General features: G+C 35.0%; 1 protein-coding gene across 2 annotated transcripts; it reads left to right on the forward strand.

Annotated features, from left to right (window-relative positions):
• The first annotated feature begins 54,131 nt into the window (after nucleotides 1-54,131).
• Nucleotides 54,132-232,734, forward strand: Alcam (activated leukocyte cell adhesion molecule). Of its 2 annotated transcripts, XM_063224890.1 has the most exons (15): nucleotides 54,132-54,265; nucleotides 184,701-184,801; nucleotides 187,948-188,167; nucleotides 195,829-195,893; nucleotides 197,107-197,194; nucleotides 197,653-197,835; nucleotides 202,492-202,619; nucleotides 204,051-204,183; nucleotides 207,736-207,848; nucleotides 213,352-213,487; nucleotides 213,593-213,730; nucleotides 215,837-215,965; nucleotides 218,277-218,315; nucleotides 218,615-218,732; nucleotides 232,622-232,734. In XM_063224890.1, exons 1-15 carry the CDS (start codon nucleotides 54,193-54,195, stop codon nucleotides 232,707-232,709), a joined length of 1,752 nt encoding a protein of 583 aa, XP_063080960.1. In that variant the 5' UTR covers nucleotides 54,132-54,192; the 3' UTR covers nucleotides 232,710-232,734. The 2 variants fall into 2 exon arrangements, with proteins under 2 accessions (XP_063080960.1, XP_063080961.1); XM_063224891.1 differs by lacking the exon at nucleotides 218,277-218,315.
• Nucleotides 232,735-277,449: the final 44,715 nt, after the last annotated feature.

A 277,449-nucleotide genomic window follows, 5' to 3' on the forward strand; every position in this document is an offset into this window, starting at 1 on the left:
AATACTTCCCTAAGGTTTGCTGTTCGCTAAAAGAGAATGGGTAATAACCTGTAAACTACTGAACTAGAAAGATTACAGTGGTTGCTGATACCATGCTATAATTTTCAAGTGTTTAATAATTCATATCGTCTCAAAAATGACTGAATTGAAAGTAAAATCAAGTTTCTGCTAAAAGATCTAAGAAATAACTAAAATGTTTCTTTTATTTTCTGGTTTTTATTTGAGGAAAATTTGGCAAGTTTTTGCTAGGTACATCAAGAACCACACAAAAGATGATGAAAGGTTCCAAAAACAAGCAAGACCATCTGACTTGCCAAAGTACCATGGGTATGGGGATGATGTTGGTTTCCGTTATGGAAGTCAGGCAACATGGGGTTAGCAGTGAATATCTCTATCATTGAGCATCGCTACAATAAATAAATATAACAAACCAAGATTACCATTGCATGACTAAGATGAAATTCATCCTCATAGTGCACAAAAAACTTAAGACTGAAAATCAGTCATGTAAATTCCCTCTGTGGAAATTTCTTCCTGAATGTAGGATCGTCATTAAAATCTGAAACAAGTTGAATGCCTAATTATCAGTCACAGGGACTATGCCAGTATATATTATTTTAGGGTATACAAGTAAAGTGATACTTCTGGCATCTTCTTAAGAATGGACTTTTGATTACACCAACTTATGAAGACAGAAACTTTTAAAAAATATTTGACAGGCTGTTGGTGTTCTTACCATCAGATAAATGGTTTCAGTAAATAAATATATATGTCAAGATTGAACACTACTGCAGACAGGAAAGATTTCCAGCAGACTCCCACACGCTCTCAGTACAATGCTTGGGAAAAGACATTTAATGCTGATCTAGTAGGATATAGGAAAAATCTCTATGACATCCAGCTGTTTCTACCTTGTGGTGCATAGCTGGACTTCAGCCTACATTCCTCCAACTAATTTGTGAGACAGTTCAGGATAGACCTACAACTTCATAATGATCTAATAGGCAAATATATATATATATATATATATATATATATATATATATATGCAAATCACATTGTGTGTATAGCAGAATCATCAAAAACTTTAAAAGATGAAATAAAGACAGCAGGTGCAAGGAAAGCTTTTCAATTTTTAAAAATGCACCTAAGAGAATCTCATTCTTTTTTGGCTATTCTTATAATAAATGCTTTTCCCCACCAGGTATTGACACACAAAAAGAATTGTCATTGCTTCCTGCCGGACCACCTCATGTTCTGTTTCTAGAAAAGAGAAGTCATGTGTCAAACAAAATATATACTGCTATGCTGGTAACTGAAATATTGTAAAAATTATTTCAAATGAAATTGTACTGTATTTAGTCTTGGAAATTCCCACACATTGTGCATTATTTCAGGAAATTCCAAGTTTTGCCTTTTTATAGATTATTTAATACTAATAAAAGAAAATATATTTTAGACTTATTTAACATAGTGCTTCTCAAACTTTACTGTGCATACAAATACATGGAAATGTGTTAAAATCTGAATGCTATTTAATAAATCTAAGGTGAAACTCCAGACTGCATTTCTAACAAATTCTCAGATGTTATACTGCTATGCTGCCTGTCTGCAGTTTGAACAACAAAGCTTTAGAATATTCTGCACTGATACCTGAACACTGTCAGATCTATGAGCAGCAACATTTGATTAGCACTGGTGAGGCTTTAACTCAAGAAAATTAATATTTTCTCTACAGCACAGGAAAGAATTAACAGAACAAATGAACATATTTGATAGCTGTGTATCTCATAAGGAGTTAACTTAAAAAATATGCAAAGACTCAAAACAACTCAATATCAAATGGAAGGGAGAGAGAGACAGAGACAGAGACAGAGACAGAACGAGAATTAATAATGAGAAGTTGCCCTAAATAGACATTCCTCAAAATGATCAACATCATCGATCAAGCAAATGTTCATTGCTAATTGCTGCCATGCCAGTTAATCTTAATTGGATTAAGATTGACTGGATTAAAGGACTCCTGAAGAGGTGATTGTGTAGCTAATACTTTATTCATACGTGGATTACTCTGCTGATGGACAGCACAGTGTGCCCTTAGGAGGTGGAGCCCAATTAGAAATGGACATGTCTTTGGAGGGTATTAATCTCACTAGAGATGAGCCAAGCACAGAACGACAAATACTACATGATTTCAGTCATACATAGAATGTAAACAAGTTCATTTCATAGAAACAGCAAAACAAATGGTGTTTGGTAGAGCTGGGAAAAGGAAAATGGAGACAGAAAACTTAAGCAACAGTTACAGTTATATACCATCAAGAAGCTCCAGCGTGATATTGCAAAGCAAGATGACTGTAGACAATAACGTACTGTATATTTTAAAAATCTGAAAGAGATTTTAAATATTTAACCATAAATCAATAATAAACATGCACAGATAGGCATGTTTACCCAAACTTAACATCAGTTTCACTTAATGTACTTAATGACTCCACTAAAAATTATTAATTTTATTTTACTCCAACCTCTGAGTGCCTGTCTTTTAAATATACAGGATTTCGGCATAACTCATACGAGGGGAAAAAAAGCTCTTGTGAAATTGTTTGAGCTGCAAGCTGAACTAGCAAATTTGTTCTTGGAGCATTAATTTTACTTGAAGAAATCATGAACATAAATACGATAGTTATTTGGGTTTAGGCATTTGGTAGATGTTTTCTCAAGAATGAATATTGTGCGCTTGACACTTCAAGGAACAACTGACAGTATTTGTTGACAGGGATAAAATTTGAGCTTTCCGGGGAGAACCAGAATTTTGGGAAACATATCTGTCACAAGTCTGACAGCTTCTAAGCACCACATTTTCTAAAGAGATTAACAAATGTTGCCATTTAATAATGTATAATAAAATGCTTCAACATTTGGAACAAATACATAATTCAGTGGCCCAACATTTTCCAAATGACAAATGTATGATGTATACAAATTGAGTCTGGTAGAATATGCAAAGTCAGTTTCATGATTTCAGTGTAGTCTTGACAGAGTTGAAAAAATCATTGGCATGGTTTCAGATTCCTCAATGCAACTAACTTTTAAGAAATAGCCACTAGTAGAGTTTTGGAGTCATTGTATAAAAAGATATCCACAATTGCTTTGCTTTTTTTTTTTTTTTTTTTTTTTTCTTCGTACCAGAAATTGAACTCAGGACCTTGTGCTTGCCAGGCAGGCACTGTATCCCTGACCCCATAATTTCTTTAAAAAATAATTCGAAGATACTTTCCTTTTCTAACTACATATATTTGTAATACTGGAATTATGTTATTTACTATACATGTCAAAACATGTTACAACATACTGATTACAGGAGCAGATATGTGAATCCACCTGCTTTCTATAATGCCAGACAATACAGAATTTTTTTTAAAAAATGACAGTCAACACATTGCATTTTTTTGCTTTGAAGAAATAGTTAAAAATTAACATGTATATGGTTAATTTAATTACTATTTTAATGAGTTAATACATATTTTATGCTTTCTATATTGATTCTTAACATAGCAAATATCAAGGACTATATCCCAAATAAAAACTGTCTTTGTCACCATCAATCATTTTTTAAGTAAAAGGGTTAGAAAAGCAAAAAGTCTCAGGTAGTGCTTACTCTTTTACTCTGTCTAGATATTTTGCTCAGATCTCTGTGTGGTTATTCCTGTAATGCCATGTAAGTCAAACATGAACTTCGGAGAGTTCCTTTTATCTTTCTTTCTCAAAAAGCAAAATAAACTTTGCTCTTTCTTCTTCCAAGATTGACCAAGTCTTGCTTTTTCATAGATAGCAAGAGATTCAAAGATAAAAGATAATCTATCTTATTCATTGAATTAGAATACAAAAACTTGTATTACTTTGTATACATCTCTGTCACTCCTAAAGAAGGTTTCTTTCTTCCTACCTGTGCTTATTCAGTCTTTGCGGAGGGGAAGAAAAAAGTGTCTCCTCATTAGAAAGCTAAAGACGCATCCCCATGATATGAGTCAAGAAGACTGTGAAGGAAGAGAGTTGTCCTCAAAAAGGTTTAACATCACTGGTGTCATCGTCATCCCCAAAACCACCACCCACATCATCATCATCACCATCCTGCATGCAGTGTTCATAGCTATTGAAGCTTAAGCTTCATAAGCTAGGTACATCGCTAAGTATTTTAATGGAATTGTCTCATGGGCTCTTTACCACAATCTTAAGAGGCAGGTATGAAATCAGTTCTACTTTGCAGAGGAAAATTGAAAAATTAAATAATTTATCATAAGGCCTCAGCTATTACTTAGAGTGATCTGGGACTTAATTAAACCACGCTAGTCATTTTCCAGAGTCTTAACACTCACAAGAAAAGCTCCACTGCCTCTCATCAAACTTGTGTCAAGGGGGATTAATGAACATAATTCTGAGAGGCCTCGCTGGCCATTCTGCCTTTGTCTAAGTTCTATTTCCCTGTATGACAGAGTAGGAAAGGACTTGTATTCAAATCAGTGATTATAGTTTTGAGAAGATAGTCTGCTGGACTTCCAGTGAAGTTATGATAAAGAGTTTCACTTTAACTATTTTCACAAAGTGTAGATTGTTTATTATGCCATTTTATTTATTTACATAATAGAATTTAAATAAAATGAACTGTCTTGTGCGGGTTTTATAAACCGAATCACAAATTTGTCTAGCTACATGTCCAGACCTCTTCTTGAGTTTTGTTTTGAGACAACATATTATTAAGTGATTAAGTTGCCCAGGTTAGGATTGCAGGAAGAATATTTTTAACACAAAAATTTAAAGAATAATTTGTAATATCAGTTTTACATTAGACATTCTAGCCTCAGACAGTGAACAAGGCTCCAACTACTATTTCTCAAGTAATAAAAAGTGCTGCTCAGGTAGACATTTCTTATATTGACCCTTTATAAAAGCTTAGAGCATAACATCAAATCATATATCTGTGAAAGCATTGCTGAAAGAAACTAAGGTTATGTCACTCAGATATGTTATTCTGGTTGACCTAACTTGACAAAGACTCAGCTTAGAGGATTTAGGGAAATGAATAGTTAATATATTCTTAGCCTCCATTACCGGTACACCAACAGAGCTGATGGCAAATGTCGGCTTACAGCCAACTCTTGATTAGACTTCCTGACATTGCCTGAAGAAGCAATATTATGTTTTGTTTATTAGAAAGAAACACTCATGTTTTAGATGCCAAACATTCAGGCAGCTGGAAAATCTGTTGCAAGAATTTAGAAGCCTGTCATATTCTTGGCAAAGGAAACAATCTAAACTATCTAGGTGAGTCTCAGGCATGCCTCGGGTTTAGACTGATTTTAGGAACCAACACTGAATCTACTTTTTTTCATATGGACAAATATGAGGTCTGAATATAAGGCTTAGACTGTGTGGGACTGGTCTTTATGGAGTAAATTGTAGAATTAAGCATAGTATCACAGGCAGTCCACAGGAATAAAACATAACCCAAGATCCATTGATTACAGTCCTACAAAATGTGTAATGCAAAGAAAAAGATAATAATTATTACTTATGGAAAACCTGCTCGAAAATTTTTGATCAAGGTATGAAAGAAATACTCAGACCACAACCACCAGCATGTTTAGGTGTTTATTGTTATTACTGTTATTGTTGCTATTGTTTTTTCAATGTGAATATAGAAGAGGTTATTTTGGAAGAAAATCTTATAGAATGTGTTAAGCTAAGGATTAGTGGGCACTTAATATTGTTTATTGGAAGTTAAAATGACACCATTAGCATAAACCAATGGAACTATTTAGAGAGATGCAAGAGATTTTGACAATGCATTTGGTTCTTGATTATATTTTTAAAACATGTAATACGACAGGAAAGCACTTTGCCTTTTTGTAAAAACTAAGAATTTAAATATGGCCGAAGAATAAAAGATCAGCTATAAATTATTTTAAATACTAAGGTTAATGCTTGTCATTATGACATACTTTAAAAAAGGGTCCCTGGTTTTATATTAATAAAGCTACAAAAATTTTTGTATTGGTCTTATATCTATTTTAATAGCTTTATGCCTTTTTCTATTAAAAACAAACCTATATTTATTTATTCATAGCACAAAAGCAGTTAACTATGCATTACATATATAAAAGTGTTGCAGAGAGAATACATTATGATTAAATCTTAAAATTTGTTGAGAAAGCTGTTAATACAGGCATATTGAGACAATGTGCAGGATATAGTGGCTTTCTAATTTGGATTAGGTAAAATATTTACCATTCTTATAAAAATACACTAAACTTTTAATATGTCTTAAGTTTCACACTGGAGCAACTTGGACATGGGCTAATCAATTGGTGTTGAGACAGAATCTTTTGAAAAAAATTTTCATAGATCTTTTTTGGCTTTCAATTTTTAAATAAATAAAACAATGGATGTAATTAGAAGAAAATCCTGGAAGTTAGAAAATGCAAGTAAGTATATCACAAAACTGTAAAACTTTAATAACACTTAGTCATTGCCAGATGATTTTAATCATTCAGTTTACATAAGCAATTCCAGAGATACAGTATTCCATACCCTGTCTTCATTATTGAATTGGATCTGATGGCTGAGCTCAGGCTTCTCATTGATTTAATTCAATTTTTAAAGAAAAACTTATTTGTAAAATGATCTTAAACTAATACACTTATGTGAGACTTTATCTGAATTCCTTTTGAAGTGTTGTCTCTCTGACTTTGCCAATTATTTCAATTATATTTTATTGTATTCATCTTTTTTCAACTTTCTGGAAATCTTAGTCAAGAAATTGGCCTGGGAAACATGATTTATCAAACAGCAGTCAGAAATAATTTAAGCCTTCCTATCCACAGTTATTTTTAAAAGACAACAAAGTATCTGTCATCATTCCTTGTACTCAGAACTGGCAAAACTGAAGCAACCATTTCTCCATTTTAATCTTCTCTCTTCTGCTCTTACTAAGGATAATAATTAAAGATAAGAGAACAAGGATTATGGTCAATTTCAACTTTGACTGAAGTACCCGTTTCTAAAGCTGGACCAAACAGTAAGAGATTATCATCATTAGAAATAATGTAGCTAGATGTAGTAACACACATGTAATCTGAGCACTCTGGGAGGCTGAAGCAGGAAGATGGTAAATTCACACCCAGCCTGGCAATTTACCAAAACCCCCAGCTCAAAATTAAAAACACAACACAGCAGAACAAAAATGCCTAAGGGTACAGCTCAGTGAGAAGACTCTGGGTACCACAATTATCATAATAATTGTAATAATGTTAGGATTTCAGTTGGGGGAGTTCAGTTCAGTGCATATCAGTAATTTATCACCTAACTCCCAGCACCACTTTCCTAACATCAGCTTCTTAGTTCTATCTCAAGAAACACGATTTGATGGATTACTCTTTTGCTCATGAGGAAGCACGGCACTGAAATAATATGAACTCCACTACAATACGGGATCTAGTTTACAAAAACTCCAAAACGAATGTACACTGTCAAAGATCTACAAAAGAACGCACAAATCATCAGTATAAAAAACCAGTGTCTTATTTGTCCATTATCTCTGACCATTTGAGCCATCTCCCAAATGTGATATATTTCTGGGAATCATTGAATGACAAACTCCCCTCATAACCCTCTAATAGAATTAGGAACAAGTAAGAGATTTAACAACTTACTCTATTTAAAAAACTTTTTTTTTAAGTGCAAAGGTCCTAGACTCAATCTCTTGTACTGAAAAATCAATTAATCAATCAATAAAATGCTTGACTTTTAGACTTTTCATTTCTAACCATTCTTCTGCACAGAAACTTCCCAAGCACCAGTGAAAGCTTTGGGCTTTTCATTCTTATGAGGGCAAAGCTCTGCCATTACTTCAACAGGAAGACAAAAAAAAGCTGGAAACCCAGTTTAGAAACCACCTTCAGAACATATAGAAATGAAAAAAAAAAAATCTTACTGAAATGTTAAACACATTTGCTGGGGAAAATGTCTTGAGGAGCCACGGTAAGGCTTGGAGAAGAGACCTGCACGCCACTCACCTAAGCAATAAAAGGGGGCATGGAAGAGAAGAAAGAGATGAGGAGAGAGGTGAGAATGAAAGAAATGATCTGCAGTCTGTTTCCTACTTTCGAACACTTCCAGAACATCAGTAGATCATTCCCTAAGGAAGTTTAGAGTGCATATTACCTTTTTTGTATGTTACAAATTGAGTGGAAACTCATGAACCAAAGGAACCATAGCTTGTATAGTTAAAGCCAAAAGTCTAACATTTCAAGGAAGGAATTCTAAGCATTAGTAATAGAAAACATTTATCCCATGTTATCCTTCCAGACTGACCCATAAATATGTGTGAAAAACATGGGATTGAACAGGAACAACGTGGATTAAATGAGAAAGATAATCAAAGAATATATAAGAGATTCCAGAGAGGGGCAAAAACTCTACCAAAGTAGAGGAAATACATTGGTGCAGAAAACCATGATCTAGTGGATAGAACATGAGTTTTACTGCAAAAGTGCCTGGGTTTAAAATATGACTCAGATAAATCAACAGTGTGATCTGCAACAAAGTTCTTTGCCCCAATGAACCTCAGTTCTATTTACAAAAAGTAAAATTCATAGAGGTCCTGGAGCATTTTAGGAACTTATTTCATCATTAAATATCAGCACTAATAACAATTCATTTTAGATGCTTTGTTTTTCACATGATATTAATCATTTACTTCATACAATTATTTTTATATTAATTTATTTTATATACTTGATTACAGTGTATTTGTTGTCAAATCCTTTTGTTACAATTACACAACTCTGAGATAAAGAATAATTTCAGCTCTTGCAATGGAAAGGTATCCAATTGTATTTGGCCAAATCAGTAGTACTCTTTACCCTGGTTCCCCAGTGAGCAGACACTTCCCTGGCAATTCATTTCATCACAGTTATCTAACATGGAAACTTGCAGTATTTGCATAAATGGGAAACTTCAGCACTTTTAATAATACTGACATATAAAATACCTTAATGCCTCATGTCACCTCTATGCCATAAAGGAGCCTTCTGAAATACATTTGCAGTGAAATTGACCACAACATAAATTTAAAATATTTCATCGTGTAAATGTCTTTCCTATAAGTTTTCACCATGTGTTTCTTTTGTACAGGTTCTGTGGGCATAGGTTATCTGAAAACAAGCTCTGGCATATTATTTACCATATAGACTTGTGCCATGAGTAGGTAGTACACTGACTCCAGTGAGAATTTAAATAAATTTATACTATGCCAAAATATTTCAATAATTACAGTTGCATGCAGCTTTCTCAGTCTACCCTCATCCTCTGGTATCTTCCGCAAGCTCCCCATCCTGCCTGCCAATATCAAATTCATTAAATTCAGCTGATTGAAACACTTCAAGTGACATTAAAAGGTTTATATTTGTTTCCTTTGGCTTGAGAGTCTGTGATCATTGAAAAATGTTTATATCATCTATAACAGACAAATACTTTGGCTCATAAATATTGGAAGTTCTATTTTGCATATTTCATGCTTCTTTTGAATTTTAACATTTAATTTTATCAGAGCACAATATTATTTGATTTCATTACTTACTGAGCTAAAGGTAAAAATGTAGAAATGTTGTTATAATGATTGTGATCTTCTCAATACTAAATAGCAGTGTTACATGATGACAGTGCTAACAGGAGCAGAGGAAAAGGTCTTGAAAACAAAATAAACTACCTGCTGACATTTAATTTGTCAAAAATTCAGTAAGTTGGTTTGCTAAGAATACCATTTATTGTGCACTTAATACAGATTATTTTAAGTGAATTAATTTTTGATATTTGGAAAATCCTTACTTTTGATAAACTACTTGCCTTTTTGTTACTTATAATGTCCCAAACCCAGCGATAAAGTAAGAAGTTGCATACAAAAGGCTTTATGATATACTTAATTAGTTATGAAGCTTCATATATTTCAAATAATTTACAGTATTTTATATTTTCTCTCAGCATTCCATTCTGTGGATCATACTTTAAAACAAAAGCTGACTGAAGGTTATAGTCTTTTCAACAGAGTAAAATTCACAATCCCAATTTATATTTAAATTTTCAAGTGTAACAAATAGGATATAGGTGCGTAAATACACAAATGGATACTAATTTCATCTATGTATCCTATTTTCCCAAAATGTTCTCATTCTGATTCTAGCTTTACTTATTTTTCTGTGTTTCTTGACTCATCCTGGATTGAAAGCTCTGCAGAGAAATAATAACCTCAACTCCTTCCCAGAAGATAAATAAGTAAATAAAGAGCCACTCACACAGACTTGGAAATGAAAACTATTCCACCACGTGGCCTATACTAGGGGCACACTGGTGCTGTAACCCCGGGGGTAGTATATAAAAATGAGGGCTAGCATAATTAAGTGTTTTAAGGTGGTCATAACAACATGAGGTTGTTATGTTAATTATCAATGGAAAGAAATCCTACAATGTGCATAAGGTGGCTGGAGAAATGGAGAAACCAAAGCCAGGAAGAAAAATTATAAAGCTGTAATAGCAGTGTGACAAGAAGATAAATATCAGACAAAAATAATAGTGTGTGATCTCAGCTTTTTTGAGGCATTGACAAATGTAATTGTTTATATATTTGATTGTTTTTAAAGTATAATGTTCTTTTTAAATTTAAATTTATTGGTATAATACAATGGTCACATTCATCAGAGGGAATTTGTACCTGTACATTATATATCTTGTCTTTTTTTTTCCCCTCCAAATCCTCTCCTCTCCCTTTAACTTCTCTCCCTATCCTTATTTACAAAGGTTTTTTTTTAAAGAAACAAAAACCAGAAGAATCAACAAATGGGATTATATCACACTAAAAAGTTTCTATACAGCAAAAAATCCATCAATAGAGTGAAGATACAACCTACATAATGGGAAAGTTTTTACCAGATATTCCTCATACAGAGGACAAATATCTACACTGTACAAAGAACTCAAAAAAATAAATCCACCTGAAATTACACTCCCAAGTCAAAAACTGGGCAAGAGAAATTAACAGACACTTCACAGAAGACAAAATACAAATGGTCAACAAAAATGAAAACATTTCAGCATCTCTGGCCACTTAAGAAATGCAAAGTAAAACAATACTAAGATTGCATCTTCCTCTGGAAATAATGACAATCTAAGGAAATCAAATAATAACCAATGCTGGTGTGGCTGTGGTGAAAAAGGAACCTTCCTGTACTGTTAGTGGAAACGCAAACTAGTGCAACCAGTACGGAAATCAGTATGGAGATTTTTCAGAGAACTAAAATTAGTAATTCCGTATAACCCAGCTGTTACCCTGCTAGGTATCTTCTTCAAACCTTAAGTTAAATCATCATACTCCAGCAATACATGCATACCAATGTTTATAGTAGTACAATTCATGATAGTTAAATCCTGGAAATAGCCTGGATACCAATTAGCAGACAAGTGGATAAAGAAAATGTGACATTTATATTTAATGAAATACTACTTGGCTACAAAAATTGCAAATTTGAGATATTTGTAGGAAAATGCATCTGGAAAATATAATGTTATGTTTAATAAACCAGACACACAAGCTTAAATACCATGTGGTATCTCTCATTTGGATGAGGTAAAGTCCAAACAAAGAAAATAACAAAGAATGGATAAAAAGGGACAAAGGGACAGATCTCTTGAAATAGAGAAGTGATCCAAGGGAACAAGGGTGAGATGTCATGAGCAGGGAAGACGGAAATGAGAGGAATAAAAATGCATTATGCAGAGGAACCTGATAAACTTAATGTAAGCATTGTATGCCATAACATAGCTAAGTCAAATATACCAACAAGAACAAGAAAGGGGATAGGGGAAATGGAGGAAGATGCAGAAGGAGTAGGGAAGGGGAAGGGAGTTTAATAAAAACAAATAAGCTCTAATATGTATATGTAACTACACCCTAAGATGATTATAAACTGAACTGCAAACATGTACTAATGAAATTTTTAAACCATATATATACAGTATTCTTGTAAGAGAATAGAAGGATTTTTAACAGCTGAGTTAGAATCTAAGAAACAATGACAAAATCAAAGACTAAGATGCTGATGATAATGTAGGGCATGTTAAGTTATTCCAGATAATGTTGAGACATTAACTAGAAAGATCAAACAGGCCAAGAAAGCAAGAATAATGATATAGACTGCAGAGATGTGAACATCTAGGAGACACATTCTGTCTATTAAGGGCATTGGTTTTAAAACATATTACGCTTCTCCTAGAAAAAAAAAATACAAAAAGAAAACTTCAGATTTATGGTGAGTAGAGAAAGCAATGGAAAAGGAAGAATTTTTTTTCTCAAAAAAATAGAAATAAAAAAGAAAACGATGTCAATGAACTTGGCCTTTATTAATTACCTTGGAGAAAAAGGAAGAAGGAATGGTGTCAGAGCTATAGAATTTATTCAAGCAAAACTGTGAACAAGAAAACATCAGTGATACCGATGTTAAGGCAAAGTTCCTGTGACAAACGTGATCTAAAGAGACCTCAGAAAGACAAAGGCAGCAGAGGAAATACTTTTAGATTTGGCAAGAAGGAAACTATAACAGTTTCACTACATTGATAAAGACTGGAGTCTAAGAGTTTTAAAATGAGAACAGGTAACAAGGAGCATATTTCTGAAAGAAGCCACATGCACAGATGATATCTCTTGCACATCTTTTATAAAGGCTCAGAATTGAAATTTATACATAGCATTCCAGCACAGGTATTCATGTACTACTGTTTCAAAGGCTTAATATATTATTTCTTGTATCAATTATTTTAATATGTCCACAAGCTCCAGTGCACATTTAATTTTCATCAGGTTATAGGTAATAGGCAAAATATTAACTGTATCTACTGACTCAGATTTATCATTTACAGGGTAAACTTTCTTTTGCACTATACTAGTCTTGACTCCCACTCAGTGCAGTCTCTACTCCTTCCTGGGTGAAGAACCTAAGACTAATGACAGTCCTTTCTCTTCTCTAGTTAAGAAACTGTACAACTGTTCAGCAAGTGAAATTTGTTAGGAGCTAATATTTAACAACAAAATTAAAGTTGTCATCATTAAGAGAAATAATTATTCTCTTCTACCAACAACTCAATCTCTTAAATTTTAGTTGATTTCAGAGATTTTTCTCATCCTTGAAAGAGAAAACTTCTAATTTTTTCTCTGTCTGTTTTTGTAGGAACCACATTTTTCTCCTCTTCTATAAAATGAGATTAATTAAGTGGTGGTTACAGGTTCACAAATTGGAGTATCCATTCACCTTGACACAGTGACTCATCCCTCAGATCATGAGCACAGTGGAATAAACACGATTTGGAGAGTCATTTGCGGTGTACTTCAATAAACTGAGGCTTATGTCAGTCTTCTCATGAGGAGAAAATGGGGAATTTTACCATGTAGTCAATTTTTTTTTCCAACAAAGTATGAGTAGTTTTCATAACAATCCTTGTTCTGTTGGTTTCCATTTCAAAAGTCATTTTTTAGTTTACCTGAGACTCTGAAAGTTGATGTACGTGAAACTAGTCATCGACACACTTTTCCTGTTCTCTATAATACTTGGGTATATTCTGCTTCGTAGAGACAGTAGGTGACTTCTGCACAGGTTGTGCCAAATGCCAGTCCACCTCAGTGAGTTTTGATGTAGGTTTTCATTTGCAAGCTCAACTGAAAGTACCATGAACTGGTATTATGTCCTCCCTGCACCATTTTTTTCCACTTTTTAAAATTTACAATCTAAAAAAAGAATTCAAAAATAATGTCCAGTGTAATATTTCTCATGTTATTACTCCAAACAACCACATAACTGCTTCTGCGATTACTCCCTTGGGAAAGCCCATTAATTTCTTTTTCTATAAATTGCTTAAAGATTTAGTGTTAATGGATTCTAAACAATTGATCTTTTAAAAAGGAGTATTTTTGAAGTCATGGTAAGACAATTGGGATTTAAATGGAAATAATTGTGAAGTTTTTTTCTTCAATCTAAAAGAGTTTTTCAGAATCCTTGCCATTATTGTACTAATGCTGAGAAGTAAAAGTGGTATTTCATATACAAACTGCCACTAATGTTGGGGTGAGCCATATAATAGTGCATATGGCAGGGACATAACTTCATCAGTGGTGTAATACACTACCTTTAAAGTACTTTACTATAAATAAAACTATGCAGAAGTGTGGTATAAACAATTCAAATGAAAGAAAATATTTGCATATTATTATTATTATTATTTTGGACTTCTTGAGACAAGGCTTCACTGTTCAGTTCAGACTGGCTTGGAATCACTTTCCAACCCAGGCCAGCCTGTAACTCACAGCAGTTCTCCTGCCTCACCTTCCCAAGTGCTGAGATTACAAGCATGCATTTTTAAAATGAAAGATGGCAAAAAAGAAAGACAGTAAAGGAATATTAATAATGTTTTTCTAAACATTTTAAATAACTATATTCTGCAACCATAGAATACTGAGCTGTAGTAAAACATATTCTGAATATTCTCCCTAATGATGCTTACAGCCAATACAAATCCCTTGCTAATGAAATAGAGTATGCTTTTATTCATTGTTACTTATTTCATTATGAATACCATACAGGGCTTTATTTTATAATACATTAGACATAAATATATTTAAAAATCAAATATCCTCAATAAATATGGAACTTTATTGCATATACTGTCTTCAGTTATATATAAAATAGTATATAGAAATTGGATATATTTTGTCGAAAATGAAATTTTAGCTAATAATTCAGCGAAGGTCTTGTTTTTAAAACAAGAAGCGAATTGAAGATTATTTAAAGGCTTATTTTGTGCCCTGACTCCTCTAAATATGAATATGAAAACAAGGGATAATAAATGTGAGCAGATTTAACTTCACTAATTTATCCTGATTAATCAGAGTTGATTACCACCAACATACAAAGAATTTTAATCACACAAGAAAATATATGAGTAAAATCCATGCGTTGTCTTGTTAGAATAAATAGCAATTTATAATGCTAAATAACTCATCAAAAGAAAATTAGGAAACATGAAACACACTGAAGAGATGTAAATCGTCAGAAACATCTCCTGAGCATTTTTATTCAACATTTCCTTGGGTCACTTTTTCTGTAACACAATAAACACTATGATTGATATGCTACCTTTTTGCCACTGGTCATAATCTATTTTCTGATTTTGTTTAGCACAGTTAAAACCATTAGACTTGGTCTTTAATTTTATTGTCTTAATATTTTTCTCTCTCATAAGACCAAAGTGATAGGCCAGTTTGAGGTAGATCCTTTCCTACCAAACTTTCTAGTCCTTCAACCTTTGTTTTATTGCTTGAAAATAAATATATAGAAATAGAGACAAAATAGTTGTTTCCTGGCACATAATTAACTACCACAGTTTTATAAGCTTGCTTACTGGTCTTCAAACATACAAATCAGGGGGTTTGATTAGCGTAAAGGAAACTGATTGGCTGTTGAGTCCGTCTGCTTTATTTCATTGTAAAATTGTATTCATACTCTATTTGCTGTGAAAATCTAATTCTTTCTGGTGGGTTTTTTTTTCAGTAATTTTTTCCAATCCATTTAAAATTCCTAATAATACCTTGCTTATACTTCTGTTCTTCTGTTTAACATATGTTCTTAATCACTCATTCAAATCTGCATCAGCTCATTATCTAATTTACCATCATCAATACCAGCTCAAAAATACTTGGGCTGTAGTTTTAAATAACTGTTTTTTTAGAAAAAAAATTATTTAGTTGTTGCTGTAATCAACTTCTGATTCAAGTCATTTTTTCCTAAAATTACAACAGTGTATGTAGTACCTTTGAAAGTGATATTTTTACATAGTGTTTCAACCAAGTTTGTTATTGCTATTGAGAATCATTATCATCCTCTGGACTCATTGCTCTCATATCATTGTCCCTCTTGCAAAGACAATAAATATCACATGAATACATCTCATCTGTATTGTGCCTCAGCTCACAAAAATTTTTCTCTGCTATGCAACATATACAGATTTTTAAAAAGGCAGAGGTTAAAATCAAGAAATATCTGAACTGCTAGTAACCTGAATATGACTCCCCAAATTCATGCTGCAACTTAACCACCACCATGTTAATATTAGAAGTGAAGCCTTTATGAGGTAGTTAAATCACGAAGGCTCCAGCTTTATGAATTAAGGCTTTTTAAAGACCGTGTATATTCATCTTTTTTTCATCTTTACCGTCTAAGAACAACAATCATGACACCATTTGAAATAGAAATTGAGCTCTCCTAAGATACTGAATATTCTGCTACATTGATGTTGGACTTTCCAGCAAACATAATTGTGAGCAATATATGTATGCATAATGTTAATAAATTGCCCAGTCTTAGATATTTTGTTAAAGCAGCAGGAATAGAGAAAGATACGAAGTAAAAACAAAACAAATTTTAATAAAAAGTCATATATTAGGTTTAAAAAATTTAGAAGAGTAGTATAAAAGATCTTACAATAGTGCCTGTACTTGAATATGAGATTTCTGTTAAATAAAAAAATTTAAATTTAAATGTGATTTAGTTATTATTTAGAAATAAAACAAGCTTATAAATTTTGTTCTTATTATTATATAAGTTGATCGTTTTTCTGTGAAAGCAAGTAGTTGAACAGGGTGCACTAACTTTTCCTGCAAGACTAGTAGGTATTTAATTTGTATCTTAATTACATAAAGCAAACAGATTAGTTTTATACTAATCATAAATTTCCAGGAAGTATTAAATTATGGGACATTAGCAATTATATTTTTTGATGTAATAGTTTCAACCTGTCATTTTGCGCCTGCCTGGTAAAATATTTATGGGCATAGAGAATCTTAGTACATATTTATTGAATAAATGAATGAAAATGTTTTCGAGCAATTCTGGCTTTCTCTGTAGACTTGACATTTGAGGTTGGGTATCTAGAACTATGCTAATTGTCTGTACTGAGCAAACTAGACTGTGGGAATTACGTAGGGGTGTTGATGCAGGAGTGAGGCAAGTGAGGTACTGCTTTGAGCATAAAATGTCAGACTGCAAACTATCAGTAATTATCAAAAAGAATATTTTGAAAGAAGACTTTTACAATTCCAATTTGTATATCTAGTTATACAGCTATGCAAAACAAAGAATCCACAGTGAACAAAAACCAAATAATTAATTAAATAAGTTTTTTCTCTCATCACTTTGGGGACCAGATGAAGGACTAACTTTTGGGTAACAGAACACAATTCAGAAGTACAGAATGAGGTAATACTTTAAAAAAAAAACTGTAGTGAACTATAGGATGCAAAAAGAGTGGGCTACTGGCACTTCTTCCTTCCCAGGTGACTTTTCTAATGTGTAGTTGTTCTATATGACCTCTCTGGGAAGAAGTGTTACATGGCTCGAAAACCAAATTTGTTGTCCTGTGAAGCTGTGACCAGCTGGGAAGAATAATTTTGTATTTTTCTTTCTTTCTTCCTGCTCTGCTTCTTCTTCATTAATTCTTTCTGCCCTGAAATTCTCTCTCTTCACATTTATGGTGCATAACAGATTTCATTTTGGACAGATCTCCAGTTAACAAAGATGAATAAGATACCAGTGCCTTCCAACAAGCCATGGGTAACAATGAAGTGGAAGATGTGATAGACGTGTTCCTTTGAGAAATTCACTGTAAGACAGTGAATGCCTTCCCCAGGAGTACTCATGAAGGAGAACTGGACATTAAGTGATATCGAATTACTGCATTTTGAATATCAAAAATGTTTATGGGGAAGAACTATGAAGTTAAGAATATCCCAGGAAGAGAAATAATGGGAGATAATAACATGATAGAGCTGTTTACAAAGAACACAACTAGAAAAGCTTTATCATATCCTTATATACTACAAGTTCTTGAGTGATATTTCTTTCTAGGGAGTTAATCTTTTTTTTAGTTCTAAAATGAAGGTTATAATAGTATTTACCCCTAGTATTATCTAATAGATTAATAGAGGATGTTCATGAAAAAACACTTAGAAAGATGTCTGCTAAATAAGAAAGCTGAGGACTCCGGGAGAACATGGCGGACAGACAACAGCAACTACTGAAGGCTCTCTGAAAGGCTCGGCTCAGAGGCCAGGAATGATGCGGACTAAGGAGATACGAACCAGTAGAGATATGCTCTGCTGACTCAGGAACGAACTGGGCTGAGAGAACCCAACTTAGGATACAGTCCTGGCGCTAAAATAGAAAACAGAAAAGACTCGGTGTAGAGGCTTGACCCCGCGCCATTGGAAGCCGCGGTTTGGATTTCCCACCGCCCGGCGGCTGGCTGCCTCCACAGCGGCTCGGCAAGGAGAGACGCGCCGAGCTCTGGGAACGGGAGTCTGCGAACAGAGTCGGAAACAGGACGGACAAGGAGGCGTACACAAAAACTGACTGGTGGCGAGGTGAGCGAGAAACTGCCCCCTACCACAGTTTGACTCCAGCGGAGGTTTTTCTGGGCTCGGCAGTCCTGTAAGAGCAGGGCGCGGTGGCAACTCCAGCCACACATTCCCCTCTTGGACGGGATTGGTGAAAAGTGCCTGGCCTGAGTGACGCTGCTGGCAGACTCCCTAGGATGGCCTAACCTATATCCCAGAGCCTGACGGTGGCCCGGAGGAGCGACTGACTCCCGCGTAGGCTGCCTCCTCCGCGACTCCCTGGTGCGCAGCGGTGGGCGGGAACAACTAGCCAGCGCAATTTGATCAGGCTGTGGCTGACAGGCAGGGAAGCCGGGCCTCCTATGTAAGCTTGCATTTTATAAGGAACAGAAAATATGGGGAAGGGAAGCAACAAAAAAGGCTCCTCGGCCCCCAATCCTGAGAATCAGGCAATAGTGGACACCGCACCAATATACATTCAGCGCCATATAGAGAGCCTCATAGACCAAGTCAGGAATGAAGTTATCAACGACCTGAAGCTAGAAGTATGCAGAATAGTTAGAGAAATGCTAAGCAACACCCAGGAAAAAGCAGATGGTGGAATGGAAGAACAGAAAAAGAGGGGAAAATTGTTAGATGGAGAAAACAGAGAAAGCATTGAGTATGTGAAGCAGGTTCAAAGGGACTATCAAGAAATTAAGAAGTCTATCCAAGACTGGCATAACAGCTTGAAACAAACTAAGGACAGACTATCTGAACTGGAGGGCAGACTTGAAACATGGGAGAATGAAATGAAAAACTTCTTAAAAATAACAAAGAAACAAACAGCAATAATACAAAGACAAGAAGATGATAAGAGGAGCCATAACTTAAGGATTAAGAACATAAAAGAAGAAGTAGGGACACAAACAAGTGAACTACAAAAGCTACTCACAGAAATAATCCAGGAGAATTTTCCTAATTTAGCAAAAGGTAAAGATACTCAGATGTATGAGGCATACAGGACCCCAGCTACCTACAACCCTAACAGAGAAACACCCAGGCATATAATAATAAAAATTCCAGAAATTCAATACAAGAACAGAATATTAAAAGCTGTCAGAGACAAGAAACAGATCACTTACAAGGGAACACCCATCAGAATTACAGCAGATTTCTCTTCACAAACCATCAAATCACAAAGAGCATGGGGAGAAATAATTCAAGCTTTGAAAGATAATAATCTCCAGCCAAGATTGAGATATCCTGCACAACTGTCCCTGGAAATTGATGGGAAAACGAGGTGCTTCCAGGATAAAGAGGAACTGGGGGAATTTGCAACCACCAATTCAACCCTACAGAAAGTATTGCAGGATATTCTAAAAAAAGAAAAATACAAAGAACCCAGAAATAGTGGCAGGGAGGCCACAACGAATGGAGCAGAGAACAAAATGAAGAAGACAAACTGACAGCTACTGACAGAAAAAGAGCTCAACAGAAATGAGACAGAGAAGATTGGATGATAGGAACAGCTTTTTTTGGAGAAAATGACATCTTAATAGGTAATGCTGATTTAGTACCATCGTGTTTTGAAGTCTCATCTAGCTTTTGTTCTTCTGTCTCCAATGGTCTAAACAGGTTGTATCTTATTGGATTTTGTTATGTACGATAGTATAAGCAAAAACCTTTTAAAGACAAGGAGATTATACAGAGACCATTGTTCATTTTCTGTTAGTCGATTCTAAATACTCTATAATGTTGTCATTCTCTTAAATGGTTTTACATTGTTTTGATATACTTAATGCTACAGTATATGAAGTTGTACTCAAGGACTTCAGGGGAGGGAGTCAATATGGTAACTATTTTTGGGTTAGGATTATCTGGTGGTGAAGCACTATTCTGCTTAAATGGTTATGTTTCGATCTGCCCTGTTTCGCTGTTATGCCCTCTTTTTTTTTCTCAATCTCCACTCCATTATTTACTTTTTTATTTTTATCCATTTAATTAAAGGGAAAAATATAGCAGGATATAATATAGTAACCCACTTTGACTCTCTATTATCTCGATTTGAAGCCCTGTATTACTCTCACCATCTTGTTTTTGACTGAGGTTCCTCTATTCTGTTTTGCTGGATAGTATCAGGTTCGAAAGTTTAGGCATCAGCTGAGAAGATAATGAGATTCATTATAACGCCCATTCTCGTTGACTGTTATCTACTTTTGAAGACCTACAATATCTCCAATGTTTTGGTTTTGTCGGTTTTGTTCTTTACGGTTTTGTTCAATTGTATTACAACTAATGATATAGGCAATTCTATTAGAAATAGCGGGAGGCATTATGGTAACCATTGTTGATCACCTTGTATTATGTTTTTATATTATCTATTATGTCCACCCTTTTGACTTGACCGATTCTGTTCTGTTATGTCACATTTGGTTTTACTCTCTTCCAAAAAAGCAAAACGAACCGTGGGAGCGATGAAACCCAAAATGTGTAATAGTCACTGTACAAAAGAGAGGAAAAGAAACTGCTCTAAACTATATAACTGCATGTATATTTAAATGTATAAGATATAAAATGATATCACTGAGTTTTATTGGATCATTGAACAGAACTGTTTGCAGTATCATTGTTGGAATGTCCACTCTACAAGTTTTAATTTTGTGACTGGAACAATTATTTCTGGGATGGCAATATGTAATCCATTAACTGGTGATTTCCTACTGCGCATTTCTTTCTTCTGTAAATCTGTATAACTTGTACCCCTTCACTGTTTTTTTTTTCTTTCTTTTCTTTTCTCCTTAAATAAAAATTAAAAAAAAAATAAGAAAGCTGACATCGTAGCTTCTTTAAGTGGTTTATATACCTTTAGAATCTTATTTTCATAGGAACACACTGATTTTTCCACTCCATTCTGTCTTTTCCATTTTCGACAAATTGTATTGCATGTAAACAATCCGAAATATTTTATCATGCATTTTCATTTAGAAGTCATTACTAAACATCTGTTGAACCTCCTAGAAAACAGATTTTTCTAAAATGACCTACTCAATTTAATAATGTGCAGGGAGTCATATAGACATCAAATCAACCCCACATAAATAATTTTATATTTGCATTTTCAGTTTTTACTTTTTCATTAAAAGGATCTACATGGGTTTCTTTATGGAGTAGTAAACAAAAGTTGCAAATGCAGTAACTATGCTGTCTTCTCGTTTAATAATTGCTTTTCTAAAGTTATATTCACTATGGATCTTTCTGTTTATTTCATTGCAGGCAAGAGTGCCAAACAAGTATTAATATTTTTAAATATATAAATTTTCTGCCTCAAAATTCTTATTATACTGTATGTATCAAATCTTTTCTACTACATTGAAGTGCAAAACATGAGTACAGGTTCTAAATAGGCTTTATTATGTCTGAAAACTTTTGTATGTATTTTTAATTTCACTCAGCTAATATTAATTTTGAGACTCAGTGAGATGTATTTCTTTAAGTATACATTCAATATATCAGTTTATGTTTTGTGATTTGAAGTATGGTAACCTTGCTTAGGGAATTCAAATGAAAAGCAATTGTAAACAAATGTATGTTACTGATATTATGCATGCTTTCAAAGTTTAGAGTAAGATATAACTATGGACTGAACTGATGAAATATGATACTGAAAAATGCAAAGAAAAGCAGTTAAAAAGATATTCTAACTGCATATTGAGAACTCAGTCTGTCAAGTGATTGTTATCTACAGAGGAAAAAGCTCCTTTAAACAATTATGGTTGAATTTTAAAAACATTGGAAATATATACAGATAAATTGGTAATATCATTAATCTACAAAATAATTATTTTGGAATATAAAAATTTATATTTTATATCCTGAAATAATATAATATAAAGAATATAAAATCTCAGAATATAAAATCTAGACTACCAAGTGTCTAAAGTTATAGGAAACCAACTTGGTGGTACTTAAATAGAATAAAAAGTTGCTAGTAATAAATTAGTTTTTATAAAATATATCTTACAGTTTGAATTTATATTCCTTCATTTCTTTCTCCTTTTATAAATAGTTTTATCATATTAATATAAAAAGACAGGAAAATGTAATCTGTAAAAACATTAATTCTTAGATCTTTAAGGAAAATTCAGTGTAATCTGTATTCAGTTCTCCATGAATGAAGAAATAGCAATACATATTGCAGCTTTTTTCCCTATTATTCTTGTCTGTACCACTAATTATGAACAGAATCTCAAAAACTCAGTTGCAATATTTACTTCCATGTTAGAATAGCACGTTTCTGTAATCATAGACGAGAAAGGAATTAATTTAAATAGGATTTTAACTTCAGTTAAAGTTGAGTTGTGAATATAGTTAACTCATTATATTTAATTTATCCTTATATTTACTTATTGAATTTATTTTTCTTTGCTCCCTTTAAACATAAAATTAACCCCCAGTTTTAGCATATCAAGATAAAACCATTTTTCCATTATATAGGGCTTATAAATACTATTCTTTTACTGACCACCCAATTGATAAAATTTGAAGGGTACAAAGGATAATGTAATTAAAGAAGTTATATACTAAAGTTCTGAATAGATTAGCCTACTATATCTCTTACTTTCTGTATAACCTAAAATTCCTTAATCTCTCAGGTATCAGCTGTTTCATCAATAAAAAGGGAAACTACATGTTCTTCAGAGACTTCTTATGCAGATTCATTGAGATTAAACACACTAAGTGGCAAAATATATACTCCATACATGGTGATGTCTTTTTCAAATGTGCCAAAACTGTCTTTTATTACAGTGACTATTTAAAGTTCAGCACAACTAAAACAATAGTAAAAAACACATTGCTTTTACAAAATGCTATGAAAAGCAAAGTAGCAATAACAAATCATCTTAGTACATTAGTAGGAACTCAGTACATTTAAGAATACTACTATCTTTACTTTAAATGTTACGCAAGCTACAGCTCCCTTTTTGTTAAAATGGTTGAGAGCTGAATGAAAGAAACTACATTCGAGAAAACAAATGATCTATTATAACTGCCTTGAGAGGTAAACATGAGCATATTTATGAACATGAACATAATAATTTTGACATGAGGAGGTTCAACTTACGGTTTCTTAACAAAAGTGGTGAACATTAAGTAGAAACCTATTTTGAATTTTGAATTCTGATCTGCCAAGGCTAGTGATGTGTAACACCCTCAAATGCAGAGCACCAGCAGCAAACTGCGCCTCTCAGTTAGTCAGCCCTTCACGCGGGTAAACACTGGGTAATCCACTCTTTTGTTAACATGTGACACTCAGTAGGTTAGATGCATTAAGAGGAACCTTTATAATTCTAGATTAACTAGAAGTAGAGAGGACTTTCAAACAATATATAGGTATTATCAGTACACAACTATAAAATATAACCCACTGTTTTGAGTTTCAAATAACCAAATTTTTTGGGTTTTAAAAGTAGAAGTTAAGATTTTCCCGGCTTCCGGGAGAACATGGCAGACAGATAGCAGCAGCTACGGAGGCTCTCTGAAAGACTCGGCTTAGTAATCAGGAATGGTGCGGAGTAAGGAGTCATAAGCAGGTGGAGATATGCTCTGCTGACCCAGTAACGAACTGGGCTGAGAGAAACCAACTTGGAATGCAGTCCTGCTCCTAGAACAGGAACAGAGGGGCCTCAGTGTGGAAGCTGGAGCCCGTGCCATTGGAAGCCACGATTTGGGTTTCCTGCTGCACAGCGGCTGCATCTACATCAGCTCAGCAGTGAGACGGACACGCGGAAGCTCTGAGAACGGGAATCGGTGAACGGAGTTGAAAACAGGCTGGGCGGGGAGCCATGCATTGACTTACATTGAGGTGAGTGAGAGAAACTGACACTCTTCCACAGTTTGACTCCAGCGGAGGACATTCTGGGACTGGGCAGACTTGTGGGAGCAGGGCGCTGCAGCGACTTCAGTCACGTATCCCCCTCTCAAGCGGGATTGGTGAGAAGTGCCTAGCCTACGTGACGCTGCTGTCTGAGACCCGGTAGGCTAACCCAACCCAGATCCCAGAGCCTGAGGGTGGCCTGGAGAGGCAGGCCCCCGCATAGGCTGCCTGATTTGCAACTTCCTGGTGTGATGCGGTGGGCGGGAACACGTAGCCGGCGCAATTCAATCAGACTGTGGCTGACAGAAAGGGAAGCTGGGCCTCCTATTTAAGCTTGCATATATAAGGAACAAAGAATATGGGAAGAGGCAGCAACAAGAAAGGCTCCTTGGCCCCCAATCCTGAGAAACAGGCAAGAGTGGACACCACACCAATAGACATAAAGCGCCATCTAGAGAGCCTCATAGATCAGTTCAGGAATGAAGTTATTAATGACCTGAAGCTAGAAGTAAGCAGAATAGTTAGAGAAATGCTAAGCACCACCCAAGAAAAAACAGATGGTGGAATGGAAAACAGAAAAAGAGGGGAGAATTGTTAGATGGATAAAACAGAGAAAGCATTGAGTATGTGAAGCAGGTTCAAAGGGACTATCAAGAAATTAAGAAGTCTATCCAAGACTGGCATAACAGCTTGAAACAAACTAAGGACAGAATATCTGAACTGGAGGGCAGATTTGTAATATGGGAGAATGAAATGAAAAACTTCTTAAAAGTAACAAAGAAACAAACAGCAATAATACAAAGACTAGAAGATGATAAGAGGATCCATAACTTAAGAATTAAGAACATAAAAGAAGAAGTAGGGACACAAACAAATGAACTACAAAAGCTACTCACAGAAATAATCCAGGAGAATTTTCCTAATTTAGCAAAAGGTAAAGATACTCAGATGTATGAGCAATACAGGACCCCAGCCACCTACAACCCAAACAGAGCAACACCCAGGCATATAATAATAAAAATTCCAGAAATTCAATACAAGAACAGAATATTAAAAGCTGTCAGAGACAAGAAACAGACCACTTACAAGGGAACACCCATCAGAATTACAGAAGATTTCTCTGCACAAACCATCAAATCACGAAGAGCATGGGGGGAAATAATTCAAGCTTTGAAAGATAATAATCTCCAGCCAAGATTGAGATATCCTGCACAACTGTCCCTGGAAATTGATGGAAAAACAAGGTGCTTCCAGGATAAAGAGGAACTGGGGGAATTTGCAACCACCAATTCAACTCTACAGAGAGTATTGCAGGATATTCTAAAAAAGAAAAATACAATGAATCCAGAAATAGTGGTGGGGAGGCCACAATGAATGGAGCAGAGAACAAAATGAAGAAGACAAACTGACAACTAATGACAGAAAAAGAGCTCAACAGAAATGAGGCAGAGAAGATTGGATGATAGGAACAGCTATTTTGGAGAAAATGACGTCTTAATAGGTAATACTGATTTAGTATCATCTTGTTTTGAAGTCTCATCAAGCTTTTGTTCTTCTGTCTCCATTGGTCTAAACAGGTTGTATCTTATTGGATTTTATTATGTATGATAGTATAAGCAAAAACTTTTAAAGACAAGGAGATTATACAGAAACCATTGTTCATTTTCTGTTAGTTGATTCTAAATACCCTGTAATGCTGTCATTCTCTTAAATGGTTTTACATTGTTTTGATATACTTAATGCTACAGTATACGAAGTTATACTCAAAGATTTTAAGGAAAGAGACAATATGGTAACTACTTTTATGTCAGGATTATCTTGTGGTGAAACACAATTCTGCTTAAATGCTTATGTTTTGATCTGTGCTGTTTTGCTGTTATGCCCTCTTTTATCTCAATCTCTACTCCATTATTTACTTTTTTATTTTCATCCTTTTAATTAAGGGAAAAATAAATAAAAATAACAGGATATATTATAGTAACCCACTTTGACTTTCCATTATCTTGATTTAAAGCCCTGTATTACTCTCACCATCTTGTTTTTGACTGATGTCCCCCTATTCTGTTTTGCATGATAGTACCAGGTTTGAAAGTTTAGGCAACAGCTGTGAAGATAGTGAGATTCATTATGACGCCCATTCTCAGTGACTTTTATCTACTTTTGAAGACCTATAATGTCTGTAATGTTTTGGTTTTGTCGGTTTTGTTCTTTACTGTTTTGTTCAATTTTATTATAACTGATGATATAGGCAATTCTATTAGAAATAGCGGGAGGCATTATGGTAACCATTATTGATCACCTTGTATTATGCTTTTACATTATCTATTATGTCCACCCTTTTGATTTGACTGATTCTGTTCTGTTAGGTCACATTTGGTTCTACTCCCTTCCAAAAAAGTAATAAGAACTGTGGGAGCAACAAAACCCAAAATGTGTAATTGTCATTGTGCAAAAGAGAGGAAAAGAAAGTGCTCTAAATGATATAACTGCATGTATATTTAAGTGTATAAGATATAAAATGATATCACTGAGTTTTATTGGATCATTGAACAGAACTGTTTGCAGTCTCACTGTTGGAATGTCCACTTTACATGCTATAATTTTGTGACTTGAACAATTATTTTTAAGATGTCAATATGTAATCCATTAACTAGTGATTTCCTACTGTTTATTTTTTTCTGTAAATCTGTATAACTTGTACCCTTTCTCTGCTTTTTTTTTCTCCTTAAATAAAATTTAAAAAAAAGTAGAAGTTAAGTGTAAATGCTCTCTACACAATATAATATCAAAATATTCAACCACCAACCAAAACTTCAACTTAGGATAAATGTAACTTTGGATAAATCTTTGAGCTAAACCAGATTCTGATTACTGAAACAGAACTTTATAGGTGTAACCATCATTCAGAGGGCTCGTACTGATCTAGGGTCTATGAACTGTTGCAAAAGAGGTAGATGGTATTTTCGGTGGTATAGTTTCAACAAGTAGAAAGTAAATCAAAGTGCAGCAGAATAGGAAATTAAATATAAAAGTAGAGAGTTCAGCAAAGTCTCCTAAAGATATGTCATCAAAAACTGGTGCATAATTTCACAAAGTATATCATTGTATAAGAAGAATATATCATTTGATAAAGAGTTCACTTTTAAAAGAAAAGAAAAAAATTAAAATTTCAGAAAAAAGCTTTGCTTTATTTCATTTTACTACCTGTGAACAGGAAACCCAAGAATACTAACTTGTAATTTCTTGTTGAGAGGGAGGTAATGACCTTTTGAACAAGTGAATCCAGCAAAGCATAAAAGGTGATAATAATGTACATTCAAATCATGTGTCTTTTGTTTAAACTCCTTGGTTACTGCTGGGATGATTACTGCTATTACCAAACATCGCTAGTTCTCCTCTTAGGAGACACTTGATGGAACTGCGCTTCCCAATCCACTTTAAAGTTATTTGAGGTGTGTCATTTTCATATTGAAGCTAGAATAGTCCATATGTGTGTGGTTTTTCATATTCCTCTGCACTAACCTAATAGTCACTGGATCATGAGATAATTTTATTATGAAGGCTCTGAAACTTAAGTTTTACGGCCTGTTATTTGCAGAGCTCTGAGTCCATCTCAGAGTTCCATATCTGATTATTTGTGATTTTCTATTACATATTTTTAAAATATCTAATCTCAGAACCCACATCCCTGGATCTGCCCTTGGAAGCATGTGACCTTGGGCCTATTTCAGCCAAGATTCCTGTTCTACAATGAGAAAACCATGCCATTGACAGTGTTTAACATTTATTTTCAAGAAACAAATATTTGTTGTTTCAGAACCCTGAAAACTGGGGTAGGTACAGCAACACAATATAGATTATCTCAAATGGTGCAATTAACTAAATAATTTCCTAGTGAAGGAGAATGAGCTATTCACACCCAAACAAACAATTAATTGGCCTGGCAATTATGCTTCACATATGAATGAATTATCTGGAATTTTTATTTACATACCAATTTTTCATAAACTAAATAGCTGAAATGAATTACTTGGTATCTAAGACCCTGAGAATCTGTACCAAGCAAAGTTTGTAGCAAGCAAAGTTACAGCTTCGCCACTGGAAACCCTTCTACTTTTGTGGTTCAGAGTGTTAACTCTGCAAAGAGTTCAAATGAGACCTGCCCCGAATAAGTTATAGGTGTAACCGAGGTGACTATACCTCATTTTCTATTTATATTTTATTAGTTTAGTGGCAGTGGGACTCCAATTCCTTTGCTTTTGTTTGTTTGTTTGGGGGAAGTGTGGTATTTGTTCGTTGTTTGCATTAAATGGAGCCACTGAACTGAATCCTAGCTCAAACACTTATTAAAGTTATGTAAAGTCATGTAGGTTATTTAATCACTCTCAGCCTCTTGACCTAAAAATGAGATCAATAGATTATATCACTTACATCTTTGTGGTGGGAATTAAATTAGATCATTTTAGAGATACTAAATGAATATAATCTGTTGGAAAGACAGATAACTGATCAAAGTGTAACCAAAGTGTCCAGACTTGCAGTACAGTATTCACACTGAAGCTTTTAGCGTTTATATAGGCAGTCTCCAAAGTAATCTCCAAACTACATTCTCTTTCTGGGCTCCAGAGAAAAAGGGTGTTATCTGAGGTGAATTACCAAAGTCAAGGCTCCTGCTGTCTCATACCCCAGGGACTACTCACTTAGGAAAGATGTGATCCATGTCACAAAAGTAGCAAGCAGTACAGAGGAGAAAGACCACCATGGGGAAAAATTGAGACCTATCGCCAGTGTGATGTGTTTGAGCCTCTTTAAAGGAAATTTTCCAAGTCCTTGCCCTCTCTGTAGCCAAAAATATTTTGACATGGTCTTGTGAGATATTCTGAGCCAAAATTGTTCAGCTAAACTACTATCAAACTATGCACATGAAAAATAGAGATAACATATATTTGGTTTTATTTTAAGCCGCACTAAATACTACAGTAATATGTTATGCAGCAATAGATGACTAATCTCATCTACTTTGATTTTTTTCCAAAAGAATGAAACCATAACCAACTCTTAAAATAAGAATTAAATTTGTTTCCTCAGAAAGGGATCAATGAAGTTGTACCATGTTTCATAATACACGGTCAACCTAAATAACAAATAGAGAGCAATTTTCCAAAAATAATGAATGTATTCAGGAATGAATCTTGCAACAGAAATATTCACAAGATAGGCCAAAAAATCAAATGGAGACTAAGGTTTTTAAAACTAAGATGAAAAAGAGTTAAAACGTTGTTTTGAAGCTGGGCTATAGTGGTACACCTCTAAAATCCCAACTCTCAGGAGACCAAGGAAGGAGGATTTCCCCAAGTCCAAGGCCAGCCTGAACTACACAGTGAGTGCCAAGGCAGTCTGAACTACATAGTGGCCCTGTTTCAAAAATAAACAGTTACTCTAAAATAATTTTCCTTGGCCACAAGGATCAGGAACAAGGGCGGTGTGAGTCCAGTGCTAGACAAGTAGTTGCTGGGCAGATATTCTTGAAAAATGGTGTGTGTGTGTGTGTGTGTGTGTGTGTGTGTGTGTAATTGTGGAGTTTGTTCAAGGTTGTGGCTATAGCAGAGTCTTTTGTGATTGGTTATCAGACACGGGTTGATGACACCCTTGCTCTTTCATAACCTCCCTGTTTTCTTTATAATTTTTGTTAGGGTTTGACACAAGTAAATCCCCTTTTGATTCTTACAACTTTCACAATTTCCACACATTGTTGTATTGATAACCACTTTATTGCCGAGACTGTTTCATACTATAATAGATAGTTCAACTCACTGAAGTATATTTACTTACTATCTTATGGTAATAGCACAATTATAAAAATCACCTTTCTTTTTCCTTTTCTTTCTACTTGCTTTATTAGCCCACAGTAGCCATTTCAGACAGCATGATGGCAAAGTACTTCGGTCTGGCTTTGTTTTGTATTATGTTTCACTCTAAAACTTTTAAAAAGATTGTTTTTTCTCAAAATAAAGAAACTTTTAAAAACAGGGTGCAGAAATCTCCTGTGTACTGTTGACCATCCAGTTCTTTTAAGATAAAAAGGAGTTGGGGATTATTGAGTTCCTGGACTGCTCCAAATTCAACTCTCGGCATGACTGTCACAGGACCTACTGTCACACATTCCAAAATGTCAGTGCTAAGTCTACTTAAGAGTTATCATTTGAACCTCTAGATAATTCTCCATTTCCTGACCATGGAGTATGTTGATGTGCCAACCACTATATTAGGTTTTAGATACTCTGACAATCTCAACGTTCTTTGATTTTATATTCCCAATTTTTTTTCATTTTCTTGGTTCATTCAAGAAATATACTTTTCAATGTATATAAAGGAACAGCTCAAGAAAAATCATAAATTTCCCACACCACAGTATTCACTTCATTATACAGCTTCTCTGGAGTTAGTTCAGGCAAACTACTGCTGTAGTCTAAATTCGTGATCAAATGATCCCTACCGTGAGTGTCACCATTAGTGTGAAATGAAAGTCTAATAGAAAATTGCAAATAAAGTGAGAGTTTTAAGACAAAAATGAAACAAGTTCTATTTTGTAATCAATAAAATTATCAATGAAGAGAGAACAATAAGGACCTGAAAATTATGAAAATAAATGGACCATAAAACCCTAAATGAGTCTCCAATGATTTTTTTCTAATATTATTCTTGCACTTTTTGCTTTGGAAATATCTAGAAATGCATTCCTTATTTTTATCAATGCATCAATCTCATGTAATTTTCTTCAGAAGAACTATTAAACTTTGTTTATAAGGATGTTAGAATTTACTCTAGAAATCTTGTTTTCTTTCCTGATTGTTCTGAAAAAAAGAAAGAAAGAAAAGAGAAAAAAAGAAAATACATTTCTTTGTGGATAGAAGACATATCTGCAGTCTTCAATTTGTTGCACGTAGCACCTGATCAAGCAAAGAAATTTTAGAGAGATCAGTTTTTGTAAAAAAGGTTTGTGTATTATATGTTTGAGTCATCTTAGAAAGCTATTATTCATGTTGTATAAACTGTCCAAGCTTAACATCAAAATAAGTAGTGCCAAGAACACGAAGCTGATGGTCAGCCAGTATAACGGATTATTGTGATTAGCAGAGCAAATGACAAAAACACCAACCAACCAAGTTTGATATTGTCCATAGTGTCAAAGCAATTTTGGAGACCGCTTGCTTTACCTCAAGTTAATCAGATATAGGGGCTGAGGCAATTGGCCAACTGAATGAATCATATTTAATGGAATTCAGGGGAGTGTCCATTATTCATTGGTAGAGAATCATTTCAATATTTTAGTAACTAAAGTAGCTGTTGCTCAGATGTTCAATGTCAACAGTACTTCACTGAATGAAAAATGTCTTCAAAAGTATTTCCAAGATATTATCACTGCCTAAACCATGTATAGAATTCCTTTTTAGAATTGCCTTCAGAGGTACTTTACAAGCCACAAGAAAAAGTCTCATTAGTTTCATCACAACTTACTTTTTACCAAAAATGGTATTGCTCAGCTTGTTCATACACATTATTCACTACTCTTGGCTCTGAGTAGCTTTCAGTTATTTCCAAAAATCAGACTTAGTTACAAAGACAAAGATATATTGACAACATATTTTTAAATGTTTCATACGGAGCCTAAAGTAACTCCAAATGAGGAAAAGAAAACCATAGTTAAGTTCTTATTACATTCCATTATAGTACTAGACATTTACCTATGGTTATTCATTTAATTTCACTTTATTTTATTTTATCTCATTGACCATTTGGGGGTGTAAATTCAGACATAGGAAACTTTCCAGAACAAAAACTCACAACCCTGTAAAGGGATTTATTTCCCCTGGCGTGGTAGTCTACTTTCTAATTACAACTTCTGATTCTAATTACCAGACTCAGGGATAGTAGCAATTTGAAAGAAACAGCATAGTTTTCAACTCCCTTACAATACAAAGAAGCTAAGATTTACTGATTGTCTATTACATATCAGGACTATTACATGTTAGAAGTGTACTTTTATACATATATGGCAAATTTTAGAGGACTGTATTTGTCTAGTGTGTTACATTTCTAGGAATCTTAGCATTCACAAACTGCTAATTACAAAAAAGGTTTCTATCATTGTATTTTAACAATATTTTAAGTGCCTAATGTAAACAGGGGTACATGAAATTATTACTATTATTTTATTTAACTGTCACAATAACCCTGTAGAACACACATTTTTAAATTACCATTGCAGGACAGGGTCTAGCTCAGTGGCAGAAGTGTTTGTCTGGCAAGGGCAAAGTTGACAGTTTGATCCCCAGTACCAGTAAATAAGTAAATACATAAATGAATAAATACAATTCCCATTGCATAGATGAGACAGTGCAGGCTCACTGAGGTTGAGGAGATGGTCAGTGATGACAGTGTCCAGCCCGGATATTGACTCGGACTTACTCATTCTATAATCATGCTCTGATCAAAATCCTGTGCTGGAAGAACTGATGAGAACACTGGCATAAATGGTCTAAATGTGAGTTGCTGTAACAAGGCATTGTCCACTGGATTACTTAAAAACAACAGAAATTTACTTCTCATACTTCTGAACACTAGGATGAAATTGGGGTACCAGCACAGAGAGGTCTTGAGGATGGTTCTCTTTTCTGGTGCTCTTCATTTTCATGAGCGCTCTTTCCTTGTGACTTAATTGAATCCTAAAGGCCTTACCTTCAAATATAAAACTTTTGAGATTAGGAACTCAGCTTGTGGAATCTGGGGCCCAAACCCTTAATCTTTAGCAACTTGGTATTTTTTAGGATCAGAAATGTGTGTTTAGAATGTAGTTTATACTGTTTTATACAAATTTCATATAAATAGGCACAAAATTAGTGACCTATACAGAAGACAAAAGAGGGAAAAAAACAGAAGCCTGCACTATGTGACTGAAGTCTGGTTCCAGAATGGCTGAAATTCCCACTGTAAATCTATCTTAAGGGAAAAGAAAGTATTTTGTTTTGATACGTGTATTAGAAACTAGGTATCACTGTAATCAGCTATTTATATGCTGAAAGCAGAAAATCTTAAATAGCATTTACTTGTAAACTTGTTTTTTGAAAAAAGTTTTACTGCTTAACATGTATGCCCAGAAAATTTAGGGTAATGTATTTCCAAATACACATATATTCAAAGAATGAAATAAACTCATGCAATTTTGGCCAGTTACAAATAGAGCAATATTAGTGCTATAGAATGTCCTCCCCTATCTTGTCCCTACCATTTTACACAAAACATAGCTAATAATTGTCCTGACTTTCATGATTTCCCCCACCTTAGTGTATCACTTATGTAAGCACCCCTAACATTGTATTTCTAATGGCTGTTGTCTTTAACTTTATGTAAATTACTTTCAGATATTTTATTATTGTTGCTGCTGTTACTAAACCAATGCTGCTGTGAATATTTTTGTCTGCCTCTAAGAACAAGACTGCAGGACACATGTATTGCAGTAAAACTGCTACATTATAAGATATGGTAGAGACTCCTCATTATTATCTAGTCTCATTCCATAAAAATAGATGATTAGAAAAGATATTTCCCAGGCTTCTAGCAATCATTCATAGTCATTTCTGTGTATTCTTGCTAATTGAATCTAAATGAAAAGGAAGTAAAACACTTCTAGGCTGTGTATACTCTTCCCTCCCACACTATAGGACATTGAAGTAACTGCAGTGCAAATTATAGATCATGTAGAATTGGAAAATGACCTAAAATTTGAGAATGCAATAGTTCTTATTACTGCAACTTGCCCTACATTTGCAATTGGTAATCACAACATTTTCCTATGCTAGTGTGTTACATGTCAGATGAGTTTTAAGTTTTACTTCCTTGACTATTTCCTTGTGTGATTTACATTTAAAGTCCCTCTGTAAAACTTATTTCAAGTATTTTGCCCATTTCTCTCTTGATTGTTATTTCTTAATAATTTCTAAGAGAAAGATGCAAGCCTTTTCCCCATGAGTCAGCGCCTTTGCAGACTGCACAGGGAGAGAACAAGGTCTCACCACGAAGCAGGCCTTTCTTGCAGACCAGTGTCAGGCATAGGCCTTCCCCCAGCAGGGAGGCAGCCAGATCCCAGCCCATTTCAGCATATGGGCCAGCAAACAAGAACAGGCAGTCTGTACCCCCTCCCCCAAGCAAGCGGCTGATCTGAAGAAACACAGGCTGCAAGGATAGCTATTCAGATGAAATCACTTTGATACTTGTGATGTTTGGTGTTTCACTGAACTTGCAGATCTAGGGCTAGTGGTCTGATCATCTATTCTGAGGATAACAGCATCTAGGGGGTAATCTTTTTGAAGGTGGTAGCCATTATTAATTCCCTATTGTCTTGTTTTGAAGTTCTGTATCATTTTCATTGTTTTGTTGTGTTGGGTTTTGTTCTGTTTTGTTTTGTTTGATTTTGTTATATCCGGGGCATGGGCAGCTATTTCAAAGACAGCAAGATTCTGATGACTATTTTGGATTTGTTATTGTCTTGTTTTGAGTCCTTTTTTGCATTCATTGTTTTGTTTTTATTGGTTCTATTCTGCTCTGTTCTGTTTTATTTTCACTATATCTGAAGGTATCTGCAGCTATTTTGAAGACAACAAGAGGCATTATAGTAATTATGGTTGATTTCCTATTGTTTTGAAGTCCTGTATCACACTGGTTTGTTTTGATTGGTTTTATTCTATTTTATTTTCCCTGGTTTTATCTTCTTGAAATAAAAACAATAATTTCTAAGAGATTTTAGTAATTCAGATGGATATGTTGGTCTTTAGTCAGTCTTTTTTTTTAATAGTCTGTTATATATGTTACAAATAATAATATAATGTTTTCATTCTCTTAATGGTGTATTGATGATGCTTTTATTTTAACCAGTGTCCCAGATACTTCCTTTATGATTTATATTTTCTTTGTTTCTATTTTATGTTATGGAAAAAAGTAAAAGCAAATTTCATAATGAAATGATAGGAGAATAACAATAGTTAATACATTGAGTATTGTCATGTTTACTTAGAATATAGGATATGGGCATTAAATGTTCTCCAAATTATATTAGTACAAACTTTTCTTTTCAGTGAGTTAGGAGAAACTAGTAGTATAACAAACTTGTATTTTGGGGTTTTTTCCTTTTCCATCCCTTCTTTCCCTTTTTCCCTATCCTACTCTCCTTTTTCTTTAGAACAATTTCTTCCCATTTTGCAATATCTATTGTATATTTGGGACCTTCCTATTTACTCTTCCAGTTTCTCACATCAGGGAGACAATATGATGTTTACACATGTGAATCTTATTTATTTCACTTCTGAATATGGTCTCAAGTTGCATCTGTTTTCCTAAAAAGTCTTAGGGTTATTCTTCTTTATTGCTAGGTAGTATTCCATTGCATAAAAAGACCATATCTTTTCTACCCATTCCTTGGTTGATGGGTTATTTCCAAGATTTAGTTAATAAAAATTGTGCTTCTATAAACATGGGTGTACATTATCTTGGACAAAGAGGTCAAACTTGTTCATTGGAAAAATTATAGCTTCTTTAGTAAATGGTGCCAGAAAAACTGGCTTGTTGCTGAAGGCTAAAACTAGACCCATGTTTATCACCAGGAACTAAACTAAAATCAAAATGGGTCAAAGATTCGCAGAGTAAAACAGAAACACTAACTCTACTGGAAGATAAAATGGGTAGAAATCTTAAGACGTAGGTGTAGGCAGAGAGTTCATGAACAAAACCCAGATTGCACAAAAAATATTCCAAAGAATAAACACCAGGGATGTCATCAAAAACTTTTATACATCAAAAGAAATCAACAACAGAGTGAAAAGACAATCCACAGACTGGGAAAATCTTTTAATCAATTGTCCCTCAGATAAAGGACTTATATCTAGAACATATAAAGAACTGAAAAAAATCAGGACCTCAAACTCAAATATCTAATCCAAAAATGGGCATCTGAGAGGAATATGTATTTCTCAGTGAAGAAATATGAATGACAAATAAATAATTGAAAAAATGTTCAGCATTACTGGTCATTTAGAAATGCAAATTAAAACAACACTGAGATTCCATTTCACTCCAAAAATAATGGTTATTATCAAGAAAGCAAGCAATAACAAATGCTGGCAGGACTGTGGGGGAAACAAGAACCCTTCTCCACTGTTGGTGGGATTGGAGATTGGTGCAACCACTGTGGAAATCAGTATGGAGATTCCTAAAAAACAAAAACAAAAACAAAACTACAATTAGAAGTCACATTCGACCCAGCTATTCCCTTCTGCTATGTTCTGGAAGAACTAAAAACATCATATCACAACGGTATATGTGCACCCATGTTGATAGCAGCGTGATTTGTAATAGCTAATTCTTTTTTTGACATCATGTAAAAATTATTTTTCCTAATATCCTGAAGACATTCAGTTAAAATTATCTAAAATCTAACCTACTGATTTTTGCATTTAGTCCAGGGTTCACTCACTTGATTTCTGATAGGCTTCTTTTTACAAAAGACTGAAGAGTTGAATTAAAACTGGCAGATGAAAATCACAAATAAAAATAGGTAACTCTAAGGGCTTTTGCTTTTTATGTGAATGCTTGCTGGGGGAAAATATTAGGTAAAACAGATTGAAGACATTGTTCCAGAAGTTACCTTAGTGATAGTTCATATAAATAAATGTCAGATCATGCTTTTAAACATACCCTTGTTATCTCATGTACAGAACAAACTGAACCCGTGTTACAAATGCTTCATGTGAAAAAGACAAGGAGTCAGAACTTGCAGTTGATAAGCTAGACATGCTTCCAATTGTGTCACAAGGTTGCTAAGAAATCTAATGACATCTTAGATTTCATTAGAAATAGAATGTCCAGATCACAGGAGATAATATCTCCCCTGTTGCCTGTATTCATTAGGTAACAATGAAACCATTGCAACTTTTGCGGAGGCACATAGGTAAGCTAGACGATCACAATGAAAGAAGTAAAGATGGCAACAGAGTAGGAAATTATCATAAAGAAATACAATTGAAGGAACTGAGAATTCTTAGATTGAAATGGATATTATGCACAATAGTTGTTTTTAAAACTAAAATGTTATCAAAGAGAAACTGTGTGTGTGTTGTATGTGTACCCTACATTACTCCAAGTGAACCCCAGGGATCAATGGATAGAAATATAATAAAGTAGATTTAAACTAATTACAAAGGACTTTATAGCCGGACAATGTATTTTTCGAAGAGACCTGATTGACTGAAAACTGCAATAGTCTCCCTTTTCCAATATTGATGGCATTGAAATAGAATCTGAATGATCATTCATCAGGGATGTTACCAGTAATAGCTAATATCTATTACTGAATATTACTGGTGAGAAATTATTTAATGTGCTTTGTCTGCATTTTTCCACTTAATCCTCACAGTGGCCCTAGGAGATGGGAAAGATTTTGTCATCATTCTTTAATGAAGGGTCTGAAGCTTAGAAAGGTTAAGTAATTTGCCCAAAGTCACACAATTTGTAAAAGGCAGGAAGCACATCTATCTTGTGTCCGGAGACTGGATTCTCACCCACAGTGCTTCTCACTTGTCAATGCTGCAAAATGATTTGCTGCACTTAAAGAGGAACTGTACAATGTGGCTTTCTAATTATGAGACTACTTGGTTCTAAAAAATTAAAAATATATTTCCTTGGAAACATAAAATAGAATGGAAAGCAGACACCACAAGGAATGGGGTAGGTAAAGTTATTGAAGGAAGAAAAAGTCTGGAAAGATCATAAGTGCAGGCATTGGTCCAGGAAAAATACATTCCTGACAGGTTGAAGGCAAAGGACACTGCCTGAAGGTTACACACACATGGGAGAGAGATGATATAAGGGAAGAGGAAGCAGCAAGGACATAAGACAGAAAAAAATCTCCCTGCCTTAGTGGAAGTAACATTCAGTGATCTAAAATGAAGTCCACGCATCACATTTGATGCTGGTCAAGAACTAAGAGAAACAGGGAAGGACTATCACCTCTTCATTAAATGTCAAGGGCTCTGTGAAGAGTTTATTTTCATTAATTTTCTTGCAAGTAATTAAATAATATTCCTTTAACATAAACTAGCCAGAAAGATGGTAAATGGATCCAAATCTCTCCTTCATGCATACATTCATTTAATAAATATTTATCATTTGCCCATTAATTGCTAGGTACTTTTCTATATTCTACGGACACAGCAGGTAACTAAAAGTATTCCCTTACCCCACCCCAAAATAGTTCTCTACATTCATTAACTCTATTTTCTAAAGTAGAAACACACACACACACGTATGTAAAATTTAAGATATGTTTAATAGAACACACACATGCCATGAGTATATAAAATTAAGATACACGTGCTACAACATATAAAGAAAAGGAGAACTGAAGATTGCAAATGTGAACCTAAACTGGAAAATTTAGTGATTTAGCAAAACTCTGTCTCAAAATGAAAAATAAAAATGGGACAGGTGTCAAAATGTAGCTCATGGTGAAGGCCCTGAGCTCAATCCTCAGTACAAGAGCAAGGGGAGAGATTGTGGAGAATCCTTAAAAGTTTATAGATTTTTAACTACATATATAAATTTTAAAAGGAGAAAATGGTCAAGAAAAGAGGCTGTGTTCAGGCCTGTATCATTTAAATTCAGGCTTATGAATCACAAACACACTGAAATGTCTTGTGTCAATGTTAAAAGGGCATTGGACAAATCATTCCCCTTCTCTTAGCCTCATTTCCTCATCTTTAAAGTTGAAATCCTAAAATTAGCTCTCTTGGCCATATAAGATGGGCTTGTATTTTGGATCTGTTTCTGATGAATTTGAATGTGGACTTCAAAATGTAAAATATATATATATATATATATATATATATATATATATATATATATTTCATTTTACTCCAAAATATGATTAAGATTTTTGAAAACTCTTCTTTTGGATCTGGGATACATGCATGTATGGATACAGTCTGTATCTGCAATAATCACCTGTATGGGCTTAGATAGAGAGAGGGAGAGAGAAAAGAAACTTTCTTTTCTGTTGAAAGTAAGAATATAAGATGGTTTACTCCATCTCATACCCACCTAGTACACATATTCTGACAAACATGAATGTTTCTATGATAGAAACTCAATACTCAGGTCTTTGGAAGCTCCCTGGAGCCCTAAACAGAGCTGGGGTAGCGCATTTCTTTCTATTCAGGTCTCCCTGGATTACCAAAGACATTGAAAAGTTCTTTCAGTCACCTCTGGAAATGCTGGTTTCCACCGGCCATCTAGAAGACTCAACAAAATGGAACTTGTCAACTGTGTTTAGGGTAATAAATCTCCTTTGCGCCAATTCTCCTGACATTCTAATACCTTCCTGAACATAATAAAAAGGTCATTTTCCACCTGAATTCATCTTCTCCAAGCTGCCTTATATTTCCGCAAATCCAAGTTTCAACAAGTTTAATTTCATTCCTTCTACAGTATTTTATTTGCTTTAACCAAGCTAAAAATCCCAACTGCCACCCGAAGCACTACTGTGATAGCTTGAATGGGGATTATATTTTATTAGCTGACTGTATAATGTGGATACATCTCAAAACTGAAAGGCTCCTTTTTGAGTGACAGAATTAAATGCTCCTTTTCTGATACTGCCCTAGGATTTCTTACGATTTTGTTTCCCACATCAACTCAATAGTTTTCTATGTATCAATTACACCAAGAACAGCATTCTCTCCTTAAAAAAAAACAACAGGAAGATGAGAGATACAGCAGGTTTTAGGATATACAGTCATCTTGGCTGTACAGTGAAGTGTTCAGCAATTCTGTCTTGGATTTCCAGGGAGCAGTTCAAATAGTGCAAAGAGCTACATATTCCTGGTTGCGGAGGAAACCCTTCTAGTAAAAGTAATATTTATTTTTGGTAGGTTTAGGTGTGGATTTAAAGCAAAGGTCATTTCTGCAAAACAGTGAAGTTGGTTTTGGGAGGAAGTGGGAGGGTGATCTATCTGGAACATCCCCAAGCCCAAATCTGAAAAAAACCTTGGACTATTTGCCTGTGCTAAGGGGTAAATCACATGTGCGAACTTGTTTATTTTAACATATGTCTGATCCTCATCTTACGTAGATGATGGTGTCTACTTCCTCAAAATAATGAGTCAAAGTCTTGTGATCCACAAAGGCAGTGATCTGCTCACCCAGAAGAACCCAACCCAGGATGACTTGACCAGACCACCTCTTGAGGGCCATCCTGGGTCCAGCGCCCTGACCGGGCTGTGCTCTGAGGGGTGTAAAAGGGTGGCCCTTGGCCATCGAAATCCCTTTCTGCCATGGAGAGGGCAGTTTCTTCAAGACAACGGCAGGCGCACTTTAAGACCCTGCCACCTCCCCAAAAGTTTCAGACTTCCCTTCTGGGTGTTTTTCTGAAACCCAGAGAGCAGGTGATGGGCAGGGCGGTCCTCGGAGGGTCCTAGGGAAGCCAGGGGAAGGACACAGAAAGAGCGGGAGGCACAGCCTGGCCAGCCTTGCACCCACTCAGCTCCGGCCTGGAGAAGAGAAGCCCAGAGCCACCCTTTCCAGGCCAAGGCGCAAGCCACTGCGCTAAAGGCACAACAGAAATGGAACAAAAGCGAGCCTTGGCCCTCGGGCTCTGCAGGGAGGAATCCGCTGGCAACGAGAGAAGGAGCCAAAATAAAAGTAATTTTGTTTTGTTGGTTTGGTTTTGCTTTTCCCTGTGCTAAGCTCAAAAGGGAACCAGCCGCGCCTCTGGCTTGGGGCGCACCCACTATTTAATTAAAAACAAAAGATTGGGTCCTTTTCTTCTTAAAATAAACGTAGCCGCGCTTCCCCCCACTTTGTTCTTGCCGGTACACCCTTCCCATCGCGTCCCTTCCTTAACTGTCCACTGCTCGTTGCCTCTGTGGTTACGGGATTTCCTTTACCAAATGCCCAGGGTGTGCTGTCCCGACTGGGACTGCCAGGCCCAGTGCCCCGTCCCTGCTGGTCTTGGGCTTTTCTCAGTAGGTGGAGACCTCTGTCCCTCCTTCTCTAGCCTCGCCCGGCTCTCCTTACAGAACACAGGTTTTCGCCCCCTTTCGCTTGCATTCGGATCCCTCCCAGGACTCCTGTTTTGCCCGCAGGTTGTGAGAGGACTTCAGAGCGATTTTGTTTTCCCTGACCTTAAATCCAGAACTGATGCATTCCCGGGCCCACTCTTAAAATCTGCAATCCACACATTTTCACCCCTCCCCCCTGTTCAAAGCTTGCTTCACTTCTTGATAATAAAAACCAAAGTACTCAAAGTATGAAATAAGGTGCTTTGGCTGACAATGTGCACCCTCAACACAATTCTGAACTACTGAAGTCTTTTCCTCATCTACCTTCTAGTCCTCTATCAATCCTTCAGTTTCTGGCATCCCAGGTTAATTTCACAATGCTGACTCCCATATGAAAAAAAGGTCTGCTTATAGTCACTTTAGCTTTATTATAGAACCACACAGGGAATCACCAGTTATTCATTCAGCAAACATGCCTTTTCATTTACTAAGTCCAGATACATAAGAACACATATTCAAGGGCTAAAGATATAAATGAAACTTTTTCGAATTGGCTTGTCTCTTCTCCCTGCCCTACTATATCTTCAATCATAATTATCATCACCATAATTATTTCCAATAATATTCCTTGAGCTCTTAATATGTACCAAGCACTGCGACAGGAAACTCACACACTGCCTCATTTAATTATAAGACTATTAGTAATATATTAGTTCCATTTTATAGGTGAGAAAAGTAAGGATTAAAGAAGTTAAGCAGCTCCTTCAAACTCATACATCTAATGTGTGTTGATGCAGGTGTTTGTAAACCAGACAGACTGACTCCAGACTTGTAGAATATCCTTTCTAAGGAGTTTCTGTTTAGTGGAGGAGTCAGACTTGTAAACAAAATAAATACATCAAAGAGTTAAGAAATACAGAGGTAGCGTGAGGACTACTGCCTCGGGGCATTAGGAAGGCTTACCAGACAACCAGCCCTGTGAGGTGGGTCTTGAAGTGTGAGTAGGAGTACCCTAAGCAAACAAAGGGATGGATGGGCGTGGGAGGTGTGTTTCAGGCTAAGGGAAACACATGCACGTATAATTGCACAGTTGAGAAAGGCGGCCTTGCTATGTTTAGGAAACAGTGCCCAAGCATAGAGTTCAAGAGAGAATGCTATAGTGTGAAACCAAAGAGGGACAAATATAAATCTAGATGTGAGAATGTCAAGACCTTCGGAGATCTTGCTATTTTTATAGTAAAGTTAAAAGGACAGCACAGGTTTTAAAGATAGAAACAAAATCAAATAAATGTGCATATGATTTTATCTGTCTGTCTCTCTATGTGTTTTAAGATGATCAGAAGTTTGGAGAATTAAGAGAAGAGGTCAAGTAGTAGAAACTCCAGTAATGAACTTGGTACATGGACGTGAAAGATGACGAAGATATGCACTAGAAGTAGTGAGATGAAAAGGACAGTTTTTATCTAAAAAGATTGGTATTAAAAAGCTACTATTTGTAGAATAAAAGGTTGCAGGCACCAAGTTTACTGAGAAGAAAATTTCTCAAGAGAGCATCAACTATGGGTATAATTAAACTCTAATTTAAAGAGTTTAAAGAGATTAAACGTAAAGAGATTAAAACCTTTCAACCAACTAGGAGGAGAACAATAGTAGTCAACTTGTACACAGAACCTGCTCCCTACATGGCTAGGGTACTTCAATACATTTGAGCCTGATGACCACTTTCGAGGGTAAGTAAAATGTTACCCTGAGCTACACTCAACAGATGAGGAAGCTAAAGTTAATAACTCAGTGAAGTATGCACACATACTTATGACAGAATTGGAGTTTGAACTAGAGATATGTCTCATCCCAGAGTTCATGCAGTTTTCATACTTTACACACTGAGATTGAAATTTAGATACTCTTAATCCCAGGCTAGCACCCTCTTTACCAGTCAATGCCGCCTTTATTCTCTGCTAAGTGCATAACAAGTGTCACTGTTCAAAGTATCACGACTTCCTGACCATATACTCTACTAACACACCCTAACATAGCATTTATTTTGGATTGTCTGCTGAACACCCTAAGCAATGTAGGATGATCTTTATGTAAGAGTTAGTTTTATGGTAAAAGAAAGCACAAAACACAAATGATATCAAAGTATAATAAAAAAAATAGCCAAAACTTTGTATGATATAGGCATGAAAGATCAAAGGCTATTGGAGAAGCAGTTAATGTTACTCAGCATTTTCCCATGTCAGAAAATTCAAATGTATTATTTTACTTGAGAAACTTACTTGCAAAGGTGAAATATCTTGCTCAGGGTCACACAAATCTAAATGAATGGGCCAGAATTTAAGCAACAGTTTTTCTTATACCAAATCTAGGTTCTTAAGTACAATGTGTTGCTCATTAGTAGAGCTGAAACTCAATTCCATGCAAGTAGGTCTTAAAAAAAGAAAAACTCTCAATGTGTAGTTTTTGACCAATCTATTTATCTTTCTTTCTTTTCTGTTTCTTCCACTTCTTTCTCTTTCTTTTGCTTCTTTTTTCTTTCTCCCTCTCCTTCCCCCCACTTTCTTTTCCCTTTCTTTCCTTTCTTCCTCTCTCCCATCCTCCTGCTTTTTTTCTTCCTATACTGGGACTGAACTCAAAGCCTTTGTACTGAACTACAGCATCAGCATTTTTTATTTATTTGAGAAATGATCTCACTAATTTACTAAGTCACCCAGGCTGGGCCCCCCAACATTCCATCCTCCCACCTCTACCTCCCAGAGTGTTGAGGTCACAGATGTTTCACATCAGCTGGCTAATTTCCAATATCTGTAGGGTGTAAATAACCACACAATGGTGGCTTTCAACCTTCCAGCTTGACATTACTGAAAAAGCATTGAAACGAGATGCGTATTATCAGCTCTAAGGGGTCTCTAGTACACAACTATACATGGAGGAAGAGACAATGAGCAACATTTTACAGGCAAAGAAGGAAATAATTGGGTTAATTTTTGGACAAATATGAGTTATTCAGTAAAGGCTGGAGTGGGGGTTAGTCTCTAAGAAGGCAGATATTTTGAACTAACTGTAGTTAGATCAAGTAAAAAGATTGATTTGGAATTGACTGAGCATCTACTTCTTTAAAACCACTCTTCTTGAATGTTGGTGATTTTCTTGAAGAAGACCTAACTATTGATTTAATCTATCTAAAACTTTTTTCTGTGCACTTGTTTTAATGACTACTACAATTGAAGACAACCTTAAAAGCCTGGAATAAAACCTAGATAATTCAAAAAGATTGGCCCAATATGAATTTCTGGCTATTTGTGTTCTTTTCTCATTTTTTTATGGCAAGAAGAGGGGCAGATTGAAGAAAGTAATGTATTGATGGAAAATGAGCCTTAGGAAAAATACTTGGAAAATATAGTTGAAAAGAGTCAATTGGTGATCATTTCAAAAACCAACTCAGTCTGTGAGTTGTTAGAGTATACCTTAAATTCACCTTGTGTCCAAAAAAAAAAAAAAACCACATATCTATCTATCTATCTATCTATATATATATATATATATATATATACATATATTGTTACAAAGATAAAAAATGTTCATTTTATCAATTTATTTCACATTTAAGTATAAAACAATAACAATATGTCTCTTATTCCTGATATGCATTGTAGACAGTAAGGAGAAAAAGATGTTAGCTGATATCTGCAAATAATGCTTGCTTTTCTTGATTCAATAATCTAGCCCGTTAAAGGGGAAATGATAAAAAAAAAAATTAGGTTTACCAGCTGCAAAGGACTCTATTTCTATTTCTTTTTCTCTCTTCTAATCAAAAGACTCTGTCATGCACAATCTGGACAGATATGCATATTAGCCCTAAAAATCAATCCAAAATAATGTAAGGAAAATGAATCTGATGACTGTTGATTTTGTCTGCTCACTGAGAAAAGGTTCCCTGTTCCTGTAGTTCTGTGGTGCTATCAAACATAACGCTCACCTCTTCCCAGGGGTGGACATATGACTACCATCATACAAGTCATCTTGTTACCATACATTCCTCCAGAAATGGGCAGAACCAATTAAACCTATTTTTATGAATGAGTCTTTCTTTAGAGTTGCAATTTCTGTTGATATAGGCTTGATCTTCAGGTAAGTGTTTTATATGGATGATGCTGGTTTGCTGAAGAAAGAGTTGGGAAAACAGTCAAAGATGAGCAAAGGCATGCATGGCTAAGATATGAAAAGAAAGACTTCAGTTGATCTGCTCAGGTGCCTAAGTTCTGCAATGCCTGGACATACGTGCACTTTTGAAACATTAAGTGTTTAAAACAGCATATCATTCTTATTTTTTCTTTCTATAAGCTAGGTATAGTTGTGTTTCTGTTACATTCAGTTGAAAGTATCCTGACCATTACCAAAATCATAGTAAAAGTATCTCCAGTGATGACACACAGACTCCTACTGATTAGCTGGCTTTATATAAATAATATCTAACTAATGTGAAAGGTGGATAGATAGATAGATAGATAGATAGAGGAAGGAGACAGGGAAATACTGAGAACTAAACTTTTTTTCTTGACCTATACTGTAAAATATGCTAATTTATGCTATTTTGTTTCTCTGAGCTATGACTCATCTCTCTTAGGATATCTCTTGCATAACCACACAGACCACAATACATTTATTCTTCACATTTTCATTCATAAATTATCATGCCTTTCTTTTTTTAACTTAATATACTAGGCTATTGTAGAATGGGCAAGAGATAAGTTATTAAGTTGGAAGGAAAAGAAAGGAGAAAAAAAGATGCCAATCAATTTGAATTGAAAGGGCAAATCGGCATGAGGATTTCTTTTCCTCTTAAATTTCACAGCAGGAGTTGGCTTAACTGGGAAAAGGTACCTCAAGATAATGTAACTGAGGAGTCATTTTATTTTTTCTGGGAATAACCCAGATGTCAGAAGTCACAGGAGAGAAGAAACAAGAATAAAGATGACTCAACTTTACAGTCTCAGTCAGGCTAAGTGGCACGAGCCCTACTCTATCACACTGCTTAGGATGTCATTACAAGCTGAGATTAGTGTTTATTTACTTCTAGACTCAGTGTTTGGTTCAGCCCTGAAAAATCCAACATGGAACATGGACACATTTGATGTGTCTATTAGTCTAGAAAAATTAATTGAGAATTATACTATTTGGAGATTCTTCTCTAATTGGATACTCTGGAACACAGCGTGTTAGTCTATAACCTGGGTGCTATTCTCAATGACAAGCCAAATAATTTTCTTTAACAGGTGCATCAAATAACTAGGTTAGACAAAATCTTAAAACCAAAAATACTGGTCAAATATCAGTTAATCTGCCTTTATACCACATAGAACACATTACAGATGCTTTAATTTCAATGACAGCATACACATATTTATAAATCTTTGTATGCTTTGGCTTCTGTAGCTGCTTTAATATATAATGCACTTTCTCAAAAGCTGTGCACCTTAAACTGTGATCATTAAGTGAGTTCCCTGCCCTTACAAAGAAAAGTAAACACATTAAACACCTCCACATAATGTTAAAATGCTGGACATTAAATTAAATATTTGTCCTATGGCGCTGTTAGCTGAATAGGTTATGAATCATCTGTGTTTGTTGAATATATTGCTCATAAGTATAATTTTGCCAAGTTCATCCTGTAAAGAACAAAATATAAAGAACATTGAGGCTTAAAATCTTTAATACTGAACTAAGCCTGTAGACTTTGCAATATTGGCACTGAATTCATAATCTTGCCTTAGTGAAATGTTATACAGAACATTATTCAGAGTGTTTGCTCTGAAGAGTTTGGATAAATGTACTCTATTTGAAATTGATTAATGCTGTCTTATATACTTCCAGATTTTTTATTATCCCTAGAATTTGACTTAAAAGTTACAGAATGTTTTTACTGAATTTACCGTACTTGAAAGAGTTTCACCTATATTTAAACAAGGATGATACTCGAAGCTATGTGAACTTCAGTAAAGTTTTCTGATTCCTGAGACATCAATAATCTCATCTGTCTAAAGAAGTAGTTAGCCCATCTTGGTGTTCCTTCCTACTATGGTGGAAAGCCTTCAACTATCTACAGAAAGAAATGAAGCTGCAGGCTGCTTATCAAAATTGAACCAAAACAATCACAGGTTTATCACGTTATTACCTTATGTAATTACATTTGTAATCATGAATTCACTAATCAAATAAAGTTAAATGCCTACTATCTTTTCTAGATATATAACAGAAAACACATTTTTGAAAATGTTTTTGTTTCCTTGAGCTTATATCCCAGCAAAACATAAAACAACAATGTAAATGTATGTTATGGTATATAGTAGTGGGTTCTAAAGAGAAAAAATGAAATAGGAATGGGAGACAAGGAATACTGAGGTTAGGATTGGTTGAAATTTTAAATAATTGCTCATGAAAGGCTTAAATTAAAATGCAACATTTGAACAACTGCCTTTAAAGTCTTCCTAGAGGAATTTACACTCATGGCTGGGGAAGAGCAATGGCCTTGACATGGGAGTCTGCCAGAAATCCTTAAGAGGAGTGAGAACACTTTTGTGGGAACAGATGAAACAAAGGGAAATAGTAATTGGACTTCAGAAGAACTCTTAAAGGGTTATTTTTAAGTAAAGATTGAAAATTGTCCCTTCAAGTTACTTGGAAGACCCCAAAAAGCATCAAAATATATGATTCTTGCTGATATTATATGATCAATGAGCCTTGATTCAGTGTCATCAATTTTTAATAATAAATACCTTTTTTGTTTTTTAGGAGTTACACATTTCTTAAGAATTAGTTTTTGCTACTTTCCTGTAAACCCAACTATCTTACATACTTTAGGGGAAAATAATATATGGATTACCGGCAAATGACACTTCTTATGACTCTCCAGTGCTGTGATATCTATGGTGATTTGTTTTAGAAAATCAAATACATATTATTTCATATTTTTTCACTCACTGTTTACTTTTAATTATTGTAGATAAAATGGCTAAATAATATGAATTCCAGTTAGAGATAATGCTAGAGAACTTCTAGAAAATACTAAAATTGAAATTTCTGTTATCACACATTTGAATAATCATATTCTGAGTCATTCTCTATATTCTCTAAGTGAACAAAGTTGTTTATCTTAGTTTAAAGTTGAAAGCACCTAGTGACCTTTGTGGAGAAACCCCCAAGTGGAAGGTGTAATCTCAGACTGTTTTACTTTTGCTTAAATTTTATGCACTTACTGAAAGCATTAATGAATTATAAGATTTGAAAACTTGGAGAGTTTTTGACATCATTTATATAGTATAAATTTTTTAGTCAATTGATTAGTCAATTAGTGAATTGTTTAGCTAGATTCTTTCTCCATTCCTCATGTCTGAGACAGGAAGGAAATGACTAAGGTGATTTTCAGTTCGACTAAAACAGCTGCGCCTGTCCTCTTTGTACCTAGACATTGAATATTCTGCAGTCTGAACTAAGAATCTAATGTTTATTGTACACTGAAAGTTTGGGCTCTTCTAAGCTCTAGTGATGCATCTTTATTAGCTAGCACTGTTGAGAATGAGTTGTTGAATTGTATTTGATGACCCACATTACTACTAAAATTGAGATTAAACAACAAAATTCAATTATTTCTTAAAACATATATCCTTGTGTCCTCTAGTCCATATCTGGAGTGATTTTAGAAATATTTTACTTTATAAACTTTATGATTTAGAAATAAAACAGCATTAACTTATATATGTGCAATCCTTGTGTCTCTTTAAATCACTATATATTGCTAGACTTAATATAAATCCTACTTGGTTCTGTATTTCAATCTTTGTCATTAGCATATTATTAGCCTAGGTCTTTCCATTGGTCTTTAATACTTACTACTCTACCTTCTGTCACTTCATGGCCTTATTCCCATTGACAGCAAAGCATTTTTACTACTCTCTTCCTTTCCCAGATTGTTTCTTCACTTTATTTATCTATTTTATACACAGTCTGAATGTGATTCTATATACATAATATTTCTAGTGTATCTGTATTTTGACTTTGACCTATTGCTTCATGTGGAATTTTCTACTGTGGCATCCAGTTGTCGCTCATAAAGGTGCAGATTCATTAACCCACATATGTGGAAGGTTGTAAGTTTTTGAATTTTTGTATGAAATTAATATTACCTAGAAAAATTCAGAAGAGACAAAAGAAGAATTTGAAAAGACAAAATTGTATTAGGTATTGTTGAATGTGCCATTCCAAAAATGGCACACTATTAATAAAAAGATTAATGAATTTGGGTTTTTGGATTAAAGGTACTCAATCTATATTTCAAAGTTCTCACTTCAGTTTCAAGAAACTGACTTAAGAAACTTTCTTTTCTTTTACACGTCTTAGTCTTACCCAGGCAATCAATGAAGACTCAGAGGAAAAACTTTCATTTCTTTGTATTACTACCTTTTGTAAGTTTAAATTTGTAAAAGGATGTAAATTCTGTAGAGACGAATCCTGTTTCATCTCTTATTTCTCATTCATAAACATTTATGGCATGTCCGGCCTATTTTCAAAATATTGCTCACATGCATATTCACTAACAGAGGATGGAGGAAGTATAAAGATGTGTTATATACTCTTGAGTTATGCACATAGTTATGTTAAAAAAAGAAGTAGCAGTAGAAAAGAAATAGAAGAAGGAAGGTGTACACATCACTTTGATGTACAGTGATAAGAAACAAGTATCTTCTGCTACTAAAACCATCTTTGGTGAAATCTTATTGTCAGTGAGAAATATTTTTTGGTTAATCAAGAGAGAAAAAAATCATCTCTGTTCTTAAGGGCACCCGTTCTGGCACTGGCTTTATTCTCACATATTGATGCATTAAGGATTTAACACGGGGCAGAGTCCCTGCCCAAGCCTTGAGGATGGGTTCCTGATTTCTAATCTCAATATATCTTAAGTAAAAATGTGTCTTTTGTACCAAATCATTGCTTTGTGAATACTGTCTTGCATGATGAATTCTATACTTAAAATGCAATGCTTTTCTTATCTTTCAGATAACATGAGATATTTTTCCTTAGGTTAAGCACAATTCATTTTACCTCTTTCAGGAAGAAGAACTCATCAGGATGGACGGACGCTGTGATGCATGACTAAACTGTGTGATAAATATCACTGGAATACTATGTATTCTCAATTTTAACAAAAGTCATGGTGATGCAGATACAGCTGGAAATCATCTTTCTCTAAAGAATCTAGTAAAGTGGGTTCCACTTCAATTTGGGAGACTTTTTTTGAAAGAGAAATCTTCTCTTCACTACAGTATTTTTCGAAGCTTACATCCTCATGTTTGTTTCTGACTCTGAGTTTTTGCTTATGCTGCATTATTTCAGTTTAGAAATGGTCTCCTCATCTCAAATGCACTGTACCTGGCCCAAGCAGATAGTGTTATAATTTAACTTCCTCAAGGAAAATATGTTTAAGGATAGCAAACTTTATTAAAATTTTGTTTAAATCAAGACCTCGTCACCCCAAAAAGCATTAAATTATTTTTATGCATCTTTGGTGAGCAAAGTGGGCAGCAATTCACTTCTAGAATCAGAGTGCCTGGCATACAATCCTGACTTTACCACTGTAAGGAGTCACTGCTTGCATGACCTTGAGAAAGCTACTTTACACTTCTGGGTTTCAGTTCCTTTTAAGTAAAATTAAGGTGGTAATTGCAGCTATCTAGTAGGATTTTTTAAAGGGAGATCATATACACTAATTCATATACATTATTTAGAATTTTCTGACATATGATATGTATTCAATAAAGTTGCTAATTAATTTGAAAATATTTAAAGGACTTGATCATTTCCAAACTCATGCTTGCATGATTGTATGTCTCTTTCCTGTTTTCAGCTTCCTGCTCTATTCCCTTGCTAAATTATTGTTTCAGTATTTTATCATTTTGCTTAATCTAGTGTAGTCTTACCATTATTTGTGCCCTTAATTATATGTGATCAATAGCCTTTGGAGCTACTGTTCCAAATAGCTTCTCAGGGCATTTTCCTAAACTAAGACACATTTCTCTTTGAAAGGAATTCTAGAAACAACAATACATATAACATATATTATATGCACACAAACACATATATGCATCTGGGAGTTATAACACTTAAATGTATCTTTCTGTTTATTTAAATATATAGCACTTATGTCAATATTTTGACCTAAATTAGCTGCACACCTTGGAAGGCGATATACCAATGGGTCAAAACACTAAGACAGCCTGACTTTTGCTTAAGGTTACTCACAGAATAAGTACACATCAAGGACCATAACAAGGCTCTGTCTGGTTTCCAAAACCCAAGTTCTTTTTACTTTATCTCATCAGTTTTCTATGTGATCATCTTTAATCTTCACAGTGCTTCAATGTGGCAGAACTATTGTTATCACTTTGTACAACCCTGAAGAGCCTGAGGCTGAAAGAGGGTGAGTTGGCCATGATCTGACCATACAGTAATAAAACCTATCAGATACTTGTATTCAGACTTTTTTGAAGTTTATCTTTAATAATTATGTTGTAATAATTCCCATCCCAAAACAAAAGAATTCAGAAAGTCCAAAGGTCCAGACTAAACATACTGTGAGGATGGTTTGATCTAATACAGGCCACTTAGAGATGTGGCTCAAAATTATTCTCAAAAAGAATCTCATAGGAATCTACTGGCATATTAGCAGCTCCTGAAACAATTAAAAGCCATCAGTCTGTCTGTTGATTCATAAGATGTAAATGAAGGTTATTGTCAAAATCAAGTGGGAGAAGCTACTTATTTATACAGCTATTCTCTACAATACTGTTAATGTAAGAAGAATCAGGAGAACAAGACAGGCACTCTTTTAAAAAATCACAGCTAAAGCTGGAGGTTAATATTTTTTAATCACAAGATAAAAATTCAAAGTGTGTGTGTAAAGCTTCTCCTGCCTGCACACCCTCCCACCTTATGCAGCTGGCGACTTGCAGCCTTTTAAAGAAGAGCAGTATGTGAGGATTACTAGTTAGCATTCTTGGCAGGAGTCTGGTCTCATACAGAGGCGACCCTGTGATGCAGGAAACACCATTTAATGTCCTAGCAAAGTGGTTCAGGGGCCACAATTTTATTACGCTTTGGGGATGAGAGTTATGATCCTGCATTCCTGATGCAGAGCCACTTGGGGCTCTGATAGCTCCACCCCGGTGTTCCAGAGGAAAATACTGCTGCACACTCTCTGCCTGATCTGACAGCGACACAGCTACCCATGCACCGCCAGGGAAGTGGTGCAGTGTTTCCAAATTGCCTGAGAAGAGTGTCCATCTCCTGGGGTGCCTAGTTTTTTGGAACTAACAGGCAGGAGTTTGGCTTTTTATATGAGTAACGAGATTTTGTTTCGTAACTTGAAATCGCCGCTTAATTCAAAATAGAAGTAACACGCACTCAGTTCTGAAGACAGTGGGAAAATCCATATGACGAAGTAAGGTCTAGAAATTCAGATAAAAATTTCACTGGGGACATGGAGGGGGGCAGGGAGCAAGTATCCTTTTTCCATTTGATTCCAGGCAGTCGACCCAATCATCTGCCTTTAAGAAGGACGTGTTAGGGTCCTGGGAAGAAAGGGGGCTGCGAGAAGTACGGGAGCAATGGGTCTGGCCCGGAGTTGTCCCGGAGCAGCTCCAGCTCCCAGGAGCTGAATTCCCAGTTGGGCCACTACTTCCAGCCCTTGTGCTCCCGCCCGTTGACCTCGGGAGCTCTCCTAGCCCCGCTGCCGACACCATGAGTCTTTATAAGGCAGGAAGTCTGAAACATCACAGCGGAAGAAAAACTGAGACGTGAGCCAGTGAGGTAGGAGTCGAGGTGCCTTAGGAGAGCAATCTAGCTTTCTGAACCACAGGCCAGGGGGAGAGGCAGCGCGAAGTGAAGGCGGACCACCTAGCGGCCCTACGGGAAGTGTCAATCCCGCCAACCCCACCGGGGGCGTCCGGCTCCCGTGCGCAGTCCTGATTGGGTGGCGTGCACATGGAGGGCGGAGCCTCTAAGAAGCTCCGCCCTCTTTCCCCGGGGCTGAGCCCGGCCTCCTAGCCTCGGAAGCCTGGCTCGGTCTTGGACTCGGTCCTGCAGCGCCTCTAGGCTGCGGCTCCGCGCTCCAGCCACCTGCTCAGCGCCGCACGGAGGGTGGCGGGGAGGAGAGGAGGGAGAAAAGAGGCGGGAGGGAGGAGAGAAGCAGCTCACACGCGCTTCCCAGTCCCTCCACTCAGAGCAGCCGGTGGAGCGCTGCTGCCGCCGCCGCCGCCGCCGCCGCCGCTGCTGCCACCTGAGGAGACCGCGGCCGCCGCCCCCTCGTCCCCGCCGCCCACCGGCGACCCCTGCCCACGCCGAGCTGTTTCTCTGCCCTGCTCCTGCCGTTACTGTGATCCTTACCACCGCAAGAGGAGAAAACTAAGAGAAGAACCAGCCGAAGAGGAGCTCGTCCGCCTTCCTGTGTCACTCGCGTGTCCACCGCCGAGCGAGGGTCGCGATCCCGCAAGGAGCTGAGGAGTTGCGGGCGCCGCCGCGCCGAGGGAAGTTGCGGGGGCGCGGAGCCGGGGCGCAGCCACAGCCCGGGGGCCGCGCGTCTGGAGGAGGAGCAGCTGCCCCGCCCGGCCGCGTCGGGACCACGAGCCGCCGCACCGCGGGCCGGGACGACGCCCCCTCCCGCGGCGCGGAGGAGGAGGAGGACGAACATGGCCCCCGCGGCGTCCGCGTGCCGCCGTCTGCTCCGCTGGCTCCTGGTCTCCGCCGCGGTGCTCAGGCCAGGTGAGCGGGCGCGGGCGGCGAGGAGAAGCCGGGGGGAGCGGGCGCGCGCGCGGACCGGGCCGGCTCGGTGGCCGGACTCGCTCGCCGGGGTTTCACTGCGCGGCCCAAGTTCGGGCGGCGAGGAGCGGGGCGCCTGGGGCGGCTTCGGAACTTGGGGGGAGGCCGCGCTGGGGCTGCGGGAGCCCGCGGCTAGGTCCGTCCGAGTCTCCCGGTCCCCACGGCTCTCGCCCCCGAGGAGCCCTTCAGATCAAAGTCCACAGTCCAGTGCTCCGCGTCCCTGGCCAGTTTTCCTTTCGTTTAGCTCTTGGCTGAAATGAGTACTCCTGATAAATCCCCTAGTAAGTTCCCTTTGGTGCGAGGTAAAGGGGTGGGAGGGGTAGAGTAGAGGAGAAGGGAAAGACTTAAAGCATCCCATTTAAAAAAAATCCTAAAGCTTGCCCTGTAGTGCCATTGTCGGGGTGGGTGGCCAGTGCGAGGGTGACGACAAGCAAAAATCTGGGCTGACCTGGAATTAGCAGCCAGGTTTCTGAGACCTTAGGAGGGGCTGGTGGATTTCTAGGACGTGTCGATGAAGCCTCAGTCCTCAGTACTACACGGGCCATTAGAAAAGGATGGGGGAAAACCCCGCAAAATCCTCAGCAACTACAGTCTCTCGCAGGGAATCCCGTTTTCTCCCTCGGGGACGTCCCGGCCCTGGCATCCTCTGGCCCGCCTGGCGGTGACAGGAGTTCGTCCTCACCCAGTGCTCTGCGCGCTCACAGGCGCTTGACAGCAGCAGGTTCATTTCCTCGCTGGACTTGATATTTTCCTCCTCTTTGAAGTTTTGCTTTCCATCCCTGGTGTAGAGTTGCTGGTTAAACTACTTCCTGCTATGTTGATTTCTGTTCCTTCTTTCCCTTTTCTTTTGCTTTTTGCAAAGAATTTTTTTTAAAACCACTTCGCTTCCCATTTTTTTTTTTTTATTCTTGCACATCCCTTCAGTGATTAGCAACCTCAGAGAGGTTTCAAAGCCTCTGAATCTTTTCCAGGAAAAGGGGCAAAGTGGGGCTGGTGACCAGAGGCCAAGGGAGAGATCATAAGGGTTTGTGAACTGCCCTCACTGTTTCCGCAATGTGCGTTTGTGTGGGTTTAGGGGAGAGGTGTCCTCTCCAGATCTGTTTATTAAAGTTATATATCTGGGTGAGGTAATGAGCTCACCTGCTGGTTCGGAGACAGAAAGGCTTAGTGACGAAACCTCGGGCTCTGGGGGTGGAGACCATGAAATCAGAGTTGAACTGGATTTAAAACAGGTGGGTCAGTGTGAAAACACTGGGGAGGTGGGTCTGGGGGCCCTCCGGGGTCTGGCACAGTGTGGGTTTCACTTTCTGACCTTCGATATCCGATGGGGAAAAGAAAGGACACACTCAAGCCAAGGTGAGAGTCCAGCAGGGAAGGCGAGGGTGCTGCAGCTAGGGAAAGGTGAAGCTCCTCAGTCCAGAGTTGTTTTGCAATTTAACCCTTTGTAGACTTTAAGAGTCCCCACCACCACCGAGGCACACACATGCCCAGTATCCTTTTTCTCGGGCTTGAACAGGAATGTAATTTCTTTTGGCCACGTAGGAGGACAGGTTTACCCCACCCCAACACACATTTAACTGCCAGAAGAGCAGAGGTTCCGCTTTCAGACCTATTTTGTGATGACTGGCGCCAGAGATTCCTGTGTGCAGCGGGCCAGGGCCAGGAGCTGTGCTTGGGGAGCCGGAGCACTTACCACCACAGCTTGTCCGGGGGTCGCAGGCTACAAAGCCTTGGGTTCCCGATTTCCCTGAATCACTGATCTGCCATAGTACAAACTTCTCACATGTCAAAGCGTTTTGAAAGGCAAGATTATGTTGCAACAGCAAGACTTGAGGTGGCAATTGCACCGCCCTCAGAGTGATCTGTCTAGCCTAGAGCAGCTTGGAGGTCCCTGGACAATGGGCGGATTCATCCTGCAGCTAACTTTCCCTGCTGCCCGCTTTCATTTCTAGAGCATTTTTAATAGTGTATATTCAGTACTGGAGGACAAAAACTCGAATTTGTGAAACTGCCCCTGCAAGTCATTTAGTCCCTGACCCCTACAGTAGTCACTGGTATATTTAAGCTATTCCAGGCTGTCTAATTGAAGGAAGGGAACGAATATGTATATATCAGCTACCAAAACTGAATTCAAAGATAAAGGCAAAGAAATGTGTGCTCAGCATCCGAGGTAGCAAAAAGCAAAAAGAAAAAAATTATTCTTGTAGAAAGAGCGTCAGCCTGTGGTGACATTTTGTATTGCTTTAAAAAAAGCTTTGATTATTTACAAGGAGGTGGGGCTTTTTATAGTTAACTCTTTGTTCACTGGGATCATCTGTATATTACCCTCCCTGGTATTTTTGTAAAGACTCACTGATACAAGGTTCTTTCCATGATGTAAGCATACAGCACACTGTTTTTAGTGGGGTACTGTATTTGAAACATAACAGTAAAACACATCAGGCTTTTGGGTAAACATCAGCTCAGTGTCTTTTTTTAGGTTACTGATGTGGTTCTGTTTATTTATTTAAAAACTATAAACTTAGTAGTGTCTCTTTTTATTTAATCCAATAGCAGCTTACTTAATGGAGTATTATTTGCAGTACATTGCTTTTTTAGAACTGGCTCAGAATCTTTAGGCACTCTAAAAAGTCATTTAACCATTTTTGGGGCTGTAGCTTTCTCCTGTGTACAATACAAGGAACTAAAACACCTCTGTGAGATTTCTTCCAACTAAAATACTCTTTGTTTATGATGTCTTATGATGAAAGATCTAATTGGGTCAGGCAGCATTATTTTGCAGAACTATTTTTCTAGCAATCTTATTCTGGATAAAAATTCATTTAAACTGTATTGTTAGAAAAGTGCTAATGGATTCCAATTGTTAATCTTTTTTTCCACTTTTATAAATTCAGTATAACATTTTGTACTTACTGTTCCAAGCTTGAATTGTTCTATTACAAATTAAGAAGGGCTATGGAGAGGAATTGGTCTCCTACCTTACTGGGAAAAGGGATTTCAAAACTGAGTAAGGTTTTAAGGTCTCCTGAAAACTCTTCTTATGTGTCCTATCCGTGCTGAAAGTCTTCCCCCACTGCCTCCCCCCTTTTTTACACTGCATATATAGATTATAGAATATGTTGGCGCTAATATAGTTGTAGAATATGGTTGATGCTAAAATATTCAATTTACAAAGCCTCCTGTGAGCACCCTACAGTGCTTCTAATATAGAAGAAATAGAAAATCCTAAAACTTTCCTTTAGTTTTAAAACCTATAGAAATACAAAATATTTCACATTCCTGGATTCCAAACTTTTTCAGACTTTTGAATGCAAGCTAGTCTATCTTTTGTGATAGGAAGTCAAATGAGAATACGTGTCTACTCTTGGCTTGAAAGATCAATAAAGGCCCATTGTAATAGTCATAAATATTATAAAAATATTTTTTTTTGTACCAGGGATTGAACTCACAACCCTGTGGTTGCCTGATAGGCGCTTATGTCACTGAGCTAAATTCCCTGCACCATAAAAATATTCTTTATATTAGTATTCATGTGTTCAGATTTTAGCTATGCCATATATATATATATATATATATGGTATATTTATGTAGCCCTGTAAAAATTATTGTTGTGTTTGTTTTTATTTTTCATCTATAAATGTATTTTGCTGTGATTGGTACAGTTCTGATTGTAGTAAGATTAGTAACTAACAGAGTTTTGAAATTTTTAGCAGCAAAATATGTCATATTAACTTTATTATATTGTGAATAGAACACCCTTTAATTTACTCCATTTAATTACCACTTTATTAAAGGCAGGCAAAGTCTTTTCTTTGAATTTCCTCTTTTCTTTTTCTCTCTCTAATTTTTTATGGCATTAAACCTGGAAATTTGTAAGCCTGAGCACTATCTAAGGTATCAGTATTATTTGTGTATAATAACAGCATTATTTGTGTACAATAACAGTTTTTTTAGTTAACATTTAAGTTTTCTTATAATCTCATATTTCCAGACACACCCTTTCCTGTTTGACATAAAACCCCATCAAAGTGTTGTAGCTACCTAAAGCTATTAATTCAGGTAGACATACGTGATTTATATACCAGAGATGCAGGAGAGCCTCTTTGGTGCAACTATGATAAAAGTGTCTGTATGCATTTAGTACTTTAACTCAGTTCTTTTCAAAGTGTTAATTTTCTTCTTTATTGTTTAGTTTTCACAGAGGCCTGTCTGGTTTCTAGCACATCAATGTATGTGACTTATAAAGAATGAGCTAACTAATTGGAATATTAAAGAATATTTTGTCAAGAGGTATATGTAATGAATTTATTACTTTTGGATTTAAACTCATTTTACTTTCAATAAAAAGTAAAAAAAGACCACCAAAATGACTATTTGTACTTTAAATCATTTTTAAAATTTAGTACATAATTTTCTTTCTCCTAAGTATAACAGTCAAAATCTAAATATATAGTCTCTGTATAAGAGAATGTTTTGTTATTTAACAAGGTTAGTTACTATAGTTATTATAATATCCTTACAGTATATAAAGTGTTATCATATATTTGTAGTTATAGATACTTTCATTCAGCTAATTTCTCCTTTCAAATGACAAAATTCATATTTATTTTATTTTTTGAGTGGAATATCTAACATACTTCATATAGGACTAGTTGCAAATGTACAGTGGTGTTATGTAATTGTTGTATATTAACCTGTTAGCATAGCCCATTATTCTATTGTATGTTCCAATTAGTTTTTAATGCTTCCTCTTGTTTATTCAGTCATTTCTCAATTACCCATTTCATTGAAGGGAAAATCAGAGTTGCACACAGTCTAAAACAACTCCTAATCAAAGGATTATCCATCTTGACTGAGTTGAAAATATTTAATGAACATACCTGTATCTAGTGTTCTAAGAATTAATAGTATTTCAACATAATGAAACAGGGTAGGGGGAGGTAAATTAATCAGAAATTAGCTACCTTGCTTCTCTTGTTTATCTCCTCCTCCCTCCAACCCTTCTGCCTTGCCATAGCATTCCATGATGCAAAATCCTGGCCAAAGTGAGTCTGAAAAAAGTTCTCAAGCTTTCTGCCTTTAACCTAAAATTAGCATTGTCATGTTACAGTGGGTAAGGTATATCCTGGCTTTTCTCTCTCCTGGTACTAGCTAACAGCTCTGCCAAGTTGTATTATGATACTGGTTGCTTTCTTTTTCAGTTAGCATGATTTTTTTTGCAACATCAAATTTTATTTTCATCTGTATTTCATCTGTAAAGTCCAGAAAGACTTCACATCTACAAACTTTTTGCTGCCTGCCAGCCCTCTTCTTTTCCTTTCCCTTCCCTTCCCATCCCTTCCCTTATCCCACCCTTCTCCTTTTCTTCCCCCTCCCTTAGTTTCCATTTTTTAAAAGACATTTTGCATTATTGGACACTGAACTCAGAGCCTTCACTTCAAGCTGCATCCACAGCCCTTTTTTAAAACTTCTAATTTCAAGACGGGCTCTTTCCATGGCTGGGTTTGAACTTCTGGTCCTCCTGCTTCAGCCTCCTCTAGTGCTTGGATTAAAGGTCAGGTTTGTGATCTAATCACTGTGAGACTGAGGCTGGAGGAACACAAAGAGTTCCTGAGAGTTCCTGACCTGGACTATGTAGTGCTGGCCTTGATCTCACTATGTAGTCCAAGCTCTCCTTGAAATAAGGCAATTCTGCTGCCGCAGTCTCCTATCTGCTAAAATTACAGGTGTGAGTCACTATACTAGGTCTGCAAAAGATTTTGTAAAGGATAAAGACACATACTTCAACTCCTCATGATAAATATAATCATTATGTAGTGAAAATTGTACTATTAAAAATAAATTTCACAACAAAAAATTTTTTTAAAAGAACCAATGCTACATAAAGACCTAAGCTCCTCCATAAGGCAGCACCTGTCTTTCATGGATTGCCAAAAGATTTTCCCAAAAAATTCAGGAAAAAGAGTATAGTATTGTTCCATAAGAACTGAACTGGGAAACGAATCATCCTGAATGAACAGATGTGTGCAAAATTGTGTGAATGAAAAGAAGAATTCATTGGCCAGTAAGACATAATTATATCTTGATAGTTCATTAATTAAAAATGCATACTGGTAAAGGACTTGTGCTAAGGGTGGAAAAAGCTTGGATCAATATAGAAAACATTGCAGAAGAAAAGTGATTGACCAAATGCAGTTACTGGATGTATTTATGCATCCAGACATTTTTCTCCTGTGGTTGGATGTGGCCTTCTGACTAGAAGACTTGACTTTCCCAGGCCTTTTAGCAAGTACAGCTTTTTTGAGAGAGAGAGACAGAGAGATAGAAGAGAAGGAGAGAGAGAGAGAGAGAGAGAGAGAGAGAGAGAGAGAGAGAGAGAGAGAGAGAAATCCCTATAAGGTGTAATGTTCTAAACAGTCACATAGTATAATGAATTTTCCCATGCTGCAATTTCATGGTCACTAAGAATTCTTCTAGAGAGAGAGAGAGAGAGAGAGAGAGAAATCCCTATAAGGTGTAATGTTCTAAACAGTCACATAGTATAATGAATTTTCCCATGCTGCAATTTCATGGTCACTAAGAATTCTTCTAATTATAATGTAACTTCTTATATAGCTAATTTACTGAGAGACCGTAAACATTGTATTCCCTTGGCAGTAATTGCTCTAATGTAAACCAATAAGCTGGTTTATGAGTTTGGCTACTGAGATTTTATCCTTGCAAAATGGAAAAACTTTCCATAGACACCAAAGAATTTGTTAAGTTTTTAAGGATAGGGGCTATACAGTGAACTATAGCAAATTCATGTTGTGCACCTTCTTGATGTACAGTCAACCTGCCATTCTCCAGGTGATATCTGTTGATGCCTGTTGTGACATTTATTTTTAATCGTTATCTTTTGGTGCTATCTAGCTTAATAAGCACATTATTAATAAGATGCTCAAGTTTCCCAGTATATCTAAGACAAGATAGTCCTAGAATGTTGAATATCTCTCAGAGGATTATGGGTTGAAGACTTGGACCCTACGGTGACACTTATGAGAGGTGATAGGACCTTTGAAAGGCAATTCCTCCCCATTGCAAGGTCCTTAAGTCCCTGATGGCATAAAACCAAAGATGGTGACCTCAGGCCCTTCCTCTTCCTTTTTGATTCCTAACTTGTGATATAGTTTTTCTGCCCTGTGCTTCTGCTACATGTGCCACCTTGTCACAATGGCATCAATTTGTCATGGACATGAAACTCTGAAACTGTAAGCTAAAATAAGCTTTTGCTCTGTATAAGCTAATTATCTCAGGTATTTTGCTCTAGTGATGGAAAACTGAATAACACACCATAATTATTAACTTGCCTGTCTATATGTCTCTTAGACTGCTTAACTATAAGAAAATCATTCCTCATCCTGACAAAGTGAGCTTTTCTAACCTTTTAAAATTTAAATACAGTTAGAGTGAATGTATCACTAATAGGTTATGTGTCTGTTTCCTGTCAAAGATACAAGATTATAACGTGGAAGTGATATACGTGCACCCATGTTTATAGCAGCACAGTTTGTAATAGCCAGATCTTGGAAACAACCTAAGTGTCCATCAACTGAGGAATGGATAAAAAACTTGTGGTATTTTTGTACAATGGAGTACTAAGCTATAAAGAATGATCACATTGAGATATTTATAAATAAATGCATGCAGCTTGAGACGATACTCATAAGCGAAATAAATCAAACTCACATGTATAAATACCGAATAGTTTCCCTAGTGTAAGAAACGGTAAGAATATATAAAAGTTTGCATTAAACATGATTCCACATTATATAGCTTTGAAGCCTTATAAATGTTTTAATTGGAATGGTTCTATTCTGGGTTGTTCGATTTTATTGTCTGTGATGGTATGAACAGTTATTTTGAAGAAAACAAGACAATATAATAGCTAGTCCTGATATAATATCATCTTATTTTGAAGTCCCATGAAGCTTTTGTTCTTCTTTCTCCATCAATTTATCATGTTGTATCTTACTGGATTTTATTATATGTGATAGTATAAACAAAATTTTTTATAGGCAAGGAGATAATATAGAAACCAGTGTTTGTTTTCTGTTAGTTAGTTCTAAATATCCTGTAATGCTTTCATTCTCTTGAATGGTTTTACACTGTCATGTTGTGTTTGATGCTATAATATACAAAGTTATACTCAAATATTTCAAGGAAAGAGACACTGTGGTAGCTACTGTTATGTCAGGTTATCTTGTGATGAAACACTATGTTGCTTAAATTGTTCTGTTCTGACCTGTGTTATTATGTTATTATGTCCTCTTTTAATCTCCTTTCTTTTAATTTTTTAATAAAAAAATTATAACATGGAGCATATTGCAGTGGGCTTGTTCTCCCTGCTAGCTCCATAGACCAAAAATATGACCTACCTACAACTCTCAAAGGGGATCCAGCAAAATATTATACTATTTAAATCTACCTCCCATGAACTGAAATTATGTGAAATGCAGTCTATGCAGGAAGGGGAGAGAAGGAGAGAGGAGGAGGCAGAGACACAGAGAATCAGAGAGATAAGTGAGGTAGAGGATCCAATTCCATGATCCGGCATAAAAACTGAATTCATCTAACTCGCTAAGAGAATAGAAGTTGAAATTCGCCTGGGAGCTACACTTAGCTATCGGTTATTTACAATTGGTTTATTTCAGTCTGAGCCTGAAATCCTTTCATGGAAGAATCATACAACTCTCATTCTGTTTTTCTCAGTGACATTTCTCAGTAAGCCTACTGCCAGTTTGAATCTTTAAAAACAACAACAACAACAAACTACAGAAATGGCTACAAATTTGATGGAAGTTCTCAAGTCCTTCTGTACATGTAAGCTATAGCTAAATCAGTCAGAAATAGTGATGTGACCTGGGTTACCTTATAGCATGTCTAGAACTGTTGGTGCTAAGGTCCACCATCCTAACAAATGAAGTATCCAGGTTTTATTAGGTTCATTTGTCTCAGAAACCTCCCAAAATGGATGGGCCTAAGAAAACTGACAGAACGTTAAGCACACAAGGTAAAGGATATCACACTTTTCTTGTTATTAATAGGACAGAATGAAGGGAGTAGTTTTGGCTTCTGCAACTAGAACCTTTGTCATCATTTACCAAAGGATTTCCTTTAATGGTTAGGAAGTTTCTGGATATGAGTTCATCCAACTCTAAATCAGGTAAAACCATAAGTTTGGCTGCTGTTGCTAAATCTTTGAAACTGTTGTTATATAATAAAGGAGTCCAAAATATAGCAGCTATTTATTTAGCTCATTATTCTTCAGATTAGCAATCTAATCAGGACTTGATTGGGTGTTTTTTTCTTTCTTTCTGGTTTTAGCTAACTCTTACATTCTATTGAAGTCTGCATGCAGTAGGTCAGTCTAGGCAGCTGTGGTGCTGTGGATAGGCTGGTGGCTGTTCAGGAAAATGGATTCTCCTTGATCTCCCAACATTGATAAAAAGAGAGTTCTGAGAAAAAAATAGGAATATACAAGTTTTCTTGAGGCCTACCTAGCTTCAGAACTAGTGACCTGTACTTCTGCTTCATTCTGCTGTTAAGTTTCTCAATTTAACTTGAAAAATGTGGGAATCATCTCCAGTTACTAAATAGAAAGAGCTTTTTAAAATTCCCTTTTTTAAAAGGTGTGACTAAAGACCAAACAGGGAGAACTAGTACTATGCTTATCTGCAGTCTCCCACTCAAAATAGAGGATGTGACACCTTCAGAATGCTTACTGAAAATCTTTAGCCTCATATTCATAATTTCACCATCTTCTTCTAGATTATAAGGCAAAAAACACAGATTTACTAGAAATGTCCAAGTAGTTCCCAATTAAAAAAAAAAAAAAACCTGTTTCCTACTGTTAAGGACTTAACTTCCCATGAAATGAAATTATGGAAAATTCAATGTCTGCATATGCACATGCATGCCTGTGGTGGAGAGGAAAGAACAGGCATTTTGAAAGATTAGAGTCAAACTAAATGTTCAAACCAAAATGTGAAAGAGGAGCTACTGGAAAAATAGCATGCCTTAGATGTTCAGCTTAGTCAACCACCTATTTGAGAGCAGAAATAAATAAAACAATGATTTGCCCTTCATTCGTGCCTAGACTCACATACTAAAAATTTGGGAGCTGTAAAAAATATCAAAATTGCTTAACTGGTTGCCCAAGGTCATGGTGTCACTGTCATCACTTCTTGGCCTTTTGGCTAAGATCAAGTGCAAAATTAACACTGCAGTGAACTGACCGTTCAGTATATATAAGAAATAGCATTCAACAAATACTTCTTATGTATGTGCAAAGCAGTGTATTTAGGAATAAGGCAGCAAACTAGTTACTCCACATTCAAGGTTCTGTCACTCGAGACAGTGTATTCTCTCTGGGAAGCACATATGGAGCAGTTAATCAAGTAAAGCTGGAAGTTTTGCTGAGTAGCACAAGAAGAAATACAGAGCATTTGACATCACAGTGGCCAGACCTGGTTTAGAAGTTTAGAAGACGTTTGGAAAGATTTCAATAAATATTTGAGAGGTGTGTTGAGAGATAATCACGCAAAAGCTTTGGACTGAGAAGCTAGAATGAATGAAGCCCCAGAGATGGGCAGGAACTTGCCTTCGTACTCCTGGACGTGAAGTGGGGTGTGCCACTTTTGAGAGAAACTACAGTTTTAAAGATTGAGGCAGAAACCAGGGATTCTTGAAGTTGTTCAAATACTTTCCTGCAGTTCCCCCAATTTACTTACCATTGTGAAATTTAAAAGATCTTTGTCTTAGTCAAATACTCATGTACTAGCAAATATTTACTTAAACACTTTCTTCCTTTAAAAAGTGTACAGTGGGAACACTATGTGCAAGATTTCACAATTTTCTTTTTTACTTAGCACACTTTAGAGATTAAGAGATTGTGTCGTATCAGTACATGTGCTCTCTAGCTCATTTTAAAAGGGATGCATTTTATGTTATTATCCCACCCTAATTAACCATTTTTGCCAACTTTTGGATATATACACAACATTTCTATCTTTAGTTATTGCAAACGGTAAGGCAATAGATGTTAGTGTCCATTGAACACTTATGTTGGAAAGAGGAAATCTTGAAAGTGAGATTGCTGAGTCAAAAAAAAAAAATGTCTGTTTTTTATTTGGAAAGAAATCTTAAAATTCCCAGAGCGTAAAATATTTAAAAGCTTGATAAAATTATATGTAAATCCTCTTGGTTTGTACTCCCTCCATAATTTTGTAGTATGAATATATAACTTAACCAGAATAATAGGCATATTTTTATTGTTTTAGAGCTTACATGGAAAAATAGAAGTGATGCACAAACATTTACATACAAATCAAAAGCTATAGCTATATTGATTTCTAACTTTATTTTATGTGAGATGAAGCCAAAAAATGGGAAAATTGTCCCTTACACATAACGTTATACAAAGCTTTTAGAATTACTATCTTTTATAACATAAACTCTTTTGTAAGCTACCCTTTCTTCATTTCATAAAATTCATACTCTGTGGACTGAGATTGGCTAAGTGAAGGAGGATATTAAGAGGCAACCACATGTAAGCCTTGGGAGTATTTGATAATTTTTTCAATTATTCGTGTTAGTTCATTGTTGTTCACATATATTATGTGAGTGGTCTAATGGCACTGTGGTATACTTTGTATAATAGCACATAGCAAACAAACCATTTATTTTTAAATAAATCATGTTTTGAAGAATTCTTCTAACAGCTTTGCTTTATAGGTCCATTTACTGTTTTTTAAGCTGAATGTGCCATCCTTTACAAATGGTAAAAAGCCAATATCTTTAAATACATTCCCTCTGTAATTTTTGGTTCTGTTATGGAAAGTAGAATAAAATCTGTTCATTAGTCCTTTTACTATGAAAAAACCATAGTCATATGAATATAGTTTATAACAATTATCTGTTGAAGATAAAATTTTTAATATAAGGCAGCAAATATTCATAATGGAGTTAATGTTGGTATACATATAATGTAATATCATGAATAAGTGCTTTCTGCCTGGCATTTAATCTAAATGTTCAAATTTGTGACATGTATTCTTTAATCTGCAAATATTTTCTCTAGTGGGTGGTAAGTGTAACATTTTCCAAAAAGAATGTTCCTAGTGGATATATAAGGATGACTCTAAATATGAATGATACTTTTTAATGTCAGATCCATAAAATAAGTATTTGTGTTTACTATGTTAGATAATTTCCCTGCTTGACTCAGCCTATGTGTATGCTAACCTAGTTCTCAAATATAGTTGTTCTGAGAAGAGATTATTTACTGTAAGATTAAAACTTTTTTTACTATATTAGAATGGAAAATAAATATCTGCCCATTGGGACAAACCCTGAATTAGTTTTTTCTTCTTTATTGATAAAAAATTTTCACCTTTCTAAAATAAATAATAAAAGAGGAAAAAAGATTCAGAGTATGCGTTGTGAAGTTATCATTTTTTGACTTGATTCAAAATACTTGAATGAAAAACTATTTGATTGGCTTGAGTAGTTAAATTTTTATGTACAGTATGGTTTAATATCATAGCATTTAAAAATATATTGTATGCTTTTTTTTATCACTTACCAGTGCTCAGCAACTTTAAACTAAATGAATTGTACAGGAAGGGCTCAAGAGCTTTAACTATGAATTAGAGAATTACTTTGCCTGCTAGCATTTGTCTGTTTCTGATTTGTAAATTAAAGATAATAATTATCAACTTAATTTGATATGAATACTCCAGAAGGAAATAAGACTGTATTTCATATCTCAGTCCCTGGCATGTTAGTGGACTCTTATCCAGTAATAATAATATGAATAGACCTTTCAATAATCATACTATCATAATAATGTCAGTTTATTTGCACCAGAAAAACTTGTGAAATATTTCATTCTATTGATTAGAAGAAATATTTCAGCCTACCTTGATGCACTTTGGATTTCCATAACAAAATTGCAAAAGTTATCTTATTAGGACATTTTATAATTCCAGAGTTTGTTAGGAAACTCCAGTTCAACTCAGGAGCACACACACACACACACACACACACACACATACACACACACACACACACACACACTCACACACACACACACAGAAAGAGAGAGAGAGAGAGAGAGAGAGAGAGAGAGAGAGAGAGAATGAGAGCTTTAAAATGTAATTTCTCCCAAAACAAACAAAAAATTAAAAATAAAAAATAAAAACACATTCCCAGTACCAAAAATAAATAAAAAAGGAGGGCCACGGTTTAGCTTAGTAGCCTAAGCACCTGCTTTGCAAGCACGAAGTCCTGAGCTCAGTCCCCCGTACCCCCAAAAAAACGCATGTTCTAAAATCATAGGAACATACACAGTTTACTATATTATCCTTATAAGGTGGTATTATATAGGTGTATATGTGTACATATGTCTGTAATCTGAAAATATTCCAATTATAATGCAGTCATTTGGATCATAAATTATTATTTTAAATACAGGTCACATTTTCTCAAATATAATTCAATAGAGGGAGCTCCACCATTTCTTTTTGTGATCATTATAGAATGTTTTCATTTATGTATGATTTTGTAGTGACCTTAATAGTGAAAGTGATTAAAATCTCATAATTTTAATATTAAGGGCATGTTAGAAATTGAACAATCCCCGCTTCTTTGGACTACCAAGCTGCTTATCTAATCAGTATATGTTTTAAATCTGTAATTCCTGGTTATGCGTACTTTTTGGACAATAAATCACTTCAAGAAATTAAAGTAGATATAGCCTTGAGAAGCACATTTTAATATAATAGGACATTAAATGAGGATGTTTATATTTTTCAGTTTTTATTTTTATTAATACACATTTGAATTACATTATGAATAGTAGAGGCAAACTAGCTAATTTTTTTGTAATTACCCCACTTACATTTTCAAACAAATGTTTATAGATTTCTATATGGAACCATTTGTACTGATACCCTTTATAAAAATTTTTCTAAATATTCTTTTGATTTAGATAACTATAATTATATTTTTATTCTAAGTTGGTGTCTTAGTTAATTTTCTCATTGCTGAGACAAAATACCTGACATCCACAAGTTAAGGGGAAAATGGTTTATTTAGTTCACAGTTTGTAGAAGTTTCAGTCTATAGTTGGCTAATTCCAAGGCAGGTTGGCATGGCAAAGGGGCATTGCAGAGGAGAAACAGTTCGTAGAAGGCAGAAGGTATTAAAGACAGCAGCAGAAGCAGCAAATGACAAAAGATAGCAGTAGCCCTCTTTCCGACCCTTATGTTTTATCCAGGTTATACAGCTTTAGGGCACTTAGCACTCACACCCATGGTTGACTTTATTGTTAGCCACACCCAGAGCTATACCAAACCAGTCAGTGGACTAATTTAATAATCACACACCCTTAGTCCAGCATCACACACTTAAGCCCAGCACCATGTACTCTAGATCCAGCCGCCTCGGAAAAGCCCCACCTGTGATTATATGAGGTTTTGGGAGTACATCTAGACACAAACCATCATAGCAGTGGTCCTTAGCATCTTATCTATTCCTTTACCTTTTTAGTTTTCATAAAGGAGGTTGATTTTTTTTTACATAAAATTAAAGATTTTTTACCACAAATCCACTTAAATGATTTTAAAAAATTCCTAAGAGGTTCCTGTATATTGGAATTACTATTTACTGTATGGGTGATACTGGCATTTGGCTTTACTTTAAGATTGTGTTCCGTTGTAAATATTGTACCCTCTGATGTTTTTGCAGCTCTAAACTACAAGATTCAAAACTCTACTTTGATTTTAAAACTATACTTTGAGACAAAATGTGCACAAATACCTGTATAGGTTTGAATTAATAGTAACTAATTTTATATAATGTCCAATCAAGAAAAATATTTATTCTCATTTTTAATTAAAATATTTTTATTTAGTCATATGGAAATTGCATAATCTCACATAGTAGACTTCTTTTAGAGCTGAAATCCTGTCAGTTAAAGAAGTCACCCAGTTCTCTGGCATATTTAAGAATTACCAGTGTAGAAACAGCTTTTTAATATTTCATAATGAAATTAGATTATCTGTCATTATGACAGTACTAAGAAAGCTTCCTGGGAATTGAGACCTAAACGTTGTTTCTTACATTTTTAACAAACTACAATTTTAAGTATTCTTTCAAGTAAATGCTCATGTTGAAGACAATTTTTTTTTTGAAGTAGGATGTCCAGTGTTTTGTTTGGACTGGCCTCACACTGATGGTCCTCCTGTCTCAACCTCCTAAATGTATATACTGTAGTACCTGGCTTCAAGTGACTGTTTCATTGTGTTTATTTTCCATAATAACCTGAGAGTTTGAGATTGTGGCCTCTGTATCCAAATTGTGTAGTGTTGGAATTTATATATTTATTTTGTTATCCCAAGTGAGTGACATTATGAAAGTTATTTAACCCTTCTCAGTACTAATCTGTGTGATAAGAATAGTAGTATCTATCTCTCTCATGGGGTTGTTGAAAGTTACATGTGAAGCTCCCTCTACAGTGTGGTTGGTAAATAATTCACTCTTAAAGTTCAAACATCATGCAAGTATTGAACCTTAGTGTTTTCCCTAATGTATGATTACTATTTATCTTACTCCCATAGATGCTAGAGAAAAGAGGCAACAAGTTGTTCAAATTTATAAAGTTGCCAGCAGTAACTCCTCTATATTCTATCTTTTATCCACTGAATAAATGAAATACGCATGATAGAGAAGTCATGTATATATTGAGTGTACATATGAGTATCACTCGCACAATTCATGACTTATCAATTGCTAGTGTCTTCTTCAGTGTGATACAGTTCCCATCTGATAATGAAACATTATATTGTAATTCTGAGGCTGATACCTAAGTTTAAATATAAATTTTAAGTTAAAAATAAGACATTTTGAAACTATAGTATACGGTATCTGGCAGCAACCGCTGTTTTAAATCATTAATATAAGTAGACCAGAGATTATTTAGTAGTTCAACAATATACATGCTTACAAGCCAGATTTGGGTTGATTGTGCAGATTAAAGTAAGACCCAGTAATAGAAAAAACTTTTAAGTGAAAAAATAAGGCACTGTCTAACATGTTTCCTGAGTATAGTCTAACTTCCCTTTGGTCTCTCCTCTTCTCTGCATCAGAATAACTCAAATAGGGCAATGTTCTGCTTAAGATTGTACAGTGGCTCCTCAGTATAGTCAGATAAATATAAACATTTTCATATAACATGTAATGCTCTTCTTGCATTTGTTTGCATAGTCACTCTTGGAATTCCTTGTGAGATCACCCAGGGAAATACAAGAATTTATTTTAAACAATATTCTTTTAAAACTGTAGGTTTCTGAAGATAGTAACATTTGTTTTCCTGGAGAATCATAGGCATGCATTCAGTAGTCAGTGAAGAACTGGCAATATTTTATTTCTATTTTTAATTTATAGATTAAACTTAATGGTCAGGATTTTTTCAGAATGTGGTAAAAAGTGTTCACATGATATCATAGATAAAATAATGATTAAATTCATCACTCATGGAGGAAACATTTAATTTACCAGTACCACAGAAACTATATTACAGTGGATTATGTTTTGGATGCTTGCAAAATGCAGTAAAATATTGGAGGTCAGTTAGAAAATCTAGTATTATTTGTAAATGTATTTTGAAGTGACAAATCTACCAAAATTTCAAGGAAAAAAAAAAAGAAAAACAATAGTTTATCTTTACAAAAATAAATTTGAGCTCTTGAAACTAACACAATTTTAAGAAACAGAACTTAGAGTCACTGATAAAAAATGAGTGGATTCATCACAATATCTGTTGTTTGCTAGTACTTGATATCTGATAATTTTGTGTCTGTTCAGTGTCTCTTTACTTCAGACAAAATAAACACCTCTAACATTTCCTCAAATCTTTTTTATATACTTTGATTTATTTCTCTTTTACTTGACAATCTTTCTTACTTGTTCAGAATTTAACTTCTATAACATAGTTTTACTCTGTCATTCTGGATAACCTAGTTAGCAAATTTCTACCTCTATGGTCTGAGGCTCAAAATGTTCCTGAACTCCCATGTAGGCATTGTGTCTCTTTAAAATATGTTATGAAAGTATTTTTCCAGATAAACTAATATATATCTAACACATTGTCACTAATTACTCTCATTTATTGAAAACCTGCTATACTCTATACAAAGTAGTATACTTTCAAAAGAATGGCTACCATGTTGTATAATTAATTTTAAGTTTAAAAAATTGTGCTTCTGTTTTATTTATATTTTTTAAATTAAAAATCTAATCTCACTTTTAGTCTTCTCCTACAAGCTATCAAATGCAGTCCAAACTGCTTCAAAAAGTAGTCCAAGCAAAAGTATTAACAAATACAGCCAAGTAAGTGAGATTTTCTCTTTCTTGGAGCCATGTCAATGATCAGTCAAGATTCCAGATTAACAAAATGGGCGCCTGACCATTTAAAATATCTTCTGCTGTTTGAAAAAAAAAATTGTTCCCCTTTCCATAATGATAAATATTGTCAGTATTCATAAATCCTTGGTGTTTAATATAGGCTTCACATAAACAATTTTGGGATTTGAACAAAATAAATTTTCCCTTATAAAAAACAGTATTCTTAAATCTAAGGAAATAGAATATAAGGGTAATGTGGTGAATAAATTTCATCAGCACATCTCATTTAAGTCCACACAAGCAAGATTAAAAATTGTTTTATGCAAAGAGACATGGTTTGGTGAGGGAGACTATTGTATTTTGTAAAACCATGTCAGACAGTTGAAGCCGAAGGGAGCAGCTTGTATTGATGAGAAGAGGAACAGAGGAATAAAGGGAGCTTCACTGAGGAAAAAAGACTAGACTAGAAGTCATCATGAAGAGAAACTTACTGTATAAAAAGAAAACATCATAGATTGTTTAAGTATATTCGTGCTATCATGCTATAAAATAATTTTCCCTTTTTGCTATGCTGCGATACCGAGTTGATCATATATTCTAGTAACTTTAAATTTGTAACTTTTACCTCAGTAGCAAAGCCAGTTTCTTACCTTGAAGAAGGAAGAGCAATGGCTTAAAAGAAATTTATGATAGAGAAATTTTCATGCAAAATGGTCTTGAAATCCAGAGAATAATTGACTAATTTAGGGATTCATGTCAAATATTATAAACTAATTAATGATTCTTTATCAAATTTAGGGATTCTGAATATTTGCTTAATGTTACAGAGAAGCTAAATCCCAATTAATGCTAAAAAATATCATTTAATAGTGGCTTTCCAACGAATTGTATCGGAATATACCCAGATCTCTAGTGTGAGTCGCTGGCTTGTCTGAATGAGTTGAGTTTAACACTTGCACTAATAAATCTAAGAAAATAGTATTTTTGACAATTGTCTCCCACAGGTGGATGATGTATATGCTGGTTAATTTTAATCGCCAAGTTGACTAAATGAAGAGATTCCTGATGAGGTGGTTTGATTGTGAGGACAATAACTTCATCATTGGGCCAGCCTAGGCACAACCTTGGGGATTATATCTGGTCCCTGGCCCCTTCTTATTTAGCTCTTCCCCTGCTATTCCTAGAGTCCATGAGTTATGCAACTTCTTTTGCTAACCCTTCTGCCGGGATCTTTCTGACTAGAGCCAGCCAACCATGGACTGAACCCTTGAAAATAGGAGGGAAAATAGACCTTTTGATCTTTAAGATGTGCATGATAAGCAACAGAAAAGCTGACCAGTACAATGTATATATTAATAAATGATCTGGTCTAAACCTGGCTGTCAATAGGCTTGAGGTAAGACTTAATGTGTTTTGAGCGTCTACTTCTTTCCAGAAGAGTTTGCCTTTCACATTTGCAGAGAAAGTTAAAATTAGATAAATGAGTATAATTGAAAGAGGAGTAGGTAACTATTCAAATTCATAAAAGGAACATATGAGTAAATCTGAAGTAAACAGAAATGGATATTTTATTTTAGAACAGCAGAGTTAGGGCTACAGACTTGAACACATGATCTGTCTTTGGTTAGGACAGTTTCTCGACATCTATTTTAAGTAAACCACACTATGAGTCATACATAGGTCAACTGGATAAAAATATTCAAGCCCTGCTAAACGGTAAATTTGGCCTGGTTGCAGGTTCCCTTTCCTAGTTCATTCATAAGTAAATCCCACTGAATCCAGAGCATTGGCAAGGGCTCTGGGTTTTTTACCTAGTTTTTGCCAGACTTTTTTCCACATCCTTTTTCTCTTTCCCATGATTCCTATCCCTGCACATGAAAGCTTGTTTCCTGACAGCCTAAAATTGTGCCTATCATCACACCAGAATAAAGTGCATTTCGTTAATATTTTCCTAATAAGTTGTGGATTTTTTCCTCCAAAAATGAAAGTATGTGGAAATTCTTTTCTATCTAGTACCTGTTTGTATACAAAAGACTATTTCAGAGACTACCAAAGAACCAGTATCATTATATTCCTCTTCAAAGCACAGTCCCCAGTGTTTGGGATGCTGTCCTTCTGAACTTAGTCCTTTAACATGAAAACAACTTCAAACTCAGCATGAGCAAATTATGCAGTAAGCATCTTTGCAGTAGTTTCACTCTCAATCTATTTAAAAATCATATTAAAAGTTGATATTTCAAATAGATTTTTGGTTTGCCTTTTTTTTAACATAAGGTCTTTTGTTGACTAGAAATTTAGACATTTCTCCATACAAAAAGTACTTACAAAAACTGAGGAGTAATTTGGTTTTTAATAGCAGTGTGTAGTAGTCTCACAGGCTGAGCTTGTGACCAGATGAGCAAATGAGGTTGCTATTGTGAATGTCATGCGGATATAAAAATAAAATAAAGAAACCTTTCCACCTGCAGGAAAAAAGAAAAAAAAAAAGAAAAAGGAATCACCAAACAAAGCTAAGAAGTACTTCAAACATAAGATTATCTTTTATTTTTTGCTTGGTTATTTACTTTGCCTCCTGGAAATCTTGCCCAATCTTTTAGCTTTTTCTTTTAGCTTTTTCTTTAGATGTTTGTAAGATTCAAAGTGTACTGCTAATTTGAAAAAAAAAAAAGATTCTTAAAACAGAACCTGTGTGTTCGTACTTGTTAACTACATATCTATATTAAATAAAATTATTTCACAAGTATTGATATTTTAAAAACCTCTTGAAACAGGTACAATGTACATGCACCTTATTACTTAGGGAACAAAATAAAAAAACATAGTGTTGGTTTATCATTGTTTAGTTAATAAATCAGTAATTTACCAGAATCATTGTCAAGTTAATGACAATGATTAGAAGCTTTCCTTTTTGTTGAGGTCTTGCTGCCAGTAATTGGTGGATTGGTGGCAGATGAGAAGGCAGGGGCCTGGCGAGGAAACAGAAGACCCAAGTTTTAATTCTGGTAGGGATTTGGCTAGTTACTTTCTGTTTCAGTTCTGTATTTTTTTTTTTCTTTTGCTTGCTTAATGGCAGTATTAGCACTGAGTGGGCTTTTTTCCCATTGGTTGCAAATGTATTATTTTATTCTACTGTAAAATAAGAATAATCACTTCATTGTCTCTGGTGTTATTCGCTCTTTTTTGTTATCAATAGCACACAATTAAGTACTAAACATAATATTTTAAGATTGAGATTCCTCAATGACAGTGGGCCATTAAAAATAACTGAGGCATAGAAAGGAAAAAGTACAATGTAAGCAAGCATTAACAGATTATGAAATTATAGTAGACAAAGAGGGATACAATCTCTCCTTTACTCAACACGGAACAAACTTTCCATGAGACTAATGCATTTTATTTCAAACTCCATGTTTCAAATAAAGCTAGACAGAGATTCGATTTGGCTCAAAGAAAAACAGTAAAATTAAATAAGCCTATAGAATACTGGTCTATGAGGAATGGATAAGATCTAGAGAAGGAAATAAAACATGAATTAATACCTGTTATAAGAACACTGACCCTTGATTCCCCATCTCTACAGGAAACTATCCAACAACAGTAAAACAGTGTTTAACTGTTGATAGAAACAACAGTTTCTAGGGCTCTGAATTTGCTACTTTTGAGGAAGATTAAGAGGCCATTACTTCTAAGGGCCCTACAAAATAATTTATCCACTTTCTGCCTATGATGTTTGTATTATACTCTGACCAGAGATTTTTTGATGTCTCTTTCAACTTAGATGTTCATATGAAAAAATAAATTGATTATAAATTTTTATAAAGGTTGCGTTTTTTAAAGTTGTGATAAGAAACTGTGTTAAGTTTTCTTTAGATTTAAATTGTGTTTTTTTTATTTTTGAGATGTTGGACTTGAAAGCTCATTAAATATTTGATCACAGAAATGCTTTTCTAAGAAAACATTTTGGGTTAAGAAAAGATATTATTTAAAACATATAAAATATGTATAAAAATTAATAGATTACAGTTTTTTTAAATACATCCTGTAGATATTTGACTCTTGAAGTTGCAAAACCATGAAACTGTTGTGATCAAGATTTACATATTATAAAATAAATAGGACTTTAATGCGATTGTAAAAGGAATGAGGAAGAAATAGTATCTGAACCAAATTATTAATCTGGTAAGTCCTGTAATATCTCTCTGTCAATTTCTTTGTCTTTAAAATGAAAATAATAGTATTATGCGAGTCGTTTTCTGAAAGAACTCAGAGATAATCTTGGAATAGTGATTAGCAGAGTAAATGGGAAATGAAGCAGGTTCAGAAGTGCTAGCTCTTATTTATATGATCAATATCTTAAGAATGTTTCAGTACAGTGCATATGACATAAAAATGTCCAAATACAATACATATTCTGATACCAAGGGAAAATTCCACATAAACTAGAAAGTTACACCACTATAGTTTTAATTATCCTTATTTATTAAAAGTATAAGGACAAATATTTTTTTAAAAAATCAAAGATAAGGTGGTGGGTGTAAAGATAAGGTAGTGTTTGTAAAACTAAAGTGGAATATGTTCATTAGGACACAAAATGAATATAGATCTTTTTTCCTGAAAAACACATAACATTTAATGTGGTTTTGTCCCAAAGACAGACTTGAGAATACGAGCTAGGATGAAAGCATTTTCATTTTTAACTGTGTATTGTCTCATGTGGAGATACATATATATAATATACTTATATTTTAAATACACTACTAGGGGCTGGAGATTTAGCTCAGTGGCATAAGCGCCTTCCTTTCAAGTGTGGGGTCGTAAGTTCGATTCCTGGTACCGATAAAAACGAAAAAGACAAAAAAATAAATACACTACTAGCACAAAGATTCTTAAAACAATATTTCTATCAAAAATTCAGAAGACTCATTGTCTCAGGTAGTTATTTTGAGCTAAGAAGTTAGGGCATTTGATTCGATATGATTTTTATGAAACTTTAGGATAAAAATTACACTCATTTTTTATGTAGTCTTTCTCCTTCCCTTAGATACAAGAAAGCTTTCTGGTTTATTTTAAAGTAAATTTAAAAGCACTGGCATTTAAATGAGCCTTTATTTTTAGCATTTTTAAAAAAGTCTGCATTTAAGTTAAATTTCAGATGACATTGAGTTGTTTGATTTTTGTTTGATAGTTGAAGTGATTTGCAAATATTAATGTAAACCTCAATAATACCTACTGAAATATTGCCAAACTCTGCTTAACAATAAAGCAATTGTTCTTTCATAAAAAGATCCATGTGTATGTTTGCAAGCAAGCAAATATGAAAAGAAAATATATTTTGATGTTTTGTTTCAGTAGTAAGTTTCTCACACTAAGTATAAGTGAACTCTGAAACGTGGAAGTTAATGGCATTCCTGGAGAAAATCTTTCCAATAATTAGATTATGATTAATTTAATTCAGAAATAGTGTAATTACAGTTTTTCAATTCTCATTATAAATAAGCTCTGTATAAATTCCTTAAATAAATAAATAAATAAATTTAACATTGTTAAATCTTGTGTTTAATTTAAGATATTTTATGAACCAATTTAGGAAACAGTGTCTGTAAGTCAAATATATGAGATTTAGGGTTACTTGATTGCTTGTATATTCTTGAACTATATTTCTGCATTATAAATAAAAATACAACAAAGAACAGAACAACCAAAAATAAAAGAAACCAAACACTCATTTCCACAAATAGACATTTAAAATTTCTACATGATTTAGAGTTTACATCATCCAAAGTTTAATTTCAAGGTCATTCGAATTTGCTAACTTTAAATTTGGAGAAGTAGCCACTAATAATATTTTTATTTCTTTGACTATTAAATTGAACAGCACATCATAAATAAATATAGTCACCAAAAATTTTTCGAGTATATTAACTCATTACACTTAATGTAGAAAAATTCTAATACCAAGCTATTTTCATCAGTCATAAAAAGTTTCAAAGTGTAGCTGTCTGTAATATGCCAAGAGAAGACAGAATTATTTTATTGAGCCTATTAGAAATGGACCTGAGATTTATGAAAACCTAGGAATTTGGGACATTTGTTGTTCTAATTGTTGATTACATAGAGAAATGGAATATTCTTCTTTCCTGGAGGTCCATTAGAGCACGGTAGCAGAGTGAAATGCTATGAGAGGTAATGTTTTTGATGATAGTTTCATGTAAAGCATATCTATAGCTCACCTGATTCAAAGAAACACCACTCAGTCAAGATGATGGCACTCTAATGGATGGTATCTTAATTTTGATTGTGTTCTGGCATTTAGAAATCAAAATTATTCTGATTTCTAGGTCCTCCTTTGTATCTGACATGTTGCTCATAGCAACTGAAAAGCTACTTTAAAAGTGATTACACACTAAAATATGTCAATATGTTTTAAAAGAAACAACTGGAAATAAAGGAAAGCTGCTGAAATTAAGAAAGGGAGGAAATATGGGTTGTTTCTTTTTGTTGTTCATTTGTTTTGTTTTGCTCTCCTTAAAAATATAATGTGCAGTTATCTGGGGATAACCAACAATCCCAGAGTACTTTAACTGACTTGACTCATCAGCTTTTAAAGTTGGGCTGATTTGACATGAGCTGCATTGATGGCTAACTACTGATACTTTTACTAAATACAATAACAGGCTGAATATAAACAAGTTATATTTAAAATATCTAAGGCTATAAGAGTTAAATAATTCCTAGATATTCGATCCTGCTACTAAAGTATGGAATATTTTTGAACAGCAGGTTGACTGCATTTAGTTGCTGTTGTTCCCAAAATACAAGACTCATTAAGATGTGTGTAATATTGGCAATAACACCTAAAAGTTGTGTGTATGTGATAAGGAACATATAGGCATCTTGAGATAATTATCTGTAGTAGTCATGGTCTGAAAGCTGTTAATCTCAGTCCCAAATTCCTAGGCTTTTCTAAATCTCAGGTCCATTTTTAATAGGCTCAAAGAAATAATTCTGTCTTCTCTTTGGCATTTGCATTTTTAGCAGCCTCAGTCTAACCTTTTTTTAGACTACTTCAGCCTAGGCTACTTTAAAACAGACCTTTGTCCCCAAGGGTTTTTAAGAATTTACTATTTTTAAGAAACACAAGACATAAAATAATCTTCCTATTTCAGAAATTACATTCTATCTACTGAAAACTACATAGGTAGGTCTTCTGCGACTCAGGAATGAATTGACATAAGCAAAGTTGTTTAGGCGGGGATAGGGTTTTATTTTACATTCCAAAATTAACTGTAACCATATAGAAATTGTGTTGAGCTGTGACTGTAGTTTAGAAAAGCAATGATTCAGAAATCTGTAGATTGCCTGTGGTTTTTTCTTCTGAATCCAACATAGTAGCCTTTAAAAGATTTTGACTTATGTAGTTATCCATTTTATTAATATAGAAAATAGCAGTGGTATTCTAATAGGTAGAACAAATATAGATAATATAGCTAACTGTATTTCTTGATTTTTTTCATATTATAACTATAGACACAGTAAAGTATGTATCTTATGATTTAAAAATAAGCCCAAAACTTCATCAGAAATCAACAATCCACATGTATGATTTGAATTTTTACCAAATAATCTTCCTGCCAAATTATTAATACAGGATTTGTGAAATTAAACATTTTAGAAGTTGATATTAATAAGTATATTTACTGAGTAAAACTGTATGCTTTTATATTTTAAGTTGAATCTTTACTAGAACTTCTTTGGAGTGATGTTTCACATTTTGTCACTCCAGTTCCATAAGGGATAATATTGATGTTTAAAAAGTTGTTATTCTTGAAAAATAGAAGTATAAATATTCATAGCAAAAAATGGGTTCTTTCCAAATGCACTTTTTTAAATTAATTTTTTTACTAAATATTTTTTCGGTTTGACTCTGACTGACTTTTGTACGTTAGATCTCTATTTTAGATCATTTTCCCTAAAAATATGTGTTTCTCCTAAAATTAAGAGCAGTGAACTCACAATGACCGATGATTCCTGGCACCTGTGTTATTTAGCATTTTGTATTACAGTGATAGTAATTTACATGATCTAGCTTAAGCAAAGATGGAGGTACAAGAAACCTCTTTAAAGAAGGCAGCCAACACATCTATGACTTAAGACAAATGAACAAACTAGAATCAAGAGCAGGAACCCTATCAGTTTCCTTAGTCTCAATTGCTCAGTCTTTCTTTTTACATGTTTTTCTTTATCTCTTTTTCTATTACTATTTGATTCCAAGACCATAGAAAGTTAGCTCCTGTGTGTAGTGTTTCTTCATTCAGTGAACTAACCAGCACGGTTTGCCTACTTCTGATTCCAGGTTCACTATAAAAGGATTCTGACAGGTTCTGTTTGGGTCAGATGCTCATGTAGGTCAAGCATTTATGATTGGAAAAGAAGAAGTTGGCAGATTTCTGTGCAGTTTCAAAAATCTGGGGAAAGAATTACACAGGCAAAATAATACTTGCATACTGTAGCACTTTAATTAAACTCGCTTATTGAAAAGTCATTCATATAGCTGATAAAATGAGTAAGATCTACATTCTGAATGTTGAGAATGCAGAAGCTGAGTACATCATTGTAGTATAATACAGACAGTGGAGTTGGATGGTGATCACAAGAGAGAAATAGGATGTTAGGGAGCCAATGGATGCCATCCTCCTGGGAATATTTCAAATAGAAAAGATTTGAAAATGTATTATGACCAATAAAGAAGGCACAAGTTAAAAGGAGCAGAATTGATCTCAGAATCAAATAGAGATTGGTTGAGTAAAGTCTTACAGTGAAAAAAAGAGAAGGAAGTGAGAAGTGGAACAAGATTACTTAAAATTTTGGGGAGTTTATTCTTCAACCAAAGAGGGATTTAAAAAAAGTTAGCACAGATTGAATATTTAATGTAGAATTAACTTGTAATGACGTAATGCAGCTTGGGATATGGATGAGTAGTATTTAATACCGTAGGTAAAATAAGGTGAAACCAGCGCTCCCAGGGCCCAGTCCTCTTTCTTCAGTTCTTTCCCTCTTTCACACTTAGAGTCAGTAATATTGACACGTCTGACTACACGGTGGCTGTGAGGAAACAGATTGCATGTTTATGGCTTTTCATATCTTTCAAAGGAGTACATTGTCTAAATTTATTTCTTAGCAGTTTTGAATTGCTGTATGATTACATATAAAGTAGTAATTTTAATAAAAAGATAGATCTTCGATGGTATTAAAGGTTTTTATTTTGGCTCATGGTGGTAAGTTTCTTATTACAGATGAATTAATTTTTTAAAATAACATCTTTTGTTAAGCTACATCAAAGGTGTGCTACAATTGAAATGTATTACATTGCCCAACTTTTTATTTTCTGAATTTTATAATTCAAAAAAACAGTACAATAAAGTGTACCTCTTAAGTTTCATAATTCTCTTCTTGGAATTTGTTTCCATATTCTTCTGGCAGTGTAAGTTGAGTGTTTACAGATGCAAGTGCTAGTATTTTTTAGTTTTGTTTTTCATTAACGCTTTATAAACATTGTGTTTTGGGAAAAGCATATCTCTCGCAGCTTGTACACGTGTATGCATAAAGTGAATCTATCCAAGGTACTAGAAATTTTTTATTATAAGATTTTAAGAATATATTATGCTATGGTGAGTGACAAGAAGCTATAATCATAAACTAATAAGTAAATTTTAAAAATGATAGTAATTTCAGAAAATAATAGGTCATAGATTCTATTTTTGAAGATCACTTTCATCTACTCAAATTTCAGTAACAACAAAAATCAAACACCTAGCCAAAAACCAAACTCTGTAATGGCTCTAACATTTTAAAGAGAAATTTCATTTTTAAATACAGTTTGTCTCTGAATGCAAGCAAGAATTTACCAAACTATATAAAGTATTATAAAAAGTGAATTACTGCTTTATAAAATGAAAGTATTTACTTTCCCAGTGCTAAAAATATTCAAAGTGGTGGTTTAGAATCTTTTAAACTTTTTTTTTAAAAGGCCTTTTTCTATTATTTTAAAAAAAAGTCAATTTATATATTTATTTAGTAAATACAATACATTAGCTACTGTGCTAAAAGTCAGGTGCTAGGGATACAGAAATGAACAAAATGTATTACTGTGGGGCCTTTAATACAGTGGTGGTTCTCAAACTTTGATATGAATCAGAATCACACAGAGAGAGCTTGTTCAAACATAGACTGTTAGGTGTGACACTTAGGGTCAGTATTTCTGGTGTAGGATCTAAAATTTGCCAGTTCACATATGTTGTTGGTATGTCTGGTCTTGGGACCACATTTTGAGAAAGCTGTGTTAAGAGGTACCACTGTCTAAATACCAAGGGTCCAGTTAGGTCACCCTCAGCCGACCCAGGCCCACTGAGTGCTTCCTTCTTATTTATCATAGGATAGAAGGCTCAAATTACATAGTTGCTTATCAAATTATCAAGAAATTTACAAGGTCAGGTAAATATAATCTTCAAAGACAAAGCTACCTTGTTTATCTCAATAAAAATGTATCATCAGCATTATGTCTTGATTTCTACTTTAATCATCACTTTATGTTAATATAAAGCTTTTGTGTATGATCTTCTGGTAACCACCCAATTTTCCTTAGTCTTTTAAATATGATGGCCAGGGCTTTATTTATTGCAATAAATGCCAGCTGGAGTGTCTAAACTTGTATTTATTGTATAAATTATTTTCCTTGTATAAAAGCCTCTTTAATGACTTTTGCTTTAGTGATATCTTTTGTACTCTCAACCATTAATTCCTGCATATTTACAAAAGCTATTTTTACAGAAGTTTTAATGTTTACTGATTTTTAATTTACTAATTTATGTCTACAATTTTTTCCTTTCACTTTGTTCCTTCTGCCAAGAGCAAGGGAAAAAATCAATTAGGACTGATAGACTTTTTTTTAAAGTAAACTATCTTCATATTTACTTATTTTGTTCTACTTCTCAGCCCTTTTTCTTGTGAATGCTAAATGACTTTGGGCAGATCACTGGAGTTAACTAGAAATACAACTCCAAATGTAAATGTCTTATAATGTGTATTTGAAGTTTCTTTCGAATACAGGTAGCAAAAGGTTTTTATTGTTTTTCAAATGCTACTTAATCTTGGTAGTCTTTTCCATTTCAAAAATAAATGTGCCTCAGGTCCTGTAGAAACTATTTATATAAGGTTCAGTGATTGTATTACTTCTGTGTCCATCATTGCACCCAATACATTTGTGGAAATGTTTGCTGACCTGACTATTTTTGTTTTTACATTTTAGCTTCAAAGGGAATTTCATGCCTGTTTTCTTTTCTGAAGATTAGGCTGATTATTGTTGTTATATTAACATTTCTAATCCTTTGCTTTAAACTTTATAACTGAAAACAAATAATAGTGTAATATGTCAGAATTTTTTTTTTTTTTTAATCTTTTTCCTTTTCATCGGTAACAGGGATTGAACTCACGGACTGCCTGCTTGCAAGACAGGCACTTATGCCGCTGAGTTAAATATCCAGCCCCAGAAAATTAATTTATTATCCATATGTCATTACTAGCTAAAACACTGCAGAATAATTGATAAGCATCAATGGCAATACATATATGTATTCATATCAAGCTGACTTATGTAAGATAGTTGTTATTACTTACTTTCATAATTTCTTAATGGTTTAATGCTGTATCTGGGTGGTTTTATGAGTCTGAGCCAATCTTTTAGGCTGCCCATTTCTGATCCCAAAACAGGGAAAATCTGACCTCTCTAGAAAATCTAAATGAGCCAGTCATTTCAGAGGAAGACAACAGTCACTCTGTTTGAAAGGCTTTGACTCTTTTTCAGCAGTCACTATTGGCCTGAGAATGCGGAGAATGCCTGTCCTTGGCTAAAATTAACTTGGTTGACACACATCCTGAGTCCCTTTGTAAAACCAAAAAAATTTTCAAAAAATCTCCAAAAACCAAATTGTTCTTAAAAAGCAAGCAAACAATTATCTTTACCTCTTTTCCACTACCACATTTATTTATGTCATTGTTTTGTCAATATCTTTATTCTTATTTTTTATAAACTGTGCTGGGCGTAGAACCTGTTACCTGTGACATGCTGGGCAAATGCTCTACCACTAAGCTAAGCCTCTTTTTTTTTTAATTCTTACATACAGGTTTTATATGTTTTCCCCACTTTCTCTTTTAAATAATTGAGTTTAAATTCACAGTAGCAGAAAGGAGTGAGTACAGGGTGAAAGCTGTAAATTTAAACATACCAAGAAGAAATGCGAAAGATAAATGTCCTTCCTTTCCATCATCAGTAATATGATGAAGTAGCTTTCTTACAACATGTGTGTGATATATGAAAGCTTGTAATCTACCCTGTGAAATATGTTTTATTTGTTGGGGGCAGGAAGAGAATAGTAGAGAAATTAATCTCTTGCTTAGAAACTGCAGTTGGATGAACCAGGGTTTAAATTCCTGCACAGTCGCTAGCTCTCCATGTGTTGAGACAGTTGCTTTGGGCTTTTGATTTAGCCAGTGAAATAATAATAGGTTTTGAAAACTGTTCTTTTTGAGCTCTAAATGTCTAAATGACCTAAATCTCATTTAATTTCTCAACAGCAAATATAAACAAAACATTATCATTTATATACCTGCAAAATAGTTTTGAAGAATTTCAAAATAAAAAAAAATTAATTTGTTCACAGTTAAGCAAAAAATTAAGATTGACAGACTGATCTGGTACAATGTGTCATTTGAATGTATATAATGATTTTGTTAATGCCCCTCTATAACATAAATATGTAGCATGATATAGACTGTGTAGCATGTTTTAGCCTTATTTCAGAAATAAGTGAAATGCCCTTGGCTCTTGAGAAAGAACTCTCCCCACACTCAGGTAAAAGTTACCTTGAAGATGGGTTGATGTGGTTGTGGTTGAGGGAGTGGCAGGATTTGTTGGGTGCAGAGCAGTCCAGAACCTGATCTGTTGCTTAGACACTGCGGTTGAATAGACCAGAGTTTAAATTCCTTTACAGTTACCAGTTTCCTATGTTCTTTTGAGAAACTTGCTTCAGGCTTTTGCTCGCTTGCTTTGTAATGTTATTGAGATGATTAAATATTTAAGACCTGTCTTAAATGCATTGTGTACACAGAATGGGAACTCAAGAATGAATGCTATTATTAAAAACTCCCATTAAAGGTGAAACTTGTATTATTGAAGAAAAGTATATAAACTGCACTGTAAGAATTACGTGGCACCTCCATTTCCTTTAGAAATTGAATGCAGATGAGAATACAATAAGGAGGATAATCTTTGGACATATTTGTCATAAGAAATCTTATTTGTCAGTAAACTCTTGATTGTTCTTAGTGCCATTGTCTGTTCATTCATTTATCCAGTGAGTTTTTCATTAAGTGTTCATTATGTTATCAGCATAGAATAACATGCAAACATAACAGTAGTAACCAAGACAGGTATAGTCTTTATTTTCATCTGCCTCACTATATGAATAATTTTTAAAAAATCATTCCAGTTTTTTGAAGGGTATTTTTTCCTAGTAGAAGAATTTGAGTGAAGTTACCACTCCTATATTATAATTGTTTCATTGATCTTTTCTATCATTAGATATGACCAGGTAACCTAAGTGCCTTACAGAAAATGTTTCCAAAGCAGTGATTTAGACTCTGCCTTATTATCATGTAGGACATTTTTAAAAATACTAACAACTGTGTTTTACCTTAGGAAATTAAATAAGACTCCCTCGATCGAGGGCCCTGGCATCAGCATTGTTCAAAAGCTGTAGAGTCGATTTTAATATATAGTCACAACTGAGAACCTCTACTTGAGAAGAAAAAGAAACAGCAGTGACTATGAATGATAGAAATAATACCTTAGGGCCAGTCATGGTGCACATGCCTGTGATCCCATTACTTGGGAGGCTGAGGCAGGAGGATCACTTCGAGATCAACGCTACAAAGTGGATTCAAGGCCAGCCTGCACTTCTTCATGAAACTCTGTCTCAAAAAGAGGAAACACACACGCACACAAATACACAGATAATGCTTCAGAAACTGTATCAAATATCCTCATTGCAGGTTTCAAGTTGGCAGTTTATGCAGAAAGCAAGTAAAACATCTTGTTTAGTAATTTAGTGAATTCATTTAATGAAAATTTTCTATCCAGAAATGTGCCAAGTCTAGACACTTTGTTGTGTGGTTAAAAATTTCCTGTTTAATAGTAAATGTATTATTATGTCAAACATTGCCAATAAAAGCTATGTAATTGCTAGGAATTTGAGCCAATTTTTCCATATTTTAGTAGACTTTTTTTTTTTTTTAAGAACTCCTGAGTTCACAGCAAAATCAATGGAAGGTGCAGAGTTTCCCGGTGTGGTTCTTGCCCATCCATATGCATGGCCTCACTCATAATACACATCCCTCACCTGACTGACAACTTCGCTACCGTTGATGAACCTGCATTGACATGCCATTAACACCACCCAGAATCCATAGTTTGCATCAGGGATCCCTCGAGATGTTGTATATTCTTTGGCTTTGGGAAATCTATAATGGAATTGATTTGTATTTTTTAAAGAAAAAAAATTTAAGGGAAGATAATTAAGAGGGTAAAAATGAGTAGTGCTCACATGAATTTGACTTTGGTATTTTATCATCAAAGCATTGGTTTTATTGTATCTACATTGTCACCTTTTGATGTTATGACAGGGCCATCCAAATGCAAACTGCTGGCAGTTTTACTTTCCAAACCTGCCAATCCAGGTTATTCAAAATTAGCACAATAGAAAAGGCATACTGGGCAGGCTGCATTAGAAACAACAAACACATCGTTTTACAGTAGAAAAGAAAGTAACTATGACATCTATCATAAAGTAAATCAGAGAGTTGGTGCAAAGCAAATCAGGGCAGAAAGGTTAATGTTCATTTTATGTGTGCGCGCCTGCGTGTGTACTGTGTGTACTGAAGTATTGTCTGCATTCCTTGGAAACAGGCTTGCTAACTTGGTTTATAATCCATTGTTTATTCATTTATAAATCTAGATGCTCGTTTATTCTTTCCTTCTGAGGCAGGCAGGCTTAGCTGACTTAACAACATGGTTAGTAACACAGAGACTGTAAAATCTAATCACATTTTGACCCATTATTAAATTGCTTCATCTCCATACTTGAGATTCTTCATCCGTGGAAAGTGTCGAACCAGTGCCCTGTGTTCCCATGGGTGTTTGCATGAGGAATATATATTAAAAATAAGTGCAGAGCACTTTGAAAATACAAGCTATTGTGAAAAAGTTAGCAATTTTCAGAAAGTCCTTTGACATAAAGTTACAGAGGAAAAATTAAAGTATTTCTCATTATAGATATTTTAAAGCAATTTAATACTGGTTTGGCCCTATATTTTTTATATTTGTGTAGCATCCTTCTTGTAACCCATTAATGGAGTTGGTAATCATTATATAATATTGAAAGACCTGTGTATTAGACAGCCATTCAATTGCTCATACTAATGGAAAAAGTGAATTAGGTTTTACAAACTAACAAACTGTCAAGAAAGGTTAAAAAAGCATGAAGGACCACGAAATGTAGTCCTTGTCTGAAGAAGTTTGCTTTTGTATCTTTGTTAAGTGAGAATAACAAGAGGAAGGGAAGTCAGGAGGCAGCAATTCCTGATTGTCAAAGGCATTCCAATTCACTTCCACTTGGTGGAAGAAAGTCTGTGTGTCAGAATATGAATAGGAATAATATTAACAGTTGCAGCAGCAGAAGTTGTAGTAGCAGTAGCAATCCTGAAAGTATAGTAGTGGTGATAATAGCAGAAGCCATCATGATATCCGCAGCAAGGAAACAGTGTAGCAACAATAGTAGTTGAGTTGTAGACATAGTAGCAGTGGTGGCGGGAGTGATGGCTAGGATTTACTGCCTATTCACTATATACCAGGCACCGTTTTAAGGTGTTTACACTTTGAAATGCTTTTAATTGTCACTGTAACCCTTACAACATGGCAATGACACTTTTAAGAAAAACTGTCTGTGAAGACACTATTCATTAAAGATCAGCACAGCTCCAAAGGAAGATTAGTTCACGGTGCTCAAAGTTTAGAGAGGCTGGTTAATCATCTGGACAGAGCTAACTAACTAGGGACTTCTTGGCTGTTTTTCCTTCAAAGGCATGAGAAACCTTTAGGTGACTTTCTCAGAGGCTGCTAGCATCTGATGCTAAACAGAACATATAAAATATCCCATAATGTTGTGTTTAGGATCCGGCAAGGATTGAAATTGGATGTAAAATGAAAAAAGGTAATATTTTGATCCTAAAAATGAAGAACAAAATAAATGACTTAATTAAATATAAAAATTATATTTTGAACAGAGACAAAAGGAAAAAAATCTTCGTAGCAAAAGCACATTTTTACAAACTAAAACAGGTTGTTGAAGGAGGAAATTTAGAATCTTTCCTCTGGGGAAATTTAATGTCAGGATTAAATAGCATCATACAGAATTATACAAGTAAAGCCTGAGAAAGGAGTAGTCCTCTGGAGTCCATTTCAGCTCTGTGATTTAATAAAGTAATTCTTAATTTTTTAATATCTTAGAACAGCCCTCAAAATGGAAGGGAAGAATCTTTGTGTCCAAAAGTTACGATACCAGTTTCCTTCAAGCTTCTGTCTTAACAACTTTGAGAAACAAAAAGCATGAAGATTTAAAGAGTTAGAAACAAATGTGTTTTATTCTTATTGTCAATTCATATGTTAAGTAATACTTGAGATTTAAAATTAAAATTAATTTTCAATGAAGTGTTCAAATTATAAGAAACTGTATTTCACAATGTAAGGTAAAACAAAGGATGCTTTTATACCTTGTCAAATCAGTGATCCATACGCGCTTGTTTTCATGCAGATAATCTTATATTGTACATTTGCATTTGGAAGACAGAAATTTCAAGTCAGAATCTGAACTTTGATTTTTAAAAGTTTTTTATTAAAAATAAAAGGATGAAACGAAAATGAATGGAAGAAAATAATAAAGACCAGAAAACACAATCCTTATTAAATGTATCATTTTTCATATTTCACATTTTGATTCTTAAATTTTTGTAAAAATATTCAGAATAGTCTAAACAGTTTGGATAAAAGAACAAAATGAGAGCTCCAACCCTCTCAGTCCCTCAGCTTATCACAAAGTTATACCAACCATGACAAAATGACATTGATATCAAGATAAACAAAAAACCAAAGTATCAATATAAAGTCCCAAAATAGATACTCACATAACAGACATTTGATCTCTGGCAAAGATGCAAAAGCGGTTAAGTGGAGAAAGGATTGTACCTTCCATAAATGTACTGGAACAACTGGATTTCCACATGTAAAATACCTAAACCTTATATCAGATTTCTTAAAACATCTAAAAGTCAACTCAAAATAGCTCACAGTGGGTTAGTTAAAGTGAAGGCAGGTGTGGCCTGAGTCACTGCTGGACTGAAGTCATTCTCTCTGGGAAAAATGCATGCTTTTTTCCTTATCATACTAATGACACAATGCTGTGATTATGCACGTGTGACATATTTATTTCACTAATATGTATGTTTTCAAAGCACATCCATTTACCTATAAAAATGTCCAGTTTATCATTATTTTTTGGAATTTTTTTATTTAAAAAAGAGATTAAGATAAAAGAGGACATAACAACACAGATCAGAACAGAACAATTTAAGCAACATAGTGTTTCACCACAAGATAACCCAACCTAACAGTAGTTACTATAGTGTCTCTTTCCTTGAAATATTTGAGTATACCTTCATATACTATAGCATCAAACGTAACAAGACAGTGTAAAACCATTCAAGAGGATGAAGGTATTACAGGATATTTAGAACCAGTTAACTGAAAATGAACAATGGTTTCTATATTATCTCCTTGTCTATAAAAGATTTTGTTTATACTATCACATATAATAAAATCCAATAAGATACAACATGATAAAACCGGTGGAGACAGAAGAACAAAAGCTTGATGGGACTTCAAAACAAGCTGATGTTAAATCAGCACTAGCTATTATAACATCTTGTTTTCTTCAAAATAGCTGTTCATATCATCACAGACAATAAAATCAAACACCCCAGAATAAAACCATTCCAATTAATGAATGAAAACATTATAAGCCTTCAAAATAATATAATGGGGAATCATGATTACCACATAATTTTATGTATTTGTACCATTTCATACACTAGGAAAACTATTCAATATTTATACAAGTGAGTTTGATTTATTTCATTTATGAGTATGGTCTCAAACTGCACCCACTGATTTGTAAGTATCTCAATGTGATCATTCTTGATAGCTGAGTAGTACTCCATTGTAGAAAAATAACACAACTTTTTTATCCATTCCTCAGCTGATAGACACTTAGGTTGTTTCCGGCTATTAAAAATTGTGCTGCTATAAACATGGGTGCACATATATCACTGTGGTATGAAGTCTTCAGTTCTTCTGGGAATATGTCTAGAAGTGAATAGCTGGATCAAATGGGACTTCCAATCCCAGCTTTTTGAGGAATTTCCAGACAGATCTCCACAGTAGTTGCACCAGTCTACACTCCCACCAGCAGTGCAGGAGAGTTCCTTTTTCCCCACAGCCTCTCCAGCATTTGTTGTTGGTAGTTCTCTTGATCCTGGCCATTCTTTTAGCAGTGAGATGGAATCTCAGTGTGGTTTTAATTTACATTTCTCTAAAGAGTAATGATGATGAATGTTTTTTCATGTATTTATTTGCCGTTTGTATTTCTTCATCTGAGAAGTGTGTATTCATTTCAGATGCCCATTTTTGGATTGGATCTTTGAATTTTGGGAGTCTGATTTTTTAAATTCTTTATGTTTTAGACAGAAGTCCTTCATCTGAGGGACAGTTTACTAAGATTTTTTCCCATTGTGGGTTTTCTTTTCACTATACTAGAGATTACTTTTGACATGCAGAAACTTTTAATAAGAGGTGATCCCAGTTATTGATTCTGGGTAGTATTTCCCATGTGATTTGATTCCTGTTCATGAATTTTCTACCTACCCCAATGTCTTTAAGATTTTTACCCAATTTGAGTTCCAAAGATTTGTGTTTCTGTTTTAGTATTCAGATCTTTGATCCATTTAGATTTTAATTTAGTACATGGTTATAGGCATGGGTCTAGTTTTAGTTTTTGGCATATGGAGAGCCAGGTTTTCCAACACCATTTATTGAAGAGACTGTCGTTCTTCCAGTGAACATGTTTGGCCCCTTTCAGGTTATCATTATTTATGGCTGAATAGTACTCCGTTATATAGAAATATCACATCTTTTGTGTCCTTTCCTCAGTCAGTGGGCATTTGGGTTGTTTTATGATCTGGCAAGAATCTGAACTTTGAAACAACCAAATTGTTTCTTTTAACCAGAGATGATTTACAGTCTTCAGGACCAAGCTTGTAAGAAAAAAAAAAAAAATGACTGATCTATAGCATTAGAAGTCAACAGAAACAGAAAGCAAATAATGTTTATACTATTTAAAGAAAAACTTCCTCAAATACCCTAATTTTGGAAAATGTTCAAAGAATGTATAAATAATAATATGAAGTATAAACATTCAACAACATGATTAAATTTTATATTAGCTGTACAATAAAGTCTGATAGATAAATTAAAACAGTAAAAATTTAAAGAAAGTAGTTTAAAATGAATACTCATAATAAACAATGATATCTAAATTTAATAATTCTGGTGTTGAAAGTTTGTCTGAATTCTATGTATTTGTGCTTGTAATTAGCAAATATTGTCAATTAAACATACCTAGTTTTAAATCAAAATCATAATTCCGGTTAGTATTGTAACACTGTGATCTTGGACAGGTTAATATCTTTGTTTTATATTTCCTCATTTCTAAAATATGTAAAATATTTATATCCATGTGCGAGGATTAACATAATTAATTAACAGCTTTATACAATAAATATTAAGTATGTGTCAGTAAAAATTATATTTTTTAATTATTATGGTTTTAAATGTATCTGATAAACACACTCTTAGGCCATGATAGTGAACCATATAGAGACCAAGTGTCTACAGTACTTGTGATGTCATCACCAGGCACCCATACTCCTCTCCGAGCATCGGAATGGCCCCATGTGCACTGTTATCTGATGCTCAGCTGCTGGGGTGACAGACAGGTCTCTGTGTGCCCACTGTAGCACATGTATTGTAGGTTTGTCATCACTGCTCTGTAGTTTAGATTAAATATTACTGTTTAGAAAGTTATCAAGGGGTACATTTGTATAAGATATCTGGTATTTTTGTATAAGTTTACTTCTAATTGAGGGTACAAAATAATTTATGTATCTTCTTTCATCATTCCAATCTCATGCAGTCTCCCTGGGCCATTGTGCTGTGGCTTAGTCTAAGTGTAAACTCAAAACACATTTGACATCTATTTCCTATTTTGGCACTTAGTAGTTGGATGCCGTATATGTCTATTCCACTTTTACCTTCAGTAGTCATCTTTAAAATAAGAGAATTTATAGCTAACTAGTAGGTCATTTGCAATTACGGATAAAACTGTCAAAAATCTCTGTCATTACTGTACAGCAGTCTTAACGTGGATTAAGTAATGTATTCACAAATCCTCCCTATTGCAGTATGTATTTGATCATGTAATTACAGTCTTATTTTATGGAAGAAATGGAAAACAAAAATAATCAGAAAATAATATTTGAAATATTTTTTGCTGAAATTTTGTAGTTACTGAACAGGAAAATAGTGTGGTAAATAGGTTTTTTAGGCATAAAATTGTCATGTACTACAATTTTATTTAGTTTAATTTAGAAAATTTAATGCTTACTGTATGTAAAACATGAACAATGCTGATGAGGGAAGGAAGATAAAATAAATAAATTAGATATAGTCCTGCCATTAAAATCCAGTGATTAACAGATACAGTTTCAGATAGGCAGTGAACATGTTTGGAGAGATGAATGTTCACAGTACTTTGAGATTGAAAAAGAAATAAAAATAGTTGTAACTGAGATGAATTGGCTAGCCTTCATATGCAGATGACCTGTAAATGATGAAAGGCTTGCTATGATAACATAAAACATCAGATTTGTGAGTGCTTGTAGCAGATTCAGGGAACTGAAATAGAGGATGCTGTGTGCGTATATAGTTGCATTTATTTGTAAGAAACAGGCTAGATAGGGATTTGACTGCAATGGAAGATATATATCAAAAACTTAAATTATAGTTAAATTGCAGAAAGATTTGAAGTCTTGGTCAAACTATTTAATCTTATTTTGTATACATTGCTACTACGTCAGAGGCTTTTTGCCAAAGGAGTGGAAAGACCCAATTTGTGTTTGAGAAACGTAGTTCTGATGCCAGTGTTGAATGTGTTCCCAGAATGTGAACTGGAAGGCAGTTAGGAAGCTATGGTGAAGGTTAGGGCAGAAGTCCTAGATGGTCTGAGCTGGGGTCTCAGCAATGAAATTAGAGCTGACTCAAGATGTATTATTGCTAGAACATCAACAAAAGATTCCAGCTTTGATACTTTGGCTTCTCTCAAAAGTACTATTTGGCATGAGTTGAAAGTCTAGTAGCCTGAAAATATTACCTAGTTCTCTCTAGAGAGCGTGTTGGAATAGTTGGTAAGTACCCTTCTTTCCAAAGCTTATTTACTGAGAGACTTCAGGTAAGGTACCTGTATTTGTTCGTTCTCAAAAATATAAATTATTTGCCTCCATTTTGGTTTCACAGATATTTTGGGATTAACCAGTTGAGATGATGTTTTTAAAAAGTACTATAGAATATGCAGTTTTCCTGAGACAAATACATCTTATTTGCCTATCTTCCACTGTGTTTTGAAAGGAAAAAAGGAAGAGATTGTATATAGTTGAGAAGAAAACATCAAACAATTAAGTCCTTAAAGACCAGATTTTATACAGGACATGAAGATTTCTGTCCACTGAATACTTCTTTCTTTTAAAGGAAAATAACCTGTTGACCATTACCAAAGCCCATTAATGTTAAACATGGAACTATTTAAGTATTTATTTGTTCTCCTCTGAAACTTATGAGGATAATCATGTTAAATTAAAGACAAAATAGACTTATTTGAATATATAACCTTCTGTTCATTACTGATAGAATTGTGTTTTGTGTCCTATCGATTTTTTCCTGTGTCTCCTGGGTTTTTTTTTTTTTTTTCAAATTATCCTGCAAAATTTTTGTGAAAAATATATGTTCATTATATTTTTACCAATAGTCTTGTTTCAATCATAAATGAACAGCAGTAGACTATGCAAGGGACATTCATCTCTGTGAGTTTATTATTATTTTTAGGTTATCTATAAAATATAGAGTAATTCAAATATTTTAGAGTGTACAGCAAGTATATGTTGTATTTTGAATTTGCTTCTTTAAATTTGATTTTTTTTTACTGTATCTTTGTACTTTTTGAGACAGCCAGGTAAGACACTAAGACCTGTTAGGTGCTAGAGATTTAGATCAGTGGTTTAAGAGCTTCCCTGGTAAATGCAAGGTTGTGAGTTTCATCCAAAACAAAGGTTCGGGGATTTAGCATTTAGGCCCATGACATACGCACCTGCCTTGAAGCACATAGTCGGGAGTTCGATCTCGGTATCAAAAAATAAAATAAAATAAAATAAAATAAAAATAACATATGGTACATAATATTCTTTCAGGCAGTCTTCTAATTCTTTCAATTTTCTCCAAATTCAGCTTGTTTTTATCAGTCTCTGCCTGGCTTGTTACTCTTTGTTCTGTCATTCTCAATATGACTCTTCTCTTTTTCATGAAAAGAGGTCATTGGACTGTCCTTGCCACTGTTTTTATTTAAGAATAGCTTGGCTAGAATGTCTCTATATATCTTTTAGACCACTAAGAGATTTGACCATGCTTTAAGCTGTGTTTTTCCATGTTAACATTTAATTTCTCATTCATATTTTTCCTTCCATCATATCCAGTTCCCATTGGCACATAGCGGTTGTATGAAAATTGATTAGGTTACTAAGTTTTCCAGTTCTTAATTTTTATACCTGTAAAATTGAGATAATAAGAATAACTATAGCTAGGCATAGTGCCACACACCCATAGTTTGTGCACTCTGGGAAGCTGAATCAGGAGGATTGTTGGGGTTGATGCCAGTATACGTGCCGAGACCCTGTATCAATATACCAAAAAACCTCAGACAACTACAACTTCAGAGGTGATATTATGGCATTATGAGAAAATTTACATATATAATAGGAAAGATATACGGTAATTACAAAATCATTTATGTGAAGCACTTAGCTTAATTTCTGACACACAAGAGTTCAGTTATCACTAATAATAACAATGTTATTAGTATGAAATTGGACCACATTGCTCTTCTTCCTGCTTTCAGTTGGTGGCACCACCGTCTGACCATTTTGGACCAGTACCCTGAATTATCTTCAGCATGTCTCTATCCGTTAAATCCTGGGTGTAACATTCAGCAGAGTCTACCAGCCCCACCCCGAGGCTTTGCTTGCTTCGCGACACGTTTTCTGCGTTTCTGTGCGTTGCCATCCTCTTAGTGGGAGCCACCACTTTGCTGCAGTATGTGACTTACCGTCCCACATTTCTCTTTAATGTTCTATGCTTTATTCTCCCCACATAGATTTTTATAAAATTCGTATCTGACCATGTTACCACTTGCTTAAAATGTTTCAATAATGTCTCATAAACTCGAATGTACAGTCTCAAATGCTTGAAATGAGCCATATTAAAAGCCCATTGTGATGTATTCTTTGCCTGATTTCCTAGTGCTCTTCATTTCTTCTTTACTGCCTTTGTTCCTGAGTTTCAGCTTTACTGAGCATCTGCTATTTCCCAAATTCCAGGCCCGCTCCACGTGATGCTTTCATACATTTCTTCTACTTGGCACTTCCAACGCTCAAGTTTCAGTTGCCTAGCTCATCCTGAGTTGTAGTTTTTCCCAGAAACTTTCCTGATTACAATACTCCCTCTCTCCGCACTCCAGTTCTGCCAACCTATTATTAAATCCTGTACAGCATATGGTATTTCTACTTTTATTGTGTGGTATTTTCTTAGTCAAGTGTTGGGATCTTTAATTGCTAAAGTTCTTGAGGACAGAAACAATTTTCATTACTTCATTCACCACTGCGAACCAAATACACAATATGGATAAAAAAACAGATATTTGGTAAGTAGTTTTTGATTTAAATGAATGAACTAGATATTTAGTAAATAACTGTTGAATAAAGTGATAACTATTGTTAATGAATACAAACCCCAGCTTGATCACTTAAAACTCTTACCTTGAACATATTACTTGGTCTCTCAGGAGCACACACACACACACACACACTGCCAGGGATGGAATCCTAGACCTTTTCACTCATCTGTATCTCCAGTCATGTATTTATTTTTAATTTTGACACAGAGTCTTGCTAAGTTGTGGTGCTTTTACCTCAGCCTCCTAGAGTGCTTGGATCACAGCCATGGGCCACCACTCCCAGCTTCAGTGTTTTTTTTTTTTTTTTTTTTTTTTTTTTTTTCTTTTTAACTCAGGAAACTGTGAGATAAATATACTCTTTGTATTTATTGTGAAAGTTCAATGAGGAAACATGTAAAGCACTTAGCTTTTTTAGGGTGTATTTTTTAAACGTTCCTTCCTCTTTTCCTCTTTAGTATTTAAAATTGATGTTTTGAAGTAGTACCAGTAATTCTGATCAGTGTTTCACACTTCTGATGTTTTATTGTGTATTGTATTAGGATATGCAGAATATGATTTCTTCTCTCTTGTATTTTTTTTTTGTCACTGATACTGAGTTGTTTTATTACATTGGGAGACAGAGATATTACTACCCATTTTTTTAAAAAAATCAAGAATAATTTTTTTGCCTTGACTTGAACAAATGGAGTGGTTGCAGATTAATTGTCCTTTTGCTGATTGTTTTGAGGTGTCCGATGATGTGCCACATTAATGCTGACTCAACCTGAATAAGCAATGTGTTTCATTCCCATTTCCTCCTAATTAATGTATAGCCGTGCTCGTTCTTCTTTATTAAAGTCTTTAAATTCATCAAATATAAGCTCTAATGCAAGCTCTGTGTGTTTATAAAATGCTTTTTAGTTTTTTTTAAAGGTAAGACAGGTAATTGATTGAAGAGGTGACTTTTGATTTTAAGAATATTAAAATGCAGTCTTCAACCATTTTAAAATTAGATTTCATTTTTCACATGGGGTGCTATATGTGTTGGCTGGCTTTAGAGTAAGAATTTAAATACTCAAAATGCTTTGAAGTTAATTCTCCATTAAGAAGCAGCTAAGCGGTTGAGTATGATACCATTTCTCCTTTCAATCAATTTGTACAACCATAAGAATAAAAAGAAAAATTAATTAACAATACTTCAGATTTACTTCAGAGAGCAAAGTTTCCAGATATGGTAGATTGTGAAGATTGATGAATTGGACTTTTCTCATCTGATGTGTATGTGTTTGTTTTTATTTTACTAAGTTGATTTGATGTACTCAGGCTCATTTACTTTAAAGTTTGAGGTAGGTTTAATGTTAGAAAGATATGGCTGAATAGAGGGTTAGCAGCTTTTAAAAAAGAATACTATATGTTCAGGACAAACCAGTGTTTAATATTATATTCAATTTTGTGTTTCGTTCCTCTAGTTTCCTGTGTATTTACTGTAGAAAATAATGCTACTGATGGGAAATGGAATTTTTCCTCATTTCTAATTTTTTAACATCAAACACCAATACATTTCCTTGCATTTTTCATGTACTATTATCCTTCTTTTCTACCATTTGCTATTGTCTTACAGTTAGAACTGGCTTATCAATTTCCATCTCTGTTTCCTTGAGTTAATATGTTCTTCTCTTTTCCCCTAAATTCCAGTGGATCTGCTGAGTTTGGACTAATACTACAATATGCATGAATTGCAAAGGCAAGTTGATTTCTGAGTCACGTTCAGATTGGCACCAATTGTTTTCATTATTGCTTTTGAGAAAACGTTTTGTAATAAGCTCAGACTAAATAAGATTTAACAAATAAAAATGAAAGAACAAGGATCAAGGAAGCATTAATGGTTGAAGAGCGCTGTTGTGAAAAGGAGGTAGTACACAAAAAGAGTGTTTCATTGCAGTCCTCTGGACAGTGGGTAACACTGGGGATATAGGTCAGTGGCACGGCACCTGCCTGGAAAGCACAAGGTCCTGAGTTCAATTCCCAGTAACAACAACAACAAAAAGAATTGGTAAAGGGGAGTGCCCCAACTGAGTCACAGACAACATAAATAGCTGTGGTATTTTGAGGGCCATTTTGACAGGAAAAGCCCAGAAGCAAAGAAGAAAATGAATGTAAAGAGCCAAATTTTGTTAGGCCAGAAAAGAGATAGTAATAAAATTTCCCATAGGGAATTTTTAGAAATAGAGCAGCCTGGAAGTCATAAGTATTCCCAGAAGATGCTTTATTTTCCAGTTAAACTGGATACTGCAAATCTGAGACTTAACTGTGTGTTGTAGTCAAGCTAAGCAGGTAGTTATAAGAAATCAAATTTCTCTGGAGAATGAGTAAAATAATAACCACATGTCAATAATTATAGTATCACATAGTTACATTTTGAGCAAGGTGAAATAATAAACATAGTGTTCAGTTTTATTCCTCAAAACAAATATACGTTGAGTGCCTACTGTATGCGTGGTATAGCTATAGGTTAACTGTTACAGTTTTCTGAATACGTGTATAGTGTCCTGAAGTTGTAGTCTTAAAAGTTTGAACAATGATTTTCCTTGTTTCTTTTCACCTACCTTTATTTTTTTTTTCTATTCCACCTTACTTCACCCTCCTCAAGGTTTGATCTTTTATTTTTAATACAGGGATTCAATGGATTAAAGTTTTGTGTACTTATGGCTGATTTAGCCTAAGGAGGGATCCTGACCTTCCCTAGCCAGAAGTCTCACTTGACCAATCCAAAGGACACGTAGGAATGTTGGGTTCTGTTGTTTTTGAAAGTCTGGAAAAGAAGACAAGAACATTAGCAATAATCACGTTAAAGCAGCATTGGCCAAAAATTAAAAGTAGAATGTTGGTGAATAATGGCTACAAAAACGTTTAGAAGTCAAGCAATGTTGTGTAGCATTTGGTATAAGGCTTTTTCATTTAATATCAACCTGCATTTGCTCATTGGTGTTAACCCAAGATAGAGTTTAAGTGCACACTGGCCTTCCTATTTCATCATGAAAAGGTCCAGGGTCTGGTTTTAATTATAACAGTAACCAAAGATTACACTGTGTAAAGATATCTATGTTTCTTGGTGACCATTGGGTCAGTGAAATTCTTACATAAAAGTGAGTTGAAGTTGCTTACACAATGAAAACATACACTTTAGAGATATTTTACATATAAGACAATGGCAGTCGAAATGATTTAAAAGGAAAGTGAATATTATTATACCAGGAGTACGCATGCGATAGTAATTGACTTCGTTTATAAAACATTATCATTGGCAACATGGAGAGAGCCTTGACACTGATATGATGAAGTTGCTATGACATGTGATAAATAAAAGTTTAGGCAAATTGTTTAGCATCCATGCATCTTAGTAATCTCATTGTTAAGTCATTTTATTTAAATAAAACTCAGGTACACATCCAAGATACTCTTGAAGTTCCTAGTGTTTTTTCCTCCACTGCGTTGAATCCAGTGAAATGAAAGCGACAAGGTGATTATGCAGCTTCCATCTTTTAAAAAATAAATAGAAAAAGGATTTATGTAAATAAAAAAATTTTAGTTCAAAAGTAAGGATTACTTGCTATCTTTTAGAAGACTTTGGGGAACAAAATAAGCAAGACATTCAGCTACAATTTAAAAATTTATAGATATATATTCAAGAAACCTTTTTATATTCTTAATAATTTCACACAGTTCATTGACATGGAACTCAACTTACGACCTGTTAATAAACATCTAAGCTTACATAATTTGTACTTTCTTGATGTCTTAATACAGGTACAGCAATCTTGATGTGGACTCTGATTTTTTAAAAAAACATTCATAACTCTTTCTTCTTTGCATTTTGTTTTGTTTTGTTTTGGTATTGGGGATTGAACTCATGACTTTGTACATGCCGGGCAGGCACTTATGGCGCTGAGCTAAATCCCTGGCCCTCCTTTGCAGTTTTTGAAGAGAATATTTTTTCTCAAATTTTTGATTTCTCAAAAAGGTCTTTGCAGTTGAAAAGACTAAAGCCAATATAATAGACAGATAATGTTTAATGATCCAAGAGAGGGAACAGTTCATGGATTGCTGTGGCTGCCTCTGTCATATATCAAATGTCTAAACTGTTCTTTGGCAGGAATTGGATAGTGGTGGGTTAGTTATGTTTCCCTGAAATTCAGTGTCAGTGTCCCTGAAATTCCTTCATTCTGCAAACAGCACAATGCTTAGAAAATAAGGATAGAAGATATGATGTTAATGGACAAAATTAAAAGTTTGCCTTTTGTTTTGGCTCTAGAAATGCAACCTTCCTTTTATCACTCAAAATATACAGAACATCTGCAACATCTTAGATAACTATCATGCATTTTTTTTTAAAAATAAAACTTAAAACCTGTTTAAAAGTCGTCAGTGCTAGATAACTAATGTTATCAATTTCTTTCTCAAAATTCTATATCGCAAAAATATTACCCAGACGCTTTTAAGTCAAAAAAATTCTAGGACAGTCTCTACACTGCATCTACTACTATTAAAGAACCCAGTTTTCTCTGAGGGTACTTACTTTGAGGAAATGCCTTATCTGAACTTCAGCTGTAAAAGTGAATCACAAAGTGGAATTGAGTGAATTGACTGGCTCCATGAATTATTTCTAAGCATGTATTTGAATTTTGGAATTAATTCACCCCATCCATAACTTTTTCTTAATATTATCTACTCATTAGTGTCACTTCTAAACTGTTCAGTCCAACAAACATCCAGAGAAATCCTTCTATGTTCTAGGCAGGAACCAGCTTCTAGATATCCAGGGGCAAATAATAAATTTCTTTTGTGTAACAGATGACACAGATGACAGTCATCTTGACAACTGGTTATCGGACACAGCAATTGTGGCCTAAAGTGGAGATGTTGCTATAGGAATGTAGATGAATGATCAGTATATTTTGGTGAAGGTATGGGAAGTGTATTTGCTGAAAATAGAAAATAAAAGAGAATTTATATCTGAGAGAAAATTTAGAAGAGGATTCAGGGGGTGTAGGCACTGTTGCATTTTAAACCTGGAGGTCAATGATTAGTAGAAACTATTCCTAGAGCAAAATTTCCTTTAAGTTTTGCCTATGATTAAATGATCCAGAGTAAACATTGTTTTACTTGAATTATACTTAAAACATTATTTTCAGACGTTAGATTTCTTATTTATGGTACCTCTTTTTGTACCAACCCTTTGAAGTAAGAGTGGTTATTTTTAGAGATGAAGAAATTGTGTCAGAGAAAAATGAGCAAATGGTTACATAATAATTACCATCAAAAGTAGAGCTTAGTAAACAAAATGTAGGAGAGAAACATACAAATGAAGAGGCAAATGGTAATACTCATATGAACAGCATCTGTGCTATGTTTCTTCCGAAGTCTGTAACAGATTCTTTAAGTCTTTATGTTGAACATAACATAAAAATACTAGATTTCAATGATCACATACTCTATTCATAACATTTTTATTCCAAGATGCTGATAAAGTGGGTAATGTGAAGAAACACTTGCTGATTTCAATGAAGAAATGCAAATAGATTTTTAATAATAAGTTTTGTTTCTTTAGCCTCTTCTGGCTGATGTGAAATGAAGAAGGAAATTTTTTGATAGGAAAAAATAATCCTGAAAATTGGAATAAAATTGATGACCTTTAGAACTGCCAGATTCCATAACATTGAACTTTCTATGCTATTTGGAGTAGATCTTACAAGAAGTACAGTAGTTAAGAAAATTCATGGACATCTATTATTCATTCATCAGTCAAAACCTTAATAAAGTTAAAACACTTTTGTCTCACTTTAGAGGCCTCAGATTTGCACGGTTTTGCCTTCTTTAGGTTGAAAATACTTTGAATTAACTATTTTTCCATTATTTCTAGTAGTAGTAGTAATGTATCTAAGGAGAAGATGTGTTTGACTTATGTCTTTTTATTTGAATCACTGCAGTTTTTGGAATCTAATTAATGAATTAGTAATTCTGGATTTTTGCTTTGCTCTGACATATTTTATAGCCTTTGGCAAAGATGCACTCTTACAGACCACAAGTGATAAACAAAATATGCCTTTTCTCTACTAATGGGGCTGTGTTAATCACTTGATGTGTGCATTGTGATGGATGTTGTCATTATGGTGCAGTATTTATTTGGTGTATTTTATACAGAATATTCAACATTATTAAAGTAGAACACGTCTTTTAAGTAACCTATGTTCAAGCCACTGATCATTATGACATTGTGCCAGATCAGCTTGTTTTGTAATCAAACAACTTCCTAAAGTGTCAGTGGGACATGAAATGTCTTAGTAGAGAGAAGCACTCATAGACAGAAACAAGTATAGTCATTACTCTGGGGAGTCATTACTCTGCAGATGACGTAGCTCAACAACGAACACACTTTTCAGAAATGATTAAATTCATAACTAAAAATTAGACTAGTTCAGCTTTGAAAGTACAGTAGCTCTTCCATTTTACAGCCTACTGCATAGTGAAGTCATTTAAATTTTACTTGAATCTTCTAAGTTCCTTCCATTAGCAGTAAAATAAACAGCCAATAGAGCATTTGTTTTGAAAGAGTGAAATGAAATACAAATTTTGTGTAAGTTGTGGATTAGTATAATACAGATAACGAGTTAATAAACCTTGAGAGTGAAGATTTTATTGCAATAATTTACTGCAAGCATGTTATAAAATCCTTAGTTCTTTACTGTAATATAATTTGTTCTTTATGAATCCTTTCCCATCCACTACTCAGTAAATACATCAGTGCTCTGTTTTACAGCCTATGAAAAGATATTGTGATAATACTTAGTTTCTAATTTGTGTACAGACTCACATTGGAGGATGAAGAGGGATAGTAATTTAATAAAATAATAAACCTAATTGATAATCTTAGGATTTCAGTACTGAATCATTTTTCAATAGTGAGTAATATTTATTTGCATTTTGTTAAGCATTTTTAACATATGTTCTTTCAAAAAAGAAAAATAGAGTGTAATTATATTATTATTATTCCTTCTTTACAGTCATTCAAGGTGTCATACATCAAACACTTAATTGTCAAAATTCAAATTAGCCTTTAGAATTTTCTGAATCCAAAAATCATATTCCTTCCATTATACTGATGAGAAAACATTTCAGACAAAATAAATATTGAAAGTAAAAACATGTTGGAATTAGAATGAGACTTGATACTAATGTCATGTGATTTTAGAATTGTGAATGAATAATACTAAATAATTTTTAAGTCCAGTTCAGAGAATATCTTGAAAGACAAGCCTTATAGTACTCAGTAAGATTGACGTGAATTTTTGGATAGATATGAAGGTGAGAAAAATTTTGTTTGGAAAAATGCAAAATCAGTGTAAGTGGTAAGTATAATGATACTAAAACCAAGACGTAAAATCACACAGCCAGACAATAATGGTATCATTTAGAAGACATGGACATGTCCAGAATATAAAACTTCTAAAGAAAAAATTGCATTTGTTCACATATATATAGACTAATTATGATTGCCCAAGAACAGGATAGAATAATTTACTCTTTCATTTGGGAGACTGACTTAATTAACTTAGTAAACAAATCAAAATTGAACACCTGTCCTATGATAACCATTGTGTTTCCCATTATGGAGTAAGCAGTAACACTACAACACAGGCTCCCAGATGTTGTGCATGAAGGTCCTTGCTGCTAATTTCACAGGTAGCCTTCAACCTGTGAATGACAGCATATTTAGTTTGAGTTTCAAAACTTATTTTGAGTCTTAGAGACTAGAATGAGCCTCACAGTTGCCATTAACACTAAGTATAAGAACTTGTAAAATTCAGAAGCTTTAGTCTTTTTGAATATATTCATGATTATCAACTATTTCCACAGTGTTTTGTTTTGTTTTTTACCAAAAGTGCCAATATCTGAAAAAAGTTACTTTCTTTTTGGAGTGCAAGACTGTGCTTTGTTTGATAATATGTTGGTTCTATCTGCTTTGCTTGCTTTTTGTGTATGGTGTGTGTGTGTGTGTGTGTGTGTGTGTGTGTGTGCGTGCCTGCATTTGTGCATATGTGTGTGTTATCTAAGAATATTGAACCAGGCACAGAGAAGCCAGAATTCCTTCTTTTTCAGAGTGGAATTCATAAAATCTGGCACAGACACCTGTCTTACCAGTACCTCATGCTTTCAGGGCCTCTACTAAGACACTGCTTCTGAGGACTGATTTTTGTTCCCCAGCAATGATTTGAAGAATACTTTATCACAAAAATTAAGTAGATTGCACTGTAAAAATCATATAATTACTCCTGTAAAACTACGGCTGAAAGCAAGCACAGGAAATTATAGTGTAAAGTTTTTAATTAACTTCTCATTAGCTGTAAGCTTATGTTTTAAATGTGCCATGCAGTATCATATAATAAGTAGGCATAAATTAAATAGTCACTAATATGTACATGGTAAAAAGATTAATAACAGCTGGTAGGCTTGCTGGCATAGTTTTGATATTTTTACTCTAAAGATGAATGAATTCTGAAGAGTTGGATACATTTGTCACGTGATTATTGGAATAGCAAAATATTCTTTCAGAAAATAGACAATCTTTTACCTATGGATATGTGATTAGTGATGTATTAAAAATCGACATTGTCTTTCAAAACTGTGATTCTTATTAAATTTGATTTACACCTTCTCTTAAGAGATCTATTCCTGTGTTGAAGTAGTGCTAAACATGAGACAATGGAAAAACTAAACTCCATTTTGCTACTCTATCTAATCTATTCCACATTTTGCAGTTATGGAGTGATTGGAAATCTGAGTGAAATAATATATTTTTAGAAATACTGTGAGTGACATTCACTTTCTTAGCAACCCTGGACAGGTTCTTTAAATTATTTGAGACTTAATGTTCTAATGGATAAAACTGTGAAGTTAAATGATCTTTTTACTTTACATCAAATAAAATAATAAGATTTATATATTTATTCTAGAATTCTTTCAATAATGTATTATTCCTTACTTGAAAAAATAAAGATACTGTTGACCCCTCCCAAATAATGTGTTCTTGAAAATCAAAAATATGAGTTTTTTAAAAAAGAAACCCATAATGTCCTGACAGGAAGAAAAACATTGCATTTGCTGTTAATTTATGCAGATTTAATTGTTATTTTCTTAAGCAATTAGGATTCTTTTGACGTAGACCTTGGATCTTACTGTACAAAATACTTAAAATTCTTAAACCTACTTACAATTCAGTAATGCTTAGTTTTGGTCCCTAGCCATCTGAGTTAAGCAATGATAATTACTTTTATCTTTTTGATTAACAAAGAGTAGTAGGAAAGATACAAGGCCTGGGAAATGAACTTCATAAATGTCTGTTATTTTATATTTCCAAGAGAAACTTTCCTCAGGGATATAGCTGACCTAACACATGTTCAGAGAGGTCTGGTGAGTGTTGAAGTAATACTCCCTTCAAATGCAAAATGTAAATTAGCATAGAAATGTACTTTTAACTTTATCAATATAGCTAGGATTCTATCCCCAAAATAAATCATTAAATAGAATTTTCCAGATTATTTTTAATATTTCCAATATTGACCAAATAAAGCCACAGTGTAACCAAATATGGGCAGCCTCACATTTTACACGCAAGGGTACTTCTGAGAAAATGTGGAGTTCTGTGCTTCTGGAGAGAGGAAGGGAAAGGACAAAAGGAAACCATTGTCTTGTTACTATTGCCCCTCCTACTAGAGCCCCCTCTCTGGCTCGTAGTATGGAGAGAATGCAAACAGGCCGAAGAGCACAAGGTGTGATCCAATTAAATGGTGAATATTTAAACTTTAAAACTAGTATAGTAAAAAAATATACCATCAGTCATGCCTCTCAGAATGCTCCCCCTCACTTTGAAAGCACTGATTCCATCCTTCTTGCCTCTTTCTGAAGCCTCCTGAGTGTCTGTGAGGTGAGCAAATGTACAATGAATGCTGCCAACAAGTGCCATCTAATGGCAAAGCAGGCTTGTTAAAACATTAACGTGTATCATCCTCCACCTCCTTCATTGGATCTGTCACACTGCCACTTGTGGTTTTTCCAGGAAGTCAGAATGACCATAAAATGTAAACATTTTCAATGAATTTGAGATATCAGGGGAACCACAACAGCACAACTGAAGGTGCCAATAAAGGACTTCCACAGCTGCTTCGGAAAGTGGCCAGAATGATGGCGTGTGTGCACAGTGAGTGGGTTAATGGCAAACTGTGTTTCACAGTAATGAACACACTTTTAAACTTAAACATTCACCATGTCTTTCAGTTACTCTGTGTATTTGGAGAGAGGAAGCCAGGGTAACTGGGGAACAGAATGGGAAGCAAAGGTAATCTTTGCTACCCTTTCACCAAAGGACCTCCACGGGCTGTGCTACTTTTGTGGGCAAGTCTTCACTGCCCCTGCCCAATTGTATCTTCCTTTCATCCGTAATAAAGAGGTAGAGAAAAAGTGAGGAGGAATAACTGGGAGGCAAAGAAAGGAAGGAGATGGGGTGGAGAAAGAATGATACAGTCTAATTGAGCTTCCTTGAAACGACCTAAATGTGCATCAGAGGGTGAGTAAATAAAGCATGGTATGTATAAATGATAAAATACTACACAGCCTTAGAAATGAGATAATAGGAATGGATTTGTAGCACATGTTAGGTAAAATAAGCCAGGCACAAGAAGATAAATACTATGTTATCTCAATTATGTGTAAAATCCTAAACAGAAACAGACAGTAATATGGTTAGTACCAGAGACTGGGGGTAGGTTCAGAAATGGGAGGGATAGGGAGGTGTTGTTCAAATTGAACAAGATGATAATTAGACTGAAAGAATACATTTTAATAATATATTGTACTGTCCAGTGACTACAGTTATAATGATGTATATTTCAAAATTGCTACAAATAGACTTTTAACATATTCACCTCCGAAATAAGTTAGAAATGACAAATATTTTAATAACCTTGACTGGGTTTTTCTACAATATATACATGTAACAAACATTGTACTACATTACATACACAGTCATTGTCAGTTAAAAATAAATACATTTTTTAAAAGCATTGCAATTTGCCGATCTGTCCTGCACTACATGAGAATTGTGAAAGGCTGCTATTAAGAGGAAAAGGAACATGGAGACAGGACGGCTGTAGTCTGCCTTACATCCAGTATTCTTCCTCTGGATCCCTGTCCTGCCTGACAGTGTCTAGAGAAAGGACCCTAAATTCCTCAGCTTCTGGTAGTCCTTAAATGAACTGTACATTGTTCTTCATTTCCCTGTAAAACTGTAAGAAAAGTTTGACTGTCTTAGAGAGTTCACACAACTTGTCAGCTTTTAGATATACCATGAAATTCATTTTAGCTAAGCATCCCCTAACTCTCTTCCTTAGCTTTTCCTCTCCCATACTTTATCTTTACCTTGCAAATGGGCTCTTCCAAATACTTAACAACTGTGTGCACACAGGTGTTTCAACTAGAAAATGCCTATAAATGATATACAAAGGACGTTTTCAGACAGATACTTTCAAACAACATAAAGTACTCCTTAAAAATCAAATAGCATATCAGATGATGGATTGAGATAGTATGTATTTTCACACAGACGTACATAAAGAATTTTGAAAAAAGATTCTTCACGTGTATCCTGAGTTTCTGTGTGTTCTTGGGATCAGAATCTGTGTAAACTCCCCTTGACTGAGTACATACTGGTACACAATCTTACAATGAGAAGTTTAGAATTTCCAATCTAAAGGTTTTTGGCTTAAAAACCCTAGCAGGAAAAAACCCAACAACATTATTTCTCATAAGCTTTAACCAATCTGAAGACAATGAAGAATAAAAAGAAAATCGACAATTTTCTATCCCTTAAGTTCGTTACCCTTAAATCCCTGAACCATTAACTTGAAAAGGAAACATTTTTCAGAAACATCTCGTCTCAAGTTGTTGTTAGATTTTTTTCTAGCATTAGAAGAGATTGAGTACTTTATAAACATTTTAAATATGTAATATATAATGCATATATTGCAAATACTTATTTAATTTTCTGCTAATCTTATCATGAGGAAATTAGTAAAAACAGCCTGAGGAGTAAGCATTACATTCCTGATTTCTTATAGGTATTTCAAAACTGATAACATTTCAAACATAATTCTTAAAATACTGCATTAATATATCTCTTAATAAGTCCATTATGCATCTCTCCAGTAGAAGTATCATAGTTTATGTATGGACCACTATGCAAAGCAAATTAGTTTAGTACCACTGGTGTCTGAAGTATTTAACCTAAAAAGATGTATTGAAATGAGGCAGCAGTTCTGAGGACATGGCAAAAACCGAGTGTCAGTGCTTTGACCCACTGGAGTTGGTCTCCAGCCTCATACTGGCTTATATTAACCTTTAGGGGAACAAAATCTTTAATTTTTATAAGTTAATATCTTAAATTTATCCATTTATTTTTAATGCAATCTTTACATGGTCACAAAAGAGACACAATGAATTTATATTGCTGTGTAAAAAAATCTTAAGTGTGAGCCAATGTGAAGTATGGTTAGAATTTATAACTATGGCACACGTAATTTCAGATAGAAAGCATTAAACTAACAGTTTTAATTTGTTAACTGTGATTCTGTGTGCAAATTTTATTTTGCTTTTTAGAACTCAATATTAGGTTTTAGCCATATTTTCTGTCATCATGAGGTTGCCACGTCAGCAGACTCAGACAATAGAAAAATCTCCCCGAAAGCAAACACACTAGAATTCACTGTCAGAAATTCCCAAGCAACCAAATGGACTAGGAGTAAAAATGAGAGACATATTTTATTAAATGTCTTCTACACCTGCTTCTATTGTCATTTATGTCTGTTTACTAAAACCTTTTGAATATTCTGAATTGTTTTAAAGCTGTGAGCTACTGTTTATTTTGTAACAGCATTGAACATACCTCTCATAATATTAAATTACTAAAATAATGACCTAGAATTAAACAGTGGTAATGTTCCATGTGAAGGAAGTCTCAGTGAAGGATTTTCAGCTGAAAAAGATTGAAATTGCTAATCAGGTTGGTTATTTTTTAAGCCAGCAGTGTAAATAAAGACTAAAGAGCTGTTATCTCTGTATCCTACCATTAATCTGTGAAAGAGAGAGAAACAAGAAGTTGTATTTGACAACAGTTTTAGGACATGTTAGTGAAAACTAATTGACGAAGCAGTTTCTATTTTGAAGCAATTTCTATTTTATTTTCAAAATTAAGTCCATATAAAGTTCAGTTGGTTTATCTAAATACATTTAGGAATTAAAATTATTTTATGTTTTAAAAGGAGAAATTATTTACCCACATTAGCAATGTGTTGTTTAGCAAAATGTTAAAATACCTTTATGTACAGTATTATTTAGTAAATCACAAAATTTGAGATTTTTAAAACTACACTTGAAATTCCAAGAGAATCAAATTAGATAATTTAAGATACATGAAAAATATACACAAATTCTGATTAAAAATAGTTTATGCTTAAATTAAAGAATAATTACAGTGGAAAATATATTGCCACTAATCCTCCTCAAAACACTCCTCTTTGCTTCAAACTGTCTTTTCTTATCATTCTTGTCACTTTCTAAAGCAGTTCTGGGAGTCCTTTTCTCAGGAATGCCAGAAGTTGCACTTTCATGGCTGCTTTGATACCTGGAATCAGTTTCAAACATCAGCCATTCATGATTATTTTGACATCAGAGAAGAAGCAGAAGTCGCTTTATGCCACATCTGGCAATTGAAGTATGTGCACGTTTTTACAAGGCTGTCTTTGCATTCTGCAGCAACATTAGGCTTATTTTTTATCGCATCTTATAAAGACTCACAAAAAGGATATGCAGTGGTCTTTCAGAAAGTGGCAATACCAATAGGATGACTGTGACCTAAAAGGGAGAATTTTAACGGGGATTAATGGTAAAGTTCCTTTTATTGTAATAATTTTAAGAAATTTTAACATTCATTGTATTTCATATTTTTCTATCACAAGTTGCAAACAAAAACATTCTGTCAAAACTGTGAGTGATGAATATAATTTAAACACATGATTTCTTAGTTGACAAGAGTTTCACAGGCACTGTAGTTTAAAATTTTAAGTTTAGAATATTCTGGTATTTATGGAAAAGTTTTGAAGATTGTACTGAGTTTCTTTAGATCCCATACCCAGTTTTTCCTATTATTATCATACTATATTGTGGTACAGTTGTCATAAGTAGTGCATAAATAGCAATACAGTACAATAAACTAAAATTCATACTTTTCTGATTTCCTAATTTTTACCTAATATCCCTTTCCTGGGACATTTGGATGCCATCTTTCATGTAGTTACTATGTCTCAGCATTTTTTGGTGTTAATAGTTGCTCAGACTTTTTCTCTCTTTCAAAACTCTTTGGGAGTTTTGAAGGGTACTAAATAAGAATGTAATAGAATGTCCTTGTATTGGGAATATGTCTGATGGTGTTACTGGGATTGAAGGTATGTGTGGGGTTTAGGGAGAGAAACCACAGAAAGGAAATGAGTTTATCATGTCATTGTAAAGGGCACATACTATCAGCATCCCTAATTAGTGCTGATGCCAACTTTGATCATCTGAAAGTTTGTGTTTGTTTGATTTCTTCACTGTCTAAATATGCTTTTTTCCATTCATTGGATGCTCTCTGAAAGGAAATCAGTATGCATAGCCCACAAGTACAGTCATATTCTGGGCATCCTGTACCTCATATTTCTAAAGTGTTCTTTCCAAGGAGTATTCATGCTCTACCACCATGAGCGTGGAATATCTACTTAAAATATTTGGAATTATTCTGCATAAAAGATGTATCTATTTCCCCTCTTTTAAAATATTTCTAATTATTTATGTCAGAGAACTTATGGATATTTATTTTATACTTAAAGTCCGTTACTACTTTGTTTATTTATTTTTCTCAACCAGGTGTAGACATTATTGTTTGAACCACTGTTTCTATTTGGAAATTCCTAACATAGTACTATAAATATAGTCAGGGCTCAACAAATGATGAATTAATGTAAACTTCTATGTAGAAATAGATTCATGCAAGATTTCTTTTTTTTTAAATTTTATTTAAAAGGAAAAAGAGAAAAAACACAACAAACAAAGCAGTGTAAGGGTACAAGTAATACAGAACTAAAAAAAATAAAAAAAAAAAAAACAGAAATCACCAGTTAATAAATTACATATTATCATCTTAGAGATAGTCATGCAAGATTTCTTAATTAAAAATGGGAAACCTAAATTGTTAGAATATACTTGATTCTTAATTGTAGGTCTCATTTATACTATTAAGAAAAATAGGAGGAGAGACTATGTAATTTAGGTATTGTAATGGTAATGTAGTATTATTAAAAAGCCAGTTAGTAGTAAATAGCAGTAAACAATGTATTTAGCTCATAAGCCTGTAGGTATCAGTTGGTTGGGGTTAAATTTGACTGAATTTGCTAGTGCTCCTTTGTGTGCCTGTGGGGATGGAGTGGTGGGCAAGTGATCAGGCAGAGTCATCTGATGTTGGCTTCCCTCTGATGGCAGAACTGGGGCAGCACAGTGTGGTCCCCAGTTACTTCTCTGCATTGGAAGGGCAGCCTGAGCACACTGTCATGGTGCTGACCAAGAGAGTGTCTGTTTTGCTAAAGCTTCTACTTACATCACGTTTGTTATCACAAAGTGTCCAAAGCAAGGAGTAAGTGGATTTAAGAAGTGGGTATGTGAACTATGCCTCCTTAGTTAGAGCTACAGAGACACATGACAAATGTAGTGTCTTTGAAAAGGGATGCCAAATAGGGGACACTAAAGCAATCAATATGTGCATAACTAACTATGCAACAGAAAATGTCTAAGCTTTCCTGGGGATATTTATTGTTTTAGAAATAAGTTTTTATTCTGTTTTTATTATGAATTATGACAGTGGAAGTATAGCCTTATCATTACCTATGTCATATTGTAGAACTGTTGTTTTCAAACTGATGACCAAATCATTTAAAAACATAAGATTGTAATTTACTTCTCAATACTGAACACACCATGGACTATAGTGAAATCTTATGAATATTTTTAATAGGCATATGTTTCCAATATGAATGAATTCATGCAGTAGAACTCAAAATGTAATAATGAACAGGACTGCAAAACGAAAGAATCAACTAAGCCTGTAAATCTCTTACTGTACATTTATGCTCCCATATGAATATTCTTAGTGAATATTCAGTAAAGGATAAATTCTTATTTATAAGAGCTCCCCAAGGAAATACTCTTTTGAATAGAACTATTGACACGTGCAAAATATGCCATTTACAAATTTGTTGTTTTAGAGTTTCTTTCTAGGATTTGATGATATGCATGGATTTATAAAGGCTTTAAAGTACTTAATGAAAAAAATTTCTCTAAACATTTGGAAATAAAGTGCATCTAGTTAAGTGTACGTTTTATTTTCATCTCATATTCTAAATACAAGCCTGTACAAAGCAGTTGCAACTAGACTTTTGTTAGAAAGTCGTTAGTATGTGAGATAATGAAGAAGACGTGAGATTCAGATCCAAAAAGAAAAATCCTGATTCTCTCTTTCATGTGAAATAGGCTCAAAAAGTTTTAACCTCAGTGAGCTCAGCTTTCTTATCTGGAAAAAGGAACTAGTACTCTGTTCCTTTTTTATTTTTATTTTTTAATGAGAATCAAATCATGTGTAAAATCTTAAACTAAGCACAGTGCTTTCCATATAGCAAAGTCTTAATTAATGTTTTGATATCACTGCCTTCTAAAATACATACTTTCATATTTACTTAATGCTCTACTTCCACAGCTACATTTTATATATTGTAATTCATAGTATGTATTTGAAAGGAAATAGTACTACTCAGTATGAGAGAAGCAAGTAACTAGAATAAACTAGTATCTTATTAGAAGGATTAATATACACTGATATTATCTGGCTTGATACAACCACTTTTCCAAGTTACCATCAGCATTAAAATATTTTTAAATTTTTTGCTTGAGAACTTCATACAAGGAATGGCCAATAAGAAGGCAAAGAGGACTAGAAACTTTAAACTCTAATTTACACATCACTTTTTCTTCTCGTAGAAACAGTACAAAATCTGGCATGCATATAATAATCAGACTACAATGTGAAGTAAATTTGTAAAACTTCCTTTTTAATTTCCTTGGTATTGCCAGGTGGTTGTCACAAGGTATCACTGATGATGCCAAGTTCTTGACACCAAAGTTAGTAAAAGAGCAACAGACACAAGTGATCAGTAGATGTCCTGTGTGTGCAGTTTTCTAATCCCCCAATCCCCAGAGTTCAGTGAAGCATTCTAGTTAATCCAGGGGTTTTCATGAGATCCTGAATATGATACAGCATAGAATCTGTAAAAAGAGCTATAACCAGGTCACCAGATTTGTCCTTGATTTCTTTCCATCTCTGAGAAACATAAGCAGGTTCCCAGACAGGGTGACCTAGGAAAAGTAGGTAATAGTGTATCTAAATTTTGTGATGGACACCTGATGAGTTTATCTTGATGAATCTACCATTTCAAGTCTTGGCCCATTGTACAGAAGTGTTCCTGGGTCGTTTCTGGAGAAGACAGAACACAGTGATTTAGAGCAGTGGAAGCATTTCGTGTGCACTGCCGTTTCCCTCCCCTAAACGTCCTTGTACTTGAGAAGGGTATATGGGAACATCTTAAGTGTAAGACTGACTAGTTCTAAAATGCAAGACTAAGATCTCTTCTAAGAATTCCTTGTGACTTATATCAACTTTAAAATGTTCTCTGGTATCCCCATGAAATGACTTTCTCTTTTGAATTTTTGGGATTATATGGAATTAATATTTTGTATTAACATAAAGCCTTACATCCAGGAGGCTTCAAAGTACTTTGTATTTGTTGCATGTTACCTTGTGTAGTATGACTGCAAATTGTTTCAATGATTGATATGATAGTGAAAAACACATTAAAAATGAAAGTATAATTTTGAAAATTTTTCAAATACATAAGTTTCATGTTAACTAATTGACTTAGTTTTTATAACTCATGGTAAATTAGAATGAAATGTGTTTCTACTTAAGAATTAGCTTTTCTAGCATCTGTTTCTTTTAAATTAAATTTTAATTTAAAATGGCTTTTACTTTAAAATATATTGCAAATAATATTTTGCTTCAAATTTTGAGTTTCTTTCACTAAAAACTGTGTATGTTAATATATGCAAATATATTCTGCATTGGCCTTTTTATCCTCTTGGGCAATTACTAAAGTAATTCATAGACCAGGTCTTATGGGTAAGTAGGGATAAATTAAATTTGTCAGGACACTAAAGTAGCATTAGATAAATTATGTTCCATTGGCCTAAAAGATAACTAATTCTCTAGAAATGAAGCAGTTTGTATGTTAACTCTTTTATAAATTATATTAGAATTTTGAGGGTGCTAGTGAAATCATTGTTTAGTTAGCTCTTATTTAATAACATACTCTGAATTCCTTGCTATTACCCCCATGTGTTATTACATGTACATAGTAACTTTAAATCAGTTTACATGCAAATAAAATTCTGTTAATAATGTTTAAAATAGTTTAACATGTGTGATTTAAAAGCAAATATGCAAAAAGTGGAACATGAAAACACTTTAAAACCTTAGTGCAGTTTGCTGTAATATAATCTTTGTTTCTGCAACTACAATCAGCATTACTTTGGGCAAGTCCCTTTAATTCCTTCAACTGTAATTGAAGCCGTGCACTAATAATACATTGTAACTCTAAAAGGTAGATTTTTTTTCTTTTTCAAAAACTTGCCAGTGGTTGTTTATGTTTCACAATGAAAAATAATAATTAATTGTAATTCACCCCACTTATTTAGTCAGAAGTGCTGAAACAAAACGGGCCAGTTGCATAAGGAAAAACATACCATCCAGAACTGTTGACAGTAAAATGAACGCTTATTTTTCTGCTTTTGAATTTTAGCCTGAGTACATGAAAAGTAAACACAAACGCTCTGGTCATTTCTGAAGGCACTCTATGACTATCACTGCTTTCCTGTCACTGCTAGTATGTCTGCATGGTGCTATCATTACCATTATATGGAGAGCCGTAAGTAATTGATGCAGTGACATTGGGAGACCTACCTCTTCTGTCTGTTTTGGCAGTAAGTAATAGGAAGCTATCTCAAAGTAGATTACATAAAAATCAAATATATTTGGGGTGCACAATTTCAAAATAATGGGGTAGCACTGGCTGCATGCCCAGAATCTAAAGCTAATAGAATGACCAGATATACTTTTTACTATCAGTTGAGGCTTGGTTTTCCTTTGTCTTCATTTGAACAACTTCTTACCGTGGTCTTTAGGAGAGCAAGATAACAACACATTCACTGGGCAACTTTTTGGTTCCTGGACCTCCTCTATAAAGCCAGACACAGACTGTGAATGTTCAGGTTTCTTATATAAAATTTGCATATAATCTATATATACATACCCTTCTTTCTACTTTATAGGATCTATAGATTATGTATAATAAAAATTTTTATGGAGTATTGTTTAAAACATAATGACCGAAACCCAAATCTGTCCACATTCATGCAGATGCGTTTTTTTCAAATATTTTCAGTCTCCAGTGCATTGAGTTCCACAGTAGAACTTTCAGCTATAGAAGCTCAGTTGTGTTATCTTTGTGTATTATAGTTCTCTTTCTTGACTTTGAATTTTTTAAAATAATATTGTGTGGAAATTTCTAGCAGAGATTGTAGAACCAAGCTTGTTCTCATTTGTTTTTTCTTTACTTCTCATATATTTGTATGTTAATATCAGAAACAGGTATATCAATAATATTTGATTTATAAGTAAAATAAGAAATGTGACTCAGGAGCACAGCACCTGCTTGGCAAGCTCAAGGTTCTGAGTTTGGTCCCAGTAATAAAACAAAAAGAAAAGAGAAGACAAATGTAAAAGTAAGCCAAAGTTTTCAAAGACAAGTGCCGATGAACGTAAAATAAATAACAAAGAAAATTGGGCTAAGTTTACAGAGATAGCATTAATTTTTCTAACTTTTTTGGAAAAGATGGAAAGAAATGAATAAAAATAAAATATGTTTTATTTGTTAATTGCAATTTAGCATTAAAATTAAATCTTTTTCAAGTTTTAGTAACTTTAAAATCCAATTTTTTGTTGACTCCTACTGCCCATATTTTTAGGGTACAGCATGATGAGATCCTTAGCACATCTGTAATCGTGTTTTCATTTCTTTGTGTCACATACTTTCAAATTCTAATTTCTTGTGTTAGAGATAGATAGCATATCATTGTTAATCCCATACACCCTGGTGTGCAGTAGAGCATCAACATGTTCCTGGGGTCTAACTGTAACTGCATATCCTCTGACCAACCTCTGTCTACCCCGCTTCTGAGCTACCTTCCGGTTTCTGGAAACCACTATTCTTTCCATTTTCTACCTTCAAATTCTATGAGATCACCTTTGTTTTTCCACTATTGGGGATCAAACCCAGCACTAACATTTTTAAAAAAATTTATTTTGAGACATCTTGCTAAATCACTCATTTCTCCAGGCTGAGGTCAAATAGGATCCTCCTGCCTCAGCCTTCCAGAGAGTTAGAATTACAACTATGTGTCACCATACCCAGTTTTAAGTATTTTAAATTCTGTATATAAGTGGAGTCTTTTTTTCTTCCTGTGACTCAAATTGTACTTTATATTGTCCATGTCCATGTCTGTGACAAATTATAGATTCTATCCTTTTGCAATGCCTGGATACTATTTACAATCCATTCATCCACAAAGTAACATTTTGGATGATTCCATAATGTGACTGCTGTGAATAGTGCCAGTAAACATGGCAGTACAGAGACATTTCTTCATCACATGTGTTTAATCACCCTGGAGTACACGTGTATGCAGTAGTGGTGATATAGGGGAGCGAAACTCCTGACCTATATGTCCTGTACAAGTTCGTGTTCTCTAAAATGGAAGAATGAATTTTAGGGACAGCAAAATATTTATTGAGAGAAAAAAAGCTGCTGTCTGAGAGACAGACAGAAGGGGTCCCGTGTGTTTTGTCAAAGATGCTATATTTTCTGGGGATTTTTATAGAGTAAAACCATGAAGTGAGGTGGGTCTAAAGTGGGGAAAACTGGGAACTCACGAGGTAGATTAGCATGAGGTGGGACAGAGCATGGTCAACCAAAAAGTTTAATTGTTCAGGTGAAATTGACCAAATCAGAGACAAAAGGGGAAGTGAATCACTTAGCAACTGAGCATTCTTATGGGTCAATCAATGACTTTCTGTAGGGGTTGGGATGGTGACTGTTGGCTTCTCAAGGTGATCCATACCTAATCCCTAAGGATTATATTTAAGGATGTGGTTGCATTTGTTTTGCCTGAGCTCTGGCCCACAGCAAGAGGTGTGTGTTGCTTCTAAGGTCACCAGACATATCTGGTCCTCTGTGCCAGCTTCTTTGAGGGCCCAGCCCTGTCTGACTGCCTATAATATTTCTAACTAGCTCAGCTGCCTCTAACAGTGAGGTTGCTAAGACATATTAGTTCAGTTTTTTTTTTAAAGAATCTTCCTCTGTGTTTTGCATAATGAGTATACTCAGCTATTTTCTTGAAAATATCTAAAAGTAGAATTTTATGTGAGATTATTCTGTATCCTAAAAAGAAAATTGTTTTGTTTCAGCATTTCTTCAGGTTTATTTTTAAATCTTTGTGTTACAACTCAGCAAACTCTAAATGTGTGTGCCATTTCTCTCCTCTCACATTATTATTTATTTTATTTAGGACATAAATCTATATTTTTAATTAAAAATACTCAGCTTTGAAGACTGATAATGACAGATATTTTTCTCCTTAAATTTAGAGTTCAGAATTTGAAGTGAGATAAACTTTTGTTAAACTCTCACTTCTTCCCCCAAAATTAAATATTTAGAAATAAAGCCTTATACTTAGTCACCTGTAAAGTTTTATTTTAAACCATGCTAAGCCAGGTGTGCTATGCACTGCTAATCCCAGCTGCTCTGGTGCCTCAGGGAGGAAGGCTGAAAGTCTGAAGCGGATTTGGGAAAGTCGGTGAGACCCTTTCTCAAAAACAAACAGAAAAAAGAAAAAAAATAGCTATCAGAGCTTATTGCTAATAGGAGAAAAGATTAACAAATTCTGCCGGAAAGCACTGTCATTGATGATTGAAGTGTTGTCCATCAGTCTCATCTGTAAATCATTTTTTAGGTAGATAAAGTTGAGGAAATTTGGAGGGTACGTTTTTTCCACTAAGACTTATGAACATAAGCAACGACTGCTCAGAGATAGTTTTCACCAGTTGACTGAGTAAAAGCTTCAGTGAAACTTGACTAGCTTCCTTTCATGAATAATTGTCTTATTTTTCTTTAATTTGACTTGATGCAAATTAGAACAATTTCTTTTCTAGATTTCAGCCTGTGACTACTTACCTTACCTTCACAATAAAATGAAAGAATGGTCATACATTCAGTAATCTTTTTCTGTGTGAAGATTATTAAGATGTACCACGTGATTTCTTTCCCCTAAGAAAATTGTCAGTCACACATCATCCACTTAACAACATGGAAAGATGGTTTATTTAGTATCTATCAGAACCTGATTAAACTGATTATACTGACAATCTTGAGAAGATAAGGAAAAATCAAATTGAGAACTAACAGAAGCAAGATGAGTCCTTTAGCTGCGCAGACTCAAAAGAAATAACTTAAAAGTGAGCAGGATGTTAGAGGTCATGTAACCAGAAGGGAACGATCCTAAATTTGAAGTTTTCACATTGACAAGCAAAATATTTACTGATTATTCACTACCCAGTCTAGAGCAGTAGGACAGGCAAGATATATTGAAAGACACTGTCCCCTAGCTAAAACTTCTCAAAAATAGGAAAGTCCTTGTCCACAGAAATAAACTCAAGGACCTGCCAATGGAAAGCATCCAATTAGAAAAATTTTGTTCAGTGTAGTACTTGGGAGTCTATAAAGAGTTGTGGGGTTGCTGACCTCTTATCTCCAGCGTGCCCTAGGGAAGATGTTTGCAGAGAACAGTAGGCCTCCTGAGCCCAGCCAATAATCATGATCTATTTATGTTAATAGCCCACCTTTTAAAAACAAGTCAGGCAGGAAATTTAAGTCAGTTCACACTTCAACATAAATTACCTCCAGCAGATAACCCAACAGATTGCTTTTCTGTTTTTGTTATCTCAGATCTTCTGCCCAGGAGAGTTTTTTTTCAGGCCATAAAGGACAGGTGTGAGTTTCCTTGGGAGCAGTGGCCCTTTGTGTCTCAGAGAATCTGCTTGGAGGACAGAATGAGGGCAGGCGAGCCAGAGAGAAAGGTGAAGATAGAGCAGAAAGAAATAATGAAAAGAAAGTTTCTCTGCTTTTGATTGTCACATAGGATATTACTGTGAGTTGGAAAACCCTTTCAAATACATTTGCCATAGTTTGCCAGTGTCTGAGCTGATAAGAATTTTGTGTTTTGTTTGTTTGTTTGTTTTATTTCTGTACATCAACCATAATCACTTGATTAAACAGAGGCCCAGATATCATTTGGCAAAAGCACTTGGTGGTCTGCAATTAAATAAAAGTTGAAGAAATATGTGGTTTATATGTGACTTTCCTTATGAGCGCATTTTTTTAACTTTAGGAGGTGGCAGGAGATTTGGATTTTCATGTTTATACATCTTATTTACCTATGGTTAATAGTTTATGGTAACTAATCTCAGTAGTGTTATGCTGCCTGGACTGAAGTTCTTAGTTCAGCAGCTGTGGTAGCCCATTGAATCACTTTTCTGCCCAGCTCTCACTTCTACAAAGGGGAGATTGACCAGAAGAGAACTTGCCACCTTATCCATTATGTATAGCTCATTAGTTCCCTTGTCAGCTTTCCTCTGCTTTTAATCAATTGAAAGAAAAAGGCTTCAGAGTTTTAGTAGGAAACATATGGAGCTGTTGCTCATCGCCGATCTGTGATCTTACATTCAGAAGTGCAGCTGACCTTGACTATGCATCCTTCCTGAGTTGCCTCTTATAAATCCTGTGATCAATAAATGAAAGAGTATTCCACCTCCTTTGCAACTCACCTTCACATGTCTGTCTTGCCCAAACATCAGCTAAGCTAAATCATCTTTTCCTCTATATCAGGCTTCTTTCTTCCCTAACTCTTTGCTCTAAGAAGGGTTTCACATTTTGCCCCATTATCAATGCCTAACTACAAAATAATGAATTAAGATTCATATTTTTACAAATTTAACTCTTCTTCAGTGTCCATTTGCATGCTGTCTCCTTCAGTGGAGTCACCCTGAGTGGCAAAATATTTATGCCAAGAGTGTTGTCTTTCCATGTAAATTGTCCTTTTGAAATGGCATGCAAAATTTGTTTTCCAAGTTTCAAAAAAAAAAAAAAACTTTATTAGCTTTTACGGTAACAAAGGACATTTAACATACATTGCTGCATTTTCTCCCTTTGTCTTTTTTCCTTCTTTTCCTCTCTCTGTCACTCATTGTGAATTTACTAGAAAAGTAAGCAATTGAAAATGGGTCAGTGCTGGGTTGTAGACTACTAGGATTTCATATTATTAACTGGCATTAGATTGTGGCCCAAATCAGCTTACCCTGGTCCTTCTACCCCTTTTTTTGAGCTTTGGGTTTGAGGCATCAAGGTATATATATGAAAGATTTTTGCCCCAGAGGGGACACTGTAGCCAGGAGGAGGCTGGGAGGGGGAACCAAGGGGCTCTATCTTGAGGTCAGCTATCCTGCCCCTAGACGATTTACCTGTGGCTGAAATGAATACCAATGGGCTACTTGTGCATCACTAATGTTAGGCACCACCCCAAACCTAAGTTACACGTATGCCCCCACACCATGTGTCCGGCAGAGAAAAAGCCAGACTTCAGTGGTGGTAGGGGGTATTTTTCTCTCTCTGTGTTCTCAGAATAAAGGCCTCTTCTCATCTTTTGGATGCGCCAAAATCCTATCAATATTAGAAGGCAAGGACACACCTCAATGCACAGTGCCTGCCTGGCAAGCGCAAGGTCCTAATGATATAGTGGAATGAAACTCCTGATCTACTATATGTTCAGTACGAGTTCATGTTCTCTAAAATCGAAGAATGAATTTTAGGAACAATGGAGGTTAAGAGCAGAAATATTTATTGAGAGAAAGAAGGCTTCTGTGTGAAAGAGACAGAAGGGGTCTCAAGCAAGTTGCCAAAGAGTGTCTTTTCTATGGACTTCTACAGAGTAAAATTATGGAATGAGATGGGTTCAAGGTGGGGGAAACTGGGAACTCAAAAGGCAAGTGGACATAAGATGGAACAGAACTGTGTTTAACCAATAACCATTTGTTCAGGTAAAAATGATTAAATTGAGGACAAATGGGAAGGTAAGTCCAGAAGTAGACATTTTTACAGAGCATTTCCCTTAGGGGTTAGGATGGTGAGTCCTGACTTCCTCAGGGTGATAGAGAACTATTTAGAATATGGATCCTTAGCATATAGTGCATTTGTTTGCTCCTTTGTCTTGACACCTGGCCTCACAGCAGGAGGTGTCTGTCTTCTTTATACCCGCAAGGTGTCTGGGTTTCTACACCTAGTCCTGTTTCACTGCCTACATTTCTAACTAACTCAGCTGCCTATCACACTGAGTTTGATTCCCAGTACAAAACAACAACAACAATAACAAGACATATATAGAGTTATCTTACCTTCGAGATGCACAGTGGGCTTCAGTAGCATGAACTTCAATATTGTAAAAACACATTTCTTTCTTACTCCGTATAAAAAATAAAATACCTTTTCACTTTGATCTTGAGGGTACCTGAGAAAAATATCAAATATTTGAGAGGAAAAAAAAACCTTAACTAAAAGCGTTATTTTTATGAAAATAAATAAATTGTTTTCATATTAGAAAAAGTATTTGATGTATCAAAATACATAAAATTACAGTTTAAATATTTAAAGAATGAAACTGAGACAACATCCATGGTGTCACTGATTCTCAAGTGAAGGCATCCTGTGTTCCACGGGGCTAATGCTAATCCTTAGTGAGCTTTTGTTTGACACTCATTGCTGCCTCCCTGAGTCCTTCAGACTCTGGTAAGTCTGCTTTCTGTGCCCTTCACTTCCACTGTATTGAAAAGCATACTGTGCAGTGTCCAGTGCATCTAAGTGGAGGCTGTTCTGCAAGTGAGATTTCTAAAAGTTGAAACATATTTAGAGCTAATAAATTAAATCATAGCTACCTGCAAGACATTGGAGAATGAGACAAATGCAATGGAATTTGATTATACATTAATAAAAAACTTATGGGGATTTTTATAAATAGTAGACTTTTTAAAGTAGAATAAAGTATTTAATTTAAAATAGTTTCTCTTGAGATTTTAATAAGCCAGAGACCTACAGACTTCCATCTTAAACATGGACAAATATAGAACCAATTTTCTTTGCTATTTAAAATGAGTTAGCTGTGTTTCAAATGAATCTGCATATAAACTTGCTGACATGCATAATTTCAAATAAGGCCATTTATAGCTTTTATTCTTTGAACTAAATTCAAAACTCTCCTACTTTCACAGTATTAATCAATTTTTTTAAATGTCTACTTTCATTGAATTTACACCCAAGTTTTGAGGGCTGCTTTCACAAAAAGATAGACTGGACTTTTAAAACTGTTTTGATATGGTTAAGAGAATAGGCTAATTTTGTAACAGAGTGAGTATTGAATTCCTGTAATGCCTTTGAAAACAAACCAAACAATCTTATGTTTCCTTAGAAGCCGCCTAAGAATTGACTGATAGAAAAGAATAATACATTCAACATGCAACAAAAAATGGCCACTGTTTAAAATAGAGATGATTGTATTTTCTTTTATAATGCATTCAATTATTTATTGCAGCTTATTGCACTGTACTATTTTTTAATTTATTTATTTATGAGACAGATTCTTGCTAGCTTTGAATTCCCTATGTAGCCCAGGCTGGCCTTGAACCTGTGGTGGTCCTCCTGCCTCATCCTCCCAAGTGCTGGGATTACAGGCACATGCCACCATGCCCAGCTACAATCAATTTACTATAAGCAAACAGGAATATCAACCAAATCCTATAAAGTTCATACAAAAGTCGTCAAAATTTCTTAAAAAAACTGTTTCAAAACTTAAAAGTGCTCTGTTTGTTTAAGTCCTTTAATAGGTGATTTATCTTTGGAAAAGGAATTAAATTCTTAATATTATTTTAACTTATACATAGTATTAAAATGCATTCATGTTCCTTATTGCCTTAGCCTACCAGTGCTAAGATTATAGACTACAGTTCCCAGCCAATACCTCTTAAAGATAAGTAATCAGTCAGTTAAGAAATCACTGGTGGAGATCTATATCATAATAAATCATGACAGCAACTGTATTGTCTGAAATATAAAAAGTGATGTTTCATTGTAAACACTGAAAGCATCCTTGAAAGAAATATATATGATGTATTATATGTGTTGTGTGCTATATATTATATATTTTATATCTTGGTTCCTACATTACATACACATCTAGCAGACAAGTTTAATTGGTGTATAATATTGAATTGATACATAATATATGAAATAAATGATATCAATTTCATTTTAGTCTATAAGATAATAGTATTTGTAATTTACTCAGAGTAATAACCAAAAATAGAAAAATTTACAGTCATCAAAGGAATCAAGTTATCTTATGACATAATTTCTAAATGTTTGTGTACCATAAATGTCTAATAAATGAACACATTTTAAAATATGAAAGGATTACCTAACAGTAAAGTTTTTAAAAGTAGTACTTTTAGTATAGGAGTAGATTTTGGAGTTTTAAAAAGTTTCTATCTTGAAAGGTGGATCACTACCCGTTCTCTTGAAAGGGAGAGGGATAAATGCATGTTTATGGTTTAAAAATATGATTCTGCAAACTGTAGCACAGTTTTGAAAAGTTTTGCCCATAGAACAAGACTCAAACTTCCTTCGTGGCATTGTAACCAGAAAGCACATAAAAAATGACAAGATAATTTTTTTCTTTTTTTTTTTTCTTTTCTCTTTCTGAGATTCTAAGAAATAAACCAAACATAGGAGGAGGAAGATGATGCATGTTTGGTATTTATGCTTACATAGCTTCATACAGATCCCCATATTTCTTCAGTCTAATGAGTTTCACATTAGTTTAACGTGGGTACTAAAACCCTACTAACATCAAGAAAAAAAAAACATGCATTTAAATTTATGAAATCCTATTTTACTTTTATGTTTTAGAGGAAAAGCTAGATTATCTTTTATTTTTTAGAAGAGAATCTGGCTTATATAGAGTGAACTAATTATTAAGGTAAATTCATAAGATCATTTCTGTCCTGATTTATAAGTCTGCTTTTTCTGATCAATGTATTTTTCTTCTCTACATTCTATCACTTTTCTACCTTTTATAAAACTCTAGAGATTGTAAAACTTTCTATTTAAAATTGTTTTTAAATGGAAAGAAGTAACTTATAAAACATTATGGATAATAATATAGGTCAGTTATTGATTGTCTTGGAATTCCTCTAAACTAAAATTTCTTCAAACTAAAAGAAAAATGACATTCCTTACACTGAAAGAAAAGTGTCTCTTGCAATTTTTAGTCCCCATAGGAAACTCACTAATCCTCTGAATCTCTTTTCTCTAACAGTTCTGTAACATCTTGCCTCTACACATCATACTGTCTTTTTAGTCAATTCCAGTGGAAGGTGATGAGTAACCATGACTCCATCCTGTTTTCCACATGACATCTGTGGCAGCAGAGGCATTAACAGGCTCTCTCTCCTGGAGAGCTTTCTGGTCTCATAGGTAGAGCTTCAGTTTCTGAAAAAGTCACTGACACAGGAATCCAGTCAGGACTTTGCATTAGGAAGAAAGCCTTCAGGGCTGAGATGTTTACAAGGCAACTTTTCTTTTCTCTGAGATTTTGTGCCCTTCCCCCATAAAGCTACTCTGCAGGCTGGCAGGAGCTCCTCTCTGGACCAGAGGGTGACAGACTCCCTTTGATGATGAGCGTCCACAGGCTATTCATGAAGCTGCACAGCTGTGGCAAGTGGATCCTGCCCTGGTGTCAAAAATTGGGGGAGGGCTGAAGGAAAGACAGTTCCTGGGGAAGTGGGCTGCTTTGGCTCTTTGAATTTGTCTTCTAGATGCGTTGATATTTCAGATCCACCCTTTGCTTTATTGAAATTTCATAAAATGACTTTTTATAGACTCACTTGAAAAAAGTATAACCATGTGCCCATACACAAAAGATATATTTGCATATATGTGTATCTTGATGGATCTTTGGCACTACTGGTTTTAAAACTATTTGGTATCTCTTATTAAACACTGAGTTCAGCATTAAGTAGTCTCTTGATTCATCTTCAGTGGAATTTTTATGAGTTTTTTTATGGTACAGTATAATTCCATACATAATACATTCATCCTTAGGAATTAGTACCCATACTTATCACATCGTGATCCTTTTCAATCAGCTGCAGTGTTATTTATTGTATGTTCTACTTGACTGCAGGTTATATAGGGGAGCAGTTCATTGATTGAATGTATTTTTCTTCAGCTTTTTTGAGATTGGAAAGTCTGTGTATGGAATGAATAATCTATTCAAATCTTAAAATGGCCATGTCTTCCAGACCCCTTTATAATTATGTTTGAGACAGTCTATATCAGGTGGCCATTTCCAGCCAGAGCAACTTTAAAAGTACGTAAGGAGTAGTACGTAAGGAGTTAACCCAGCTGTGTAAATGAATATGCTAATCAGTGTGTAATTTATCTCTGAAGAATCATATTTATTGTGTCTGCTATTTGATTAGATGGCTTCAATGTTCAATTAATCAGTTGCCTTTCAATATCATTCCTGAGAGCTGCTTAATTAATCTGTTGCGCTACATCTCTGTTCATACTATGAGCAATCCCTTGCTCCATTTTAAATGACAAAACCCAGGAACTGTGCCACATAAAGACTTTATGTCAGTGTCAGGTGAAGGCTGATAAGTGACTGGCTTTTTTTTCCCTTCCTTTATCCGGTTAATCAAACCAATCAGCCTTATAGGATTTACATTTGTCAGAAATTTTAGTAGGTTGAAACTATTGAGAAATGGAGGAGAAGAGTCATGCGGAAAATGATGGTACTGATTGCATACCTCAGTGCAGCATGTTACTTTTGCTGACCAAAATTGTCTTCCTTTTGTTTTCCAAAGGAGGAATTGAAAACATTCTACTAATTAATTAAACCCAGAGACGATTATTATGTTGCCCTTAACATAGGAAGCATGATACCTATGCAATTGAAGCCAAAAATTGGTGTATAGGAACAGTTTATTCCTTTTCTAATGCTACTAATTGTTCCAAAATTAGTTCTTTGACTATTTACCCCTTTGAAGTTGCTTTGTGTGCAACACAGTAGACATACTAAGAAATGGTTCCAATAACTCATTAATTAAATGACAGGCCCATGAGGTCTTTCATTCCTTATTTATTGGCTGAGCTTGTATTGTTTCTCTTTTATTGCCTGTTTTTCTGTTATCATTCAGTGTTAATGCCCTTTGCTCCAGAGAAGCAGAAACATTTTGTTAGAAGTTGAAACCAGGTCTTAGAACATCTCCTTCACCTTCTAGATATATTATACCAACTTTGTCTCTTGGAAGCACTTTACATGGCTACACTCCACATTCCAAAAGGGATTTATAATACTTTGAAAAGAACACTTGTTATCTCAGATAACTTCTAAAATATAATCAAATATCCATAAGAGCATAGGGTAGTGTTTCTTTAATTGCGTGTGTTCCACAGCCTTTTGAGAAAACTGGTAATGGTGGGAGTAATGATGCTGATACTACTACTAGTGGTAGTTATTGTCCTGCAATTGAATACTTTTAATATGCTACCTTCAAGTTTAAATGCTGTATGTTTATATTTCATTTAATCTTATCTTCAAATCATCCCTATAACCTACTATTTTGCCCATTTTATAAGTTAAAAGCACTGGGAGATTAAATAACTTACACTATTTAATTCTGTTTAAAGAAAAGAGATAAGATTTTATATATATATATATGTATATATATATATCTAAAGAAAAAAATTCTATATATATAAAATCTTTATATATATATATATATATATATATATATATATATATATATATATATATCTGGACCTACACTGAAGTATATCCCTTTTTATTTTTATCCTCTTTTATTTTTAATTTTGAGACAGAGCCTCAGTGAATTGCGTACTCTTATCTGAACTTAAAGTCCTCCTGTTTCAGCCTCCTAGAGTGTTAGTGTTAGATATGTGCCCACTGCTAACAATTTATAATTTTTGAAAATATAACTGAGAGAACTCCTGCAGCTTTTGACAAGTATTTTGCTTTTGTTATCAAGTAATGTTTTATTAACTACGATTTTCATCGTTGTAGTCAGGGATTGTGAGGAAAACAATTAGTATCAGGATCTGGAGTTTATAATATTATTTTATGATGGTCACTCAGAGTTAACACAAGAAAATGCAGGAAATCTATCCGCACCACTTAAGACATAGAATATTTAGCCAAGGGGCTGAATCCCACAGCAGTGTCCTACATGAGTCCAGAGGAACACCCAGAGCTCATGACAATGCCTCCCACGAGTCCAATTGGAGGTCTAGAGCCAGGTCTAGACTCACACCAGTCTCTTTTATGGATCCATGCTGGTAAGGCCCAAAGGTCAGTGGTGGAAACTAGGAAGTCTGTGCCACCTGGGTGAAGAAGCTGTGCTGGTGGGATGAGGGTTCTGCACTGGAGCGGAGAGGTCACACTCACAACAAAGACCAGGGCTGTCCTGAAGGGCACCACAGCCATCCTCAGAGACATGGAGGCCCCAAGCTCCTCCAATGATAAGCACAATCGAGTACATGCCAGGAAGCCAGTGTGAGGAGTTCCTCCTGGAGACCAAGGGGCACACGTCTTCCCCTCCTGAGTTAGGAAGCAATGTTTGATGTGAGGACCAGAGCTTCTCCAGGAGAACCAATGGCTCAAACAGCAACACATAGGAGAACCCACAATGCCTCAACGCCTCAACCCCTCCCTTCTCCTTCTCCATGTCTCTATTTATGCTGGCAACTTTCCTCAAGTGAAACATCTATGGTCACCAGCATGGTGATTTAATTCCACTGGCATTAAGTTGACCACCATTTTTTAATCCATAACAATCGTTATTTGAAGTTCTTTAAAACTTCAAAACATCGCACAAAATTACATGAGGTTATAATAGATAGGTCTCAGTGGCAATTAACCATAAGCAAAATACTTTTAGAAACAGGATTATTGGTGTGGAGTGCTAGAAAGTACAAGAGTGCAGTTAGCCTAAGACCTGGATGGATCCAAGTAGTGAATATCATAAAAGTTGTCCTTCCCTGTCTCTTAGCATGTTTGCTTCTGTGATAACTCATTTTTGGTTTGAGACTGAGTATCTCAGAAATGTGGAAAGCGGACCCTAGCTAGATCATTCTGTCTGTATTCCTGCCCTGTCTCCTTCATCTGCCAACTAGTAATTCCCAGTGATAACAACTAGAGACAAACACTGCAATAGATTTGTTCTCCCTGCCTACTGCTGGACAGCATCTAGAATCTTCCTGGCACAGCACACAGGCTCACTAGCATTTGTTGAATGAATGGCTCTCTGTGTAAAGACAAACTTACTGAGTCACTAAAAGAAGTTATGGCAAAGATCTGTGTTTTGAAATATTCAAACTAAAAGGTTATTTACAATCTTGGTTATAGTAAGATTTCATCAAGGTCTGATTTTCATAATTAATAATTTATTAGAGATAATAAGTTCAAAATATAACAAGGCAGTGTAGAAAAGGCATAAATGGGTAACAGACATGTACATACAAATGGAATGGCTGAAAACGTCAATAAAATATAGTATTGATAAGCAATCCACTAAATTGATCCCTTCAAATGATTTCAATGCTATATTAAGTATAAAACTTCCTCTCCTAATTTATTTATTCTTACTTACTATAAAAGCATACTCATAGTCTGTGAAATATTGTATTTCATTTTCTTACAGATACACCATAAGTAATCTTTTTTAATTTTAAAGAGAAAGATAAAAATAACAATGAAACAGTTTCAAAACAGGCTAGTAGGCAGTTACAATAATTAATACATCATATTATTTTCTTCCAAGTAGGTGTTCAGAGAACAATATTAGCACAAACCTTTCTTTCAGTGAACTAAAAGAAACCAGCTGTGTAACTATCTTAAGTACTTTGTATATACATATGTAGTTTTTCTTTTTCTTTCCTCCTTTCTCTCTTCCCCTATCACAGTTCGTCTTTTCTTTTTAAGTTTCTTTCTAGTTCACTACCTCCAATATCATATTCAAATTTTGGTTCAAACCGCGCATGGTGGTTCATGCCTGTAATCCCAGCGCTCGGGAGGCAAAGGCAGGAAATCATCGTGAGTTCAAAACCAGCCTGGGCTATAAATTGAGCTCAAGGCCAGCCTGAAAGACATGGTGAGAGCCTGTCTCAAACACACACACACACACTCACACACGCATATATGTGCACGCGCACACACACACAATAAACATAAAGTGTTGGTTTAGCTGATCTTCAGCAAAGTTTCAATTTGGACAAGTTTTTCTTTATTTAAAGACTTGCATGTTTGTGTACACCTTGTACAAAATTAGCTGTTTAAAATGATCTGAATATTCAAAAGTAACATATTGCCTTTAAATAGAACATCTAAAGTTTAAGCCTTTCTGTATGACTTTAGGAATGAGCACCATGAATATTAATTATACGCTGACTCTCTTGGGTATTTCACACATTTTAAACTATTTGCCTTTGTTTTAAGTGTTATGACTCCTATGACTGACTCCCCACTCCAGCAAATTTATTTATTTATGCTCTTACATTAATGGACTTAATTTTCTTTACACATATCTTAAGAAATCAGCATACTAGTGATTGAAGTAAAATCAGTAAGATGTGTGTTACGAGGTGCTATCGATTTGCTAAAGAAAGTCACACATGACCAGCAGAGAGGTGTCATATGTACTGCAAATTTTTATAATCAAAGGTGCAGAAAAATCAGAGCTGTTTCTGGTGTGGGCATATCCTTTCTGATTTCTTCAAGTTTTCTCCTATGTTTTCCATTGTACCTGATCAAAATTTCCTTATCCGTGCCTTGAATTTGTGTCATGTCACTGTCATTGCACTGGCAGCATTGTACTGTCACTGTTTATTTAGAAAGCTCTTTAGGTAGACAGACTATGTTTTATTCATCTTTAAAACTTAGCACAGTGTGTAAAGCTGTGACCAATAAATACAAGTTAAATGAATAAAAAGGTACCTATAATCTCCTAATAACATTTATTATCAATAAAAAAACTGATATCTAGAAGATATTCTTATAACCTTCCTTGCTGGGAAAAAAAAAACTTAATTATTGAACCAACATAGTGCAGCCAACACCTGCAGTTAGAGGACTCACTTAACTCAGATAAGTTCTAAATATATAGATGGGTTGCTAATTGTAATATATTTTGGGAAGTTACTTCAACCCAATACTTGGTATGTACAATGCAGTAATGAGTTTTATGTTACTTTAAAGTGCTTTCAGTACAGTGATTCCTTACTGGTTCTTTAAATGCATAATTCATTACCATTAATGAGCCCGGGTATACCTTGACTATTGTAGGAAAACCAGTCATATATCTTTTTGTGAGCCACAAAATGACCCTTCACTAGCAAGGTGAGAACTAGTACATTTCATTAAGCACAGCAGCAAAAATAAAGACTACTTTATATGATAATTTTATTTTGATTTGGTTTCATTATTTTTGTGCTTAATTGATTATGCCATTATTGGCTATTTCATGCTGATATCTCTGAATATCTACTTACTAAAAAGTTTATGTTCATAGTGTTAAGGTGGCAAAGTATATATATTCAGACTTATTTTAAAGTTATCTAAATAAAATAGGGTGTCGTTCCCATCAGTGCCTGAAGCCATTCTGATGAGTTGTGGTAAAAAGAATGATAAACGTGCATCCCACATCTAGAGGAAGGTTACAGCTAACTACTCCATAATTCAAATGAAAATCCTGAAAACGTCGTGAATTTTGAGCTCTCTTTTAGTTTTCTAAATTTATCATTTGTTTCGCATTAGTGCTTCTCTGGGTTTTCAACTTGCCCTTTTTTGGGAGTCATAGCATTTTAAATAGTATTCTGCAGGGATACCTTATCTATCTGGTGAGTTTAGTATTAATCTCAACCCCTCTAGTGCAAATAATCCTTTATACTTAGCTCTTGGAGAGTTTTTTCTAAATGTGAATCCTTTTATAAACATTTAACACCCTCAGGATAAAAGCCAAATACCGTACCCAAATGTTCACATTTCATTCTTAACACTTACTAAATATCAAGTATTGTGCTGAATACAGAGGATTTCCAGGACTGCTCTCCCCTGGCTGTACCTCCTAGCGCCCTACCCATCATATCTGTCTAGAACCTCCATCTACCTACCTTAGATCAGCAGTAAATACATGATGTTACCATGGCTAGGCTCTGTTGTATATAAAGGTTGTATGTAAAATCGCCTTCTACTGTCCCTTCCAATTAGATGATAAGCCCTCTTGGTAATAAGGGACTTTATCCCACACAGTGATAACGCAATCCCTAATCAGAAATATAGTTTGTTTGAAGTTCAAAATGATGGCTTTATTGGTGCATGATGATGAAAGCGTTACAAAGAAGGAATGGAGAACTTCCTAGGGAAATTATTTATCCTCCCAGTTCCTGGCTCTCTCACTTCTTCCCTCACTTTAACTGACTAATCAATCATCAGAGTTGGACAGAGAAGAGGCAGTAACTTATGGAAGCTGAACCATTCATAAGAAGCTCCAAAACATGTAAAAATCATGGAATTCTTTGGAAGGAACAGAAGAAAACTTTTGAAAGCATTAATTGAAGGAAGACCTTAGGTGAGAGGAGGCAGAATCAGAACAGTGTTAGGAGGAGGGGAGTGGGCACAGGAGGCAGCTCGGGCGCTCTGCGGTGGATACTTTCTCTGGTATGACTAATTGAGAATTGATTGTGCATGCAGAAAGGTTATGTTTTATTAAGGGCAACCTGTTTTCCCCCTTGTCAATATGGAATCTGGTCTGCAGATGTCATTTCCTTCCCATATAAACCCTCATTAATTTATGATTCACTACATTGCTTTAAAAGTGCTGTGCAGATTTCCTGTTTCTCTCACATATAGTGCTTCTAGCAGAGAAAGTCAAGTAGATATGGGTGGAAAGGCTTCTGTCTTGAGGACTGCATGCCAGACTTGCTGGTGCCAAAACATTTTACCAGTCATCTCGTATTAGATAACTGTAAATATTTCACCATGCCATTTTCCAGGCTCCCTGAAAATGAACTTGGGCTCTACAACAATTCTTTCACTATTAACTGTAAATTGACTCTAGTTTTAAGAATCTGGAGTCAAAAGAAAAAAGCCTCCAAGTAGGAATGTGTTCATTTTGAGCTTAGCAACCCTTACCAGAGAGGGGCACATTTAATCAAATGCAGAGTCTGAAGTCTCAGTCAGTAAAAAGAGAGAAGGAAATGAATGCTACGCTTTGTATCCTAATTCCTGTCTCTGCCGCTAAATTTGACAGAACTTGGGAAATAGTTTGACATAAAGATATAGAAGGAGAAATCAAAATGACTTCAATTTCTAATTGCCCAAGATACCATTAGTGAAGATAGTAATTAAAGGAATTATTTTAGTGTCCATTTTCTTTGACTTCTTCTTTGTTGATACGTAGGAAATTGAAGGATAAATTGATAAGTTCAACATTTTTAAAAAATGAGAATGTCTTGAATATGAAATGTTTTAGGAGACACACAAATTCAAGCCTTGGACCTTTTTAGGGGTTTCCAGTAAGTTGGTAGAGTGTGTGTGTGTTTGTGTGTGTTGAACTGGTTATATTAGAATGAAGTGTCATGCAGGTATTAAAAATCTCATTTATCCACACTGTTCACACAGAGAACAGAAAGAAAGAAAGAAAGAAAGAAAGAAAGAAAGAAAGAAAGAAAGAAAGAAAAAAAGAAAGCAAGCTAGCCAGCCAGCCACATGCGAACAGATAAAAGTATGTGCCTAGACTAAAGATGCACTGGTAATTTCGTTCTGATTAATGCCAAACAAGATTACAGGACCAGGGTGGCCAATTACTGTATTTTGACAAAGGAAACTAGAAAAATGTATATTTTTTATCTAATCTCACACGAATATCTGCAATTAACTTATAAAGGCCAAATAAATAAAAACATATATATGAAACAAGTCTATTCTAAGAGATTAGCAACATAAACCTATGGATTAGAGTCTTATTGGAGGAAAAAAATACAGCTGTTTAAGCAATTCAGAAATACTATAAGCCATTTCATAGTTAGATGTCAAATTAAGTAAAATGAAATATCAGTGGACAAACTTGTAAATGTTCTGTGAGATCAGCGTTAGCTGAGGTTTAACAGAATTATGTGAAGAAGGGGGACGTTTACCTGAGATTTTGAGGCCTGGTCACTATCAGTGGAAATAAACAAGTGACAAACAGGAGAGATGAGAACTTGAGCAAACAGTGAATGGTCTATGCTATTGAAAACAAAGGGAGGAGTGAAACTGTTTCCTTTAAGGCTGAGCTCCTCCTCTCATTCCCCATGCCCCGCCCCCCCTACTTGATACAGGATAACAAGAGGTGTTTATTAATAAATACATATTGCATACCTGCTGGGCGCCAAGCACTACTCTAGGCTCTGTAGTACTGGGAAGGTTTTCATGCACATGGACCTAGGTTCGATCCAGACTTATTACAAATTGATCACAAAGTACAATTTGATCGCAAGATACTTTTTTAGTAATTCTAGAAGGAAGTAAAGTTTCTTGATAATTTTCATAATTCTGGGAAAATTAAAAATAAAATTTTATTTTTTTAATTACAAGAGTATTAAATAAAAGGATAATTCTCACTACAAAATTTATAAGATTTAGATACAGAAAAGTAGAAAATATTACAGAGAAATTAAAAATTTCAAGAAACATTTTAAAGTGAAACACTTTAACAATTTTCTGTGAAAATACAAAAGTCTTGAAATCATTAAAACAATTTTGAAAAAGAAAAAACTTTGGAAGGTTAATATATTCAAAATTAATATCAATCTATAATATCTTGTTTACTTTTTCAACTTCTTATACTAGGGAAAAATACAAAGCTTGCACATATGAATCTTATGTATTTCACCTAAAAGTATAGACTCAGATTGCATCCATTTATCTACAAAAGTCTCCAGTTTATCCTTTTAATGGCTGTATAATATTCTATTGTGTTAAAAAAAACCATCTTTTTTTATTCATTCCTTGGTAGATTGGCATTTGTGTTGTTTCCAAGATTTTTCTATTACAAATTGTGCTGCTATAAACATGAGTGCACCTATATCACTTGCAATATAATGTTTTTAATTCTTCTGGGAAAATACCCAGAAGTGGAGTAGCTGAGTCAAATGGGACCTTTAATTCTAGTTTTTTGAGAAGTCTCCACATTGATTTCCATAGTAGTTGGATCAGTCTATACTTAAAAAATAAAATTTTAAATAGACATTCTATATTGGACCAAATGCTTGTGTAAAATATTTTAGAAGCAAGTGAGTATAAAAAACAACACCCTGGTTTTCCAAGACAGCCTGTATGTCCACCAGAAGGTAAGTGAATAAAGAAAATGTTCTATCTATACATAGTGACATACTACTCAGCAAAGAAATATTAATTCATTAGTGGGAAAATGGATACAGCTGGAACATACAATGTTAAGTGAAATAAATCAGACATACAACTTAAATACTACATAGTATCCCTTATTTGAGTTAGACAGTGTAAATAAAGAACAAAATAGAAGATTCACAGAGGAAATAGGTATTTTGCAAACAGGCCCCCCAAGAGACCATAAGTGCAGGGGCGGGGTTGGTGAGACAAAGACAGAGCTTTAAAATGTCTCATGTACAGAGATTCACTATGAATGTAAACAATATATGTTGTAAACAAGAACTAAAAATAGTAAAAATAGCAGTAAAAACTAAAAATAGCAGTGAAAATTGGGGAAGGGGTTCTAGAGACAAAGATGGGGGGTGGGGGAGTAGAGGAAGGAGAAAAGAAAGAATCAAGATGGACTATGTGGATGTGCTTGTTCTCTAAGATGCATGCAAACTTGTACATTACAAACATGGACTAATAAAATCTTTTAAATGTTTATAAAAAATTAGAAGTCAGTAGTAAAAGATAAAAATATAGTAATTTGATCAATAATAGCTTTGGTTAATACATTTCATTCAGAAGCCACTGAATAACATCCTCCAAACATATTAAAAACAGAAAAAATAACTTTTCAGGACAGTAATACTTGTATACCCCGCTCAAAACTCTTATATATGTATTATTAATATCATATTTCATGAGGAAGTAATATGCATGTATAAATGTTAAAAAAAATAGGCTTCAAGCTTTAGCAAGCATACTTCTTTTAAAATTTGACAGCTTGGTTTATAGTTGAGGCATACTGCAAATCAAAGGACCTGTATTACACATTCTACAATATGATGCACTTAAAAAAATAATTACCTTATTAACCACTGCATATGAATGATTACTTTAAGGAAAAAACTTTATTCAAATGTTCGTTGCCCATAGCAAAATAATTTGCAAATGTACAGTTAACAAAATATCTATATTGATGTGTCAGACTCAGCAACACAGCATTACTTTTAAAACTTGATCAAATAGTTGAAATCCACGCCAGCAGCAGTAAAGTCTTTGTAGGTTAATATAAAATATATACTTACAAAGCTTGCATTGCATAGTGTCATTCAGTTTAAAAAAATATTATGTTGGTTGGCCGAACTTTTCCATCTATTTCTTGCATTCTTCTTATCTAGGCATGATTCCAAGACACAGAATATTAGCTGTGCACTCTCTAAATTTAACTTGAAAATCGAGAGAGATCACATCCATATGTACAAGAAAAAAAGTGTCTGCATGACCATCTTAAATCTATAACTTTGATATTATTTTTAAAGCTACTTTTTCATAAGTGACATTCCATATAACAAGTATAATGCAATTTAACCTTATTTTGTTGCATCCCTTTCACAAAACTATGCTTCTGTCACGAAAATAGATAAAATCAATATCCACTTAATACTTTTGATTAAAGAATGTATACCCAGAAGGAATTTCCCAGCATGTGAATTTTAGTAATATTTCACCTCCCTCAGTCCTATTCTCACTGTGTCAGCACAACATTATCTCAGGCTGCAGCCATGAGGATAGTTTTCCCCCCAACGCTGGCTCTCCTTCGTACAATTTACTACCTACGCTGATGGATTTTTTAATCTTCACAAATGTGTTTTCCAATTTGTCTATTTTTGTGTTCAGTAATCCTTAGTTTATATGCTAAGAAGTTTAACTTATAGCCACTTTTTGGTTACATAACGTTAACACATAATTTTCCACATTTAACACTTGGCATACTTTCTTGTGGTGTCTTTATGAAGAATGAAACTTTCTCATTAAGTTATTTGGTTTGTAACTTATAAGATTTGGAAATTTGGAGAGTTGTGAGATGAAAAAGACTACTCAGTAGGTACTACCTGACAACACCAGACGGATTCTTATGAAAAGTGAAAACTTGCAATTACTTTTTAAAATTGTTTTTGACTTTTGGAGATAACATAGATGTTTGCCTTTTTCATAGTTGTTATAATATTTAGCTGCAGAAAACTGGGGCTGTGGATTTAGAGATATAATGAGACTCTTTGGAAATTTAGAAGACTTTGTTATTATTTTTCCTTAAAATTATTTAAACAACGGAAGACTTACTGTTCCCTGGGACAATTTATGGGCTTCACATCCTTCATGAGGAAGGCTTTTGAAACTCACAGATATTTTGTTCACTATAAGGGAGAGTAAAATAAGCTAACAAAACGTGCAATTTATTTTTCAGCTTTAGTGACCCTGAAATATCTGCTACCTTCTAAGCACCCTTCATTCCATATCTATGCTAAATTGGGCATAGACCAGGGCTAGGCATGATTTAGTAGACAGAACACGTTTTTGTCCAACTGTATCATTAGAAAGTGTTGGTTAAATTCCTACTTTATAGTCAAAACTTTCACTGAAAGTATCTGCTTCAAGGAGTGTTTAGCTCTATGAAATAAAATACAATAAAACAATTATTAAAAACATTAGTAAATAATTTTCATACTATGTATAATCCTAGTTTTTAAAATTTCTGTATTCAAAGCTGCTGTAGTTTAGAACTAGAAAGTTTCCCAAAAGTCTTATGTGTTCTAAGGTTGGGAACACCTCTGGAAGGCAGTTGGGACATGGCGGTTCTGTGTTTATCAATGGATTAATCCACTGAAGAATTCAGAGGTGAATGTGCTGTTAGGAGGTTGACTTTGGTCAAAAGGGGTGGGTCAGAGGGAATGTGACATGGAAGGGTAAATCTCCATCCCCAAGCCCTGTTTATCCTCTGTGTTTCTTGGCTTTCATGGTGTGAGTAGCGCTCCTCCACAATGCTCCTCTTGCTGTGCCATTTCTGTCTTGGATTCAGATTCAGCTATGGACTGTAATCACCAGCCAAAGTAAGTGCTGCTCCTTTAAGTTGCAGGTGTCAGATATTTTGTCCTAGTGATGTGGAAAATGACGAAGACTGAAGGTTTTAGCTAGGGAATAAATGTGAACATTTATAAAGATGTCTTAGTTATTTTTCTCTCATTGCAGAGACAAAATACCACACTCCCCAAATTAAGGAAGAAAAAGTTTATTTAGTTCACAGTTTGTGGAGGTTTCAGTCTGTAGTCAGCTGTTACTAAGGCAGGGTGGCATGGCACAGGGCCACCACTTCAAGGTGGCAGAAGACAGCAAAAACAGGAGCAAAAGGAGGGACAGCAAGCCTTATATTGTAAACAGGTTACCACCCCCTAGGATGGGTGTGGCACTTTCACCATCTCCCTGCTCTCCTCTTGCATAGGATGAGGATGTTTACAAAGTGAGGAACTTGGCTCCCTGCTTAAAGTTCCCCCACCCCTTGAAAAGTTCCAAAGTTTTCAAGTTGATACAATGTGTCAGCCATTCCAAAGGGACTATTTTCTGTTTAGTAAACATATGTAGATGATTTCTGCCTTCCCAAGGCAGTTCTATTTCAATCTAGACACAAGTTCTGTCCTAGAGGGAGGAGACTCAGTCTTCTTTTACATCTTCTCTTTCATAACTATGAGCACACTAAAACAACAGCTTTTTATTATACTGCATAGCCTTGGGATAATGTGACATATTTTCTACTTTATAGGAAACTGTATTTCATCATCAAAAGAAGTTTTATCAAGGAATAATCCTTCCCAGAAGAGTGACTGCATGTGATAATCATGGGATTTTAATATGAGGATTCTGATTGTCTTTGAAAATGTAGCTACAAATAATGTCATGGTAGCAATATTAACACCATGTGAAAACTAACAGTAGTTTGGTAGATGAAATACTAGAATCCATGTTACTACTTAGAAATATTTGTGTGATAAAATTTACATATAAATTATAATTGTATGCTTTTACAAATTTTGACAAATGCATTCAACAGTGTAACAACCTAGTCAGTAAACATTAGGTTTGTTTTAACTACCCACAAAGTCACATTGTGGACCTTTCCAAGTTAACACTTCATCCACGGCCAATGGGCAACCATCACTTCAATTTCTAATATTATGGACTGATTTTGTCTGTTCTTGAATTCATGTAAATGAGATAATATGGCATATATTTAAGAAGGCTTGATAAAAAGAAAAAAAATGTCTCAGTAATCAGAAGAGGATAAAAAGGTTTCATCATGATAAAAGATTTGTTGATTCTGTTCTTGGGCTTAGAGAAAAAGAAGTTGTAGAGAGGAGGTGAAAGATAAAAAGCAACATATAAACATCGACATTTTGAAAGAATATAAGCAGAGCTGTTCTGAGATGCCGTAACTAGGTGTGTAAAGAATTTCTTAGCCATGTCAGTCCACACGCTGCATGCCTTTTTCCAGGAAGTTGTGAGCACTAAAAATTAGATGTAGGGCAATCAGAAGACATGATGTAGCTCTGATTAGTCACTGGCAATATGGGTTCAGAAAAAGATGAGTGATAATTAGAGCACCCTCAAAACACAGAAAAAGTCAAATTAGGGGGTTAAAGAAATGGCAAGCACTGTGACTAGGGAGGACATTTAAAAATTGTAGTTATCTGTGGATTGACAAACTTGTTACCAGCTTTCTGTGTCTGAAAGTAGCATTCTCTGCTTTATACCTTAGTTCTCGCCCCAGCTTTAAAGAAGTGATTTGTTTATCTGAAAACAACACTGTGATAATCCTCAGCACCTTTAGGAAATGCTTCATTTTAGCTTATATTACGACTGTTATTACAAGTAAACATTTAAATGTGTTTGTAATGACCTTCTTCAAAACACTCATTTTTGTAAGAATCCCTTTGGTATTTGTACTCTGAGTAACTGCTTTGGAGATAATTATATACAGTGTACCAGATACTTTTATTCTCTAGTTTTAATTTTTCATAAAATAAGTTAAAAAAATGATTTCTGAAAAGAAAAAAGTGAAAAAAGGTATCGTTAAGATTAAATCAGGCAAAGTGTAGATTACCACATAATATCAAAGGTAAACATCTTCTGAGTTTACACACCAGGAAAAATGCAAAGAAGCAATTTTTCTTAGAAACTCAGCTCTACAGTGGCTTCATTATTAACATTAAAGCCACTTTCTACATTGTCATGCATTTCATGGAACACCCAACTTGCATTTTCCCTTTTTTTTCTTTTTGAAGAAGTCCTAACCTAGTCCTCAACATCTCTGTCCTTTCCTTTCATCAGTATTTCTTATCCTGAATTTCTAGCTCAAAGCATGTGATGATGGCTGACTTTTTATTTCTGTTACATGATTATGCTGTCCTACCTACTCGACATTTAGAGGGAACTCCTGCCCCTGTAGATGGAGATCCTCCCAATTTTCAGTGCCTTCACCACCTCATAAATGTCTTTGTGGTCATTTTGAATTTTCTCCAAGAAAGCCTGAGATGAATATGCCGGAGTAACTATGCTGTTCAGTGCTAATGGCAGCCACTTCAGCAATCAGGGGCCAGAGATCAGGCAAGTGTTCTTCATCATTGTGCCATCTTCCCATTTTTATTTAATGGTTTCTCATTGATTAAGGGCTCATATTTTCTGAAGATTCTGCTCCCTGTACAAATGTTTAAGTGATCTTCTTATATACACTTATTCTTTCTGTATTTAGCAAGATCCCATCTGTTTCCATCTCTATAGTTACAAAACCATTCTTTTTCACATGTTAAGATGTAGCTCAAAGGTTAACTTGTCCACCCAGCTTAATCAAGAGGTGACAGTACTCTGCTGTCCTTGAGACATGAGAATGAAAAGGTTGTGAACCTTGAATGTTTAGAACATTGTTTTACCACATATTAATTAGTGACAGATGACCTGGATTGATTCTGTCTACATCTGGGTGAAATAAACAAGCAGATATTTGACTTTTAGCTTCAGATGAAAGAAGCTGGTTGTTGGACTTTTTCATCATAAGACAAAATGCCTCAACAGCTTGAATGAGTTAGACTTTTGATTTTATCCATCCCACCTGGGGTGTGTAGTCTCTTCAGAAATGATTTACACTAAGCAAACTCATTAGAAACTGATTTGTAGAGCAAAATGACATTTTATCAATTTGCAGGTAAAATAGAGCTTGGGCTTTGGAATCACGTAAAATGGAGTTTAATTCTCAACCTATCTAATCACTGTGTAACTTTGGAGATGTAGTTTAATCTTGGTGTTTAAGTTTTGCATTTGTAAAATGCTTATAATACTTCTTCAAGACTCTGATGAGAATTGCCATATACTATGAATGAAAAGTGGACACAAAGCTCTGGAATATATTGTGATAAAGAAATACTAGTTTCTTTATCTTCAGGCCTGTTGAGAACAGAATTGTTTATCTAGTAAAAGTTTGGTGCCCTTTAATATAGACTCCTTTAGAATGTCAGACTACAGATTAAATAATTTCATGAGCATGGATTTTACACAAAGGTGATATTGTCATCGAGTACACATTTAAGGAATTGATTTCCTTTGAACTAGGAATACTTCTGGGTAGATGATTAATATTGAACAATAGATTCAACGATCATCTTTCAAAGAGAATATGAGAGAAGTACAGGGAAATTTTTACTCTACAGATCCTTTTTATTCAATATTCTTTACTGGTTGCCCATGACTTGCAGTTTCACTTAGAAGATGACATTCTTAATTTGTTTTACTATGTTTTATTAGGGAACTAGGATTTTCAGAAGTAGGGAGGTAATTTAAATTTATTAGTAATGAGTAGGTATAGTTTCTACAACTTTACATTTATCCTTATTAACTTTAATTTGAATGATTTTTAAATCACGGTTATAAAGTTAGGAAATTTTTTGGAGCCTACAGAAAAACACTTAAAATCACACAATTAAAATCAAATACCTTATTTTTTCCAAATATCATGTGCCTCTTATAATATTATGCATATTTGACCACAACTGTCTTAGATGTCTTTTTTTTTTTTTTTTTTTTTTATCAGTACCAGGGATAGAACTCACGACTGCCTGCTTGCAAGGCAGGCGCTTATCCCACTGAACTAAATCCCCAGCCCCTTAGATGCCTTCTTAAATAACTTTCCTAATTTTTCATCTTTCATTTTAATATTTCAGTTTTGCCAAGCCCTCGAAAGAGGAAGCAAATTTAAGAGATTTCTTCTAGGTGTATTGTTCCATGAAAAAGTAGTGAAAATTTATACCAGCCCTCAAATTTAAGTATGATGTAGGATACAGGTAATAAGGTAACATTTGTAATATAATGCAGTAATTTTGTTACTATGAATACAGTGTCATAGTAGAACAAATTCAAGGTTTAGGAAAAGATGTCTGATTAAGGGTGAACATGTACCTGAAGGTTAGTCTGGAGAGAATTAAGGAACTTTTGCTAAACTTTTGACTATCCTGCTGCTCTATTTCCCTGGTGCTAATATAGATTAGAAAAAAATAATTGTAAAAGATGTAATACCATTTTACTTGTCACTTTAAAAAAAGACAGGTTAGGGGCTGGGGATTTAGCTCAGCAGCATAAGCACCTGCCTTGCAAGCAGGCAGTCACGAGTTCAATCCCTGGTACCGATGATAAGAAAAAAAAAAAAAAAAGATAGGTTAGTAAGAAGTTGAGTTAGACAGCCTTTGGTTTATTGCTTGTTTTATATAGTAATGCCAGGATCCAGTAGCAACCTTATGATCTCCCCAAGATTCCTGTGATGACAGTGAGAATACTTAATTCATACTGCAATTGGCATGTGTGCCAATATGAAAAACTGATTAATAAAACATAAGTTACTGTAAAATATAAGATTTACCAGTAATTGAATCAGCACATAGGGTTTTTCATAACAATTTTATCAATAGGATGGAGCCTGTGGTAGAATCAAAGCATGGTTTCAATAATACTTCACTTGGGTTTCAGTGTTTGTTCCGCACTTCCTATACTCTGACCATAAAAATGTGTTCTTCTGACTTACTCTACCCCAAAAAGTCCTTGATATAAGCAGAAAGTACTGTCTTTCAATATCTGTAATCCTGTCTTGTTCTTTGTTTTTCCTCCCCAGCCTATATTCCATGGTCTTTAACTATTGTTAGATTCTTATAACCTGTAACTTTCTGACCCTTTAATCTTGCATTTTTCTTATTCAGCAAGCTTGAACTTTTGTAAATCCAGCCATTCATCTACTCTAGATTTACACAAAAACTGTTAATCATAGTTGGAGAAAAATAATACAGCTATTTAGATCGGTCTAATACAAAGTGCATAACCACACATCTCAAGTGAGCATTCACCCCTGCTCAGGTATCCTGCAGTCTTAAGAGACTCCTTTCTCACGAGCTTATGTTTTATCGTCAGAGTATATTAAAACTGGAGTATGTGTGCAATATTCTCACCCACACGGTTTCATAGAACATTCTGCCTCCTATACCTTTCCCTCAAAATAAAATCATTGAAAGGTATTCAGTTCAATTAACCATTAGCCGATGTGGGCTGTGGATAATAAAGGAGAACAAGACAGTTTTTCTGTCAAAGTTAAGGTGACTATCTTCAAGTCTGTGCTACATTCATTATTCGGAAGGTTACTATCAATATTGAAACCATGTTTTTAAGCATCAATGGCTGCTTAATTACTCATTCCATCATTATGAATATGTACCTGCGGTTTTGTCCGTGTCTGTGGGTTTGTCAGTACCACAGGTAGTGGTGAGGGTTTGGAGCATTTGGTTTCACTGTCAGTAATTGGGAAAATATCCCTGAGGATTTAGCAATTACCTGCAGCATATGCTCTTTTTCCAGTGACATAAAATAGATTATGTAGACTTCGTTACAAGCTCCTCTGTTACTTGCCCTTCCCTAATTTTGAATTAAAGATGTAATTAGACACTGAATAGAACTGTGGCATGCTCTCTGCATGTCAACTTCTTTTTGTGATATGCATGAAGCAATTTTGTGTGTTTACATATGTGTTATAGCTTTTCATTAAGCAAGTCTTAGACAAGAATGAGATATTATTTGGGAAATTATATGAGAATATATTTTTTTCTTCTTACACAAGAGGATGCTTGGTCTGATTAAATTGTTCTCAGAACAGGAGGCTAATCCCAAGAGATTTACAGCATCTGTGTAACTTCATCCATAATTGGTGTATTTTGCTAAGAAACTGTTTGCAAAGACAAATGAAAATATTCAGACCTAAGCCTCTTTTTGTAAAAAAAAAATAAAAATAAGGAAGTTTATCAGCATTTTACATTTAAAAGTATTCTGTTTTCCTTTCATATCAGGAAAAGGCAATGTCTGTCAATTTGAAAATGAAGATATTTGAGACCATTGACAATAGACATACTAATTCTATTTATATTAATTAAAAATTCTAATATTTTATTCACTTAAATTTATAAGAACTACTTTATAATTTATAGGAACTATTGTTTTACTGGTTTTTTTTAGTTTTGTTACATATAAGACATTTTATAGGTTCCAGTTAGTCCATATACTCAACTAGCGAGCTAAAGAATACCCCCCCCATAGCAGCTCAGTTAAGGCAAAAAATATACGAGACTGTATAATAGCTGTACAGATGAGACAGTTTGGTGTGCTCATCTCATGGGACTTAAAGTACTACTATGTCCCTGTAGAGGTACCCAGAGTCACCTTCTTAGTTATCTCCTTAGGCTGAAAACCTGGAAAGCATTTTCTAACCTACTTTTCTTCCTGCATATGTTGGGTTATATTGTCAGAAGGCAGAGGGGGTTATTTTCTTGATTTTCATTTAAATCATCAAGCTAAGACTGTTAATGTAGATTAAGTTTATAGTCTCCTCAATGAATACATTTTAAAATGGTAGAGATAAACAATACTCATGTGAATTTAGTTTATATGCTAGCAGATTTTAAAATAGTTTAATCTGACAAACAACACTCAGGTAAATCTAAAGACGTAACAGTTAATTACAGGATACATTCTATTCATCTGTTTCAGTTGTATATTTTCTTTAAACTAATTTGCTGGCTAAGTTAGCATTTCTCTTCAAAATGGTCCTCACTGATTAGATAAAATACATCCATGATTTTTCATTAACTGAAGCATAAGTTTTAAATACAGAAGACTTAATCTCCCCTATACACAACGTGATAAAGCTTTTTAGCATCAACTATAGCTACTTTATAAATTTCATGCTCAGGAAAACATCTGATTGAATAAATTTAGGAGAAGATTTTTCTCAAAATAGTATTTCTAATTATTTGACTTTTAAGTAACTCAAGTCTACCTTACTTTCTCTGCATTTCTTAGGAACTCTATACTTTCTCTCTACACTTTTCCTTCTGAACTGCATCCTAGCCACCTTCCCCGTGCTCAAAATTCACTTATTGTAAAAATGGACTTCTGTAACCCAACTTTGCCCCTCTCTCCTGATTACCTCCTTGTTTCGCCTGCTTCCTCATTTACAGTTAAACCCTTTGCCATTTGCCGTCTACAACCACTAGCTCCGTTTTCTCATATTTATGTCTGTCCTTGCTCTCTCCCTGCCTACCTGCCTGCCTTCCTTTGCTGGGAATTGAACCCAGGGCCTCTACATGCTAAGGACTTGCTTTACCATAGAGCTCCAATTCCAGTGTAAGGGAATCACAAGCTTCAGCCCTCCATATAAATATCAACTTTAATCCCATGGGCTTTTAAAGCTTCATTTTCACATGATTTTCGTATGGATTACAAACCATTGATGTTCTCTTACTTGAAAAATGTTGTATCGGTGCCCTTTCTGTACTGCACATATGGCTCCCTTTTCTACCCCTGGTCTTCCTTTGTTACTCATTCTCAGCTATCCAACCTTCAAAAGCTGGAATTCCCTGAGCTCTAGTTGGCAAGTTTCTGTATAGGTTCTTCATAGTTTAGTTGTTTCATTGTTCATAGTTTCATTGACAAACATGACTCTCATCTGTCTCTGTCCTGATGCCCAGATTGATACTTTTATATGAAAACATTGCTCTGATACCAAGATGTTTCAGTTGAGCTGTTCAACTAAAATTTTCTTCTCATAGCTTCTATACTAAAATTCAGAATATTCTGACAAAGAATGATCTTCTACAGATGTGTACCTCTTCCATTTCTCCATCTCAGTAAGCAGCGTCACCATCCATTTGTTTGTCCAAACTAAGAACGTAGGAACCTTTGTTTACCAAAGTTCTCCCAGTCTCAGTCAGAATCAATTTCTTTCAGTTCTATTACCCCATCAAAACCTCTTCAAATACCTATAAATATTAGAGAAATTGAAAAGAAATATTATATTTTGCATTTATCTACATATTTATATTTTTAATTTTCTTCATTGTTTTTGAAGTTTTGAACCATTACTACTAATTTTCTTCAAATGAAGAACAGATTTTAGCATTTCATTCTGTAGAATGAATATTTTTGTTGAATACATAATTATGCCTGAAATTACTTTTCAATATTTTAAAGATGTTGATTCACTGTCCTCTTGCTTCAGTTGTTTCTATTTGGAAGACAAGTAATTTCATCATTACTTTTCTCTTTATAATAGATCCACTTTTTCTTAGTGACTTCAAGAGTTTTTTTGGTTCTAAATTTCATAAGTTTGACTATGGTATGCCTGGGCTTGATATTATTAAAATTGCTTGAGTTTACTAAATGCCTTAAATCTTATAGTTATGCCTTTCTCACGGCTGTAGAAAATTTGGCCATCTTCTGTTCCACTATTTCTCTATTCATGTAGAATATTTCTATTTTTCTATTCTTGTATCTTGTAGGAGATTTAAATGTTAAAATTTGTTAAATCTACGCTTAAGTTCTCAAAGCATTTTTAATATTTCTTAAACATTTTTCTGCCTTTTTCTGTATAACTTGAGACATAATAATGTGTGTTTACGTGTGTGTATGTTCATGGAGTATGAAGTACATCTTAAGAGGTACTTTGAGGAAAGAACAGAATTCTGAACATTTGACCTAACAGCAAATCACAGAGCTCAGATTGAAATCCCTTTAAGGCCTGGCGTCACCATGACAGTCATCTGGGATTGGTGAGGGTCATGATCAGCTAATGGGGCAAAAATTATCTTGTCAGGCTGACAACTTTTCTCCATACATAGAAGAAAGCTTTATTTTAGTTATTTTAAACTTTTACGCACTGTTACCTTAAATCCCTCATGTTTATGAAATAAAATTTCACGTAAAATGTATTTCCCGAGAACAATGTATTCATGTTGGAAAATGCTTACCAGAGGGACAAGGCACAGTGATTTGTTTCCCTAGTCTCATAAAGTAGTTTGACAGAATTGCTTTTGGGGGATCCTTTCCTTTGTTTCCACTCTAGTGGAAAGAAGGCACTGGGGAGCAAAATCCTATTGTTTGACTGATGAGATTTTGCTCAGGATGTGGCACTGCATAACTCCTCTCATTGCCCTCTCTGTTGACCCTCCAGAGAGGAGGGAAGGAACACAACCTTGGGGCCCTCAAAAGCTTAGATTTTTTTTTCTTATACTGTTTATAAGATGAAGAAACAGCAGCAGTCATGAGAGTGAAAAGTGGAATGTGCCTTTTAGGCAGAAAGTTAAGACCAAATTGGTGGACACAGATTACTGAATAGAGCAACTGGTCTTAACATGTGCAAAAGACACATAAAAACTTTTGTTTTCAAATCAAAAGCTGTTTGTAACTATAGACCAAAAGCTACTTTTAAATATTATTCATTGATTGCAAGGGGAATCAGCACAGTCTTAAATTATTTGTAGCTAAATTCTGTGCATTTTCCAATACTGAGAAATAACTGATTTCATTTTTCACCAATGGAAGTAATGACTTTTGTCATTTCTGAAGCATAGAAAATTAATAACACTGGTGATAGGTCAATGAGTTGAAAATGTAATGTTAAGCACTAAAAAGACATTAAAATAAGTGAATTGAAGATAAATTAGATTTTTTTCTTACCTTTTTCAAAAATAAATCTTATAAGTGCAGACTACATACAGATATTAAATGCACTTTTGCAAAAAGAGTGGAATAGGTGAATTTTTTTATTTATTGAATTTCACATATTAAATGAGGTGAATTAAGACATGGAGTGACACATTATTAAGGATGAGATAGGCTTTTTTTGCTTTTGGTATAAGGCTGGGGTTGAACCCGGGGCCTTCTGCATTCTAGGCAAACACTACCTCTGAAGTACATCCCCTGTTATAAGAAGTCTTCCTGCTAAACAAAATAAACCTGTTCTTTCCTTGGGACCATTTAGGTACTTATATTTTCTTTACAAAATCATAAAGATATTAGAGCTATTTGACCAACAATTCAAGATAAATGGCTTACACATTTACCACCCAAAATAAGAATTAAATCTGTAGGATTTTTCAATACTAAATTGTATCTGGTAAGTCAAGAGTAAAGAGGGTTATTAGTTAATAATTTCATAATTATAGACTCCTCTGAACAGAAACTTCAGAGGTAAATAAATTTAAAAGTGAATCTAGAAATGTTGCTTAAAGCTTGATGTAGTGTTTTATTAATATTAATTCATATTTCAAAAGAAAAGACTTCTAGATTCTGAATAACTTTAAAAAAAACTATATTAGAAAAAACTGAGTCATCTTCATCATTAGCTTTATTATTATTATTTGTCTTTTCCAAAACAAGTGTATCATGTAAAAATCACTAGAAAAGATTATTCATTTTGAATGTTACTACATGACTGAGACCAGGCCAGAATTGGAGCATTGAAAATCTCATAAAAAGACTGAGAATCTAGCAGATTTTTTGGCTTTATCAAATGTATTTGTACAGCCTCTATCTTATATTAAAACTGAAGATCCATTTGAATTATATTGTTCTGTCAACTGTTTCCATCAATGTTTATAGAATAACTTGATTTGCTAGTTGATTGTTTCATGACTTATGACTAAAATTAGTAGTTAGGTCTTTCTCTAGGTGTCATTAATTCTATAGCACACACCACTAAGGTCTTTAGGAAAACTGTATTCAAGATAATCTATGCAGTAATGGCTATGAGAGAAGAGAAGACAAATGGTCTCTATAAAATCCACTTAACTCTGGGTTGGGGTTTTAGCTAGGTGGTTCAAGTATTTGTCTGGTGAGGGCAAGGTTGTGAGTTTGATTCCCAGTACTGAAAAAGAAAAAAAATCCACTTAACTCTCCATTGTCCGCACCCAATCTTTTGCTTGCCAGACAATCTAAGGAGACTAATAGAAAATCTACCACATTGTAAATGTATTCATTCATTATCTAGGGTTCCTTCCTCAGAATTTCTTCGTACTACAGCTTGGTTAAGTACCTCTCATACATGCCCTCTAAGTGGAAGATAACATGCATCTAAGGATAATGCTTTATCTCTTCTTTTTTGTTAGAATGAATAAATTCCAAAATCATATCTTAGTCATCATCCATTCACTGATTTTTTTCTACTCAATAAAGCATTTGCAGAACACTGACTATGTGACATTTGATGAGATGGAATGGAGGAGAAGCAGGGTTCAGATAAAGATACCAATAAAATATAACTTCGTGACATATGTGGAAGCCCACAAGCAGTGGAGAAATCCAGGATAACTCCAAGGCATATTCCAAGTTAAGGGCAGCCAAGAGGTCCTAAGTCCAATCCCTTGACGATGTGCGCACAAAGGCCCTGATCCTAAGCCTCTCCAAAAACTCCCAAATACCCTATCGGACTCCAGAAAATGAAGAAGGAAAAGAAGCCTGTACATGACAGGGTTAGAAAAATAAGACAGTACTTAGTTCAGTTCATACCATATTAAATATAAGACATACATGGATTTATAGGTGAAGAGGACTTACAAGCAATTGCAGAAGGAATTTTGAATTACAGAAGCATGTTCAGGATGAACTGTGAGTCCTAAAAGAAAGGATGAAGTTGATGTAATTTCAGCAGACAGATAGTGAGAGAAGAACAGGGCAGGAGAAGATTAGAAAAATACCAAAATGTTCAAACACGGAGTGTGTTATCAGAGAACACTCACGGGCCCAAGTCATCTTTTTGTAAAAAGGGTGAAAGAAACTACACAAAATACACGTAATGAGCAATGTTTATCAAACTTATAATTTACCATACACAGAATGCCAGAGCTTCGTTTTCTCGAGCTTCACAAAATTCAGTTGTGAATACTTTTTAACAAGCTATAAGTTAAACAAATCTCTTAATATTTTTCTTTACGTGTCAAAATGAAATCTGATAAATTAATTTGAAAGCTCCCTCCTAGTGCTGATAGTTTACATATCAGTTGTAAATAAAGGAATATGCTCTTATTTAAAAACATTTTGTAAGTAATAGAATTACATAAATATAGCCATCATATGTGAATTTTTTATATAAGAAAATTAACTATATGAGAAAATGTTGAAATAGTGTAAATGGGTAAATTAGAGAGTATTGCTAGTTTGCTCTAGTGAATAAATGACTTTCATTCTAGTAACAACTTGGAAAACAAATGAAGAATATAATCAGGAGATTGGTGATATTTTCTTTGGTCAGCTGCATCTAAATGGCATACTATATTATAACACCTATGTCATTAATAATGTTGTTTTTTAAATTGGTACCGGGGATCGAACTCAGGATCTCCTGCTTGCAAGGCAGGTGCTTATGCTACTGAGCTAAATCCCCAGGCCACACCTATGTTATTAAGAAAATACTTTATCTGGATGATGAAAAATGACTAAAATGTCAGTGAATAATATTAATACTACTCAATACTAGTATGTGTTACTATATGACAGAATGGTCTATTTATTTGTATACAGTTAATTGAAGATATTTACCAAAACTCAAAATTTTCTTACTCAAAGTCAATGTGGATGACTTTCAGAGTGTCATCCATACCATGAAGACCAAGAATATGAGTTCATATTAATACCAGGGTCAAGATGATCAGGAGAGAGGGAAGAAGAAGAATTATTAACATCTAGTGCCATTTGTGTATCAGAGTAATTATTCCAGCTACGTGGGTTAATATGCTTTCAGGAGAAACAGGTGGAATAGACAGTTGTCATGAATATGTTCCCCAGTAGGAAAGCTTTGCTCAGCCAGAAAAACAAATGGAAGTTAGTGAAGCAGTGCAGCCTCCTACCTGTAGAAAGGAAGGAAGTATTTTTCTCAGAGCTCAGGAGCAAAATTAAAACCAGAAAGGCCTTAAGTTAACTTTTGAGAATATTCTGAAATATTCATAGAAAGTCCCATACATATTTTTCCTAAAGTTTAAATGTGGTAATCTTTTATATTCACTGTCCGATTTTTACCTACCAAATTTTGAGTTATTAAAATAAACTACACACTACTTGACATATAGGGATGTAAATAAAAATAGACATGTTGTGGGAATTCCAAGTCTTACATCCCTAATGCAGCATGAAAGGAGGCCTGTGGGCAGAGCATCCTCAGCACTGGATCAGCACTTAGATGCAGACTGCTGCTGGCCAAAAATCACCCTTGCGTTTGCCTTGAGTACAGCATTTATTCATGTTTGAAATAAGTTTTATGATGATAGCCCGGAAAGATGCTCTAGTAGATAATCTATTTTTGATATTTTTGAGACTATAGACAGGGCTTCTGTGTGTGTGTGTGTGTGTGTGTGTGTGTGTGCGCATGTGTGTGTTGTGTATTTGTGACAGAAAGACAGAATAAGACCACTGCATATTCCCACAATAATAAAAATAGGATTTGCTTCCTAGAATGCAAAAAGAAGAAAAAAAGGAAAAGAAAAATCAATACAGTTTAGTACAGAAATGTTACAGTTAGGACTGCAGTATAGCTCAGTGGTAGTGTTTGGCTGGCACATGTGAAGCCTTAGGCTTGATCCCCAGTAATGTAATAGATTGAAAAAAAAGACTTAAAGGTGGTAAAATTGTATCATTTAGCCAACATTTATTCAGTCACTCAATAAATGTAGAACATTGGTCAACTATGCTATTGTATGATAATCATGATATTAATGAAGTTATGCATTTACTAACCTTCATTTTAGTTTAAACGATAGGAAATTAGCTCTGTATGGGGTAGTTCTGTCCAAAGGGGCTGCTTGATATTTTTAAACATAGTATTCGATTTATCACAGAGTGCTCCAATGGTAATTGTTACTTTCATGAGTTGTAATGATAATTTGAAAAATTTGTAATATCAAAGTAATGTCATACAAAGGTTTGATTTGTCTGTACAAATCAGAACAAATTATATCAATTTACCAAAAGAATCCTTCTTAAAATGAGAGTGACAAGAACTTATTGTCCAGGGACTGGGGATTTAGCTCAGCGGCATAAGCACCTGCGTTGCAAGCAGGCAGTTATGAGTTCGATCCCCGGTACCGATAAAAAAGAAAAAGACAAAAAAAAAAAAAAAAGAACTTATTGTCCTTGATGATTTAACAACTATCAACCACATGAAATAAAAAAAATTTATTGCCTACAAAATTTGTGGGATTAAACGGTTGTGTTAATAACTTCTAACTAAATCATTAAAAGGGTTCATCTATTTTTAGCAAATTTGAACCTCTCTACAATTAATGTTTTTAGGTAGAGGCATTGATCTTCACATGTTTCATAAAATAGCATCCCACTAGGCTGTCATTACAGTGATGGGCCTACTGGGCCAGATAACAGTCCACTTTATTGAATGGAGATCTTAGCATAGTGATAGATACTTATAAAGCTCAGCTTGATTTTTAAAAATTGTTCTCATGCATAGAGGATGCCTACTGTTACAACGCTTACTAAATTTTCACATAAATTGCTGTTCTCTGAATAAAACTATTATGCCAGTTTATAAAACTTGATATATTTTAAACCTTCCAAAGGGGATTCTACAGGCTTCAAGAGTGTCTTCATCTTATTCTTAACTATAATTCAATAATTAATAAAAAAAAAGTAGAAGGAGAGAAAATTGCATGACTAAGTTGACATTAGAGTAAGTAACATTTGTTTTTAATAAAGGGAGAATGTGTTTTACATTACTTTAAATTCTTATCTTACTCTTCTTAGCCTGCACCTAGTATAAGGAACTGCATTTTTTACTGTGTAAATTACTATGGAAGTGGGTGTATATGCAGTTACATTTATTAACTAGATGGGGGACACTTAGGAAGGTGAATTTCTGATAGTTAACTAATCCACCAACATTCCTAAAATATATGTACAAACCTTGCCTCAAAAAATAGCTTCTATTTTTTATTTTTAATATTAATTTTCCAACTGGTTAGCATAAGATCTTTTAAAATGTATGAATTATATTTTGAAAATAAACATACAAAATTAGGTTATTTTTAACAGCGAATTATTTTTCTACTATCTCTCTAAACACAGCATAGGACATACTTATTTATTTGTTCAGTTGTTCTGCTAGGCTAAGATTCAAAATAGGTTACCAGTGAAGGAAGAGAATTTTTGCCTAGTTTTGCAGAAGTTTTATCTATAAGTCCTAAAAAAGGAAGGCTTTCATTTGGGAAAATAGCTAAAATTCAAGAGTCATGAATTTTGTAGATGGAATAACCAGTTTTTAAAAAATATCTAAGCATGCAGAATTTTCCGGGGCTCATTATTTTTGATAAGAAAGACTCCTCCTCCCATTCCTTTCAGCCATGTTTACCTCCAAGATTCTTATAGAATATTATGCCCAAGCAAGATTTGAGGTTATTTAATAATTTTTATTGCAAACTAGTGTTTAATCTTAAATTCTTAGGTAGAGTCTGTAGCCATGGAACTTCTTTATAGGGTATACATCAGATATAAGGCCTAGATTAAAGTCAGATTTATAAAGCCTACTCCATGCTTCCTTCCTCTTCATGGAGGAGGTAGGTTTATGTGAAGGGAATTTTATTTTGGCTCCCCAATAAAGGAGGATCAGAGGAAAACAAAGCAAAGGCAGTGGGTAATTTAGGAACCTAAGACAAAACTAAAAAGAAGAAATCTCAAGGATTTATTTCTTTTACCATACATTCTAGCAATCATGCTTTTGTTGTAATTAACGTATTTCTTCTTAGGAATAAGTACAGGAACAGAGTGGAGAATAGAGTTGAGTTCTTTGGCTTTATCCCAGAGACAAGACTATAAAGCTTACAGTTAGAAAGCAAAACTAGCTCAGGACAGTTAGATTTACTGGGAGAAGACTTAAGATCCTAAATGAAAAATAATTCCTGTATGAACCAGTGATGTCCAAGGGGTTTTAATAGAGTGCTAACATTTTATTTCTCAAAGCCTCCACGTTATATGATATTACCACTTTGCTTTCATATCCAACTATACACTAAATTTTGAAGGCTATATTACTCAGCTTTCCTTTCACTGGGACTAACACCTACTAATTAAAGAAAGAGAAGTTCATTTGGCTTTTAGTTTCAGAGGGTTCAGTGCATGGTTATCTGATTCCACAGGAGAAATGTCACGGTGGAAGGGGACAACAGAGGAATTCTGTTTTATCTCATGCTGGCCAGAAGCAGACCACGTCAGAAACAGTGCCAGATAGAAAGGGTCCGGTGGCCAGACATAGTACTTAGCATAATGCCTGCACGACCCACACAGACACACTAAGAAGTGTGTTTTACTATCACCTACATGATGTCCTTACCAATCAAGTTGATAGTTAAGTTTAACCATTACAGTGGTTTAAGCTTGAAAAAGCAAATCCCTGTATAATTTTTTTTTTTATTTAAAAGTCAGATTTTGGCAATGTTGCCAATGCTTTCTATCCAGAACTAGTCCTCAGATTAGGGGATTCATTCTCATAAATGCAGGACAATGCTTATGAACCTACATCAATATAGGATAGATTATATTCAATACAAGAATACATCAATGGAGTGTTCAGTACATTTTAGAAAAAATCGCTACCTAAAATATCAAAGCATGGTTTCTTAATAATATAATTAAGTGGGTGTATTTTAGGTATTTTGAAAATTTTCTCATCCAGAACATATTATCAACCAGGAAAAAATAGATATATTTAGTCAATGTAGATACACATACTCTGCCTTTAGGCATAATTCAGCGTATTTTGTTGCACTGAGCATGAAATGTATTCTCTGAACACCATGCTGGCACAGAGAAAAAAAAAAACTTATAAACTGTTAAAAATAAAACTTATCTGGGTGGGTTTTTTTCCATACATCACTTGAACCCACTCTTGTGGGTCAGCATTTAATGACTTTCACCTGTGTTATTTTTCACATTCCAGGCATACCAATAACACTTTAGAAAGTAGATTTAGCGTTGCTACTATCAGTTCATACCACTAACATCTGACTCCAAGGTACATTTTAAAGTATTGTGTTTATCTAGCAAAGTAACTAAGGAGCTTAGAGAAGTGAGGCTCCAAAATATATTAAGTTTGAGGCTGAAAGTGGCCTGTCTTTCAGAAGTTTTCTTTATTGAGAGTTTTTAGCTTGGAAGTGCCTGCCTCATTTAGGCACTACAGACAAGTTTTATTATCTCACATTTTCTGAATGCCAGTGATTTGAGACTCTTCTGTTCCTACCCTTGTACAAACATCGATTTGATGCCTTCTACTAGAAGAGGGATCTCAAGTGACTGTTCTGGTTCATAGTGTTTTAACCTAACAAAAGAAATTATAAATAAAAAATATTTGTTCAAAGTTTACGGCACTCTTTGCTCTTAGCTTGGCGTGACTTTGAAATGGTCGTAATACTGTTGTTCTTTCTTAAGAACACACGTGTGTCCTGTGGTATTGTATTTGAGATATGACTCTGTGTGTGTGTATGTGTGTCTTTGTATATGTGCACACATGTGTTATTTGGAGAATAATTCAGAATAAAGTAATATATAAAGTAGGATTGTGATTTCTAAGTTTTCTGTTTACATAAAATTATTGGTATTAGTATTCCTTTTGAAAGTATTACCTGAGAAGCCATTATGTTTGGCCCTATCTGAGATCCTATATATGAAAAATAAATTTTTACTATCTCCAGTATCTACCTAATAGTAACTTATAATTTCAGTATTAATTAGTAGAGAAAGTATCCACTGAAAGATCAACTTAGAATGTTATATAATTTAAACATCAGAAATACCTTTTTATACTTGGATTATTCTTATATTATGGAACAAACCATTGTTGTGAGAAGACAATATATATTTGGCTAGAATGTTGTAGAAAAATATTTGCTACACTTTATACATTATGTCTAAGCCATAAATGTCACCATTGATACAAATTTCAAATAGCTAAATTCATTGTTGAACAGGCTTTAGTCAGAACTACTTCATCTATTGAAGAAACCTCTTTTTGTAAGATCTTAAGGGAAGGATATACAAAAAGAAAAAAAATGAGTGGGTAATTTGACTATTAATAGAATCATTTATTGATGTTTCTCATTCTTTGAAGATTGTTACACGTAATTTTTATAGTTTCCTGGAAGAAATAACTAAAAAGTAGAAAATTTCATAAGTTTATTTGGGGAATAAGATAATTTTCATAGTACTTCTTATCATAACTTCTTATCATATGCATTCAGTATGTTACAGTACATTGTTATTTTAGCAAGGTTATTCTAAAGTATTTGTCCAAATATTGCCTTACATTATTTTAGACGTAAAATAACACTATTTTGTTCTCATTTCTATTTAGCGGGATTTTCAAATAAAATTCAGTGTATTTGAAAAAAAATTGATGGGAATTTTGTTTGAACCATTGTGGAAACCCTATGAATGAAAAAAAAAAAAAACTAGTCATGGTTAACAATGTAATGCTGTTAGAAATTAGAAATTTGGTAAGTTGTTCTACTGAACAGAACTATTAAGAACTATGGAAATGAAAGGAATGAAAAACAAAGGGAAATGGTAGGCATGGAGTCACAATAATTCTGTTCACATAGATCATTCTTTCTGAACTTAAATTCTGCTGTGATTTTAGTGTAATTTAGCATTTATGTGCATTCTCTGTAATAGATCTTTGAGATCATTTCTATATAATGTAAAATATATTGTGTCTATTTTTATATTCTTGATTGTACAGATTAACTTAGTTTGACATTTTAACTTCCTTTACAAATTAAATTTCAAATCAGTTGTTAAATGTTAGTTACATATTTTGTATTACCGTTCTTGGCGTCATAATGCAAGAAAAGCACTGTGTTGTATCAGAAACTATGAAATGATACAAAACTGATCAATTGGCTAAATGGCCTTGTACAAATCAGCTCACATCTCTTGGTCTGTTACTCCTATCTGAATAATGTTTAGGGACAACCTCATTAAGGAATACCTAAACTATGACTCTACAAGTCTAATGGTCATTCTGATATCAAAGAATAGTAATCTGATGATAATGGTAAGAAAGTAGTCATTTGATAAGCACATTGTTCCAGTAAGCAGAATAGTGACAACATAAATGCTCACATTTTATTCCCCAGCATGTGAAAATGTTACCTTACACAGCAAGGGACTTGACACGTGATTAAGGTTAAGGACATTGAGATGGGCGATTATCATTGATTACCATATCTGGGTCTGCTCAGCCTAGTCACATGAATCCTTAAAAGCAGAGAAGCACTCAAGCTATGTGCTAAAGACATAGGTGTGATATAACTGACTTTAAAGACTGAGAAAGGAGACCACCCTGCCAACAAGAAATGGTTTTAGCTACTACAGGCAGAAAAGGGTAGACAAATATGTTTTCTCCAGTCTCCAGAAAGGAGCATAAACCTGCCAGCACCCTGATGTTGGCCCAGTGAAACTCATCAGGTCAGACTTCTGACCTCATGAACCATACAGCAAATTTATATTACTTAAGGCACTGTTTGTGGTAAAGTATTACAGAAGCAATAAAACATGTTTAACTCACTTTAGCTTCATAGCAACCCTAAGAAATCAGGGCCATCGTTATTTATAATTTACACATGAAGAGACTGAAATTTTGATTGTTTAAATACTTATCAAGCTTACAAATAATGAAGCCATCATTTATTTCCAGGACTATTTTTGTGTCACTAAAGACTATGTGCTTAAAATCCTGCCATGTTCAAAAATCATTTAAGAGTTTCTTGTTTTATTTCTTTGCTGTAGCATAAAACCTTCTCTTTATTAATTTATGCTAGAAATGAAGTCCAATACAAATTTCTGGAAGGACTTTAGGCCCTATCAAAGAGAGAAAGTAGTCTATTTTCCTCCTAAAGTAATAACTCTCAATTTTCTTATGATTTCCAAGTATTTATAAGGAAAGCATAATACTGGCATGACAAGTCTGACCTACAGTGTAGCAAGATAATTTTTGCTTGATGAATGGCACTCCTTCCGTCTCCTTTCCTCCCTTCTTCCTCCTGTATTCCAGCCTTTCTCAATTTCTTCCTTTTTTTTCTCTTGTTCCAGTTAAGCAGAAACTCATTCACCTACGAAGGAGAACAAAGTTTGCCCCTCTTCAGTTTGTTCACTGATGATTTGTCGTTACTCTTTTGCATTGTTACTCTTACCATGCTGCATCTACGTATTGTCTTATTCTTATTGGTACTCCCCGGTGCCTCCTTCATTAATTCTTAACTTCCTTTTCACTCACTGGGACTAAAATTGCTCAGGAGTTTTAAACATTTTCTTACCTTCTCACCAAAATAGATCCTCTTTGTGTCATCTAGGTGGTGAATTCCTGAAAGCTATGTGATATCTTTGCTTCTGCACATGACAACACATTCCACACGAGAATGCCAGAGTAACTGGAAAGCATCTTAGCTCTTTGAATTCTTTGGTACCTCAAGCCCTTGAAACAATTTAATAGTTACCTCTGATTTTCCATAAGCAGGGAAATTTTTTGTGAGAGCTATCATGAAAAGACATATATTAGCATGAAGAAGAGGAAAATGAGTAGGATGAAAGGAGTTTTGTTCTCCAGTGAGAAAGAAAATACCAAGATGTTTATGTAGAGAGCAAAAGAATCTATGAAGTATAAATTCTTTTGGATTTAGTATTCATGAATCAAAACGTATAGTCAAACTGTGGCAGTGAAAACTTCTAAAAAGAAAAAAATCAGTAAAGTAAGAATTATTTTTGTGTGTAGAACCTAAGGCTGTATTTAAACTACACAAAGTAGAGTGGAACACATTTTACACAGCAAGTGTTCTGATTCATTTTATACCTAAAATTGGCAAACATGGTCCAAGAGCCATTGACTACCTATAGCTGCAAATAAGTACCTAACTGAGAATGGGTTGGCAAAAAAATGAAAGGAAAAAAACATTAAGGGCATTGAAAATTATAGGATTGAAGAATTTGACTTAAGTCAAACTATGCATAAAACTTTTTACAGAGAGAAATTACACTGTTTCTGCTTTCTCTGTCTTGGTTTTCCTTAGTCTTCAACATCTGGCTATTCTCTGTGCCTAAACACCTCCACTCATTAAAAGCTTGAAACGTTCAGTAGAGTGCTTCCTTTTAACTGTCTTTGTAAATTTAAGTATGTTTAAAGTACCACAGTTTTGGCTACCACAAAAAATACAAGAGAACTTTGAGGAGTTAAATTTGATCACAAAAGGTTTTCTACACATGTGAAACATTGCTTATGTCAATAAAAGCCCACAGCACATTGTAGCTCCCTAAGATTGAGTTACGTTGTTGCATGGAATATATTTTCATTTGAAAATTAGATGAATGACGTTACATATTGTGCTTTTTAGTTTATGTAGAACTACATCTCTATTGTTATATCTTTATAATAATTCTATTGTCTCAAAGTCATTCAAAATAAGTTGATAGCCATTTAGTCTTCAAAAATTTAGAATTTTGATTGTATGTACAAGGAAAGGGAAGAACAGGGGGTATGGATGGAGGAAAAGAAGAAGGAAGTTAGTACTTTAAGCATTCTATTAAATAGCCTTTATTTAAAAAAAAAAAGCCTTCCATTTGAGTCACTGAAAAGGAACACATCTCCTTCTGTGTCTTCAGTTTTGTTGGACTTAGTGTAGCAATCATCGCTGACATCGCTCAGTCTGCTCCCTGTCATTCACCATTCCCCTCAAGGTCTTTTGACGTTTCCAGTGTTAAGCACATTAATGGAACAGAGTGGCTGTGGTAGATAAGATTATCTGTGAGTGAAATTGTGAAGTGACTCATTATTAATAGAAGAGTACCATCCCCGCAAGATTTTCTCACTTCGTTCAATAGAGCCAGATATTGTGGTTGACCAATTAGATGTGTGTGTGTGTGTGTGTGTGTGTGTGTGACAGAGAGAGACTGAGAGAGAGAGAGAGAGAGAGAGAGAGAGAGAGAGAGAGAGGTATGATGACAGGAGATACAGGAAGGAGGAAAGGAGTAATGAAAAGCATAGTAAAAATGAGGCCTTAAATATGGAAAAAGCTGAGTGAAATTTTTCTGTCTTCTATTTCACTCAATCATCTTCGTCTGTCTGCTCTTATTAGATAAACTTTTAAGGAAAAGGATTCATATAGAGTGTACTTTCCACCTACACCTAGAAAACCAGAAAGGTATTTTTTTTTGTCTTGTTTAAACAGCAGTGAATCACTGTCACCAGGAAAGGAGACAGATTATATTGAAGCTAACAAATTACTTCTTTCTAGATGCTAAATAAAACAAGAGAAGCCTTCCCTGGGCATTCAGAATGTTAAAGAACCTCCTTTAAGCTCTTTTTTTTTTTTTTTGTCTTTATTTGAATCTGTAACTTTGCTTTGATCATGACTAACATATGTATAGTGATGCATAAATATATTCAGAGAAAATACCTTACTAGACAATGTGTTGTATTCTAATATATCTCTCTTCTCTCACTCACTCAGTCTTCTTACTCTTTCTCTCTCTCTCTCTCTTCTTGTTAAAAACAGCAAAGATTATTAATAAAATTCCTTTTAATGTTGATGTGCAACAGGGTACTCTCCTGTTGTCTACATTCTTCATAACATGATGAATACCCATGAAGGTTCTGCAGTGATATTTTCAGCTTCAAGTATTTTGCCGTGTTGTCACCACAAATGCATTCATACTTGGCAGACTATTTGCCAGATTTTAGGTGGAATCTATAGTCAACTGAATCCATGTTTGTCCAGCACAATTCCTTGAGTCTAGCGTTTGGAAGGGGAGATTGCATTATCCTTTAGGAAGTTCCTGTTGTGTGTCAAAGTGACTGGTAGCCTACATTCATTGTCTACTTAATGATGAAAGATAGCTGCAGTTGCTCCTATTTTATAATTTGTGGAGTATAGAAGTATGGGCATCCAAGATTTTACAGCTAGGATGCCATGGTGCCAGGGTTCCAAAGCAGAACATTTGAGTATTTAAATAGAACTTCCTTTTGCACTTTTATAATGTTTTGCTCTAATATATAGACTGCATTTTCTGATCACAGAAACTAAAATATGACACTTCAACATCCTTGAGAAAATTTCTAAATATTAAGTATATGAATATTGTGCTGTAAAAAATAAGACCCAGGCCTCAACACTAAATAGAAAAGAAAAGTCACAGTGGAAATTTGATTAACTTTTATAACCTTGTTACCATCATGTTATGTTTGTCAGCTGGCAAAATGTATATTTTAATTATCTATCCCTTCAGGACTATGTCTTTAGCTGTCTTGTTATAAAATAGGCCAATATGATATAATATGTTAGCTGTATTCTGTTAGTGAAGGTTTTAGGAGTATTCTTTTTAAAAAGTTTTTTTTAAATAAAACACCTTTATTGAACTGAAAATCTGCATACTACACAATTTGCAAACTTAAAATGTAGGATGGAGTAATCCTACCCCATTGACAGAGCTGGATAACCATAACTACAAATGAAACTTAGATCATTGTACCATCCTAAACCAAAACATTCTACCTACTTGCCATCATCTCCTAAACCTTCCCCCATAAATCTAGGTAACTAGTGAGCTATTTTGTATCTTTGTGGATTTTCCTACTCTTGGAATTATATTTCTTTCAAAATAGACCACGCTCACACCACACACCATACACATACCTACTCCAGTATTTTCTGCTTGTAACCCCAGTCTTTACAAAGGAGTAACAGATGTCCATTAAGGCATCTAGTAAAGCACTCTTAATACAAAAGTCTTTAGGGGCACAGAATCATCCATTAATTAAATAAAAGTTTTAATTAGAAATTTAGTTTAACAAGATGATCTTTTGATAAATATTATGTTATGAGATATAGAACTATAACACAGGGCAACAATGCATATTGTTTTCTGATACATTTAAATTCATCACAAACTACTGAAATAGAATGAAGACTTTTTTTTCCATTGTTAGGTAAACATGTCATTAGGGATTTTATTTAGTGTTTTGATGTATGTTCAAAATGATGTATAGGTTCAGCAGTAAGATGACACAATTTCTCTTGGTTTGCTTTACACAAAGTGAGTGGCAGTAATATGATGCTACAATAAAACTAGATAATTTCTAAGTTTATGAAAGAGATTAACTCAACAAAGAAGAATTTCCAGAGTCATAGAGAGCGAGACCCCATTTCTTCAATATTTGAGTTCTAAAAGATCATCTTAACTGTACATGTATTTTGTACCATGTACAAGCAAAAAGAAACCAAACACAGATTAAAACAAGAGATGGAAAGTATATGGAATTTTCATATTATAGTATTTCCATTTTATTGTAAAGACCCAGAGATATGGTTGTTTTATTCCTTGTTTCCAAAAATCACTCACAATTTTAACATGGCTTTTATTTCCTATAACATTTAGAAGAGTCTTTCATCTGATCTTGCTAGACAAAAGAAATAGTGTTTTGGCCTTAGAATTATGTTTTGTAAATATTTGTACCCTTTTACATATCAACTAAATTCTTTTCATTGATTAAAATTTGCTGCAAGTGAAAAGGTGATTGCTTAATGATATTAATATATTAAATTGAAATACCTATGATGAAGTAGGGTAACCATTAGTAGGGATAATGAATAAAATCCAACACCTTTTCTCATGGTTCTTCTGGTACAAAGCTGGTGTGATTTCTAAAAAGAGCCAACAGCTGGCCCAGAAATACCTAAATTTAAATGTAACTGCCTCTTTCTTTTATGTTCTCCCTGATTGTGTGCCCAATTAATTCTGGAAATTGCCAGGGAGAACTCTTTCTGGATATTTAGAACTGTATATCCTTAAGGTATAATGGTCCCTTCAAACTGGTATAATGTCTGCCATCTTAATTCATTTCAAATTACATGGCACCCACTTCTGTTCCTTGAAGGTCAGTGTGCTATGGATTGACTGCTCTCCAACGATAAACATGAGTTTTGTTTAGGGCTCTTGTGAATTAAAATCTCCCAATTTATTTCTTAAATATTATATGTGATATCACCACAATTTTCCAATTTACTTGACAGAGTTTTGTGTTGCAAATTCTATTCCCATTTGAATCGTTACAAACATGTTATGAAAGTAAATGTGCAGACATTCGAAACAGTTTTTCCTAACCAAAGAAAAAAGGAAAATAGCATGCTTTACTTTGCATTTATTTGCTAAGTATAAACATGGCACAATGTTGTTGGATAAAAAGAACTAAAACTCGAATCTGATAAAATGAGATATGTTGACTAATTTTCTTTCAGTGCATATGCTTTGCTAATATACAATGTAGTTTTGTGAAACTTGTTCCATTTTCCTTTTGTTCCAGTGTTGTCATTTGACAAAGAAGAGAACACGGTAAGATTTTAATAGGCAACTCTTCCTCCCACTCTGAATTCTTAAGAAGTAGATATCAAGTCAAAGCTGACAGTAATTTGAATGCCAAAGTATTTAATTGTCATGGTTAGTTTAAAATAAAGTATTTGGGAAGAACCTCTTTTCAGTCACACTACCATTTAGATAGAAGTGACCGGTTTAGCCGTATCTGCCTCAATGGCAAGAAAAAAGAACTTAGCTTAATCATAATGGACTACCGGAGTGCTCAACTATGAAACATTGCTACAGTTCCTTAATGTGGTCAGGAAAAGAATGGCTAACTTTTCTTTTAGCTCTTCCCCCTTCTGGTCTTCCTGCCTGCCTTTCTCTTTCCTTTCTTTCCTCTTTTTTAGAAGTCTGTATTTTTAAGGTGTAAGTTTTGTGTGTGGTGGGTGGTTAGATGATGTAAAAAAATCAATCTTTCCATTTAAATCTTCCTCTCCAGTTCTAGCAACCATGGAGAAAATCACTGATACAATATAATTTAATGATGAAGTTTACTATTTAATGCTGGGAAAGATAATCTTTTATTACCTGTACTTGAAATGTATTACTATCACTTTATTTGTGCCAAACTTACACAATTCATTAAGATAATTCTCTTCTATCCGTAGTTTCATTTTCCAGTTTCAATTATTTGTGGTCAACTGTGTCTCAAAAATATTAAGTGGAAAATCTCATAAATAGTTCATAAATGTGTGTAAATCTGAGTGTGACATGATGAAATGTCCTAGTATTCTATTCCATCTCACCCAGGACACAAATCATTCCTTTATCCAGGGATCCTTACTGTATATACCGCCCTCCCATTAAGTAGAACTTGTCTTGGTTATCAGATCAACAGTTGTTGTCTAGGTACCACAGTACTTGTGTTCTAGGAATGTTTGCTTTACTTACTAATAGTCTGAAAGCACAAAGTAGTGATGATGGCAGTTTTACTACACTATATTTTTGTGACTGGTCAGTTTTATTAATTATAATTATTAATTTCTTCCTGTACCTAATTTAGAAATTAAACTTTAACATAAGTGATTATAACAGTATGTGTAAGGTTTGGTAGTGTCACAGGGGGTCTTCCCCCCAGACAATGAGAGATTTAAATCTCTTATGGTTATTCATTAAAACTTGCATGCTGTTGGTGTTAATAGAAAAAAAATATTGGATTGAGTGCTATAAGAATCATCTTAATAAATCAATTCTGACTTTAACAGTTAAGAGTCTCTGGTCCTCACCATATGTAATTATATGACAAACAACCAGCATTAAATAATCTGTAAGGTCATTTCCCATTTGAATGGACAATGTCTCTAAATTACTACACATTTCATTTTAAAATGGAAATAACAAGAATATTTAATAGACCCAGATTCTTGTTACCTGCAAATTTCTTCCATTCAGAGCCCAACCGAAAGTCCTTGGGAAACACGAAGATTCTAAGCATTCAAAATAAATGCGATATCCCTGAATTAAGCTTTATTCTGAGGAAATCCTTTGGCCCTGTCATTGAGAGACTGTTTACTCTTTAAATAGTATCTCTCTTTAAATTTGATTATCTTGTTTTCAGAGGTCTGGCACTTCAGTGACAAATTAGAAAGGGACCATGAGGTGATCACAATATGGAGCAAGGCATGGGAAATGCTTTACAAGCTGAACTACTGTGCAGATGCATGCTGTTATCATTAGTAAGAGTGACAACTTACACGAACAGTGAGGAAAAAGATAAACAAGCTGGTTCAGAAAAAACAGGAATTCCAAAATCCAGTTGGGGAGAGGCTGTTTAGTACCCTGGTAGGGGCAGGTAGATTTGTTCATTTCAGTATTACCTGAGATCCTTACAGAATTAACACCTAGTTTATCCTAGTAGAAACAACTATCAAGGAAAGGCTCATTTATATTTCAAATAATATTTGGTTTAAGAGATAATGTATTTGCAGAGTATATTTTTAAGCACTATAGAAATGTGCTTATGTAAAAGTGCTTATGTAACTTGCATTGATATCAGAAAATCATGTGACCTGGTCCAAATGTTTTCCATTTAAAAGAACAAGAAAATAGTACATAAGTAGTTAGATTTCAAATACCTAGAATATTGTTTCTGTATGATCTTAAAACATGAAATATCATCCTGGCTTTGAAATTCAGGTAATTCTTATAATGGAAGTAATTAGTATAAAATTATTCATTTGGTTCCATATTGAAACCAAAATCCAATACTTGGATTGAGATTTTCTGTAGTCTAGTTTCTAAATTCACAGGTTAGCATGGAAAGATATAAACCATGCTGTAGGGCACTATTTAAAACAATCACATGCCAAGGCAGTGTAACAAAACTTTTAATAATCATTCAGGGATAGTGGTAATCTAAGCCAACTTAAATTTATAGCTAAAAACAATCACCAATAGATAGATGATTAAAAAACAACACCAAAGTATGTTCAAATCCCAACTGACTGTTAAGTGGAAATTCCAACAGCAAATGAACTTATAAAATGAAGATAAGAAACTTGGCATACTCTTTTATGTTAAACTTTTTTTGGTACAGTTGTAAAAGTAGTAGGGCTTTAGATCCCAACATAAAATTAATTGTGTGTTTTTACCATACTAGGGAATGTGAATCCTAAAATATTTAAAGCATTATTCTGCATTATTTCTTAATATGCATAGATAAACCGAGGCACAGGAAAGTAAGGTCACAGTAATTTAGAGGTAAAAATGAGCAAAATTTGAATGTATATTTTCCAGTGCCAGTGTTCGTAACATTGTGACTTATAGATATGATTTTTATGCTGAATTAATAATAAAGACATCTTAACATTTTATATCTCACCTCAGTGTCAAACATTTTGAAAACGAAAACCTGGTTGATTATCAGAGTCCATGATCACAGGGCTGAGGCCGTGCCTTCGGAAGTCATTTCCAAGGCTCAGGGCATTTGAGGAGAGCAGACAAAAGCAACTGAATGGTGAATGGGAGAAAGACTATCAGCCAGGCTGCTGCAGGTTCATTGGAGGATTGACTTCCCAGCAGACCAGAGTGCAGTTTACTCAATTACCCTTTCGTGCAGCTGCAAAAGAAAGACAGGAACACCAGAGAGTGCTAACTCAGCTACCAGTAACTTAAAAAAAAAAAAAAAAAAAAAGCTATTTGAAAAATACAAAAGTAAATTTTTTTACCCGCTCTGTATAGAAAATGTATTGAACATCCAGTCAGTATTGAAATTCGCTAATAACCAAAGTTAGCAGCAGTTGTCTTTGCCAAATATCTGATCATACTGTCACCTCTGACTGGAATGTTTAAGTAGTGCTTGCTCAATAGTGTCGCCCTTTCCAGCAGAGCTTCTTGCAGGGGCGGGGAGGTCCTTGATTCACTCACCCATCAGTGGTTTCAGAAAACTTTTCTAAAAAGGAAGAATAAATAATTACTGGAAAGCATAATACTCTTTGCCTTTTTTGTGCATTTCATTTTTTCCCTTTCTTTGTGGAAATCCAGATTGGTGAAGCACAAAGCTTAAAAAAGAAAAAGGCAGTATTTCTGGAAGACTATTTAAATTCTAGCTTTGAGGGTTTTTTTCTTTCTGTAATTTTTAGTAGACACCAAAAAGGACTTGCATGTATTACAGTCAAACTGCATTTTGTATTAACAATTTGTGTTTCAAATCCAGCCACCTAACATCACAGAGTTAATATTTGCTTTGGACTGTTCTGCTTATTTAGTCTCGAGCTTTTCCAAAGAGCTAACAAACCAGCAGCTTTCCTATTTGCCTAGCTAGTGTGTGATTTCACACACAGGGTATGATATGCTTCTGCAGAGCCCAAGTGTTAGCTGTTCTTTACACGGGCAGGGCAGTGTACTTAGGGATGACGGGAAATGTGAACTTTGTAGTTGCAGGGTGCCAGAAACTTACCGAAACTCATACTGATTCCCATTTGGAAATGTCTCCTGTCTCTTTCTCACTGTTCCTCCTCTTGTTCATACTTCTCTACAGTTGTATAACCTTCTTAGTATGTTCACATTTTCTAACAGTGCTACCTGCTCATAGATCCTTTTACAGCTAGTTTGTTTTTCCACATTTTTGCCAATGATAATTTCCATCAGAAAAATTTGACCATTTCACAGCCATCCTTAAACCAAAATCACTGCCTTCATGTTCTTTACTAAGAAGCCCAACTTGTTTAACCTTTTGTTTAAGACTTTCTCAGGAGTCCCCAGCAAAGCTTCTCTGTGGCACTTCTCTCCATTGCCTCTCACTGTCCCTGCATTCCAGCCACCACTGGCGGACCAGGATTGTGACTTTCGTTTCCAGCTTTTCTTCCACTTGGACTTTACTTCATTATCATTTTCCTTGAAGAAATTTGCATCTGTGAGGAGTCAGTATGAGTCCTCCCACTTTTGAACAAAGTCTCCTACATCCTGTTCATTAATCCTTCCTCTTCCACGACACATGAACTGTATTATTGCAATAAATAAAAACCAGAGAGATATAATAGTTAACATTTATTGAGCTCTTGTATGAAACAACTTTTTAAAGCAACTTACATATACTCATTTATGATATTCATGGTAACAGTAAGGATTTGATAATACTAATATCCTCAATTTTATAGTTGAAAAACCTGAGTACCTACTATTAAGTGACTCTCTGAAGATTACATAGCTTGTTAGAAATACAGGTAGATTCAGGCCCGTGCAGTCCGAGCCCAAAGAACATGCTCTACCTGCTGATCTGTACTGCTTGCGGTATTTCATCCTTTTCTACTAGATTTTCAATTCCCTTGAAAAAGATAGTTTATTTGTGTATGTGACATGGTGTAGCAGCCGGTGGATTCACATCTAACTTACTTGCATTAACAAGAATCAGAGACTTTTAGATTAAAGGTTTAATTTCTAAAATTTTATAGATATGAAATGCTTAGAATAATCTTGAAAAATGTTATGATATAGGACAATTATAAGAACATACATAACTCTAATGAGATGTACTTCTTAATAGCATATCTTTTAGTTTCTTGATATCAATAATATTAAATAGATGTTTTAGGGCTGGAGATTTAGCTCAGCGGCATAAGCACCTGCCTTGCAAGCAGGCAGTCATGAGTTCGATCCCCGGTACCGATAAAAAGACAAAAAAATAGATGTTTTAACTGTATTTATCATAGTCTTTTTTGAGACACATTTATTTTTCACATTTTCAATACATTACACTGCCTTTCCCAATTACATTGCCAGAAATTGTCTTAGAGCTATAAATATTTGAGAATAAATAGCAAAATTTCATAATGACATCTTTTGGAAGTATAATTGTTAGTTATTTTCATTGATCATATATAATTACCTTGGTAACTATCAGTTAAGGTGTTGTATTATACATTTCTTTTGTAGACTACCTGTCAGTATTTAAAAATTAGAGGTACAGATTTATAGATTCCTGAACAACCAGTTATTTAAAGTCATGCTAATTACCTAAAAGGGACTTACTATATCTTGTTGATTGAACATGAGTCAGCAATTATATTTTTATATATATACTACAATGCAGAAATCATAAAGAAGAAAATATTTTAAAATTTATTTCAGAGATGTTTGTGTCAGTGTTTTGTATACCTGACAAGGAAAAATTGTAGCTGAAGGATATTCACTTATAAGTATATTTTTGTTGGCCTAATGTTTCAAGTTAGAGGAAATTAACATGAAAAATTACCTCTGTATTTTTAGACAGAGCACACGGAATTTCATTTTTTTCTATTTGGTTTGTTTGGTTTTCCAATGAATCATTTCCTGAGGTGAGATTTAGATATTCTTTCCTTTATGAACCTCAAGATTAATAAACAAAATAAATGATACAATCTGAAATGCTGCTGGGACTTTTAACAGCTCATGTCTATAACCTGGTGTTCTTTGAATGTGTAGGAATGATGAACTTTTTTTAACCTGAATGACACCATTGCCTTTAAAAGCTGTTAAAAATAGCAGAGCCAGGGAGCTAATATTATAATATTCAGTTAGGGGAGTTTTGAGTGTCATTATCTCCCTAAGCAGTAACCATGAACAAATTATCAAAGACATCACCTCTTTTAAATGCAAAGACAAAGCAAACGTGTTAGCACCTCAGTGGGACTGGGGATATGAAAAACATAATCATAAAACAGCAACTGCTGAGCTGAGCAGTTGCTGGGAACCTTTGGTTCATCAGAGGTCTTGGTGCTGTTGAAAAGTCAGCCCCTGCTGAGTCCACTTGGTATTCAGCTGCCTACACTGGGGCCATCTTTGCTGGTTAATGCCAAAACTTTGCCCTTAAAGATGTTTAAGTCCTTTCCTGTTCATATGCCAAGAGAATTTAGATGAGGCTAAGTATATTATGTACTTCATTGGCTGAAGAAATCATGCACATTAGTTTTAAAATTAATTCACTACTTTGTTACTTCTTCTGTGCTTATAAAAAATTGAATGGAGATTGTGTTTTCTGATCTTTATTATTTTCTTCTATTCATTTTTTATTTTACTCCCTCTTGTATTTTTGATTTCTCAAGAAAAGAAATGGGAATATTTCGTGGCTTTCTTCTTTTCTGATGAATGTACTTGGTGTTAAAAAAAATTTAAAAACAGGGACTGGGGATTTAGCTCAGCGGCATAAGTACCTGCCTTGCAAGCAGGCAATCGTAGTTTGATCCCCGGTACTGATTAAAAAGAAGAAAAAAAAATTAAAAAACAAAAAAACCCCAGAAATTTAAAAAAAATTGAATGGAGTTCTTTCTTACTCCACCCTGCCTAGCTTCTCCCATTATTAATATTATTACATTAGTATAGTGCATTTCTTACAATTGATGAGCCATTATTGATAATTATCATTAACAAAGGCCTACAACTTACTTCCCTCCTTCAACATTTTTATGATTTTGACACATTTGTTGATGTAATATCTACCATAATTGTAGCAGAATAATTTCACTTCCCTAAAAGATTCCATGTGTAGCCAGGGATTTAGCTCAGTGGCAAAAGTACCTGCCTTCCAGGTACGTGAGTTCGATTCCTGGTACCAAAAAAAAAAAGATTCATTGTGTAACATCTAACTATTCCTTTCTTTATTGCTTAAGTCTCTGGCAACCCCTGATCTGTTTACTTTATCTATAGTTTTGTGTTTTCCAGCTTACCATATCCTTGATCTCACAGTACATAGCCCTTTCCAGTTGTCTTCTAGTTAGCAATTCGCATTGAAGGTTCTTCCATGTCTATTCATGGCTTAACTCATTTCTTTTTATTGGGCAATGATATTCCTTGGTTAGATGTATTACCACTTATCTATTCACCCATTTAAGTGTAAACTGGACACTTTCTAGTTTTGACAAGTACAAATAAAGTTTATCTGAATATTTCCATGTAGATTATTATGGAAGTAATTTTAAAACTCATTTAAAAATCATGATTATGGGAAGTATTTTGATTAAGAACAAAGATAGTACATTTTAGAGTCAAATACTTGAAGTTTACCTAACTGTGCCATATAAGTCATTCGGTACATTTTTCTTGGTCTCTTGTGCTGCCTCTACTATCGGAGATGTGTAAGAGGTTACTGTTTCCAGAGTGCCGTGTCCCTTTTGAAGCCTTATTATTTCTCTACTTCCTGATATGAAAGATACCTAAGTCCTTGGGTTAAATATGATATTCTATTTCATTTTGATAAATCGATGAGCTGCCTACAAGGTAGGATTTGTATCACCTAGCAGCAATTGCTGTGTAGCATCCCACTGAGAATTGGATGAATAAATACCATAGTTTATTTTCCCTCTCACCCCTTTAGCTCTGTAAGTTTTAAAATTATTAAAATCTCAAATATAAAACTATTTAATACATTTCACACAGTGCTCTTGAGTTATTCCCAGTGTAGGACAAAGTAAGAACACTAAATTGTTTTCTTTATTTCTAAGAGTAATAAGAATTAGACTCAAATTAATCTTGAGCTCTGGCTCTGTCATGTACTAGCTTGATGATGTTGGCTTAATCTCTTGGCTTTATAGGGTGAATATGTATTATTAATAAATGAAGTATCATAATATTTGCTCATCAGGCAGGTTTCTTTGCTCATCATACAATACTTTTGAAGAAGCCAAATATCAAAAGTATAAGATATTGATATGAATATCCCAAGTATAAAACACCATAAAACTTCCAGATTTAGTCATTGCTCTAATGTGCTTTAGGTTTATTTAATTTGTTTTTATTGTAAGTATTTTAAATGTAGAACATGAGGTTTTGATACACACACAGTGAAATTATTAGTATGGCCAAGCAAATCAAGCCACACATTTTTTGTGTGGTAAAAATACCAGCAGTCTCCTCTCTTTGAAAATTTCCTTTTATAGTATAGTTTTATAGACCTTTAAATACATTATTATTAGCTATAATTATCAAGCTGTACTTGAAATGTGTAGACTTCCTCATACTAACTACAACTTGGTAACATGTCATTTCTACTTTCTCATTCTAAGTAACCATTCTACTCTTTTTTTTGCAATGTTTTCTACTTGTTTAGATTCTACAGTATAAATGAGGTCATGCAATATTTGTTGTTCTTTGGCTTATTTCACTATGAATAAAACCCTCCAGATTATCCATGTTGTCACAAATAACAAGGTCTTTTTTTTTTAAGATGAATAATATTAATACGTATATATCATAATTTCTCAGCAGACACTTTGGTTGCTTCTATATATGGGCTATTGTGAATAATATTAAATGAAAATGGAAATAGAAATAGAGGTTTCATGTGATTTGGATATATACCCAGAAGCTAGATTGCTGGATGATGTGTTATTTCTATTTTTAATTTTTAACAATACTGTACTGTTTTCCATAAGAACCATACCAATTTCAATTCCTTCAACAATATACCAGAGAGTTTTTTTCCTTTCCTTATACCCACTGCAGAACTTGTCATTATTTATCTTTTTTATAGTAGCTGTCTTAACAAGTATTAGTGAAATCTCATTGTAGTTTTGATTTATATTTCCACAGTGATTAGTGATGTTGAGCTCCTTTTCATATACCTATGGCTAATTGTAAATCTTTATTGAAAAAAATCTATTCAAGTTGTTTGCCCATTTTTAATCTGCTTATTTATTATCTGTTGAGTAGTGTGAGTTCCTTATATATTTTAGATAGTAACCCTTTGTAGGATTTGAAATATCTTTCCAAAATCTTAGGTTCTTTTTCATCTTGTTTATTGTTTCCTTTACTGTGCAGAGGCCTTTTATAGATTTTTTTTTTAGTTTGATGTAGTCCTACTTCCTTATTTTTTACTTTTTACTGCTTGTGTTTTCAATATCCTATACAAAAAGATTTCCAAGGCCAATGTTAAGCAGATTTTCCCCTAGAATCTTCCAAAGATTTATGTTTCAAGTTTTACGTTTAGATCTTTAATCCATTTCGAACTATATATATATATATATATATATATATATATATATAATTCACCTGACACATTACAAATTTAAAGGTCTCCCCCACAGACATTTCATCTGTACGTAAATCCTAATTTTCCAGAATCAGATAGTATATCAGAGAATCTATATAGTTATGTTCTGTCTAATTTCTCCATATATTAGGATTTGCCGAGAGGATATCAAATAAATGATATGAAAATTATATTAGTGAAAGCGCCTCTGTGACAAAAAATGAGGGAGTAATCAATTTGGAATGCAAGAGAGAATGAAAGTTTGAGAAAAAGTGGCCTGTATTGTTAGACAGTCCAAAAAAAGGTCCTTTAGGGCATTCAGGAGTCTATAAACTGTAAGTCCTCATAGGAGCACTTCATCTTCACAAAACTCGTCAGTCATGAGCAGGGAAGAGGTGGTGAAACATATCATTTTAGCACAAACTTGTTAATAGAATACAGTATTTGGATCCTTGGCAGGTTACATTTTTGCAGTTAGATACCTATGCAATGTATTTTTTACACCCACTATACCTCACAAGGTTTTTTTTTTTCCTTAAATAAAAATGAAGATAGAACATTTATTTATTTGATGCTTAAATAAGGATATGAAGATGTGAAGCAGAGTCAGATGATACATAATGCAGTTTAGGAAGCACAGAGAGCCATCAGAAAGCATGCAATTCTCAGTAGTGATGTTTGTGTGAATGGTTTAACGTCGTGGTCAACGTGGTGGCGGTCACAGCAGAGCCATCTGCCTATTCTAAGGACATTGTTCTACATTCATTTTTATTTTTGTTTTCATTTGTCTACCTTGTCCCTGATATCTAGGTTTCCAAAAATTCTTCTGGGGGAAGTTGAACCAATTCCCTAATTGAAATGTTTATAACACATTTAAAAATTACAGTTGGCCTCTGGAGCTATTATATGATGTTTTCAGAGAGTAAAAATCTTTGGAAGTAAGGAAAAGTTTCAAAAGTAGAGGCAACTTCACTTTTCAGGTGCTAATTTTACAGATCTTTACAGCATTTCTCCCTTTTGACCCCCTTAGAAATGATAAAGCTGCATTTCAGTACAGCTTACTTTCTCAGCTCTACTCTTTGCCTTCTTAAATTATCTTGTTCTTTTTCCCACTTTTCCTCCCACTCATCAATTAAGAATAATGACTGTCAGGGAAAATGGAACATATGAAAAGTTATTGTTAAAGTATTAATAGATGTCAGTATTGTCTTTCTGAATTCATGCATCCTGGAGTTACCCTATTGAGTTCCCATTGTGGAGAAGCTACAGCAGGATGAATGGGTCCTCACATTTCTCTGTCCACGAGATGCTACAAGATCTCTTCAGATGGGAAAATAATTTCAACTTTATATAACAAATTACGCCAATTTCCTAGTATATGCAACTTTCATTTTTAAATTTTATCTTTCGTGTGATTTTACTCTTTGAAAAAGTCATCATGTGTTCCTATTTGTTCTTCCTCAAAGCTAGAAAACTAGATCTTTAGAAAATTGAGTGTGTTCATAATGAATGGTTAAAAGACCAGAGAAACATAATTTTCTTCCTATGACCTTAACTTACGTTACAACCCCTGTGGGAGCTGTCAATTAAGAGCATGGAATTTACACAAATCTAAGCCTCAGAAATAACCCAGCAAGCTACAACAAAAATGTGGAAAATTTATTAAGTAGCTTTTTAACCTTTATTTTTTTATCATGTTTGATTGTACAATTCTACATCCTCAGGAGAAATAGGCTGTGCTAATTGGGATGCATGTGTAGAAAAGAGCAAAAAGCTATTTCAACTACTATAACATTTTTTCAGTACCAAGTTAGATTTTTGTTATGGAATATACTGAAAGCTAGCACACTGGACAACATCAGTCAACCAACTGAGAAACAGAAATCCAACATGCTTCGTCAGTAACCCTAATAATTATCTCATTATCCTCGATAATACACTACTTCAATTATAAGATAAAATTATTTTTCTAGTGCTATATTCCTTTAAATGGTAAAACAATACTATTATTTCTGTGAATAATGCCATATTTTTATTAGATACTATCTACATGATGATCTTACTGGCTAAAAGTCTTTGTGATTTATTATTGCTAAAGCATGTTGAAGAATACTAAAGCTATTAAGACTTTGTTGTCTGGGGTTTTGGGAATATTTTCAAGGACAGCTTTGTTTTTCTCATTTAAAATAGTCTTTCTGTTGTTACAGTATTAAATTATTTGCAGAAAACAAATCTAATAATGTCACAATAGCTATGAACCCTTTATGAAGATAGACTGTTGTCTAAATCCTGAAAGTTTCCATGACTCCAGATGATGCAGTTAAGGTCTTCTGTGCAACATGTGCCTCTCTTCCTACTGATAGCGTTTCCATGAAAGCAATATTACTGTTTTACTTCTTCTTAAAGCAGTTGAATTGTATTCACCTTTTTGACACAATTTATTTGGCAAAATGCACAGAAAGTATAATCTTTATGTAAATAGAACTCATAGTCTTAAATAAGTAAATCTGGACATTTATGCTGAGAAATGGTGAGTGAGCAGTGGAGTTTAAATGCATTCATCTTTTCCTTTTCATTGCTTTAACTTGGGGGAAGTTCAAATATTAGTTTCTTCCACCCACCTCTTTACTGAAGCTAGTTCTCAAGAGAAAGCCTTGGGATTTACATTGGGGCAATGCAAGAACTAATAGGAGAAATAGCAAGTGAAGACTAAGAAAACTGATATTATGCTGATTGCTTTCATCGTACTGACTGAATAGAGAACTCTGCTTATATAAGCATCTTGTATCAAGTCCTAGATACTTAGAAGTATGAGAGAAGAAAATAGTCAACTTATCAACTTAACATGTTGTTAATTACACATGCTTTAATGTATAGCATAAAGAAAGGCATGCTTAAATATTTCTCCTGTCTAGAGTCCTTTACCATGAAACTATACTTCAAACTTTTCCTACTAAAAATTCAATTTTTTATTCAATGCATTCTTCCTTTTCCCCTAAAGACAGAACATAAGGTACCTGTAAGTCTTTTATTTAAATTTGTTACCACTTAACGACCTCTGCCTTGGCATGTTCACATAGACCCCTCGCCAGCCCCAAGTAATCTCTTAGGAATGATGACTTAGTAACACAGGGATCCCATTGTGGGGAAGTCTGTGGGAATCTCATTCTCCTCCTCGGGACAAAGGATGTGAAAAAGGTTGCCAAAGAAACCCAAAAAGTCCACTACTTTTCATGACTTTTCAAACATAAGTCTAGATTTGCTGGCTTTCTTGTTTGCTTATATATATTGTTTTTCACTAAATTAACTTTGAAGCAAAAACAGCTGTTTGAGGGAACAATTTTGAAACACTCATTTCATTTGAAGTCACCATGATGTTCCTTTCTCCACCTCCATGTAGATAGATTCCCTGGAAGAATGACTTGTGGTGTTTTGGAATGTGAACTGCAACAAAAAGATACAGGCTAAATGATCTACAGAGATCTTTCAGTGTCCGTGCAGAGGGGCGTTGATTTTCTCATTATTACTGAGTGACTGTAACCTTCATGTTGCTGTGAAGAATTTAAGATAATTAAAACATAGGGTGCTTCTTCAAATAGTTTACTAAATGGAGAAGGAACCAAATTAACAATGTAACTCTTTGGGGAAAAAAGCCCTAAGCTTATAAATACATGAATAAATACTAAATTCCTTCTGAGCAATGTTTTGACTTCTATTCATGGGTTCTAACTAAGACATTGTAACAAATAGAATAGAATCTGAACATTTTCTCATTTAAAGTTCATGAAGAACTTATCAAAAAATAAAAAAAGATGTACAAGTTGAACAGTTTCATTGCTTCTTAATTGTTTCTAAATAAAATTGTTTATAATATTCTCAAAAAGAATCCAAATGCTAGTGTTGGGATAAAAGTAAAGAGAATATAAAGAATTTAACATTTTATTGTATTTTATTAGAGAAATTTTATGTGCATTTATGAATTTGGGAAAGCTGCCAGTCTTAGGACATGGTCCTTGTGAATATCATATGCTCTGTAGAAAATACTGTAATAAATATTTGAATTTTCCCTGAGAGAGAAATCCAAGTGTCACTTAGTAGTTGTCTTTGGCCTTGTGTGGGACACGCTCATGCAGTTATTTACCTTCCTATCTATGGAAACATTGAGTGCTCAGATCAAATGAGATTTCCTCCAAGAAAACATTGCTAATATTGTGAGTTTCGTTGCTAGGTTTACTTTTCATATCTTCCCACAATACTTAGCTTACTCAATTATGTACCTGACATTATTTCCATTATGTTCCTTGAGTAAAATGTATCAGCATTACTTTGTATGTTTCCTCTATAATACATACCTCACACTTTGCCAGTGGTAGTAGTCAATAAATATTTCATACAGAACTGAATGTACAAAAAGATGATTTTTGAGATATGCCAAAGGATGCATAAGAATTCAGTGAGCGTGGATAGGTTCAAGGACTGATAAAATTAAATAGAAAGAAAACGTATAATCTGTCGGAGGAACTGTCACTTATTCAGCTTCATAGAGTACTGCACGCTTGTGTTATCATGAGCAAAGGCAAATCCACAATTTTCATCAAAGTAAGTAAGTACTGATAAAGTGTGTTTTAACTTTTTTATGTAGGTCTTATTTCTGGTACAGAATTGGACTATTATGTTAACTATAGTATAATAAAAAGATGTATTTAGAGCATTATAAAATAGTCAAATTTGTAAGTAAAATTAAAAGTATATCTTAAAACACAATTGAGGTATTAGCATTGATTTTTGGTTTAATAATATAGTCCTTTTCCCTCTAGATACTATTCTACTGTGCCAAATCATTCATCTAAAATGTCTAATGTCATGCTATTTTAAAATAGTAGGAAATTGTAGAGGAAAGAGAAAGCAACTACTATTTTTGTTACCTGTAAGTATTACCAGATTATAATTATGACACATGTGAAGGGCAAGGCAGAAAGTGAATGTTGAACAGATAGGTACCTCCTTAATGCAGCAAACAACTTATGTGACATCCAAGAATTTAAGTTTGTTAAAAGGAGATTTAAATAAGCAACCTATATGCACAGTTCTCAAAACTACATTAGATTTTATTACGTGTTCTCCCATCCAAGATTCACTCCAATCATGTGGAAACCTTATGCCCATGTATCTCACACACAGGCTTAAACATATGTGAAAAGCATATTTTTTGTGTATATATATATATATATATATATATATATATATATTATATATCTAATATATGATTATATTTTTGACCTGGAGGAGAATCTTAAACTGCTATTTCATGAAATAAAATATGGGATAACTTACAATTCCATCATAAGACCACCAATTTGAAAAACCCTTTGAAGATGTCTGTGTAAATCTATTGTTAGAGCTATAATATTTTATCATATTAAATAAAAAAATGTTGAATATATAGTTTAGAATGATTTTTAGGATATATCATTTATGATTGTGATATACTATAAATTTGCTAAAACAGTGTATTTTTGTATTTCTATAAAGAGATTTGGAATTACATGCCAGAGTCATCCATCAATCCCTCATTGTAGTTTAATTTTTTTAGTGAGGCAAAAAATAAAAAATAGATAGTAGGGGCTGGAGATTTAGCTCAGCAGCATAAATACCTGACTTGCAAGCAGGCAGTCGTGTGTTCAGTTCCCGGTACTGATAAAAAGAAAAAAAAATGTAAAAAAAAATGGATAGTAACCAGGTATTATTATGTTTCATTTTTTTCCATAATCCTCCAACTTATATTCACTAAGTATTTAGTCATACACTAAGGGTCTATTTCATGTAAAACTTCTTTTCCTGGAAACCACAGTTTTATTGAATGTAAAGAGCTGAAACTGAATTGTTAAACCAGTATCTTAGAGTCAGTGGGATTTAGGGGACAGTTTTGCCTTCAAAAGGACATTTATCAATTCAGGAGACTTTTTGGTGGGCATAATCAAGGAAGGATGGCAGCATCATTTAATTGTCAGCAGGGTTCCTGCTAAACATCTTGTAGTATATAGTAAGCACCTTCCCAATAAAGTCATATTTAACTTAAAATGTCAGCAGTGACTGAGTTGAGGAACACTGCTATATATTAAGGTTACAAAATACATTTCAATTAGAGTTTTGCATACCCCAGTTTATTAATAAAGCAAGGAGGAACATTAGTACATTTATCTATCAAGAGTCAAATAAATAAACAAGTAATTTCTAATGATGAATTTCTTATTTATAGCTACACCTTCTCTAATATTTCATTTGTACAACTAAGACTGAAATTACATAACACTAAAATTTGGTTTTATGTCATAAGCTCTGAACTGTTGTAATGATAGTTAACCCCTCTATGACATCTAACAGAACTACAGAGTTTAAAACATGCTTTTAAGGATTATGATGCTATTAAAGTATCTGTGTGATGAATAAGTGGTATTTCTCCTAAATTACAGCATGTAAAAGTAGACCGTGTCCAATTCTCACTCTACTTTCTATACTATTGTCTTGGTTACTTTTTACTCATCACTGAGACAAAATACCTGATGCCTAAAGTTGGGAAAAGAAAGGTTCATTTGTTACAGTTTTTGGAGGTTTCAGTCCATACTCAGTTGGCTCCAAGGCAGGGTGGCATGGCGGGCCACAGTTCATGATGGCTGCAAACAATTTGACTGAAACCAACAAGAGCCATTACATTGTATGCTGGGCTCTTTGCTCTTTGCTCTTGATTTGCAACATGTATTTGGCTAAAAGCCCCCAACAATAGCCATGCCACAGCCTCACCATTTGACTGCCTTGAAATTTCCTTTGCCAAATTAATCAGTCTATTGCCCTTAGGATGGCTCAGGCAAAGTCTCTGGGCATGAGCCAAATGCAGAAAAGCTTTTTGCCAAGCCATAGCATGTATCATGGGGAGCCCAACAACCAATGCAGTTCTTCTTCCCAGCAGAAACCTCCCAAGCCTGGTCTTTACCATCAGGCTTTTTATCAGCCTTCTGGCCTCCTGAGCTCTGACCAGAATCTCCTCTAAGAACAACCTAAGCTGCTCCAGCTCTATGCATCCCAGCGACATGCTCGAACCTTTCCAAACTCTGCCCATAAGCCATTTCCAAAGCCTCTCGAAAAACATGGTCAAAGTATACTCACAGCAAACGACCCCGCTACTCAGTACCAAATTCAGTCTTAGTTATTTTTTACTCATCACCAAGACAAAATACCTGATGCCTAAAATTGGGAAAGGAAAGGTTTATTTTTTACAGTTTTTAGAGGTTTCAGTCCATACTCAGTTGGCTCTAAGACAGGGTGGCATACCTGTGTGTTTTTGTGCCTTTTAAAAAATGTTTACTATATTATTAGTTTATATTGTGTGATATTCTATATGTCACAATTATTTGGTCAATAGATTTTTCTTAAGCTTACCTTATTCTATTTCTATTCAATTTTTCTGTGTATAGTTTCTAATTCTATTTTTCTGTTCTTTGATTAATAACAAAATGCTTAAATAATTACCTACTGCTCCACAAGTATAACATTTTTATGTCTTAGGAAATTTTAATAGCAACAGTAATAATTCATAAAGATGCTTTAAATGTACAGAATGCACTTAGCATATAAGATTCTTGGCAATGAACATGTCCTAGGACATACACATACACTTACACATATATATGCCATGACATTCATACAAACAGACATAACATGTACTGTGCACACAGAACATACATATCCAGCTTACATTCTATATTTTGTCTCTTTCAGGAAGGACATCATGCACATTTTGTCTATGCAGTGATTCCCAGTAATTCATAGGAAACAACACCATTAATGATTTAACAAACTGGGAAAAAAACTTGGAGATTTCTAGTAAACTAAATCAATACACAGGTTTGATAATTTGAACATAAAAAACTTTTCCTTCTGTGAAAAGTACAAGCAGAACCATTTGTATTGACAGATGCTTTTTTGCCGACACTGCATCTCAAAGATCAAGACATCCTAGAAATTAGGGTGCTAATTCACCAGCAAATCACAGCAATGTCTTGTAACTAACTACATTATCCCCAAGGTGGTCATGTAGTATATGGTACAGCACCCTCACAACAAAGTCATATTTAACTTAAAATGTTAACAATGACCAAGTTGAGGAACACTGCTATATATTAAGGTTACAAAATACATTTCAGTTAGAGTTTTACATACCCCAGTTTATTAATAAAGCAAGTAGAACATTAGTACATTTATCTGTCAAGAGTCAAATACATACACAAGTAATTTAATCATTGAATCCCTGCAATGTCTCCTACAGATAAAAGCTTTGATCTTCGTCACATAAACCTTGGAGAGTTGATGACTATAGCAGACTTGAAAATAGATTCTGAAATAAGCATGATATGGCTCCACATTCCATTCAACAATGTGATTCATTCGTTCATTCTGTCAGAGGTCGTGCAAAGAGCTTCTGCTTGTAACTGTTACCTTTTCCTTGCTCTCCTCATTCTAGTTATGTTTACTCTGTTTGTTGCTCTTCAGAAACCTGGCTTGGCTGAGTTTGGATTTGGAATTGTCAGTAAAAGAAACAATACCTTTCTGATATTGTTTGAAACAATAGAAACAACTTGTTGCTTTACGGCCAACACAAATGAAGATGGGGCATTCCTGATATCATTTGCAAAACAGCACAAATCTTTAGTTTCACTTACAAGCAAGAGGAGGGAACATTCTCCTGTCTAGCTCCATGCATGAACTCCCGTAAAATGTGCTTGCTTTTTATTTGCTCCTCTGCATGACAGAGAGTGCCATCCAAGAACAAAATCCAAATTTTCTGCACATCAAAGATAATATATGTCAGCCATTAGAGTATTCAGTAGGAATATGAATTCCCAAGGTTTCAATACTATCAATTCCCTTATGATTTTCAGAGTTCTTAATTTAATAAACAAAATAGAAGGGTGTTACAACATTTAAATGAGAGCGCATTTTATTAGGTACCCATTAAATGCCAGGCATTGTTCCTGAAGACATGAAGATTAAAATATACGACCCCTTTCCTGTCATAATAGTGCTTTCATCATCCTAATAATAAACTATGCATTTGAAACTCATAAGCTTTAAACCCTGTTATAAAATTTGGTGTATATATAACACATTAAACTTAGAGGAAACAAAAAGTGCTTTCAGAGAATGAGCAAAGCATTACGGTTTTGGAAAAGGACTGTTTTTATTTACTTTTGCCTTGCAAAGATTCGCCTATTGCTGCCTAAATTCTGTGAAGTGTCTTCATTCCTTGACCAATCATGAAAACACCACCTGCCATCAAAGGAAGGTGCGTGTTCATAATGATACAACACATTTAGAATGCATGTTTTGCCTTACTGTAAGATGTAGCGACAATCCATCTTTAAGTTATGACATATCCAACTACCTTACTATAAACTGATGGAGGAAACAAAATGCAAAATCACATATTGGTACTTTTTTGCTTGGCAGAACCACTGTGTAGTGTGTGAACATGTCTTAACTACTTGGTGGAAATTCTACATATAGGAGCCAAATATCAAGGAAAACTAGTACTTTACTGTGAAATAAAGCAGTTTCTTAAGTGCTTTTGGTTTGCATGTCTGTAACCAGATACCTCAACACTTTATAGGGCTGAGAGTCTAGCAGCTCAGTGGCAGACTTTACCTAGTGTGCTAGGGGTTCAGGGTTTGATCTTAAAATTAAAAAAGAAAAAAGTAATCCTCCATTTTTTTTTTATTTTATCAAACCTGAAGAGACACTTTCTTCATTTATAGTTCCCTGCTAGCTGATGGTTTGGAGTTAGGTGGTGTTATACATAATTATAGTATGGAGAACTGATTGAAGCAATTTTTATTAAAGAGTTTGAAGTACATCAAAGAGAACATATCTTCACTTACAATTTGTCTTCTCCGTATTAACAATAGTAAAATTTCCCAAATAGGTATTATTGCATAATAACGTAAAGTATGTTCTTTGCTTACATGTGTTCACCTGCATGAATTGTTTAAAGAGGAAATAAGCACCTCAATTGATAGATTTTAAAATAGAAGTTTTATTATTCTTTACTAAGGTTATTCTTGTCCTTAGATGTAATTTTCGTATGCTCTGTGAGTAATGGATAGCAATTAAAGGTAGTATCCACCCAGCTCCGTTTCTTCAAAAGTCATTAAGATGGTTTTATTTGTGCTCTGCAGACTGCCTTAGTTTTGCCAGATAGCACCACCTGGTGGAAAAAATATATTTGTTTTCTTCCACTGTTGAAAGATCCTTTTCACTCTCTGTATCTCATTCTGATGTATTTTAATAGATATTCATTTATAAAAATTTACTCTGTATCTAATTCCAATATATCTTAATAGATACTCAATAATAAAAGTTCTGGGGGCTGGGGATTTAGCTCAGTGGCATAAGCGCCTGCCTTGCAAGCAGGCAGTCGTGAGTTCAATCCCTGGTACGATAAAAACAAAAAAGACCAAAAAAACAATAATAATAATAATAATAATAATAATAATAATAAAAGTTCTAAATTGTAAAACTCTCTGTAAAAAATAAGGAGATAGGAGTTATTTGTCAACTACTATTGCCAATGTAAATGCTATGATCTTTTTGCTTAATTAATCAGTAGTAGTTGTACACATTTATTGGGTGTAGTGTGATATTTCCATACATAGATATATGATATATAGTGATCAAATAAGAATTCTTTGTATTTCCATATTCTTATCATTTCTTTATATTTTGAAACCTTAAATGCTTCTCTTCTTGTTCTTTATAAGGCCTATAATAAAATATTGTGAATTAGTCAACCCACTGTGTGGTATAACTCTAGAACTTACTCTTCTTACAATGCTCATGACCTAGTTTCTATGGCCCCCTAATCACGCGCTCTCTTCATGGTCTTGATAATTGCTTTCTACTTTCAGGTTGATACTTTTAGCTTCTACGTATGAAAGTGTACATGTGACATATGTCTCTCTGTGTCTGTAAATACATAATTTTTTAAACTCATGAATATATACAGAAATGAATAGTATTTTACATCTCTATGTAAAAATTGTTGTCCACATTTTAATTATTGTCATATATATTTTTTCTCAAAGAATTAAATAATGCTAAGTTTTCTGTATCAACTATCTCCCCAAAATGCAACTAGTCACTCTATAAATGACTTAATGAAGAATTTTCACACTATGGAATTTAGCATGTTAATACTTCAGGGAAAAATTAATTACTTTTTTTTGAGACAGAATCTCAGTATGTAGTTTAAACTGACCTTGAACTCATTATGTAGCCCAGGTGGGCCTTGAACTCTTGTCTCAGCCTCTCAGGTGCTGTGGTTATAGGCGTGCATCACCACATCTGTCTATCATGCCTTTAAGCCATCTTATGTTTATTTTCTCCCTATAAATAAAATTGAGTTGTGGTATTCTGTGTTTTAGTTCTCAGATTTTAATGATTTTGAATTTTTTCCTGGAAAATAAACTTGATAATATTTTCAAATGAGAAATACAAATATACTTGAAGCCAGTTTTGAGAATTTTATGCATTTGAGTCTTTGTATCATCTCATATTTATGTGAAATATATTTTTGTGAAATAATGTGAAGAAAATAGTGCACCTGAATTCCACTGTGTTCCTGTGTTGCACTTCAAGAATCACAGTCTCTTTTTCCTTCTTGTTCTATTCAAAGGCCTTGGATCTTACACTGTAAATTCAGCTTATGGAGACACCATTATCATGCCTTGTCGACTCGATGTACCTCAGAATCTCATGTTTGGCAAATGGAAATATGTAAGTGTGACCCTTCTGGGATGTAATTAATTGTCTGCAGTTTTCCAAGTTAAATAGCTAAATGTAAAATTTAAAGTGACATAATGATAATATTACTTGGTGGATACAAATGTAAAAAGATAAGATTAATGTATTGAAAACCAGTTTTAAGTAAATCCAATAGACATGCAATTCTTAGACTATGTTTATCTGAAAGATTCATCCTAAAGTGTTAGAGACACAGGAGTAGATAGAATTCCCAAGTATAATCAGAGAAGTACAGGTAGAGGTCTGTGAGGGCAGTGACTTCTTTTTGCTCCTGCTGTGTTGGATCAGGCCACTGGAAAGGCATCAGTAGTCAGAACGATCAGCTAGCTATTCATTGGAAATTAGTCATCAGTATTGCAAGCGTGTTTCTAGTGTTTAGCCTGATAACTTCGTTATGTTCAACATTGCTGAATATTTTGCATATAGCAAAATCATATTTTCTCATGTATTGAGATACAAGTCTGGAGATGGACAATAGAGATCCTACTGGGTAGATGAGGAATGGCTAAGTGGCTTTGCTAAGATGCGTCAGTCACCAAATCAAGAAAATCAACAAAAGGTATCTGTATGCTACAGTTTGCCAATGCAGGAGCTCATGACAGTTTGCAAGTTTTAAGTAGATCTGTCTCCTTGGAAACAATACAAAGTTTCCCCAGCCCCTTACAGTGCTAAAAGGCATCCTTGCAGGGAAAGGGTTTGGGGGTCAAATAATGTATGAAATATTTCTTTACTACATCTCTCAGGGTCCTCTATATGTTAAAATGTAGTATGAATTCTTTGAGGCCATAAGCTGATTAGATTCTCAGGTTTATTTAGCTACATATTTTTTTTTCCTCAAATATCTCTTCAAAAAGATTCTGCGTAGCCTACTATAAGAAATGTGCTGAAGAGTGTTATCAAGGCGTGGTTTGGATGCAACTTTTAAGATGTTGAAATCAGACCAACAGGTTCTACCACATATTCTGTGTGAGATTATAAGCAAGCAATGAACCCCTATTTGCTCACTATAAAAGGATGTCATATCTTTCTCATCCTATTGTTGGTGAAGTGGAATAATTCATAGCAAAATATATACTTAGTTTTGACACATGACAGTTGCTTAAGCAAGTAAACTGTCATGGCCGTGAGCCGTGAAATCCTAGTCACACTGTACCTGTGTTAGAGGCTTATGAAAAGAAGGAAGCATGTGAAGCAGCACCTCATGTGTCTGTGTGGCCTCCTGTTACCCACTTTGCTCTGGCTGATTTGGGGCTGATTCTGATTTTCTGTGGACAAGGATGTATGAAGATAAATCCTATGAGTACAATGTTATTAGCATCCCTTAAATTCCCGGAGTCTCATTGTCTACCACAAGATTTACCCATTGAATCAAAGTCGTTTAAAATTTCTGTGATCAAAGAAAATTCTAAGTATAATCCCTGGAATAATTTTCACCTAAATTGAACTAGCAATATAGAGCTGGGAAATAATAATGGTAAATTTCAAATTGTTCGTTAAGAAAAAAGAAAAATCTCAGCAATAAACTAACGAGAGGTATTGTGTGCCCTACAGTCAGTCCTGATATGCAGAGGTTGTATGCAGGCTCTAATGTAATGTAGCACCTGAGAGAGAAGTGGAGGGATTGAAGGAAGTGAAAGGAAACACGTAGATAATGAGCTAATTTCCCCACCACTGTATACTCTCTGTGAATACAGAACACAGATTCCCCTTCACTCCTCCCTGCTCCATTTCCTGCATCTCTCCATTCCCATCACCAAGGGGCCCCTGCAGGAGAGAGGTCCAGCCAGCCTCACAGCAGTGCAGTTGCTAGCGCAGCGCAGTCCTGCTGGGGCCATGCTGCGGAGCTCATATTTCAGCTTTATCAGCTGCAATCTTGGGAAGTTATCTAACCAGAAGCCACCTCTGTGGTCTAATCTATAAATGAGTTTAATATTGTAACTGTAATTTACAAGGAGGTTGTTAGTGTTAAATCTATTAATTGCTGCATAGGAAACCAAAGAAAGAATCTGCCATTTAATTAAGTGTACAAAAATTACAAACCATTATTTACTGCGTACAAAAGTGAGTATGTATGAATTAACCTATTTCATATAATGAAGGAATTATTTGAGGCAAGGATTTGTATTGTAAACTTGTAACACTAAAAGATTTGGGGGAAATATTGATACATTCAGATATTTAAGAAATGAAAATTCATGAACTCTAAGGTAAACTTGGCAATCAAAATAAACATTTTTAAAAATATAAGTTTCTGTACAATTTTAAAACTTACCATCCATTTTACCTGTTTTATCATTTTATTTTCTCAAAGATCTTGTTAGAGAAACAAGTGGCTCCTATTTTAGGATACATTGTTTATTAGGTAACAGAGGTTTTATTGAACTGAAGGAAGAAATGTATTCTGTGTCTCAGTGTGCCTGGCCAGATTATATCTTATTTTGATAATATGTTTTTATATGAGAGTCATAAAATTAAGTTTTATGAGTCACAAAACAAAACCATGAATTTTAGTGGTTAATCTGATTCTCTTGGTTAATGGGTATGACTGTTTTACAAGGGTAAATGTTGTTCCTTTGTGAAGACTGATTAAATGTTGTCCTGTGTAAAAGTCAGCTCCATTGGTTCTGGTTGAAAGATGTGCATATTCAAAGTATGTTAAAGTGAAAAATATGTCAAAAATAACTAGCCACAATGTCTTAACCCAGTATATGCAGCTCAAGTGTATGCTTTCTATGGTTATCTGAACATCATGTTGTATACTTATATTTACTTAGCTATTCTTTATTTCATCTTAAATATATGGCTGTCCCTTTTCTATTTCAAGTAGTCATTAATTCTGTGCTCCACATTAAATGGAAGCTGAGATTCTAGAAATTCTGTTCTTTCATTTTCACACATTTAATATGGTATCTGTAACAGAGCCCATAGCCTCCCTTCTTGGGAAGAGTCATTTTCTGGAACTAAAGATTTACATAAGGTTTATTATATCCAGAATCCTTCTTGAATAAAATACATGTTTTTGGATGAATATGACTAAAGAAATTTTTGTTATTCTGAATATAGTCCTGAATCATCTGAATATGTTTGCTTTTAAAATACATTATTATTTTAATTTTCAGGAAAATCCTGATGGCTCCCCACTATTTATTGCCTTCAGATCCTCCACAAAGAAAAGTGTGTATTATGATGATGTACCAGAGTACAAAGACAGATTGAGTCTCTCAGAAAACTACACTCTATCTATCAGTAATGCAAAGATCAGTGATCAAAAGAGATTTGTGTGCATGCTAGTAACCGAGGACAACGTGTTTGAGGCACCAACGATAGTCAACGTGTTCAGTAAGTAGTCCGCGGTCTAACTGCGAAGTGAGATCGATGGCTGGTGCTGGGACATATTTCGTAGAAAGAAGACTGTGTTCTCTGTAATGTCTCTAGAACAGGCATCTCTGCAAAGAGGCTTTCTAGAGATTGTTCTGTCAGGCATGCTGCCAGCAAGAAAAACACCTGAAATTCAAGTAAGATGTTTGCAGTTGATTTGTCACCTACCATTTACGGAGATATAAAGTACTACTTGTGATAACATATGGTCTCTTAATGTTCAGTGATATGTGCAAAAAAATGTTCTGTGGTATACATATGGACATGACACATATATAACCATGCTTGGCATATGTGTGGGTGTATTTACCTGAACCAAAAAAGGCCATTTTGATTATTAGGGTAGTAAAATACAGAAATTATCTGATGACTAAGATCTAAACTTGAAATTTATATTTAATCTATAATTTTTATTTTATAAATTTTTAATTTTGAACTTTTAATTCATATTAATATGTGTGTATATATCCACACTTTTCGTACTTTTTGATACAGACTTCAAAGTGTTCTCTTGGTTTACAAAATTATTCTTAATGAAGAAGCTCACCACACACTGATTGTGTGATATGAATGTACCATGGAGAGAAAGTACAGTGTGACGGAAGGGAAAAATATCATGACATTTGTTACAATGGGAGATGCAGCAATTCTAGCTACCTGGGAGACTGAGGCAGATTCAGGGATTCTAAGCAATATAGATAGATTCTGTCTCATAAAATAAGAAGGATTTAAAAAGAAGAGTGAAAGAAAAAAAGAAAATAGAAAAAAATCACTAGAGAAAGTTGAAATTATTGTAGCCACTGTGACAAAGTTACTCCACCTAATAGTGATATATAGTTAATATTAATTTGCAGATAGCTTTGCAAATGAATGAGTAGTTGTAATTGAAGCATTTCATCTTCAAACTCCAATAAAATGTCCCACCTGAGTTACATTACAATGCTTTAGAAGGAAAAATAAGCATCAAAAGTTTCAGAATGCGAAGCTTTTTTAATTAGGCAAAAAATACTGCAATTTCCAGATTTTCCCTTGTGCTTTCTGATATCCTGACAGCACCTAAAATTTCTTAACATCAACAATGAAGAAAAAAAAACCTAGAAGGCCTCAACTACAGCAAGTAGCCAAGGATTTTTTTTTTTCTGTTCCACTTGTAATAACCTATGCAATTATGTCCCTTAGTATTTATAGAGACTTCAAAGCTCCTATGGATTCATGATGTGGATTTAAGGAGAGCTGTACTAGCAAGGGAAACCTTTCTTCTCCAGAAGAACCTCATAAAAGCATGTTACATGTTTCATTTGATTACCTTTCAGCTTAGAAAACATTTTCCAGAAATCATCCACATATCTCAGTCATTTTATGAATCAAATGAAGGTCCAATTGTTTGCCAGTCATGCCTGCTTCCATGAAACATGTCTGATAAATTGGCATTCTGTATTTACCAGGGACCCGTGTATTGTTTACTGTGTTTTCTTTTTTTCACTTTTATGCAATTAGAAAAATTGATGATGTACTGCTTGGGATACTGTTTCTAAAAAGAGCCAAAAATATCTCTACTTTTTAAATTATAGACCATCATCTCATAAATATAACCAGGTATCAAGAATGTACCATAGTAAACAGAGAAACTTGAGTTACAGCCCTGATTTAATCAGATATAATAATTTGTCATGCCTTGATTTCTTTTACACTGTGTTAAAATTATTGAATATCAACCAATAGTATACAATGAAGTTGAGAAATACAAGTTTTTACATTTAGAAGTATTTGTTGCATTTTCAAAATTTATTTTTTAAAAATGCCATAACTAAATCTGCAAAAAAAAAAATTCAGTGGTGTCTTTCAATAAAATCTGTGAGTCATTTTATAACACAAAAGATTCCTATGATTGTGAAAACAAATTCACACTGCATGTACTGCCAGTACCCTTGCCCCCTTTTCTTTTGGAAGTTGCTGAAAACAAAGTGATTCTCAGAAGTAGAATTTGCATTCCAGGCTGTGGGCCAGGCAGAATTTACATAGTCAAATTATATGCCCTTGAAAATGGTATTTTATACTAGAAACCATGAGACCCTCCAGATCCCGTGAAACAAGAACCACAGTTTATGCTGCAGTGTTTACAAGACTATATAGGAGCTTTGCTTTGTTGTTGTTGTTTTTTTTTTTTTGTTTTTGTTTTTTTTTTTAAATAATGAATTTACTTTTGGTCACTTTTTGTGAATCAAACAGCAGCTGTGGCAGGGAGGCTGTCATTATGTGTGTGTATATATTGCAGTCTCTTAACAGTTACCAGGCTCATCAATCAGTCCTCTGTTTGCCTCTGTTGAATCACCTAGCAACGTGCACCATCTACCACAGAATGGAGAGTTGCTCTTGTGAGCCAGTCCCATATCAGCCTGGACTACATTGCCCTCCTCACAGGCAAAGTCAATTTTTTTTTTTAATTCAAACTGAAGTGTGTGACCACTTGCTTTATCTATAATATAGATTTGTTTGTTTGATGTTAAGCAATACCTCAGACATAAGAAATCAAACGCAAAAGCCACCAGATCCAGATAGCATCCTGTCACCCCTTATCAGCTTTAAAAAAAAAAAAAAATAGTTGAATGTCATCAAAGTTGAACTACATTTGCATTTAGTGCACACTTGGGATTAGTAAAATCATTAAGATGCAAAAGTAGACCTTGAAAAGCTCCCAGAAATTATTCTAGTGATTATGCAAAAGGCTCAGAGGTCAGATGGTTGCCCAGAGAACTAACCAGTTGTTGGTGATGAAATGGAAAAATTACTGAACTGGTTACCTGACTTTGCTGTGTTGGAGATGCTACTAATTTCTGATCTTGGGAACATTTCTTCAACAGTCTCGAGTTAAACTGACCTCCAAAACAAAATGAATGCTTTAGAATAGATGGGATTTTTTTTCATTGTTTCTGGGATGCTCTTAGGCAGCTAATGATGAGAGTTTGAGAAGAGAAGCTGTCTCTGTTCAATTAGCTACAATTTCATCTTTTAAATTTTCAATTATTTATAATAAGTTATTTATAAATTAAAAGTAGTCCCAGCAAGGTAGACAGGTGACTATGCCAGCTTGGACAACATAGTGAGTCCTCAGCTAAAAAAGGGGACAGCTCTGAAGAAGCCACAGGTCACAACCCATGCTGATGTGCAAGCTTCCTCTACTCCAGTGGTGGTCTGTGGTGTTGAAGGAGAACTGTTCCCATGGCGTGGTTTGATGTATTGGTGGTCTAGTGCTTCTCATGGTGCTCCTTGGTTTCATGGTTACTTCAAAGCTTTTTATCTGGAATGGGTTCATTTCGGTGCTTCTCTTCCCTGCTCTATCAGAACTGAAAAGCCCTTCTCAATTGGAGAAAGTTCAGGGAAGTTCAGTCAAGCTGAAAATAATACTTTAGCTAGGAAAGGAACATAAAATGACCTGTGTAATAAATAAAGCAAATTTTATATTTTGGTTCAGTTCTTCCACTATATAAAATATTTCCCACTTAATGAGGAAAATACAGCATGATTCCAGGAATATAGTTATTTACTTAAAATAACCTGTTTGTGAGGGTTGACTGCTAACGAGACCTAAGAGAATCTTTAAGTCAGGCAAACTACGCATCCACCTGTTTTTTGTTTGTTTGGTTGGTTGGTTGTTTTTTTTGTTTTTTGTTTTTTTTTTTTTTTTTTTTTTTTTTTGCTCTGCTCCCATGTCAAACTAAATTCTCTTGTTTTTTTTTGAGAGTATCACTAGTATACTACAGGTGAAACACAGCAGTTTTGTATTCATCACTATATTTTCACTTCACTTTGAAATAACTAGATGCCAAAAATTATAAATATTACTAAGTTATTGATGTCTAGTTTTTCTAAAGGCTAATGTTCATAGTGTTCATTAGCAGTAGTTGTGTTTTGAAGCACAATGAGATCATCTAATTGAGTATATTTATTCTTGATCAATCTTCCATCTCCTTACCACAGTTTCCTTCTTCTCTAGCGAAGTACTCACTTGTGCAATTTCTCTTTCCCGATACAAAACAGAAAAAAATAGAAGGAAAGTAAGGCTTCTATTTGTGAAATGTTTCAAATTGTACTAGGTAGTAGATGTAGCTTGTTCAATTCCTAGTACCCCCTTGGGTAGTTTAGCTTTTAACTCTTTGCGATAAGATTTCAAAGGATCTTAGTGAAAAACTTGTGATCTGGTTTTAAAAGAAATAATTTGACTCTTAGTATCTTATACCATTTCTGTACCTCTGGTGCTGATCAGAATGTTAGCCGCCTGCCCCTCCTCCGACACCCAGGTTCATTCTCATGCATCTGTATTCATTCTCTGTCTTCCTCTCCCCCATCCTCTCTTCCTCTCTTCCTTTCATGTCTCTGCATACCAGCTTCTATCACTCTCCCTGGCTTTTTCTCCCTCTGCCAATATCTCCTTTCTTTCGCTCCCTCACTATAAAGACTGTACTATCAAATGGTCCTGTGATAATAATATAACTGCCAATTAAGTAGACATAGTCAAGTCAACATAGAAGAAAATGAACCAAAGCATGGTTATACCATGTGATAAATGGTTGAGTTGAGTGATTTTTACAGAATTTACCCATGCATGTTTAGAAGCGAAATTTAGCTTATTTTTAAATTAGTACTGTTGACTAAATTGCTTTAATAATGCAAGCAAATTTGCAGCATTGCTTTTTCTTTTGATTTTATCGTTGTTTATGAATTTTTGAATCATATTAAGATGTAATTCATATGAAGTTTTTTTTAAAAAACACTAAAATCAATATGCAATTTTGCTAAAATAGTATGTGTCCTCTTTTATAGTCCTCCAACTAATATCCATCGATTGTTACAATATAAGAGAAAATTACATACAAAAATGAGGTTAATATAGAAGGCTTGAAACAAAAATTTAAAAAGAAAGTAACTCAAGAAAATGCACACATTATTACCATTATTTTTACGGTGCTTAATATGACTCTCTTCCAAAGAGAAAGATAAATACAACAGAGAACAAAACATTAAATATTTTCCATAAGACTTTTTGCAAATTTGCTACAATTGTGTTCTATTAAAATAGAAAAGAATTTTAAGAAGTAAATAGGTGGGAAAAGTATGCATTACACATGGAAAGAACCAAGGCTTAAACACAAGAAATTGTGATTCTGTGTATATTGATACAATATCACAGTGTTACAGAAAAAAGCAAAGTACGCACTCTGTCTAGAAAGAGGAAGTATTATCCAAATGTCTTCATATTTTACTTTGGTCAAAAATAGTAAAAGTTGGCAAAACTGCCCACTAAATCTTTGTACTTAGATCTAAGCTTATGGGGCATGTCAAACTCTCCACGTTTTCCAGCAAAACACTGCAAAGGGACAAATTAAAATTATTTGTCTTCTTGTCACTTTCCATTCTCATTTGAAAAGATCAGTTCCTATGTGTCTTCCGCTTCCTAAGAGGTATCACTAGAAAATTGATGTTAATGCCCAATTTGGCTTACTTATGTATTCTTGATTCATTCTTCTCTCATACATATTAGATATTTATCTCTCAAATATGTATTTCAAACAATTCAAAGTTTTATCAATAATTTTTAATTTTTAAAATGTTCCATTCAGAAGTGATAACATCAATGTACAAAAAAAGGCTTTAAGCTTCCTTCACACCATGTATTTCCTGAAAACTGGTATCTATTGTTAGTGAATTTTGTTTTATAATATTGTATTTACATTTCTTCAAATCATTTAATCAGGGGTCACTTCTTTCTATCTGTTGTTTCTGTTGTGTCTTTCTATTTCTTTACACTCTATTTTTCTGTCTTATGGTTTGTTTTAGATTGGTGTATTTGGAAACTAGATAGTCATCACTCTAAAGACCATTACTGAAAGTGTAGTTCAAGAATTAATAGTAAATAGAACTTTTAATTAAAGTGCATGAGTGTACTGTATTGGCAGATTTATTGTATTAGTTACTCTAATTTATAATATAAAACCTACAAGGGGAAAATTAACTCTAATATTCACCTGGACATGATTGTATTTTTGTCAGTATAACGATACACATTTTACCACTTAAGAGATTTTTTTTTTACTGTTTGTCCTTGATAGCTATAATAGTCTGAGTATGTAACATATCTGGTAACTGAATTCCAACTTGAATAATAATTATACAAAAGCCAATTTAGTTCAGTTGGCATTGTTAATCAAAGTATAAAGTATTGGAGATGGAAAGATGAAATTATGAAAGGAAAATAGCTGATTTTTCCTATTTGTATAAATGAGGATAGAATAATTGTGTTCAGTGAGGTACAAATATTAGTAGCAATGAAACAGTTTACACTTTCTGTAAATGAATAGTTGGAGCCATTCAAAATGTACAGAATGCATCAATGATAGAACATGATCAGATGAGAATAAAATAATTTAAAATTAGTTTGAACAAGAATTTTTTTTGAGCAAGAAATTGTTGCTGGAATTTTTACTCTTTCCTAAAACCTCTATTAGTATTTGTTTATAGACCTTTCTATATATTTGTGTCTCTCATTTCATACTGCAGATTTCAAGTATTTTCACATAGCTTCGTAGTGACTTGAATTAAAAGATAAAGTTTCATATATTTAAGAAATTTAGGCTTCTACATCCTTAACTAGTTTTACCATTATTTAACAGAAAAGTTTGTTACTTCATTGTGCCCAAGAATCCTCCAGGAACTTATTTAAAATGTAGATTTGTAACATTTCCCCTGAGATACTAATTCTGAGACTCAGAAATGTGCACTTAAAGTAAATGCCTCTGATAGTGATTCACATGAATTAGCATCTTTACATAATGAATTGGAGATTATCAAAAGTAGAAATTGCCCACTATCCTATTTATACATTAGCTTCTGTTCCACTATTAATTCCATATTTACTGCTTGTAAAACATGAGGAAGAATTAAGGATATTTTATTCAAACAATGTATATACACTTAAAACAATATTTAAAATAGTACAAAAATAGTACAGCAGATGTTTTGGAGGGACAAGACCTACTCAGGTTTTTTTTTTTTTTTTTTTTAATTTAGAAAAAAAAAAGCAAAGCAGAAAAATGTTAGAAATAATACAGAATTTTTAAAAATAACAGTAAGAAGTCACTAGTTGATAAATTATATATTGTTATCTTAGTGGTTTTCAAGTTACAAAATCAAAGCATAAAAAGTAGACAAACAAGGGGCTGGGGATTTAGGTCAGCAGTATAAGTGCCTGTTTTGCAAGCACATGGTCATGAGTTCGATCCCTGGTACTGATAAAAAAAAAAAAAAGTAGACAAACAATGACAGTACAAAATATTCTGTTTGATAAATTAACAAAAATTTAGTAGTATGGTTATCTATCTTGCACACTTAAACATATATACAGTTGTATCCTTTAGAGCACTTTCTTTCCCTTTCATTATTACAATATCTATTATACATTTTGGATCTTATTATTCTTTCAGGTTTTTATTATTTTTTATACTAGAGAGACGATTCTGATGTACATTCTTCTGCTCTGAGTATATGTATTACTTTTGTGTAAACCAAGTCACTAGCATCATTTTTTCTTCCATGTATGCATAAAACCTTTTTCTGCTTGACTTTAGAGCAACCATCGAAACCTGAAATTGTAAGCAAAGCACCCTTTCTTGAAACAGAGCAACTAAAAAAGGTGAGAACTTATCTCAGTTAACTGCTTTTACTTAGCCTGATGTGTAGTGCCTTTTCCTTCTGTGGATAGCAGAACAAATGAAACAGACTTTGTTCTTGTGGAAGTGACAGTGTTACAGCTGCCAATCAAAAACTACGCAGAAGGCATGGGAGGCAGGGGAATAACTTGTCTAATGTCCTTTGTGCCACGGGGACATGAATAAAGCCGTGGTCACTTCTGATAAGAGGAGTCTTTCTTACTTGTTTAATGAAGTCAATTAAAAATGAGTTTATCTTTAAGAAAATATTAGAAAATGCTCTTCAACAATATTTTAAAAAATGAGATGTGAGGGTAAGGGATTTAGCTCAGTGGCTCAAGTGCTTCCCTGGTAAGCATGAGGTCATGAGTTTGATCCCTGGTACAAAAAAAAAAAAAAAAACGAGAGAGATGTAAGAGAAAATGTCATGTCTGGGAATAAGTAAATAAATAAATTGAATATATAAATTTAAATAAAATAGGTGTAAAATAAATTTTCCTTCATCTGTATTGGGTAAGGAAGGTCATTTCCTTTGAATCAGGTGAAATTTTACTGAGTAATATTTGGTAAACATGCAATATTAAACTTGTAGAAAGAGGTGGCCATTATTGAGCATAGTAAGTGTATATAATCTGAATTATTTGTGGTGTAAAACTGAAGATGTATGAACTGCAGTAAGAGTCATTGTTAATGTAATTACATTATATTCTTTGGTTAATGTTACAAATTTAATATTGCCTTGTTTATTTGTCTGTTTATTTTAAAGAGTGGGAAATTTTATTGCTGAATAGGAACGGAGAGTGAGGAATAGAAATAGATCCTTAAAGACAAGAGGAGTTCTGAATGGGCTGCTCAGTAATGACTTTAAGTGAATGTGATTTGGTTAATTGTAAGGTATCTACCATATATTTAAAGTTGGCAATTTTTTTTTTTTTTTTGTCTTTTTCCTTTTTATCGGTACCAGGGATCGAACTCACGACTGCCTGCTTGCAAGGCAGGCGCTTATGCCCCTGAGCCAAACCTCCAGCCCCTAAAATTATTTTTATATTTTTTGTTTACAAGAGAATATGTATCCCGTTCCTAGTTAGCATTGGAGAATAAATGAGTCAAAGCACTCCACTTTTCCTGAATAGTCTGGGGCTTCCAGATTGACTGCCTGTTTTGAAACAAGGAAATATTATTTCTTTTGTTTTGCAGTTGGGTGACTGCATTTCAAAAGACAGTTACCCTGTTGGCAACATCACATGGTACAGAAATGGAAAACCGCTTCAGGCCCTCGAGGGAGGTAGGTGTGAGCTGGCAATAAACTCTGGTGGCTGTTGTGTTGTTCTCTTCTCCAGGGATTCTTTAGACTGTCCACATCCAAACATGTACTGCCCTTTTTGTTACTGATTCTATGCTTTTGTACTTTAAATAGTCACTAATTCAATAAGTGATTTTTTAAAAGTAGCATTTTGACTCTTGCGTGAATAATCAGGAGCAGAGAAAATAACTTCTGTAGGTGATATGTTCTAGAAGTTAAAGAAAATGAGTGGGAGAAAGCATTCCATGATTCTATTTTTGTGTAAGTCTCTGATTCATGGTTCTAAGAAGACATCCTACTTCGCTGCATGTCAGTTTTCTTTCCTGTTAAATATAATTAGATGGACAAAATCACTTCTGAAAGGTGTTAAGGTATTCGGCTAAGGTTTGCACGTTTTCAGAGTCTTATCATGACTGATTTTGCTTTGTCTTTTCCTTCAGTGGTGGTCATAAATTTTAAAAAGGAAATGGATCCAGTTACTCAATTATACACCATGACATCATCTTTGGACTATAAGACAACCAAGGCTGATATACAAATGCCGTTTACCTGCTCTGTGACATACTATGGAACATCCGGCCAGAAAACACTTCATTCAGAGCAAGCAGTTTTTGACATTTACTGTAAGTAACTCTATTATAATTATGTAATTTTAGTGTATTAGAAATAACATGAGAATACTACTAATCTTTGAAGTCCCAATCCAATTAGTTTTGGATTTTCCTTCTAGCATTCTCCCATATCCACAGTATCCAAATAAAATCTCCCTCGAAGTCCTACAGAATAATTCTTACTCCTAATATCTTTCACTTTTTACTATATTATTTATGAGCAGCATCTCTTCCGTATTCTGTTACATGCTAGGTTCCTTTAAAATACAATCTGTAACTTGGTCAGTCTACAGCCCATGAATTATGTAGAAACTCAAAATGCCTTCTGACTATTTTCTGAATAAATGATAAATACAATCTTATGGTTGACTAGCTTTCCAAGTACAGAATTAGTATAGTGCTTTAATTAAGAAATTAATTTCAGTAATGAGATCAGTTGCTTAAATTTAGATAGGACATTGTATTTTAAAATATTTTGGTCAACTAAATCATAAATTTGAAGCACAGAATCACGTATTCTTTATTTTATTTAGCAGAGAAGTTAGCCATAGAGATATACCCTATACCTGCAGTAAAGATTACTTAGTCCTGGAGATTTTTCAAGAAAATGGAATAAAAGATTTCATTATTGTTGTTATTGTGATGATTATTATTACTTACAATGAATAAAACTAAATTGTGATACTGCCATCTGTCCCAGAGTAATCTAGCACTTGTCCACTTATTTTCAGTAAGTGCAACAATACCAGCTGAGTCTTTAGAGTTTTTACCTCATCTTCATGTCTGTTTGGCTTCCCTGAGGCCCAGAGTTTCTGTAAGAATAAAACTGAAACTCAACTTACCATAACTTAAAAAGATTATCTTAAAGTAGGAAAATAAGTTTTAACTTGATTAAAAAGCAAAAAATAGTGTAATCCATCATGTGTAACTTATCTGAAATCAAAGTATTGTTTCTATAGGGAAAGGCAGAGTCCTTTCTTTTCAAAATTTACTTTTAATTTCTCTTGTTATACAAATATATGAGGTATTCTGTGATAATTCAGTACATGGACACAGTTTATGATGTTCAAAACATGTAGTTAATATTTTATGTTCTTAGATTTAAAAAAATTTAATTAACATGTAATTGTACATATTCATGGGGTCTGATGTTATTTAAATACATGTTTACAATGTGCACAAGTTAAAACAGAGTTATTAGCATTTTTTTCTTAATACTGTGCTTTTGGAGCATTTGAGTGTCCCTTCTAGTTACATTTACATAAACCAACTTGGTATAAGTACAAAGTACAGAGAGGTACAAAGTAGGAGAGAGTATCAAACCAAGGAAAGAGACTTGGGAAGTTGGCTTTAAAAAGAACAGGAAACTATGTAGTTGCCAGGCATGCAGAGCCAGATAAGCAGAAAAGAAAATGCTAAAAAGAAATAATATTTACATTGGCTGGCTGCGCGGGCTTCATGTGGGATGTCTTAAGAGAAGACAATGGATGCAGTGCTAGATTTCCCAGCAAAGACACAAAAGGGTTCAGGATAAGGTCTTGACATTCAAGGACTTTCCTGTTGCAACAGAGAAAGATGACACTTTTTCAGAAAGACATTGTCAGTGCAAGTTTACAAGTGATAAACATTATTGAAACTCAGTGCTGAGTTCTGAAAGCTCCAGCATCTACAGACAGTGACTTCAGACTCTTCCTGCTTATCAGAAGAACCTGAAGTCCTTGTTAGAACATGAACTTCTGGACCCCCTCACAAGTTTCTGATCCAGTAGGTGTGAGAAGATACTTGACACTTTGAATTTATAACAAATTCCCTAGTGGTACTAATGAACCTGAGTAGAGAACCACTGTCCTAAGAGAAGACTTCGGAGAAGAAAGAAACCTAAATGAAAGAAAATGAAAGTTGATTAATTTACAAAAGATGCACTAGTGCAGTCCTTCCTTGTCTTGTTCAGTCAGTAGTGAAGTTGCAGAGATGTGTGCTCTTTAATGCATATTTTACCTTATTTCTGCCTTTGGGCAATGCCTAAATTTATGTCACCATTCTTCATTGATTCTGTTTCTGCAATAATTTCCAAGATAGTATTCTCCCTGCCTGCCCACTCCAGACAAGCTGCCCTCTGAACTGCTGCTAGAAATATCTTTTTAAAACACAAATGCAGGAGTGTTACTCTGTGATTAAAGTTCTTTAATGACTCTCCAGAGCTCTCAGATAAATCTTCACACTCTCGGTTGCTGTATATCTTGAGTCTCTTGTGGCCCGAGTCTTGTACTCTCAGCCTCTCTCACTGCAATCTACCACTGTGGTCTGTCCTGTTTTCCAATTTCCTCAGAAAGACTGCTCCTTATATGCCTGTCAATATGCTGTGGTTGGCTTGTTTTCATCTTTTAACAGATACCTACTTGTTATTTAATACCCATCTCCAGAGTAAATTCCTTCTGGATACTTCTTAATCTCATATGTCTAGGAGTCTGATGCTCACATCAAAGACAAATGTCAAACTCTTAATTCTTAATTCACATTCTCATAAACAGAATAAAAGTTCATTGAGATGAATATGCCTTTTTAGACTTGATAATTCTAGTATTTAGGACTTGTGCAAAATAAATGCTGAACAAATGAATTAATGTTGAATGATAGATAAATGAGAGGAATGAATTTGAGGAGGTTCTTGGTTATTACATATAGAGTTCATGTAAAATAGTAACATATGAGTCTTTTAGCTAGATTCAGGTGAAACTGTGGATAGCAGTTTAAGTAACATTTTCCTCGAAGGATTTTGAATATTCAAAGTGCTACTTCAGAAACTGATTCAGAGCAAATAGCTACTAAGAAAATGAGAAAGGCTCAAGCTGAGGGACCAAATGAAATCTGATGCCAGTGGTTCAGGTGTAGGTTAACTGGAGTATAGACTAAGAAAGTTTTAGTGGGAATAGAAGGGGAGAATCTGATGCAAACTGTATCATGAAAGATACTCATTGAGACTTGGCGATTGAATGAATAAGGAGGGAAGAGGAGAAAAGCCAGAGTGATAGAAAGAATATTGACTTACTAATGGACAGAATCGGGGCAGAGGGAACACAAGAGATCATTATTTTGTTGTAGACATGTTAGTAGGCATCTAGGAAGTTACTGTAGAAATTAAAATGTGTTACAGTGACTAATGCAGAACAGAACCTATTAAAACTGGAACATAGAGATGAACCATTGGAAAAAAGAGGAGAGTGTCAAGCCTGTTGTAATCCATGGTTTTTCCGTGTCAGCCTTGATCAGAGATGTGCCACAGCGACGTGATACTGGCTAAACCTTGGTAATGGCCAAAGATAGGCCAGCTCAAAGAGTAAGAGACCTGAAAAAGGAGGTCATTTGAATGTCACTAAAAACAAAACAAAACAAAAACTGTACCCACTTTTCTACTTACAGCAAAGCAGAGAAGTAGCAAAGTAGCACGTGACAAGCAGCAAGCAGTCACAGCATCCCTCGTCTGTCCCTGCTATTCCTCCATAGGGCAGAGCACTCGCACTGAGAGTGGGCCTTCCCGTTATCCACTCCCAGACTACACCAAAGCAATCAGGAGACTAATTTAATAATCATACAGCCGTGATGCCAGCTTCACACACTTAATCCCAGTATCACACATTGTAGATCCAGGCACATCTGAAAACTCCACCCATGACGGCATGAAGTTTTGGGGGGACATCTAGACGCAGCCATGACACCACCTAATAACAAGAGAAGTCTTTAATGGCACCACCTTGAAAATATAGACCCATATCTCAGTAGTTATCAATTTTTCTGCGGAAGGATCCTTACAACCTTAGATTATATGGTTTTGAAGTTCATTGTTGGTTGCATTATTCGGCTATCTAACAAATGAATAAATGAGAAGTTATTTATTATTGCTACTACTACTTCCTTTTATTTCCTGTTTGCTAGATATAATCCCAGTGTGTTAAGCCTTGAATTTATCTAGCATTCTATTGTTGAGCAGTAGCCTGTACTAAAGAATACTCTTTGGCCCTATTTTCTCCGCAAAATTACCAAAATGGACTGTAAGTTGCATCTTGGCTCCAATGAACAGGACAGAATTACAGTACATTTACAGTCTTGTTGATTATTTTAAGACTCATTCTTACTTTGTAGGACTCATTGTTTTAAAAGCAGATCTGCTCCCCGGCATAGCAGAATCCTTGGTGGTGGTGTTTAGCTCATTTTCCCCCTTTTACTTAATCCAAGGTATTATTATGTTATTGAGTGGGCAGTACATAAATAACTTCAGGAAATTTGCTAGCTGATTTTAGTCCTTCCAAACTATAAGATTCACATAACATAGTTAAATTTCTATGTAATGAAGTCATACAGTGAGATAATTATTCCTACTGGTCTTTTACACATAAAATAGTTACAGTTATTCCTACCTCAGTTTAAGACATTTTTGTAAGAAGAAATTGATTTTTATATAAGAGAGTCTCTTTGTAGTTTGCTCTAGCTAAGATTAGTACTTGGTAGAGCAAGTGGCTATTAACTTCAATCGTTCTATAAAAAGATACACTTAAGTAATTACCATTACTAGCTTCTTGAGAAAATTGTGTATAATTTAGTCATTTGCATTGTATGCACAGTAATTTGTTACTTGACAAAAATGTTAACTTGTGTCTGTGACTCTTACAGATCCTACAGAGCAAGTGACAATACAAGTGTTACCACCAAAAAATGCCATCAAAGAAGGAGACAACATCACTCTTAAATGCTTGGGAAATGGTAACCCTCCTCCTGAGGAATTTTTGTTTTACTTACCAGTAAGTGCTGAAGCATACTTAAGCTTAACTATTTTCATTGTGTCCTGTGGTTGGGCCTCTATCTGGTACTCAGAACTGCTTGTACGTGGGTATCTTAAGAAACAGTGCTATCCTTGGGAATACAGACAGCCACCTAATAATGTCTTTTGTTTGTATGATACCTGCCAGTGTTTTGGCCTTGCTTCTCAGTCTTGAGAGATTTCAGACACAAAGAGAAAATAAAAGCAGAAAACATAAACCATAATTGCAAAGACTCAAGGTATTATTATTATTCACATAAGCTATAAAAATTTGCTGTTAGAACTGGATAACCATAAAATGAAAAAAGCAGACAGAAAATAGTCTGAGGTGGATTCTAAATCTACCCATGGTGTGACCCTGAACATAGCTCTCATCTTCTGAAGGATAGTTCTGATGCACATTATATTTGGCTTGTTAGAGTAATGCTGCATGTGGGCTTTCTTTCCATGTGTAATTATAAAGTCTAATTTCTTCAAGTTTTATCCATATCATAGTTGAAGAAAAGATATGCATACAAGGCTCATAGGAAAAGTCCTCTAGGGTACCAGAGTAGTATGAAGCCAGACTGGGAAAGGGCTCCGTGAGGGTACCTCACTCCGCCACAGCTTTGTTTGCTGTCACATTTGCATAGAGGGAAGCCATGTGTTCCTTGGCACTGCATTTCTGTGGGGATGTGCTGACAGGTTTATCCCCTGCACTGCTTAGCAGTATTTAAGAATAACATTCACTGCATTTCTCATGGTATAAATGATCTTGTGTACGTAAATGTTCATATAAAATGTGGTTCCACCTATTAAATTGACAAGTTATCTATGTCTCACTTGCAAACAGAAATGTTGATGCTAACTAGCTTTCTGCTTAGGCTATCTGGGATGGCAGAGCCAAATGTATGTCTCAGCTTTACCAACAATATCTGCTGATTACCTTTTTGTTAACGTAATCCTATTATCGTTTTACCTATTCTTGATTTGCTTTCTTTTCTTTATCTTTCCTTTTTCTCTATTTATTTTTTTCTTTTTCTGTCCTTTGTTCACTCCTTACTCTTTCCTTCTTTCCTTTATTTTTATTTAGATATATAGCTTTTTTTGTTAAACTAGATAAGACATAAAAATGAGATATTGGACTTTTTAAAATATCTGTTTTAAAACTAAAACACACTAGGCTTTCAGTGAAATACTTGTTATCAATAAAATATCAGTTCTTCAAAAATTTGTTATAATCAAAACATTACATTTTTTCTCTGGGAATCATATGTTGGTACTTTTTGTACAAACTGTACAAAATTTTTGTCTAAAGAGTCACATTCATTTTTCTTCTTTATCTGAGAAAATGCCATCTTCATCAAGAAATATAACTGTTCTCATTGTAGCTACCAAGTATAATCATTTGACATTTTGCTTCTGTCAAAAGGGACAGCCTGAAGGAATAAGAAGCTCAAATACTTACACACTGACAGATGTGAGGCGCAATGCAACAGGAGAATACAAATGCTCCCTGGTAGACAAAAAAAGCATGATTGCTTCAACAGCCATCACAGTTCACTGTGAGTCACCTTCTTCATTACCAGCCTCCCTTCAAAGGCCTCAAATAGTACAATGTGACTATCTTTTCAAAGAAATCACGGCTAGTGTATTTATTAAGTAACTTGGCTTCATTAGAATCGGTAGAGGGCATCAAAATTAAGTTCAGCTTACCCTTTAGTGTTGGACACTTGGTTGGGTCTGGTAGCTGCATCTTTGCAGAGTTTAACTTCTATCTGCTTTCTTGATATCTTCAGTTCATTGAATCAATAAGTAATATTTATGTCACCATTAAAGAAATTGATTGTATATTTTAAGAAAGTGTTGAGTTTGAACCCATGGCCACGTGCATGCTAGGCAAAAACTCTTTAAGACTAAGGTACACTACCACCCTCTATTTAGATATTCTTGAGGTTCACAGTTGGCCTGGAGTGATGTAGTTGTAAATAAAGTATCTTTTTTTTAATTACAGAATAATTTTAGCATACAAACCCAAGCAATGCAAAGTTATAAATTACAGATTCAGCTATTGTAAGAAGAAAAAGTGGTATCTGAAAGCCTTTATTGGCTGAATTTGCTTCATATAGAAGGATAATGAAATTTGAGAAGTAGAACTTTAAAATCACCTTGAGTGTACCTTTTTAATGAAGTCTTAATCTACTTTTGGCCTCTAGCTACTTCAAAAGTTGTATTTCTCCCTCATGCATATCATGGAGAAAAAAGGAGACATAAAATACAGATGTATAACTTGAGTTCTTCATTTTGTAGTTTATAAGAGTCCTATTACCGATGCATCTTGTGTATCTTGGAAATAAGGCTAGTGTCAGTCTTGTGTTGATGTGTCATCTAAATTTTTCAGTAGTTATTTGCACCCAGTGGTACCACTTATAAGAGTTTCTCTAGACAAGATCTTCTAAGACCTATCAAATTTGAGGTGATTTTTGTTTCAAAAATTCAAATTTTGTTCAAGTTGTCCTCAGCACATCACTCTAAAACTTTTCATTATATTCCTAATGCTTGTAAAGCAGGTAGGATACAAACTTTGAGGAAGATATGGGAGAGAGGGGTAAACTAGGGAATAAAGCAACCGGATAGTAGCTTTCCATGGTATGCTATCAGCAGTGCATCCTGGGGAGCCCTGTGGAAACGATGGACTGTTAGGAAGTATTCACAGCCAGCCATTTCTGTATGCTCCGTGCTCATCTGAGCACAGATCTGAGTGGAGAGAAAACAAAGACCTCTCTGTGCAACAGTAGTGCTGCTTTTTCTCTAAGGACCAGTGAGTCATGGGACCATTTTTCTAGGCCTGTTCCAGGAGCTAGTGAGGGGAGGGACAACTAGTAAAGCAGAGAATATAGCCAGCAAATAGAACTGACTACGGAATGGCCCTCTGACATACTATTTCCAATTTTTGGGTCAAGCATTCGTACTCCAGTGTCTTTAAGACAGTGTGAAGATATTATGTTTAAGAGAAGCTAGGTACACAGGATTGTAACCTGGGAGGGCTCTCATTTGTGTTGCACATGGATCAAACAGGGCCGGTAGAAGATTGACAACGTGTCTTTTGACTTCTTGGTACCACATAGTATCTCTATCAGTTGTGGTGGGAAGAAATTAAGCAAAAGCATTTAGAATAGTTTAATTGAATCTCAGGGCATTTATTAGATATAAATGCATTCCAGTTTTCACAGGTTGACTGTAATCTTGATTGCTAAGGATATTTCTCTTTAAAGCCAAAATAAGTATTGGAAGTCAGTTGATATTTTACTGTGTCTACATTACGTACAAACATAAAATGCCTATTTGCCCAATTATCCTTGATTGCTTATTTTCCAAATGTCGCACTTGTTTCCCTTGCATAGATGACTAACAGGAGTATGAGTAGAGAAGCAGCAGCTCATGCATTCCCAGATTTGCAGAGCATCCCTGTCAACACAACCTCACACTACAGGGCCCCAGTTGCTGATGAAACAGCCACCATTCCTCTTCCAGTTCATGTGCACAAAGTCTTCATCAGAATTTTCAGAATCCGTCTCTGTCCTTTAAATTCTTTTACCCCTTCGCATTGCCAAGTTCACTAACCAACTAATAAAAACTCCTGGCTTGCCCTGGAAAATGTTTTAATCTTAATACAATCCACCCAAATATTCTGAGCAAGCTGCACTTTCCTATATGATGGTGCATTTTGAATATTAATGAGAAACTGAGAAAGCATGCTTCTTGCTTTCATTCATTCATGAGCGACTGTCATATGTCACACTATGTGCATGCATTAGAGAAGAATCAAACCATGATCATTATCCACATGTTGCTTACAGTCTAAAAGGGAAGAGAAACATTAAAAGTAATATTGCAAGCAGTCAATCAGTTTCAACTAAAATATGTAGGGCCAGGGAGGAGCATAAAGTACAGTAACCTTTGCAACGTAGAATAAAGTCGTAAGTCCCAATATTGCAAATCTGGTCCTCTGCAGGTGGCCTCATGAAATATATTAGGCATCCCTTCTGGGAGTAAGCGTCATTTGTGTCAAATTATTCACCATCATGAAACCTGAAAGCTCTCACTTTTTTTGCTTTTGTGTTTTTGGCAAAAATATTGCCTCTATTTCTACCTTTCAAAACCATCCTCAACCGTGAAAGGCCACAGAAATATAATACCTCCTATGCAGGGCTGTTTTTTGCTTCAGAACCCAAATTGGCTCTGTTCTTTACACTCCCGGAAGTCTCTGTACTTCTATATCTATTAAAGACCCTGACTTTAGTCTTTCAACAAATATTTATTAAGCTCCTAGTCTAGCAAGTTTGCTTCTAGGTGTTTATTTCACAGGGCAAGGATTTAGTCAGTTGAGCATAGATTACTTCTTCCTCATTAAATTGTAAGGTCATTACTCATCTAGCTACCCTTAGTACTTGGAACATAATTGTTGTACAATAAATATCTGCTCAGTTGAATGGAATTTTCTTCATATAGAACATACTAAAAAGGTAATATTTTATAAAAATTATTATCCATCTGAAAGACCATATACCTTTAGATATGTTTTAAAAAATGGTATCTGTTCGCAGTGTACCTAACAATATATCTTATTTAAAATTTCAACAGCGTGAGAAATGGAATAGCATTTCAAAAAAAGAGCTAACTACTTGTCAGTTCCCTCTTAAGAAACATATACTATCTTGTGGTTTTTCAATTTATCACCTGCTGCTCAAAAATGCTTGATTTTACAAACTTATGCCTTACTCCTTTTATATTTACCTAGTCATCATCTTTCTTTATTTTCTTCCAGAAGTAATTTAAACATTTTTTTGTTAAGGTCATAGAGCCTATTGAAATATTTATATGTTTTAAAAATATCAATTAGGTTTACTGCAAATATGCGCTTAATCAATTAGGTTGAACATGTATTTGTACACAGTCCTCAAAACTAACTTGAAAAACTAGTTATTGTAGTGAAATAAATCAATTGTGAGTTTTCTAGATGCAGTCAGAAGGATTCTTTTCATTCATTGTCACAAATATTTTGACTCTCTTACTTTCTTAGTGTTTGTATCTCAAGCAGATTTTCTGCTTCACAGATTTGGATTTATCCTTAAAACCAAGTGGAGAGGTGACCAAGCAGATTGGTGATGCCTTGCCTGTGTCGTGCACAATCTCTGCTAGTAGGAATGCAACTGTGGTTTGGATGAAAGTAAGTAATACTTTTGAGACTATCCTGCTGTTGGGATGATTTCTTTTTAGAGTTCTGTTGCATTCTATATTGTATCCATAAATATAAGTAAGTATATTTATGGATAATGTTTCCACTCAAACTCATTATTTCTTGTTCTGTATCTTTCTCTGCCTCTTACTCTGTCTCTTTGTCTCTGTCACACACACACACACACACACACACACATGACCACACTAATCAAAGCAGATAAAACATTAGAGTTTCTCAATAACACTGTAGCATCCATAAGTGATTTTCTGAAACTTAATTTAATATACTACCGTACAGGGACTTGAAAGTTGGTGGATCGATAGGTAGCAGGGTAGAGAGCCTCTCTGAGAAAAACAACTCAGACACTAGAATTTAACACCATGGAGAAGACCAGATGAAAGGAGAGGGATTCTCACAACCCAGGAAGAAACTGAGGAGGAAAAAAAAAGGAAAAACATGGACAAAAGGCTGGAACCACACATACTCTCACTGGAGCCAGTCCTGCCGTGTGCTGGGTGCACCTTGGTATCAGTTGACTCATGGTCACACTGACATCTCAGTAGCACCAAAATCAGAGATTGGTGAGCCCAATGCCCATGGCAGGAGAATGCGATGCAACAGAGAGCAGAATCAATGTAGAAAGCTGCACTAACCCATAGTGAGTGCTAGAAATTGGATCCCACAGAGGAGGTGACCGGCTGGACGACATATTGGAGTTGGGCAGAACCCTGGAAACACAGTGGCGTTAGCTGCTTCTGGCCCAGAGAAGACTGGTGGAATCTGCTTGGGCTGTGTCACGCCCCTGGTCGGGACCCAATAGCCAGGGATGAAACTGTCCTGAACCTGTGACGTCCCCATGGCACAGTCATGGGATGAAGGCACTCACTGGTTGACTGGCTCAGAGGAGAGGGGCCAGACCACATCGTCCCAGTGCGTACCTCAGAGATCAATAGTAAACTGGAGAGGGTAGCAATCCCCAAGCCAGCATGCTTCAGAAAAACCGTAAGCAATATGGAAAGGGCCTGAGATCTCTACCATACACCTGTTTGAAAGAAACCAGAAACATGACAAGAGAAAGAAACAAGAGAAAGCTTCCAGCTCCTGACCCAGGGAAAATAAGTCCAGGGGAGGTAAATGCAGAAGAGATCGAGGGCAGCAAACATGCAATATTGGACACAACGTCAGCAGACATAAAGAAATACCTTCGTGACCTCATAGACAAACTTAAAACTGAAATTCTAATTCAAGTGAAGCAAGATATAAAAAGATTAATAAAAGAAATGCTAAGCACCTCTCAAGAGGACACAGATGGATGAATGTAGGAACCCAGAAAAAGGAGAGAAACCTTTGATGAAGAATGTAACAAAACCTAGAATACATGAAACAGATCCAAAGAGATTACCAGTAAATTAAAAACTCCATTGAAAGTTGGCAAAATTCCTTGACAGAAACTAAAGTAAGACTTTTAAAACTTGAAGATTTGTTATGTGTGATTGTGAAAAGAAAGATCTCTTAAAAATAACAAGAAACCAGGCAGTAACAATACAAAGGCTAGAAGATGACAAGAGGATCTATAACTTAAGAATAAAAACATGAGTGAAGAAGCAGGGGTAAACACAAATAAATTACACAGGATATTCACAGAAATAATTAAGGAAAACTTCCCAAGCATAGGAAAGGGGAATGATATTCAAATATCTGAGGCATACAGAACTCCAGCCAGCTACAACCAAAATAGATCTATAGCTAGACATATAATAATCAACATCTCAGAAATTCATCACAAGAACAGAATATTAAAAGCAGTCAGAGAAAAGAAACATCACCTATAAAGGAAAAGCCATCAAAATCATGACAGACTTCTTGACAAAAACTATCAAATCAAGAAGAGCTTGCAGCAAAGTATTCCAAGCCCTGAAGAAGATAGCCTCCAATCCAGATTGATGTACTCTGCAAAACTGTCTCTCAAAATTAATAGAGAAACAAGATGTTCCATGACAAAGAAGAACTGTGGGAGTTTGTGACCATCAATCCAACCCTACAAAAAATACTGAAGGACATTCAAGAGAGAGAGAAAAAAATAACCAGGATTTCAGCAACAGTGGCAGAGAGGCCTCAGTGAACGGGGCAGATAGTGGAATGAAGGAGAAAAGTAGACAGCCAACATCAGAAAAATAGCAAAGCAGAAATGAGGCAGAGAAGACTGGCTATAATCTCTAACACAGATGGCCTTGATACACTAACAAAAAGAAACACAGCAGAGTGGATCAGGAGATAGGGTACATCGAGATGCTGTAAATAGAAAATACAATCTACCTGAAAGAGAGTTAATGAACCGAAAGTCAAAGATGAGAAAACGATGCTCTATGTGACAGGGAAACAGAGAGAAATAGGAACAACTCATCCAGCAGCTGCATATAGGTTGGAAAGTCATGACACTTTTGTGCAGTGGAGAACTACTCAGCTATAAGGAAGGAAAACCTTGAGTAGATAAAGGAATACAGCTAAAGAACAAGCTGAGGTCTAAAAAGGTTCAGAACCACTTAGGTAGATGGCAGGTTGCCCCCCTAATCTAAAAACTAAAGGAGTTAGTGGGTCCCAAAATATACAAAGCACCCTGAGAAAGTGGAAGGGGAGGAATTGTCTAAAAAGGGAGGCAGAGGACATCGTTAATAGTGTATCAGGATTTAAAAGCCACAGTAGTCTTATCGCTATGTTTAGTTTGATTTTATCCTGTTCCAGTCTGTGTACTCATACTAGATTTGAGAGCACAGACAGCTATCCCCAAAATAGCAGGATACACTATGATAACTATCCTTAATTTCCTATTAACTTAACTGAAGCCCTGCATTACTTGCACTGTCTTACTATGTCTGATCTTATTTGAATCTGGTTTGCTAGATCACTCTTTTGTCTTGACTGATTTTATTCAAATTTGGTATGCTTGATAGTATCAAGTCTAAGAGTAGAGACAACTACTCTGAAGATGACAAGATGCAATAGGATACCCATTCCAGTTTGATTATTAACTGCTTTTGAAGTCCTATAATGCCTCCAGTGTTTTGTTTTTATTATGTAGTGCTATGTTCATTATATTATGCCTGATGATATAGACAATTCTATTGAAAATAACAAGAGACATCATAGTAAGTACTGTAGATCACCCAGTATTGTAGTTTTGTCTGTCTTTATATGTCTTTTTCGTTTCGTGCTTTTCTAGGAATTTTTTCTGTGGTCTTGTTTTGATTTGTTTTTCCCTCTAATACAGAAAGGATAGATATACATGTAGAGATTCATGCATGTGTAGAACTTTACAAGAGTAGATTATATAATGCATGATGTAATGAACAGATACTCTGAAGGAAATCAGACACTAAAATACCCAGTGGTAATTCTATAGTGTCATGATATAAAATATAGCAATACTATTCTTATCTGTCCAGAGTGGTATTAGTCTGTTAGGTTGTGTTTAATTTCAACATACGTAAAGATATGGACAGCTATTTTGAAAAGAACGAGAGACATTATGACAGCCACTATTGACTTCCCTATTGTCTAGTCTTGAAGACCTAAAATGCTTTCATCATCCTGTTCTGATAAGTTTAGTACTGTTTTTGGTATGAATTCACTGTGTGTAAAGATATACACAACTATTTGGAAGAAAATAAAAGACGATATGATAGACAGTGAAGATCTCCAGTGGTCTTGCTTTGAAATCTGTATTTCATAAATTGCTCTCTTATGATGTTTTGTTATGTTTTATTTTACCCTCTTAAAATAAAAAAATGTACTACCTTAGATATTTATACTAAGTAATAATATGCATGCATGTATGCATTAATACAAAAATATATTTACATACTCTATGACTTGTTTATAGTGTTTTAACCCACATTGTTCTCACATGAAGCCTGTAGTATATTTATTCTTTCCCCCTGTTATTTATAAAGAAATGGAGGAAAGAAAAAACAAAGGCTCATAGGTATGAGAGTAGAGACTCAAGGTCAGATCTTCTTGAGGTGGTGTGGTGTGGTCATACACTGTTTGCCTCTGTGGCATTTAAAATTACCCTTAAGTTTTTGAACACAGGCTGTCATGGATTAACATATTCTTTTTTTTAAACTTTTTTTTTAATCTTTTTATTGGTACTAAGGATCAAACTCATGACCGCCTGCTTGCAAGGCAGGTGCTTATGTCGCTGAGCTAAATCCCCAGCCCCCAGTTAGCATCTTCTTAAAGTCAGAAATCATTTTTCATCCCAGTGATGCAATGGAACATACTAAGACTTTAGTTTTCCTGAATGAGGCCTGATATTCACATAATTGCTTGAAATGAAGATCATGACCATTACGTGGGAGCCTAATCACTGCTGCTGTTTTAGGATGAAGAAATAAGATTAATATTTTGTAATATGTGAAAAAGTTATCACTAAAGGAAAGGAGTGTGACTATGGTTCCTCCACTTAAATCTTTGGCTAGTAAAGCAATATATCTAGTGTATTTGTACCAGAGGACAGACTGTGACAGGAGCATTTACCAGGAAATATACCATTTGAATGGTGGCTCACAAGAATTATCTTTACAAAATCATAGATGAACTTACTGCTAGTGTTTATTCTTAATGAAAATATAATTTATTTTATGTTACTTTATTGTCTGTTTCTGATCTCTTTTAATACCAAATTCACTGTTACTTACTCTCTCAGATTTCAATTGCTTATTTCACTATTTTAGTCACAATTTCTTGTTCAGTCAGATAATTAAGGTGTCACTCTGTGGTTTTCATGTTTAATATATTTTCAGCAGTTAACATTCACAAAGTTAGACAGGTTCTAAGTAAATAATTGAATGAATACTCCTAGCATTTTTATTTAGTACAAATTTATTGTACCAAAACAAGTGTGTCAACTGCAGTCACCATTGTGAATCAAAATTAAATATTATATTTCTTTTTCATAGATATTAGAGGATTTCTTATTAAAAATTCTAATTAGAAACACTATAGTTCTGTAATAAATCCCCTTAGTTGGTAATGGTATCTGATAAAATTATTGTCAGATATTTATACCTATCACTGACTAGGTATCACAAATCCATATATGACAATCTTATATCTACTAAAATTAAAACATGTCCTCAAATACATCGCATTATTTATATAATTCAGTCTTCCCAATAATTCAGTAAGGTAAAAAAAAAAAAAAAAAAACATAACCCTGCTTCACAAGTAAAGGAAACTGAGTCTCAGAATTTTGTGAACCTGTTCCAATTATCAATTACATAACGGAAGAGTCTGAAATATGGCTCTGGCACGTTTGACTCCAAAACTACAGAGGAAAAAGGAAATCTATTTTAAAAGCATCTGAAGTTGAGAAGAATGCTTGTGTTTTCATTAGACTTAGGAGACTAGTTTCCAGCTAATTTATTATATAATAAGTAAACTTAATGTTCTGCATGTGCTGTGTGTAGTCATTTACTTTTCATTTCATCAGGACAACATCAGGCTTCGGTCAAGCCCGTCATTTTCGAGTCTTCATTATCAGGATGCTGGAAATTACGTTTGTGAAACTGCCCTGCAAGAGGTTGAAGGACTAAAGAAAAGAGACTCGCTGACTCTTATTGTAGAAGGTAGTAAAAGACCTTTGCGCCAATTCAAGCTTTTCCTTAAAAATTTGATACCTGTTCCTTTTAATGATCGTACTTTACTCTCATATTTTAATTGTAATATTTCAGGAAAACCTCAAATCAAAATGACAAAGAAAACTGATCCCAGTGGACTGTCTAAAACAATAATCTGCCACGTGGAAGGTTTCCCAAAGCCAGCGATACAGTGGACAATTACTGGCAGTGGAAGCGTCATAAACCAAGCAAGTATTTATCTCCTTGATGCATGCTGCACTTGGTCCAGTACGGAATTTTAGTTAGATGCAAACAGTGTAAGCTGTTTTGTTACCACATGAAATTTGCAGCTCACCCTCTGAGACAGTACTTGCTAACTTCTTAATTTGCATAAAAGGAGAATATGGGTCACAGAGAAATTTAAATCTCAGGGCCACAGAGACTAGAGGAAGCCTTACATGGTGGTCAGACTCTGTTTTTAAAAGAATTCAAATCATTAATTCCTGAAACTTGAGTGATTAAAAAAGTAAGCTATATACTTTTCTGAATTATAAACTGACACACCTGAGTATAAGTAGCCTCCATTACTTTGCTTATTTGTGTATGTTAAGGGAGTTTTCTTCTTTAAACTGGGCCCTGGAAGGTAACAAGAAGTACAACTCCAGCTTGTGACATATGGTATCATTTGCCTGTGTGAGAGCTAGGGCAAAATAAAACAAGAAACGTACAGCCTCTAGGTTGTGCCCTCTGGACAAGAGAGCATAAACCTAACCTTAATCTTTGTAGCCTTTGTGGGATATCTGAGTAATAGGAAAGGCCTAAGAATGTATGAACACTACTGATAATTTTCTCTGAATACTATCTTTGACTGCCCCCAAGATAAAATCTGTCCCGTCACTATGGGATGTGGGTTCAGAAATGTGACCCCATTAAATCGCCAGTCTCCTTGGATTACCACCATGCTTGTTACTTCCATTTTGTCTACAGAAGTATTCGTGCCTCCTCATCTTAGTAGAATCAGTTAGGATTCTTTAAGACCACCCAGATGCAATTTGATTCTTTGAATCTCCTGTCCTACCTTCTTCCCAGGTTTGGACCCACTTAAAATTTGAGAAGACTGTTATAAAACAAACTGCTGCACTTTCACTTAAAAATAATAATCCCCACTTTGTTTCTGTCTTGGGAAGTTGAGCCACTGGTTCAATTCATGTGATACAATTTTTGCAGAGCAAGGTAGATTTTGGGCATTTACATATATAGTTGCCTGAGTACAGGTGTAAAAACGCCCAAAAGGAGTGGTCACACTTGAAGCAAATAGCTTGGGATTTGGTTAGGTATAGGGGAGACACATGTGAGAGGCCCCGCCAGGGGAGGGAGGACAGAGAAGCAAGCCATCGCTTATGCCTGTGGAAATGCAGTTTTTCTTGATTCACAATAAAGGCCTAAATTTCTAACAATGTTCAGTCCTGTTTTTAGCATCAAACACTGCAAGAGTAGGAAAGGTTTCTTTTTGCTTCTATTCGTTTTGTTCCCTAGTTCAATCAAGTGACAAGTACAGCGGAGAAGAATCTTTAGGTAATGCAGGTGTAGAAATAGAAAAAACTGCACAAAATAAATACCTGATGGTATTCCAGTCCTGTCCTCAAGGCACTTAAAGGTAGTTAAAAAGAGAACAAACAGGGAACAAAATAGGACATGATGTGAACAAAATGACCGAGAAAAGAGTGCAAGTGCCTGTGTCCTTAATCATGTTGGGCTTAATAATCAAACCCTGGGGATGAGTATAAAGTGGATAGCTCCTTACACTAGAAGGAATTAAAAACAATGATTGCTCTCATTCACAACTTAAAAAACTAAAATGTATCCAACAGTCCATTTTTAGCTAAATTCTCTCTATTCTGCACAGCAAACTTTAGGGGAAAACTGTTATTCATGATGAACATTCATATGCTCTAAAATTATCTAAGATAAGGGAATTAATCCCTGCAGTGAAAAGCAGTGACCAAATCCACAAACAATTAAATTTAAAAGCATGCTGAATGAACACCAGTAAGTAGATAACTACTTTAAAAACTAATGTCACCTTGTCAAAGCTATGCATCCATTGAAAAAGAAAAGTGATGATTATAATTCACAATGAAGAAATCAACAGAGATCTCACTGTGGCTTCACTAAATGTTTCCTGCCTGCTGTGGCATTAGCAGTGGGCTTTGTCCATATCATACATGTACACTGGATGCAGACAGCCCTGCGAGGCACAATGTTTGCACCTGTCCTCCTCCGCCGCCGCTGCTCTTTTCCTGGCTTTGCAAACACTGTTCCATTCTAAACTCACCTTCCTTCTTTCCTTCCAGACAGAGGAGTCTCCGTATATCAATGGCAGGTATTATAGTAAAATTATCATTTCCCCTGAGGAGAATGTTACCTTAACTTGCACAGCAGAAAACCAGCTGGAAAGAACAGTAAACTCCTTGAATGTGTCTGCTAGTGAGTATTTCATTTCTGGCATTAAAAAGTAAGAAAATTTGAAGTTATTCTTCATTAGTTTAAAATCTTCAATTCCATCTTCCTGTACTGCATTATGGTAAGTTTTATTTATTTATTTTGCATTTGGTATCATCACCATAAGATTTTCTTTCTTTTTTTCTTGGTTTTCATTCTTACAGTATTCTTGTCTTAACAGTTAAATCATTTCATGTTTTATGGGTTAGAGACTTTGTCCTATACAGGAATATTTCCCAAGAGCAACAGAAAGTAAAAAATGAGTTGTTCTTATTTAATCCATCTTTTGGTTTAGGGTAGAAATAATTCAAAAATTACCTTTGAACTTTTTGTAGAAATTTTAAATTTGATAAGTTTTTATCTTATTTTGCATTCCATTTCTTTGTGGTATTTATCATCACCTTATGTAGAAATACCACAAGCTTAATGTAATTCAGTAAATAGTAACAGAACTAATATCAGAATTCATAAAACCTAGTCTCAATAATTGTTTTTCATATCAGATTTGAGTCATAACCCAAATCAGATAAGAGAAATTATCTCAGAGAAATGGAAAAATCTGTCAGTGCTGAAATCAGGATAATACACAAATAGCAATATTAGATTTTTCTAAAAACAATTATGACATAATGCGAAATTGTCCGCTGTCTTCTATTCTGTTATTATTCCCACTGTATGACAACTTTAAGTGAGGAATGGCCTACAGTGAGATTCAGTTTTGGACAGGATCTTAACTGATCTGCCCAATTTTATTCTCCTGTCAGTTGGAATCCTGCGTGTGACACTAACAGATGATGGAGATAATAGCTAGGAATTAGTGGGAGCTAGCAGAAAATAATTGCATACAGATAATGGTCCCTAACAGATTATGACTTGAATATAAAGGCCTGAGGAGGAGAAAAGGCCTGGGCCGGAGAAAAGATCTAAACAAATTTAATTCTAAGATAGGGACATTGGCTTCTCAGAATGCAATTCCACTAGTATTGATTTGAAAGGGATCCTCTCCTTCCTTCCTGAACACAAGTCACTTTTTTTCCCTCTAACTCATCAAATGAGCTGCTTCAGTTTTCTAAACCATGAATTGGTTTCTTTGATCGACACACAATTATTTTCAAATACAGCGAACACCTCTGTGATTCTGTAGTATGTCTGAGGAGGGCCCTGGGAGCCTGCATTTTACCAGTCAATGTAGGCAGGCCCGTGTTCTCTGGGAAATAGTTTTACAGTTGGATATTGTGTCAGTGTTTACTAAAGTAACAGATACAACACAAGATATATAAATACCTAAGAGTTTACAAGATTGGCTTACAGTGGCCGCCCAGTCAGGTGAGGAGGAGTGCAGAGGGTGTCTGCACCCTGGAGACTAAAGGATTGAGTCCGAGGTCTGAAGCTCACTGCTGTGTCCATGCAAGTCCTTGTCAGGAGGCCTGTGGGTCTGTGACAGAAGCTGAAGAGTCTGTGGCAGAAGCTGAAGGATCTGCACCAGAAGCCAAAGAGACTCCTCTAGAAGTCAGAAGGTGATATTTAAGGTGAAGCTGAAGGCTGCAGCTCCCTGAAGAAATAGAAGCAGATCCTTATTTCCTTTTTTATGCCATCCAGGCAATGAGGAGCTGCCCCAGGGGGCCTTCCACATCCTAGGGTGTGGCACCGCTGAGCCAGTTTAGTTAAGCTTCTCTTTTCTCAAATTGACACAATCAACCAACCATCACAAATACTGTAGTTGGATATAGTTGAATAAACCCCCACAGAAACAGCCATGATTCTAAATTTGACCAGAGCATGGCATTGTCAGAATTATCTGGAGGAGTTTGGCAAAAATCACATACAGTATATGCTTCTTAATCTCTAGGGCATCCCCAGTTTTGAAATCATCTCTGGTGGTAAGTCCTTGACACTAGAGGATAATAATTCTGCTGTGTGGAGCTTGGGAAATTCAAAAAAAGTAGAAATGCAACATTGTAGATTTCCCTGTCACCAATATGTTTTTCCTAAGAAAGAACTTGAAAAGATAGTAGATAGTGAATAATTCAAATGGATTTCAGATTAGCTGTACAGCTTTTCAGTTGTGAAATTTGCCATGGTAGATTAATAACTTGTATTTTAACTGCTCTCCTTTACTTAAGACTAATTTCTTTGTAGAGAAGTTCATGCTCTATTAAGTATTATATTTTTTACCCTGAGCTGTAGAATAGACATTTTTATCTGATTGTTATTACATCATACTATAATGGTAAAGGTGACTTTCATATATCAACAAATTTTGTACTTAATTTCATATTAACATTTTTCATTTCAGTAAGTATTCCAGAACACGATGAGGCAGACGAGATAAGTGGTAGGTACTATGCTGCCCACTTCCTTCCTTGACTGTCAGCTCCAAATTTATGAAGTGTCCTCATATAAGTAATTTTTTAGCAGTCCACAATTTTGACTTGAATTAAAATTCAAAATGAGACAAGATAGTAAGAATGCTAAAATTTTATACTTTAAAATCACAAGTTTGCATGTAAATCATAATAGTGAGCCACAGCCATTCTTAATATGAAGTAGTAACTAGACTATCTTTTTCAAAAAAAAAAAAAAAAAACCCTTAGCACTGTCTGTAATTGCATGGACTTTTCTTCTTTGTTGTAGATGAGAACAGAGAGAAGGTGAATGACCAGGCGAAGCTAATTGTGGGAATCGTCGTTGGTCTCCTCCTCGCTGCCCTTGTAGCTGGTATTGTCTACTGGTTGTACATGAAGAAATCAAAGTAAGTTGTAGAAGAAAGATCACTGTGCATTGACTGTCGCTGGCAGAAAACACAAGCACTATAATCTGAATCCAGCTGTACGTACAATTCCTATAACATCCCCTAAATCAGGTTAGGGTTAGGGTTAGCCTTATTTCGCCTCAGTTCCCAGTGACAACGTTGCTACTGTGAGGGACGTGGCCTTGTTTTTACCTGTGTCCCCTTGTTTTTGTTGGTGAATATTCTGAACTCAATTATTTATTCTTCAAACATACATTGAGCTCTTGTGTTCTCATAGCACATCTGTGAATTAGATACACTAGTGTTAGTCTACTTTACATTTTTAAAATCTAAGAAAATAGTAAAACAACTTTCTTAAGGTTAAAAGATTGTGAGGAACAGAATTGATAGTAATTTAAGGGGATTTTTTTAAAGGTCAAGTATTCTAAATTTTTTGTTGAAGTGGGTGAGCATTTATTAAAAGAAGCTAAGATAATGCAGAGACTGCCAAGTGTCTTTGCAGTGACAAATCTACAAATCTAACCAGAATGAAACTGTTGATGAGGTGGAGGATCTGGTTTTTTTGGAGCTCACTATTCTAGTTAGTTGACTGTACCCCATATAAGAATCTAAGAGGAAAAAGTTATTAGTTTTGCTTTAGTTTTTAAAAATTGATTAACAAAATACTAAGACTCCTTTAAACTATTTAGGTGTTAGATAAGCCATATAGATATTAGGTAAAAATGATTAGAAATAAAAAATATCACACATACTATGAACCATAAAAATTATCTAATAGCCAGGGATATAGCAGCACAACCCCTGCCTGGCAAGCGCAAGGTCATTAAGTTTGATCCCCAGAACCCCCCCCCCAAAATATCATCTAATAGCGTAAAATGAAAATCTAATTTAACCATGATGATTCTTAGTGTTTACATGGTTTATATTTACATGGTTTATATTCCTTCTCAACCTCAATTCTGATACGATTGAACAAGGATATAGTTCCAGCATATGTGTTTTTAAAAGTTCTATTGGTGATTGTGTGGCTTACTCCTGGTTTTACACATGAATTTTCTTAAAAATGAAGTAATTAATTTTCACAGTGGGATATACACGTGTATATGACTTTACCATAATTTTATATATTTATGGCTGATAGAATCTCTCGAACGTTTTAAAACTACCAAAAAGAAAGCAGACTCAAATCTGAGTACACAGTCTCAAAGATAACAATTCCAATGAAGCAGTGTTTAAATGGAGCCAACACCTAAGGGAAGCAATAGCTCAGAATTTAAATAGAAACGTACATTGAGCTCTTGTGTTCTCATAGCACATCTGTGAATTAGATACACTAGTGTTAGTCTACTTTACATTTTTAAAATCTAAGAAAATAGTAAAACAACTTTCTTAAGGTTAAAAGATTGTGAGGAACAGAATTGATAGTAATTTAAGGGGATGCTATTTTAGAATTCTTGTGTTCATTTACTAGGGCTCATTTTCTCTCTGACAATGCTTTACTTTTTTCCTTCTATTATAAGGCAAAAAGGTAGACAGTTCTGTAGTGCGGCCACTGATGTACAGGACGTCCATTCCCACAAGGGGGCGTAGTCACACTTGACCTCCGTGCTTCAGTCTTCAGTGTTTAACAGTTCTCTCCAATACCTATTGCATTAGGGGCCTCCAGAGAATCACACATGAGATGTATAGGTGCGCGCACATACATAAAAATTTAACATAAGGAAATGCCTCTCACATTATGGAGACAGGAGAGTCTCAAGCTCTTCAGGAAAGCTGATGTGTGATTCCAGTCTATGTCCATAGTATAAATCATATCTGAAATCCAGCAGGAGTCTTGGGAGAACCAGTGTTTCAATCTGAATCTACAGATTAGAAAAACAAATTAGTAAAAAACCCTCCAGATCGAGTGGTGAGGCAGGAAAAGTTCTCTTCTTGCTAAACCTTTTCATCTTTTTCCAACTAACTGTTGATTGAATGGGCCCACTGCCAAAAGGCAAGGAGGTGTGTCTACCTATTCAAATGTTTGTCTTACCCGAAATACCTAAATAGACATAACAAGAACAGTGCTTGGCCACATATCTGGGTACCACATGTCCCATTCAAGTTGGCATAAAATTAACCGTTCATTATATCTGGTAACACGTGTTCTTGTTCTCAATATACATGTAAGCCTACAAATATAACCATGTAAGACTTTATTCTTGGTGTTAATTGAAAATTTAGATGGCTGCCCCCAGTGATGGCAAATGATACAGACCCACAGTGGCATGAGTGCCAAGGTTTGCCCCCACTGACTTCCACGTTTAAGTGAAAGAAAATGCAAATAGTTGTCAAGAGGAATTGTATACCTATAGAAATTCTCCCTTTCTGTGTACAAATTTCTTGAATCATACCCTCTTTTTATAATCCATGATAAGCCACAAATCTAATAGCTTGAACTCTAAGATATTTTCATTTTACTAGAGTTTGTAATACTTTCCAAAATCATTTAGCTTCTAAAAAAATTAAAAATATAAAATTTCTCTGTATACTGAAAAATCAGCTCAAAATATTGTGGTCTTCTGCACAATAGCCAAATGAATGTCAGTGGAGCACCTCCAGCATCTTAATCATAATATCCAAATGGACAGTATCTCATCATTTGTCCTTTTTTGAATAAGATAAGTATATTTGTATATGTTTGTGTGAGCACATGTGTGTTACTTCATTAGTTATTACCATATGGTGACCCAAATTGCAATTACGGGTAAGTAAATATTGGACACTTACCTTCATAAAGTCATTAGGTTAAGGCTCCAAGCATTTCCATTTGATTTTCTCATTAAGTGTAACTTTTGCCATCTGCTATAAGCACCAATCTAAATGACTGTGATTTAATTGAAAAGTTCACCCGAAATATGATAGTGTCAACATTCTTGGTGATCAAAGTAATAAATTACAGTTCTTATCCCAAGCACCAAAGAGTTTTCATTAAAAATATGTAGACTACTTCACTTTTGCTGTGTGCTTTGCACTCCTGATTAGTTGTTCTTTGCCTTTATTCTCTGAAATAAGCTGTCATTTTTGTAGTATGAGTTACTGTTCTTAGCCCTGTACGCCACTTGGTCAGAGTAAGTACAAATCCAATGTATGAGTTTTCAAGATGAAAATATCTGCGGCCACGTTATGAAACAGCTAGCGAAGCAGTGAAATTTTAGCAACACTTAGGGAAAGTTCTTCCCTTTGGTAATTTTTAAAGTTATTGAGAAATGAGAAACAATTTTTTACTCCCAAATACTGTGTAAAAATAGATTTGTTAACAGACGTAGTGACACTCAGCTAGAGTGCACTCCATTCCACAGCTGGGCGATCTATACATTTCAGAGGAGAACTCAGCAATTCTGTTCTGTGATAAGGTACATTCATCAAAGAACGAGGACTCATGACTTTTGTTGCTTTAATCTGTGTAAACTGTCAGAGCTTTTTAAAGCTAGAGAAAGTTTTGATAGTGATCAGATACACTAATTATTTCCCATGTCTGTTGGATGTTAACTGACAGTGTCACACAAAACACATTCATTGTCTGAGTTTAGTCTAGTGTATAAATAGGTAGAAGAGCACAAGGGAATGAGAGATTATTCAGTGATTATTTTTTCTGTTTTTTCTTTCTATTTCTATTTATTCTCTCCTATAAGCATCATTTTCAGCTCTTAAAAATCTAAATGTTTCTCTTTGAGATACAAATCCTCACTACCTAATTTGTATAAGAACTAATGAAAAATTAAGAGCTCAGAATAAAGGGAAAATTAAAAGGCAACATGATGTAGCAATGAACTTCTTCAGTTTATTTAAATCATAATTTTCACATTGATTGTGCTGAAGAGACATTTAAATCCGTGTTTGTTATCACTCACCCGGGATCAAGCATAAATCAGACATGTATGATCTGGCAAAACGCATTGTGTGAGCTTTGGAAACTTACCAACAGATTTACCTTTATAAATTTAGAGCAGAGTAGTGGTTTCATGAAGATTATTGTGTAATTTAAAGACAATTCAGAAGTCTAAAAATCACAAATATCATAAAAGAATTTTGCTTCATATACTGCTATATTATTCCAGTAACCTTCCAGGAAAAATTAGCTGAAGAGTTAACAAGGACTTCCTATAACATTGAAACCGCAGGAAAGTTTATTTTCAGCCTTTGCAAAACCCTTATCAGTGTATCTAGGGCAGGATCTTGCAAAAAGGTTGATTTTATTAGAAGTTTATCTTTGAGTCAATATTTTAAAATCAAATTAATGTCCTCATGGAGCGGGGAGGAACTCCTCAATGAAAAATTGGAAGATATTGCTTGAGGACCATGTATAGCAAATTTTTAATCATGTATCACTACATGAGCATCATTTTTTTCTTTTTCTTTCATTTTCCTTGAGTACTTTTGCTGAAATTTTCAATAAGACAGTTGCAGTTAATGTCATTTCATAGCTTCTATATATCAGGATTAACCTGCCCGGGCTGTCATTAGTCTTTCATCCAAATTTTATTTATTTTCAAATACATTTTTCTGTCTTACTAGAACTTCTTAGGACTTAAAATTTCAGCTCTGAATTTGATTATTTGCTGCCATTTAATATAATATTATAGTCCTAGGAAGGCTTATGATCATAGACAGGGCTGGGGTAGTCTCCCCACTTGTATTAGAACAGGCTAATCCATGAAGTTTTAGCTTCTTTCTTTCTCTGTATTCACAGTCTGTCAGGCAGCTAGCAGAGGGAAGGAAAGAAAATGATTCATTATTCTATCAAACTATAAATAATAGAGGGGAAATAGGATAATGTGCAAGCACCAGGTTCCTTGTGGTTAAGGACAGGATCATTGCCCTCTAAAAGGGGAGGGTCATCCATGGCCTGTGTGGTCCTACTGCATGTGACCTGAGAGGTTTCAGAGATAAGAAAGAGTTTTTATCAAAATATAATGTTTTTATTTTTAAAAACTACTTTTACGTACCATTTTGAAGGTAAAGGGGAAAAAAAAAATGTTTCCTGCCTGCCTGCCCTGCACTAGGCTATTTTCTGCCCCAGAATTTTGTTTTGTTTGTCCACCTTTTTGCTTTGTTTTTTTGTTTGTTTGTTTGCTTTTTGAGGCAGGGTCTTCCTATATACTTCAGGCTGGCCTTGCAATTTCAATTTTCCTCCTGCCCAGCCTCCCAAGGACTGGTATTACAGGTGTACATCACCATGGCTGTCTTACCCAATGTAATGCATTTTAGTAAAACATCAACTCATGATATAGCATGTGTGCGGGCCATTTACATGTACATTCAGTGTTACTTTCATTTTGATCACTGAATCTTATACCTAATGAGCCAGTCTTTTACCCCATACTCATTATTTGCTAAGATAGAAAAGCTATTTTCTGATATTTACTGACGATATCTGGTTTTTACTTAGTATGCGATTTCATTGTGAAAGTTTGAAAATTCTAAGGATATGAAACTACAGGTTGTGGTAGTAAGGCCATCTACTTACTCTCCATTTCTTTCTTCAAATTGAGAAATTGTTAACCATTGTCAGCCGGGATTAGACTCCCCTCCCCACACCAAGCTTTTAAATTAGGCCCAAGAGAAGACTCATTTTACAAACACATATAACCAGAGCAAAGGAAAAATAACAGTCTTGAACACAACCACAATTACCTGCACAGATGTCGATGGCCAGTCTGCCGAGAGTGTGAACTCCAGCTGTCGGAGGGCGTGATATAAATGGAGCAATCAGCCCTGAGACTAGAAAAATGTAAGGATTCCTTGTACACTCTTAGCAGATTTCTTTGTTATCCACATTGCTGTTTTAGAAAAAGCTAAAATCATGAGCTTTGTTATGTGTGAATTTTTAAGCAGTTTTTTTTATTTTGTTTTCCAAATATAAAATTCTCCTATAATTTTGTCCTGTTTTTTAAATGATACCGCCCAAGGTTTTGATACATGGGCTGTGCCTAGCAGTCTTGCTATTTCTAACTTTTCCTGCCTTTTCCATCCCCGATATTTTAATAATTTAACAATAATTTATTATTATAATAAAGGCATCCTCTGTGAGTGCCATCAGTGGAGTCCCAAAATAACTCACAATAGCAATATATTTGGAAAATTTCATGTGAAAAAATTTTTAAATCTTCTGAGAAGTTATTTGAAAGCAATACTAGCGCTTCAGAGACATTTCACTTATGGAAGTAACACAGGATGAGAAACTGAAACTCACATTTAATTCCTGCTGCTACCAGGTAGGACCAAAACATAAGGTGAATATAAATTCAGAGTTCATTAAGGTAAAAGACACACTGCCATGAATCTCCTGTAAAATATTCCCGAGCCCTCGCACACACATTCCATTTTCTCGCCACTTTCTAAAGCAATTCTGGCAGCTCTCTTTCGTGAGTATCTCCAGTTTTAGTGTCTTGCCTGCCCCAGTGTCCTGTATTAATTCAAAATGTGTAACTTTCACGGCTGTTTTGACATGAGAGAAAATTCAGAAGTTGCATAGTGCCAGGTCCAGCAAAGTAGATTAGGTCGATGAGAACACACCATGATGGTTTACAAACCACCCTTGCCACTGAATAGACTTGGCAGCTTTCAATATGTTTTTCATCGAACCTTTTAAGCATGAACCCTTCACATGTGACACAATGGGGAGGTGGCCCAGGGAGGGATCACAGTAAGTATGTGAAAATGATCAAAATATAGTGTATGCACTTTTTAAAAAGTTTAAAAAAAAAAAAACTTGAAAGAGGACTTTCAGAACTACTTCAGAAAGTGGCAGCAAGGGTAAGTGTGTCTGAAGTGGAGTGTTTGGAAGGTACTGTGTATTAATGGCATTGTATATTCTGCAGCAATCATTTTTACATTCAAATGTCATTGGATATTTTGATCACCCCTCACATGTGGCCTTGGGCAGCAGGCTGCTGCTCAGTTTGAGTCCTTGTGTCCTGCCCAGTGCTTTCTCATATTCTATCACATTTATCCTGGCACCAGCCCTACAGGAAGGTCCTGCCATTTGCCCTACTCACAGGTAAAAAGGCATGTTTAAGAGGAGGGACCTGTCCAGGGTCTTGCTGTTCAGACCTGACGCACAAGATGCAAACCCCTGTCTCCGCCTCATGCATTAGAGCAGTGAAGATGAACCTCTTAGAGCTTCTGGGTGATACAAACAGCCCGCTGCAGCATGCGTGCCATGGCCACGCCACCACCGCACTGCTAGGAATTCTTTCCACAGTAATTTATGGTTCTGTGATTCAGATCTTCACTGATATTTAAAGTTACTAAAAAGAGACACTGTTGAAGAAAATTTAAGATAAGTAGCCATCATAATCCATATTTAACTCACTTATAAGTGCTTTTTAAATGCCTTTGTTCTTCACATCAATTTAACCAAAATCATTTTACTAAACAGAATGATTTGGATCATCTAGCAGTTATTGATGAACTCCAACGCTATATGGTTCTTTTAGATCTCTAAAATTTTCCACAATCAAAAATCACTGGATAGTGGAGAGTAGGGTAGAAGGCGGGGGAGGATAAAATGGAAATAAAGCTTTGCAAATAATTTCTATTTTTGTTCTTAAATTTGCTGGTGCTTTTCTCTGCCACTTCCAATTCGATGTTAAACACATTTTGTGAATTGTCTTAGGATGAATGCTTAGTCCTGACATAAAGGCTTTTCTCAGTTTTTCAAGGGTCGTCATACAAAGGCTGATGTGCTTCCCTAGGACTTCTGATTTGATAAAATTCAACACAGAGGATTTTAAGTCCTCCAGCCCAAATAACTTTCTGTTGGGCTCTTTGAAAATTCTCCATGCATGTGGGGCTTAGGGAATATCTAAAGAAATGATTGTACTTTGTACAAACATGCAGAGAAGTGCCTTTCTCCTTTCTATGAATCTCTACCCAGCTCCAGCTTTTGTTCTACCTAGCACACACCTTCCAAACTGGGAAACATGCTCAGCAGAAAGGCCGTGCGAAAATTTCCTTGAGTCTCTAATTTATCTTTGTCATTCTTAAGTACAATCATATACCATTTTGTATTTTTATGGGCTTAGGATTACTATAAATGTAAGGTGTAGTAAAGTATATTGTTTGATTTTTAATCATTCCTAGAGCTAGAACTCACACCACACTGTATTTCAGAACTGTAAGATCATTTATGTACTCAGCCTAAAAATGACTTCCTTTGTACCGCATGCCAGATTGAAAAAGAAATCAAAAAGCAAGATTATAATTCACAAGATAAAAGCTTCCTTGACTTACTACATTGCTGATTTACTTATTTTTATTTTGTTTTCTAGTATTTACCTTCAGAATGTTGAAGTTTTTATCAGTTATTTTCTTGTTGGTCCCAATTAAGATTTTCATTTTAGAGGCAAACAGTGAGGGCTGATGGCATGAATTTGAGAGAAAAAAAAGACTAAAGGAGAAAGAAAGAGATATGGAAAATAAGAAATAGATATAAACAAATGGGAACAATAGAGAAAAACTAGGAGGGATGAGAGAAAGGAAGAAAGAAGAAAAACAGGTCTGAGGATTGTCTTTTATTGCCACAATATCAATGATTTATAAAATCGTAATTAGAATATATAGTTAGTATAATAATGAAAGTGTGTTTTTGCATAAATTTTATGCAGTGTTCTCTGACAAGTTTGGAATAAGCCAGTGCTAAAGTTGTGTCATTTCACTTGACTGTTCTATCTGACCTCTCTGGAAAAAAGCAGCTGGGTTTTATGGGCTTCATACTGATGAGCACTAATATTATAAGGAACAGGAGAAGGGAATACATGCAAATTATAATAAAGTAGGTTAGTTCAAGTTAGTAAAATATTTGTGGATTCCTTTTTATTTTGTGGGTAAAATATAAATTTTAAAAACTGCACTCGCTCCAAAGGAGATTTTGGTGAAATGAAAGACGCTAAACAGGTTTACCATGTTTCGATGCTTTAGTGGGCTGATAGCTCTGAGAACCCAGCCAACATGCTGAAGGCTGTATTTTTCTGTATTTTAGGACAAAAAAAAAAAAAAAAAGTATACAAGCAGAAGCTTCATCAGAATTGGGGAAATTTCCCTCACACTGTTTTGGGGGAGGGTTACATAATGCACAATAACTTTATGTGAATCCTCTACCATGCATTTATACCTAATATAAGCAAAATTAAAAGTGATTGGATATGCAAAGAGAAACAAAATACAGTCAATAACAAGGGAGAATAGGTAGACAACAGAGCAGATGAATGGATATGTGGCTATTGTAGTTAACAGATGAAATTAGAATTAAATACACTAAAGGAAGTACAGGATGATCAAAAGAGATGAATAGAAAATTTAAATGAATGTAAAAGATTTTAAAATCAAATTGACATTTTAAAACTGAAAAATATAACACACTTACTTTTTTGTTTTTGTTTTTGTTTTTGTCTTTTTCGTTTTTATCAGTACCAGGGATCGAACTCACAACTGCCTGCTTGCAAGGCAGGCGCTTATGCCGCTGAGCTAAATCCCCAGCCCCAACACACTTAGTTTTTAATGGGTGAATTTAACAGTAGGTCAGGCTCTACAGAGCACAAGGGAAGTAAATTACAATATAGATCAATATAGAAAACACCCAGTAACTACCACAGAATATAATGGTCTGCCGCAACTGTTTTCTTTTTTTTTTTTTTTTTTTTTTTTAATTTTATTTAAGGAGAAAAGAAAAAAAAACAGTGAAAGGGTACAAGTTATACAGATTTACAGAAAAAAAAATGAACAGTAGGAAATCACTAGTTAATGGATTACATATTGTCATCTTAGAAATAATTGTTCAAGTCACAAAATTAAAGCTTGTAGAGTGGACATTCCAACAATGATACTGCAAACAGTTCTGTTCAATGATCCAATAAAACTCTGTGATATCATTTTCTATCTTATACACTTAAATATACATGCAGTTATATAGTTTAGAGCACTTTCTTTTCCTCTCTTTTGTACAGTGACTATTACACATTTTGGGTTTCATTGCTCCCACGGTTCTTATTGCTTTTTTGGAAGAGAGTAAAACCAAATGTGACATAACAGAACAGAATCGGTCAAGTCAAAAGGGTGGACATAATAGATAATATAAAAACATAATACAAGGTGATCAACAATGGTTACCATAATGCCTCCCGCTATCTCTAATAGAATTGCCTATATGATTAGTTATAATACAATTGAACAAAACAGTAAAGAACAAAACCAAAACATTGGAGACATTGTAGGTCTTCAAAAGTAGATAAAAGTCAACGAGAATGGGCGTTATAATGAATCTCATTATCTTCACAGCTGATGCCTAAACTTTCGAACCTAATACTATCCAGCAAAACAGAATAGGGGAACATCAGTCAAAAACAAGATGGTGAGAGTAATACAGGGCTTCAAATCGAGATAATAGAAAGTCAAAGTGGGTTACTATAATATATCCTGCTATTTTTTTTCCCTTTAATTAAACGGATAAAAATAAAAAAGTAAATAATGGAGTGGAGATTGAGATAAGAGAGGGCATAACAGCGAAACAGCGCAGATCAAAACATAACCATTTAAGCAGAATAGTGTTTCACCACCAGATAATTCTGACCCAAAAGTAGTTACCATATTGACTCTTTCCTTGAAATCCTTGAGTACAACTTCGTATACTGTAGCATTAAGTATATCAAAACAATGTAAAACCATTTAAGAGAATGACAGCATTACAGAGTATTTAGAATCGACTAACAGAAAATGAACAATGGTTTCTGTATAATCTCCTTGTCTTTAAAAGGTTTTTGCTTATACTATCGTACATAATAAAATCCAATAAGATACAACCTATTTAGACCATTGGAGAGAGAAGAACAAAGACTAGATGAGACTTCAAAACAAGATGTTACTAAATCAGTATTACCTATTAAGATGTCATTTTCTCCAAAATAGCTGTTCCTATCATTCAATCTTCTCTGTCTCGTTTCTGTTGAGCTCTTTTTCTGTCAGTAGCTGTCAGTTTGTCTTCTTCATTTTGTTCTCTGCTCCATTCATTGTGGCCTCCCCACCACTATTTCTGGGTTCTTTGTATTTTTCTTTTTTTAGAATATCCTGCAATACTTTCTGTAGAGTTGAATTGGTGGTTGCAAATTCCCCCAGTTCCTCTTTATCCTGGAAGCACCTCGTTTTTCCATCAATTTCCAGGGACAGTTGTGCAGGATATCTCAATCTTGGCTGGAGATTATTATCTTTCAAAGCTTGAATTATTTCCCCCCACGTTCTTCGTGATTTGATGGTTTGTGCAGAGAAATCTGCTGTAATTCTGATGGGTGTTCACTTGTAAGTGGTCTGTTTCTTGTCTCTGACAGCTTTTAATATTCTGTTCTTGTATTGAATTTCTGCAATTTTTATTATTATATGCCTGGGTGTTTCTCTGTTTGGGTTGTAGGTGGCTGGGGTCCTGTATACCTCATACATCTGAGTATCTTTACCTTTTGCTAAATTAGGAAAATTCTCCTGGATTATTTCTGTGAGTAGCTTTTGTAGTTCACTTGTTTGTGTCCCTACTTCTTCTTTTATGTTCTTAATCCTTAAGTTATGGATCCTCTTATCATCTTCTTGTCTTTGTATTATTGCTGTTTGTTTCTTTGTTATTTTTAAGAAGTTTTTCATTTCATTCTCCCATATTACAAGTCTGCCCTCCAGTTCAGATAGTCTGTCCTTAGTTTCTTTCAAGCTGTTATGCCAGTCTTGGATAGACTTCTTAGTTTCTTGGTAGTCCCTTTGAACCTGCTTCAGGTACTCTATGCTTTCTCTGTTTTCTCCATCAAACAATTCTCCCCTCTTTTTCTGTTCTTCCATTCCACCATCTGTTTTTTCCTGGGTGGTGCTTAGCATTTCTCTAACTATTCTGCATACTTCTAGCTTCAGGTCGTCGATAACTTCATTCCTGAATTGGTCTATGAGGCTCTCTATATGGCGCTTTATGTCTATTGGTGCGGTGTCCGCTATTGCCTGTTTCTCAGAATTGGGGGCTGAGGAGCCCTTCTTGTTGCTGCCTCTTCCCATATCCTCCGTTCCTTATATATGCAAGCTTACATAGGAGACCCAGCTTCTCTCCCTGTCAGCCACAGCCTGATCGAATTGCTCCGGTTAGGTGTTCCCACCCACTGCAGCACACCAGGAAGTTGCAGATCAGGCAGCCTATGCGTCGCTCCTCCCGGCCACCGTCAGGCTCTGGGATCTGGGTTGGGACAGCCTACCGGGTCCGCCGGCAGCATCACGCAGGCCAGGCACTTTTCACCAATCCCGTCCGAGAGGGGAATGTGTGGCTGGAGTTGCCACCACGCCCTGCTCCCGCAGGACTGCCCCGGCCCAGAAAGTCCTCCGCTGGAGTCAAACTGTGGTAGAGTGTCAGTTTCTCTCACTCACCTCACCACAAGTCAGTGTACGCCTCCCTGCCCATCCTGTTTTCAACTCCGTTCGCAGACTCCCGTTCTCAGAGCTTCCGCGCGTCTCTCCCCTTGCCGAGCTGATGTAGAGGCAGCCAGCTGCAGCGGCGGGAAACCCAAATCGCGGCTTCCAATGGCGTGGGGTCCAGCCTCCGCACCAAGGCTTTTCTGTTCCTGTTTTAGCACCAGGACTGCATTCCAAGTTGGTTTCTCTCAGCCCAGTTCGTTCCTGAGTCAGCAGAGCGTATCTCCACCGGCTTATGTCTCCTTAGTCCGCACCATTCCTGACTTCTGAACCAAGCCTTTCAGAGAGCCTCTGTAGTATCTGCTATCTGTCCGCCATGTTCTCCCGGAACCGCCGCAACTGTTTTCTAAGCTCGGTTCTGGTTGTACATGCAAGAAGCTTTTTTGAAAATTCAGTAAATAACTGTGTATATACATCTACCCACATGCACATATATGTTTGTATTTATACATATATACATTTTTATGTACCCACATGTACATACGTATACAGTATATAGAATTCTTTTGTTTTCTATCTATATCTGAAAAAATATACATGAAAACAAAGTTATTTTCCTGAAGTGTACAATTTTAGTACAAGACTAAAAATATTTATGTGATAATACACATAACTCAGTGTTTCATTTGCATTCCAACATTTCTGTCTCATCAAATATTACCATGTATTAGGTGAGTTGGTCACATTGGCAGATTTGAGGTTGCTTTTCTAACACAGAATGAAGATAGAGGTTATAGTTTAAATTAATTTAAGCATTTTAAAATCACAAATTAAATTCAACTTGTGCTTGTTATAATGAATATTCTCATTTGAACAAGCCACATGTTGTCACCTTATATTGATATGTCTCATATCTATTTCAATACTTTTTTCAATAAAGTTGTAACTTTTAGAAAATGAGTAAAGTATTTCTATAAAGCGTGGAGATACTTGCAGTGGAAAATGATATGCTCCACCCCATTTTATTGATTTGCTAAAACAACCTATCAGCATAGACACAGAACATTGGTTCACCTGGGATACATGATGGGGAAGGTCAGATGAGAAAAACCTTAATGAAATTCCTTCAGAGCATTTTTGCAGGAAGTGTTTTCCGAGAATGAAAATCTTGACTATCTATTGGTAATAGCTACTTCTCTGAGAGTAGGGAAACAATCCAGCTGAAACCATGACTTTGAAATTAGTTTGTGCGGACTGGTTCTGAAAGTCATTTAGTATTTTCTCTTATTGTGTATTAACACAATCTTTCCACGCCGGTGTTTCCTGGAATGTATTCTGTCAGCCAGAGCTCACAGCTGTGGATTTGGTAGCTCTTTGCAGCAGGCTACAAAACATTGCCTTCTTAAGACACTCATTACTTTGAGCTTTAAAATGTTTAATTCATGTTTCAGTGGGATGTTGATCTAATTGTTTTCTAGGACTGCCTCAAAGCATGTAAACAAGGACCTGGGTAATATAGAGGAAAACAAAAAGTTAGAAGAAAACAATCACAAAACAGAAGCCTAAGAGAGAAACAGGTTTTGCTGTCCAGGTAAGTAGGCTGGATGACATTCACAGATACAATTCCCAGGAAAATGTGGAACCTCTTTGGAAATGAAAGGGAGCACCCTGGACATTCAGGTGCTTTATAATTACAACTTCCAAACAGGAGGGGAGCTCAGACAGTGCTCTCAAAACAATGCAATTTCTCGTCTCTTTTGTTCCCCAAAATAACATTGTCTTCTGAATAATAATAATAATTTTTGAGATTTTAGCATCCATTTTTAGTTTGGTTTTATAATCCCAAATATTTTACTGAGTATGAAGAAATGAAAAAAAATGTATATTACACCAATGTGTAGTAACAGTGTGTGCCAGATACCAATGTATCTGGCTTCAATCAGAATAGACTATTTTTTTCAGTCGCCCTTTTTAAATTTTTTTCTTTTAAATTTGAGTCAAAGTCTCATGAACTTCCTGTTTTATAACTCAAACTTACATTCTTCCTGCCTCAGCCTCCCTCAGTGCTGAGACTTCAAATTTACTTTTAAAAACAATCAGGATAGTTTAAAAATAAAATCTAAGACTGCAGTATAAGTTACTGTATTTACACTACCACCTACCAAGTCATTTTAGAGAACAGGTTGACAAACTAGTGCATACGTGTACATATACTTTTACAGGCAGTATATGCATATCTGTATGTATATATATATGACCAAGAATATATGAATGTTTAAGTTCTTAAAAATTTATCATAGTAAAAGATACATTGCCAGTAATCACTCTCAAAACACTCCTTTTTTTTCGAACATGTGTACCCTATCTTTCTTGCCACTTTCTGAAGCCATTTTGGAAGTCGTTTTTTGTATCTTTGACATGTGTGACCAAAAATACCTAGAATGCTGCTGCTACTTTTACTGTAATAAATTTTTAAAAATTTAAACATTCACTGTATATTTTGATCTCCCATATAGGCATATAGGCAGATATCTATGTATGCATGTAAATATGTATAATCTGGGCAAATGTTGCATAGATTATGTATATTTATATGTAATAGTTATATTTGTGTGATTTTTAAAAAGACAATCCCCAAAATTTATATGATTCTGTGGCCTTGCCAATTGCAATTTGAGCTTGTGTGTGTGTGTGTGTGTGTGTGTGCGCGCGTGTGTGTGTTCCCTTAGCCAGTCACACAGAAGAGCTATTTGGAGTAATTACTTTGTTTGTCCTTGAGAATAACTTGTTACTGTAGCTTAGCAATAGGATAGAAAAAAACCCTGACAACTACTTTAAACCTTGAATGCCTTATAAATAAGCCACAAGTCACAATTTAAGTGGCTTGTCCAAGTTAATTTCACAGTGCTAATGGGGGACATGGCAAAGAATTATGTTTGGAAGGATACACTCAGGAAAGAAAAATAGAATAATCAAAGCAAAGCCTTTTAAATCTCAGAATCAAGATCTTAAACTGAGTCCCAAAAACACATGTCAGAATTAAATGTTTTCTCCTGTTCTGTGTCCCATTGGTGGCCAAATATTTAGCTTTCTCATATTTTTCCCCATCACTCTAGAATTTTTTCCTTAGCCCTTTGTAGATGTATACTTTACCGCTGTTTTCATCAAAATTGTGTTGAGCAATTTCTCAAAAAAAAAAAAAAACTTAAAAATAAGTCCCATGAACAGAATATGATTTGAAAGGAGGTACATATTTTATAATCTGAAGAAAAATGGATTGAAGTATTTTCCAAAGCATTTATAATCTTCATGTGATCTAACCAATAGTTTAAAAAATCCTCACAACAGTTCCAACAAACTATTTGCACATGTGCTATAGTAAGGGCTGAGGTTATGGCAGGGTTCAGGGGTGTACTAGCAGATTCCTCCCACGAAGTAAGACCTATCACTTTTTGTACAAAGCATCTATTGATAGTGGAAAATGATTGTGGTGGTAACTTACCTAAATTACATTTTTTTCATCATTTCACAGAAAAAAAAAACTATATAAACCAATCGAAGCATGAACGTGGATTGTATTTAAGATTAAACAAAGACATTGACAGCAATTCCTGGTTCAAGTATTAAACAGTTCATTCTACCAAGCTGTCACAGAATTGTAGAGAATTATCTCAAGTAAAACAGTGAAGCAAAATTTTAAGAAATAACAAGTTTGGCAGCCATGATATTAGGTCATATGTTGTGTTTGGTTTGAATTTTTTTTCTGTAAATGTCTGCACTGAGGATTTCTTTTTGGTTTGCCTTTTATGTAAATTTTTTACGTAGCTATTTTTATACACTGTAAGCTTTGTTCTGGGTGTTGCTGTTAATCTGATGTATAATGTAATGTTTTTATTTCAATTGTTTATATGGATAATCTGAGCAGGTACATGTCTGATTCTGATTGCTATCAGTAATGCCCCACACTTTCTCACAAGCACCTAAAACCCAAAGGTAGCAGCTTGTGAAGATTAGGACACACTCATTGCCCTATTTAAAGCCTGATTTTTATCACAAATTAGAGAGAGACAGTCAGATTTCTGAGCAGCACCTGAGCTGATTCTGAGAGTGTGCGACCAGCTGATTCCTAACAAATCCAGATACATATGGACACAGATGCATGATATTCCTGTGCTCCCAAACTGAGAATTTGCCTTTTCTGAAAAAGATAACAGAAAATTTGGGTAGCACTTACCTTTAGATACCTGCTAATACATTACTTTTTGTGTGAACAGACAAAACAAACCCATGTGTGAGAGATAGTTTGAAAAAATCATGCGTAACATTTCCATTTTTCACAGATCACAATGTAAATCATTGTAATTAAAAATTGGTGTTAAATCCTTTGGGTTATCCACTGCCTTAAAATTATACCTATTTCCTTTTAAAAAAGGATATCAGTCAGAATTGGAGATTTTTAACAGTGGTCATTATCAAAGCTGTGTTATTTTCCACAGAATATAGAATATATATTTTTTTCGTGTGTGTTTTTGTTAACTACGCTACAGATATTGAATGCACCTTGAGATAATTTAGTGTTTTTAACTGGTACATAATTTATCAAGCAGTACATAAAAGTGTAATAATAAAATGTCTATGTATCTTTAGTTACATTCAAATTTGTAACTTTATAAACATGTTTTATGCCTGAGGAATTTTTAAGGTGGTAGTATAAACGGAAACTTTTTGAAGTAGACTGGATATGGACCAGTAGCTCCTTGTGACTAGACTTTTAAACTTTGCTCTTTCAGGCAGATGCCTAGTTTCTGGGAGAATACTGCACAGCCATTTTTGTCCCAGAAATTACATAACTTTCACTGAAAAAAAAATGAACATTAAATTTGCAGATACAGAACTATGTTCTTTGAAAGGAAAACTGACGTTTGTTTTGTAGACTTCATCGAATAAAAATGTTGACGGCAATGAAAAATTAATTGAAGATTAAAGCTAGAGGGACATTAGGAATAATGTTTTGCCATTTCTGCATTATTTGAAAACACGTGTTATTGTACATTTGTAAACCATTTATTGTCTGAGCAATAGTGACTCAGTTTAACAAAAGCTTCCTGTAGTGCATTGGTATGAATTAAATACATAAAATATTCTATTAGATGTAATGTTGTATAAAACATGGAAAAAAGAAAATATATTATTTTCTAAATGCCTCTAAACTTTGATTTATTGAAGTTTTATTTGGCAGAAAAAAATTGAATCTTGGTCAATATTGAAACCAAAGTAAAAGGGAAGAACCAAAGTTCCTTGTTTTGCACGGCGAAGCCATTCTGTTATCTCTGTAAATACTATGATCTATTTTTTTTCTCTTTAGAATTTTGTTAAAGAAATTCTAAAATTTTTAAACACCTGCTTTCCACAGTAAACCATGAACACTAATGTGAAATTAGGTTACTTCCATATTAATATTATTTTGTTTTCTTTTGTGTGGGAGATCAAAGGTTGAAAGTTTACTCCTAAGGTATGCTTGGAGAAACAAGCAACAGGACGAAAGAGAGACAGGGTTATGCTGCAGTGATGAATTTGCTTCCATTTACAATGGTTAAGTCCAAAACCAGTTGTCAGAATCTAGGAAGAAATCCAGAGCTTTGGACCAAGAGCAGAAAATTGGCCAGGAAAAGAGGGGACAGCAGTATTCTGATTGAATCCAAGCCAGATAAAGAGGAAATCTTCCTTTCCCTACGGCGACCACGTACACAGTGACACCAGGAAGGAAGGTAGTGCACAACCTTCAGCTTCTGAGGATTTGTATCTCCAGTTTAGCTCTTTGGCAAGAGGATACAGGTTTTACCAGTTCAAGATTCGCTCCCTATATGTGACTCTAGAAATTGTATGTGGAAATGGATTAACATATCCGTCTATGCCTAAAAGATAATAAAAATGAAATATGTCTTCACATATCTCTCATGGTTCTCTGTTTTTTGTCTACATAAGGATGTTCATGTATAGAAAGTGACCATCTCTAATAAAGAGCTAAAAACTGTAGTGTGATTGTCTTTCCCTCTGCAGAGGGAGTACAGAAAAATCACACTTCCCATGCTTCTTACTGTGTTAGGTGGACTCACCTCTGCCCGCTCCCAGATTGCTCCAGGAACTGGTTTTATAAAATGTCTCCAGTGATAGGATCATATTATGAGCACCCTGTGCAGCTGTTCAAGGAATTTAACTGAGCATATTCTCATATTTCTTCACCTCTGCCAACCACTTACCACTTAGATTACCATTTGGAGTTGCCTATCTGTGAATTTTATAGAAGTGTTTGGCCCTCAGAATAAGTTAAAGTCAGCTGTGCACAGAGGTGGAAATTCCTGAGGCAACAGGTTGATTGAACCCACAACATGTGCTAGGCACATCCACACATTATTTTATTTAATCATTAAAAGTTCCAAATAGTGCTAAATATCCTTCAGTTAACAGCCAGAAACCAAGCTTCATACCCCGCAAGTACACTTGACGGAAGTTTGTTTGTTGGGTATCAAACCAGATCCTATTCCATGGCACAGCCAGATGTAGTTCCCAATGTTCCTCTATGAAACAATTTTTCCTAATTTAAAAAGTTGAAAGATACAAAAGGACACACAAATTGGCTTACCATAGAGAAAAGATTGTTCCATAATATTTATATAATAAAAGAATATTGCATACTTTTAAATTATATGTGGATTAAATATATTCCATGCAAACTATATACTCTGTTTTATACTGTAAACACATTTTATATCATATACTAAGTGCCTACAATGAGTCACTACATTAATGTATTAGTTACATCATTTCATTTTATTTCTTTCAATGTGCCGGTAGAGAAGATGAAATCCCCATTGCATTGATGAAGATAATCCAAATAGCTTTGTGTACTGTCACAGATACAGGAGAGCTGGCGAGTGACTTATGCCCCAGTTTCAAACTTAGGCTGTCTTCATTGTATTGTTTTTTGTCCTTATCATAAAAGGAATGTGCTCAGGGGACTATCAAAAAAGTAAATTGGCATTGGAAAACCTACTGACATTCATATTCAAGATAATATGATAATATACAGAAAATACCTCAATAATTATTATATAAATATTAGTTGCTTTTTAGTTTTGTCTGAGGAATCAAATATGAACTAACACTACCATTTCAAAAATCAGTGCGGTGTGTTTGGTTTTGCAGGAATCATGCTTTCATAGAAAATTCTTCCATTAAACGTAAAATGTGTATTACCTAGATTTCTCAATGCAGTTATTTTAAAATTGCAGTGTAATAGAGGAACTTGAAGACAGAAAGCTTGAATTCATTTTTCCCTACCACTGTCCTCATTCATTCATCACCTGCATTCAAATTCTATATTTTTTTCAAATTCTGTCTCCATTTTTCCTTATGAGTGCTTCTCCTGTGAAAAACTTTTCATTGGAAAATAAATATATAGGGGCAGTATTCCAAAAGCATTCCTATTTATCAAGTTATTTGTCCTTTCTCTTTTTATTAGCTTTCTCTCAGAAAAATTACTTTGTCATGGCTAAGAAGCAGAACAGGAGCAAAGATCTTTGATTACATACATAGATGCATAGGCGTACACATACGACCTACCACCCACACACTGCACAAAGGGACATTTCATCCCATTTTCCTGGATGAAACAACAAAGAATTTGCATGTCAGAAAAACTAAGATGTGGAATATTGATGATGTATGGGAGGCATTTACAAGTCTACAAGACACCAGTAGTTGCAATGACATTTGTATGAGTCAACCTAATTGTGTAAACTGCAAACCACTGAGAAACAAACAAGAATCTGTTTCACAAAGGCTGAAACAAGTTTCTAGATTCTTTGAGAAACTTTGTATCAGCAGAGATCATTACATACAGTTTCCAGAAAGTGTAGCTCTTGAGAAGTGGCTACAACTCGATTTGGACTTTTTGGGTGTGAAATAATCAAAATGTGAAATCTTACCCTAAACGTTTTCTTTTTGTTCTACTTTCCAAGGTAAACCAGATAAACACTGACCTGCAATTAGAAGTTTAAACTGAAGGATTAGTTTACATAGTATCTGAGAAGTTCACTTGCACAGATATAGCACTTGGAATTTAGATAACCCTCTAAAGTTTTCTGGATTCTGACCAGGAAATAAAGAAAGCAAATAATAAGTTAAATAAGATAGTTACTGCTTGAAAGTGGGCTGGAAGCATTTTCACTGGACTGATTTATTAAAGTAATGGGATTATTTCTGATAAGAGATTTATAGCTAAGGAATAAAGAAATTCCTGGGCTGGGGATTTAGCTCAGCGGCATAAGTGCCTGCCTTGCAAGCAGGCAGTCGTGAGTTCGATCCCTGGTACCGATAAAAAGGAAAAAGACAAAAAAAAAAAAAAAAAAAAAAAAAAAAAGAAATTCCTTAATGACAACCCAGTTGATTCTGAAATTTTGGGCTTTTACAGCATTGGTCAGTTCTTCCCTCCTCCCCACTACTGGGGATTGAGCTCAGGGCTTTTACACTGAGTACATTTCTTGAGCTTTTTGATTCTTTATTTTGAGACAAGTCTTATTAAATCACTAAGTTGCTCAGACTGCTCAGCTTCTAGTAATCCTCCTGCCTCAGCCTACCAGAGTGCTGGAAATCCAAGTGTATCGGGTTCTGTCCTAGATCCCCGATCTCCCAAATGAGTGTACGGCAGAGGTTAAATAAAAAGAGACAAATTGCATGCTTTTTAGGGCTCCAGGAAGGTCAAAACCCTTTAATTAAGCTTGAGGCTTCAAGGGTAAAGACAAAGGATTCTCTGGATCAGTCCACTTATATTAGGACCAAGGACAAAGGGCGGAGAAACAGGAAAGTGCAGGCAGTGAGCAGGGCCTTGGGAGTCACTTCAAGGATGTCTCCAACTCATGAATCAAGTCTATTCAGCAGCACTATCTTACCATGAAGACATGATAGAAGTGAGAGTGCAGGAGTAATTTCTGCAGCTGCAGTCTCTACCTTGTTAATTGGGATTGGAGCCAGAGTGTCCGCAGCTGTGGCCTTATCTCACCCTTTGAGGTATCTCTGGCCTCACAGGTCACTACAGGCCTCAGCCAGGACCAGTGATTCATATAGGTTCACTTACTTTGAATCATCTCCCATCACCAGGCAAGGGGCCTAGGCTAGGACAGACTCACAGATAAACATAGAAAGCCAATTAGTAAAATTTCAGTTCTGCTCAGAGCCACTTCATAGTGGTCTCCAATACAAGTGTATGCTACTGTGCTTGTCTCAGTTACTTATAACTTGATTAGTACTGTCTACTACCAGTTTTTAAATAGTATATTACGGGAAAATAATCATGACCTATTCTTAAGTATGATTTCAAGAGGGAAACCAATATCTTAAGCATTCGCAGGTTTATTTATAGAAAGAATTTCTTATAAATTGTCTTAACTAAGAGCTTTGTCTTCCACATTTAATAGATGCTGACAAACTGTTAAAGGACAATGTGTTCTTGGTCACAGTGGTAAGAGCATCACATAAACAACTGATCCATCTTCCCCTATGTTCCTCACTGATGAATTTGTTTTCAGGGAAATGTGATTAAAAGGATGCCTGCAGTGGCAGTGCTCAACTCCTCTGCCATCTGTATGGTTTTCCTTGAATGCAATAACATAATTAAAATATCAAGTATATACTTCACAACATCACCACAGCACTCAGTGTATTTCTGTTGTCCTGATAATAGTAATGTATGTGATCCACATTCAAAAAATTGCACAGATTTCAAAGCACTGTTTGCTTTATAGGGTTTCAGTAGCACAGAAAGAGTGAATTTTATATTGATGCTGTTAATACTCTTCAGTGACCCTGGATCTCTGCAGACAAGATCCCAGAGAGCGTGCAGTTTGTGTTAGTTTAGCCCAATCATTTTGCCCACCGCCTATTATTGGAAGCAGGATATGAAAATAGGGTATGAATACATGAATAATTTGGGAAGTTTGGCTCTCAGTTTCTCATTTAAAATGATTTTTCAAAGCTTTTGCTTCAATGAAGAAGCAAAATCAAATGGGCTTGATAAAAGGAATTTGCGTTCTTTTTAGAGATGAGAACCCAAAACGGACCAAGGAGGAACAGAAACCTGGATGAGTAGACGTGCTGCTCAGTTATGATTTGGGTTTCCCAAGCAGCTCGAGTCCTGGGATGTAAAGCACATGTATTTCTAATTGCAGTTCATGGAGCTTTTGCTGTGAGATGCGTGTGTGCGCGTAAGCATGCAGCTGTATTGTCATCACCAGTCCACACCGTCTTTGATTTTATCCCTGGCTACTTTTTCTTCTCAGAAGCTACTATAGTATACCTCATTCCTTCCAACCCTCCCTCCATACCCATATTAAAGATGCCTGATTCGACACTTTTGCAAAAATCATCTTTTTTATGGGCCATTTGTTGCATTTGTTTTCTAATCCTTTATACCATCCAGTGCCCATACTCTTTTATCATGCGACTTTACAGGCCTTTCTGCAGAAGGATAAGAGCATATTTACCCTGTCCTTGGCAAGAGATTGAACAGTATACTTTTCTTGAACCAGTAAAATCATGTGGGAGTGACAGTGTGTTATTTTTATGCTTAGCTTTCAAGAAACTACCATGTTTTTTCTTGGCCTTTTGTACTTCTGTCATCACCCCCAAAAAGACGAACAAAAGCAAGCCAGCTAATGCCAGGAGATTGAGAGCCACAGAGCAGAGTCTGCAGTAGGTCAGAGCGAAGCTCCTAGTCATGTAAGACCCCCCAAGTGAGGTCTCTGGCAACTAGTCAGACCAAGTCTCTAGATGAGACACAGATGACCTGAAGCACTACATTAATGTATGGTTGCTGGTTTGGGCCACCATGTTTTTAAATTGTTGTTACTCAACAATAGGTAACTGGTTCAGACTTTCAGGGATGACAGGGTTCTCTGTTTGCTTTCTAAGGTAGGATAATACCACGAACATCTATTTCACAGTTCAGATGCATTTCATTAATGTCCTGATGATTAATCCTGTTGTGCCTTCAAAATATTTTCTTTTCCCTGAAATTTCTGGAACTGACATTCACTACCTGGGTCCTCAACCCACAATGTACTATTAAATATACTGTGGTGTTAACATTATAGTAATACCTAGTAACTGCTTAGTAATCTTAAGTATGTAATTCATATGCAAGACTCCTGGCAGACTGAGTGTAGTATGTTTTACCTCACTCTGGCCTGAATTTGTCCTTTTACATAGTTCCAAAAGTTCATCATTGAAGATAGATTTGTATAATCACTCTCTCTATAATGCCCACATAATTACACATCAATACCTTTCCTCAAATTAGAAATTATATTCAGCTTAAATATTCTGCTGACAACATACTCCTTGCTAAATGTCAGAGTCTCTTAAAAAATAGTCTCAGCTCAAAAGGTCTAATTAGGTATGCAGTAATTCAAGTTCTTGGTCATTACGACAATCAGACAAATCAGCAAGCCTGCCGTTGCTCAGGCACTAAATTGAGACATGAATCTAAAAGATCACAGGCACCAATCCTAAAAGAAATCTAAAAGGTTTTTTCATTGATTTCATTAACCTTTTTCTTATGTTTTCACATTTCAGGCACCATCTCCCTAGACCTATAAAATTGCTCAGCAGGAAGTCTCAGTAGAAAGGGCAGGAAAATGACTAGGACTACTTAAATTGCAAACAGTTGTGAAGGAGATGTGTAACTTAGCTACACACATCACATCCCTCACCAAGTTTCCCTGCAAGCAATGCATGCCCTGAGTGTCCAGCATATTCTTGATAAAGCAATGGTGGCAATGTTTGAGGAGAGGAGAGGGCATACACAGTCTTCTGTACCGTTCACTAGCACAGGGCATATTTGAAGGCCAGGGAAACTGATTTTCATGAAAAGGCATGGCCCTTTGAAACGAGCAAAACTTGAATTTTTAAATGAATATTATTCCCAGTTTATTTCCAATGCAGCCTAGAGCACGTTGCTTACACCACTGAGCCTCAGTGACATTGTCCGAAAAATGGCAGTATACTAATTACAGCAGAGGCTGTCCTTTAAAGAATACAAGTGCACATTACAGAGAAAATGACTGAATCTCACTGTGACTACAGATTAGATTACTACAGAATTGAGAACCCCAATCCGATAGAGTGGATAGGTTAAAAGATAGAAACCGTAATGAAATAGGTTCCTTTAAAAAATGTAAGAAAATTACAAACAGTATCTTTTCTCACTCTTGGAAAACAGTATCTGAGAGCTGTTAGTAACTAGGCCAATAGATTAGTCCTTGTAAAAATCTTGGCCGTTGTTTGTGGTCATCCCTGGAAATGTGTAAACTTCTGATTTCAGCTGGTCAGTTCTGGACTAATGTCTAATAGTAGCGTCAAGTAGGCAGAAGGATCACAGTCCCTCTTGCACTGTAACTGTTCCTTAGATCTGCACTCATCTTTTCTTTTATCCACTGAAATTAACTGTAATGTGGACATAGGCACTGTGCCAAAAGATTGATGGGCATCTGAGGTGAAATTATCTCTTCCAATTCAATCAGTGATTTGTTTCTCTTGTATTACCTATATGTCCTGATAAACTACATTGGGAAAAAATTACATAATTACATGAACAGTTTTAAATATCTTCCCAGGCCGGAGGCCTTGAAGGCACCAACAAGCAAGAATTGTCCTGCCTCTTTTCTCTTTCCTTCTTCTTTTTCCCATATGCTCAAACCCTAGAAGACTGAAGCAACAGACAGAAAGAATGGGTGGAAATAGAGATAAAGATGTCAGCATTCTGTTCTCAATGTTTAATTAGAGCAAAGTTGAAAAGCATTCCTTGCAATAAAGATTGAATTGGTGGATTACTGCATTAGACTTGACACTTACTGAATTGAGACTATGATTTCCTGTGTCTTTAGGATTATTTATTAGCTATAAGAGACCCCAAATTTTATATGTTCTGCCCAAGTTCCCATCCAGAGCCAGAGAACTTTAAGATTGTATTCTGCTTGAGTATCTGATTCTTTGGTCCAAAAATTATTGAATGAATAACGTTACAAAAAGCTGCCAATTTTGCCACATTCTTACTTTTATACTTAGGTTTAACAAAGGAAAAATAATCACCTCCACACTCCTGCAGTATGGAGTGCATAAGTGATATCAGTTATGCTGCAAAAATTTATAGCAAAGAACTATATTACTAGTAATTGCTTTCCTGATATTCCTTCCATTTTTGTACTCTTAATGCAGGTGTTATGCACCCACCAAATAGAAGAAGCCATAAATTGTCTGATGACTAATACAACTAGTGACATGCACACACTACAAATTCAATTTTGTAAACAAATCCATCTTCTATTGTCTTAATATGTAATTTATAAAATCCTATAGAATCATTGCAGTTACTATCAATAATACTGGATTTAGAGGATTTGGAATCATCAATCTAAATTAAGGTGTGGTTTGATATGAAAATACTTTGCAATATAATTCCACCTTTTTAATATCTTCAACATTAACACATTGTAAAGAGTATCATTCCTTGAACTTGGTCTGCAATCTCAGCTAGTTTATAATTAATATGCAAGGATGATCATTCCAAATACATTGTTTAATACCACTAACATGCCGTTCACATAGAAGCTAGCACTTTTAATCCCTTTATTATTAATTTAATTCATGCAAACTCCTATATGTGGCCATGGAAGGAGAGAGGAAAATCAAACTCTGCATGCTGATTAATTAAAATATAAGTTGCTGAGAAATGATAAGCTCTTCAGCCTGTGATACCAAGAAAGAAAAAATACTCTCTATACAAAATAATAAATTTTTTCTTGTGTGAAGAATCCAAGGAAATATTTCAAGTTCAAAATTACTATGATATATATTCTCTGAGGACTTACAGAAGAAAAAATAACATCCATAACACACCCGAGGACAGGAGAGTAACTCCAAAGGCAATTCCGTTAACTGAGAATTCACACGCTAAGTGGGAGGGTCATTGGGGCTACAAACAACACCTTAGAGAAATATCAGCAAGATAATTTTATAAACCTCATTTATGCTTCATTTTCCATGCAATTGCTCTTTTTGCATTTCACTGATCATGATTTTAAGTAGATATTTTTCTTCTTCACCTTGAAGAGTGCATGCTATTCTATAGAAAATACCTTCCTCTGTATTTTAATTTTAAAGCATAATATACACATACACACAATTTATTAATATAAAATATAAACAATTTTAGTTCAGTAAAGTTCTTTCTAAAAAATCCAAACCAATAGACATTTTTATGTCAGCATATGGTTGAGGTATTTCCTTCATCTAAAATAACTTTGTTTTATCCTATAATTACCCAAAAGTTTCCCTTTTTCTAAACTCAAGCACCATAAGGTATGATCTTTTGTTTATTTTTTATCGATTTCCCAGTTCAAGATAGACACTCAATAAAGGAAAAACTGGACCAAAGAAGAGGAAAACCTGGGGAAGGGAGGTAAATTGTTACAGGACACAGTGAGTGAGAAGAGGGTATAGATTTCAGCAGTCTACCAATGATTCTATTCCCACTTGGCAAGGATGCTCAGGCAAAACTTTTAACTTGTCATATCCCAGCAATCCAAAAGCCTGTGTTGTTCTTTCTGACATTTTAATGTGTCTATAGTTGAGATACAAGTTCTTCCTAATGACCACCTATTTTGTGTCTCAGTAGTTATGAAAGTGTTATTCTACCAGAAAGTATCAGAAGTTCCATCATGGGAACTTGTAAAATTAACTTTCAGCAAATTGGAAGATAATCAAGGACATTTTTTAATCTGCAGGATGCAAAATGTGTGTGGTTCGAGGTGAAAATAGTATGGATCAAGTGACTTGTCCATATGGAACTCAAAGTTAGAATAATTCTACATCACTGTAAAACTGATTTAGGAGCCAGGGACCAATGGACTTCAAATATCTTTTGGTCTTCAAAAGACAAAAGAAAATATTCAAATTAACATAGACCTGGATGAAAAACAATGTGGAAAATTCACACTCTGGAGGTTAAGAAATTTTAAGAATTCTTAGCCAACATAGTCACTAATGTTGATTTTCAGACAGAAGTAATATATAATTTAAAATGAATATCTAACCAGGCACAGTAGTATACACCTGTAGTCCCAAATGCTAGGGAGGCTGAGGCCAGAAAATTGCTTGAGTTCAGAATTCACGTTCATTCTGGGCTATAGAGGCCAAATCTCTGAATAAAATGAATGTCTAAATAAATAATCTCTTTTAATAAATGGAAAACAAAAAGTTTAAGGGATAAAACAATGTGTCATAGTTTTACCAAAAGCATTTTTCTCTTCTGGTATATAAAATAACACTGAGTCTACATTTGATGGCATTTTGATTCAATTAAATATACTATATGCTGATTAAGCCAAGGACAAACCACAAAAGTGAGTCAAATTAACCAGCAAAACATAAATAATAGTCCCTTCGATTAACTGGCTATTGTACAACGCAGAAATCAATGACATTGGATGTCACAAATCTCCATACATGAATCACTGACTACTCATGGGGAAATGCTTTACCTTTTCTGAGGCTTTGGGTTCTTCATTTATAAAAAAATGACACAAATATCTCTCACACAGAATTATTACAAGTAATCGAGCCTCAGAAACCCAGGGTCTGGTCCCTACCACCCATTTCCCATCATTTTTATTTGTTTGTGTTTACACACTTCTCCAATAAACACCAGAGTGCATTCTCAATGCCTGCTCTTGCTGCAGGAGCTGTACACTCCTCCATGCTCTGAGGGTTTGGTCCCTACTGCAAAGCCTTCCCCATCTCTCCCTCCTGCGTCAAACATCACATTTCTGCTCATCATTCCATATTCAACCCATTGGTCACTCTGTATTCTCCGTAAACTCGGAGCTAGATTTGGATGACTGTCTAGTTAGGCTTAATTATTTCAGCAAGCATCCTTTGTAGGTGAAAACAGATAGTTCCTTTTGTGTTTTATCAAAACGCAAAAAATGTCTTATCATGCTTGTAGCGATAGTTAGTATTGGGCAAAATTGCTTCTTATTCAGGAAACCTCAATCTTTGCTCTTAAAATGAGTGGCTGATTGGATGATGACTAAGGACTTTAAGGAAAACAATTTGATACTCAGTATTCCATCTTAAATGTCAAACACATCTAAAAAATACCTGTACACAACAACATTGGAACTGGTGCTTAAAACACAATTGGACCTATTAGCCTAGGTGACACATAAAATTAAGCATCAGAGGTACTAAGGGTATTTTTTCTCTAAGTTGTCAACTATTTTTTCACATTATTTCAAATTTTGTATAAAATAAATATTCAAATATTTGGTGAATTAAGTTGAAATCTAAAGGTATTCACTTTGCAGAATGCACTGAGAACTTCTGTATCTCAGAGTTTTTGAAAAATTCAATTGAAATATTAATCATTTGCTCAATATTAATGATTTATTTCATATTTATATTAAGCTCATTAATAACATTTCATAATTTGTATAATAGAGTTAAATGAATATCTCTTACATATTTACAGAAAAATAGGCTTCTGTATTTTTAGGAAATATCTTTTGCAGTGAAACAGTAAACTTCCTTTTAATTTTTTTAAAGAGATTAAGACAAAACAGGATATAACAGAGCAAAACAGAACAGAACAATGTAAGCAAAACAGTGTTTCACCAGAAGACAACTCATAATTAACAGTAACTACCACGATGTCACTTTCTTTGAAATAGTTGAGTATAACTTCATTTATAATAGTATCAAACATAACAAAATAGTATTAAAAACATTCAAGAGAATGAGAGTATTACAAGGTTTTCAGAACCAAATAACAGAAAACAAACAATGGCTACTATAGTATCTCATTTTCCATGGGAAATTTTTTATACTTTCACATGTAATACAATCCAATAAAGTACAACATGATAGAGCCAATGGAAACAGAAGAGCAAGAGCTCGGTAGGACTTCAGAGTAAGATGATATTAGATCAATATTTTATCAATACTGGCTATTATAATGACTTGTTTCCCTCAAATTAGCTGTTCATACCTACTTCCTTTTAATTTTTAAATCAATAAATGTGTGTTTCTTCTGTAGGAAGTGAAAATACGAAGACCTGAGAAAGAAGTACTCCCTAGTACTCTCACGAAGTATTCCCTCTATGCCACACTTAAGTTTCTTTTTTGAGGGCTAATTTTTCTTCTCTGTATCATACAAGGGGTTATGACTACCATGTAGATATCCTGCCTCCTGGCCTTGGTGTTGGTTGTGTTCAAGACTGAATCACCTGTGTCCTTTCCTGGGACTTTCACCTTGGGAGGAGAAGAAAAATCTATTTCAGTTCCTCTGCACTACAGGTAATATAATTGCTGGAGTCCATGCTGTCGGTGCGTAGAAGTTCACCAGCTGTGCAAAAGTGAATAACATCCAACCAAGGGACACTGGCTTAACTCCAGACCTCGGTTCCACCTGTTCGCCAGATACACAGGTTTCCACCTGTACTTTATCTACACTCCCTTTCTGATAAGCTACCAGGGTTTCAGTTTCTGTCACCTGCAACCCAGAGAGTACCATTGTACACATGTAAGCACATGTGTACACATGAAGCAGTTGGTCCTTGAACCCTCATCATACGAACTGCTGTTTAACACTGTCCTTCCCTTCTGTGAACATTGATCTCTATGTGCTCTTTAACCAAGGAAACAATAATTATTATGAATGCTTTCACTTGATTACGTTCAATTCTATAATCAAGGCAAGTAGATATTATCGTTGTTTTGCTGATAAGGACGCTAAGGCTGGAAAGATCAATATTTTATAAAGTCTAACCTCCAAAAGAAACTGATAATTTTGTCTCAGATCTGAAATTCTTTCTCCTACGTTAAAGGTGTTTCTAAGCATTGTGTTTAATATTGTAAGTTTCAACTTTAAAATCTGCCTTTAAAGTGAATGAATATAATTCAGTGAAACAGGAAAGTTAATTGCTGACGGTAATTTTAAAATGTAATAATGGAAATGTGGATAAAGTATAATTTTGAAAGACAGGTTTAGATTGCTTATTTGAATATTACTTCTCCACGTTTCTTAATAATTAAGCTGTGATGAGTACCAGTAGCCTTCTAAAATACTCTGGAATCAGAATTCTTGGGAGAAAAGAGCCAGAGGAATGAAAGTGTTATTATCAATAATAAGAAGTGCCTGTCACACATCCACTTCAAAGGTTTGTATGAAATGACTGCAATCTATCTATAGCCCACCTAGATTAATCTTGCAGCTTCAGTTTAGTGTCTATAAGAGTCTCGTTATCCCAGGGAGGTTAAACTCACAAAAGAAAACCCAAATCACAAAACTGTGACTGTGTTGGAGGGCTCAGATTCTTTCCCAAATGCAAGCACAAGAATCAGCCTTTACAAGTTTGCATTTCAGAAATAATGGTGACAGCCAGGGAAATCATGCTCCGTGTTATCTCTGAGTGGAACAGCCTGCTATTTGGAGCTCTTCTCTGATCAAACACAGGGACTGATCCAATACAGAGCTAACCAGGAGTTCACTGAGCCTCCCCAGGCTGCCCGCCTCCCCATTCCCTCCCCAGCGCCATGCTGGTGAAATGGATTTTGCTTTTGATCAAACAATATCCTCAAATGAAAAAGACAAAATTAAAGGACTTAGTAAAGACAACAGGAGGACATTAGCTGCAGCTTGATTGTAACTGTTGTCCTGGATTTTTGTCCTCTGTGGAGCAATTACACTGCAGACTCCCTTAGCTTACAAAAGGCTTCTGCTGCTCCGTGGCTGGAATTCATCTCCCCAACTCTTCTCAGCAGTTTCTGGATTTCTCAGCAGCTATGTGATTTACAAGGTCCTCTGGGTGCCCTGGATCTGGTTAACTCTCAATTAATTCCATTGCTCCAAAAATGAGTATTTTTGTGTTAACAGAATACTTGCTAGTTTAAAATGAGCTTTTCTTGGATGGATGGATTGTGGTGACATCCTCCATCTCATCTAACTCCCTTGTTGTATCAAGCAGCTGCTAGGCAGAGCCTCCAAGAAGATTCACCTTCCTTTATAACCTCAGTGAATCTAATCAGGGGCTGGAGCCACCTGAACTGATGACCAACAGAAAATGTTCTTGTTTGTTGGCCTCCCAGAAGGTAGAACCATACTGTGGCCTCACCTCTTAGCAAGGCCCACTCTTTCCGTGTCCCACCACCAAGCCCTGAGACTTTGGAATTACATGGCTGGAGAGGTTTCCACAGCCACTTGCTGCTCTGAAGTTGCAGCAGAGGTAGTGAAAAGGTAGAATGCACCAATGGAAGAAAGAAAAAATAATAAAAAGGAAAACAAACAAAAGATTCAGAGTAAAAGTTTTTGCAGAAAGTATATTCAGAAAATAGACTAAGCAAGTTTGTATGTATAAAGTATTTAAAAAGTATTGCACATGAATTACACAGGAGGCATTCTCCATTCATAAGCTACAATCATCCTTTACTGGTCTGTGTAATGTGCCCATCTTAAACTGAGAGCACTAAAGCTCTGCTGAAGTGTAGGCCCTGTACAGATAGAGAGTAAGGACCACATCATACTGTAAAAGCAGTGCCCTTGCCTCTAAGATCACTCTGTGTCTTTGAAGGATCAGTAAGGGACTCACATTATTATTCACTTAAAATTTCATAGCCAGCAACTGGATCAAATAATAGAGTTTAAAAAGGCAGATGATAGTTTAAACCCTCAGCGTGGCCGAATGTATTCTGGAGAAAAATCTGCAAAAGGACTTTAAGAATGTACAGCAAAACCTTGGATGTAAGTAGCTTGTTCTGTGAGTATTCTGCAAGACAAGCCAACATTTCTAACAAATCTTCAGCTGATAAACAGCAATATACTCAATATCAGTACATAACTGAGCCAATGGTTTTCTCTCTCTTGCTACGGGATTCTGGGTGATCTTCTCCCATCAGCAAGAGGTATGGAGATTTCATCTGCAGAGGAGGAGCAGAAAGAAGGTAGAGAAATTCCCACTTCAAATGAGACTAGGGACCTGTGCTTAATGTAGCAAATGATGCACAATTTTGTAGAAAACACCACATAAATAGCAGTGTAAGCAATAAATTTGTTTAACGACAAGGCAATGTCCCCTTTCTGTGAAATCTTCAAAAGGAGGTAAAAACAAATGTCATTGGATAAATTGCTTGTTAAAACTGCATAAAAATCCAGAGTCCATCGAACCAATGCATAGCAATGATTCCATGAAAGCCATGCCACACAGAATCCCTTCCCTTGTCTTCCTCACACCAGCAACAAGAGTTTTAAAAGGTACGTGCAGGTTAGTTTATTTTTTATACATACATTTTGAGTTTTATTTACTATTTTGTGTTAGATTGCAGTATTGTAATCATTTTTATATTAATATTTTTGTGTTGCGGAATGAACCATCTGACTTTCCGTTATTGTGGGGAAATTCACTTTGATTACATGCTTTGGATTGCATGCAAGTTTCTGGAGTGAATTATGCTCACATATCAAGGTAAAACTGTAATTGGCTGTAAAGATAAGCTCAAATGTTAAGGTATTTTTGGTGTATAACTATAATAAGTGCTGTTCAGGACTGTATAAATAGATAAATTTTGTTCACTTTCATAGCCATCTAGGGCCACGTTCTGTACAGACTGGCAGCTTTGGTTCAGGCACTTTGTTTGGGTTTCCTCACTTCTCCAGAGAAATGGTCAGCAGACTGCAGGCAATAAAAGCTGCACTATCTGCTACCAGCACATCTCAGGGAACACTTACGTGGTGATCAAAAGAAGCTCTTACTTAGGAACAGGTAATGAGTTTCCATCAGTCATTCGGGGTGGGAAGTGTGGCATCCTCTTGTGCGGAGTGAAGACTCTCCCAGTGAAGATTTGGGAGAAAATGGCAAACGACACTGAAATTTGTCTATCACCTGTGCTTTCTTATACACTTTAATCCTCACAGTTCTGTGAGGCAAATATTACTGCCCCATTTTACAGGTAAAGAGATTCAAGGACATTACGCTCTGATGGTTTTCAGCAGAGGCTTTCAAACACAGGCTAATCTCATTGCAAGATCAGCTCTTAATTACACCACACCTTGGTGTATTATGCACGGGTACTAGATTATATATTACCTTGGGGGCAGGCAGTAGCTTAAGGAGTACAAGTATGAGCAGATGCAGGCATGCTGGCAGGATTTTCATGTGCTACTCACTAAATAGTGGCTCATCTAATGATGACAACAGCTAAAGTAATATTTTAAATTGTGGTTAGGACATGGAGAATGTTGTCTTTCCACCTGTTAAGGCTGGAGGTTCTGTGTGTGAGGAGGAAGGGGTAGAGCTGGCTGTGCTGTGGACAATGGCATGGAACTGTGACCCCTGGATTCTGTCATTGAGGTGAAACAATAGGAAAATTTAACCAAAATTTGTGGTGTCAATGAATCTGTGGAGTTTTTTTTAACTTGGTTTGTCTTCCTTCAGAGTATGTCTGCTCCACGGAGTAGAGCTGTCATATCAGATATGGAGAGCGATTTCAGCCTTTGTATATCAGAGTCCTTTTAATTTTTACTGCATATGGGACACCTCCAATAATCCTTAAGAATCTTATGTTATGTGGTGGATTAACTAATGGTCAACTTATCACATGCTGTTGAACTGCATCAGCGTGGTGCTGGGCGTGTCAGGCCCACCTGAGGACTGCTGCCAATAGCATAAAAAGAGCTAAAGGGACAGCTGGGCTGCTGTTGATCCTGGAGTTGATTGCTGCACTGGCTTTCCTGACATGAATTTAATTGCTCTCATCATTGGTGGAGCTCGGGTCCTTGCTGTCACTGAGGATGACCGCAGTGTTTTTTGGGAATCTCTGGTCCTTACCTGGAGTATTGCTTCCTGGCTCCACTACAGATCCCTCAATTTGCTGGCACAGATCCTTCATCGACTGGTGCAGACTTGCTTCCAAAGCTAACTTGCTTGATAGACTTGCCTGAAACATTGTTGTGGACTCTAGGCCTCTAGTTGGGCTCATGGAGGATATTGTCTTGGACTCTAGGTCTTCAGCCGGATTTGTGCAGGACTTTTCTGTGGGTTCCAGGCCCTCAGATGAATTCTTTGGGTTTCTAGTGTGTGCACAAATCTCCTGCACTCTTTTGCATTGGACTGTGGGTGCATATTATAAAATAATCCTGTAAATTATGTGTCTTATATTAATTGTTTTCTCTTGTATACCCTGACTACAATAGTATTACTATGAAATACTTTTTCTTAGTCTTATATGTATATATTTTTTGGTACCAGGGATCATATATATATATATACTTTAAAATACTATATTTTTGAAGATCATTATACAGACAAACAGCACTCACTGAGAACAACCCTACAAATACTTGTATAGCAAAATGTATAGTAGAAAGGTCAGAGCTTCGTGTAAAGCTATTAGCTTCTTTGGGGAGGAAAGTGGTCTCATCAATGGAGTGCTCCCCTGCAACAGATTCATCACAACCTGCCTCATCCCCAGGGTGGCACCATTGGATCCTGGCTTTCTTTTCCTTTCAGATGTGCAATGTTGAATAAGGGCAATTTTGCTTAAGTTGCTGTATATTTCTCAACTAATTTAACATTAGATTTGCCTTCAGTTGCATCAATTATTGTTACTGGATTAAAACTACAGCTCAGGTCATGTCCCACGCTTCCCTTATCTGTCATGTCCGTCCTCTCCCAGCTGCCTGAGGCTCAGAGATAGGAATTCTCCTGCAGGGAAAAAGCCAGCACCCTTCTGGGATTCATCCGTGAAATTGATTTTCACTTCCCTTCTCAATGTGCCTTTAAAACACAGATCCGTGCTTAAAAGACAAATTAATCATTTTATTTCAATTGCACAGATAGGATGTTGAAAAAGTGAGCAGATCTTGGACCATGAGAGCTCAATATTTGGCAGAAAGTGATCTGCTTATCAATTTAAACAAGACGACACTCATATCCTCATTTTTTTAATTCTCATGGTAATAAAATCGTAACTCAAAAAGACATAATACTGACCACCAAATTCATTCTTCTGAAACTTTGTCTAATGCTGTATTGATAAGATTAGCATTGTCAATTACAATAAAAATTTGCTGGTCCTAATAGCTAATAATTTATATGTATCTCCCTTCATAAGTATAGTATGATATTCTTTATAGTTCATAGAGTTCATTTCTCTTCTGCCATATACTTTACATAAACCAATTTACTAGTCTTATCATTTGTGTAATAGAATAACTTTTGCCCATGCTAGTTTTTATAGTTTGAAAATAAAGTGGCATTTGTATCATTAACAGTGCCAGAAAGTCCAAATTACTTACAGAAAAGGGCCCAAAATGAAGACATTTATAATTAAACTGCCACCTCCTTTCTGTATTTACTGTCTCCATCAATGCTCAATGAATTCCAGTTATATTCCTTGCATTGTGCTCAGCATCATAATGCAATCAAGGAAAATCAAAAAGGGACTGACCCTCAAAGACCACAGAAACACGAGAAGACTATCAGGAAAGGCCAAGCAGAATAGAGAATTAGCACTTAAGGTAGGTTGCCAAAATGCAGAGGAAGAAGAGATTGCTTGAAACCAAAAGACAGTGGAAGTATTTATGGAGGAAGTATTGGAGTTTGCTTAACAAGTGAAAAGAGCTTTGGTGTGCAGCCACATGCAAATTGGAGTTTCCTACCTAAGAGAGGAAAATACATAGAAACGGATCAGCTGGCAAGAAAAAATGATTGGAGACAGGAATGGCATCTTTCAGATGTTCTTAGAGCATAAAGTAGATTGTGTAAGTAATCACAGTTCTCAATATTATGCTCTTTGAGTCTTCCTTCTTTAAAAATAGGTTTTTTGTAAAATATTTTAAGCTCATAAAAATCTGTGCAAAAATGACATATATTTTCCATAAGCTACTTCTTCCTCAGGCCCGTTTTTCTTTTACTCTCTTGCATTGTGGTCCTGCATTGGTTAGGATGAATCAACATTGATTTACTGTAACCTAAAGTCAGTTTTCATTAGAGTTCACTTCTGTGACCTACGTCCTATGGATTTTGATAAATGTATATACCATTACAGTATCATCACAATAGTGTCACTGCCCTAAAATTTCTCTTCTCTTCACCTTTTTCTTCCAAATTCCTTATATTCATTGATCTTTACTCAGTTTCATGCTTTCTTTTGCCTTTTCAAGAATGTCGTCTAGTTGGAGTCACATAATGTAAACACATCTCAGATTGGCTTCTTTCATTTGACAACTTGCACTGAAGAATCCTCCACTTTCACAGTTTGATAATTCATTTTGTTTTTATTGCTGCACAACATTTCGTCTTTCCACAATATGAGTATCCATCCACCAACAGCAGGACGTGTTGGTTGCTATCAGATCTTGTAATTATGAAGTAAGCTGCATAAATATTCATGCATGTCACAATAACAAGACTCTGTAGCTCATCCTGGCAAATGTGAAGTCTGTTTCTCTACCTTTGAAAACCAAGCTTGATCATTTGACAAGTTTTAACCTAAGACTCATTAGGAAGTATGACGAGGACACACTGAGACTTCCCCTCTTTCTGTTCTAAAAACTCTGACGCCACTCTGAGAGCTGCCTTGGGCTGATCTGATGTATCCCGATACATGAAGCCCAGGTATTCTGGTGGTCCTGGCTGAGAGCCAGCGAGGTTACCTTAAGGTATTCAGCCACAAAATGGTCTGCCTATTGGACTCAAATACAGGAGACACCAGCAGTGATTAGCAGAACTGGCTCAGACAAGAGTCATGTAGCACTCTCAAGAGTCTGTCTGCTAAATAAATCATATTAAATCACTAAGTTTGGAGGTGGTCTTCAGTGAAAGCTAACATATCAATGACATGTTTAAATATGAAGTTGTACTTTAGATAAGTTAGGCATCATAACCATTATTTTTTATTTTAAAGAGAAAAAAAAAATAAACAATTACACAATTTCAAAACAAGATAATAGGAAGTTAACAGTGGTTAATACATTGTATATTGTTATCTTCAAAGTAGTTGCCCTATTACAAGACATAGGTGTACAAAGCTGATAAAACAATATAAGCACAAACTGTTATTTTCAATGAATTAATAAAAATTAGTAGAATTAGCTGTCTTTTATGTGTGCTTATATATGTATATATATATTTTTTTCTTTTTCCTTCCTTCTTTTCTCTTTTTCTCCATTCCATTGTTCTTTGCCTTTAAACAGTTGCTTTCTCTTTCACTATATCTATTGTACAATTTGGAGCAATTTTTATAGTTACATAATAGAACCATTCATAAATTAGGAGGTTCTACGCAAGGTAGTTCTTGGTAGAGTGGTTATACCCTGTCATGAGGAAATTTAGGGAGGATAGTGTATACAACAGATAACTGGGAAAGAGCTAAAAGCAGGCTGGAGGACAAGGGATGGCCATGCAAGTTTTGGGGAACTAGAGAAGAAGATAAAGGATGAAAGAGTATTTGAGGAATTATCTGAGCTTGGTCTTTGGGACTGGGGGGATGGGATTAGTTTTCTGTGACTGGGGTTCTCCCCAGCCAGTTAGAAATGAGAGAAAAGGGAAGAAGGAAAAAGAAAACAAAAGAGGAGAAGAAAAAGAAAAGAAAAAGAAAAAAAATTTTTTTAAAGCTCTGGTTCCTTCTGTGCTGGTGGCGGGTCTCATGGTGTATGGGAAGGGTCAGGTACCTGGCTTTGTCCTGGCACTGCTCGGGAAGATTATTTAGGAAGTTGCTGTCACTGAGCTACCTCAGGGATAATGAAGATTCAAACTTTTGGATGATGCTCAGATAAAACATGAGAGATCACAGCAAAAATGGCTATGGAATCATCTATGTAATTCTTTTATAAATGCACTTATTTGGCAGATAGCGATATATGTAAGGGTTACAGCGAGACATTTCAATACATGTATAGTAGTGCATCTGATCGTGAACTTAATCTGTTCTACAATTTTGGAAAAGATGGTCATATTTATATTTGTGTGGGGAAGATGGCCACAATCACGTTCAACAGATGCAGAGTTTGCAAACAAAAATGAAGTTTTCCTAAAGGCCTCTGTTTGTGAACCAAATTGTTTGCAAACTAAGCATTCATGAATGCAGATACCACTAGACATTAATACGTGATTGGCCAGCTCAGGGTAATTGGTATATCTATCATTTCAGACTTATTTCTTTGTACAGAGAAAATTTTAAATCCTGTATTTTGAAGTAATGTCTACCAACTATAGTTATCTTACTGTGCTCAGCTGTAGAACCTAAAAAATTATTTCTCCTTTCTAGCCCCACTGCACCTCATGAGCCAGACTTTTTCTGCCCCTTCTTTACCCTCATGTCCCAAGGCTCTGTTAGCAATTCTGTTCTCTGCTTCTTAACTTTGCCGTCCACGTGTGAGTGAGACCCTGTGGTATTGTGTCAATGCACGGTCTTATTTCACCTAATAGAATGTCTTCCATTACCATCCATGTGCTGCAAGTCTCGGAATTTCTTTTTTATGGCTAATAATACTCCATTCTGTGTACACATCACATTTTCTTCATAAATTGGTAGACCCTGGGTTGACATGTTGGCTTGTTTGGATAGCGTTGCAATAAGCATGTGAGTACAGATGTTTATTTGATATACTGATTTCACTTTCTTTGGATATATATCCAGTAGTAGAAGTTTTGGGTCATATCATTGTTCTTTTTCTAGATTTTTATTTGGAGGGTAATCCTCTATGCTAGTTGTACTAACTTACATTCCCGCCGACAGTGTGTGAGAGTTCCCCTTCTTGTATGTTCTCACCAGTCATTAATTTTTGTGTTTTTCATTATAGCGATTCTTACTGGCTAGGGATGCCATTTCACTGTTGCTTTGATTTGCCTTTCTCTGGTGGTTTGCAATGTTGATAATATGTGAAGTATGTTTTCACATACGCTGTTTTTGTTCATATTTATTCTTTGAGAAATGTCTATTTGAATTATTCATCCATTTTTAAGTCAAATTGCTTGATTTTGTTTGGTTGCTATTTTTAGAGGCCTTTATATAACCTGGACACTAATCCATGTCAATGGTTGCAAATATTTTCTCCCATTCTATAAATTCTGTTTATTACCTTTTCACTCTGCTGATCACTTTCTTTGCTATGCAGAAATTCTAGTTTGCTGTGATCTCATTTGTCAACTTTGGGTTCTATGGCCTATGCTTTTGGGTCTATATCCAAAAAGCTTTTGCTCCTACCAATGTCCTATAGTATTTCCCGTATAATTTCTTTTCATTGGAATGTGAGTGTCAGGTCTTACATGTAAGCCTTTCATCTATTTGGAGTTCACTTTTTTAATACATTGAAGGGTTTGCACGTCTCTGTTCTGTATGTGAACACCCAGTTTTTCCAGCACCATTTATCAACATTGCTTTTCTTTCACCAATGAGTACCCTTGATGCCTTTGTCAAAATCAGTTGGTGTAAATGTCTGGGCTTGTTTCTGGGATCTATGTTTTGTTCCTTTGCTGATGTGTCTGTTTTCTTGCTAGCATCATGATGTTTTGGTTTTTATAGCTTTGTATGTTAAACCAGATATTATAATGCCTCCAGCTTTGTTCTTGATCAAGATTATTTTACCAGGGGCTGGGGATTTAGCTCTGCAGCATAAGCACATTCCTTGCAAGCAGGCAGTCGTGAGTTCGATACCTGGTACTGATAAAAAAGAAAAAAAAAGTGTAAAAAAAAAAAAAAAGATTATTTTACCTGTTTGAGATCCACTGTGGTTCCACAGGAGTTTTGGACTGTTTTATCAAGTTCTGTTAAGAATGTCATTGTTAATTTTAAAAAGTTGTACTGAATCTATAGATTGCTTTGGGCATTTTAATATTAATTTTTCCAGTCCTTAATTATGGAGTCTGTTTTGTCTGTGTGTGCATATATATGTGCCTTTTTCAATTTTTTTTAAATGTCATAAGTTGCATTGTAGAAATTATCTAACTCGTTGGTTGAAATTATTTCTAGGTATTTTATCTGTTCATTAGATATGTGAATGAGATGCTTTCTTAATTACTATTTTTTAGCAATTTTGTTTGTGGTGTTAAAATATCTATTGAACTGTCTTCATTGATTCTTTTTACTATTTTTTAGAATATTTCAGTTCTAAAAGATTTTTTGGTGGAGGCTTGTTTAAGTTTATTGAATGCTTCTCTATACCTATTGAAAATTTCACAGGGCTTTATCACTCACTCTGTTGATGTGCTATATTATGTTAATTGACCCGCATATGTTGAACTACCTTAAAATAAAACTGTTTATGGTAAATAAACATTTTTATGGATTGAGTTTGCTAATATCTTTGTTGAGCATCTTTGTCATTAATGATATTGGTCTTTTTTTTTTATTATTGTTGCTGTTTTGTTTTCCATTTTTTGTGTCCTTATCTGATTCTGGTGTTAGGATAATACCAGCCTTGCAAAATGGGCATAGGTTGCTTTCCTCTCAGTATTTCAAAATGTGAAAACAATTTTTCTTCAAACTTATGCCAAAATTCTGTCATGAAATCATCTCTTTTGGGCTTTCTTTACTGGGAAACTTTGTGACTGAATCTTGTGGGATTTGGTCTGCAGCATTTAGTTTGCAGGACCTGCAGTTTGTAGAACCTGATTGCTTCACAGAACCCAAGTGAGCAAGGTTTTAAGACTGACTCCATGCAACAAGAGACTAGATTTGGGAGGGTACAGCATGGCCTGTGTACTTTCTTTTAGACAATGCCGTAGCACACTAAGCCAGCAGCTTCCCAAACTAGGCTGAGGATCTGTAAATATCGCATGGTCTCTAGCAGTACACAGGTCAGATATCTGTGAAATTACAGGTGATGCCTTTGCCCTCCTAGCAAAATCCCATCTCCATGGATGGAATGAAAATTGCTCGTGCTCAGTCCATTTCTTTATGAGGCCACTGCCTGTGTGTGTCTCTGCAGCATCCAGTCCTGTACGCCCTGCTGCTTCGAGTCTGAACAGGCAGAGTCTTTCTCCACAGTGCTGCTTAAAGCTGGGGAGGGGTGGTAAAGGCAAGCCCTGGGCCACTTGGCTAATGTGGTTCCAGAGTTTCAGTCTTGGGTTCTGGCCTGGAGAACCCCAGTGGAGCTCTCTCTAGTGCTGCATTTAAAGTCAAAGCCTGGTATTAACTGCTTCTCCCTCTCCCACGCGGAAGAAACATTTACACTGTGCTTCTGGGTGTTACAAAAGGGAAAACACTAGCAGCTGCTTTTGTCCTGCCTTCTTCAATAAAGCTTTCCTTCTTATTATACTGAAACCAGGCCCTCGGGTGGCATTCCCACATCTTGTCAACGTAGATTGGTGAATAAATGCTGTTCAAGTTGATGTCTTTGTGGGGACATAATTGGTGGAGAATCTTAGCCACCAGTTAGTTCCATGTTCTATTTGTCCATTTATTCAGAGTTGAATGTAATGCATTCGCCTTAAATAGAAAACTAAGCAAGTGTCAATTTATTAGATAACATCAATGTACTAAGTAACAATCACATTTTATTTAAGAAATATAGACCTATGGTAAGAGTATTCCCATGGTTCTCCTGCAATCGGTCTGGCCATTGATTTTCTTCTCCATATCCCCTTGTATTAGACAGTTTCTCCCTCTCCGCAAATAAATATTTCAAAGTAAGCAGAGGGTATTATTTATGAAAAGAGGTTTGAAATGCTCACTATACTTTTTCCTAGAGTCCAAACCTTATTCCAAAATCAGATCAGAGTTTGAAAAGTAGCATGAAGTGATTTACAGAGTTGATACAGACACTTTCAGTGAGGGCAGAATCAGTCACCGAATGAGAAAGACCAGTAAGTCAGGATACAAATGGTAGGAGGAGAACATAGTGAAAAATAGCAATTTATAGTTGGTGTTCTAGAGAGGGGGATTTGAATCATCAAGGAAGTGTAATGAGGCAATTCTGATATCCTGATTAGTAGAAGAGCCTATTTAAAGAGAAAATTTCAGACAGTTAATAGGCAGATGAATAGCATGTTTTGGTGATAAGGTGATCTATCAGTGAAAAGTCACTTACTGGGTGACTGGTTTAGGTCTTGGGCCTGAGAATAGTTAGTCCTCCACTCCATACTGCCTGGTATGCACATCCTGGACACTCGCTTTAATTAAGTAGTCACTCAGATGTCACCCATCATAGAGACCTTCTTTGATTACAGATTATAAAATGTTCCCCAGCCTCGGCAGATACAGTCCCCACCCCATGCCCTGCTCTATTTTTCTTCAATTTCTAGTATTTCTTTTAAAATTGTTTCCTATTTTTCTGTCACATTATAAAAGAATACAAGACCTACAACAACAAAGTCGTGGTTTTCTAGTGCAACCTTAGTTTCCTGGTGTAGTTCCTGGACTTAGGGACTCCAATAACATTTTAGAATTACTGAGCAAGCCAAAGAAAAGCAAGTGAAACAAAGAATGGAACAGAGCAGGGCGTGGAGCTCTGCTTTGCCTCGGGAGGGGCTCAGGTCCCAGTGTTCCTGCAACTATGTGCGCACAGAGAGTATCTGTGCATCCATCTGTGAAAAACAAAGACGCACAGAATTGAGGCTGGCATGACAGTGGACAAGGAAGAATAATAAAAGTTGTTAACAACTTTGTGGATCCTGATAATAGGGTTAGGGCTCCAGATAGGATACTTAAAAATATGCTGCTTTAGACCCCAGAATGAGAGCACCCAGAGAGCAGAAAGGAAGCGCTTTCCCTGCAGATGTCCCATTTACCTTAAAGGCCACATCCCCCAGATGACGTGCAGGGGTTCTGAATCCCTGCTCCCAATATCTCACCAACCAGTGGAGACAGCACATGTAGCAGAAAGAAAAGGGTGCATGCCGCACCCCAAGACCAGGCAACCTTTATCCCAGGCTATTGTCTATTCTTCAGGCCCACTCATCTCCCCTAAAAACCACGTAAAGTTCTCTAAAACTGTATCTTTCCACTCCATTTTTCCTAGGAAGAGGTATGTAAGTTTCTAAACCTTCCTGGATATTAGGCACTCACTTTTCTATGAGGCCCCAATATATGTAATAAATCTATATGGCTTTCTCCTGTTAACCTGCTTATTGTCATTTTATTTCAGTAAATCCAATGAGCAAACCTCCAGAAAGATAAGTTCTATTGTTCCTGTAATAGTAAGACACATTGCTGTAAAAGATATGTATGGAAGAATGTAACTCAGAGCAGATAAAAGGTAGAATCAGCAATTCTATAACATTTCTCTAATTATTAGAGACCTGATTTTGAAGATGGAAAAAAAGAGTTCAGATTGAAACCAAGTAGTCCTGCATAGCAGACTTACATTCCTATGCAAAATTCATTGTTTTCTTCCTCCTCACTATTTAACATTTGAGTTTTATTTTGAGCACATTGCCTCTCAGTATTATAGATGACATTTGCCAGGCTTTCTGGTCATCTTGATACTGTGGTGAGGTATGGTCACCTAAGCTGGGGACAAATGAGTCATAGATGAAAGCATTTGGGACAGTCAGAGAATATTGTTTAACAGAGCCTGTTAGTTTGGAAAGGCTGATATTCATTCTTCAGTTACCCATGTATGACTGTCCACGCAACCAGGAGGGGACATGTGGAAATCCTTTTGAAACGTGAAGTGATACTGATGAGTGTTACAATCATGTACTCAGATGGTAAGGGAAAAGGAAAAAGGGGAGTTTGGTTGCTAATTATTCCATGAATTCACCAGAGCAGCCCAACGCAGACCATGAATAAAGAAAGAATTTCTCTCCATTTTTGACTTTGATTTCTCTCCAAATTTGATGTTATCTCTATGTGAACCGAATTCAAATATACTTAACCTCAAGAATTACAGAAACTGAATTATTAATGAAAAATACCAAATTTATATTCAGAAAATATGTAGGCTTCCGGTCCACTATTATTGTTGACTTGGGAAAGTAAATATACCTTAGAATGTTTCTCCATTTCAAAATTTGAAAAAATAATACATACTCGTATTAGAATCTGTTACTTCATTTCAAAACTTGTAAAGTTGTAAGAATTATATATAAACTAGTGTATGGAAAATATGGTAGGTACTTTAGAGTAGTCGCAGTAATTACAATTTCATAAAGGAGAAACCTTTGCAAAAAATTAAATCTTGGCTTGTACTGGTCTTTTTAAACATTTCTAATCAATGTCTCAACATAAGATTTAACTGAAAATTAGAGGCCATCTTCTATGTGAAAATCATTATTTGATTATCTTGTATAAATAAATCATGGTACTAGGTATTGAAACTGTAAATACAAGGAATATTCCTTTTTTAAAAAAATTATAAATTGTTGGGGCTGGGGATTTAGCTCAGCGGCATAAGCACCTGCCTTGCAAGTAGGCGGTCGTGAGTTCGATCCCTGGTACCGATAAAAATGAAAAAGACAAAAAAAATTATAAATTGTTAAAAAATGAATTACTTCTTATCACCATTAAACAAATAAGAAAAATGACAGAAGTTGTTTTCTCCCCACCTCATTTGGGTAACCCTTAACATTTCTTGAAACAATTGACTGGAAGAGAATAAAAATGTGCTCATTATTTCTGAGTACTTCATGAACAAATATTTAGAATAGCATTTCACAGTAAATTTGGCAAAATTTCACATTTCAACCTCAGGCTTGTCTATAGCATGGATATAGCACCGACTAACAATACACACAAAAAAAAGAAAACTTAAGATTAAGTAAAGGGAAATAACATGGGTAGCAGAGAACAAACAGTTATTTTTTGCAATCGATTTTTGCAAGAAATAAAATTAGTAGGCAAGGAACAATACTGCCAAAATCTTAAACCTGCACTTGTTCATTTGTGACAAATAAAAGACGTGGGAATGAGAAGTTACTGGTACCAGATGGTCATCATGAGCTATGTTTATAAGCGTTTCTGGCTTTCCACCTTATGGGTGAATAGAATAATGTGCTTTGTGGCCCCTTGGTGGAACGCTGAGGAGACCATAAATGTTATTTTTGACCCAGTTGCTGCTGCAGACCTCCCAGAGCATTTTCCTCTGCCATTGTCACTATCAACAAGCAAAGTGATGGTTTGGTTACTCTGTCAGTTTAGGTCCTATGGCAAAAAGACACAACTCATCAGCTGGCCCATGATAGATACAATTTTGACATATTTGTCACTGAGATTGGATTTCTTTGTTATTTCAACACAATCTGGCCTTTTCTGATTAACCTATACAATATGAGAAATCTTGTCATATCAAGCCATGTGTAGAGAGTAAAAAATTAAAACATACACTTAATGATGGAGTTATTAACAATGTATATAACTGGATGATCATGTAGATTTGCCCCACACATCATATAAAACAAAGTAGGCTAAACGTATGATAGCTAAAATATGGCAAGAATTCACTGTCTTCTCAGACACATGAAGTACATAAAACTGTATTCTGTGCTGAGCGTACTCTTAGGTTACAGTGACTGCTAAAATGAAAAGGAAAAATTATACCAGGATTGAGAGTATAAATGGTAAGAAACACAAAAGCCAAGAAAACTCATAGTTTGATGCTGGAAAAGTGGGAGAGAAATGATGTGATTATACACTGATTTAAATTTAAGTGTAAAACTGAGACCTTTAATTGGAAATTAAGTGTTCTTAATGAACGAGCAAGTGCAACCCATTTTTCTTCACTGTACTTTTAAGCAAATATGAGTTCTAAAAATTCTGATAAGCCACTACAGATTGAGCTGAAATCCGAAGCTCTGCTCCACGGTGAGCATAAGTAAGTCTGTTGGGTCTCAGTGGATCCAGGAAAATTGGTAAACATCCTTTTCCCCTTCACACCTCCACATTACTCTGCTTCTACAATCACAATGAGACTGCAAAAGGAATCCAAAGACTAAAAATGTAATCAAAGCAATAGAAAAATTTATTGCAACCATTTTTATAGTTTTCAAATCAATTTGGGGGAGAAATGTAACGTGTCCTTTATTTTAAAGCAGTACTATTGTTTAAAAATATAAGACTGACCTTGATCCTAATAAAAATTTGAATGAACATCAGTGACCTTCAAACCTGTGACCAGTGAAGAGCTGAGAGGAAAGCAAGACAGAAGAGCTTTTAGTTTCTGTCACTTCTCCCGTTTAATCGACTGCTTCTGCTTTTATATGTATATTAAATATTAACTTTCTAAGGTAAAACTTGACAGTGTTGTAAAAGAAATAATTGAAGCTTAAGTTATTTTCTGGAAGTCTGAATACCTTTTAATAGAATCTTTTTAGTACATAAAGCATAGTAATATTCAACCTAATCTCAAAATTCAAATACTTGTCTATCAATTCTCTTCTAAAATGTCCCTGCTATTTTTCATGTTTTTGTTCCCAAGTCAACTCTGCCTTACCTGTCATTACTGCATTAAGCTCCCATTACTGCACTCTGAGGACACCTGCAAATCTGCCACACTGACCCCATATGCTTTGAACATCTGTGGCATTTATCTCTATTTTGCAACTCTCTCTGTTACCTAGTAATCATTTTCATTTCAAAATTGGTTTTTACACTGTTATTCCAGACTTTGTATTCTGCAGTGTATCTCTGACCCCTTCAACTTTGTGAATAATCTGTAAACTTATCAAAATCAATCCACATTACTTTAGCTGCCCAACTGCAACTATACAAACTAAACCAAAATATTATATTTAAAGTAGAGATAAATTCTGAATTTATATATGAATGTTAAGGTCCAAATTAATGCTGAAGGATTCTACTTATTTCAAATATAAACAATACCCATTTTAGTGAAAACTCTGAAAGAGAAATAGAGATCGATTTCTAAAAGGGAGCAAGTATTCCAGATCTTCTAGGAGGGCATTGACAAACCTGGATCAAAATATTTATTCTTCAGCCAATCTGTCATAGAAAGCTTTCTCCCGAAGCAAAAAGGATGCCTGGAAAGGGAGAGAGGCTTCAGTGTGCTGTATGAATTACCTGATCATGCAAATTTACTTTGTCTTTGGGACATGACAGTATCAGACACACCATGCAACTAGGTGATGAACTGGTACTGTGTATGCTCAAAAACACTCAACATGAGTAAAATCCCTCTTCCTACTAGGAAGAGGAATAGGACTAACATAGTCCTACCAGAACTAGCAAGTATCCAGAGCTGTGTATCAAGTGGAGAGTGAATGATGATCAAAATGTTTTGATGCTCAAAACTCTAAAATATCCACATGACGGATTTTTGTAGACTCTAAGATTCAGTCACATGTTGTAGTTCAAGTGAATAAGTGCTTAAAATTCAAATTAGGAGATGTAGGAGTCTTAGGCTGTATTCAAATCTCAGGCTATACTACATGTAAGTTATATAAGTTACTTGGTAAAAGGGCAGGGCCTCCTCCCCAAAAATGACTTATGTTCCACATTGGTAGCATGAGATGTAGCAAGTATCATTCCTTGGAAACTATAAGCTTACATGTCCCCAAAAAAGCAGATATTCAGAAGTTTCACTGAACTCACAAACCCTTAAATTTTGGAGAAGGGGTTTTTACTTATTAACTTGCATGCATTTTTCTTCCCAAGGTATTTTGCATAATATTCTCACAAAATCCAACATGTTCAACCTCTTCCTGTAGTGCAAAAGTGTAATGTGCTGTGGAAATGTGATATGATCAAAATCCCTATGAACTTAGGATCAAGAACTGGAACATTAGCATAGGGGTGAATATGATTATGAAGGAAGTCCTTTCAGCTCTTCCATGTGCGCAAATGTTTATGTTTATAAACTTGAGTTATTGATATTAAAAATAATTTGGCATCTCAGGAACTTCATACTCCTTGCAAAAATCTTTGTTGAATTCTCTAGTCCAGTACCCATATTTGATAAAGCAATTTCAGTGGAGGTTACTATCTGATAGGCTAATATATTCCAATATCATTCTCTAAAAAGTTAGTTTTTCAATAATAATACAGGAAAATTAAATGAGGATGTGAAAAGAAATAAAAGTTGTAGTACTTTCTACGGAGTGGTGTAACCAAATACAAAATGTTGGCCTACAAAAAGAAATTTATCATCTCATAGTTATGGAGGCTAGAAATCCTTATTCAAGGTATTGACCAGTGTATAGTTCGTCTGAGACCTATAGCAGGAAATATTCCTTGTCTCTTCTTGGTTTCTGGCCATGACCATCTATCCCTGGTTTTCTTTAGCTTACCCTGATCATCTCATATTATCAGCTATGTAGGCACAAGGCATTCTATCTTTGTGTTTCTGTCTTAATGTGGCACTTTTTTCTTTGTTAATTTCTTATAGAAACACTAATCATATTGCATTATTGTATTAAGATTCCATCTTGATCCCGAGTGATCTTTTCTTAACTAATTTTATCTTCAGCAGCCTTATTTCCAAATAAAGTCACAACTTGAGATAATGGAGCTTAGAATGTCAGACATTGGTGTTTACTTTTGCAGTTTGTCCAAAGATTGAGCTTGGGGGAAAGGATTGGCTCAGGAGCATAAAATATGCCCTCTTAATTCAAATAAACTTCATTGTATTAGCCAGAGAGTCAATATTAGAATTTTGCTAGCTATTGTAGTTTGTGCATCTAGTGGTTGATAGATTGTGTCAACTTGAGACAGTTAGAAGCTAACTAAATGGGTTTAGCAATTCTACACCCAAGGATGTAGAAGAAGACCCACCCTAGGGTGAGTTATCACCTCGAGGTATAAAAGGAGAGGAGGAAGGACAAATCAATGCCATTCTTGGGAGAAGCTCCAGTCTTCGCCTTTAGTTTGGACCTCGCCTCCTGGCTTCCAGTACAGACTCTTCAGCTTCCCAGCACAGACTCTTTGCAGCTTTTCATCACAGAGCCTTTGGCCTTCTGTCGCAACCCATCAGCCTGCTGGTGTGGACTTGCACAAGACACTAGGGTGAACTCCAGAGATCTTGGATTGAACCCTTCGGCCTCCAGTGCATAGACACCCTCTGCACGCCTCATCATCGGACTCTGTGACTGACTATCATAAGCCAATCTTGTTGTTTCTGTATATTCCGGGTTATATCTGTTCTCTCTAGTAAAACCCTGACCAATACAGTGCATATATCAACTGCACATTCAAAAACAAGAGAAATAATCTCATGGTTCATTTGCAAATTCACAAGGTCTGATTTAAGAGAACTTAGAATGAAATTCCATTTATCTCCTGATCTCCACTCAAAGGTCCTACACAGCTACTAGACATTGAAGGGACCACCATAACGCCTCTTTTCCACTCTTGTCCTTTCTTCCTTTCTTCTTCTCCTTTTCCTCCTTTGTCTGCCATTACAGTGTAATTACAAACTGTCAGTTCAATTACAGACCATGTATTCTTGTTTGTCTCTGTAGAACCCTATTTTACAAATTCATTGCTCTAATAAGTCTTGCTCATACCCTGTGATGGTGGATATAAATTTAAGTAACCTTTTTAGTCGCTTTTTTGCTTCATGCCTCCCATTTTCCAGTGATTTTAAATCACTTCACCTACAATCCAAACCAAGTCAAACAATTCCAGACTTTTGAATGTGATCTTCTTGCCACAAATATTTCATCAGTATTCGAAATGCAAACTACTCTAATTATAATCAAAAGAAAAATTAATACAGTTAATTAGGGTAATGAAAATCAGTGAGAGAATTTAAGGAGAATAGACTCAGCCTAGTTTTGACTAGGTATGATTTTTCATATAGATGATGATGATGAGTAGATGGATGGATAATGAATGACTCACATAATGCATTTCACTGGACACCACTGCTAGTTCAAGTCTCTGATTCAGGCCTCAGAAAGTTAATCTTAATAAGTTCTCTTGAAAACTGCTTCTTAATACCAGAAGAAAGAGATCAGACATTGTGATACTATTTTTGGAAAACCTTTTCCATAAACTCTGCCTGTCTAAGGGCTTCTAAATCTTAATGGAGGTTCTTCTAATGGGCATAATTAACTGATATAACTAATCTAAATTACAAAGAACTCAGGAAAAAATTTCAACTTCTTAATCTCACTGATACAGGGTAGACTGGAGATTAAATGAGTCCTTCCAAATACTTTATCAGAAGTAAAACCTTATGAAATATAATGCTGCCTTTTGAAGTTGTTTTGCCAAACACCGGGCCTGATTGTTTTGATGCCTTTGTGAGACTACTGTGTAATGGCCTATAATTTCTACAATGAGTTATGGAATGCCCAGCTCTCATTCTGATCATGATCCTAATTCAATGCATTTGTGAAAGTACAGGGCAGTAGACAAAGAAAGAACCACTCTGCAGGACACTGAGCTCATTCTCGGGGGCTGCTATCCAGTACAGCTCTAAGAACTGACTGGCCAAGGCAAGCTTCCCCATCATAAAAATAGGAATATTCCCCACAGAGCTTGCACATTTATCTACACATGCTTTATATTTGCCAGTCTTTCTTTCAGGGTCCTAGGACAGTTTAAGTTTTTGTAGGACCTCTGCAGTGGTGAAGTCGTAAATCACCTCTGATGGGAAGGAGAGCTGCCTGATTTGTGGTGTTTTGAGGGTTGAAGTGCATGACTGATTTCTCTTTGCCACCATAATATCATTAAAGAAAGGAAGTGATGTGAATAACAAACTCTTCTGAGCTTCAAGAGTGGGCTCACTCTTGTGCTTGTGCTGTAATCTCAGCATTCTGGATTGAGGCAGGAGCATCACTAAGAGTTCAAGGGCATCCTAACTACATAGTGAGTTCAGATCAGCCTGAATTATATTAGTGAGACCCTGTCACAAAAATATAAACAAACAAACAAAAAAGTGGACTCATCATAGGACGTATGGCTTCCTAATAGAGTGAAAGTTATGTGCACTTAGCCACAGCAGTGCTTTGCCAGAGAGGCCAACTGAGGTGCTGTGTTCCTCTTTCTCAGAGCCTTACTGAAGAGAGAGGGTTAGAGAGACCGAAGTGTGCTTGATTCCTTTTTGTGGCTTCTGTTTGCAAAGGAATAAAAGGCCTATCAATCTGGGATTTCCAAACTGCTTAAGTGGGCACATTTGGAAAGCTACTGAGCATACATCTGAGTACCCTGAAACTTAGAACTATGATTTTCCCCCTTCAGAGCCTCCATTTATTTGTCATTGATATTCATTAGCATTATAATCTGAATAGTGTTCTCTATGACAGATTCATGGAAAACTGAACCTTATGTGCTTTTGCTCATAGCGTATCCCTGGTATCTGGTAATTTTACCCATACTGACACATGATGGGAATTTAAAAATAAATATACATCTAATCATGAATAGATTATACTAAATATCAAATAATATTAATTAATGCAACTTTATGCCCATGAACTAACCCCAGATATCCTTGAGTTATAATAATAATTCTTATTTCTTCTTTGTGAGAAATATTCAAATACAGATGTACTTTTAATTTGCTTTATTAAATAGATAAAAATTTCTCTTTAAATTGGTCCTTATAAGTCAGGTACATTTATCACTCTTCAGACACTGTGTGACCAGATACTGAATACAAAGAAATCTATTCTGCAGCTTCATGCAGTAACATCTCCATCTTTTGTTTATGGTAAAGACTTTCATGTTATTCACATCTGAGAACACAGTATAACCCCAAAATGAGACACATGAATCATAGGGAGTGTATTGTTATTAAGATAAATGAGCAGTATTTTGGATAATTCAATTGTGGAAAGAATCAGGGATGCATCCCAGTGAGATTTTGAACTTAAAATGAAATCTTTTACCTTGATAACTTTCTGCTCCTGCTTTTAAATCAATCTGCCAATTTCATACCTACAACTGAGATAATTTGTTCCAAAAAGTATTATATAACTGCATTTTCTTTGTCCATCTTTAAACAGAATTACAGTGTAGAGAGGAATGTGAATTTCTTCAACCAAGATTAAAAAAACTTTAACCAAATGCCATCTGAAAATTGAAAAAATATTTAGTGCAAAGAGCCAAAAATTATAAAGAATACAAAAAGAGTTGGTGATGATGTATTTGTGATTTTCAATTTCATCAATTCATAACAATTTAAAGATTCTAGGTAAAATTTCAAGCATTAACATGGAAAAATTAATCTTTGAAATGAAAAGTAACATGGCTTGTAAGCTAAAAAATCTATTTGTTGTTGTAATATCCCCTACCAAAGACAACTGATCAAAAGCTTTCAGATTATGGAAAATGTATAAAAGTCCGATAAAATGCAACATAAAAGATTAACTTGATTTTTGAATTTAAATAAAACTTGGCTAGAATCTTATTGGAATCTTAATTAGAATATTAGAATCTTACTTAGATTAGGGGCTGGATAAAATTATTTGTGTGGTCCTCTTCACTAAAACCTATGTACAGAGTCACACACAGGTATGATACATGCTTCAGTCAGTGTGCTGTCTAATAGCATCCTCCCAAGTGTACCATACAGCTACCTATCTACAAAACGACATCAATTTATAAGTTTCGTAGAATTATGGGATGTCTGACAATCATTTGCATGTGAAGAAATGGTATGCTCTAGCCTCATATCACCACATTGATGGTATCTCAAACTACTGGAGTGATTTGCTCAGGGCTCTAAAACCATATGTAGTTAAAATATTAGAACCATAGACCAAATTTCTCCATGCTAGCTTGACTGCAATTTTGCTACTACCTTGCTTTGTATGTGACTTTATGGTCCCTTGAGGGAAAGAGACCATGTTTATTTAACTTTCTGGGTTTCAGCCCTCAAGCCACTGCAGAAAATAACTGTGGAATTAGGAATTTAAGCTGAGGCAAACATGTAATTCTTTACCTTGCATTATGCTGAAAGGTTCACTGAACAGTAATTTGGAGGAAAGGGGGGAGTAGGATGGCAATGCAAAGCACCAAGCACAAATATACCCAGAGGTAAGAAATGACCAAGTGCAAAAACTTCTGTAAAACTTCCCCTTTGTTTTGGAAACTTCTGAAAGAGCAGTTTAGAAAGTTCACCACTAGATACAAGATGCTCTTTAAATATACTTTTAAAAATACAGTGCACAGAGAATTAAATCGGCAAGCAGCTCCAAACTACAGGGCAAATGAAACTACAGATTACATTTATAGGACACATTTCCTCTGGAGGAATCCCAAAGCACTTTATAAATGAATTAGGAAGCACACATATACGAATCAACTCACCCACAACTGAAATGCTGCTGCCTCTGGGGTTCATTTTGGCAGCTTTTTAGGAAAAGATACACTGACAGATGTGAAGGGTAACCAGGCCTAACCCACTACACGTCAGATCCTGACTCAAGGCTATGGACCCATGCATTAAAAGCAGGGTCTTAAAAATAAACTTTTTAGAAAACTACATTGGGACCAGCCATCCAGGAAATTACGGTGTTTCTTGCCCATGACATAATGAATAGAATATGGGCCTGGGATTCAGATGAGCCTAGGGAGAGTGAGTTTGGCCATTTACGAGGTATGTGACCTTAGGCAGATTGTTCAACAGTCCAAAGATTTTGTTTTCTTATAGACATCATTTTTGCAGCAAATGAGATGAATACGGTCTTAGCTTGGTGTTTGGAAAATATAAGTATGTTTTCTTTTTGTGCTACTGATTAGAAAAATTATCCTGTTTTTAAACATCGCAATATAACTAAATTCTTTTTCTTAGTGTTTGTATCTTTCTTGCCACCATTTCTTTTACAGTGTGCGCTCCTTATTCTTGCATTCCATATCCATGTATTCAACCAAATAAGTATTGAAAATGCTTAGAGAAAATTGCATCTATATTGAGCCTGTAGAGAGTAGTTTTTCTTATCATTGATCCCTAAACTGTGCAAGAGTTTTTTACATAGTATTTAAATTGTATGGGACATTACTAATAATCTACTTACATGGTATTGACCATCACTAATAATCCAGCAATTATTTAAACTTAATGACAGGATATATACAGATTATATCCAAATATGCTATTTTACAGAAGAGATTTGTGTATCGTCATATTTTGTTATCTGACTAGGCTCTGGAACAATTTCTCATAGCTGCTAAGGAACAACTTGACTTTAGTTTATTTTCTGATTCATGTTTGTATCTTCTTTGCTACAACTATACACATATATTTTAGGTACATATATTATATAAATGTGTATGTATTAAATATATAATGTATCATGTATATATGAATATATTATTTTGCTGTATATTAATATATATGCAACATGACATGCACATAAGTACATGGCTGAGGTTTCCATTTGCTCTCTTGCCCTGCCCCATTGCCTCCGGGAGGAAGTCCTGGAGAGGGAATTACATGGGGACCATGTAGAGGCTGACATGACTCAGGAGAATGAGCACATCCTCTTCTAGGTTGTTAGAAGGAGGCTGAGCCTAAGAATGCTGGTGTTTTTCAGTAAGTAGTATCAGATAGGTCGGCGGATGCTCATAGCTGGGTAGATGTCGTAGTGGCAGTTTTAAGAAGGTTTTACCGTTAGCTTTAATTTTTTTCCTCAGTGATGTAGAAGCAAAATAATCAGATAAAAGTTAAAGTGCAGCAAGAAGTTAGTTTGGGTAGATACGTTAGAGCTTCTCATGGGCGTTAAAGGCCCTCTTTGAGTTTGTGCTTATGTGGTTAGTGTAAGACTAGTTAGCATCATGCTTGTAGCTTCCTTTTCTCGTGTTTGGTGATGTGTACATGCGCTTCAATTGATTAACTCAACCAGTGGTTAAACTTAAGTTCATCAGGATAGTTTCACCAGTCTTCAGGTATAATGAGAAAGTGGTAAGAGAATTATGAGATTATAATGGTTGGTTTAGCCTTCAAGCTTAGGGACACTCAGTGCTAAGGGATCAAGAGTCAGGGCGCTGAGTAGTGACCTGGAAACACAGGAGACATGGGCAGAGAACTTGCTGCAAGATTAGTGGAAGGCTGCATTTGTCCCTATTCAGGTCTAGAGTGTAACCCTAGGACAGAGAGCTTGACTTACAAGACAACTGGAGTAGAGTTCTAAACAGTAGGAGGCCACTGTACAGGGAGGACTGTCTACCTAATATACCAAGTTCCCAGCAGTGATAGTGTGTGGGAGAATGGTCTGTGAGGTCATTCAAGACCTAACACACTTAGCATGATAGGAAGTGACCCTGAGGCAACAGGGAGTAGGTGCTGGTGTCTTCTGGGGGTTCTTCTTAACTTCTGTTTATAGAAAATTGAACCTGGGGAAAATTATGAACAAAACACTATCTTACCACCCAGAGATGATAGTATTTTGAAGGTATTCTTGTGAGGGAACTTTTTGAGTACATGTTTATACTGACTAGAAAGAGGATAGAATCAGTAAAGAAACACAGCTGTGTAACTGTTGTCTTCTTTACCCAGACGGAGAAATCAAAGCCTTAGTTCTCAAATAGCTCTAAAACTGGGAAGGAAAGACAGGGAAGTTGTACAGTTTCTCATTTCTGTCCTCTACATGTTCTGCCCTCACTGTCCTGTTTCAAAAAATCTCCCCATAAGGTAATTGACATTACAGAACATGTATATTTTCAAGTTACATTTTTACTGCAGTTTAAGTTAATTATTGTGTGAAATGACAGTTTAACTTTATTTCCTCCTAAATGCTGGTATTTCATAGCCCTCTATTTTAAAAAATTCAGATTACTCCTATTAAATTGAAATTATAACGTTGTACATCAGAATAATGTAAGATCATCCTGTCTTTGGCACATCAAATTAAATGTTCCAAAATAAGAATGTAGAATCCTTTTCTACTCCCTGGGCAATGTTTTGAAAATTTATATCCACCTAGATATCTCGGACTTAAATTGAATTGTTTTAAGTTTTGTTTGAAAGATGTTGTTTGGACAGAGAGACAGAGACAAAAAGACAAGACAGATGAACAGGTGGATATATAGATATATAGATGTATAGATCTTTAAATGCATAGATCTATCTTTCTATATTCTAGCTTGAGAGCTTTTATCCATTTATCCATTACTTCTTTGTATCTGTAGGAAACAGGAACTGCCTTTGGATTTTATATTCGTATTGTTTTTCAGAATTAAAAATTACTTTTGTCTTACTATTTCTTGAGCTGCTTGATTATTATGCATAATTTTAATCAAGTTCCAAGTTTTAAGCACTATTTACACAAATGTTTGTGGCCTTCTCCTCTCCTTTGTGACTTATATAAAAGTCTTTAAACATTTATTAGATTGTATGTCACTGACACTTCTTTTTCATTCTGTCTTCCTCTTCCATCTGGATGTGTTACTAATACATCTTCAAATATTGCTTAATTCCTTGTAAATTATTCCACTGAAATTTTCACTTCACACATTCTGTCTTTCATCTTTAGAAATACCATTTGGTTCTTTTATTTTCAAAGTGGCTAATATTTCTCTAATTTTATTTATATTTTCCTTCATACACACACACATACACATAAACACACACACACATATAGTAGTTAGGGCAGTTACCATCTTCATCCATCATTTCTGATATTTCTATTTCCATTAATTGAATTTTTCTCTTGGCTATAAATTACAATTTCTTGCTTCTTGACCTATCCAGAAATTTGACAGGATATTGGAAATTATGATGACTATTTTATTGAGTGTCTGGATTTTATTGTCTAAAGAACATTGGACATTTTAACAAGAAATTAAGCTATTTACAGGTAAGTTCGATGCCTTTGAGTCTGGGTTGTAAGCTTTGTTATAAGGGTTCTAGAGTACATGGATGGATTGTCCATGAATGCAAGCAGTGGGGCCTATTGCTAAAGAATGGTGGTAAATCTGGGTCTCCACTGAATGACTGATGACTGCTGAGGACTTCCCATTTTTGTTTTTGGAACTAACATAACCCTGAGCCACTATGAACTCTAGGATTTGCTCTTTTTTCAACAGCCTAGTCATTCGTCATTCTGGTTTGTAGAGTTTTACTCAATGCATGTGTGGTGTAGTACTTCATAATGACTCAGGAAGACTCATAAACAAATAGTTTATGGAACATTTTCATTTTCTGGCTCTCGTTTTTTGGAAATCTGCCCCATAGACTTCATCAGCAATGGCTCCCCTTCACTCTGATCTTGAACACACTAACGGCATAACACTGCCACCTTCTATCTAGTTTCCACCTTCTGTCCACAGTCTGGAAACTTCTTGTTCCTCAATTGTCTGAAAACAGGAACTTTTCAAAGGTTTTCTATCCTGTACTTATTTTCCTTGTTTTTCTTTTTTATTTGTACATTTTAATTTGTAGCCTTGTTAGTTTTATGTCTTCATGAATTTAAGCAGAACTCAACTATTCAGATAATTTTTGTTTCCTTATATAATGCTCGAGTGATCTATATTTCTGCTTTATTTTCATTTCAGTACTTTCCCATGGTTTTTAGAATTTTATTATAATGTATTTAGATATGATTTGCTTTTATTTATCTGCCTTGGGATTCTTGTGCTTCTCAAGTAGATTTCATTTATTTCACTATTTCTATCATATTCTTACAAACTTACATTTGATATACTGACTTCCCAAATTTCCCTTTCTTTCAGTTGGAATTCATTATAGCTTAGGTTCAATCTTTTAACAGTATCTCACGATTCTCTTAATCTATTGTTTTTTACCTTTGATTATTTTTCTTTAATCTATCTTGTTATTTAATCTCTGCTTATAAATACTTTAGTCTTAATGACAATACTGTATTTCTTTTACCTTTATGAATTTTATATTCACCCCAATATTTGCTATCCATATCTATTTTTTGTTTTCAGATTTTCTATCAATTCAAATTCATGTGTATTTAACCTTTATGTTGCTATACTGCTTAATCTTGTCTGTTTTTATTTTTTGAGTTTTGTAATTTTTTACATGTAATACAATTTTGTTTTCTCTACAGAGATTGGATAGCCTACACGATTGAGCTTAAAGTTCTTGTAGAGATTTATAGGAATAGGGCCAGGAATTCAGTTCAATGGCATAAGCACCTACCTGGCAAGCGCAAGGTTATGAGTTTGATCACAGGTTAAAAAAAAAAAAAAGGATTTACAGGAATATTGCTGGTTTTCTGCCACTTTTATGAACCTGATTGATCTATAGGTAGTGGGACTCTAGGGTGTTAATTTCAAGATCTAAATATGCACAATTTTCATGACTTGAGGCTTTCAAGGAATATTTGTTGTCTTTATCCACTGTTTAGGCAGAGAAAGTTTCCTTTTCAATTCTCTATACTTACTC

This window comes from Cavia porcellus, unplaced genomic scaffold, assembly GCF_034190915.1.
Source record: "Cavia porcellus strain 051 isolate PalLab524CR breed Dunkin Hartley unplaced genomic scaffold, mCavPor4.1 scaffold_15, whole genome shotgun sequence".
Classification (NCBI taxonomy): Eukaryota; Metazoa; Chordata; class Mammalia; order Rodentia; family Caviidae; genus Cavia; species Cavia porcellus.

Coding starts and splice junctions, on each gene's coding strand:
- Alcam (XM_063224890.1), top strand. CDS start 54,193: ATGGCCCCCGCGGCGTCCGCGTGCCGCCGTCTGCTCCGCTGGCTCCTG. Junction 207,849..213,351: donor CAACTGTGGTTTGGATGAAA/GTAAGTAATACT, acceptor TCATTTCATCAG/GACAACATCAGGCTTCGGTC. Junction 213,488..213,592: donor GCTGACTCTTATTGTAGAAG/GTAGTAAAAGAC, acceptor GTAATATTTCAG/GAAAACCTCAAATCAAAATG.